This window comes from Phalacrocorax carbo, chromosome 6 (assembly GCF_963921805.1).
Source record: "Phalacrocorax carbo chromosome 6, bPhaCar2.1, whole genome shotgun sequence".
NCBI classification, from domain to species: domain Eukaryota; kingdom Metazoa; phylum Chordata; class Aves; order Suliformes; family Phalacrocoracidae; genus Phalacrocorax; species Phalacrocorax carbo.
This window is the reverse complement of record NC_087518.1, coordinates 6,195,633-6,410,271: the sequence shown is the minus strand read 5'-3', so window position 1 is coordinate 6,410,271 and position 214,639 is coordinate 6,195,633. Positions and strand designations below refer to the sequence as shown.

General features: G+C 43.7%; 3 protein-coding genes across 7 annotated transcripts; 2 read left to right on the top strand and 1 right to left on the bottom strand.

Annotated features, from left to right (window-relative positions):
• Positions 1-2,009: 2,009 nt before the first annotated feature.
• On the top strand, positions 2,010-113,477 carry MITF (melanocyte inducing transcription factor). Of its 5 annotated transcripts, none has more exons than XM_064453479.1 (10): positions 2,010-2,423; positions 62,535-62,781; positions 91,650-91,877; positions 93,004-93,087; positions 94,471-94,566; positions 100,379-100,496; positions 103,706-103,780; positions 104,818-104,893; positions 106,547-106,694; positions 109,404-113,477. In XM_064453479.1, the coding sequence occupies exons 1-10, from the start codon at positions 2,320-2,322 to the stop codon at positions 109,803-109,805; spliced, it is 1,578 nt and encodes a 525-aa protein (XP_064309549.1). In that variant the 5' UTR covers positions 2,010-2,319; the 3' UTR covers positions 109,806-113,477. The 5 variants fall into 5 exon arrangements, with proteins under 5 accessions (XP_064309549.1, XP_064309551.1, XP_064309550.1 ...); XM_064453480.1 differs by having other exon boundaries at positions 2,011-2,423; positions 103,724-103,780; XM_064453483.1 differs by lacking the exon at positions 2,010-2,423 and adding an exon at positions 10,111-10,222.
• Positions 113,478-121,621: 8,144 nt separating this feature from the next.
• On the bottom strand, positions 121,622-127,786 carry LOC104052076 (2-epi-5-epi-valiolone synthase). The gene is made up of 5 exons (XM_009513238.2): positions 127,617-127,786; positions 124,729-125,362; positions 123,361-123,594; positions 122,417-122,669; positions 121,622-121,722 (listed from the first exon to the last, which is right to left on the bottom strand). The coding sequence occupies exons 1-5, from the start codon at positions 127,784-127,786 to the stop codon at positions 121,622-121,624; spliced, it is 1,392 nt and encodes a 463-aa protein (XP_009511533.2).
• Positions 127,787-141,967: 14,181 nt separating this feature from the next.
• Positions 141,968-166,639, top strand: LOC104053892 (3-oxoacyl-[acyl-carrier-protein] reductase FabG). Its single transcript, XM_064455657.1, has 8 exons — positions 141,968-142,072; positions 146,534-146,770; positions 148,195-148,272; positions 149,536-149,752; positions 154,369-154,577; positions 155,104-155,176; positions 159,670-159,787; positions 165,993-166,639. Exons 1-8 carry the CDS (start codon positions 141,968-141,970, stop codon positions 166,186-166,188), a joined length of 1,233 nt encoding a protein of 410 aa, XP_064311727.1. The 3' UTR covers positions 166,189-166,639.
• The last annotated feature ends 48,000 nt before the right edge of the window (positions 166,640-214,639 follow it).

The following is a 214,639-nucleotide window of genomic DNA, read 5'->3' as shown; positions in this document are numbered from 1 at the left end:
TCATGTAGCATTTCCTCGCTCACGAAAACACAGTTGATCAGAAACAGCCCCTAACCCACAGAGGCTCAGGCTGTAAATGTAGCTTAGTACTGTTTTTTTTTCTAAGTTGTTTTTAATTGTTTGTTTGTTCATCGCTTTTTTTTGCCCAATGCACTGTTAGCAAGCCTACTCCTCTGTCGAGCTATCCCAGCCATCTGCCAATGTGGGCTCAAAAGAACATTCTTCAGGGCCTTATCCAATTTGTTTTATCTGATTCATTAAAGTAATTACTCTTGCTATTAAGTCATTGCTTGGAGTTTGGCAGCTGCATAATAATCTGGGAGCTAAATTTCTAAACAAAGCTAAAATTATTGCTCGGTTTTATTTTACCAAACCTCACATTGCCTGGAATGAGTGGGGGGTCCTGGCTGTCCAGGTGCGAGCAGTCCCTGGTGCAGCACCGAGCCCCACAGCTGCGGCCACCACTCCCGGGCACCTTTGGCAGCTGTGACCAAGGAAAAGGATGTGTGGAAAAGCCTTGTTTCTGGCTTATCTGGTCTGCTGGACTTCGTGGTCCTGCACCGATACAACAGGAGTGGTGTGATTTTAGCTGCGAGTGATATGACGGCACCAGAATTATTAGGCATCAGTTATCAATAGCATCGTCAAATGTCCTGGGCCTTTGAGTTGTGCTGTGACTTCATTTAGTGAAGCCAAGGCTCTGGGGAAATGCCATGGGGGAAACTTCCTACAGCATTTCTGAACTGGAAGGTCCCCGTCACCCTCACATCACAGCGGGTAAGGAGACAAGGCAGAGCTGAGGAAGGTTCCTCGTGCTCTGGATTGTAAAGGGGAACATCCCAATGGTCAGTGCGGATACACCGCCCCTCATGAGCATGGGAACCGAGCTCTGCTCCCAAAATCCAGCTCCCTGCGGCACCAAAACCCAAAACTGTGAAGAAAACAAGCAAGGCCAAACAGGATAATTTAAAAAGTCCAGAATAGGACCCTGCACCCCCAAGGTCTTTGAACCTGAGGAGGGATCAACACCATCAGTCACGGGGGCTGGGCAGGCATGGGATGTCTCTGATCCCTCACGCCACCCGAATTCCCGTGCCAAGACGTCCTCGCCCACCCAGCCCTCCCTGGGTCCTGGCACCCGTTGTGGGTACGATGGAGTACGGCAGAGACTTAATGCTGTGTTCAAAGATACTGGCTCTTAGTTTCCCAGTCCTGCAGGAGCCAATTGGGAAGACCAGGCGGCATTAAAAAATTTCTACTGCAAATAACTGAAACCCAGCTGGCTTTCAAATGTTTGATTTTATTGCACCTTTTTTGCAACATTTATGAGCTTTTGCCTATTAATAAAGGCACATAAAGCTTGAGGGAAGCCTCTCAGAGCTATGAATTCTCATGCTGAGAACTTACTCTGGAAAGTGCAAACAGCCCTGGGACGCGAATGTCCGTCACTTTTGTACACAGCAAAATAAATTACCATAAACGCCACACCCTGCACCGCCTGTAGATCATCTCTGTTGTTTAGAATCACAGAACGGAGGGGGTTGGAAGGGCCCTCTGGAGCTCACCTCGTCCAACCCCCCTGCCTGAGCAGGCACACCCAGAGCAGGGGGCACAGGAACGCGTCCAGGTGGGGTTTGAATATTCAACCCCATCGTCCTCTGCTGAACATGACCCCACCTCGAGCTCTAACCGAACTCCCAAGGAGGCCGATGCCCGAGCCCGAAGCTGCACAGGCACGCCGCTGTGCCGCCGGACGCCCACCGCCCCCCGGTGCGCTCGACGAGACCCTTCGCCTGACGCTTCCCAGGGTGTGACCAAAAGCCCTTTGCGTTTGCACCTGCCCTCGGTGCCGCCGCCTGCGGGCGCGGGAGGCCCGCGCCCCCTCGGAGGGAGCGATGCCAGTCCCCGCTCCTGTGCGGCTGAGGGCAGGCGTGACGTCACGCGCGGCACCTCTGGCGGCCGCCTGTCGTCAGAGCCGTGTGACGCCAGCCCTCAGGGGCGGGGCGGGGCGGGGCGGGGGCCGAGGGAAAGGAGGGGGCGGCAGGTGGCGGGCACGGCGCGGCCGGCCTCGGCGCCCCCGAGCTGATAGCGGCGGGCGCAGCCCGGCCCGGCCCGGCCCTTCCCGGCGCGGCGGGGCCCGGCGGGAGTTGTAGTGCGCAGCGGGCGGAGGCGGCCCGGCCGGCCCCGGGGCGGACTACAAGTCCCAGGCGGGGCGGGCGGCGGCGCTGTGTGTGTGCGGGAGCGGGCGGCGCGGCGGGGCTCGGCTCGGCGCGGCGCGGCGGTAACCTCCCGTCTCTCCCTCTCGCAGCGGCGGCGACGATGCAGGCGGAGTCGGGGATCGTGCCGGACTTCGAGGTGGGCGAGGAGTTCCACGAGGAGCCCAAGACCTACTACGAGCTGAAGAGCCAGCCCCTCAAGAGCAGGTGGGACAGGCGGCGGCCGGTCTCCCGCTCCGCCGGGCGGAGGGCGCCGTGCCCCCGCGCTGCGGGGCCGGCCCGGCGCGCTGGGTCCCCGCCCGGCGCCGGGCCGTTTGTAAACGCTGAAATACCCCCTCCCCGCCGCCCCTCACCACCCCGCCGCCGCCCCCGCGCCGAGGGCAGGCGTCGTGCGCGGCGGGGCGGCCATTTAGTGCTTCCTGCCATAATAGCGGCGTTGTTGGGAGGGCCGGCCTTGTGTAAAGGGCATTGTTGGCCGTGCGGGGCCTCGCTGTCACGCCGGGGGAGCCCTGCCGTGGCGGGGGCACAAGGCACCGGCCCCGCGGTGGGCCCCGCCGCTTGCGCCCCCGTCCGTGTGCCCCGTGTCCCCCCCGCAGGTGCGGCGGCGCTCGGGTGGGGACAGCGCGGAGCTGCTGCAAGGTCTTGTAGGTTGTTTCTGAGGCTTGTTTTTCTTTTTTTTTTTTCTTTATTTTTTTTTTTTTCTGACTTTGAGAGCAGGTTTGTTACTTGCGATTGCTTGGGGACTGGAAACTTTTGCCTGGGTACGTCAAAGTAGGCTTTTTTCCCCCCTACCCCCGAGATATAGGCGGTATTCTTATCTGGAGCGGCTGCGTCGCGTAGATACTGTCTTTAAAGGGGAATAAGGCGGTGTGTGTTCCTCTGCCTTGCCGGGTGTAAGGTGCTTGCTGTGCGTCCTAGTGCTGGAAAAAGAAAGCAAACGCTCTCCCGCGCCTCGAGCATCCACCTCGCCAGCAGTAGCACGGTTCTCCCTCCTCTGGTTCTACGTTCGAAGCGCTCTGGCGGTAACAAACCCTCCATTTCATCTCAGCACTCTCCTAAGAGGTACTCAGCTGAATGTAAGGTCATTGCTGCGAGTGTATCGCAGTCAAGTCGGTTGTTAGCTTGTCTTTATAGTCACCGTTTTTAGCTTTGAGCAATGCTCTTCGTATGGCCGTGCGTGCAGTTGAAAAATGAATGGGATGGTAAATATTTTTTAAAAAATTGTGCTAGAATTGGCTTAGATTGTGCCGCCTGTCAGGCACGCATCAAAGTGAATGAATTTTTGATTGTGCTCTGAATGCTTCAGAACATTGAAGGTCTTATGGTAAAAAAATATTAAGAATTCTGTCACTTTGGCAAGGGCTGGCAAGTCTGGGGCCACCTCTGGTGGCCTGGCTTCGCGGCAGCCCTAGCTCACGCCGAACCTTTGGTATTGCCGGGAAATGGCGCGTGTTGTGGTGGTGATGTGCAGCCTTTCGCAGCCCGACGGGTCAGCCAGCCCAACGAAAGCTGGCAGAGCTCTGCCCTCCAAGGTTGTGCGGGGAAGTTGCCGTTATCTGGGTAACTAGCTGGGAGCCAGGCCTGTGTGCGGGGAGAGGGCAGCGCGGGGAAGACGGGGTCACCGGTGGCGGGTCCCGGCTGTGGTGGGACCCTGCAGGGCTTTGGCTCCAGTGTCTGTGTTGCCAGTGGAGCGCAGCAGTCGCAGGGTGGATGGTGGAGCACTGGTGCTTCGCACTGTTGTTCTGACTGGTGTGTGGGTTTTAACTGGTGTGCGGGACTTGTCCCTTTGTGGCTGTCCGCTTTGTAGTCAGCAGTTTTGTCTGTGCCTTCAGGTGGTGTGGGCGTGGAGCTTAGATACCAGCTCTGCATTTGACCTTGCACAGATGTTCCAACTGCTTTTAATTCCTGTGACTTGATGCTTTGGGAGCTGAATGCATCCATGCATTGTTCATTTCTCTCAGGGGGAAGAGATAATAAAGATACTCTGTAATGAAGCGCTGGAGTATTTGGCCATCTTTTAAATGTTGACGTTTCAAACCTCCCTGGAGTGAATTGCCCCAGTATGTTCTCACCTGGTACCCTTGCAGAGCCAGCGCTGCCCACCCTTGGGGTTCAAAGGGTCCCCCGTGTGAGTCATCCAGAAGTCCACATGGTGCCTCTGGCCAACATCTGTTCTGATGTTTCCGGGAGAGCTTTTTGGGTTAGGAGAGGTGACCAGCTTGCCCCAGTCAGCCTCCCTGCCCCTCCACACGTACCCATTCATACAACAAGAGGGAGCCCCGAGGGTGGAATAACAACCTATGGTTTTTTTGGCAGATAGCGAACTGACATGTTAACCTTAGCGTGAAGCCTGCCCAGCTCACGTACCACTCTTACCTCCAAGGTAGAGTCTCAGTTGTCTTCCTGGTCTTGTGGGAGAGGAAGCAGCAGAGGACCTGCCAGGTCCATATAAACCTGTCCCTGGAGCCAGGCTGATAAAACTTGATGATAACACGAGGCAAAAGTTGCTCACAAACCTGTTTGCTTCGTGATGTGCAGATCGCAATCTAAGAGGACTCCTGTAGGCCTTCAGCTTTGCTCAGGCCTGAAACCAGTCTGACTGATGATTATCAAGGGTATCCAACATCACCCTGCTGCTTTCTCTTGTGGATGTAAATCAGGAGTAATTGCACAGCAGTCGGTGGAATAGCACCAGGGCAGCGTGATGTAGTGATGGGACTGTGGCCGTGGGAATTGCTTTCTTACCATTTTCTCCGCAGCCTTGCTCTGGAAAGGTGCCCGGGGAGCAGGCAAACCAGAGGCAATAGCTGATGTTAGGAGATGAGTCTGAACAGCAATATACTCTTTTTCCCTGGTGAGAACTGCTGATTTCCTAGCAACATTTAGGGCTTTCTCTGATCTCTTTTAACCAGAAGAAGTGAGAAGCATCCCTGGCTTACTCATAGCAGCTGAAACTGTGAGTACATAGCAAAAGCCATCCAGCTCAGAAATATGTAAGAATGCCAGTGCTCTGAACCAAGGAGAAACTTTTTTTGTTGCCTGGTTTAACTCAGCCCTGCAGATACTGCTGTCCTTCACTTAGTACAACTCTCCTATTCGCTTCCTCCCATATTGCTTGTTTTCCAATATATGACATCCAGTTAAAGATTTCTCCTCTTCAGTGTGCCCTCGCAGTTACTCCAACCATATTTCATAATTCAAGCCTGCAATCCAAAGCCGCAAGGGGTCCGATAATAAAAGCTTTTTGCAGTAAATACTGTACTAACTTAGGCCAAGCCACAATTGAATGCTAGAGGCCAAGGAAAAATGTAAGCCCAGCAAAAAGCTTTAATCACAGGGGATTGAGAGGATACGTGGGGCTGAGATACAACAGTTCCAACCATATTTCCTAAACCCCTCAGACTCATGAGAAGTTAGCTCCTTATGCTAAGTGCTAGATGCATTTAAGGGTTCTCTGGAATTCGCTGTGGTTGAATGTCTTTGAAAACTGAGAAGATGTTTGAGTCGCTTTGGTTTCTCCAGAGTCACTTTTCACTGTGGGAGGAAACTGGACTGGATGACTAGCCAGTAACACAATGAGATTTATTTTTTTTCCTTCACATTCATACTTTATTCCTCTCCTGCCATATTCCCGAAGGATAACAGTTTTAATTTATAAGTACATATGCTTAAATATGTATGCGTTTGTGTAATGAACAAGTAAATAAGGTTTCTTTTCTGTTACAAGCGGTGCACAATGAAACTGATGGAGTTTTATTTTCAGGCAATTAGCTGAAGAAAATAATCAGTTATTACCAAAAGTAAACACAGATCCTGACGTGCCTGCACGCAATCATCAGGGCGCTGTAGGCTTAAGTTACATCATGCTACTAATGTGGATTCTGTAAATCATTTGACTTATCAAAGCGGTGTTCTGGGTACCAAACTGGTACCTGGTAGTAAAGCCTTCACAGTCTGCCTTTGCCCAGGGCAACTTGAACTAACCCAGATGTGCCAAATGCAGCAAAATAATTCTATATTAAATTGCGCAAGTGCCTGCAAATTGTTGTCAGTTGTTGTAATTTACTGCCTCACTCTTAATAAAATCACGTACCTGCAGGTAAATTACTGCTATTTGTGCTATTTTCTGTTGCCCTTTCCCAGCTTATTTATTTTCAGACTGGTTAAGAAGCACCTGAATGATGCAGTTACTGAAGTATTTTTAGTGGAAAAGATAATTAGGAAATGCTTCTAAGTTGCGTGATAGTTTTTAAGGAAGCTTATTCTTGCTTTATGAGCAATAGCATTGAGCTGTAGAGTTTGTCATTATTAAAGAAGTGATGTTTTTATAAAATTCTCATCGTTCCTGGTGTCCAAATGCTTTTTTTTTTAATGTAAACCTTCAATGTTTTACTTATATCAACTAGTACCTGATCTCTGTCCGGTTAGGATCTTCTGTAAGACGCTCCCCACCCCCCCTTTTTTTTTTCTTAACTTTCTGGTGCTCTGCTAAACACTGAGGTCTCGACTCAGTAAAAACGTTCCTTTTAACACACAGTGTTTGTTTGAGGAAATATTAATTTCACCAGAGGCACACATTTTTAAACTGTGTACTTACTCTGGAGCCAAGGAGGACTTTTCTAAAGTGACTTAGTCTGCAGATGATCAAATTTAATTTAGTAAATGAACTTTGCAGCATGATTAAATTTGAAGTTGATTACATTAGGCTTCTCAACATTGAGTTTGTGCCTTATTGGAGGTAGTCTTTTCATATTACTGCTATTTATGGATCTTATTCAAGTGTTTTATATTCTGGTTGGGTTCTGCAATGCAGTTTGTTCAAGCTACTGCTTATATCTGTTCCAGTTGTGCAAGAAGTGGAAAATATCCTTTATTTAGAACAGGTCACATGTGCTTGCATCCAGGAACCGCGTCTCAGTGTGTTTAAAAAAAAAATAAAAAATCTTGGAGGAACAGATTTAAAAAGTTCCTGAAATATTTTTCCGTCTGTTACAGAGGAACATTACATATTTTAAACTAAAAGGTAATAATAGCTGAGTTTAAAGTGATACGTAGGCTAGCACTGACTGAAGTCAATGGTAAAAGTCTTAACCGACGTCAGTGGGAGTTGAGCTAAGCCAAAAGTACGTCTCTATGAAATCTCTCTGGTAACATTTTTGTGAGTGAGTCAATAATCCCATGTTTATTCTGCACCTCAAATTTGCTTCACTGGGAAGTAAACCCTTGCCACATCTTTTCTTTTTGTACTCTTTTATTGTTGAAAACAGTCTTAAAAGGAAACGCTGCAATTGGATTGTCTATTGTATAAACATGTGGAGGCAATAAGTGGTATTTCTTTGTATTTCGTTATACTGGGAGCCGGTGCTGCTCCCTGTCTGTAGCAGAGTGTTTTCTATAGCGAGAGATCCTGGCTGACCTTTTCTCTTCTGCGAAGCTCTGGCTCTGTTATTTGCAGTAGGCCTTTGCTATTTAGCAAGGAAACAGAAATAGCTCATGAAATTCAGTTCAGCATTTGCTTTGATACGAACTGTTGAACATCACCTTTTTGCTTCCCGAGCCTGCTTTCCTCGGGAGGGTTTTGTTTAGCTGCCAAGCTGGTCAGAGCGCACAGATATTTTGGGGCTGAGCTGCTGCACTGACTGTGCACCTTTTAGCACGCACACCTATTTTCTTTTTGTTTATTGGACTGCTGGCTGTATTAGTTGTGTGTAAGTGTATATATGCACCCTGCATGAAATAAATCCGTACCTTTCTGGTGAGCAGGAAGCTTCCTTGGCTGGCTACTATCGATTTACAGTATCCAGGTGATAATTTGAATCAATATATTCTTCTGCCTTTTAAAAAGCTGAAAATAAACCGATGCAGCCCTGCTGATGGGTAGCAGGGGTGTCCTGGTACTGGTCATTTCCCTGCGTGTAGTGGAGATCATTTCACAAGCCTCTGGACCAGAATTTCTGGGGCTGTTGTGAACCTACCAGTTGTCATTAACAAGTCATTGTGGAGCTTATTCTGTGCTCTGTGTGTTTTTATTTGGCACTTAGGGCGATGTATTAGAGGTCCTTTCCAGCACGGTGGTAGGCAGCATGGCCAATTCCTGCTGTACGGTTTGGTCAGTATCTAGAAGAAAACTGGGAAATGAGAGCAGAAGAGACCTGCAGATACATTATTTTTATAAACAAATTCAGCCTTTCACCACGTTCTATGATTAAAGGTTTAATGGAAAGAAATCCATACAGCTGCTTAAAAATGAGGGTACAAGAGAAACCTGTTCCAACACTTACAGCGCTGTCCTCCGATTTCTAGGTTTGCTTTCCAAAGCAGAACATGAAGACTTCAAAAATGAAATGGAAGGAGTAATTGTCTGTTTACATTTCTGCTAAAAATTGAAATTGCACATTCGCTGTTAATTGTCTTCCGAGAACGGTCTGCTGTTTCAGTGCTGAGAACAAAACCAGAGTCCAACTTCCATTAAGCTGGTCAGGCTCTTGGCCATTATTGTCTGTCTCGTTCTATTTTGGATTTGAAATGTTTTTGAAATACATTGGTTCTAACATTGTTTAGTAAAATTCACCGTCTTTTAATATCACTTTTGCTGGCACAAAGACAACATGATTAAGCAGTGTGGCATGGCAGATTTTGCTGTTGCATCACTATCATATTATACTAGAACTGTGATTATTTTTTTAATAATCTCAGCAACTAAACAGTAAGACGACAATTATTGGCTCGTATGTAGTTCTACACTTTGTTTCATACTGGGGGAAAAACAGCACAGGAAAAGGAATATAGTTGCATATTTATAATATAATAATGTTACTGCTTTATCTGCAAGAGCTGTAAAAAAGCTGGTGCTACTTTGAGTGTCAAGGTTGAAATATTTAGGTTCACTGGAACCAAACACTGTTAATACCATCTGGAACAGATCAACCTGTCTTCCAGCCCATTTCTGAGGTAGAAGTTACGTGTGGTTTCCTGTGTTAGACATGCCAAGGGTCTGCTTGCTGTGGATGGGCACTAGCAGTTCCGGGGTGCCCTTTGAGAGGGCTCTGTCCCAGTATCTTTGGCCGGAATTTCAGCTTGCGCCTTGCATGAGCCCTAGTCGTCGTCGTCTGCGGGCTTCACCTGAAAATAAGCGTTTCCAAGGGGGCCTAGCAGTGTCCAAGTGAAAGAGGATGGTGTGGCTATCACTGGTACAAGTGTAAAAATTGTGAAAATTGATAAGGAAGGCTTACAATACAACTGCTGGCTAATACTTTAACCACTAATAGTGCCTTTGGATCGAGCTCATTTTTTCTGGTAACATCTCTGCTGCAAGGGCTGCTGTACTGTTTGTGTTAGCAGCTTTCTGCCAAGCATGCACGCCAGGGTCTGGTGGTTTATAGCTTTTTTTTTTTTTTTCTTCCTTTGGTGGTAAGTGATTATGTAGAAACCCTCTGTAGGCTCCCCCCGCCCTGACCTGCTGCTCACAGGTGCTGCATGGACTGGACTGGCAGGTTGAAGAGCAAAAATGTGTTGCTGTGATATATAATTACTTCTTCCAGCATGAGCCAACAGAGCTGCTTGCTGTGATGATTGTTACGTATGCTGCTATGTAAAACAGAATGCAAGTTTAATGTAGGGTTCGGGCTAGTATTTTAATGTTGTAATTAACAGCCTCTAACAGTAAACAAGTTTTTTTTTAAATCAGTTCCCATGAAGATTATTCCCTTACAATGTAGGCAGGCATACATTTGCAGATGTGGAGTTTATGAATTCTGCATTGCTTGGAAAAATGAGCATTAAGAACAAACAAATACCTCTCTTTCTGACCCTTTTTCTCTTACTCTAGAATACCACAGGTACGGTGTCAGGCAGCTGGAGATCAGTCCTGCAGTTGGTATTTCACAGGGACATTTCGGCTAAGGGAAGCAGTCGCGTTTGAGATGACACGGCAGTTCTCATCTCTTGGAAGAATTGGCTTCATCCTTCTTAAATGCTCCCCAAAAACCAGTGATCTAGTTTCACAGGTACGTTGTGCCTCTTTGTGCTGCTCTTTTGACACAAAATGGGCATAAACCCACCTGAGCCTGCTGCTTGGGCTGGAGTGGCTAGGCTCTGGTGCTGGGGGCTCTGGTCTTCTCAGACCATCTTGTGAGACTGCTTGTGAAGAGACAACTGAAGTTACACGGAGTAGGAAGGAGGTTTGTATCCGTTCAAATCCACAAAGGCAAGCTTCATTCATCTGTGGGCAAGGATTACATGCCTGGTTTGGCCTGCTTTTATATTAAAGAATTTATTTAATGATGAATTTTGCAAGAAAAGGACTTTATATAGTGAAAATTAGGTACCTGGAAAGATGTTGATCAGCTTTGAGATATTTCGGTGCTGGAAGTTTGCCAAGTTTAATGTGTTTAAAGCATCGTGGCAATAACAGGTACTGTATTGTCAAAGCTTGCCTGTAACCCTGGGATGCCGAGACACTGTTTCTTGTCGTCGCTGTGTGTGACAGCACAAAGTGCTGTATGAGTGGTTGAAACCCAGTAGGGCAGGGTTGTGGGGATCTGGAGATTGGAGAAAAGTAACAAGAAGTGGGAACAACTGGAATGTCCTGAACAAAGGGTACTTGAGGGAATGGAGACAGGAACGATGAATGATTGTTACTAATCTTAGTCCCAGCCATCCAGTTGTAACGTGGAAACACATACAGAAAATAGGAATTACTGTGGTTCTTTCTGGAGGACAGGCAGCCAGCTAGAAAACTTGGGATGGAGCTAAATCAGCTGGGAACTGTTGCAGGGTGAGAAGATGGGAGCAGACTTTGGAAGCTGCCAGATGGCAAGAGATGGGGAATATGGGCAAGGCGGGGTTCTGGTCCTGGAGCTTTAAACTGGGATGTTGGAATTGTACCGTAGTGGTGGAAAAGGATCATTGAGATGTTTGAGCGGGAGAGCCTGGCTGAGCCTGTTTTGTGCATGTTTACTATTTCCTTTCAGGATTCTTTGGGTTTTATCTAAACAAAAAAAGCAGAGAGTTTGTATAGAATATGACTGACTTTGGAAATGCTTTTTCTGGATGTGTCTCTGCATGGTCATACATACCTGTAAAGCCAACCTAGGAATACAGAGGTAGAGGGAACAAACCTTTTATAATGTTTGTGGACTTCAACCTGAATAAATAACAGTTGCAACCTGAGAGAATGAGATCAGAATGATATTGAGATGTGTACACATGCAGGAGGGGATGATCTTACAGAAAAGCAAAGGGAAAAATCTCTTTTGAGCTGGTCATTGGAAGCTGGAAGGCATTCAGGAACGCATGGAGCTCTTGCAGTGGGTCCTCTGGGATGCCATTAACTACTGTGTTTGGGTTTCTGCTCAGTCTAGCAAGCTTCATTTTATTTGTACCAAATATTTACAATTCTGCCCAAACTCAGCCATGCTAAAGGCACATCCCAGGTGTCAAATCTATCTAGTAGCACAGTCGAGAAGAGTTGCTGGGATCATTTATTTATTTATTGCTGTTGTAACACAAAGGTTGCTATCTGATAAATAATTATTCCACCCTTGGAGAAGGCACATTGTAAATCTGTTAAGCTGCTCCTTTGTTTGTTAGGCTTGTGCATAATGACTTTGGAATTTAAGATTAGTAGTATGCTGTGCAACTGCTCATTTCGTGACCTCATCCTCCTGCTCGGCTCGCCTGCCTGTCCACCTGTCACATCCTGTTGGGCACCTAGGGCTATATTCATCAGGGGAACTTTGGTTTAGTGTTGCATCATCTCATTTTTATGTCTTCTGCTGCCTAGTGGAATTAAAAAAACCTGTGAGGTAGGTGTTTAGGTTCCTTACAGAATGTATGAGGGAAAGGTGGCTTCAAAGAAGGCTTGTGAAAGCCAGCCTGCAGAGTGGGGGATTGCCTGAGTCAGCCAGTGAAGGGCGTAAGAGGCTGCTGGTGGTATTGAATGTTGTCCCTTGAAGATCTGTCTGGTCTAGGTGAGCTGTTGCTAAACCTTTCTCGGAGCGACGTGCCAAAGACAGGTCTGTTCTTCCAGAGGCGAGGAAGAGCAGGTAGTATGACATCCCTCTACCCTGCTTCATCCACTCACGACACAGAAATCTTGAGTTCCAGTCCTGTCTGTGACTCAAAACGTGGGATTCAACATGTTCGCCACCCTTTGGAGTGCCTACACCAATAAACCATGGGTTTTTTGAAGTGTCTCTTGCAGAAGCTAGTCTATTTTGCTTTGTATACTATTCATTGAACTGGTATGGGCAGGAGTGGCTTGGTAATGCAGGGAAGTGAGCATTCGCCTGTGGTGGTTCTCATCCTGCTCCAGAAAATAGCTATTTGTACAAAGTGGAACAGCTCTACCAAGAAGCAAGGAAGGTGTGCTCAGAAATGAGATTTTCAGCTCCATTTTCTTCTAAAAGACAGTTGCCCGAATCTCTGTAGTTGGGGTCACAGCATGAGATATGGGGACCTGCTTGCAACATGAGTGGGGATATTTGGGGCACAGGTAGTTGGAGGAAGGGAAAACATCTTTAGGGTTATGGGAACCAGAGCTTCCTGAATTGCTGCAGGAAGACAAAGAAGTGAAAGGGTGGTATGGACTCTCTGATGGTACTGGTGGCCAAAGGGCCTCTTTTGAGTGGTATATGTTGGTGAGGAAGCTGTTGGGCAAAGGTGGATATTGAGAGTGAAGGCAAGTACATATCACTTCTTAAGAGTGCTTAATTTCTTAGGAATGTGAAATGGTTTGTAGTACAGCTTGAACCTCTGTGGAAGTGAGTTACAATGGCGTAAAGTGAGTAAGGCAGGAGTTGAAATAAGATTGTCTCTAACACAAACTTGTTTTTTTGATTTAGCATGTTGCACAATGTACGGTTTCAATCTAATTGCAAAACTATTCTGCAAGTGATAATTTGGTTCCCAGCTAATACAGCTTTTGATATTGGCTGTACAAAGCTGTGCTGTAGGAACTGCTTGCCCTGAAGATGCTGTGGGCCAGCAAGGGCTTTCTGTTTTTCAAGTGTGTCGAGTAATGTAGAAAAACGTGAAATGGATCTGCTTGTTAGGAGGATCTCAAAGGTGCTGGAGCTGCCCCTGCAAAGAAAGCGGGGCTGGCTGGAAGGGGCCTGGTGCTGCTGCTGCACATTTGCAGGTCTGGGGAGGGTCCTTCTTGCAGCCTTTCTAGTTTGTCCCAAAGTAATTGGGCCCCCCTGCCTTCCCGGCAGCCTCCTGCTTTCTGGGAGAGAGCGCTCTGAGTAGGCAGTAATTACTGTCTTTCCAAAGGAGTCCTCGTTTGTGGAGGAGACTGTTAATTATCTCTCACTTAGCCTTTCTAATGAAGGTGCTTGGAAGAGTTGTGCTGGGGTACCAGGATCTCCACAGGACAGAACTTCCCTCCTCTGGGTCTGTGGTGACCTCTTGCACCGATCCAGGGTGTGTGTGTGTTCTTTGGTCTCAGGTGGGACCTTTAGGGACTTGCTTTTTGAAACTGTTGACCATTTGGCCTTTGGCCTTGCAGCACCACTTGAGACTATAAATAGACCTGCGGAGGAACAGTTCCAATGATCTTGTGTTCCCAAATGCCATTCTGCTGTGCCCAGTGTCGCGCTGCATACCAGCTCAGTGAAAGGAGGCTGGTGAGAAAAGGTGGCTCTCGAAGTCAGCTGTGACCCGGAGCACCTCTGATGGTGGTTGCAGGCTGAGCTGGTAATCCCACCATTTTCATACCTGGAGCTTCTCCTGGGCAGCCTGGGCATTGCAGCTATTCAAGGTGGGCAGAGGCAGAGGTGCACGGAAGATGACAGATCCTGCTCTCGCAAAGCATTGCGACAGCATCAGAGCGCTATTGATATGGCGCAGTGCTCAATGGGTTAGAGTGATGCTCTTCCCTGTGCCATCCTGGCTGGCTGATGTGGAAAACCAGCGGTACTGCAGGAAAAACCATATTGATGATTGAGAGAAGAAATGCTTCGGTGGTTTCTTGCAGCTCCTCCTTGCTGAAGTGTTGGGCTTGCTCACTAGCTTGTTTTCTCATCTCATTTTTGAGACGTGCTATGTGCTGGAGGATGGTACTGGTTTGTATGGTTACCAGTCTCATCCCCTGCTATCTGATAACTCCTGCCCCGTTGCTATGAAACGTTAAGTGAGATGCCGTGTGAAAGGGATGAATATCCATCTGTAACTGCAGAGATATTTTTCCGTGGCTCATCTCTTGCTGATCTTTGTGATCAGTTTTCTAATTCTGCTGTTAGTGGATTTAAATTTGTGGTATTGTCATACAACTATCTCATGTGTGCTTCCCATTTGTAATTTAATACCTTTGCATTGACGTTTATTAAATAACACAGCACAGAAAATTGCAGTATCTGTCCTTGTTGTCTCTTCTCAGTGGGTTTTTTTTTTGTGGCAAGGGCTTTCACAACTCTGTAATCACCATTTAATCTAAGACAGTTTTTCGTGAGAAGAGCTGTAAGCTTCTCCTGTAAGAGCTACAGAATCAGACTATGCTTTGGAGAAATGCTAGATTTGGCTGCTTGCAGAGTCATCTGGAGTGCATAGGTTGGTCAGTAGGTGCTGTTTGGCTTCTTGTAGTGCTATAGGGAACGCCTGGCTTTGGGCACTATGTGATGGACTCGCAGTTCTTCCCTTCTGCATGTAGCACGGGAAGCAATGAGCGGTCAAACCGGGAACTGTGTGCTCTTCGTTTGGTGGCACTGAGAGTTGCAGGGCACCCTTGGCAGCAGCAGGACCGGTACTCTAGAACTGCAAGATTGTATTGATTGCGTTGGATTTCTGCTGGAACAAAAATATAACAGGCTCAGCATTTGCACTTTCCACTTGTGTATTGTTTTCTCTTTATTTTGTGCATTTAGAAAATGCTATGGTCTGCAAACTGCTGGTTTAGTATTTTCTGTGGAATGAAAACCATCTGGATAATTTAACTGAATTTTATCAAAGTTTTGAGTAACAAGCTCTTTTCTGTTTCCTGGTGCCTTGTTAGATGAAGATGAGAATTCAAGTTAAAATTCAGGGAGCTAACTGTGTGCTGGTTTATGACCTGGAATTTTAGAAACAACTTGGCCTTGTTTGAAGATGTAAAATTAATAAAAATATTAAAATGATAGACAGTTTCTCCCAAAAGCATTCTCCCTGAGCAAATGCCTGCCCTAGGCTCTCAGCCCGCCAATGCACTTCGAATGCTTGGCATAGTGAGAGCTGCAAGCTAAAGAAAGCATCCAGCGTTCATGCCGAGGCTTCTTTGAAAGAGATCAGACTTAAATGCCAGCTGAAGTTAAGCATATGTTTAAAGACTTCCCTTGGTCAAACCTCTGTTCAGCAAAACGCTTCCATGTAGTCTTTGTTTCAGAATCCTGAATAATTCCATTGGTTTTGTACTCGTAGGTTTAAACTTGTTGCAGCCCCAGGGCTGCAACAAACACGGGAGCGCTCTGCCCTGATTCAGCAAACCCTAAGCACATGAACCGTGCTGCTCAAGACTTATTTGTTCTTAAATTTCAACTCATGGTTTGAATACGTTGCTGGATTGGGAGAAGAGCATTCAGTGTCTGGCAGGCCGTTAAATCTGATGTACCTTCGAGCCTGACACTATGATTTTAATATATTCCACTTTTGTTGAAATACTACTTGGAAAAGTAAAAAATCCCACCGGAGAAAGATAAATGTAGAATCTTTTCAACATGAGATACAGAAGTAACTCAGTTTAAGTGTAGTCTGTTTAGCAGAGGAAGAGAATTATCAGTCAGATTTCTCTATCTCCCCCTCACCCACCCCCAAAAGACTTAACTGCCTATTTAGTTTCTGGTGTCCTGATGACAGACTGGGCTTATAGGTTTGTGTTTTTGGGTGGTGTGTTTTGTTTTGGTGTTGGTTGGGTTTTTTTTTGTTTGCTGGTGGGGTTTTTTTGGTGGTTTTTTTTGGTAGCGAGGTAAAGGAAAGTGATGAAGTTCTTGGTGTTGCAAAGTTGTAGGCATTTGAGAGATGAGTATTTAGATTTCCACATGCTTCAGTCATGAAGAACAGTCCCTTGAGCACTTGTGTGTGTGCCTGTGCCTGCTGTGGCAGGGAGTGCTTGTGTGTGGCTCCTCTGTAAAAGGAGCGGTGTATGACTGCAGCTTTCTGCATCCCAACTAGGCTGTTCTCAAAGCCATCCAAGTTGTTAGTCTAGTATGGGGTGCCACACGGACAGGTTCTGAAAATTCGGAATAGGGTTGTTTTGAACAGTCTTATGTTTTTCCCAGTGGTTGTATAATTGCAGAGTCATTGAGGTGACGCCTCTGGAGTTCTTGTCCAACACTGCTGCTCATCACATTGAGTAGGTTGCACAGAGCCATGTCTCAATGGGTTTTGAGTATCTCCAAAGACAGAGACTCCACAACTTCTGTGGGTGACCTGTTCCAGTACTAATGACGCTCACAGTAAGAGAGTGTGGGGTTTTTTGTTAGTTTGGTTTGTTTTGTTTGAGTTACACAACTCATTCATACTGTTTTGACTTGCATATCACAGTACGCACAAGATGAAGTATGCAGGAGGCTGCACACCTCCTCCCCAAATTGCACTTCTTCAGCTTTGCTTTTCTAAGTAAGACAAGGGGAGTTACTGCTTATCTAAACTGTTGCATTTGTCCTAAAAGCAAGTGATTGCACAGGGATAAAGACCTCCTGGGCAAAACTGCATCATTTTCAGTCTTGGCTCAAAGGCTGCCAGGTTTTCTTCCTCATCTTGATTTAATCTTGTTTAACACAAAGTAGTTTGTTTTGTTTTTTCTTTTTTTTATCTGTCATTCCACATTGTGGATGGATGCAAAGCACCCTACAACATAACATTACATCTAATAAGCACTTCAGCTTCAGTGCAGAGGTTGTCCAGTGCTACAAACTGTACCTTGGTGGTGTTTGTGCAGAGCATTTGACAGATGCTCATCACTTGCGATGTTATCTTGGCTGTTTAACACGTATAATAATTCCATGAGGCTGTTGACTAAAATATTCCAGTTCTTTGATGCACCAGCACTAACTTGTCTGCTATGTATTCATACACTAAAGTCAAAATTACTCCTAAAATAGTAAACATGAACTTTGGCCATTTCATGCTCTGGGGTGATTCTAGAATCAGTTCCTCAGCGTGCTGTGCACAAAATGCCTTTTTGTAACCTGCAACTGCGTCTGTGTTCGTTGAGACACTGTACAATACTCTTCTGCCAAGCTAGATTAAACTAATAGCACATGGGATTGAGTACCTAAGCTTCAGTCAGGACTGATCTCGCCTTGCCTGTCCTGCGCCATGCAGTTATCTAGGACTACAGTTTTCTGCAGATTGCTTTAGGCAGCTTCAAGGACCAACAGACTGGAGATCTTATAGAAAATGTTCTTTAGTATAAAAAAGGTTTACTAGAATTACTGGAAAAGTTTACTTCAGAGGTGCCTTGACTGTAGAATTAAAATAAAGTGTAGCAGTTAAATATGAATCTTTAGCAACACCGTCAACAGCAAGTAAGAGTGCAGCGCTATGTGATCCCATAGCAGTCTTGCTTGATTCGCTTGGTATCAGATGTAGAAATGGATGTGTGCTGACTATATAGTCCTCAGTTTGTATTTTCTGAGGCTGCATTCATTTCTCTCTACTGTCAAGCTCTGACACGTTTGGGTAACTGAAGCTGACTGGCAAGAGCAAAACATCAAGTATAAGAAATAAACCATGTTTACTACTCCCAACTTTGTTCCTTTTGCATTTCCAATAACTATTGAGTAGCAGAGTAGCACTTTCTGGGGAAGAGACTTGATTACTTGTTGCCATCTGGAAGCCCCAGGCAAACCTGAGACCCAATGGTATCAACCGTCCTTCTTACTTTAAGTTTATAGATGAGGATGATGTCTGCATTTAGGCAGTCCTTTTGGGCTTTTCTCACGCAAATGAGTGACTTTGGATGGTAAACAGCGTGCAGCAATAGCTTCACTCCCAGGATGCTGTAAGGCTTAGCTCTTAGGTGCCTTGGTGACAACATTAATACCATGTGAATGTTAGATCTTGGCAGATTTTGGCTGTAGTTTTTGTTTTCACCTGTACTTGCAGTGACAGCTCTTTCACCCTATCGCTTCTGTTTGTCTCCCTTTGTTTATTCTGAGGCTCAGAGGTGTGCACAAGGGAGACGAGGAGAAGAAGGTAGGGGGAGAGGTCTGTACATCTGCTTACAGGCCATCTCAAAATGCCATTTGAGTATCTCACTGCAAATACAAGATTTGGGAGCAGGAGGAGTCCTGTCCTCTGTCAGCTGGGTAAAACGTGGGGTCCTGAGAGGTCTTGCTGTGTGAGCTGCTGCTTGAATAAAGCTGTTGGGGCAGTTTAACTCTGCAATGCTTGACTTCAATTAAGTTGTCAAGTTTAGCATTGCTTTAGGCATTAATAGAGTTTTACTCTCACTTAAAAATCTGGTTTAGTAATTAACCTCCATTTTATTCTGGAGTTCAGAAGGTGCTCATTTAGTGGAGCAAATCTAATGTCATGTGAATTAAAACATGAAAGATCTTCAGTAATGAGAAACTGAAACAGGGTAGTGCAGAAATTAGATTATATGCAGTTTACAGGGAGCTGTGCTAGATGTTGAGTTCTTAATAAAAAGGATTTTGAAGGCACTGCCTTACCTCTGCATTTGCATGGTTAAGGAATGTTCTGAACTAAATTGGGAATTAGTAATGGAGTTGGGATTTCTGTTGCTACACACTGACTTTTTGTTGCACTCAGGTTTATTGTACAGCTTTTTCTGAAATCTGGACACTGGATGGCTGTGACAGTACGACTGCTAGAAGGTGTGAGGCATTCACAGAGGCTGGAAGAGAAGTGTATAAAGATGGAGGGACCCCTGGTTCAGCTGGGCGATACAGACTAATAGTTGAGACCCCCTTCTCTGTTGTAAGTGAAGACTGACAAACTCCAGCATATTCTGCTGAGTTTCTTGTTGGAGAGGCACAGAAGGATGATACACAGAAGAAGAATTAAACCTGCAGGCAGCAGAGTTGCTTCACAAAAATTGGCCTGGCCTTTATGATTTATTTGGTAGAGTTCTTCATACTGCTGTGCCCATATTTTACATCCTTCCATAGCCATCACTATTCCAAAGAAAAGTGGTCCCCAGCTCTTCTGGAAAGAGGTCTGTTGAACTACTCCCAGCATTGGAGTGTAGCTGTGTGCTGCTGCTCCCCTCTGCTAAAGCAGAGCTGTTATGCAAGGGGAAACAGGTTTAATTTTCCCCAGAAAGTGTCAGGCTTATTGCACATATGCGTGGAGTACGTGCCAGCTGGTAAGTCCCATGCTTTTCAGAACTGGACTGCTGGCATCCCACCAATTTGTATGGGCTGGCTTGCCTTTGGATATAAGGTACAGGCCTGCAGACAGCCTGGGAAAATGACACCAGTTTCTGCTACCCAGGGGTTTTGGGAGACTGCAGAGATAAGGGGCAGCTTTCTTCTTTTCTACTGAACATCGCATGCACAAAATGTTGTTTACGCATCTTTTTTTTTGGTCCGGGTACCGGGGACTGTGTAAGAGCGCCAATTCAGAACGTGAACACAAAAGCATTTGCAGAGCAATAGTATCTATGGTGCTTTTGCCCTGTGATGTGCATTCTCATGTTAAAGTGCACTTCTACCAATTCTTTGGTGTTGTCTACTCCAGTAGATTTCAGAGGCCAAGATGCAGGAGGTATTTGCAGGAATGTATTTGCCCAGCCATTTTCTCTATAGCTTAGATAGGTGGAATCAGGGGCTTTGTCTTGTTTATCATTTGCGTGATTTAAGGGAAAAACCAGCCACTTATCACTTACTTAACTACTTTATTTCCAAGGCAGTGATGTGGGGTAAAAGTTCACCATATGAACGCCACCAGAAGGACTATGCACTAGGCGGGGTGTGGTTTTGTGCTACACCTGACCTCCTCTGGCTGCAGGCTGCTGCTGGAAGGTATGGCCGTGCCCATCTGTGCCTTGAGTCCTGCAGCCCATGAAGGAGCTGGCTGCTAAATGGCTGCAGGGAGAGTTGGTTTATCTCACTGATTCAATGGGAAAAGACCACACATGCTCAAAAAAAAAATAGTAGTGTTATGTCTGCCTACATAACTGACTTGTGCTACAGCCACACAGTTACAAGACCCAGCCCAGGGGAGGGTTGGGAACCAGGGCTGTGGGAAGGCAGGACTCCTCCTTCTGTAGCAGCTTGCAGTTATGTTGGGTCAGATGGAGCACAAAATCTTACTGCTGACCTTATAAAAATATGGTAAAAGTGATGTGTGAGTTGTATGGCTGGCATGTGGTTGGTTTTCTGTATGTGGCTGAATTTTGCTGTCTTAAAACCAGCATTTTAGTAGAAAGCGTGACAAGTACCATGTCTAAGTTTAGTGACATCTTTACCAATGAGTCCAGTTTGATGACTTTATATGGCTGATTCTTAATGGACTGAATCTCTTAAATGAATGAGCAGTAATGCCAGCAGTCTGGTAACCTGCCCGGACGCTCTTCTTGAGCTTTATGCTTACTCCATAGGAACCATGTCCCAGATATACTGGCTTACCGAGCTAATAATCTTACAGCTCAAGCATAGTTTAGCTAATTCTGTGTAATAATTTACTGATGTCAGCTATACTGCATTAGTTATCTGTGTGCAAAGTCCTGGTTCATAGCAAGTATGATGTAATGCAGGTTAACAGCAACCTCTTTGACCGTAGACTAAGCTAAGCTGTCTTAGTACGTGTTGGCTCTCGTCTAACAGCACACGTGGCTGCTCACTGCTCAGCTGCTGCATGGTGACTTGTTAAGCTAAGGTATTTTGATCGGCTGCTTGAGTCCTCCTGCCACAATTGAGAGCTGGAATCACTTGAGTCGACTGCAGCTGTAACATCCAAGTCATCCTGTGTTAATCTGTATTCCATGAAAGACAGAAAATGTAGATAATGGGTGAAACAGGATTAAATTCTTCCAGTGTGTAGCCACTGCTGGTGACTCTGGAATACTTTGACAGGGTTCACATCTGTGTTAACTTTCAGAAGACAACATGAAGCTATTATGCAGTTACTACCCACTCCAGGATCTGCACATCAATTAGGAGAGGCTGCTTACTCATGCTCCTCAAAAGTTGTGCCAAAATAGCTATTACATTATGTCAGAGCCCATAATTGTTCAGGATGAAAATAATCAGAATATAAACCTTGTTTCTCCTCAGCAGCTTTGTATACAGACCTAGGACTTTGATACAGGGTACTTTGGAGCTGTACTGGTTCAAGAGGGTTCCTCTGTAGTTGGCACACGTCAGGGAAATTATTATGAAATGTGAGGTTATTTTTCCAGCAGTATATCTGGGGAGCTCCAACGATGAAGTCCTCGGTAAACAGCTTTTGTTCTGCGTATTATGTCTTATTCTGCTATAACACTTAGGATCCCTGCTCGGGACCCAGCATCCCGTGCTGCTGGTAGGTGCTATGTGAGCATGAAGGAAGGTGGTGGGATGGTTCGCAACAGATCTGCAATCTGAGAATAAGATATGAGAAGCAGATGGCTACAGGGGGAAACAATGAGGCAGAGCTGTCAGTGTGATGGCAAGGAGTCCTAGCGCACCCACTGCCTTGCTGTTGTCAAAACCCTGGTCGGTGTCCTGCCCAGGCAAGAGCTCTTGAGGCAGGCTTGATGGAGGATGGCAGGACAGGTATGCCTGGAGGTACCTCTGAGGACCTCCCTTTGTAAATGGGAGAAAGTGCTGAGGTAGACATTCTTGGAGAAATATGGTATTGTTGGTGACTGATTTGTGTTTCTAATCAAGCTTTGGGAGCCTGTGGTTCTGGACCCCAGCCCTGCCTCCTCGGTTAGTCAGTGGCAGTTTACTGTGGCCCAGAGATTCGTGGCAGCAGAACCTCGGACAGGAGTAGGGTCTCAGTTCGGATGTGACATGCCAAGGAAGTAGCGTCTGTGGAGAAGTGACAAAACCTGTTGTGATGAAAACAGAAAGATATTGGCTTGACTGATGCTTCTAGCCTTAGACAGGAACCTGGAGGTCTGCCTCTTGACCTTCCAGACTATCCTCATGTAAGAGCTACTTGGGAGCTCCTTTTTCCAAATAAGAGACAGGCTGAAGTGTAATCCCATGAATTATTTGTACAGTGCAACACACAACTTGTATGAGGATTCTGTAGATGAAAAAAGTACTGTCCCACCGATGGGAAGGCTAAGGAGTGTTCTATAATTCTTGATCCTAATTCACAGTTTTCTGTCTGTTTTGCCAAATACCTTGTAACGCAGGGGAAATGATAACTTGGAAAAGATGCTGTGTAATAAAAATAGAAGCGCTTGCTCCAATTTCTCCATATGTTATAAGCTGGATTTTCAGGCAAGAGATTCCAGAAAGGTGTGCCAACCGTCTGAATACCTGCTTGAGCTGTGGCCCTCTTTCCATGAAAAAGCTGTTTGGGTTAGAGATGAGGGTGAAGTCATTGGGAGTGTTTGGTATCTCTGTGAATTGGATGTGATTGTGTGTGATTTTATTAGAAGAAATGAAGTATCGTAATTCCTGAGGTACTAGCAAGGTTCTTGCTTTAGGATTCCCATCTTGCTTCCATTTATTTCTTCCCTATTGGAAAATTCATAGTGAGCAAATAAATTTGTCCTGTTGGAGGCCATCTGGAAATAGCCGTAGCAGGCTGAATTATATATTGTATTTGATAAAAGCTTTTCAAAGACCCTTTCTCTGGGGAAAGGGAGGATAGAGGCCTGGAAAAAGATTTAATAGGAAAAACAGACAAGGAGATTAGGGTTCAAAAAATATAAAATTAGGGTAATGTGTTCATTCAGAGAAAAACACACAGAGAAGTTTGATTATGATTAAATACAAATGCTGAAACATCAAAATGGGTTCTAGTCAATGGCTGTTCCCTTGGTTTATTCTGTCCCCTGCCAGTTAATGTATATAACTTCAAGATGCAGGCCACCTTTCCATCATTTGACAAGATAGTAACCTGTGTTAAAATAAAAGTAAATACACACAGTGCAGTTCTGTAGGTTTGCACCTGGAATATGGGTACCAATTGGCCGAGCTCTGGCAGGCTGGATGCCTAGTTCCTTCTTTCTCTGGTTATTTCGAAAACCAGGAACAACTCATCAAAGCCTGGACTAACGAATCACTGCAAATGCTTGATGTGTTGGCAGCTACATGTCACCCAGCTTCACACTCTGTTCTGCTGCCATCGTTTTAAGAAACTAGTGGAAGAGTTGTGTCTGTCCGTCAGCTTCCCCGCCCCCCCCCCCCCCCCCCCCCCCCCCCAAAAGAAAAAAAGGCACCAAAAAATCCCAACAAACCAACAGTATATCCAAAGATCTGGGAATTAGTATACATAACCCTCCCCCAGTTGTTTATTTCTACCAGGCTGTTTGGGTAGGCCTTGATATTAGTTCTAGCTGCAGAGCAGGTTTTAGTCAAGATACCAAAAGCTTGGATATCGCTTACTCTGAGTAGATAAATCAGCCCATTAATCCAGAACTGATGAAAAAAAGCACATCTGAGTTAGGAGCACTCAGTCAAAGAAACCAAAATCTCCGAGTCCTTAAGAAAGAGCTATATGGTGCCTTGCTTTAAATGGGGTAATAGTCATTATTCTGTCAGTCACATTTATTAGCTTGATTTAGTATTGATTTAGAGGTCTCTCATGCCAAGCTGTGTTCATCCTTGCATGTACAGGAGGTTTGCTTATTCTCCTAATGTATTAGCTCTTAGATTGACTGAAATCTTTACTTCCATCAGTATTTGTCATATTTTATTTGACTCAAAGGTCCACGTCATGACGTACTTCTCTGTACGTGTTAAAACAACTTAGTCCAATACTTCTAAAAGGCTGGCTGTCTTTGGGGGAGCAGAGGTCTTGTGAGGGTGATCTGCTCCCCTCGGGTTGGCAGGAGTAGGGGTTGGTAGGTAGTATTGAACTTTCAGCACAGAAGAAACAGAGTCATGAAGGTATGCAGTCCTATTCTGACCAGGTACCTGATGGACCTTTGATTTTTTTCACCCCATACCCCTGCAACACCTTGACCTGTTGCTTTCTCAGGCAGACCACAAGTGGCGTTGCAGGTGAGCCTGGCCAGAGGAGGAGTTCCCATTTTACAGAGGGGTGAAGCCAGGGACGGTGTTTTAGCTGAAAGTCACGAATCGTGCCTTTCCTTCAAATCCAGAGGAATGGTCCCCTTCTCCAAGAACTTTAAACCTTTTCCATTATTTGAAAAGTTGCCCATGCTAGCGCTTCTGCCTTTTCTTTTTCTCAATTTCTGCAGTGTCAGGAGGAAAAAAATAAATCTGTAATCCAAGTAATATTCTAAATATAGAAGTGCTAGCTTACAAATGAGAAATCTTTCTGATGGCTTCAAAACGGGTTTTGTAATAAAAGGAAATGTATTTGACACTGCCAGAATTTACAGTCCCACCAGAGGCTTGTGAAATAACTGCTATACCAAACATCCTGGGCTGTAATGGAGCCTGTTGACATGTACGGGTTACGGAAGGGTATTTCTGGCTGTTGCCATGAGGATGGGTTAGTAGAAAAAAAATACTTTCTTTGCGATTACTGTAGGACCCTGTCTGTTCCAACAGCTTTTAAAAAGAGCTTTTTAATAAAAGTTGATTAAAGAGGGGGGCTGTCTTTCAAAATGAGCGCCAGAATATGGCCCCTGGGAGCCAGGAGGAAGGGGTTATGAGTAAGTCTGGTGTGAGTGGTAGAGCCTAATGCTGCTTTTGGCTGTTTAACTGACTAGAAAACTGTTTTGCTGGAGTCAGTGCAACTTGCAGCCTTCCCTCCCCCGCCCCCTTTCTTTTTCTTCTTTCTCCAAAAATCTTTCAGGCTTTGACCTCTCTACAGCTGCTCTACAAGTATAGGTTCCAGCCATTCCCAAGTGGAATAATGACTTTTTTTTTCATGTGGTCACTTACAAACGAGCTGTTGCACGCAGGCGTCGTGGTAGTCTTCAGGTGATGTCAAACGCAGAGTCTACTCTTGGCCATGTGATGAGAGTTCACCTATGGATGTAAAGGCGAATGGCTTTATTCCAATTGACAGCACTTTATTTGTAGCAATTATTTATAGGTGCATCCAGGGGTCCGGTTCTGTTTGGTACGTGGAGGCATAACCATAAAAGTTACGTTAGAAAGAGTGTACTTTTACATGATTTCTGCTTGGTCTAACTTAAGAGGCGCTGAAGATGTTTCAGGAGAGAGCGAGCTTCTGCCCAGTGTCTTGTAGTGCCCAAAAATAAAATGCTATGGGAGGACTTAAAAAAAAAAGGCTGATGGTAGAAGGAGGGAAAAAAAAGTCTGTGACGAACTTTCCACCTAACAAAAGTTAGCTTTCAGATTGAAATAAGACAGTTAAAGCAGTATTGAAGTTCAATCAGTCAAACTGTCTATTAAAATGAGAAAGTGGGGCTCTGGTGTTTCATTCTGTCTTCAGACCAGGTTTCCCATCTCATTCACTGCGACACAAATGAGGCTTGCATGCCATATTATTTTCATCTGCAGGACTCTTAAGGGTTTTACTGCTTGTCTGTGAGTCTCACGATGCCTGCACGAGGGGATCAGCAAATGGAACTCCATGGTACACTGAACATTCAGGATTTGCTTACATGTTTCACTAAAGGTCGGTTCCCCATGCTGAGCGACAGTGGTTTAGCCAGCAAAAACGCAGTTTTAGAGACATGGTTATTAACCACATTTAGGCCTGTGACTCTCCGTAACCTGTTTCTGTGGGAGTCTGGGCTTTGCTCTGCCTTTTGCTCTGCTTTTAACTTGCAGGTTTCTGATGCCCACACACCACTGGCTATTGCTTATGAGCCCTGCACTGAGGACCACTGCTCCAGGCTCTGCTCCTTCTTGGTACACAATGAAAATACCTCCATGAGCTCTCGGAGATGTTTCAGGTTACATAAAACAGAATTTAAAATAGTATCTTCTTCACAACATTTGGAGCACGTGTTTGTGAATATAAATTTTTTTAGCACAGTGCCAGCAGAGTTAGTTTAACAGATGCAGAACTCCATTACTAAGAATAGTTTCTGCAGTTATCTCCCCACACAAATTTTCTCCTTGGGCATTTGCAACGTGCTTATCAACACTGCAGAAGATCATATGCATGTTCAGTTGTTTTTTTTTTTTTTCAGAAAATAGGCTGAAAGCTTTCTGCTTCCAGAAGCTATCAAAAGCATGCTCTTCTGAAGCCACACAGAGTTTCAACTGATGAACAAGAATTCTGTATGGAGGATTTGGATACAAACAGAATCAGGAAATTTAGCAATAGTTTTTTTATTCTTTTTTTGGGGTTTTTTTGTTCTTGAGTTCCCTTGGTAAACAGCAACACTTGCTGGCAAGACTGGGAATAACAGATCAATCTGCTTCTTTTCAGTTGTTGGATTTGTGTTCGTTAGTCATCCAGCTCTTTCCAGCTGTTACCCAGCGGAGAATTTACCTGGTTGGGAGGAAGATACAGTGTCTTGGCACGAGATGCAGACTCCTGCCTAATGACATTAAGGCCATAAGAGCACTGAAGTCAAATCAGAAGTTTTTTTTTGTTTGAATGAAAGCTGAATTATCAGAGTTTTCCCACTAAAAGAAACAAAGTGCTGTCGTGAGTTAGGCAGACAGAATTTGGTCCCTGGTTAGCACACAAAATTGTATTTAAACAAGAAAGAAGGAATTAATTGAAGGTTGCTTGTTCATCATTTGCTAAGCAGCAGAATTTTTATAGGGTATGAAACTGTGGTTATTAACTGTAGTTAATGGGGATTGTCTCTTTCATTACCATACACTGTCAAGAGTAACTGTTGGTTACTCTCTGTTCAAGCAGTGCTTCTGTTGCCAATGATGTCAGGAGATTTGCTTCATTTAAAACAGCCAAAGGCATGAGCTTAGTAGTCATTGAAGGTGAATATAAAAGAAATACAATAAGAACAACATAAAAGAAATACAGTTTTTAAAGTAGTTGGGTACTTAATTCCTTTTGTTAACAAACAGAAGTTAAGTGCCCACATAAAATAAAATATGACCTGGAGAAAAGAAGGACTGAAACTAGCAAAAAGTCTTTGGGTCTCTTAAGTAAAGCCAGAAGGGGGGGGGGAAATGAGAGGAATAAGGAAAAAAACAAAACCAAAACAAAAAACAAGACCACCAACAAAAAAACAAACCCCAAACCCCAAACAAACCAATTGATTTCAGCAGAGGTTAGGGGAGCTAACTGGATTTACCTTGATGTCCTTTCTGAGTCCCATCACATCTGGCAGGTGGCAATGGAATGTGGGGGTTCTGCTTCAGGTGTGAACACTGCAAAATTACTTGGTTTCTGTCCGCTTTGATGTCTAGTAATTTATCAATGGATATAATTTTAAATAAATGTTGTTATGGGTTTGTGTCTTTGTATGTTTCGGTTGTTAGTTTGCATTGTTTCTTGTGCATGGGTCATCACAGTCCTAAATCTTTGGATGACAAAAAAAAACCTGTAAAAGTTTCTGTAAAAGTATTTGGTATAATGTGTATTGCTTTGCTGAGGAGAAAGAACTCTTTGCATGTGGCATAATTCTCCTGTAAACATCACCGTAGGTGTATTGATGCTATGGGATTGGTGGAGTTGGATGCACTTGGATAACTCTGAAGCAAGAGAGCATCTGCTAGAGTGAATGCAGCTGTCCATGCTTTGGGAATAGCAGGGAACAAGCTTCGCTACTAACTGGCTCTTGTAATTGCTTTTAATGTACTTGATAATAGCTGTTGTGAAGGATGGTGGCATGGATGGTGTGGTCTGTAGTGGCAGTTCTCATCTTCCTAATCTGGAGTTTGGTTTGTTGTCATCACCAGCTATGGTAGGTCCAACCCCCCTGGGTGTCATCCCTTCCCCACCCGAGTGGTTTCACTGAGATCTGGGTTTTATCAGTAGTTTATTGTCTGGAAAAAGTGGCATTTCTCTTACTCAGCTTTTAGAGGCTGCAATGACGTTTGTGGTACAAACAGCATTTCTTAAAAAAGAGGGGAAAAAGGGGGGGAAAAAATCCCTAAACTCAGAGCTACCTCTCCCAAGTCCTTCTCTCAGCATTATAGCCTCTTTCCTCACCTAACAACTGCCAGCGTGCAAATCCATCTCTCTAGCCTGGATTTGTCTCCTAAAATTGTTTTACAAACTGGTGTTGGGAAAAGAAAACGTAGCCAGGCCAAGGAGCCTGGAGCCTGCTGTTGTGTACTTGGCTTGTCTGCACCCAGGAGCAAAACCGATCCCCGCAGTTCAGTAGGACTTGCTTCTTGAAACAGGGAGTAGGAATACAGGGAGGCAAAGGAAAGCTTGGGATTTTCCATATTCTTGTGCTTAATTTAAACAGTCTCCCTTGGCTGTCTGAATCACTGTTTTATCTGTTCAGTTATGCTATAGGCGTTGCCTCTTCTTGTGCCAAATACCTTTGAGGATGGGAAGAGACAACATGGTCCTTCTGGAAACCTGGGAAGAATTTCAGTTTGTAGTTAAAAAGAAATAAAATAAACTTATTGTAGATTTTGAGACTGCTGAGCCCGTGCTGCCATTTACCCCTAGTAGAAGAAAGTAAGGATTATAACTGGGGGGGAAAAAAGGCCTTTAATCAATGAGTATGTTATTGTTTAAGGATGGCTTTTCTTTATTTATTTTTATTTTATTGTGGGTAACTTGATATTTTTTGTCTCCTGGGGAAGGCTACTGTATATGGTTTTGTCCTTCCAGCAGCTGCTGTAGCCCATAATGATAGTGTTGTGTGCTGTAGGTCTGAGATAAGTGTTGGAAATCTGCATGTTTATTTCTGAAATGAGATACAAATGTAATAACTTCTGAAGATCAGCTATACATTAGCAAATACTTGGTGAGTCATACCTTCCCCTTGATGCTTTTTTTTTTTAGCATGTCATAAATGTTTAGGAAAGCTCATCCCAGATAGGCATGAAATCAATCTTTGATGCATAGGGTTGTGACTCAGGGAGTGGAAACAAAAAGGCCACTTGGTGTAATGTCTGCTGCTATGCTCTTGCCAAATGCCTTGAGCAGAGGGGGAAATCTCTCCTGCTGTAGTTTGTTTGGAAGATGCTTTGAAGATTATGGATCGCTTCCATATAGAGTACACCAATTAACTGTGATTAGGAGTGTTGTAGGTAATAGGTCTGCTATGAGGATGAAAAGAAGATGAAAGATGAATAGCACAGGATATGAAGGTATTGGCTGGATATGTGAGGGAAGGTGATGGGGTATTGGGAGTCTTGTTCCAAGGGGAACGAGCTGGCAGGGAAGCGTGAGACAGTCCAGCCTGGTGGGAGCTTTGTCCAGGGGGCTTCTAGAGAAGGTGTCAGCAGCTGGCTTGGAGCTGATATCAAGGTGAGTTTCCACTTCATTTCCTTGTTCTGTCTGCAGACCTTCTCTTTGTTGTACATGTGCCTTTGGCCTTTCTTATAGAGTAAGCAGGACTATGTCTCTAGAAGACTAACAAGTCTTCTATGTAGCGCAAAGGGGACCTCAGCCCTCAGGCTCTGTCCTGCCCATTCTTTCTTGCTTGAAATGAAGTCTGTCAGATATATGCTTAGCTGTGAGAACTTGCCATATCCTTTCACATCCATCTTCCATCCCCCAGACCTCCACAGTTCCATCAGGCTCCCCATCCCTTGCTTCCCATACTTGCTCTTCCATCCTGGAGGGGTTTCTGTCTGTTGGTAAAGTTATCCAGCTGCCATAATTTCATAGATGTCTTTCACCTTCTCCCCTTCCCACCTTGGAAGTCACTGTTCCAGACTTATCTCGTGTTACAGCACATCTGCTTCTCCTTCCCAAAGGTTTTGCTGTATGCTCATCCAGCTTGTCCAACAGAGCACTGTTTCATGGTCACCATCCTTGTGAGCCTTTTAAAGTGGTCTTACTAATGAACTGTGCTGTAAGTTGAGAGCCTGGCAGGGAGCTGGTGGCATGCTTTTAGGGCTGTCTCAGTGGCATACAGGAACCTCTGCAGTGTTCCCAGTGGATGCCACCGACTCAGTGCTTGCTGTCACAGGGACAGATTATAGCCAGCCTCTTGCACCCTGGCAGCGTAGGGCTGATGGAGCAGCTTTCAGGGTGCTCTTGTGTGCTGTGTGTGTTTGAGCAGTGTTGATTGATGTTCCTGTAATTTGCACTGGGTGGTCAAACAGGCTGCTTATTGCTCCTGTGATTGCCCAGGAAATGTTCTGTCAACTCCACCCTTTTTCCTGATGTGTAGCACTTCCCTCTGATCCAGTGTGGAGCTAAGCTGGAGAGAGGAATAGAGAACTGGGTGAGTCATTTCACAAAGCTTTTACAGCAGGTGTCACACTACATCTGCTTACCCTGTTTTGTTCTCTCTTGTGGTCTTTTTTCTGCCCTATCTCCTCAGTTTCTTTAGGTTGTTCTTTGACAAGATGCTCTTAATAGAAACAGTCTTGTTATCTTGTTTTTTCCATCTGTCTTTGTCTTCCATTCTTTCCCTTGAGAACTTCAGCTTGCCAGCACAGGGGGTAAATTGGCAAGTAAAGATGATCTTGAGATGTCTTCTGCTGCAACACTTCTTATGGCAGCGTTACACAAAATCAACTTCACTCATAAAAGATGAAGGGAAAGACTCAGCAGAGCAGCACCTGGGGAGGAAGGAGAGAGAAGACTATTAGCTATAATGCTGTTTCAAGTAAAAGCTTCTGTCGGTCTTGTCGCATCAGAATGAGTTAACCATTAAGTTTACTATTGAAAAAGTATTCTCCTTTCAAAGGGAAGAAGAGATCCGTGGTAGTGATTGGTTGGATTTTTTTATCATCATCATTAAAAAAAGGCAAACATAACCTTTTGGCTGGCATCTGTTGTAGGGACTGCTGGGTCTCCTGGCACGCTTTTGTCTCTCCCATGTTACTTATGTTGTCTGTCTTACTACAGTAAGTTCTTCAGGACACGAGTGGTCATGTTTGTGATTTGTCTAGTGCCGTTTGTACCAGATGCTGATTAATGTTGACTGCCCCTCTGTGCTGTGGCAGTGCAAACAAATAATTAAGTAGCTTGTATGTGACAGGTAGAGACTTGGTGTGCGTACAAGTAAATATACACAAAACTCATGATATGCTAATATATGGGAGAGGAGGAGATGTATAAAAAGCTTGTTTTGTGACTTCGATAAATAAGCTGTTTTCAGGTAGGAGGACAGAGCAGTCCCACCCACGGTGGGTAAAATATCCAATATATGCTCAAGGGAATGTAGCAAAATAGAAGCCTCTGGGTATGGGTTAGTGTCTGTCGGAATTGCAGAAGCAAGTAATTCAACAGCTGGTTTGTTTAATAGTTTCAAATGCAATTGTAACTTTTAATGCAGATGAATGTTTTTGATCTTCACCAATTTTTTTGTCTAGTCCGAAAGAAAGCTGTAATAAGAGAGGTCTTCAGTAAGTCCATTTTGACTTAGGCCACTCTTCAACTCATCTGTCACTGGGAGAAAAGTTGTATGATTTCTTTTTACGTTGTAAATGTTTAAGGGGAACATAACTTCTTGGTGGAAACTGTCTAATTAAAAGTCTTAGGAGCTGTGTTTATTTATAACATGTATGAATAATTATTACTCAAGGTCTGAGTATTATTTTCTTGGGAAGTCCCTCATTAGAAACTCTGCATCATCAAGGGGGAACTGTACTGTTACTTAAGTAGTTTCGGTTCACATCTGGGCAGAGATGTAAGGAAAAAAACTGCAGAGGCAAATACAAAGCACTGTGAATAAGAAAGCAATCTTCCAGCATCCCAGATACTTTTCATAATTTATTTTTCCTTGTTGTCTGGAAGTTAAGCACAGCCAATGCTTAGCTGCTTGGTCAATGAAGTGTTACATATAGGGAGGGTGGTGCTGGGAGGGAGGGAGAAGTTGGGGGTGGGTGGGTGTTCTCTCCCCCCCCCCCCCCCCCCCCCCAGCCTTAATGCCAGTGCTGCTGGGCATCTCTAAGCCTGCCATGTACCTTCTACCAGGCTGCATACCCTCCGTGCAGCTCTGCTTGGGTTATACATCCAAGTATTTGGTCTCTCTCTGTTTTCTTTAGAACAGGGACCATTGTTTGTGCCTGGACAACAGTGGCTGTGTTTTCTAATTTGAAAAACGCTTTATAGAAGAGGCCTTTATCATCATTCCTGCTTTGCAAATGGGGAAATAGAAACAGAAAAGGGAGCAACTTATATTCAGTATATTCAGGTGGGTAGATGAGCATCAGTCAGGAGCAGAGCCCTTGTCCTTACCAAGTCCTGTAGTTATTTCATCTGATGTTAGTGTCACCAAGCAAAACTCTCCTGTGAGCTTCTGAAAATAAGCATTTATTACAAATATTGCAGAACATAAATAACCCTTACCTCTGTGCAGACAGAGCTGGTTTAGTTGCAATTACTGATAATCATGGCCTTGAGCTACTGGCAAGGATAGCCTTTGACAGGTAGGAATAGCTCAATAGTCAGTGCTATAGGGTACAATAATAATATACGACAGGGTACTTCTCATCCATCAGGTTACTGGAGAAGGAAGTTCCTGTAGTGTCTGCTCGTGGCAGGTCCGGGAAGTGCTCTCCTATGTGGTCCCATGCACTGGGAGTAAACTCTGACGAGCCTACTTTTTTGAAGCTGTTGTTCAGTTTTTGTTACACCACACTTGCAGCTTTGACCTTTTCTTAAAGAGAATAAAACCAACACCAGACGGCTTTGGGGTTTCTTGTTCTTATTTTCTCAGTTCTTCAGTAGTTTTTTTTTTTGCTTTTTACTTCTCTTTTTTAAGAACTGATGCTGTTACTCTCGGACCCATAAATATCAACCTCTGGTCCCATCTGTCTGTCTTCACGTACACCCAGGCAAGTATTCAAGCATTCCTACATCCTTACTATGATGATACTCAGTTGCACTCTGGCCCTGTCTTTCCTTGTCACTTACCTCACCTGCCTTGATATCTGGCTCTACCTGTCTCATGTTGCGGTCCCCACCTGTGCTGCATCCCTTGGGGCAGTTCCTTGCACACCAACTATTGTCCTGGCATCATCATTTTTGCATCTCTGGGTGGTTTTTTTTTTGTTTGCATTTTCCTGTGCCCCTTTCTCCCAAAGAAGGCCTCTTGTACTACATCCTTTCTTTTGATGTGAAGTTTTCTACTTTGTTCTCCCTTCTGTCCTCTCGCTGTACCATTGAAGAATAAATGAAATTTCTGTAGCTTCATGCCAAAGAGCCAGATCTTGAGTCTTTGTATTTTCACAGTATCAAGGAATCCCAGCTATACCTCTGTACTTCATAGTGTTTTGTACAGCACAAACCCAAGGATGATCCCCAGAACTCTTGTTTTGTGAGTTTACTTAATTTGAGGTGCAAGGGTAGAAAAGTAAGTAATACAGAAACAAAGAACGGTAGTAATAGTTACAAATCCAGACTGCAGGACAATGAGAGGCTACCTTCTGTGTTGAGGACTCTTTGTTAACATCACAAGTGGAAACTGTAAGGATTTTGCCAACTGGCCATTTCTGAGACCAGTCTAGGATGGGAGAGCATGCACTTATGGCAGGACATGAGTCTGCTTTGCGTTCAGGAGGGGGTGAAGAGTGGTTCTGACCTCTCCGCCTCTTTTTTGTTTTTTATCCTCTGTTTGACTACCTGTTAATCCTATGTCCATGTCCCAAACCAGCCATAATGTGCACTTTGTAGCTTACATCTCACTGTGATTTATTTCTGCCTGTTTACTCAGAATTGTTTATTTCTGCGGCTAGTAGCAGGATAACTAGAATTTAGCATGAAGGCTGTACTGCATAACGTTGGTGATGTTAAAGGCTCACTACGCCTGTGTCATGGAAGGGGAGGAATTCAGATGTGGTGGCTTGATTTAGCATGTTCCCATCATACAGTGTTGGAAAGTTTGCCAGCTGAATTGGAAATGATGGCTTGATTGCATTAGGATTTTTCTGTTCATAAGTGATTGATTATATCCTGTCTCCCCACCCCCTGCCTCCCCAAAACTAATCAAATTTAAGCAGAGTTGGCTCTGCATCTAAGAACTGGGCTTCAGCAGAATGTAGCTAAATGGAATCAATTAATGTTTTTATGGTTAAATTATTAGTTCATAAGAAATCTCAGTTGTTCCACAATAGCAGTGTTTTTCTTGGTTTATGCAACCAATGACATGTGAAAAATCTCTGCGTTGCTAATGCTTGATCCATCTGTTGACATGCTATTGGAACAGCAGTGCACTTAATGATATTTCAGATTTGGTCAACCATTAAGTAAGCATTTTCTTACAGTTTGGTAGTTTTCTTTAATCATGTGAGAATATAGATGCCAGAAGTGGTAGACGTGGAATGTAACTGTTCTGACCTCACAGGAGAGAAATGGCTTTGTCCAGTGTCCTTTCTTTCTTCTTGCCCTGCTTCTGTCTTGTGTGAGAAATACCAAAACAAAAAAGGTGTATTTTGGAGCTTGGTGGTGGTCTGAGCAGTGCTAGGTGTGAGCGCCTGGAAGCCTAATGAAGAATCTGTCTACTTAAAGATTGTTTTCCCCCCTCAGGTGTTTCTGTTGATCTAATGAAGTAGTCTCCTCAAACTCTTGAATTGTTCATATTCTGTGGTCATCATGGCTGCAAAAACATTGCTTTTTGTTATTCAAGAATATAACTTTTGATGTTTCAGGCGAATGGATTTGTTCATCAGCTGCTCTTAGCAAGTACTTTGTTGATGCATCCCGCAGCCATCTGTCCTGGTTTCTTTTACATTTAGGGAAGGCGAAGGAGCTGTAGTGAATACTGTTAAGATTGACCGAGGGTGGTCTGGGCCATCTACTTTGAGCCTCTGTTGAGTTCCGGCCCAAGACCTTTGAAGCAATGGCTTTTCCATGCAGAGGCCTGAGTCCAGCTCATGTTATCTACAGCCTGTCATCCTAAGCTTGGCGTGAGGGGTAAGGAAGTCTAAGCTGGAAGAAAGAAAGGGAAGGAGAGAGAAGGGCAGGCAGCTTTCTGTCTTGAAACTTGTAGCCTGACTTAAGGGGGTGGTGAGAGAAGTGGGGGCTTCTGTCCAAGAGCAGTCACACTGACCTTTCTGAAATGGAAGAAGGTGGTGACTAAGATCTGCCTGCTAAACCTGTAGATCTAGCCAGCCTGCCGTCTTTGTGTGGTGGTGGTGGCTTGTCCTGAAGGCCTCTAGAAGCACGAAGTGTTTGCAGCATCTAGGTTAAGCACCCGAGGGAGTACTGGGCCTGGAAGGGCTGACTCGTGGCCCTACCTCCTGCATGGGGTATCTCACAAGAAGCTGAAAGAAAGTCTTCTATGGACCAAATGCTCAGCCTTACATTTGAGGACAGGGTGGACACAGAAACTAGAAAGGGACCACTTCTGCATCTTTGAAAACAAATGCAGCAGGACCTTCCTGCAGCAGGACCTTCCTGCAGCAGTATCTGGTGGCTCCTGCCAGGAGTGGACCTCTCACATGAGATATAATATTATTTTCACCAAATGTGAAGCTGATTTTTTTTTTTTGAGCATGAAATGTTTCAAAGCATTAGCTAGGTTTCTTTTTAGAACCCTTTGAATTTGGGCTTATTTTTTCCTGGAAGGACTAAGAAATAAAACAAATTACTTGCACAGGATTTCTTTCTTTACCAGTTTTTGGTCTATTTGAAATAACTTTAAATGAGCTTCAGTAACATGGTGCTTTTATTTGTTATAACATAATGAGCAGATTAGGTCTGAGTTTGCCTGCCTGAGGTAACATTACCTTAAAATGGATGAGCCCCTCTCTGAGTGCAAGAACCATGCTTTAATTGTCCCTAAAACTAGACTGTTGCTACTGGAAGGTGTTATTTGTCATGGGAGTAGCCATCCTTGGGGAGCAATCTTTTCTGTCTTCAGCAAAAAGTTCAACTTTTGTTTCTACATGAAATACGAAACCTTGGTAATAACATGGTGAACGTCCTTTTGTTTTGAAGTGTGTGTTGGCTGCAAGAAGGATGCTGGAAGTATTTTGTGTGACAGTGCATCCTAAGTAGAGATCAAGCAGCTAAATTGAAGTCACCCGTTCTTTATTTTCCAACATTTAGGCACTATTTATTATCTCTGTCCTAAGCCTTTCTGCCTTGCCTCTGCTTTTTACATAATAATTAATACTTGCATTCTGGAAAACAGCAATGCAACTGCAATCAGAGGCAAGTGCTGGGACACTGGTGTCTCCCTCTACCCACTGCCACTCTCTGCAGTATGCTCAGCAAAATCATGAATGTCGTCTTCAGGAGTTTTGGGAAGACGTGCTGTCAAGATCTGTGCGCTGCAGTGCCTGATGTCTTGAATGACACTGCCAGATGGATTGTATGCTCAAGTGGCTCTGACCACTGGCTGGGTCATTGCGCATCTAAAGGCTTAGTCACCTTTTAAATGAAGTTTTTAAAATATTTTTTTCTTTTAGTGTACCAAACAAGGCTCACTGAATTATCTTAAAATTGATGAAATATTGTTTGTTCTTAGTCCAATTGAACCAGTTATTTAAATATGTTTGGGAAAGTATTTCTCAATATAAGCTTTGGTCTTTCTGTTGACCTGAAATTGCTTATTAACTTGGTGATGCACCAAGGCCACTCCCTGAAAGAGATAATCTAATACACCCTCTACTACTCTGCTCAGTCAGGGTGTACGTTTTCTTTAAAATGCTACAAGAAGCACAAATATAGCTGGAGCACCTAGTCTGGAGTCAGGGACAAAAATAAACATGACATTATTATATTAGACTTGGACACAGTTCTCACTGGTGGTGTGCTTTGATAACTTTGACATCTAATATTTTTAAGCAGACTTTAAAGTTTGTAGGCTTTGCTAGTTTGGTGGCTAGGCCTTTCTCAGTCCAGCTTTTTTCTCTGAGGTTCTTGGTTTGGTGTTTGTATCCTTCTTTGAAGTTTGCTGCCACAGAGAGCCGTGGTTGTGCTTTTCCCTGGTCGTACAAAAGCGGCAGTTAGACACGATGCCCCGGCTGCCAACTGCAAATGCTTTTATTTCTCTTTTTTTTTCTTTTGTACAGCAAGATCAAAATTACACAAATTTGCAATCAGCTCACCCTCTGTTACCTTACTAAAGCACTTTGTAGTGCTCTTACCACCCTTCCTGCACTGAAGCTCCTAAATTTAGTACCGTTGACAGCACAACTCTAACACTTGGGCTTCAGTTTGCCACAACTCATTTTGTTTGCATTATGCCCATTCAGACTGTTGAATGGCTGTTCCCTTTCTTCTGCTTGGGCTTTAGGGAGCCATTGGCAGCTTGCCAGCAGAGTTTGACCACAGGGCTGCTCTGGGACCATGTCACTGCTATTACTCCCACCGCTATACCAATAGCTGTATTTATATTTGCAGTATCACCAGCTACAGGCCTTTCTATTTTAAGTATCCCTGGCATGCTGTAGCCTTTCCAGAGCATGATTTGCACTCTTAGGGAAAATGAAAGATGCATCCAACAGAAAGCAGCAAGCTTGCAGAAGTTTGGATGTACATCAAGTTTCCTTGAGGCGTACCTTAAGAGAAATGATGGCTGGTTATGATTTATGACTGCTAGAAGATTTCTGTCACTTACAGAAAACTAACGAGGAGAGATTCTGACTGATTCTGCTTAATTTTTTCCAATGCGTGTACATTGGTCAAGTACTTCTGTTTCCAATGCTGAAAGCCTTAATAACTCAAAGCCTTAAATACAGCGTGTCAGTAATGTGGAGTTGTCACTGACAGTAGTGTTTGGTAAAGAAGATGCTCTGCCATGCTCCTCCAACCTATGATCTTTTCCTAAACTTGCTTAAAGGTAATAAAAAGTGATCTTGGGCACCGGTACTGTTGCAGAATAGCAGTATGCTAAACAACCTCTGTGTGTGTGCATGTGTTTGGATTTGAGCAGGGAAAATGCTGAGGGCTGACTCACCAGAATGTTGTTTCAGGGGAAGGAGGGGGGTTCAGCTGCTCACCGTTCCCTCACAGTCAGATTTGATCCGTTAGTATTTTAAGAAGGCAGGGAAATTCGCCGTGCCCAAACGGCGTTCTGTGCTGGGCATGCTCGATGGGGAGAGGAGAACATATGTAGGGGATCAGTGGTTTCTTGTTGCCTCAGCTAACTGGATTTTAGTAATTGTCAACATTATTAAAATATGATATTTCTGTTTAATTCCATTAAGAGTTTTATAGGAGCATTCAACTTCTGAATCTTCTAAAATTACAGTAGGTCAACAGACAAACTTACTTGAAAGAATTAATAAAGAATATAACAAGGGCTCTGTGAGTAAATGACTTGTGTGGAGCCTGTGTAACAATACATGCACAGAGCAGTTCTTGAGGAGTAGCAAGAGTTTTGTCGCAACTATAAATATTCTTGTGTTTCTTTCCAAGGGTTGGTGCAGTGCCTGGGCCACATCATTCTTGATCCTGTCTGCCATAGCTGAAACCTTTCTAATTTGGGTGAATAAAATATTTTTAAGTATACTGTAAGGTAATTTCAGAGACAAAGACTAAACTTCAGTGTTTCTGGACCAAAAATAACTTGATTTGGAAGGGACCTCTGAAGGTCATTTGGTCTGACCCCTTGGCTCAATGTCCAAGTTCGAAGTACGGCAAGGCTCCAAGCAGCCTTGTCTAGTCAAGCTTTGCTTAACTCTCAAGGATCACTAATGAAAATGTTGAACAGTGTTGATGCCCGTGTTGACCCCCACCAAGGACAGCTACTGTTAACCAGCCCATCCAGTGTGGGTTGACCTGCTGACCACTGCCTCTGGAGCTGGGCAGTCTGTCCCGATTTCCTCCCATCTGTAGTCATGTAAACAGCGATCGCTGCTCCCTCGTTCTGTCCGCTGAGCGAGCCATCTCGCCGTAGAAGGCAGTCAGTTTGGTGAGGCACTGTTTGCCTGGCACAGGAGCTGTTCATCGCCTTTCCCTGACCCTGGTGTAGATTACACAAGTGTCTGACCCATTCACTTTGCCCTCTTACAGCCCCAGACCTGAATGATTTTTGCAGTGAGCAGCCAGTCAAGGACCAAGGTGGAGCAGAGGACCATTGGTTTCAAATGTATTTTCTGTTATAGGGCTTAGCAATAGTTACGCTGGCAGAATGACCTTAAAGACCAGGGCTACAGGGCTGTTGGCTTTCCTTCCAGCTGCCAGTGCCGGACTCTTTCCAATGTATTTTTTTGCCTGGACGTTCCAGGTTTCAGAGCGGTCTGAGCTGTACCGATAGGTACATTGAAGGTGGGAAGAGTTTGTTTCCTATTGAAGAAATTAATTACTATAATTTTCCACATTCTTCTTTCTCAGTTTTGTCACTGAATATTTTCCAGGACCCATTTTTTCCAGTAACAGTTTTGGCTGGAAAAACTATAGGCTGGTTTCCGGTGCAGTTCAGTCAGGAGCAGCTAATATTAAGAGGAAAAACTCATTTGTGTTTTCAGAACTTGTGGATGGTTAAGTTTTCAGTAACAGATTTTTTTTTTCTTCAAGTGCTAACAAAATATGTGTATGTACAAAAGCTGTGTTTGAGTGCACAGAGATTAAGCCAGCTATAAATAGCATCTTCCATGACCCTGCTGGAATTTTCTTTAAGCTTGGAAACACTGAAGTGTATGATTTGTCAGATTTGAATCATGAACCCTGGAGAAGAGCTAATGAGTTCTTATTTCTCACCCCTAATCTTCAAGTAGAGCGTTCTTTATACGAACAACAGATCAGCCTGAAACTGTAATTCAGGCTTCAGTTGCCTTATTTAACTTCTTTAACTTGCTTTGTTCATTGTGATGGTGTTTTCTGCTCCAGTTGGTGTGTTTATGAAAATAATTAATTTCAGCCCATACTATCAAACCCATGCAAGCTGTAAAATTGTTGCTGTGGCTGACAGCTTACAAAATCTTTCTTTGTTTGTTGTTGTACTCAAAACTAAACTTCTCCTTTAACTCTCAGCCTCATGAAATGCATGGCTTTCTCTGCTATTCTCTCTAGTTTTCCTGGGAGCTTAATGAAGAGGTGTAGCTGGGACTGAAAAATGATGGACTCTTGGGACAAAAGCCATGTTCTCTGCTACCTCTCCTGGTGGATCTGGTTGTAGGTAATTGGTCGCAAAGCACTTGTTTGCTTTTGGGGCTGAGATTTGGTTCTAGGCTTTAAAAGTGGTCCCTGGCTGTACTGCACCCAAACCGGCTCGGGTGCGATTAACATAACCGTTAATTATGTTTTGCCAACAAAACAATAAAAAAACCCCAAACATCGAGCCCTCCCCGGTTTGGTTGAAATGGAAATGTTTTGACATTTTTGGTAGGAAGCAATCAGAATGCTTTGCATGTCCTTTTTGGATGCAGGATTTCTTTCAGCATATTTTAGTATTTAAACTATAATGGATGTTTTGGTAATAGGTTGAATCCTTGCTTCAAAAATCTTTTCTTTAAATTTGTCTTCTGTTTCTGTATACAACAGAATTGTGAAAAATAAATTCCAGTGCTTGACTAGCTCTTGTTTGGCATGAAGTTGTAGGGCACTTAAAATTCCTCATACAACAGCTTTAATTGCTTGCTAATCTTGCCTAAAGATTGGCTGAGAATGTCAGCTCAGTTCTCCTGTTGCTTATTTTCAGTAGCATAGACCGCAAACACTTGGAGAAAATGTACTAGGAGTATTTACTGTAGAATGTGGGTAAAGGGGTATGGAAACCCTTGCCTAGAGGTCAAACTGTTGACATTTAGGTTGTTGGCTATGAGTCTGTATCGCTAGTCTGACAGATCTGTAGCTTTTGAAGGAGTTAATAATTTCTTGGTGTAATGCAAAATCAACAACCAGTTGACCTGAGCCCCTGAACACGACCACCCTGGAAGGACATGGTGTGCGACGGTGTTCCCAGCACTGCTGCTCTGCTCCATGGAGCCTTCCTCAATGAACGGCTCTTTTGGACAAAGTCTGACCGATAGCCATGCCTTCCTCTTTCCTTTCTACTTTGTGTTTAGCCTTGATGAACGTGTTAGTACTCATGTTGTTGGTTGTTCCCTTTTTTTAGAAACAAATCTTACCTGCAGTAGCTTTATCCACAGTGAGTAATGGAGAAATCATTGCTCGTTAATGATTCACTTACAGGTTCCTGTATTGCTATTGCTCAGTCACTTGTGTTGCTGTTATCTGCAGAAGTATTGCTCAGGGGAGCACTCAGACCTGATTTTCATAGTTTCAGTAGGGTTATTGTAATCACAGGATGGTGCGTGCCTGCCTTCGGTTGCTGTTCATCTAGTCCAAAGTATATCAACCCAGAGCTGCTCCCAGTGATGCTCTCAGCGGGCTTGTAGAAATTCTGTGCCTTTGAGCCTTGCAACCAAAACAGTGTTGGTGCTACTTAAAGACCGCTTTCAACAGTGAGTTTTTGTTGGTTTGCAAAAGCTATGCTTGGCTATTTGCTTGAAGACTAACTCACGATTTAGCTGCCCTGCTGTGTGTACCTCTTGTACACTAAAAAGATTAAATATAAACCTTTGCTTTTTTGCTTTGAAACTTATTTTCTGGTGAAGTTCTCATCACAACCTCTGCAAAGTGTTTGCTTTCTGCATGCACGCTTGGTGACCCGCTTTCTTGGGAAGCGTGTGTGCTTTGCTGCTGCAGTTTTAGGAACGGTGTATCTCACAAACGAGCAAAAGCAAACTTCAACCTCTAAGTAACTCGGTTGCAGAAACAGAGTCCTGAAAGAGATGCCTGGGGTCACTGAGTCCAGTCCTTTGTCTTTGTCGTGCCTGTCATATCCTCCCTAGGCTGATTGAGTTACGCAGATGAAGCTTGCCTAATAATTCAGCTTCCTATTTTGTAACAGTCATTATTGTAAGCTCTTTCATTGTGCCATTGTTCAAATAAGCTAAACTAAAAAAAAAGCTCGCACAAGAACAAGAGGATGCTTGCGCTGCTTCTGGCTTAGTTACTTCCTGTGAAAAAAACACTTGCCATGCGGCGCTTGGGATTATTCAGCAACAGTCAACCCAATAATAGAAATTAATAAGTTAAAAAGCACTGGAAGCTTGAGGATATGTTAAGAGTATGAAAATGCTGTGGCTTGACTTTTAAACTTCCCATATCTTTACTTACTTACTTACCTGTTTTCCTCCCCTTGATGTCTACTCACCTTCCAGCATGGCTGGCCAAAGCCCAGTGGCTCCGAGTTATTTCCCAGGAGCTTCGTGCAGGCTAACGGAGGCCCTGGGCTTGGCGGTGCTACAGCTCGATCCCAGATTGGTGTGAAAACCTGCACGCCAGGCCAGGGAAGCTGAGAGACGCAGCCTCTGCCCGGCCACGGGCGCGAGCCTGGGCGGTGGGAGGAATAGGAGGCTACAGCAGATCCTGTGCCAAAGGGGGTGTGTAGCATAAGGCTCTGTCAGGTAGAAGCATGGCAGCCCTTCTCATAAAAAGCGGTGATTTGCAAGCCAGTTGGTTTTGTTGCTTTTAGGATTTCCTGTAATTGATTTGATTCTAGGGAGAAAAATCAGAATTTTTTAATGAAGGTAGGTTTTGTGGTGGTTTCTCTTTTATCTTTTTTTTTCCTTCTTTCTTACCGGCAATGAACCATTTTGGGGTTTGTGCAAGGGAAGGCTTTCCTGTCATCATTCTCCATTGCCATTTCACAGCAATGTCTTCACACCCTCTCCATTTCCTTCTTCTCGCGTTGCCCTTCTCCACTTTCTCTTCTCCGCCCGCTGCCCTTTCCCTCCTGTCTCTCCTGTTTGGTCCTGGAGCGGAGCTGGAGCTGGCAGCGGCGTGCCAGTGTGCCGGCGGGGAGCCGGGAGCTCAGCCTGCCAAAGCACCTTTGCCTTTCTGAATTCATAAGCTCTGGGACGTGGCATACCAGAGAGCTCAGATCTGCATCTGGGTTTGTTTGTGCAAGTGGCGGCAATGTCTCTGTTCAGATTTTTTTTTTTAAATTGAACTCTTAATAGCTAAAGTGAAGAACACAAAACCTAATTTAAAAAAAAATTTTCTTTTTGTTGTTGCGAGGGATACCCCTTCCACAACCCTGAGATTGCTCTGCATTGTGTTGATCCACATAAATTGTTCGAGAGACCTGGGCCTAAGCTCATATGGGAAACGGCACAGGATCAATGAAAGAAAACATTCAGCAATGCGCATTTTATACAAGCATTTAAACTTTTTTTTTGGTTTTGTTTAGTAATAAAAGGAACAAAGCTATTATTAGTGACCATGGGCTTGGGAGTTTGCTAAAGCAGCAATAGTTACTCATCTGTTTTCATTTGCAGAAGTATTCTAACAAAGGCAGCCACAAATGCAGCGGCGGGGTTAGGAGGTGGATGGTAGGAGTGGAAGTGCAGTTTCTGGAAGCTGGTGCTTACTAAGACCTTTCTGTCTAGTCTTGGTTTTGTGGCCATCAGGAGCGCAGTTCCCGGTGAGCTCTTGCCTTGCTGGATTGAAAAGAGAAAGAATGAATCCCCTGGGTAAGTTCTCGGTTCTTTTTCTTCTCTAAGCCACAGCGGAGTTGTACAGAGCAATTGTCACTTCTGGTGCCAGGATGGGGTTGCGTTTGCCCATCAGCTCCTGCAGCTGGCTTGTAGCAGTTGGAGAATAAGCAGTGTTGTAGGATGGAGTTTTTTTCTGCCCTCTCCCATCCCCTCCTGGCCCAGGTAGGAATAAAATTAAGAAATTATCTGACTTACAACAACAAAAAATCCAAACCCACCCAGGGTGGTAAATATTTCCTTGCTCATTCCTTTTTCTTCTGCGGAACAGCCTAACAAGCACGCACAAGACCTTCATATGCGCTTTAATGTTCCGCCAGCTGGTTCATGGTTTGCTCCGTTGCAAACACTGTGGACTGCAGAACTGATGCTGTACGTGGTGGGTCAATGCTGCCTTGCGAGTGCTGTTTGAGTGCAGCTTCCTCAGATGCAGTAAGGGCAGATGAGTTTTCAGCTGAAAATGCTGTAGTCAAATAACATCTGTGCCAAAAGGGCATTAGTCCGTGGGAAGTAAGAATGAAATACTCCTATTGATTTCTTTCGGTTTGGGACCACGTCCCGGCTAAGTTTGGTTACGATGCGCTAAATGTATGCTTGAATTTAATGTTGTAATTAAACGTTTAGTGAAAGTTTGCTAATAGTCTCATTAAAGTCAACCTCTCTTTCTCCCCAATCCTACAGCAGTTAAGAGTCTGACCTTGCAATCTGAACTTAAATCCTAAGGCTACTAGGACAAATACTATGGGAAGTATCTTGAATACATAACATAAACTTCCTGAAGTAACTTTCAGAAAACGCTGTTTGCTTAGATATCTGTGTGCTGAAGGTAGGGGCTTAAAACCATGGAAATGCAGAAGACCTAAATGGAAAGCAAGGATGGAGAAGGAGAACTCTCGTTTGTGTGTAGAGATCTGGTGGGGCGGCTGAGCCACGGTGGAGAAAGTTCCAAGTATTTTTCTAGTGTCTGAAATGATATTGTCTGTGGTTTTTAGATAACAGATAAGCGAGGGAGGAATAATTGGGCTGCTTTATCGGGCTGCTTACAGAAACTTGAAATTTAGCATGATAGTTGAATAAAAGGTCTTATCTGTATTTACGGTTGTTTATGGTCAGAAACTGCCATTTAAGAGGATAGATTAAGTAATTTGTGCTTTACTTTTATTAAAATTGTAAATATATCTTTTTCCTGGATTTTATACAAACATTTTTTTGAAAAAACATACCTTCTCTCTTTGCTACATGAAATAATATTTTGCTTTCAGATGCCAAGCTTTTGGGAGCGGACTGACGGAATAGGAGAAATGTTGTACTTGGTGATACATTGACACAGGACGTTTAGCAGGGCTTTTTTGATTATTTTTTAGGATTATTTTTTTAGGAGTGGGGTTTTTTTTCAGTTTGTAATCTTCCAGGTTTTTGTTTTGTTTTAATAAAGGTTTTGCAAGCACAATAAAACATGTAGACTTAAAGGTTTGAAATGACCCGGCACTGAAGGGAACAAAGAAACCTTCACACTCTTGAAATGGGATTCTGCGCATAGAACTTCAGTTTGCTTGGTGTTCCTCCATGGCGAACACATTTTGGAAGTTTACTTTGGCAGTAATTCATACCCCCATTATGTTAAAAAGGAATGGAAGGATGTTTCCAAGCAGCATGTTGTTTTATTGCTATGCAGAGATGCAATTTTAAATCTATTTTCTGTAGGTACTTTTGGTTTGGACTTTTTAATTTTGTTGTCTTCGTCCCATGCATCTGTAAGTTCCCAACCATATTGGAAATAGTTATATTTGCCTTTTTAATTGGAATGAGGGAAGTGTATGACTTGGCAATTCTGGCTTGAAGTTCACTGTTTAAATTTTTATGCATGTGAAATGTTAACCAATACAAAAATGCATGCGAGGTGGGTCCCACCTTGTATTTGCATGTTTGATTTATTAATTCCAAAGAACTATATATACCATTTAATGTCAAATGAAAAACTTTAAAGATGGACTTTGGTATAGAAAACTTCAGTGAATTTCTGTCGACCAGTTTTTGGTTTGCTGCTCTAGTTATGATGGAAAACATTATTACAGAAAAGCTCTTGGATATTGCTTCTTGGAGGGTAGAACTTGGACGGTTGATAAAATGATGCTGCTGTTGAATAATGCAGTGAGAAAGCGATAAATCAGTCAGAAACAAGGTTTTTAAGCTGCTGTAGCTAAATCTAGAACATACTGGCCAATTTCAAGCAAAACTGACTTGTTCAGGTTTTCTGGAGCATGGTCTCTGAATACCTGTTACCCCAAGACCGGGGGTGCACCTTTCTGTTCAGGGGGGAGAGTGTAAGCACAGGAGAATGGTGTGGGAAAATGGGTCTTACCTGTGCGTTATCCCTGCAGTAACATGCCCTTACAGTAATACATTAGGAGCTGCCATGGTTCAGTGAATAGTTTGGGGATTTCTGCGGCTTGATTTTGTTTTGAGGATGCTACACTCAGCTTATTTTCCTTAGGTTGCGTAGGAAGTGCCCTGGTCTTCTCCTAGAGGTGAATCAGACCATTCCTACCAACTTCAGTCCGTTGCTCGCACGTGGGCGTGGAGAGGGATTTCTGCCCTCTCAAACTGTGATAATCTGTGTTCACTGGAATTGCAGTAGCCTTTTATTGACCTTTTTTTTTTTTGTGGCAGTATATCGACATTTCCCCTAAATAAAGAAGGATACAACTTACCTGAAGTAATAACAGTAACACGGTTTTATTGCTCGTAAGACCACTGGTATCAAAGTGTCTTCCTAGGTTAGCAAGTGCCACCGTTCCGCAGTCCTTCTCCAGGCCGCTACAGTACCAAGGTCTTGGACCTGTTTGTAAACCAACCCGCTTTGGCCTGGGAACCTCATTATTCTGGCTGACTTTGCAATCCACAATTTACCTGGTGCTGGTTCTGCAGAGGCGTGTGGTGGGATGGGTGGTGAAATTTGACTTTTTTGCCTAGGGCTTTTTTGCTCTTGTTTTGGGGAATTTTTGAATTCCAGTCTGGAAAGATTTAATGTGCTGGCTTCTTGGTAGTACTAAACACTTGTTGGATTTTGAAAAACTTGTATGTTAGCATTCATATATTAAAGACTTTGGTTTCAAACAACTTGTATATGGACTTAATCATTAGAACATCTTACCTAATGTATTTGATCTGCTTTATTTTTTTTTTTCAGTGTAACATTTTCAACTTAACATTGTGTATTTTGCAGATTGTCTCTGCTTTGCCCCAATTATTTTTAAAAAACAGTTTTAGCAGAATGAGCTAATGGAAGTGTCTTTTAGAAAGTGCCTGCTCTGCCAGACAGGAGGATGTTTTTCAAGTTGCATACTTTGGTTTTGCGTACTTCTTAATTATTACTTTTTTTCAGAATAAATTAGACTGTATTAAAAGAGCACCGGAGTCTGAAGTTCTTTGTTCCCAGGCTGGAAATAACATGGCCAGTGAAGGCGTTTTCACTCTGCTCCCCTTTTGAACTTCAGTGGAAGTTTTGGATGGCAAGTCCAGGACGTTGAACAGTAACGGGATGCCAAGAATTTGGGTTTTTTACCCTGGTATACCAGACTGAAAGGGTTCTTCTCTGCTAAACTTGTGAGTAGGTGTTGCAAGAACATGGCAGGTTCATCTTCAGTTTTGCCTTGTGTTGCTTGTCGATGCTAGGTAGGATAATGAAAGACACATGACTGCTGGCACTGCAGAGGGTGGATGATACTGGCATTTAAAGATGTGGTTTCAAGTCTTGTCTTTACTTCCCAGGCTGTGTGTCTCCAAGGAAGTCCCCTAAGAGGTTCTGCTTAAAATTGTTGCGTTGAAAGTCATTACAGGTGATGGCATCTTTGCCAGATGATGTGTGGCTGTTGGACCCTTCAGCTACTATCTTGTCTTTGAATGGTGTCCTTTTTAAATCTGCTCTGGGATAAATCTCTTTCTCTGTACGCCTTCTGTCTACTCCAAGTTGTCTCTTTCTGTAATAGGTATTTTTTGGTTTTATATTTGTGTTGGGGGTACACCCCGGATCGCTGTGTTATCAGTTTTCAATTGGGAAGGGAAGGCCAGGTGGGCTTGTACAGATTAGCTCATATGGCCTAGTAGTTTAAAGCACGGAAGCTCCAGCTTTCCAGGATGGCAGGCAGTGGTGGGCATATGAAGGTGTGGTGGTAAGGCTCTTGAAGGTAAACTGGCTTACTTCTCCATGCAGAGCAAACTCCCGTTGCCTGAAACCAGGGGAAGCCTTCTGGGAGAGGAAAGTATGGTAGGTGTAAATACTTTTATTTATTTTCCTATTTTAAATTTGTTTCTCAGTTGAATAAAGAAGCAAATGTTTTTGCTTAAAACTGGTGACCTGCTTGAACATTTGATTTAGGCAGAACTTTTTGACGCTGACCCTGCGGGCCAGTTAAACTGAATAACGTGTTGTGGTCAACGGAAAGAAAATAGGGACTGAGGCTGATTGTTCTGACGTGAGTGAATAACAGCTTCTCCTTTCCATCACCTGCTCCCACAGTTTTCTAACTCTAGCTTTCTTTTTGCACTATTATGTCAGTTATTTGTACCACTTGATGGGAGTTTTTGCCAATTTAAGAAATACTGACTTGAAGGAACTTCTGCGTGACAAAAATGACCTTTATTTGGAGACTATTTTCAGACCTTTTACTATTGTTAGTACTTGAAGTTAGCCTTATCCTTTGACTTACTTCATTTGAACGTGCTGCTGCCCCAAATTAAGAAAGTACTGGACCCCTCTGGTCTCTGCATGGTTCAGTGCAGAAATCTGGGGAATAGTGTAGCAGCCAGACACAGAAGGTGGGGCAGCTAAGCTGTAGTCACTACTTGCAGAGTGGTGACATAGGCACTCAAGTTATTTCTAAATTAGTTATAAAGGAGGGGTTGCATTTTTGAGGTATTATTTACTGCTTCAGTTCAACACTTCTGAACTCTGGCTCACTCAGCTGGGCTAACGTAGGAGAGGATATGGGCAACGGCATTCTCAAAGGTGGGGGTGAGGAGGGAGAGAGGACTTCCGAGAAATTGCAGCACGATGAGTGCTGACACTCTCCAGCTGACCCAGCATGCCAGATGATATGATGAGTGTTTTGTTAGGGTCTGGATGGGCTTGTAGCTCTAGCAGAGCATCTTTGTTTTGGTGGGACCTGCTGAGAAGCCTGTTCAAGCTGACACGCTCACCTTCCAGAAAGATTGCTGTTGGCTGTGCTTATATATGTGAAAGCAATAGCTGTTGTTTTGTGCAATACTACATTCCAGCTCTACGTCAGATCTGTGTGCTCTGCTGAAGAGTTTGCATTGTCCTGCATCTGTCCTGTTGGAGCCTTTGGCTGGAGGGCGTCTTCCGTGGCCCGTAATTCGCTACTGGCTGCTTCGTTCCACAGTGACCTACTTTGATTAGGCAACGAGTCTTTAGCTGAAAAGAAGCGAGTTGTTCCTTCACCAGTCCTCCAGTTGGAAACAGTTTTGGGACTGGACTTCTCAGAATGAGACTGCTGGTACCAATTTAATCTTGTTCATAGCTGGTTCATATCGCTTGGTGAAATGCCAGGGTTATTCTCTCCTGGGTGTTTGTTTCACTGCTGTATTTATAGACAGCAACACTCATCCCCGTCAACCTCCATTTTGTGAGATTAAAATGCCAAACTTTTCTTTAGCTTCCCACTATAAAGTGGGCTCTTGTTTCTCTCATCGCTTCATTTTCAGCAGAGCCGTTGCCCACAAGGTCTTATGCAGATGCCTTGAACTGTGGGCGCTTGGGCTTCTCTGTCCTCTCTGGCGTTACCTTGTCTGATACAGCCCGACGCTGCTGCTTTTTACGCTTGCGTTGCAGTGCTGGCCACTTGTGCCATTAGTAGTGACTCATTCCCCTGGGCTCTTCTCTGTCCCATTGAGTTTAAATTCATCATAGAAATACCGATGATGGAGCATATCCTGTTGTGCTTTGAAAGATCCTAATGGAGTTGTGGCAGCTCACCAGAAGGATGAGCTGTTTCTCCTGACTGTGCTCTGAAACAATACAGACCAAATCCAGCAGATACAAGTCAAGAGGAATTTTACTATAATCAATGAGTTGTTTCCCAAAAATGCCAATGGATCCAAGTCTGGAGCCTTAGCAGAGGCATTAGGTACAGATGATTCAGGTTACTGGAGACTGAAGGGTTTATGTTGAAAGAAAATAAGTGGGATTATAAAGAGGGATCTGGGAAAGCCAGTGAGCAATTCAGGTGTGGTAATAAGCTTAAATGCTGTCCCTTTGTAAGGGGAGAAGAATCAATGTCATTTTAATGTGGTGTGAACTCAAGTCAGTGGCTCATGGCCATAGTAAAGGCTGGTAGAAGTTGCAACATGATTTGGGATTCGGGGTTGTTGAAATCGTTGCTTCTTTGAAAATGACAAAACAGTGCTCGAACGAGGCATTAATGGGGGCGGGAGGTGAGCAGGACCAGGGAGCCCAGATGGTTGCTTGGTGTCATGCTGTTATGAAGCTGTTGTGTGCACTCTGTTTATTCGGGGTGAGGTCGGCTTTTCACCCTTTGTCTCTTTACCCTTTTTATCCCTAATGTGGTGCAGCGCCAGCCGGGAGGCTGGGGAAGCAGGGGACAAAGCTCCATCTAGTGTATAAAGGGAGTTGCCTGGGAGCTTGCAAAAGATGGAAAAGTCCTACAGAAGATGGCTTTCCCTAGTCCAGGCATGGGGCTTGTGGGCTTTTTGTTGGTCTTTTCTTTTTTGGGGTGGGGGTTTGTTGGTTTGGCTTTTTTTTTTTGATAACTTGTGAATAAGATTGCAATGCTTTGACTGTGCAAGTGTTAACTGAAGAATGTTGGCGTTCCGACAGGTGATGCTGTTTTTCTGTACACAGGAGTGTGTAGACACTGATACTGGCTTTAATACGATTTCCAGTAGTCTATAATGTCAATTCTAGGGAGAAATCAAATATATGTCCTTCTATTAAGACTAGGAATTGTATAGCCAGGTTATAGCTCTGTGGTAGGAAGGGACACAGAAGTTTAACCTTATATAAGGTTAACACTTTTAAGTGTTAAGATCAAGTATCTTTTGACTCTTTCTAAATTATTTATACAATCTTAAACTACAGTAAGTGGTAGATAATGCAAGTGTTAATGGACAAGACATTTTATTATCTGCTTTTAGAAACAATACAAGAATAACAAATCATCTTGTTAGTTCTGGGGGTTGCTAAAAGTAGATTTTTTTAAAAAACCTTTTTTTTTCCTGAGTACTTGAAAAACCAATTGCAATTCTTGAATGTGGCTTTGCAGCAGCCTCCCTAAAAGGACGGGGAAAAATATTTTCAGTGTATTAGACACATATTGGCAACTCAATATCAGGCAGCTACTAATTTTCTGAATTCAGCAAATGGTTGTACGACGCAAACAGGCTACTACAATTTAGTCCAGATATTTTCTGTGGATAACGACAGAAACATTTTTTTGTTTTTTTCCTTAATCCACCTATGACGTCCCATTCTTATCCAAAACTATGCTGCTTGTCCTCGTACCTGTAGTACCTCTTCTATAGTTCAGTGCCAAAGACCACTTGGTAGAATTTGTCCCTGCCTGCAGCAGTAGCTCTTTGAAATCTGTGGGAAGCTGGGATCAAGTACCCGCATGGGTTTTTGTTGCTGTTCTGGGGCTTTTCATAGTTTCCAGCACATTGGGAATATTGGGGATTCTTCCTGCTGGAGGAGGATCAGGAGGAATGGAAGAAGGTGAGTGAAGAGAAGGTGAAGTTTGCATCCGAAGCGGTAGGTTTAGGTGAGGGGATAGGTCAGCACTGGAAACCTTCTCAACCAAGTAGCTAAAGAAACAGGAGGGTCATTTTGCTCCCAGCAGCATGTTTGCTTAGCATTTGTTTTGCAGAAACGTGCAGCTGCTACCAAGGCCAGACTGAGAGCCGTTACAATATGGCTTTTTAGGGACAGCAATGCTGCCAGGCTCCAGCAGGAGCTATACATCATTTCCAGGTGACTTCGCTGCAGGTTTATAAACCTGATTGACTAATGTAGGGCTGTATAGTTGTCTGCTGTAGCCTAAAATAACAGAAGGTGTGAATTGCCGCTCCACAGTAATGGTGGGTGCTCCCGCAGGTACTCTGCCAAGGTCATGAATGCTAAATAAACCAGATTAAACAAAACCCTGTTGCGAGAATTCATGATTAACTGTAGTCTTTGCAGGATTTATTGGTTATAAACTGAGTGCCTGGTTTGTTTTCTTTTTTTTTTGTCCTAGTAACTAAGGCAGATGTGAACTTCAAGTCCAGTGAAACATTTTTTTGGCTCTAGCCTCTGTTTACATGATTCAGGAGTTTGCAGTAGTTCCACAACAAATATAGCTTTGAACAGAAATAGCTATTCAAGTGCTATGTTTCTGGCAGTGCAGAAGAGATTAAGAGGGTCTAACAAAAAGGCTTGTAAATAGTTTTGAGTTGGCCACGTTTTTTTTTTCTTTTTTTCTCTCCCCCCACTCCCCATCAAAAAAAAAAAAACCAACCAACCCACCCAAACCAAAAACCAAAAACAAAGGAAAACCACAACAAAGAGCCCCCATACAACAACAACAAAAAACCAATAGCTGCAATGTATTTTGAAAAGTAAGAAGTGGTATTCCTGCAGCAAGGTACATGGACAGCGTGCCTCCGTTGTCATGAAACAGTGCAAAACATGGTGCATGCTGAAGAGTTTTACTTTAAAATAGGCTTTTCGTAGAACTGCAAGCAGCTGTATTGATTTTTGAGTTTAGTTGGTTGCATAAAGTTGTTTCTGAGGGTTTTTCCTGATGTCTTTTCTTTGAGAAGAGCTTATGCTTTTTAGGCACAACATAAGACAGATGCGGAACAAAAGGGTGATGGCAAAATGAAATTAAGCAGGTCTTTATGAGTCATTAAGAAAAGACTTATGAATAGGTTAAGGAGGATATTTCTGTATATGTTTCGATGCTTTGAAATGAGAAAGTGTGAATGTTGCTTGCATCTTCTTATTTTGAATAAGACTTCATTCTGTATCATGTTTTTGATTTGGTATTTCTTTTATTTACATGCAACCCTAAAGTTATTGTTTTCCTTTTTCCCTCTCCCTGGTGTTCATGAACAGTTTCTGGCTAGAAACAAGGTGCAGAATTTCTTTTTATGGGGGTGGAGGGGGAATTGCCAGAACAGTCCCTGGAGATGCCAATTCCCCAGTACTCCAGCCTTTAAATCAATACTAAATATTTCTGTGAAAGTCTGCAGTTCATGTCGATGTCGTGAACTTAAAATAGAATTTACAGCTGTTGGATGGTGGGTGAAGAGGTCCCCTAAATCAGCACTTGCACTGACCTACCCCAGGCATGCTGTGCAGCTGCAGAGCAGACCCTGAGGTGTTCTGACGTGACCCACAGCGTACGCCTCAAGGCTGTGAGCGCGCAGGAACCATACCCATCTTGGGAAATCCTTGACCTGGGAGCGGTTGGGATTTGGGATAGCTACGTGGGGACAGAGGGACCTTATTGCTGGATGTGGCTGTACTGAGGATGCTGCTGATCCCATGGAAGCATAGCAGTATTACCTGGTGGACTGCTGGGGTCTGCTTTCCCCAGGAGCCTTGGTTTGAGATTGCCCCACGTCAGGGATGTTGTAGGTCTCACTGCACGGCCTAAGCGAGGGAATTGAAGGCCATTTCTTCTGTAGTTGTTTGCAGTTGGGCAATTCCTCCAGTGAAGGACTGTCATTTCGCTTGGCCTCAATTAGCAAGTTTGTAAACATCACTGTTGCTTTCTTACATGGACAGCTGGAGCATATCCCACCTTCCAGTCTGTGCTGCGAATACCCGAGGCGGCAAGACTGGTGCAGCTGTCCTGCAATTGCAAACTGCAGTTGCAGTATAAACATCCAAATCGTTGGTAAAGTAACTTGTTGCTGAATAAAGGCTTTTCCCCCCACCAAGTTGTTCAGCCTGCAGGGTAAAACAATCCATTTTGTCCCCAAAACCCTTCCACATATAGCTGAAAATGTAGAACAACTATGAGCAATGCTTATAGGACTCTAAAATTGAAGTTTGTTTAAAAAGCGCTGAGGAATTGATTTCTGGAGTCTGGAGAGTTGCTTTGTTAGAAAGAAAAGTTGCTAAAGACGCTCCCTGATCTGATCAGGACCTGTAATGAACAGCTAGCGCTGTGGCTAGAGACTGAAGGGAAAGTTTGCATAATATCGGTCCAAGATTATTTTAATGGTAGAGTTATTGCAGTGATGTGTTAGGGGTTGCCTGTTCCCTGCATGTAGCATTCACTGTAATGAGCAAGTCCTGTATGCTGATAACACTGACGGATCACATACCGAATGCTGAATTCACTTTGTGGTTTTCACTATGACTGTTTGGGGTTCTTAATTATTTAAAGCAAATCTTCCATAAACACTTTCCCTTTTGCTTCTTAAGATCCTGTTTGCTCAGCATACCAGAGTGAGGATGTCATCTGTGCGAGATGAGGCTTCGAGCTGCCTCGTTGTCTTTGGAAAGCGTTGAATAGCGCTTTAACAGTGGAGTCAATAAGCAGAAAACCTCGGATGAGTGGAGGGTTTAGACTGGGAATTGCTGGGTCAGTGTAAGCCTCTAGGAGTGTGGTGGCTTTTTGGCTGGGATGGAATCGGAGCATGTGAATGACGGGTACCAGCTGTGAACGCAATGTGGTGGAGTCTTGTCTTCTGCAGGGCTGCCTCTGTGAGTAAACTTGCCATCCCACTGTGTAAGTGACAGATAATTTCTAAACCAGCATATGATAGGAAGGTGATGTGGAGTCAGATCTGGGCAGTAGGTAGCTGCAAAGTACCAAAAAAATGTGGTGATCGTACGTCATCTTCCCTCTCAGCGACAGCGTTATCTTCTCTATTTACCCAGATAAAAGAAGGTAAATTCTATATTACAAAATCAAGAACTACAGAGGTGGTTAGTGCAGTGTTATCTCCTTGCTTTTTCTTTTATCACCTCTTGGTTGTTTTAGCTATCTGGCTTTTTGTTTTGCAAATGTGTGTGGAGCCCTTTAGAGAGGGAAGTACCCGTAGATGTGGTGTCTGAAAAATGGTTCAAAAAACCTTTGGCAAGGTGACTGGTCAGGCTTTCAAGTGAAAGACAAATCTGCCTCCTGCCTTTCTTTTGGTTTTTTTTTTTCTTTTTTTCTTGTAATATCTCCTCTGAGTTTGTGATGGCTTTGAAAGTTTGAGGAAGAGCACCAAACTAATATCGGGTAATGCTGTTAGCTACATCTTAAATTCCTGTAACCCTTCATGGAATGTTTTTGGGAGCTTGAGATGTTAGTGTGTGTAAATATCTTCACCTGCCCGCTCCTTTTCTGCCTGAGGGATTCAGCCTGTTTGAGCAGAGGTGAAACTAGGGAAACTGTATACACAGTCACATTGGGTCTCCGTGCCGTTACAAATGTGCATCTAGCTCTTGGGAGATGCACCTCCAGTGGCTCCTAGGTGGAGGTTCACCTAGGTGAACCTTAAAAGTGAAGGAGTTATGCCCCAAAAAACCAAATCTGTCTTGCACCCACCCACCCTTTCCCTTCATCTTTTTGGCGATAAAGATCGTGAGAAAAAGTGTGCCATTACAGACAGCCCTTATCCACTCCTCTGATGGCGTTAATGGCCTGATCACACCCCTTTTAATTAATGAATGGGAGAAGTGCTTTCCGTGCCAACCCATGTCTTCAGTTTCTCCCAGACCCACCGCGGGTTGTCCGTCTGTGGGACGGCGAGGGTGGTACAGCCGCCCGGGCACGGGTCTGAGGATCGTGGTCGGCCCCACGGTAGTGCCAGGTGTTTATCTGCGCTCGGTGCAGACCCACGCCTTGCTCCGGGCTGCGTCCATCAGGAGTTTGTGCAGTTCTCATGCAGGTGAGGCAAGATGTAGCAAGATGTTGGCTCCAAACTTCTGGGCTGTTTTGGAGTCATTTTGTGATGTCTGAAGACCTTGTGCGTGGCTGCCTCAAAGCTCCCCCCCTTCTTTTCTTCTCGGTAGGTGCTGGATTGCACAGGTCTGCAGTGCCAGCAGGCACCGGGCACTGCTGCCCGTGTTGCTGCTCCGTGGGGATTGGAGTTGCCAGGTCCTTATCTGGAGCCACCCCTAGAGACATGGCTGGCCGGGACGCCGCTTGACTTTCACCTGAGGGTGCTCAGCAAAAGCCTTTAGACGCAAGGGCCGGGGGGGAAAGATGGAAGCTGTTAGAGTTCAGATGCTCGTGCCCTGCTCCTTTGGCAGCTTCTGTTTGTAAGTGGCTCTTTCCTGGAGTGACGGCATCGCGAGCAGATTGCGTGGTAGATTTGCTGTGATGGAGGTTGTGTTCTGGGAGTTAAAAATACCGTGCTTGGGTGCTTGGGAGCTGGCCACTATCTTCTGCAGAGCCACAGGAGCTGTGGCTGACCAGGTGAGATAATGATGGTGACTTTCAGAAGGGGAAGACTTAAAATGCTCCGCATTTTAAAAAAAATTATATATACATATATATATCTTGTTCTGAAATGTCTTGTCAAACACATTTGGGCTAACGGAGGTTCAGTTTAGGCATAAAAAGACTTAGTGCATTATAGTGATTATTATATAGATGTCTTCGAGGATACTCTAGATTTACAATTATTCATCTCGTTTTTAACAGGAATGGTAGTAAAGGATCATAAAATGTGACCTTTGCAGCTTCTAGATTGAACCTTTTTAGTTTTACCTTGTTCCTTAATCTGATGGTGATCAAGCTTTCCAAGCTATACTGCAAGCTGTGTCCCCAAGTAAATGGGCATTCAAGCAGATCAACTTACGGCATTTTATTAAGTCAACACTCATGCAAAAGCCACCTCCAGAGCTTAATAATTATTTACTGAGTGCTCCTGGGTCATGAGAGAGGTTTTCATTAAGTTCAGAAAGCATTATGTTCAGCAGCTTGTGAAGGTGTGTTTTAAAGACAGGAAGAAAAATGGAAAACTACTAAATGGTGTACAGCTACTTAAAAAAACCTCTCAGCTGAGGATTAAATGAAATGTTTTGTGTTGTTGGTTTTTGGTAGTGGTTTGTTTTGGGGTTTTTGTTGTTGTTTGGTTTGGGGTTTTTTTTTGTGGGTTTTTGTTTTATGGTTTTGTTTTTTTTTAAAGACAAGCCTATCCACTGAATTAATTTGATTTGTAATTCAGCCCTTATCTCCTGGGTTGTAGCTCTGCGTGGTGGATGTTCGAGGGTTTTTGCCTCCTTCCCCCTGCCGACCAGGTGCACGCAATGCATTCGGGTAGATAGATGGATGCCTGTTGGGTTGAGGGTTATTTTATGGGTGCAGCCCGTGGTATAGGGTAACCGGCATTGCTGCAGGAGAGCAGCTCTGAGCTGGTGCACGTCAGTATAAGAAAGCACTGGTGAGACAGAAAAATGTTTACTTTGATGATGGAGCGGATGTAACAGTGGGCAGTATGTCTCTTCAAACATGTAACCTTCAAGTGCAGAGCCTGTCTTTCATATAGAGGCCTGAAACATAGTCCTTGCTTTATTATAAAGGCTGATAAAGGTCTCCACACCGTTTATGTAATTGCTCTGTCCTTGGCAAGAAAGGACATACGAGGGTGCCAACTGTTGGCTTGGTTTTTTTTAACATTGATACTTTAAGCAGCACCAGCCAGTTGGCATGGTGAGTGGAGCATCGCTGTAACCCACAATCAATTATTAAATTTTAGGAATGAAGTACAAAGTGCTTCAGGGAAAATGCCCTTAATAGTTTTCTTGTAGTTAGAATCCCTTGCTTTAGTTGAAGACAGGGGAGAAAGGATTGTGCAGGAGGCTTTTTTGTTGATTGTGGGTTTTGGGGTTTGGGTTTTTGGGGGGCAATCTGGTTCCCTCTTCCCTTTTTTCCTCTTTTTTATTTTTTCTTTCCTTTTGGTATCCTTCCATTTTCTGTCACCCCTCTCTGTGGCAAACAGCAATGTTGGCTGGCAGGTTAGATGCTGCTAGAAGTGGTTTTGCTTCAGCCACATATATAGTGCGGGCAACAAAAAGTTTCTTGAGGTTTTACTGCTTGGTAGAGAGACTGAAAACAGTATCTGGACAAATAAACTTTAGTTCTGAGGAACTCTAGAGGTCGTTGAACAGGAGGGGTGTTGGAAGGGGAGCTGTGCAGTGGGCTCTTCTGATAGTGCCTTCTGGAGGTCAGGCCAAGTATTTGAGTTGTAACGTTGGCAACCTCTCATCTGCTTGCTTTAAAGATCAAGATAGTTTTATGCTAATGTCAGATACTTAAATACAGATGCCTTTCTTTTCTCTATAAATAATTGTGAATGGGATATGGGTAAGACATGAAACATAAGCATTTAAATCCCGTGTTATTTCTACCTCTGACCTCTGAGATCTGGTGCGGCTCAGTGGATTTCTTGAGGTGCTAAATCTGCTTTTCTTGGCTGATTTCTCTGTGGACTAACCCACTAACAAACAGTTGGCATGAACGGAGGAGAGCAATGGCCTCCCTCTTGGGTGCCTTATCTCTGCTTAAAGAGGAGTTTGTGGTTTTAATTATTGTAATTTTTCTAAGAAAGCTTACGTTGGAGGCTTTTTTTTTTTCATTTTAAAAAATATTTAAAGCTAAATAAAAAGTGAAACTGAGTTAAATAATTTTTTCTGGCTCGAAACCTCTGGAGAGGTTTCTTAACGAATACATAGCTAATGCACAATAATGTCTGTAAAGCAGACAACTCTTATAAATAATGCATGTGAACCAGAGAACTTGTTTGATCAATTTTATAAGAATCTGAAAACAAAACTGAGCAACAAAAGACGAGTTTGTCTTTTTGCCTGAGGAGACAGAGATAAAATAATCAGTACGCATCTGGGAAGGTAGATTAGGCTCTCAAAGGTATGGTCTCAGTAATCACTCGAGTTGATGGCAACAAAATCAAACTTGATTTTAATCTGATCAGTTGTCTTTTATTATCCAATGCCCATCTGCATTATAATTCAGGTATGCAGTAACTAACATTTCCCAGGCATCTGTGCAAAGGATATATAATTTAAACTTATTTAATAAAATGTTATCATTTCATGATTAATTGGATTGGCACATGACACTCATAACTAATAACTCTGTATTACACTATGCTTATTAGACAACTAATGGATAACTGGTTTAATCATATGTCAATTAAAAGGATGAGTTGGTTTCATTTATTGCAATTAAATGGTATCCATAAGCCGTGTTTGCAGGAAGTATCTAAATCACATCATGTATCAGTTGTGTGTGTGGGCTGTGCGACCGACGCTACATAATCCAGGTGTGAATCAGCTCACGTATGAGAATTTTGAATCCACGTGTCCAGGTTCTGGGTCGTACTGTGGTACATGGCACCGTGCTCGGCCCTGGGAGAAGATCTGCCTGTGCAGCAGCGTGTAAAGGTCAAGAAGCTTTAGAAATATGAATTTTCAAACCTCTCTTGAGGAAACCTTTGACAAAAAAAGTCTTAAAATGGCTTTTTTGATTGGAAAACCGAGCTTCTGACAAACCTTCTCCTGTTTGCTCCCCGGAGGGTACGTGGTGATGAAACCCAAACCATCTTCCATTCCACTTTGGAGTTTTGCACGGAGCATCCTGCAACTGAGAAGAGGCATGGATGTGGTGGGGAAGGGAAGGTGGGCAGGAGGAGGATCAGTGTTGCACATGGGACAGGCTTAGAAGGTGAAATAATACCCAAGTCTCAAACAGTTTTCTGCATCTGATGAGAGCCACTCATGGAGAGTGGAAGGAGAGCTGGTGTGGTGAGACCGCCCTGGTGCAGGAGGAGCTTTATAGCCCATGGGGGATGAATAATGAGAAATCTGCATGGCAGGAGCTGTCTTGTGTTTGTCCGGTTGCTTTTGCAGTGCTTGTGACGGGAGCATCTGGTCAGGCAGGCAGGTGTTGTGCAGCAGCTTTTATCCCAGATAAAAGCGTTATTTGACCTCAGATGCTTTGACGGAGGTAGCTGTGGTCTGGCAGCACGTTGCCGCCGGCGCTGCCTGTGTTCAGGGCTTGTGTGCCTCTGTACTGCCTAAAATTAATGTACAAAAGTAGGAGAACGATGCGTACGCTGAGCTCGCGGCTCTGTTGTAGCCTACGCTGGTTTCTGGCTTCTCCTTTGAAAGGAGGTTGAACAAGATGTTCAGTAATCTCCCCTCAAACTTCTTCCTCCCCCTCATCTGGCCACCAAAATCTGGTGTTCTGGAGGTGGATAAGATCAGACTCTTCCCCTTGCTGGTGTCTGCTCTTCTTTTGATACTTATTTAAAAAGTACATTCCCTGACCTTGCACTACCTACCTAATTACATCTAAGCCATTTTTTTCCCAGTGAATAATTAAAATATTGAGCAGATTTGCAAAAGATATAAAACCTGGAAGAGCCTCTATCCTTTGGGGAAGAATTTGGCACAATGGCATTTTCTGGGACTATTGTGTCTTTTAAAGACACAATACTTGAAGCTTCTTTGTTGACACCTTTCAATCCACAGTAGACCCCTGAGTCACCTGCAGGAAGCTGTAAGGACAGTTGCTGAGCCGTTGGTGTGAGTAGGTACAATAATCGCACGAGCAAGATGAGGTTCCTGGCAGGGGCTATTTGAAATGCCGTGGAAATAATTCCTCCTTCCTTCTCCCTCGCATTCCCCAAAATCTGAGTGTATGGGAAGGTTCTTCTGAGATGGTTTTCAGCACACTTGGCTTTGGTAGGAGGAGAAACAGTTCAAAATGAAAGAATATGGGAGGAACTCCTGGGTTACCAATTTTGTAGTGTTAGGGATCTATGAAAGAAGAAAAATGCCAGTAGCACACAAATGAGAATCCTGCTCAGTGCGATACAAATTAAGCTGTTCCTCTAAAGGAGGACTATGAATCTTTCCTTAAAAGCAGTGTTTGAGTGCCTTTGCTCATCTATTACAGTGGTATCCAAAGTGGGGCGTGCAATATTATTGGTGGGCAGGAAGAAAATATTAGCACTCAGTAATACATGTGTATAACTCATAAATAAATATACATATATTAGGGGTGCATGCTCAAACACTTTCTCCTGGTAGCAGTGTGTGATCAAAAAAATGGGGAGACCACTGATCTATAACTATCCTGGTCAGGGAAATAAAGCCTGTCGTTGGTTTGGAAATCTGCAAGTGGGTCAGATATGTAGCCAGGAAACACTGCTGGGTTTAGATGTGTGAGGATTGCTTCGCCCTTAGTTGAAAGGGTGGTGTTTTTTACAAGTATCACAGTCAATGACTTGTCTTGAGCAGCTAATTAGTGCGATTATTCCACAGCTGCATTAGTTTCACCACAAAGGTTTTCTCTTGTTTTATCAAAAGGATCAGTGTCTCTGTGCATGTTTCAACCTGACAGGTCTTAAATAGCAAGATGGTCCCCTCCTTCCCTGCCCCCAAAATGTGTGCTCTGGAAGAGCAGAGTTTGATCTCTTGGGGGAGTAAGTGTGGGTTCTCCTTTTTCATTTCTGCTCTGAACTGTTTTCAACATCAGTCCTAAACAAAGCTGGAAAACTTCCAGCAGCGCTGGCTCCGGTTGCCCAAGCACAAGTAGCTCGTGGTGCTGCAGCCTCCAGGGGAGACCTGGAAAAGGGATGCTGGCTCCTGGACTCCTTTGCAAGCTGCCCTGTCAGCATCCTGCCGGTAGCACCCAAACACCTGAGCCAGAGGTTTGCAAGACCAGCCTCCCCCTAGGGCGGGAGGGTTACTGCTGCCTTCACCAGGCATGGCCCTGCATCGTTATAGACTCGTGAGCCCTTTCCTTCCGTGGGCTGATGGCAATCAGCTGCAGCAGTCAGAATCAGAGCCAAATATTGTGAGTTATACACACCGTAGCTTGCTCTTAAACAGAGTCGTGTATGCTTACCTGCTTCCAACATCCTTCCCTCGAAAGATGTGCAGCTCGATATTTACATACCCTAATTGTTCTGCCTTATGCTACAGAAAAATCTTACAAATAGATTTTACTTCTGGGGTCTAATATAACGGTGGGTTGCTTCAGAAGGTGTCCCTGCGGTCCGTGGCAAAGTCCCATGGTTTTTCCCACACTGGTAGGAAGCTCTGCTTGCCAGTGGCTTAGAAATAGCTCTTAGGTGGTGAAGCAGCACGGTGTGCTAGCACGGGCCAGCCTGAAACGCTTTATAAAATGAGACTGAAATAAATCTGTTACTGTTGTTATTCCGCCTGTTCTTGTATCGCACTGTGTTTGGAAGATGCCAGTAGGCCTGAAGTGGGAGTTCGGTTGTTTTTTTTTGGGTCTGGTTTCTGGTGATGAAGAGTGTCACCCCAGCAAATCAAACCCCGAGGTAGCATTTTGCAGAAAATAACTAAACTTTGATATGTTGTGCTTTCATGTGAAAGGTAGATTTATTTTATCTATTTATTGATTTCTGAGCTAGATCATTAAACCTGGAGTATTATCTATACCTCTCATTACGCTTGATGCACCCCTTGTATTATTTTTTTTAAAAAAGGAGTATGAGTACCTACTGCTATCTATGAAAACATTTAATTTTCTTGTGGATGGTTGCTGTAAAATTGAACTAGCAAATAGCTCTTTACAGCTGGATATTGGCATTTGGGAAACGGTTAGCTGCAGCCAAGTTAAGGCAGCCTACTGTGGCTGCTAAGTACCTGAAGTAGGTCGGCTCCGCATTGCCCCTTGCATGGTGCGGCATATCCTCACCCATCCCACCCCACGTTCCGGTGTAATTCTGCAAGCTCCGACCGCTGGAGCCACCATCCTGCTTGTGGAAGCTGAGCTGTCTCTCTCTGGTCTTCCCACAGCAATTCCGAGCATCCTGGCGCTTCCAAGCCTCCCTTAAGCTCCTCCAGCATGACCTCACGAATTCTGCTACGACAGCAGCTCATGCGTGAGCAGATGCAGGAGCAGGAGCGTCGGGAGCAGCAGCAGAAGCAGCAAGCAGCCCAGTTCATGCAGCAGCGAGTACCCGTCAGCCAGACACCTGCCATCAACGTCAGCGTCCCCACCAGCCTGCCCCCCGCCACCCAGGTACCCATGGAGGTCCTCAAGGTACGCCGCTCCTTGTGCTTTTCTGTTTAGGAGCTCTCGCTCATCTAAAGGTCCTTTATTTCATAGGGTCACAGTTATAGGGATTTTTGGCAATGAAATTTTGCAAATAAGCTGCGCTCTGGATTGATTTGCTGTTTATTTTGGTAGTGAAGAATGGAAATTTTTTTTAAAAAAAATTGTGTGACTTGTTTTCTCTAAACTTTGAGACCTCGGAAGGGAGGTTTTGTTACAAAACCAATGTTTCCGTCATTTTCGCTTTGGAAAACACGTCTCTGTTTTTCTAGTACTTAGTTATTTTCAAAAAAGAAGAAATTATAATAGATACTCAAAACAATATTTTGTTTTTTAAAAGAAAACAATTAAATATTTTTGTAAAGCGGAGTCAAAACTCGTTACAAAAGAGCTCCTCAGAAAGCCTTAATCTGAAATACGGGTGAGTTTCCAGCCTTTTGCAACAAGCCTTTGTAATCCTTTTTTGCTTAAATTACTTGTTTGCTATTACTAGCTTTGGATTCCTTGTCCTACTGGAAACTGTAGGAGCTTGTTAGTGTCCCTCTGTCAAAGGGGATGTAGCTTGCTAATTACTTGGGAGGAAAACGTGAACAGCTATAAGAAAAGAGACAATTTCATGCACAGGGTAAGTCCAAGTAGAGTAAAGCAATGTGTGAGCGAAACGTTTTGGAGAAATTTGCTGACATATTTAATGAAAAGAAAACTTTTCAAAACTAACAGAGATTATCTATTTGCATTACTGCTAAATCTTTTTCTTTGTCTGATGTTTAGTAACTGCTTTCAGTTGGTAAGCGTATTCTTACCAGATAAGTGAAGTTAACTGAGCTTGGTTACAATATGTTGTAACAGCAACAAGCAAACTACATGTCAATGATACATATTCAAAGAGTTAGTTTTAAAATAGACTTGCAGGCTCAGGATTTCGAGGCCATCTCTGTGATGGGTTTATGGAAGAAATGTGGGGTGCTTTTATTTATTGATTCTGCATCTTGGTATTGCATTGACAGCACCAAAACTAATACTTAATTGAGGCACTAGATTAATACCCAAGTATGGTCTATGATCTAGGAACAAAAAGTTGAATTCTGAAATATTTTTATATATATGTACACACATTTCCATTAAAAGCGAAAAACTATATGCACGTATGCTTGAAGTATATAGTAAGGACTCCGAAATTGACTGTGAAGAGCTATTTTGTCTAACATTTGTGCATTACGCACAATGTTTGTGTATGAAAATGTGTTGAACTTACTACCAGGTTATGACACCATAGTTAGTTATAATTCAGATCCAGCAGATATGTAGGTGCTATGAAATATTTTTTTTTGTTTGTAATGCGCTTAGTTAAATAAGCATATGTTAGATTTTTACGTCCTTTCCTCCTAATATGGTACGATGTGAATTCTAGGGGGTTTTTTTAAACCTCTCTGAAAACTTGTAGGAAAGCGTTTATTTTCTGATGATATTTTACCATTAAGGAAGGAGTGGAATGTCTTGAAGAAGCATTAGCAGTTGTCTACATCATTCATTTTACAATTGCCTCTCTGTTGAGAGAGGAGGGGAGGCAGCCCTTTATTTCTGAGGGACAAACTACAGAGGATGCTGCAGCCGAGAGGTGATGCTTGCTTATTACAAATAGGCTTACTAGGAACTGGCTTGTTGTAGGATTAGCATGCAGATCTGTATCCTGCTGGAGCATTGCTAGGGAGCTTCACACGAAGGGCTTGAAACTGAATCCTCATTCTCCAGGACTGCAAAATAAGTATCTGTCCCCTGCTCCCTCCTGATGGAGGCGGAGTGTCTCCTGGAAAGAGGGGAGGGCACCTCCTCTGCAGTCATCTCTGGCCCCAGTGGCAGCGTGCATGACCCTGTGGAGCAAAAAACTGAAGAGGATGTACGCTTAACTGGCTTGTGAATTAAAAGTAATACCTGGCAACAAGTGCTTTTTCGCAACAGAAGTTTGCACTGAAGGTAGTAGTTCTGTGTACGTGAGCTACCTGCTGGAACAAAGCGATGCCTGTCTTCTTATCACCTGCGCTTACAAAAATAGCAGCCAAAATTAGCAAAACCAAGTCCTCTTGGTTCCTCTCTGCGCATGAGAGAAGAGAAACTGCTTTGCATAGTTGTGTTGCTTGTGTTTTTGGTGGGTGAAAGCAGCTACAGATTCAGGCTTTTATCCTTACTGATAAAAGTGGACCAGTTCTGTACAAAAAATTTTACTACAAAATACCAGGCTCGAAGTCACGATCTTGCTGAAAATTTCCCAGATGCTTTGGTGACAGTAGGATTTCACGGAAAGGTCCATATAACATTCTTCGGGGGTTTTTTTGTTTGTTTTGTTTGTGTTTTGTTTTTAATAGGTTATTTGGCTCAAAAGATGAGATTAACAATAAATCAGGATCTTCCTGGTGCCGATACACTGACAGGCAGCTCTGCCTCCAGTAAGGCTGTACGAGTGACATCATTTCCCTGCAGCTGCTTTTTATACTTCAGTTGTTGTTTTTTAGCTGTAGACACATTTTTCTATGTGAGCTGTACAAAAGTTTTAATTAGATAAACAGGGAACTAAGTTGGTAACGTTATTATCCAAATGGTCTGGATTTAGTGACCTTAAAGAATGATATAGGTAAAAGGGATTTTTACACTTTCAGAAATGTTAATTGCAAGGCAGCTTTCTTTGAGGGATCTTTTTGAATTTTACTTCACAAACAAATAAGACTAAATGCAGTAGCTGGTTTTGTTGTATTTTTTTTTCCTGTTTTGGAAGTTGGCATCAAAAAGCCCCACTCGAAGCTTGTTGAATTTGTCAATGTTTTGTGTTTTTAATGACGTTGTGTGACCTGCCCTTTCTCCGGTATCTCACAGCGTGAGGAGGAGAGTAATACTTGCGAGTCTGAGGATGGTAGTTTGGAATGACTGGTTTAAAAAGAGGTCGAAGGTGTTAATAAGCTTGCATTTTATGTTTGTTTTCAAGATGTTTAAGAATGTTCATTTGGAAACAATACAGAAAGAAAGAGAAATACATACGAACCTGTGTCACATTGCATAGGAATCTCCAAATTACATAATGTGGTATGTTCAAGGCCATATGAATAAATAGAATTTCATTTTCTTGAGTAATGACTTCTTATTGCATCACTTCTCTGCCAAGTAATGTAGCTTGGCAAGGTTGGAAATGACCCATTGGAATTTAAATTTTGTGTTGCTTCGTGCAGCCCTAATTAAGCGATGGACTAGGAATAGGTCTAATGCATTTGAAACAGTATCTCTTCGAATCTAATGGCGAAAGGAAGATTTGTTACAGCTTTCAGTCAGTCATCCTTCTGCAGAGCTGATGTGAGTTCCACAGTCATACAGGCTGGATTATCTTTAAGTGCCTTTTCGTCCATGTCCTGTTGGTAGTTGAAGAAAAACACAACTGAGAGATGTCACAGGAGTTTCTTTGCTTCTACTGTGGTCCAACTTCTTGCTGTGCTTTGGAAATAGGAGCATATACCTTAAAATGTTGATCGTTGGAGTAGTTCCAAGCCCTATCGATGTTGGATCAGGATCTGTTCCTGAGGTACAAAGTAAGTTTATATTTTTATTTAAGAGTTAACTTCTTTGCAAAGAGTTCATCTTAAGGTGTCTTCAGTGGGTTGTTTTATGGAGTAGCTTCTTCTGTACAGGTGTATTTTAGTTCTGTATACTTGATTGGTATTAAGAAACTGTTCTTTTTGTTGTTGCTGATTGCAGTTACTGTCTTGTCTGGTAGGAGTCCTTATCTCTTGGAGCAGAAGCACTGCTGCAAATCTCAACTTCAGTATTCCAGAGGTGATGCCTGGGAACTGGTTGCTGTATTTCTGTAAGCAGCGTTAGCCCAGGACTTGAGGAGGTTGTGCATCAGGTCCCTGCCTGTAGTCACTGAGATATGATGATAAGTTATTTCCTTCACTCCTCAGTCATCTGTTTGCAAAATATTGCTCGTATTAATCCCATACCTTGTGGAGTTAAATTTGTTAAAGGTGGTGAAATCCTTGGCTATTAGAAACTGAGAGAACACACTCTTGGTTTGTAGTGAAGCTGGTCTGTTAATCACGTTCCCCAGAGCTGTCTTGGACTTCATCTGTTATTGTCTTCCAGCTTGATATCACAGCTTTTCTCCTGTAGTCCTAGCAGCTGTCTGTTGGCAGTTATTTAGGAAGCATCTCCTGTTGATAGGGTGTAGTTGCTGTGTTCCGCTTTTTGTGTCTTTCGTGCTCCCCCTCGCCCGATCCCAGCCCCCTTTCCTAAAAAGCAACTTGCAGGATGCTTGTAAAGTGAGTGATCTCCTGCCTGCCAAGCTACGGGCGGCAGCAGCAGGACAACTCCCTGCCTTTCTGTGGCAGTGATACCCTACCCTCATCTGTGGGATAGTTTTCACTCTTCTATGTCCATCCAGGCAGCTGATTTTAGGGTGGGTTTTTCTTGGTTCAGCACGCAGAAACACTGACTTGTATGACCAAAGTTTTATGTATGTCCCTCTGGCTTCTTCACCAAAGCTGCACTGTAGCAGTATGGCTATGGGGCTCACCAACCTTTACATGCTTTTAAGAGACACAGGAGTAAAAGGGTTTTCCTTCATCTAAAACATCTGAAAGATCTTGGGTTTTTTTTTCCCCTAGGAGTCACTCCAAAGGCTGAAATTACCAGCCATCGTGCCTTATTCTCCCAAGCAAAGCTTGCAAGATCCTCTGCTTGGGTTTGGGGTTAGTCTTTGAGAAGTTCTGCTGATAGAAGTAGCCAGACCTGAGATGTTAATTAAGGCTTGCCTTTGAAGATTGCTCTCTTCTTCTTTTTATTTTTATTTTTATATTTTGTAAAATAAGTGCACTTGTCTCAAAGTAGTCTTATTTACAGAATTTGCACTGGTCCAGAAAGTAAACTTATTGCAGCATTTCAGAGGAGTGGGGACTCACCTGTTTGTTGATTGCATTGAGAGACATTACAAAAATTGAACTCTAGCTATGCCTTGCAGTTTGTATTGTTTTGCCTGATTTCTGGATGAAGTTTACTGTTCAGAACAATCATAATACAATCCCCTAAGTACCTTGGACCTGCCTGCCCAAAACACATTGGCGTTGCAGCAACTGCGACTGGGAGGAAATGCACTTGGAGCATCCTCAGGAGTTGAGAGAGGAGGCTCAGGGCCAGCTTTGGCCCAGAGAATTGCAAATCAGTTCCTTTGAAAACATTACCAGTTCTTGCAGAATTGGAAACATGACCAGTGGGCAGCTGACATCCGGTCCTCTGCACGTGTCACTAAGCAGATGGAAGGTGGAAAACTGAGGGTGAACGTGTCTTCTCTCTGCCCCTCCATGTTATTTGTTGGCATTCTTCAATTGGCGCATAGATGCGACACTTGTGCTGTCGTGTTTTTAATGTGATGCATCAGGCCACGGCACAAGGGTTGATGGAAGCCTAAAGTGGATGTGTGGTAGTGAAATGGTGTGATCCCTGTCCCAGTGTGTCCCTGCTGCTCCGTGCTGACGCTCCCGAGGATGCGGCTGGTTTACCTCCCCTTCCTCCTGAGAGTTGTCACACAAAATGAATAGCACAGTAAGATATCTGCTGGGCTTCTGATGTCTCTCTGCATCCCTCTTTGCCTGCATTGGGGATTTAGGAATGTAAGTTTCACTTGGCACAGGTGCTGAGATGGCAGAGCCATATCGGATGCCGCTGCAAAGCACAGCTCAAGGGCTGGGGCGGGAGCGCGTGGTGGGTGCCTGCTGCACGGAGTGGCGTGTTCCTGCAGTGCTGCAGATGTCTTCTGAATGGTGCACAAACACTTTGCGAGTAGTGAGATATAAACAGGCCTCCTGACCAGAAGGTGATATAACAGGTCCCTTTCAGGGTGCTAACATCCCCTTTATCCTTGTTTCTGGAGAGCGAGCAGGGGATCCCTTGCTGCAGGGGATCTGGACAAGGCAGGTCCTGCTTCGTTAATCTGCAGCTTGAGATCTGTCTGTGCTCCCGCGTAGCGCCTGCTCAGTGCCTGCTCTTGCCAACGGGGCAGTTCACCCCAAAATGTGACATGTATATAAAAACACGTGTATGGAAATATAGGCTACAAAAACATTTTTACTATCTGTTATTAGCAGGTTGTTTATTGTGTGCAAATATACTATTATGTTTATAATGTGCTGGACACTTAAAAGTTTCTCTGCTACTAAGGACCCCCCTTAGGATTCCCCCTGCTGCACTGCCTAGGCTGGTGTCTTCATGGTAGATGTTAACTGCTCTTTTGGTCCTAGAAGTACAGCTCTTCACTGCTACGTCCTGTCATTGTGGCCTTTCTTCCTTCACCTGGGGGCCTAAGCAAGCTGAAACCTCTTCTTTTCAAAGCCTAGAACCAGATACTGTTTACTGGATTTCTACTCTTGCTTTGTTATTCCAAGAGCTTTTGCCCGTCACGCAGCAGCGTTGTGGGCTGATCACTACTGATACCAGAGCGGGTCCATTCGCCTCTTCCTTGGTGCTGTCCCACGGCTGTAGTTCATGCTCATCTTTCCCCTTACAGCAACTATTCCTGAGTCAACAGGAGTGCAGCGCTGCAGCCGCGCGGCTTGGAAGGGTGCAGGCAACTGGGCTGGCCTCTTGCCTTCACCCTCATGTCATTGTTCATTCAGTTTTTAAATGCGCCACCACGATAAGCTCTTTGCATCAGATACCCTGTATTTCTTCGTTTTTGAAATGCCAAGCATGCCTTCTGAGTGATGTTAATGACTATGGACATAAATATTAAAAAAAAAAACCCTTCTCCTAGTCCTTCTCCAGTGTGCTTATTACAGAGAGTGACCTGTGGTGGTAATGCAGCTCTGCCTAGCAGGGAAGGCTGAGCAGTTAGCAACAGTGTTCTTGGCGAAATAATCACCATAAAACTTCATTGTATAAGGGACTTAACTCATGGTTCTAAAGAACAGGAACAATGGGATGTCAAGATAAACGCGTGGTAGCATCTGCTACAGCAAGTGTGTGTTTGTGGACACACTTATCTGATTAAAAGTTAATTTAATCTAACCTGACAATGGCAGATAGTAGTGTGTGCCGGTATGTTATGTAAGCATGGCATGTATTTGCACTTGAGGACTTAGACGAGGGATTTGCCAGACTGAGTCTCGGTGAACTACAGATAGAACATCTACAGTAAGGTTACTTACGCTTAGCGACTCCGATATCCGTAACTTAAGCCTACAGCAAATTCTTAATAAAGAAAAACTTGCGTTTAACTACAGAACCACTGAAGCCTGCCCTGTGTTCTAAGCCTTCGCGTAAGTAAAAATATCTCTCAGGCCTGAAATCTTTTGCTTGCTTAGTGGGTTGAAAGCTGTTCCAAAACAAGCACTGGTGCTAGATGTCTGTGGTTAGTAATAGAGGTAAAATGTAAACTCTTGCTTAACACCTAGGTTATTAGACATTAAAAATGCATGGAATTCAAGGGGGCAACATGCTCCAGTGTGCAAGTTTCTGACTGCTTGACTGCTAGTGCAAAACTGCTTTCACCCTTCGTCCCAAACGTCCTTTTCCTATGGGTGTAAATACATGTGTTGCCTCACTCTTGAGAGAAATGCTGTTGCTGATGAAGACGTCTCGTCTTTCTGTCTTGGCTCTTCAGCTGTGGTCACTGCAACATAAAATACAATGCCCACAGATGAGGAACAAACTCTGCTGCTACCAAATTATGCTGTGGGAGGGGGCTGGGGTATTTCCTGGGGAAATGATACTGTGAGCAGTGTGCACAGGTAACTGGGCAGAGTGGGAAGGTAGCAGAGAAACTCTCCTTATCATAGAGCTGGCTGCTCTATCTGTGAACCCTGCAAGTTCACAGTAGCCACCTTGTAGTTTGAAATAACGTTTTTGACATAGAGAAAATAAGGGTATGTTATCACAAAATGATGCACGCATCTGGAGGTCTGAGCTCTGATCGCCTTTTAGAAGGTTCTTGGTGGTATATACCCTAGTTGGTGGTCTCGAGGATTTGCTGTCTTTCAGCTGGCGTGATAAGATCTACAGAGTTAAGGAGAGCTTCCTAAGTTTGTTCTGTTACAGCTTCAAAGCACTTTCCCCCTCCCCCCCGCCATGGTCTGGCCGTATTAGCTGATGGCTGAGTTACCAGACCTTGGGAAAATGATGGTTCACCACATGTCAGTGGCTGTTTCAGAGCTGCAGAAGATGAGTTAATCTTCCCAAAGATTTGTAGGTATCCATAGTTGTGGGTATTAAAAGCATTGATGAGGCTCTGCAGGCCACCAGCTAGCAGTCTTTAACAGCTTATATTAAGTCCTTTTTTGGTCAACGTTAATTCAAAAATGACCTTATTCCACTTTTATATGAAGAGGGTCCATGCTGATCGTTGCAGTTGGCCTTGTTGCTTCCACAGCTTAACTTAGCAAACAATAGTGCCTGGAGCCACACGCAGCGCTGGAGAATCAGGTGGAGGTCTAGGGAGGCCTCTGCTGACACCTTTGATAGACATTAAATTTTAAATGTGAAAATTTAGATCTGCTTAAAGTAATCTTTAGGTATTATGTATGCTCAAAAATATTTCAGTTCTTCAGCTAGTTTGGCAGCATTATTCTCCGAGACGCTGAACCTGTGTAGTGAATGAATTCAAAGTGACAAGCTGGAGACATTCCTGCCATTCAAGAGAGGCTTAAGGAATTTCTTATTGGCTAAATTACAAATATGTAGCATTTTGCCCAGCACTGCATGGCAATTTCAACCTGCCTGACCGTGACAAGATTAGCACTTTTCCTCCCCCTCCCAAGCAGTAATAATTTTTTTTAAAAAAATTAGATTAAGAAGTACCAGGCAGAGATGCAAAAGCTTGAAAGAGTAAAAACCAGCCTTACCTTGAATGATTCTGTCTGTCATTGGATTGGTTCCTTAATTAGCCCCATGTCCTTTAACCTCTTGAGAAATAAGTAAGGGATAAATTTGGGGATAAAGACAAAGACGCCCAGAGATTTACCACACACCGCTAGGTAATTCATCAAGGAATGTTGGTAATTAGCCCTGCCTCTTTCCTTTCTGGCTCATTTAATAAAACTGGTTGATTAAAAATAATGCCTGCTGGTTCATTATCAACTACTTTATGAACTTGAAACAAAAACCAGCATTGTGTTGTTTGTAAAGGACCTGGCGAGTGTGTCTTGTTTTGTTTGGGGTTAGTTTTTTTTTTTAAGAAATTATTCAGTCCCATCATTTGTCTCCCCAGCTTGACAATTAAATATTACTTTGCTTTTGGATTACCATGTGGCTTTTTGGGTGTATTTATTTCTAGTGTCTGAGAGGCAGAGAGGAGGAAAAAAAACCCCCAAGATCTTGAAGAGGTACATGTCAGATGGTGTTAAGAAAGCATGGCCTGATGGAATTCAGCTGAATACGGATTTTACAATAGTAGTAGTAGTCCAGCTGAGGAATTGGGTAACTGCTTTAACCCTTTATCTCTTGGAAATGAGTACCAGCTGCTTGTCTTGTTCTTTGAGCAAAATGATCCATTTTGGTAATGCATCTCTTCAGTGCTTGCAGTGAAAATTGTCCCTGAATTGAGGACACAAGTCATCTGGTTTTTATTTGCTTAAGAAAATATTCATGCAGCGTTCTCTTTTTTTCTCTTTATAGATAGCAATAGCATTACTCAGAAATTACATGAGAGGATCAGGCTAGAACTGCATCAATACACTGCTGGCGTCGCACTTTCCTGGGACAATCTCTCTGTATGGCAGCATCCAGTTTGAGTTTGTTACAAGAGTTGCTGGCCAGTGGATCTGGTTAGGTCTGTCTGTCTGACTTAAAGAATGAAGTAGCTGTTACTGTAAATCTTCCTTTAATAACTAATGTGAGACTGGGATTGCAACACTTCTGAAACTGCTGTGGGCTAGAGGAAAAGCAGGCTGTGCTAGCCTTCCGCTTGTGGTAGGCTTGCCAGATCTTGAATCCCTTGGAACGCTTTTCCCCGAACCACTTCTACCTCATCAGTATCGTCTGGGCCAGAATTGGACATGGTGTTTCAGTGCAAATTGGAGCAAACTTCCTCCTCGCTCACCTTCCATACACCCCCTTTACATCACCTGGGACGGTGCTTGTTCTGGGAGGGCTTGCGTTTGTACTTGCCGCTGTGACCCAGCAAAACTGCGTGTGTGCTTTTGTATGCTTGGCAGACTGGTAGATTAGAGAGGAGAAAAAAAAAGTGACGGCCTTTGGAAATATTACTCTGCCAATATTTTAGTTCCCAGCAATTCTTGTGTAACCAGCTACGAAGGTTTGCTGCCTCCAGACACAGGCAGAGAGTGTGTTGGGGTTTGGGGGTAACAGCTCAACCCTGTAGGCTGTCACTAGAAGCACTTCCACTGGATGTCAGTTACCCACTTGCTTATTATTTTGAGACTTGTTAATAAACTTTTATAGTTTAAATTGACTTGGAACTAGATACATTTTTTCCAGCTGGTAATGATGTGGAGTAGAAAATCGGGTATCAATTAAAAAAAAAAAACACAAAGAGAAAAGAAAAAAATCCAAACAACAAACACAACTCTAATACCAGTGTTTTTGCAAAGTTAGAATGTCCATGCCAAATTAATAGGTTGGTTTTCCCACATATTCTTTTCTCTTTAACATACTGGAACAATATTTTGTTACGGATCTCTGTGACTGAGTGTCAGTAGTTGTGGTTCCACCTAGTTCTTTGAAACTTGGAAAACTCTTGGGTAACTTCTACAATTCAAGCAGATTCGGCCCCCCACCTCCTCTTTTGAACTTGATCATGAGCAGCACTCGTTTCAACATCAATGTTGCAGTAATTCAACTCGTACGCGAAATGCTCGGAAGCACGGAGAGCTCGTTCAGGTCTGTCATTCATTGCGCTGCACTTTCATAATCTCTCAGCAGATGGCATGATGGTTTCCAAGAGTGTGTGTATTTCTTGGGAAAGCTCTCAGCTGCCGGGGACGTCGTCCTTCTAGGCTGTCTCTTTCTCTGATGAGGGCTAATACTCGGGTGTTAAAAATCATTTTGACATGTTATTCTAATTGTGGTGTTTGCTTGTGGTGTTGTTTTATTTTCACCAACTAATGCCCCAGTTAAAGCCATTAACCAGTTAAATCCTGTATGTAATGCTTATTACATGTAAAAACCAATTACTGTTAGAAAGTCTGTGAAAGGCAGGCTAACTCTCTTAGATAAACCTGCTACTGGCGTCCAGTAGAAGTAATAAACCTGTTCAGCAAGTAAGACTACGGTGCTAAAAGAGCCTAAGTGATAACACTGGAGCGTGCTTTCCACTGAACTTTCCCTATCCTCAAGGCTATATAAGACACAACTGTATTGCGTTAAATTATATTCCCCCTTCCTGCTTTGTGCTACAAATCCTGATTTTTATTTTTTTTATTAGACAATGTGAGCTAGTGAAAGAAAAACCATTTGAAGTAGTATATGGTGGCTATTACTGTATTTCTAAATTGACGTGGCTTACACAACCCAGGAGCCATTAGCTGTTTTCAGGCAGCCCACCTACTTGTAGCCCTGGCTTCTGACAACAGGATTTCTGTTACTGACTTGGCTGGAATCTGCGTCCTGTCTCCCAAATGAACGCGTTGATATCAGCAGGAACGTGTCTTGTGTGTTTAAAGAAACCAATGTTTCAAAGAGCTGTTTTTCTGTCTTGGAGCAATGTAATCCTTGTATCTATCTCTCTATCCTCTCCTTTTGAACACCAATAGAGAGCGGCAGATCCGCTTGCCAAAAAGCGTCACAGGCCATGAGTGCTTCGCGTGCTGAATGTCGGCACTGTTGGGAGCCGTCGCTGGAGCTGAGTGTGGAGTCTCGGCAGCAGTCAGGCATCTAAGCATCTTTAAAAGGTCTAGGGCTTCTTTGCAAGCTCCAGAAAATCCTAACAGTGAGTTTCTAAGTATTTTTCCCTCCCTATTTTACACTGACATTTCTTTTTCTTTCATAGTTACATTGCAAAAGCCCTGCCAGTAAACAGCTATATTAAAATATGCTGGTAGTGGTATCGAACCAGAAGTTATTCTGACCTGGAGTCAAAAATAATTTGTGAACTTGAAGGAAGTTCATATGTCAAGGAAGGTGAATCAAAGCTTGTATTTCAGGCTTCCTTCCTAAAAATCAGCAGAAAATCCCTGGTTGAAACCATCAAAATTCAGTTTGTGGACTTAATGGTTAGCTATGAATGAAAACTTTCTGGTTTTTTTTTCAGAGAAAAATATAAACAAGCAACTAATGGAAACTCTCCTTATTAAAAAATACTCCCTTCCTTGCAAGGAACATATTTCAAAACTGACGTGTGGAAAACAGCCAGTCTGCCTATCCCAGGTCTTTGTAACAGTCCTGTCGAGGACCTATAGGCAACACACTAAACCTTGTTGTTAAAACGGCTACAGCTACCTAAGGCTGTGACTTTTCTCTCTGCTTGTGTATTTTCTTTAGGCATGTGAGTTTTTTGTTTCTTCTGGGTTTGGGGAGCCCTGGCTAGAGGGGGTGATATTCTCAGGAAGGACTTATTCCCTTATATCAGTGATCGTTAGAGTTGTTGCCCTTAACCAGCATCTCTGTCCCAACAGCAGCTGACTGATAAAGCTGCATTTGGTGAGAAGCTTGTTTTTACTGGGGGGCAGAGCTGCTCCTAGTGCTGCTACAGCCTTCTGCGAAGTAGGGCTGTTCTGCTGAAGCAATATGGTGCTCTGCTAGCATTTCAGGAACTGCTTTAAAGTTAATTCCTGCCTTGTTACACTGAAAATTCTGAGAAGTGAGACTTGTGTTTAAGAAAAAAAAAGGCAATAATCTGTATTATCATAACTTATTAATTGAAAAGTCTTCCTCTGAGCAGTTTAATGCTATTTTACTGTGCCATTTAATTGACTATTTTAAAATTCTGTTTCCTGACTGCTACCTACTCCTATACTCTTGTGAAATACCATGATAGCCTGGGTCTCAAAGAAACAATTTGTTCAGGGAAGGAGTAAAATGACCTTGAATGAGTCAGCACTTGTGTGTAGCAATCGTAAGCTTTCTGTCCTCTTTGGTTTCTAAAATGAAATGAATTCTGGACCCCAGGCACCATTCATTGCATGGTAGTTAATGGGCTCCATTCACATAAAAGTTCATATATTCCTTAAGGGTTCAGCTCTGTATGGTTTGCTGTGTAAAAGGAGAAACAGTATTTAATCATGCTACTGTGACTTTTCAAAAGAGTTTATCCTTTTCTAATGTACACTGGCTTTTTGAGGGAAGAAAAGTGGTGCCTTGTGTTCTAGAGTGCTGGTTATTGAATAAGTGGTGGCTCTATACGAAGTGCCGCTTCCTACGTGGGTCGCTATTCAGAACTGCCTTCTGCCTTTCCCTGTGGTGCTTAATGTAAGTAACAAGGGAAAAGTTTCCAGCCAGGGCTTCTGCCTGTTCTCAGGACTTATCCTTAGAAAAGCCTCCTTTCTGAATTTGTACCTTCCCCAAGAAAATTTATTAATTCCATTTATCTGCTTTGGTTAAAGGTGGCAGGCTGCGAGCACTGAGTCAGGTCTTCATGGCTCTGTGTGATCTGAGCAGTGTCTAGACGCTCCACTTTGGCTGCGGAGTGAGGAATGTGCTGACTGTTACCGGACTAAGGGAATAACGTCGGATAACTATTAGAGGAACACAGTTAATCCAGCTTTGTGTCATCTTCTCTAGTAGCTGCAATTCCAGATAACGTGCCTAAATAGCTATTGCTACCAGCTGTATATAAGCAATAGGCCACCAGATGGGGTACGGCAGAAGCAGCTTTGGCTGTTACTCTGTCAATTCCTTATTTGTGGCCGGTTTTGGTTACGGTTCTGTGATACATTGCCTGTGGCAGCAACGGTGGCTGATGATGTCCCTTACAGCCCCGGTAGCTGCTGCCCCTGTGCTTGCGGTGCCCCAACATGTGCATCTGTGGGGCTACGCTAAAAGCTCTGTGGGACTGTTGAGGCAGTTTGAGATTTTAAAAAAAAAAAAGTCTGTTTTTGGAAAGGTGACTTTTTTTAAAAAAAAAATTGGCTTAGTGCTTGTGATCGCCTGAGTCAATGTAGCCCTGCAAACAGCTGCGCCTGCGTAACTGAGGGGTAAGAGCTGGTGTGGTAGGGCAAGAACAAGCAGCCAACATCAGTAGCTCTCCTTTTAGTGTGGAGCAACAATGTGATTTTGAAGTAAATTCCCAGTTGCCCACACTTATTACGTATTAGCTTATTTTTGCACAGTGCTGTTGATGAGTACTAATTAGATTCTTGTCAGAGGAAATTAAATGAGAAGACCTTGTGCTCTTCAGCCACTACTGGGAGTTCAGTCTGTGAGAGCAGACTAGAGCCAGTCTGACATCAACAGCTTGAAATGCGTACAGTGTTCTGACCCGTTCTCCTACAGGGTCCCGCATCTTGCACATTGCTGGTTGAGGGGGCACAGCAAGCTGTGGTGTCCTTGGGACCGGCTGCAGCTACATCTGCCATTGTCAAACCCTACTGTTCGCTATCGTGGATGTGCCGGCGTCTCCTCTGGCTCCTAGCAGATGCTAAAAAGACCCAAACTTTTACTTTTCCTCTGTTGAAACTTCGTTTCATTTAAAATAAACGACATCTAATGTAAGCTTATTTGTATTTTTGAAGCTTTAAGATCTTTAAAAATATTTGTTCCATCCTGTAAAGTAGTGATATGCTAAAACGGGTTTATACTTGGGGTTTAAGAAAGGGTGAGGAAGGTGGGGAAGATTGAGTTAGGATCTGGTTAATTCACATTTAATCTCTAATTACATCCACCTAACTCTATCATCTCGTTGCCTTGAATTGGGTTACGTTCACATACTATTTCTTGGATAGCTAAAACCTTGTGTATGCTATCAATCAGCAATGAGAGGTATGTTGTAAAACACATGTTATCTTATTTGTAGATTTTTCAGTGTTAAAAGGAGATGCATGATTTTTTTACTTAAATAAATACGGCATTGGTAGAAGATACTATGCCTATTTCCCTCTGTGAACATAGTTCTGTTCTTGTAAGAGCATTTCAAGGGTTACATTAGTGTGGGTCAAGTGCGGTTTAAAATAGGATTCTTCTGAGACCAAGCCTGGAGGCCCTGGATTTCTTCCTCAAAAGGCGTTTTGATCTTCTGACAAAATGATTCTGAATTTCTTGGCAATTCTTATATGCAGCTAACCTTTGGAGAACTGGAATGATAACACACGCTCTTCTTTGTGTTTTGTGAACGTCTCTCTCCTGGTGAGTTGTTGGCTTGTGCTTTTTTTGAAGTTCAGATGAAACCATTGAAGAGTTTTCTGTAAGCTGTTTGGGAAGGTGGAATTTGTCTGGTGTCGTGTAATAAAATGTGATTGCAGTCCTGCAGACAGAGTCCTGACCCTGACCTTGGTAGGACTCCATGCAGTAGAGAATCAGGAGCTTGTAGTCCTTTGCAGGCTGGAGGTCTTATGTGCTTGCACGCTGAAAATGCTGCTGTGCCAGGGGATGCGTGTATGCTGGAAGAGCATCACGGCAGAAGTTCAGACTATCTTTTTTTCAGTCTTTAAATTTTCCTGATAAGGAACATGGCTGTGCAATATCTATTGAAGTGATGATCCTAACTGCAGCTTTTCGTTGCAACTGCAATATAAACAGGGCTAATGACGGCTAACTCGTGTTTTGTCAGAAGATTTCACTGGTTCAGGTGATGATCCTGCAAGTGCCCCATCCTCTGGCCTGACCAAGGGTCATTTATGTGGACAAGGAGCTTATCATACTGCAGTGTAACTAATTATTTCCCTGCCATATGTGAAATAACATGAGGGGAAGGGTTTTCAACAGCTCATCTCTGGAAGACGTGGAGGGGCAGGTGTGGGGAAGGTTACAAAAATGGCCAAGCGTCTGGATGGTGGTTTTTTTTTTTCTGTGTAAGTATAAAATAGATTGTGATGCCATGTCTCTATGTATGTAAGGCCTGAGATCTTAAAAGGGCTGAAATGTTGGCATCCTTTTTTAATAAATGGGTCAATGCTAGTCTTGTTTTTTCTGACAGCCAGATGATAGCTACTGTCTGTTGTGGGAATAACATCATGGGGTGTAGAGGTGAGGTCATGCAACCTAGTGGCTATTTGCCTTAAATACATCTTTGTTGCAGAATTATTATGGCAGCATTCCTTTAGCTAAGAAATAACTAAAACACTAGGTTTCATTGTGGTTTCTGGGTTTTAAATTAGTGGAATAAACATACTTAAGGTAACAACAGTAAGAAATTTAGTCTTTTGTGGCTACCGTAATGTCTGCTCTGGCACCTACTTTGTGAGTGAGAAGTCAGGAAATAAAAGTTGTAATGTTGCTTAATGGAAGTGTCGAATATTAGCACGCTCCTCCCTAGGAAGAGCCACCACTGTTCAATAGTAACTCTGACACTGTTGTTTTTCAGTTTTGATGCCCTATGGCATCAATTTGTTCCCCTGGGTTAATTTTCCGCCAGAGCGGTGGCTTGCCACCCTGTAGAAGTAGCATATCCACCTTTGTGGCCTGCCAAAGACCCCCAAAAAATCCCAATTCTGGTATTTAGCAGAATGCTTCAGATAGTACCCCGTTGAGTTTGCATGAAGGTGACTTGGATTATCTTACATTAGAGAACATGATGATCAAGCACTCTGAGGTACTGAAACTGTTTTATTACAACTCAGTCTGTTTTAATACAGTCGTAAATAACATCATAGCTCGTTGAGCAGAAGGATAAAAATCAAGCCATTCGGTGGTAAGCCAGCTTGCATTTCCTTCACTTAAATGAAGCCAACGATTTATTATTACTTTAGGCTGCGTCTAATGATCACATTAGTAGTGTGAATAAAAAGGATGTATCTAGACTGCTTTATTCTTCTGGTTATTCAAGCCTTCCATATTGGGGCTGACATGAGACATCATTGGCAGTGAGCAAAGTGGTATAGAGCTCAGCTAAGTCTTTCTAATTCTTTATTAACTGTGACATGTAGAAGCTCAGGGCATGTTAACAGCTTAAAACTGTTTTGAACTAACAAAATCTTCTTTCTTTTGCTAACTTTTTCTCATGGTGCAGTGTATTTGTCGTAAAGCGCATAGCCTCAAAACAGGCGTGTTCCAGAACAAGTGTCCTTTGTCCTGTAGCCAGTGTGTTGCGACGTGGTTTGTTAAAATAAATGGTCCTTTTGAAATTATTTTCACTCTTATTTTTGGACGCTTCTTTAAAAGTTTCCATAGGAAGCCTTTCTGCAGATGCACAGGCCTAGCTGTTCCAGCAGGCACTGCGTACCACTGCTTGGGTTTGGTGTATTTGTTTCTCGTTTTCACATTTGGGTCGTGATTAGTGGCATGTTCTTGATATGTACTTTGTAAGTGACCTTGAGAGCACACTGCCAACCTCACAGTGCCCATGTAATTATGTGAACAATGAGCGTAGCAGTCTTTCACCTAGATCATTTTTAGACTAAGTATGCAACAAGTGTTAGATGTCCTTCTGATATGCAGTGTGCCTCCGAAGCAGGTTTGCTGTGGGTGGACCCCGCCTTGAACATAATAATCCAAGAGTTGTATTTGAGTTTACAGATAGATTTTACTTTTAAAAAGGAGAAGGATAAAACTGTTCCTGTTCGTGGCTTTTGGGTGTTTGACATATTTTGATCTAGTGCCATCTTCACGTCGCTCTCCCTATCTTGTGTTGAATGTTGAAATTTTGTAAATAAGTACTTCAGTAGCCCACAGGCAATATTTTGAACACCAAATCTTTCTCACAAGCTGGAGTTGTGGACTTGAAAGACTTTTAAATCAAACTCACTCACTTCTTGCTTAGCCTCAAAGTGCCGAAGATGACATTCCTTAGTGTTTGAAGTTATCTTGGCTCGAAACTGAATCTCATACACTATAAAATTGAGCAACCTTTCACAAACCTCATAGTGACAAATGAGACTAGTGTTGAGGGTATGGGTTTTTAAAATTTGTGAAAGTAACAGGTTGGGTTTTGTCCCTTTCGATACATTTTATTCACAGTTTGGGCAAAATAGCCTGTTTTAGCTTCTGTTTCACTTGTGAAAAGTCAGCGGTGCATGACACACATTAAGAGAACTCGATGCAGGGGCAAAGTAGATTTACTGCATTAAAATCTGCTTTTGGCATGGGGACTTGAAGCTTATGAATTATAGTTATTGAAGTCTGAACAAGCAAACAACCTGTCCCGTTCTGTGTGTGCAAATCCACGTCTCTAGGAAGCTGGTAATACGGATTTTTATTTTAAAGTCAGCGTGTGCTGTCTCTCCTTCTGTTTGAAGCGTAGCTCTGATCACTTTTTTTTACTCAACACCTTGTATAAAACTGATTTCTGTTTCCTCCTTTGTTCATTTTCTACAAAATATGCCATTATTTTTACCCAATCCTATCAGCAGCATTCTTCACATTTGATAAACGAGCAACCTGAGCAAAAGCAGGTATGGAGAAGGATGCTTTTCCTAACCTGTGGAAAATGTCTCCTCAGGGCACTGCAGGACTTGAAGATGTTCCACCTCTTATATAGCAAAACACATACTGTCTCAGGTGTGGGCTCTACAGATATACCTGGTATCTCTAACTCACTTGCACATGTGGAAGTTGATGTGCTTTAAGAAATACTGTGATCTGTCAAGGCCTTGCTGGGGAGAAGGGTCGGTGTTCTGCACCTCTTCCCTGCCATGGGAAATGCAGTAGGGTGAAGTAATTTAAAGGCACCGGTTCTTCTAGCAGGCTTGCAGTGAAACGGGGACCTGGAAGTGAAATACTCTGTTATGCAGGTCTAGCAGGGGTTACTGAGGGCTAGAACAGTGGCTGGATTAGTAACCTCTGTGAAATGTAACCGATAGTCTTGCTCAGGCTCTAAATACGTGACTGCAAGTCAAAGCTGGCACTGGCTAACACTGTTCTTGACAACGTTAGGAGGAAGATAAGGTTGGACAAACACTTTTACCTCTCTAAAGGGACTTTTTCAAGTTGATAGTGAACTGTGTTAGAGTGGTCTGGTAAATCTTGTCTTGGTGTTGCTTGGGCTGTAGGAAAGGTGGATGATTGTGCTTGGGCTATGAAAGGCTTTGCAAGGGGAAGCTGGGAGCAGAGGTGGCTTCAGACTGTCTGTACTGGCTTTGGGCTCTCGAGCAGCTGAAATGTCCGTAGTCCTATGACTCTGCTCCCTCTTGAGTTCACGTCTCTCTCTATGCCAGGTCTTGCAAGAGGTTTTGGACGCAACTTCATCTATCTTTGACAGCTCCTGTAAGGAGGAGTCATTTGTGTCCTGCTGTGAGCAATCTCAGACCCTCTAGTGCTGATGAAAGTGCTGCCCAGCTTCCTTATGAGAGGAGGATGGCAGAAGTCGACGTAAATATGAGATGCTTGCATTAAGCTTTTTACTGTCGTAGTACCATAATTCAAACTTGCCTGTCAGATGCAGTTGTGTGGCTGATATTGTTGCCTGTTAGTCATAAAATATTTACGCTCTGAAGCACATGGTGTAGGTGAAATCATAGCAAAAGGTGTGTGTCTGACATTTTATGGAGTCAATTACTTGTCTGTCCTGAAAGCGTTGCAGTGCTTTTTTGTATCCTCTCAGTAACTGTGTAAAATAAAAATTTATGGCATGTGGGTTAGGAAGTAAACAGCTGAAATGCTGGTTTCTTAACAAAAAAAATGCAGGGGTTCAGAGGACTAAATCCTGTCTGAAAGCCACACTTGTGGAACGGCAGCTAGCATGCCACTAACCTGCAAATTACATCAATTCCTGTCGCCTTAAGCAAATTTGGCTAACCTCTCTTTAATTTCCTTAGATACTGTTGTCATGTGCTTCTATAGCTAAAGCACAGTTTTTAAATACTAATCCATAAAAACTTTGTTCTTTTTGTCTGCTTCATGTCTTTCCCTTGGATAAAAAGTCACGTTACGCAGAGGAATTTTTGGTGATGGGCAAAACAACCCCAAGTTGTATAAATGATGCTCATTCTGTACAATGTGCCTTTTCTTTTTCATAACTATTTGTGCTTGAAGATGACTGTTGGATCCACTTAGACTGCAATCATGATGCCAGATCTTAAATAACTTTCTTATACCTGCCTTGATTTTCAAGTTCAGAGGGACTTTTTTGGCTGAGTTAAGTAATCAGGGACTTTTTTTTGTGCTAACTGATGTTGGTTCCTTGTGTTGGGTATGTCCTAAGGTAAAATGCTGGAATCGGCTCATCCTGCATGTCATTCCCTGGTCAATACAAGTAACTCTTCACCTTTTTCCTGCTGTTGGGCTTTTTCTGGTCAGTGTTCTTCTGGCCACTCTTCCTGGGTTATGGACTAGGAGAAAGGGGAGCAAATATGATCTAGAAAAGACAGAGGGAAGGGGAGAATGGCAGCTGGAGAAGTTACTGAATAGGTTTATCTATTATTAAACTCTCAGTGGCCCTATGGGAAATGATATATCCCAACCCTACCAACTTAATTTTGATTACATTTCAAATGAGGTAGCTGTTCCATCTTGGAGGACTAGAAAGGCTTCAGGAAGCAGGAGGACTGAACTTCTCATGTGAAGCTCCTTCAGGCCACTGATGTCTTTAGGGGGAAAAATGTGATACCGTTGCTTATTGTTTGAATGCTTCATGTGGGAAAACGTCTTTGAGAATGAGTTAAACCTTTGTCTGGCTGGTTATTTGGATTGCTCTGAGTTGGGTGGTTGAAGGGTTCTTCCTGCAATTACAGTAAAACCCATGATCAATATTTTAATGAAATAATTGAAGTTTTTTATGGTCTTCAGGATTTTTAGGCTTAGTGGATCAAGCTGTATTGAATATGACTTGCAGAGTCTTGAACCTGGATTAGAAAACTTCAGGAGAATAAATCACTCTTAATGCAAGAGGCACTAATTGATTATTTTTCTCCTATGCCATTCTCCTTAAATTCTTTTCTTCCTGCTGGCCTGAAAGCATAGGCACCTGTTTATAGAGCTTTCTGTTTTTATTCAAAGTCCTAGAGAACAACTTGTTGTTGCTGCTGCTGCTGTTGGGTTTTTTTTATCCTTGAAAGTGATGGGTTGAAGCAGCTTCAAAAAGCAGCTTTGGAGTAGCATGTTGAACAGGCTTTCTGGTGCAGTGGACCCAGCTGAAGCCTGTAGCCCTCGCAACACACTTCAGTGGATGTGGTTTTGTATCGTTTTTCTTTGGGTACCATTAACTGTTAAATGGCACAGAATTTTAACCTTTCTTAAAAATCTCATGACATTTAGCTGTCTAAGCAACAAAAAGTTCTATTGAAATGAGAAAATTGACCAAAAAGTATTTTATTTGTAATTATAAACTCTAAGTCCTTAGGCAATTCGCTTGAAACAAATGGTCTTTTTAATTTAAAAAGAAAAAAAAAAGGCAAAAAAGAGGGAGGGGGTGTCAGTTGGGAGAAAAGTCATCTTCCCCCTTGGTTAGCTGTCCTCTGTCAATTTCTGGTGTGTCCCTGTGCCCAAGTCTATCTCTACTTAAATGAAGCATTAAGTGATTTGGCTTTACTTTGACAGAAAAGTTCAGTGATGTTTTTGGTGAGGAGAATCTCCTTCTGTGTCTTTTGGGGAATGGGAATATGCTCCTTCCCAGCGCTTGGGGGCCAGAGGAGTCGGGCAGCCCAGAGCAGCAGCATCATGATGGCCTCTTGTCACCTGTGTTGCACCAACGGAGGATTTGGGACATCTTCAGCTTTGCATGCAGGAGGTCGTCACCACTTAACTCCAGGGCCTGGTTCTTAGCAATTTGCTTTTTGCTAGGAAACGGGTGTTGTGTCCTGTAAGCTCAAATGGGAGGAGGAAAGCAGGGGAAGCTGTTTGGGCTGCACAGATGGTTCCTGTCTGAGCGGCTAGGCCTGAGTGCAGCAAAGGCTGAGCATGGCGCCAGCTCTAGGCAGGACCCACGGTGCATCCCCCACACAGGGATGGCTGGGGGCTCTGGAGTGGTGGTGGCCTTTGCTGATGGTGGTGTGATATCTGCTGTGAAAAGAGGGTGAGATGAAAAGTGGGGAAGATGAGGAAGTGGCAAAGGAAGTCCTGGGGCCAGGTGGTGGCTGGGGCTGGAGGGGCAAGGAGGCCTGGATGGTGGGACATGATCCCCATCCTCAGGGTGGACAAGTCCTGCTCTGACATCTCGTTTTCAAGTGTGGCTAGTTCAGAACTGGCTTTGTTCTCCTCATATTCATTTAACATTTCGTTCCTGATGGTTTTTCTGCTTGGCGTGGCTCCCTTTTCTTTGCTTCATGCGAATGTTGGGGGAACATGAGTAAGCGAGTAGTAGTGTGGATATCTGCAGAAGTTTTGGCGATGAATTTACATGTTAAATTGTTCAATACTTATATGAAAGACCATAAGTGAGTAGAACTACTATTAAGTACTTCAGAGTTTTATAACTTCAGTGGAGGGGGAGGGTTGGGGAGGGGGATTGGTTTTTCTTTTTTTGGGGTGTGTGTGTGTGTGTTGTTTGAGTGGGTGTTTTTGTTGGGTGCTTTGGTGTTTTGTATTGTTTGTTTTTTTAATAATGCAGCACCTAAGCTAGAAATAGATAATTCTTCTCATATTTCTCCCTGGATGGTAAGAGAAGCTTGAAAGCAGTGGTACTTGGAGATGTGACAAGCAACATATTGTGATTTTCAGTAGTAACTGAGATGGCAAAACCAAGAAGCAGTGTTCTAGCTTGAAGAAATACTCTGAACACAAGATATGCTGGATTTGTGCTTGCTTCCTGCAGTTACCCATTTCAAACCAAACCCATGCATGGACAAATTCATAAGTATATAAGTAAACCAGGCCAACTAACTTAGCCTCATGACCTTTATCCCGAAGTACTGGTGGGTCAAAGCTTGATCCTACAGCAATTATTCAGCTTCCAACTATGGTTGGACTTGATGATCTTTAAGTTCTTTTCCAACCTAAACGATTCTCTGGACTTGAAGAGGATGATTGGTAGTAAAGCCAGAGCTAATTACTGATTATTTTTTTATTATTATTATCATTCTGGTGTAAGTTCCCCATTATTTTAATCATTAGCCATTTAGTTTCTCGATTATACTGTGCAAAACGCATTGGCCAAGCCCAAGAGTGAACTCTCCTATGTGCCTCTACAAAAGGGATTTGGTCCCTGAATACCCACTGGGAGTGGGGTTGTATTGATCTGTTGTCATGTAGCACTGTCCCAAGTTCTTGCTGTTGTTAGCAAGTTATTAGTAAATTAAGCCTGAGTGGTTGCCAGCAAGATTTGCCAGGAGGAGTAAGTATCAGAGGTATTGTTTCAGTTGCTTGTGTTGGCTGAATACAGAGGAGCTATTTGAGCCATATATTTGTGCTTAAGCACACAGCTGAGCTTTGTGTTTAAATTCCTGAGCCCCTGATGACCTTAATAGGAAGCATTTTTAGTTTTTCAAATTGAAGGAAGTATATGGGTCTACTCAGTAGCCCTGTCACTGATGTGTAATATAATACAAGGATTTTGAAGAATGTAGTCTGAAGTACACCTAAAATTCCTACTGATATGGTGTGTATGCTTAAAGCAAGTGAAAGCCATTGATCAAATGTTTGCTTGATTGACTCTAGACCCAAGGGCTGGGAAAAATCTACTCTATGTATATTGGTTATTGCTATTGTTTCTGTGATGGGGAAGAAAATAAGCAGCTTATCAGGAACTGTTTTTCCCCTACTCAGATACTTGAACTGGATGTATGCACTGGAATTAGCAGTCAGATGTTGAGATTAGTGAAGCTATGAGAAATCCTTTCCCCTGCTTGAGATAACATTGTTCTCCAGGATATTCCAAAGGGCGAGGGATGAGTGCTGAGTAATCAGCGTAGCTCCATCCAAAAATTTCCAACCCAGCTCAGCCTTGTAGGGCACATTAAAACTGATTTCTTTATACTGTTTTTCTCAGTGCTTCAGCTCAAGAAGCAGCCTACTAGCTCAGTGTCAGCGTGGCAAGAATGGATGGAGCTTGAATTGCTGTCCGATGAGACTCGTAGTGCAGGAATACCCGATGCAGTGATAGTTCTAACTGTGCATGGAGCCAGCCCATGGAGATTAGTGGAGATGCTGCTGAGGTGGCATTGGAGGCTGTTCTAACATGAAACCAGTTCTGGGCCTCTACTTTGAGGCAGTGTTATTCTGTATTACCCATGTAAGCAGAACCTTGATAACCGAGCAGATTGAAAATGCACCTGAACACAGTTGAAAGTACAGCTTTCTTCCAGGGGTTCCTTTGCCAAGTTCGGGCTGTGGGCTGCCACTTGGCCATCCTTGATCTGTAGCTCCTTGTAGCCAAATTCTTCTGTTACCATGGTGTGATAAGATGGCAAAAGCAGCTAAATTTGTCTTAAATAATTTCCAGAGTTCTGCAGATGATTCTTCCATTTTTTTACTTGCTTGCCAATAGCAAAATGCCCCCAAACCGATTTTCTACTCAGTTTAGTAATGTTACAGCAAAGCTTGGGTTGAGATTCTTGGAGATAGATGGTTGAGGATACAGAGGATGTAGTTTCATGTTTTTCCATTTTTCTTGCATGTCCCCATTCAGACTCATTTCTTCAGGACTGTATCCAAACCAATAAATTTTCATCTTGTACTTCGTGCCTCATCAATTTGGAAGAACAACAAGAACTATTCTTCACCCCAAATGCAAGAAGGGGCTGAAGACCAAAATTAGATCTTAATTAAGTCAAAGCTTTTATTCACAGTTTCAAATTTGGGGCAGTGGAATTTCGGTTTAGGGTTTGTTTTGCAGCTCTTTGCTTGTGAGATATTTTGTCAAAGAGTAAGGCTGCCTTATGACTTATCTACAGGCTGACCGTGACTGGTACATCTTGGGACATTTACCCAAGTAGACACATTGGGCTCTCTTTGATGTAGAGACTGCAGAAGAGGATGCTCTAGGCCAAAGAGTTAGTCTCAACAAAAAGCACTGAGTTCTTGAAGGTAGCCCCCACCAGATTTCAATGATGGAGCTTGTAAGGCAGCTCAAGAGGGCGGTAAGTGAAACAACAAATAATCAAACTGAAGTTTCTTGGATGCCTTCTGTGTAGCCTGTTGGGCCTCACACTGGGCCAGAGTAGTTGGTAGTTGAAACTGGTACATCTGTCCAAAAAGAAATGTGTGTGAAGCTGTTTCCATCCTGTGGGATCTCCTGTCCTGTTGCACTGACATGCACTGTGGGACCAGTTAGGTTGTATTCTCCATCTGGAGAAAAATTGTGTGTTCTTGCATTCAAATGTGAAAGTATGCTTGACCAGCTGTGGATTAAAAGGAAATGTTCAGTCCCTGAATCTTTCCTTTGCATCGTTTTGGAGCAATTTAATGACAGAAAAAGCAGTTCTCAGTGTTCTTTGGTTCACTACTGGACTCGTGTGAGAAGGTGACATCCTTGGAGAACGGTGCGTACCTAGCGTGTAATGACTGGTTCTTCTGGTAGGTTTTTTTGTAAAGGCAATAGAGCATCTTCTCCGCTTCTGGTGATTTGAAGCCCAGAGACCTGACAGTAAATGAATTTCCTCAGAGTCACTTTGTTGCCCATGTGTAGCAAGAGTGGATTCTACATGAAAACGTGATCTACTGGTTAACTGTGTTCCAAACACTTACAGAAGGATATACCTTTTCTGTGAGCCAAAGCAACTGTGTGGTGTGATAGAAATTAAACTGACTAGATTATAATTTGCCTTTGCAGTTATACTGCGTGCAAATATGCAGCAATGTTTATCTAGCTGTTACATTCACTGTGAGGGTGGGCAGAGGAAGACAGTTTCCTTCCCCCCCTTACCCTTTCTGTGTGTCCACCCCCCCCCCCCCCCCCCCAAAAAAAAAAAGGAGAAGAAAAAGCACACAATAGCTTCTGAATTGCAGCTGAAATCTGTTGCCCTGAACCAAAGAGAACAGACTTCTCAGCTACTTAAAATTCTCAGACAAGAGTTACACATCTGTATTAAGTAGAAATCTTCAACTTAAAAGTTTAAGAAAGAATGCAGTTCCTTTATTTAAGGTTCACAACCTTTTTCTCTTGCCTTCCCTGGCACACTGAGGGCAGCACAGCACAGTAAAAAAACCAACAAACCATACCAACCAAAGGGAAAAAAAAAAACACAACAAAACCAAAACCAAACAAAATGCCAAAAGGAGGAAAAAAATAGAGTAGCAAAATAACACAAGCTATTCTAATGTAGGATAATACAACAAAGTCTTGGGGAAGGTATGTTCTTGTGAAATAAGTATGTATTTTACCAACAAAAATCCTATGTCAGTTAGGCAGTGTGTGATTCAAAACTTGACATGTAGGAGAGTCAGTTCAGTATATTAGAATATATTATAAATAATTTAATATTTGATGACGCACAGCTGAGGCGTGGATCTCGGAATGTTGCTGGCCCATCTCCTGGGAGCCTGGAGGGTGGGTAGGAGGTGGGAGCGGAGGGGAGAGGCTTTGTTCCATCCCATTGCCCTGGCAGGGTCGAGGGAGAACAGCCATGGTATCAGTGGAGGAAAAGAAATGTGCAAATTGTGTCAGACAAGTAGGGCCTGTTTTTAAAATAACATATTCAAAGATAAGTGTTACGAAAATAACTCGTTTACTGATAACTTTATCTACTCGGAAGATGAAAATATAAGTGAAAAATAGACTTATCTGGGCAGCATAACTCTTACCGCTGGTGATAGGAAAATTGATAACACAGTTTAGGACTGACAAAGCAAGTGCTGTACTTATCACAGCGGACTTCTGTATTGTGTTGTCTTGAGATTTAGTGGAACAAATCAGATTAAACTCTCTAGAAACACTATCTTAAGTGTACTTCCCTATACAGCAGACACTTTGGAAAATAATGCAAGTTGAGCAGCTTCTGATGCCCGTGCTTGGGTATGAGCTTTTGTGAAGGTGTTGGATAGAAAGAAAAAGTAAGTTCTGGAAGGTGTAGAACTGTGCACAGCACCGTGACAAGTGCAGATAAGTGTATTTGGGACATGCTTTAGCCCATTGTCAACCATTCCTGAACTGGAAAGCCTCTTCTAGTGGTAGGCTGGGACAGAAATAATGGGCTCTGAAGCACCAGGGAGGCTGTGGATAGAGCTTCTTCAGATCCCTTGTGTTCAGCTGCAGGTCTGGGGTGGATTGGTGTCTGCATGGGCAGGGCAGCCGACGGCTCAGCCTGGAAGCTGAAGATAGGACTGTGTAGCCGCATGGGTTTATCCAGTGCACCCCACTGCCAGGGGATATGCATGAGGGCCGTAGGACATTTGTTCAGTTATTTCTTACTCTGTACTTAAAAACTTTTAACCTTACTGCTAAAGAAAAATACCATTGTCTGTTAGTATGACTGGAACGAAAGATGAATAGTGAATTAGCCTTGAGCGAACTGTCAATCTGACTTTGATAGCCCATCACTTAAAAGGTCCTTTTATGTTTATGAAAAAGCATGACGTCAAAGCCAGAGGGAAAAAAATAATACCAATACTCAGGGCTAAACTTGCATAGCTTCAAGAAGAGCCCCTGTGTGAACTGTTTGTTTCTTTGCATGCATGGCTAATGAGTGTAGGTTACTATAAGTCTGAGCAGTGGCATTCAAGTTGCTTCTGCTGTTTTGGGGTAGCTTGTTTATGGTGCTTCCATATGTGAATCCCTCAAACTGGAGTAGCATAGAGCAAAGGATATTGCAGTCGTTTCTCTCGCAACCTATAAGTAGTATGCTGGAAATGCTTGAGTATAATCATTATCAGGTGAGTTGCTATTGCAGACTTATTTTACAACCTGTTGGTAAGAAGGCTTAACATTGTACAGGAAATCTGGTATCTAGTATGCTTTATTTAATTTCTTCCACATAAATAAGTGGGGAGCATACATGGTCACTTGTAACAGCAAAACTCACTTTAATGGAATCTTCTAAGAGTATAATTATATTTGGGTTGTTTTCTACCTTCTGATAAAAACATTAATGATCAAAGAAAAGAGACAGAGAGTTTCCAGGATATGGTGAAAATTTTGTATGGAAAAAACCTGCCTTTCTTCTCTTGCTTATTTAGGTTGTGCGAGACTATTTCGGTATGAGGTTTCTCGTATTTCGTATATAAAAAAATCCTAAGGACTAAAAAGTTTCTTAAATACAAAAATAGCTGTTGCTTAGGACAGTGATTGATCTGAACTGAAACACTTCTTTTCTTGCATCTTATTTGCATAATGTGTTTATAAACAGGCTGTCTTACTTGTATATGATTTGGGCCATATATCTGAGATATAAATAATTTGTAGGCAAAAATAATGGTGTTTTCTTTTTCTGTTAACCAATGTGTTACTTTAAAAAAAACCAACAAAATAAAAAAAACCAACCCAAAGCCAAAAAAAAAAATCAAACCTTTTGAGCTCTCTGTTACTTGACTTCTGATAAAAAGGTAGCAATCCATACTGTTTGGTTTTAATTGGTAGCTACTAAGTAGTAAAATGAGTCCTGCAGTGCAACTTGTTTCTCCGTATTTCAGTGAAAACTGAATGTTGCGTAGCTGAAGGTCTGAACGGATAACTGTCTGTATGAACTAAAACCTGAGCATTGGTCCTCAGTGAGAAATCTCATGTTGTAGAAAAATAAGTGGAACGTCTTCGGTTACCATTAATAAGTCAGTTATTGAAACACTAGCTCATAAACTGATTTCTTGCCACCGAATGTGAATTAGCGAAGCGCTGTTGACCCTCGGAGCTGCACAGGTTTGTACTTCAAATCAAGTGCTTAGCTGGTGTATATGTCACAAATATATATCTCAAGGCGATGGCACGTATCGTGATGTTGTAAAACAATAAAGCACTTTTCAATTGTGTCATGCAGGTGCAGACTCACCTTGAGAATCCAACCAAGTACCATATTCAGCAAGCCCAGCGGCAGCAGGTAAAGCAGTACCTCTCTACCACTCTAGCAAATAAACATGCCAACCAAGCCCTGAGCTTGCCATGTCCAAACCAGCCCGGTGATCATGTCATGCCGCCCGGAACTGGAAGCAGCGCGCCCAACAGCCCAATGGCTATGCTTACCCTTAACTCCAACTGTGAGAAAGAGGTAATATGCTCTCGCTGTATATGGTCTTAAGTAAAATGGAATTGCAGTCTGCTTGCTTTCTGTTTTAAACCGTGTTTGCTCATTGTTAAGATGTTATGTTTATCTTCTCTTTCTGAACTGTTCACTTCAAAAACGTAACTACCTCTGTGTCTGCCTGATTAATATATATATTTGGGTAGAACATTTTGGCAAAAAACTGCGTCCCTCTAATGTCCTCTTTTTTTTTTTTAACTATTTTAGCTAGCTCATGCTTATTAAAACTCCTATTTTTTTTTTTTTTTTCGCCCTTGCTTGATGCATGCAGTGAATAATTGACCTTTGCAGAACACAAAGCAGTTTTGTAAGCTGTAGCTTTCTGGAATAATGTTATTTATGGCTCGTTTGTGTAGAAAGAGCAAAGAACATAGCAAAAATAACTGAAAAACACAAAGGTTTTTGAGGTAATTCAGTTCTTTTTACAGTAAAATTTGAGCAAGTCTCTTGCTTAGCTGGAAGGCCAGATTATCCCAGCTAATATACCCTAAAATGTTCATGATGAGCTCAGTGCTGCAAATATAAGACTTCACTAGCCTATGCCTAGAAGTCCTTTGCAACCTGTCTCAACCTTTGCTGCAGAAACTTAGTTGGATGTTACATGTGTGCTCAGGTGCTGAACGAAGATGATTTGAAAGATGTTAACAAGTGTAAGAATCACATCGATATTTTTGTAACGTGGCAAATGGGAGACAATTGTAGAGCTCCTCGTGTCCCCCCATCCTCCCCCCTCAAGCCTTGGTGCCAGATCTTTAATACAGATGCACTCTGTGAGGAAAACGTTATGCAACTGTGAGAAACAGTTATTACAGAACATATTTTGCACATGCAAGAGAAATTACTTGTGCTCCATAGCTTCAAAAGAAATGAAAATCTAATAGTTCCATCCTATCATCCCAGATGTACCCAAATCTTTTTTTTCCTCAAGATATTTACAGCTTCACTTTGCTGTGTCATCAGGCACATGTGTGCATGACACTGTTTCAATTGTGCTCTTTTTGGGACTGAGACTGTGCCATGAACTCAGATCCATGCTTTGCTTTTTCTTTTTTCTTTTTTTTTTTTCCTTCTTTTTTCCTTTTTATTTCTGCAGGGATTTTATAAATTTGAAGAGCAAAGCAGGGTTGAGAGTGAGTGCCCGGCTCTGAATACACACTCACGAGCATCATGCATGCAGGTACTGGATGACACAGGAGCTGGAGCACAGGTCCCCTTTCTAATGAGCATGTTTGAAGTTATGTTGCAGAATAAACTTGCCCCGTAGCGTCTTTAAGAAGTTGAATATAAGGTGTATTTAAGGAATGAAACAACCATGCTGTTTATTAGCACTGATGACAGAAGTGCATTAAGACACCTGAAGAGGGCTGGTGCTTTTCTAGCACTGTAGTGCTATAGCAGGAGGACATATCGACCATGCTTTAAGGTCTCACTTCAGGAAATCTTTTCTAATGCAGTTTTCCCAAGACTGCATGTATATGTTCTTGTCCTGATAGTCTCTAAGACTACATTTCTATGCAGATCACACTTGCATTGAAAAAAATAATACGAGAAGGCTTTAATCCATCTGTGGTAAAGCATCCTCAGTAGTCAACCTTTTTAATTTTTAAAATTTTTTTTCTTCTTTTTTTAAACTAAGGGGTTTTTATTTCTAGTAACAAGACTTCAGATATGGACTGTGTAACCACTAGTTCCTTTCATGCCCTCACTTCCAGTCAGCGCAGTGTAATTCATTCACATCTTACTGGAGCCAATACAAAAATCCCACGTACTACTTCTACCGTCAATGTTATGCACTGATTTTGTAGATGACTGTCATTTAAGCTCCTTTTTTTATAGTGAGCAAAAATGAAATAGTCAATTCTGCAGGACAGTCTGGAGCACCTGCGTAGGTGCTTTGGAGGGCTCCGTTTCTCCTGACCGTGCAGGAGCTTACAGAGGCACCTTCCAGCTCAGCCCCAGAAGGAAGATGGCTTGCACCATCTAAAATTATCTCCGAGCTGCTCTTGGGTGGTGCTTCATGGGAGGGTGTACAAGGGACATGAATCCAATGGATTCTGTTGTGGAGGGCGGCAGCCTTCTCCCAGCAGCAAGCCTTCGCTCCCTCTCCTTCCCCTGCAGGTGTCAGGGGCTCCGGCATTACCGTCTGTACGCAGGTTTTGACCCCACAACTAGAGGCAAGAGGTGGAGGGTAGGCAGGCAGTGCTGCGCGGGGGAAAGGGATTCACGTCGTTAGCGTAGCTCGTTCTACGGGGAGATATCTCCTCCACTGTTCCTGGGAGGAACGGTGTGCTCGTGGGCAAGTAGAGCAAGGTGACTGCTGGTGGGAGGGCTGGGTTAGACCATGAAGCCTCAGCTTTGTCATGACCTGACTGTCCCAGCTTGAATAGTGGGAGTCGTGGCTGAGGGATTGGATTTGGAACGTGGTAGAACTGCATGGACACCTTTGCTTGGGCCCGCGCTGCAGAGAGCCAGTGTGTGGCTGAAGTGCTGTGTCAGGGCTCTGTACCCTAGCGGTTTTGATAACTGGTTTGTTTTTCTTTGTACACCTTTTCTGCTGCAGATGGATGATGTGATTGATGACATAATTAGTCTGGAGTCAAGTTACAATGAAGAAATCCTTGGCTTGATGGACCCAGCCCTGCAAATGGCAAATACGGTACAGCGGTCCTTTCCATTTGGTTTCCCTGTTAAGTGTAATTGTCTTTTCTTGAGAGAATGCAAAACTGTAGCATGACTTTTTCTCCAAGTAATTAAGGAGTTATTGTATTGTCCCATAAAGGATAACTAGGTTTTCTTTGAAGAGTATAAGGTATAGAGTTGCAATGAAAAACATTAATTTAAAAACACAAGCTGGGGTCAGGTCGAGGGAATACAAACAACAATTTTACTTTTCTTATTTCAAAGTCAAGGTAGTCAGTGAGAGGATTCTAACAGAGGGTTGAACTGGGCTACCAGGAGTGAGCTCATACCCATCAATATGAAAGATTGCCATGGACATTATACTTGGCTTCAGAAAGCCTAGAAGGAGCCTCCAACACCCCAGGTTCTTGTATTTTAACATGCTCAAGTAAGAAATTGTATGCCACACTTAAGCATGTGTTAGCATCCCTATCCAAAGTTGCTCAAGTTTAACTGTTAGCTCTAGCATCATAGCTTTAGCTTAACCCGATTTCAAATGGAGAGAAGTCCCTGGCTAGATGACAGCAAAGATCTTACAAAATTTAGGGGGAGGGAAAAAAAATTTAAGAACAACTCACAAAAGGGGAAGGAATATAGAAGCTGGAAAACTGAACGGATGAAGGGGATGTAGGAAGCCTATGACAAAAGAGGAGGACAACGGAGGTGCGAAAGTTGGTGAGCGAGGTAAGGTGGACGTTACCTGAGTGCTGTTTCTGTTTGCTGATTCACATCACTGTGAGCATTAATAGAATCGTACTTCTGGCATAATCTTATTTTGGTCTTTTGTGGAGGGTAGCTCCAGTGAATTTTTTGTCTTGGGCTTAAGGGCTGTTCGATCTGGCTGAGTAGATGTCTGCCAGTGCTGGCACCGGTTTCTTTTTTTTATCTAGTGCCAAAATGTACAGCTTACCACGTAGCATTGGTTTTGTAGCATCGGTTTACATTTGCTGACATTAGTCATCTGATGTCATGTTAACCTAGTCCTGTGCTCCCACAGATTCCCACAGCCCTCTGAGACCTGGTACATGCTGCAGGAAGCAGCCCACCAGCATCCCTGGCTAAATAGTGCCCTTTGAGTAGGCAGAGAAATAACTGCAGAGTCCTGCCAGAAAGAATGAATTTATCTTTAATCTAAGATGACTAGAAAAGTGCATCTGTCCTGCTGTTTTGAGAGGAAAACTTAAAAAACCATGAAAAGACAGTTTTCAAGATAGTTATTCTTTTTTTATGGAGGGTTCAGGTTCTTCTGGAGTCCTTTCTCTGAAGTTGCACTGGGTTGGGACCTGTTAAATTAGAGGAGACTTGGATTTGTTTGTGCTTTTCTTCCTCCCTCATTTCACAGGGACCTCAGCAGTGGCTCTTTGCTTCCAGGCAAGGACATAATGGTACTCTGCACTCTTCTGGTGGAGGGAGTCCATGTAGTCAATATTTAGGGTAGTCTGTATCCCTCCTGCTTTTGGCATGATGGCAAACCTTGTAAAAGCTGCCTGCTCCGCATTTGTTGTGAAATTCAATAAACTGCCCACTGTATGTGGTGAAGCCTGTAAAACAAGGGTATGGAATAGGAGAATTAAGACTTCCTTACTTAATACAGTTAAATTGCTGAAGGCAAAGAGCGTATTTCAATCTCTGAATTAACCTGATACCAATCCTGAGGCGATGGAAATTGAACCATATTCCCCAACTACTTGTTTGGAGGGGAAAAAAAGGCTGATGTAACAGACACTTTTCTTTTGGAACGCAATTTAGCTCTTTAAACACACAACATTTTACTAATAAGGAATTAATGTCTGTAAACTGAGCTAAGTAGAGGTGGAATAAATCATGAGAGGAAATGGTCTCTAAAGAGAGACAACCTATAAATAGCTGTGCTGAGACTACGACAAAGGCTGCTATTGTTCCATAACCAACAAAGAATAAAAGGACCAGTTTGTTACTTTTGGTAACAGTACTTAATTGATAAGCAAAATCAGAGATTTCTGTGTAGAGCGACCTAAGGGAACTTTCCAAGTACCTCTTAACTGGAAAGGGCTTTTTGGGACTAACTGCTTGTGGAAGTGTTTGTAAACTTTGGTATTGGGTCACAAGCTAACTGGCTTTGCTTCTGTCGTGAAAAAAGGTACCACAAAATGGTTACTAGTTTGCCGAGAGGATTTTCTGCATGGACGTGACCTAGTGATTGAATTGCTAGGTACTGTGTGAAGTACTCTTGTATGCCAAGTTGGAATGACAACTAATTCATCCAACTACTCAATTTCTAGCAAGAGTCTGGCGTGGAAAGCTGTGTGAGTACATGCAGCTCCACTCCTAAATGTGCCTTTCCTGTGGAAGTTAAACTACAGAAGTAGAGAGGAGTCTTATTTCAGGGTCTGTCGCTGAGTGTGTGCTCATAGGTAAGGGAACAACACCATATGTTGTAGGCTGCATGAGCTGGGGAAGAGAATCCCTCACCTTAGTAGCAGCCTCGTTGATCACATAGCTGATGTCTTAACAATTTATATAGAGCCCGGATGACCGGAGTGCAGGTGCTTTTTTTGCTGGAGTAGTGGAGGAGAAAGGAAAGCCTCAGCCTCCCCTGAACGTGTGCTACAATGAGTCTGCAGTAATAATTACCATATTTGAAATTTCTGTTATATAAAACCAGTAATTAGTTTGTGCACCTTGTGAAGCCAAGGCCTAGAAACGTGGCATGTCACGAATAAAGGCTTTTTAGACCATGCTCTTTCTGTGAAGGTAACAAGCTAAGTCTGGCATAAGCCGTTCTTCCCGTCGTTTACTTTTTGGGAGAGTAAAGGTAGATGATCTGAATGATGCTGTATCTAAACGTCTTCTTAACCAGACGTGGCTAACAAAGCCTTAAGGGAAGCATATTTAAGTTGGAAAGATGCTAGTTTGGTGAAGGCAGGGAAGGAGCTCCTTAGCAACAGAGAAAGGACATGAAATTCCATGTCTTTCTCATGAGTTTTGAGACTCACACTTTCCCAATGAAATGGCTGTGGGAGTTTTGAACACTTTCCTTTTCCTTTGTACTTGCGGAAAGGGATGAAAGGTTCAACTGTCTTAATAGATTAGAGTAGAAATGTTCGCAAACAATGTTGAATTTTTTCCAGCTTCTCCCAATAGGAGGCATTCGAAATAAATGCCAGGTGTTGCTGCATTGTGTCCATTATAAAGCCTCTTCTGGGTTTTTTTGCATTTTTGTTGGGTTTTGCCCCATTTCAGCCTGCGACTGCTTTTGTGTGCTCACAGCGCTGCCAACTTGTCCAACTCAAACCAATACCCTCAGCGTAGGGGTCCTCTCCCCTTTCCAGTTCCCTGAACTCTGCACTAGTAACTATTGGTCTTACCTTAAAAGTCAGCTAATTTTCATTCCTCTGGGACCTGGAATAGAATTGGGAACAGAGAATGTGCCTCAATTTTAACTTACCTTTAACTGCAGGTGTTTTAGCCGTGTGAGATGGGCTGAAGTGTTGTCTCCACTTCATATTTTTTAGGTGAAAGGGGTTGTATAAAGTTAGTCCCAAAGATGCGACTTGCAGCCATCGTGGAGAAGAGGCCTCTCAGAGCCTTATACTGAGTGTGGGCCATACACGTGGTCACACTCGTAGTAAAGAGTTAGAACTGAAGCTTTGACCTGCGGAGTTCAAGTTGCCGAGAAAAGTAGTCAAAGAAAGAAGCCAATCAATCTCTTTGCTTATGGATCAGTGATTTAAGTGATTTAAACTGAGATTGATGGAATCTACCTCTAATGTAAATTTCCTTGATAAGCATTCATGTGTACACGCAAACCTGCAACGTTTATCAGCTGTGCAAATTTCTCCCTTCATCTTCCTTTATTTAGCTAACGCTGCATCAGCAGTGCTCGTGCTTCGGTTGTTGCGCAGCTCTTGGTATGGTTCCTCTGGTGCTTGCAGTTTTTTCTGCAGGACTTCAGCATGCACGTTCAGCAGCTGCAGCCTGCGTTGCATTCCCCTTGCGTGGTGATTGCTTGCACAGGTCCTGTTTATTTGCACAGAAATCTGGCACAGTGTTGATGCTTTGGGGCGGGGGGGAGGGGAGGTTGGGACACGATGGAAATCCAAACCTGTTGTGACAAACAGGGTCCATCTTACAGTAAGTAAAGTAGCTTAATGACCTTGACTATTCTCTATGTTTAATTATAACCTAACTGCTTTACCCAGGCTTTGAGATGCTAGTTTTAGATTTCGGGATGGGGGGGTGGGGTGTGTGGATGTTTTTTTTTTTCTTTTTTTGTAATTCTCTGAAATTCCTAATTAGATTTCACATGTCTGGTTCTGAACTTCAAGTCCCTGGGCTACAAACAAGTTCTTTGTGCTCTCTCCATGCTTAGGAGCATGAATAGAAAAAGCGCATCCAAGTCAGAAGGGTGTATGACGCTATTGCTGTGCCTGTGTCATGGTTGCATTTGAGGGGCCAAGAGATACAAGGGTTAGCCTTGTAGAGCAGTGAGAGAGGAGGAGTAGTCACCCTGACATTAATGCAGATACGTCACAACTTGGACCATAGTCTGTGATGGACAGCTGTGACCTTAAATTTATTATAGATATTCCTTTTTTTCCCCTTCTTTTTTTTTCTTTTTGTATTGCATTCCAGAGCTAAGGGGAGGGCGAGTAGTTGTAAGGCTGGATCTTGGTGAGAATTCAGTTACATTTTTCACTTAAAGATTGAGTCAGGAGACTTAGTTTTTGTTGTTGGCCACTGTCTGCTCAAGACAAGTATCAGCATGGCTTCTAGTTGGTGGTACTTCAATGGATGCACATCAACTTTCTTCTTATGGTAGTTCCAGATGGCAGAGAAATTTTCTTAGGTCTCAGTCTGGGAAGGACCATCACCAGGAGTTTAATAGTCCAGGCTGTGACTCACTCCATTGTATTCAACAGCGTTATTTACATGGGTGTAGAGGTAATACTCTAATCTCTGCAGGATCAGTGTCTTGGAGGGATTGGTTTTCTTTGCAGCAACGATGATAAGAAGTATTGCTGCTCAGATAAGATAGCAAAGTGTTTTATACCTGTCTTTTCAAAACCTAGTTTGAAAACAAAAGAGAGATGGGTAAAATAATACACTAAGGATAAACAACTTTAAATACCTTTCAATTTAAAGGGATAGCTTTGATAAACATTGTTGGAATATTGTCCTATTTCTGTATAAATCTCCTTGCTTAAGCATACCTAAATAAGAATAGCAGAATGAACAAGTAATTGAGGATACTTAATGTCAAAATAATCTTCCTCCTACTGGTGCGTGTTCTTGTTACATAAGTTAAAGTAAACTTAAATGTTTTCTGTGTAGGTAGCTTTCAAATCACATGAAAAATGTGATCGATTAATACAGTGTTCTTCCTCAAGCATGTGACAACTTGCTAAGTTCTTTCACTTGCATATTCCTGGAAAGATGGTGGCTTCCTCCAGGCGTGTTCTGTAGGCTCTTCCAGATTTTTTTTTTGAGTAAGAGAAGTGATGGGGGTACAGATGTAATAGTTTCACTGAAAAATAAGGAGCAACAATACAGCAAGATTGTCAGCATGTTACCTCTTCTGCATATTCTCTGTCTGCATATTCTTGAGGAGAGAAGATAGGATTTTCCCAATGTAGGTGTTTTATTCCTCATGCCCATGTGTATCTGTGACTTTTGCGGACCTTACTGCATGCTGTGCTTGCACATGGGAAAGAGCACAGATTTCTTAGCAGATCCTAACTCTGTTCTTCTATACAAAGCCTTTCATAAGGGCAAACCAAATTATCTTTTTTCTTGTTTATCTTTTCCAGTTGCCTGTGTCTGGCAATTTGATTGACCTTTATGGCAACCAGAGCATGCCTCCTCCGGGACTAAACATCAGCAACTCATGTCCAGCTAATCTTCCTAATATAAAAAGGGAGCTCACAGGTAAATATGTCTATGATACCACCTTGGAGCAATAGTGTAATTGTTTTGAATTCAGGTGATACTGGACATAATTTCTCTTATGAGAGAGAATATTTGGATGAATAGTTACTTTTTGCTTTGCATTTTTTAGCAGACGTATTAGCCTGCAATGCAGTTCTGTTCGTGTGTGGGCACGTGTGTGTTCACTGTGACAAATCAAGATCAAGTCCCTGGTTGTTACAGTGAAACATGCACATTGAAAACGTGTCACAGGAAGCTTCCATGCATCTCTTGCAGAGCTGTTTTCTAGGTTGGGCTTATTGTTTGCTCTGTCAACACCAAACTTCAACAACTTCACATCTGGAGTCTCTGTGAGATTCACGCTGAGGCCCTACTCTAGTAGGGGAGGGCAGTAATGAACAAATAGCCTGTTGTAATATGAAATCTGGACACCTAGATCCTGTAAAATGTAAAATTAGCCACTCAAAAGAGAGTGTGCACCTCTTAAATTAAGATGAAAAAGAAGTATCCTGTAAATTTCTTGTCACGTCGGTTCTTCCAGCAGTGCTCTGAATAAGCCGTGGGAGGCAGGCGGAGGGGAGGGGGACACTAAAAGCTTCTTTTTCTCAAGCACATGTGTACAGAAGCTAAATAGTTTCAGGGAAGAAATAAAAAGTTCCGTATTGTCAAGCATGTTTTATTTTTGGTGTTCTGCCTCACTTGAAAGGCCTATAACCACATGTAGGCTACAGTCTACAAGGCAAGTTTGTCCACAGGAGGAACAAATGGAGATCCATTCCTGAACCAATGACAAAAATCTTAATACCCAGAAATAGCTGTTCTTAAGCCCAACAGGGAGTCATACTGTATGCAGCATGGTAGAGGCGTAGTTTGTTTCTTGTCTGTTGTCTTTCTGGGTTTCTGTTGTGAGAACTCACAGGCTGACTCAGTTGCAAAGCAGGTTCTGGGCAGGAATTAGTTTAAGTAGAGCAGTTTTAATAGCCCAGGAGTCAGCTTCTCAGGAGGAAATGCCACGTCTCTGAGCTGGCGGATATTTGCATTTATATGTCTGCACAAAATCTGAGCTCTGCACCAAATGAAGACATACAAACTGCACAATAATTTGTGGCTGCTAGAAAAAGAAAAGCTTGTACAATGATGCAGCTATGTTAAAAGGAGGGTGGGAGAGGATGAGAACTACTCAAACTCCTGCGTTGCAGACGGTTTCATTGTCCCAATTATAGAAAGTTAAAGGTGGCTGTAGACTGCAAACTAAACATCCAACTTGTCAGATGTCCAGGCTGATGGATTTACTGTAGATGGTTGTGTAAGACTTCAGGCAAAGAAAACAAAAAGAGAGGGAAAATTAATAAGTGAAGTGGTCTTACGGAAGTCCTCAGGACATCAAAATAGACATGAACTAAGTTTAAATGTCGATTTGCTACACTCACCTGTACACAGAAACAATTTAGATGAGTGCTTTTTCTGTTCAAAATATATGCTAGCAGATTGCATTTAATTTAGGAGAGCTTTAGGCATTAAACTAAACAGCAGCAGCTTTGACATTGATCTGGCCAAGCCGTTGTGCAGAAAGCACTATAGATGGTGCTTTCTGACAGCCAGTGATTTTAAAATCAGCATGTTATTGCAGGAAGTAGTCTTTTGGTTCTTCATCTCCTGATTTTGCATTTGGAACTAGGCTGGAGAGAGCTTGCAATATTTAAATCTAGCATTTGTCCGAAACCTTTCTCCATCCTACTGTATAAACATCAAAACTATGAAGAACCAAGAAAAGTCAAACCTGTTATCCCAGCATCTGATGTTTATGATGGTTGTGACTTCTCAGCTGTAGTTACTGAAGCATTTGACGGGAATCCTGCTCGCCCAGGAGTGCAGTTTCCATTGGTTTTGGCCTTACAAACCCCGTATCTGTTATACAAGGCAATGTCGGTTTAAGTCCAAATTTCACATGTGGTAGTCTTTAAAGACTTTTTTGGGGATCCTTTGGGAGCCTGGCATAGATGTCTTGTTGTAATGCGTGTAATATTGGGGTAGCTCTGTATTCTGAGTAATGAAGTAGTCAGCCTCCGTTACTCTGAAGGGAAACCCTTATCACCTGTTATTTTGAATTGGACGGGACATAGAATCATAGAAACATAGAATGTCCTGAGTTGGAAGGGACCCGCATATTCCATATTCCATAAAAATAAAAGAATACAGGAAAGAAACTTGTTGGACTGAGTGAGGGCATTTGTTTCCATAATGGGCTGTGTGATCACACGTTCACTCGTCCTCCCTGACGGACCGCAAAACTAAATAATGCTTGCTGCATTTGAGACCTGAATGCAGCAGGGCAAGGATTAGTGACCTTACCCTTTTTAAAAATTAAAAAGGATAGAGCAAACAGAAATAATTAAAATTTCCTGAGAAATGTAAGATCAAATGAGAAATGAAAATAACCAATTTAGGTATGCTTTTGCCCACACTATGGCACGCTGAAGTCCTATAGTAGACGTGTGGAGCAAGGTTAAGAACAGTTTTGAGTGGAGGAGACAGCCGATGTGCAGCGAGGTTGTCATTATTTTTCATTTTGCTTTTCCTGAAGCAAGGACCATTGTTTTCTAACAATATTGCTAGTAAAGGTGTTGAATTTTTCATCTCTCTTTCATATAATGAGAACAGTTAGTGTAGCTGGAAAATACAGTCTTTTTAATAGGTCGCTTAAATTATACCTTGACTGTTATGGTGATGTGCATGCACGTGCCACAGAAGGACGTAGCCTCAATTCGGGTGACTAGCGCCTCTGACTCCCGACTGCTTCACATCCTGCGCAGGTAGCAATGCAATAAGCATGCTGCTCCTCTGGTTCGGCTTCTGCGTGGTACGTCAGTGTGCGGGCTGTATGTGAACGCAGGAGAAGGTATGCTGGATTTCAGCAGTTCGTTGTCCTCAAATACCTTGCTGAATCAGGGCCTCCGTGGGAAAGGTTCTCATCGCAGAAGTCAGTACGGGAGGTGTGGGAAGAGATGTTCCGCAGGTGCAGGGGGACGTTCAACACCAGCGTTGCGTTTTGGCAATCACAGCTTACTGTACGGGCCCTTCTCACTCGCTGGAATGGGTGTAATAATTGGTTTGACAGACATCGATCAGGCTTCCTGCGCAAATGTTTCACAGGCTGAAACGGTGTGTTTGAATTACTTTAATTCTAATTACTTCATTCACATGCACAGCATGTATTTTTCCTACAGAGTCAGAAGCGAGAGCATTGGCTAAGGAGAGGCAAAAGAAAGACAATCACAACTTGAGTAAGTTTTGGTTCTTCACATTTTGCACCAATTCTAGTAATGATTTTAAGCATTAAGTGTTCAAATGCTGGTGTGTTAGATCCGATTGAGACGCTGCATGTAGTGTATAATACCAGTTCACTATATATGCCATAGATCAAATAACTCAAATGCTTGTGAAAAGCATGCTTAAATCTACTAGTGAATTTTAACTCTATTTTTGTTGGGTTTTTTTTTCAATAAGCCAAGTGAGCAGGTGGTTGTTATAAATGGAATTATTTGGAACAGCATTTGATCCAGTTGCTTTGTACAAATCCACCTTGCACAATTTTGCCTTTTTATGTTTTGTTTAAATTAATCTAAAATCTTCACTGTATGGCCAGTCTGACTTTAAACGTCAGTGTGCACCCTCAGTGTGGCAATTTTATTAAATTCCATTTTTGAAGGGAACACGTACTTGCAAGTTGGAAAAACACATTTTAAAATAATGACCGTCTTATGACTTACAGGATCCTTACGTTGCCCTTTAATATTTATATTACTAGAAAAACAGGAACTGTTTCATGCCTTGAGCTGTTCAGAAGCCTTTTCTATAGCATGAAAATCTAACGCGGGAAAATTCATATGCAAGTTTGACTTCTGGATCTTCAAAATGTTGCATCTGGAAGAGTATTTTAAAAACAAGACTATACATTTTGTCCCTTTTCCTGCTTTGGGATTTCCTTGAGCATCTAAGTTTTTGTCTCTGAAGTTCTGTGATGTTTCTCCCTAGGAAAATGTTCACATCTCAGTTGAGCCCTATGCTAACACAGCCTTCCAGCTTTTTAGAGTTCAGTTTAACTCTCCCACTTCAGCATCCCGCATTTTTACGGTATAGACAGAATTTCTGTCTTAGTGTGTCCGTGTGTAGGAGAGCAAAATAAATTACTCTGTCACTAGATTTTTAAGCTTCAGGTGAACATTTCAAAGGCACTTAAAGAAATCTTTGATGAAAAACTGTATATGTTTTAATTAAGTGTGAATATTACTTGTAACATTTGTACTGTTTTTTCCTAAAGTTGAACGAAGAAGAAGATTTAATATTAATGATCGTATAAAAGAACTAGGCACTTTGATACCCAAGTCAAATGACCCGTAAGTATAATATGCTCAAGGAGACTGTGGGAGGGAAGTGTTAAAAGGAAAAAAAAATCTTAGATAAGAAAAAGAATTTACAAAAGAAAAATATTCCTGAGTTTTTTTGTATGATCTTGACACTCTACGACTATAGAACTGCTTGAAGATTGCATTATATTTTTTGAAGATTGTTTTTGGGGGTTGTTTTTTCCCTTTTGGAGCTTGCTTAAGCTTATACTAATTTGATGATTTTTCTCACAAAACAGTCACAGTCCTGTTGTGCAGCAGCTCAGCGTCTTGCACACCCCTGTGCTTTGGGAGGGCTGGGGTTGATGCTAGGAGTGACTGCCTTACCAGAGGTGGAGTTGTCAGGAGGTGAAACCTCAGTCTAGTCTCCCTGGTTAGCTGGCTGGCTGCTTCTCTTGCTGAGTGATTCTTTTAATTTATTAGATGTCATAGCTTGACAAGATAAAATCAATCCCTATTCTTGTGAAAATGGAGGGCAGTTCTTCTGGGAAGCCACCGTATTCCCCTTCCGTCCAAGAAAAACCAAAAATAGAGAGCTGTGTGTTTGTTCACTGATGATTTGCCAGTGTTTGTGGCAGTTTCCCAGCAGTTCCTGTAGGTAATTTTACTATCTTGTCTTATCTTTACCCAACACTGATTCAGTAGCAAGGAATCCCCTTTGCTCTGGAGCTTGAAAGTCTCTCTTAAATCTGAGTCAATGCTCCATGACACTTCTGGGGAAATTTTCCGTTATTTCAAGGCACTTGCTCATGGAGCAACTCATAACTAATCTTCAGAGAGGCTCTTCAGCAGGCAGGGCAATTTTCCTCATTATCAACCTACAGGGCAGGTGGATCTTTAGTCTGATAGTCTGTACTAAACCTTTTTAAGGCAATGCAGGGGAGAAGATGCTGCAGACAGCCTCTGTCTCTAAAGTAGGTGGGGAAGGAATAACGTGGGAGAAGCAGTATGGGAGCCATGTACCCCCTGACTAAAGAACCCTATGCTGCAATGTGGCATTTGTCTTTTAGCCGGAGTTTAAGTTTAAAGCACCTGAACATGCTGCTGTATTGGGCTCTTCTCTTCCTACTGTAACACAGCGGTGATACAGTGCCACCAGGAGGACTATTGCTTGCTGCTTCTTGGGAGCTAAAGGGCTTCAGGTCTTTCTCCCACAGAAGCACCAGGTCATATGTGGTCCTTTTAATCCCCCAGCTGAAATCAGGCATCACCCGCACAACAAGCCGTGCGAACTTTAAGAGGAGTCTTGTGGGGTGTTTGTTTTTTTGTTGTTGTTGTTGCCTTGCAGCCTTGCCATAAGGCAACAAACAGAGCCCCTGGTCTTCAGTCGCTCTGCACAGTGCAGGTCCCAAACTGTGCAGGAGGCAGGGGGACGGCCCCGGGGGGCTGCGGGGAGCCTGGGCGGCCACAGGGCAGCTCCTGGGCTCTGCATCCTTCAGCTGGCTGCAGTCTGGTGTGCAATAGCTGCGCTCTGGCCCCCTCTAGTGCATTTCATATACCTTCTGTATTCATAAACTCGGAATAAATATTAGCCAGGTGTTATGTATATATGAGGTGTATTCGTAGCTGCCCATGCGAAGGTAATGACTGTAAAATAAAGCCTCCCTGAGAGCCTTAATTCTTCCTTTTTTATTCATTTCAAAGGGATATGCGCTGGAATAAGGGAACTATTCTAAAAGCGTCCGTGGACTACATCCGTAAGCTGCAAAGAGAACAGCAACGCACGAAGGAGCTCGAGACCAGACAGAAGAAGCTGGAACATGCCAACAGGCACCTGCTGCTCAGAATACAGGTTTGCTGATAAATAAGCTGCAAATGCTCTTGATGTTGCAGTGTGTAACTGCAGATAATGGTAACTGAAGCTCGCTTGCAGAAATGTGGGTTAGAAGGAGCCACCATTTCAATAAATGGTGACCAATGCTGAGATGTCTGCAGAGATTTTTCCACGAGAAAAACAGAATACATTAGCTTAAAAAAAAAATAAATCCCAACACTCTAGTAAAGCACACAGGGCTGGTTGATTTTTGTTCTGCTCTGGCCAGCGTAAGTTGCAAACCATACTATATGAAAGATTTGTATGGTTTTTGGTTGGGTGGTTTTTTTGTGTGTGTCAGACCTAAGGAATTGGGAATTCATGTATGATTTATTTGTTGATAGTGGTCAAATTCAGTTCAACTGTTTGGCACTGTGTTCAGTTTAGTTTTCTTGTTTGTGGGGTTGGTTTTTTTTTTTTGGCCTGTAGCTTTAGTGCTCCTTCTGAAGCAGTTTCAGATGAATCGCAATAAATGAAATATTTTTGTTTTGTTCGTGGGTTTTCTAAATTGTGTGGGGACCAATCTAGGCCCTGTCTGTCAGAGAAGCTCTACAGATTGCAGTCTTCTACATCTAATCTCTTATTTCTTCTCCCGATCAGCCTCTCCCCGATGCTCTGCAGGAATCTGTCATCTGCTTTCTGGTGGAGAGTAAACATTGCTTGCAGGGCAAAATGGGCAGGGAGAGCAGTATGGGTGTCAGACACTGCAATACTGTATCTTGAGTCCCCTGGTATCTTGGGGACTGGCAGCCTTATTTAATGTTGAGGCTGCCCTGGCTTTTCTGAGAGCAGTTGCAGAGAAGCACGCCTAATGCGAGTGCTCCAAGAGTTTTTGCAGCAAGACAGCCAAGAGCTATGGATGTTGAGCTGCTTTTTTTGTCCGAGGTGCTATCGTTGGTTTTCTTGTTCCTTGAAGTCTGTGGGACTGCAAAAGAGTTCTCAACACTGAAAAGCAGTGGGTGGCATGAATATTTTTTCTCTGTGGGTTGTTGCCTTGTTAGATTGACACAGGTTCCCAATAGCCTGTATTACACAGAGATTTAGGGGTGAGAACTCTGTTTCTCTAATTCCTCTGCCTTCACCTCAAGTTGGATAGGAAACCTTAGCCTGGCGGCCCACACAGCTTTCGTTGTCAACTCTGTTCTCCAGGTGGGCAAAGACAGCTGGATATCCACCCCTCTCCATAAAAGAGTAATTAGTGTATCTACAACTGGGTGTAAGAACACCTAAGACGAAGGCAGTGGTGGAGCGGTCCAGCATGTCTGTCTGTGCGTCCCAGATATTCTCGAGTTGCCACTCACCTGCAGTGTGACCAGCTGAACTCTGCAGGCAGGCTGCAGCGTGCCAGGCTGGCTGCTGTGTCCGGCGGCCCCTGAACCACAGCACGGCTAATCCACAAAGGAGATAATGAAGCTAGAAATACCTGAGAGTCAAGTGTGGAAGTAAACAGCTTTAAAATAGAACAGGCTGGGTTGATCTTCAGCGCAGTTTTTGTACTTTGTTGAACAATCTGTTCGCTACAGGCGATAAAGGCGCGCGACCCTTCTGCAGAGCAACATCAAGCAGTGGTATTTTAAAGCTAAGTCAGATCACTTTTTAAGCACCTTCCATCTTCCTTTGCATTATCCATCTGTTCTGGCTCCTTCAGTCAAAATAACATAAAAAACCAGACCCTTGAATAATGGACAATACATCTGGCAGCAAATAACCTAAAGTCTGTATTTTTGTGTTGATTCTGATTAAGCCCAGAATAAGGAACTCCTGATTTTGGCATGTCAGCTGACGGAAGAAGTGCTTCCTTCTTCCACCTTGTCCATTGATCTTGCAGTGTGCCGTTACAAGCTTGTTGTCTTAGCTTGAAAATGGAAAACAGGCTATTAATCAACCTCAGTGATAGGAATATCCAGAAACAGTATCACAACAGTGATTGTGATTGCCTAATATAATGCATAAGTAGAAGCAAAACATCTCTCTTACTGCTGCATTTTAAAAAAGGGCATTTAAGCCAATTCTTCTATTATCTGTCTTCAGTCAAGTGCATCTGTGTGATTAAATGTGAAGGTGGGATTTAAAGTTTTCATGAAGAATCCTGGCTGTGTATGAAGTCTGAAGCCTTCCTATGACTTGTCTATAATTTTCCAGTGCAGGAATAGTGTTGCTCAGTTTTGGCTGACCTCTTCAACTTGCAACTCTACCAGACTTGTAGAATGAAAAATGTCCCTTCCAGTTTCTCAGCAGGAAATGACAAGCATCATGTAGGCATGCTATACCTTCACATATGGCTTTTTAAAAAATACTACATGCATGCTTCTGCTACTTCATTTCTTTTCTCAACATTTAAATGCTTTCCTCATCTGAGCTGATGCCAAGCTTACCTACCGTGGCGCTGGTTTGAGAAGGAGCCTGAGGGGGAACGTTTCCTTTCTGCGGGGCGCTGGGTTTTGGCTCTGGCGTAGGTTGTCAGGAGAAGTGTGAAGGGCCTGTGTGGGGTGGTGTTCACCCACCTCTTGTTCAAGAGAAAATCTGCAGGGCAGAAGTGTACGAGGTGCAAGCTCTTCTTGCTGCTGCCAAAGGAGGAAATGGTTGTGTACAGCAGAAGGAAGCTGTGAGACGCAGTACACACGAGCATAAGGTGACAGGTTTTCCTTTCAGATTGTTTTTTAATTTGTCCCTTATCCTCCTTCACAGGAACTTGAGATGCAAGCTCGGGCGCACGGACTGTCCCTTGTTCCATCTACAGGCCTTTGTTCCCCTGATATGGTCAACAGGGTCATCAAACAAGAGCCTGTGCTGGACAACTGCAACCAAGACATCATGCCGCACCACACAGACCTGTCTTGCACTACCACCCTCGATCTCACTGACGGTACCATCACCTTCAGTGACAACCTCGGAAACGTGACTGAACCGACCGGCACTTACAGTGTTCCTGCAAAAATGGGATCCAAACTGGAAGATATCTTGATGGACGATACCCTCTCCCCTGTCGGAGTGACTGACCCACTACTTTCCTCCGTGTCTCCTGGAGCATCGAAGACGAGTAGCAGGCGGAGCAGCGTGAGCATGGAGGACACCGATCATGCTTGTTAGCATATACTTGGCACATCTTTCATAAACTGTTTTGTTTCTTGATCAGTAGATTAAATAATTTACCTTTTGTAGAATTTTTTGATTTTTTTTCCTTGTGCTTTATCAGTAGCCCAGTGTGTGCGTGTGCGTGTGTATATATTATATATATATAGGATTTTTTTTAGACTTTTTGTGAAGAAACTTGTATATTCTATTTTAAAACTACCAATGCCTCCAAAATATTGTACAGCATATGTACAGTGTCTGTGAACTGGATTCGCCAAGAACTTTGAACTGGTCAAATCTACTCAAAGCAATAGAATTACAAATGAAGAGTCTGTTTCTACCGGGGGGGAATCGTAGAATTGTAAATGCAACCTATTTACTTGGAAACAAAATGTAAAGTTAAAGAATGTAAAGAAACAAAAAAAAAAAGTCCAATTTGTAATTGTATTAATTGAATAGTGCTGCCTTAAAGATACAGTGTCCCTCAAACTGTTGGTCTTTACATGACAAGTGTTTAGGGAAAAATACCCACCCTACTCCACTCAGAACACACGCAAGCAGAGAAAGGTGTTAAGACATCCTGATTGTGTTGGTTGTGACATAAAACGCTGTTGCTGAAAATTGCAGGGAGATGCGAGTCTCTCTCTCAGAGTGCCATTTAATTTTACTCTGAGCTGATTTGGGTTTTCCTTTTGATCATGGTTCCGGTTTTTCTTAGATTTTCATTTTGTTTTGTAACATACGTTGGTGGCTCGCCAACAGTAACCCAAGCAGGAGCACTGTAAGTGGGTATACGCTCTTTGGACAAAAAAAAAATTAATACATTTTATCAGCTGGGCACATTGTGTTGTACATATCGAATTGGCTTTATTTTTTTTAAATTGCATTGTACAGTTTATTTTGATTTGCATGGATTCCTTAGTTATCCTCAACTTTTTGTTTTAAATACATTTGTATTTCATTTGTAAGATTTTTGCCTCTTAATATTGCAACGATTTTTTGACATTTTTAAAACTCATTGGAAGTTTTCTGCGTTCTTTGTAAACACTTGAAAGGAAGCTTTTATGCAGGGTTCTGTGTTTTAAGAGAGATTTTGAGAATATTTTGTATATTACAGTCTCACTTTGAAAATGTTTTTAAACACATTTAAGGTAGAGTACAAATTTAGATTAGGTAATAAAGCAACTCTGTAGAGAAACTGAACTTACATATTTATTTTTAGTGATACAGAGAAAAGGTAGTAATATGCTTGGAAACATAACTATGTAGTTAATATACCCGTTATAGTAATTTGTGGTTTATTTCAGCACTGGAGCTGACATAAGAAAAAAACAAACAAACAAAAAAAAGAGTAAATTACTGTATCTGCAAATAACTGTTACTTGATAACAATGTTATTAACTTCAAACATGCAACAATGTTGTAAAAGTAGTTCGGTGCATTATCTACTCAAGTGTAGTCCTATGCAATAACGGTAGTTATACTTGTATTATATCGAGCCTAGGTGTTTTACAGAGGTGACATGTGGTGTTCCGAGCTAGGCGGACTGAATGGATTTCTCAGTAGCAGCCTCCAGCTGACTCGCAAGCGGCAGGCAAGCGCAGCTCGTTCAGAATGAAGTGCCTTAAACTCTAGTTGTAGTCTTCCTCGACTAGCACTGACTGAAGTGTGGCATAGGAGAGAGCTTTAGAGTGATGTTTTATAGGACGCTGAAGTGTAGCATGGTGCCTACGTATAGAAAACAAGAGCTTCCTGTTCTCCCTTGTGCTACACTGGAAATTCCATAGCATAAGTGAAATGGTTAGTGACTTGAGTGCCAGTTTGGCAAGCTTTATAAGGAAACCTTGGTCGCAGCGTTAGTGTTCAGAAATCAAATGTGAATTGGGTAGGGATGGCACAGCTGGGGACAACGTCGGGAGTTCCCGTAGCCTGCGGCGTGGCTCGCTGAGCTTTCACCCAAACGTTTCCCCACGGAAGGGTTCTGGAAGCGTCACCGCTCCGATCATCAGGCGTCCTCGCGCTGATGGCGAGGGCGCGGGGCTTGGCGGGGACGCCGCTTGCTGTTACGGTGCTCTGGGGTCTACGCTCACATTGCTGTTTCTGTGGCTGTTGCTGGCTGTGTCCAGCCGTCTCCGTTCCCGCCTGAGCGGCGAGCTATGTGTTAGCATTGATGCAACCACCGGGTTGTGGCTTTTTTCCTTTTTTTAATTTTTTTTATTTTTTTGAAGGAGGAGCTGGAGTTAGATTATAATGATGCCTTCCCCCCCCACCCCAGACAGCTTTTGGGAATGTGTCTTTCCTAGGGTGCAGAAGCTCTGGCCCAGGGCAGGACCTGGGAGCCTGCAGGGTGCACTGCAGCCCACGTGCTCCCGGGACAGGGAAATCCCCTGCAAGGCAGCCGGGCCGTAGTTAGCTCCGAGTCAAGCGTGCGGGTACAGGCTTCTGGTGCTGCCGTTTGGTAATGGTGACAAATAAAGAAAATCAGGGCTGTAAAATGCTTGTAGCTGTAACACAAGGTTGCGTTACCCTTCCCCATTAAAATGGGACAGCTCTGCAGCATCGTACGGAATCAGGGTGTGCATGCTCGAGTGTGGTGACTGAAAACCACTGAATATATTGAATAAGGCTTTTGGTTTGATGCCCATGCTGGGCATTCAGAAATTGAAGTCTAGACTGTGGTATATAAATATTTTTCAAGCTTACATGAAACACTGGTACTTGCTGACAGCCGTGACTTCTGATTTTTGGCTACGTGCTGTGTGGAGATGACTTAGGATTCAAGGAAAACTGTTGTATCAAGAGCTGGATTTCTTGATAAAAATCGCTGTGGCCCCAGCAGCTGGGTTGTGTGTTCCCCGTACGTTGTGTTGCTCTGGGGTAACATATGACTCGGCTGTGCTCTGCTCGCTCTTCACCCCGTGTTTCCTTAAGCTACAGCCCTCCTCTGAGTTTGCCCACCCTTGGAGTGGAAGCATGTTGACGCTGCTGCGGTGGGGACGTCTCCAGGAGACACGGACCTCCAGGCGGGTGTGAACTGGAGACGTCTCTGCCCGTTTGCGCATGGTGGAACGTGAGGCCGTGACGTTTTACAGGGGATCAATGGCAGAGGACAGAGACGGCAGTTAAAGGCAGGATTTGGCATGAACGAGGTGGAGTGAGATGGACAGAAGTTGTTGCACAGTCGGGTGACGGTGTCCTGTGTGACACTGGGCCGGCGGTAGCTTCCCTGAGCGGGTGGATGGGATTCCTACCAGTTCTCACTTTGCCAAAGCCATGCAACAAGCAGGAACATGCAGAGTACCACGAAGTTCTTCCTTACTGCTTTTGGCCTACAAAGCAATATTTAACTCTTACAACCTGTAAAAGCAAAAAGAAGGTACATAAGGAAAGCACAAAGCACAAAATAATGCACTTACATTTATGTTGTTTGACATAAAATGCACTGGGGGGGAAGCTGATGTTGATAATAGTATAAATACCTATATTTCTTGAAAAAGTGACATTAATTACTGCCTCTTGCTATGATGCTTGGTACTGTAATGTTGATATTCATCTGCTGTTGACTGCAGCAATAATTTGTGTATGGTCCATAGCACTGTAAATTATGGATCAATATTAATGTATCCAATGAAATAATTTGAACTGTTGTTCTTGATAGATGGATTAAAGCATTTGGTTTTTCACATGTGTCTGTGTAAGCCACTCGTTTTCCATGTACGTGAACCTTGTTTTTTCTGTGCATTTGAAGGCCCAGCAGTGCTCCTGTGTCTGTGACTTGGTGGTGGATGTCTCCGTGTTCCTGAGCTGGTGTCAGTCAGCATCCCTGCTAGCCCCAGAGCTGTCTGGTTGTGTCTGTATTGCGGTAGCACAGCGGGGACAGAGCTACGGATCAGGCCGCGCTTGGGCTTTGGAAATACATGCCAATAGTGGATAAACCCAAAGCTTGCAGTCCAGCATAAGGAACAAAATAGGTAGACATGAAAAAATGTCATTGCCTTTCCCCTCCCGTGGGCTCTTGCCTTTTGCCTCCCTCTCTTCTCAAAGGGGTGTCTGCTAAAACCGCCCCCGGCTGCACTGCCCTTGCCCTCCCACCAGCTGCCCCGTGTCAGGCACGGGCTGGGTGAGGCCTCGGGGTACCTACACCTCTTTGCTATGCTGTCGCTCCTGCGAGGTCACCTACCCACAGCAGTCCTACCCAGAAACACCTCCTCACCTCCTCTGACCTGTGCATGGGGAGATCCTAGTGCTGGCTCTGCTCACCCCCGCGTCACTCCTCCGAAACCTCCGCTCACCCAACATGCCAACAGCCGCTCCTGAGTTGTGCTGGGAGTTGCGGCTAGTGCCGGGTAGGAACCAGCTGGGGTCTCGTTTTTGTCTTCCCATCTCCATTATTTTTCCCTGCCTCTCTGTTGCTTTCATCCCTTCTGGTCGTGTTCTTCGGCAGGCTGTCGCTTCCTGTGCTCACAGCGTGGAGTCCTCGCCGTCTCTGTGGACATTGCTGCACAGCAGTGGTGGTTAATGCGTATTATCTCATGGGTTTTAGGCCCTGAATACGAACAACAGAAGCTTTGAATTTGGCCTGTTTTGAAAATCTGATACCCTATTAAGGGGTAGAAATTCATCTGCAATTAAAAATGACTAGGTGTCCTGCATCACTCAATTTAAAAACCAAACAAACAAAAAAATGCTGGGTGAAGCTACCTGACTTTGTTGGGAATAGAGTAGAAAAGCCCTGCACCCTCTCTGGAGAAGGTACTAGAGTTGAAGCCTTGTGAGTGTTTCCGGCAAGCTTTGTAATGCTGTTTCTTTAGAAATTCAGCACCATGTTTGAATGTGGCATTATAGTATTGCAATAGAAAATCTATTTATCAGCAGCCTAGAATATAATTTCTAATTTAAGTTTGAGGTTTTGGACGTATTTTGGCTTCCCTTTTGGTGGTCAGTTCTGCCAGCGCTGTTTTGGGAGTGGATTTCTTGTTGTCGGTGGGAGCAGCTGCGGGCTTCAGCTGGGCGACAGAACCCAGGAGGAGCCGGGAGAAAACTCGTCATGGGGTTAATGTCTGTGAGCAGTTGCTCCATATGTGTCAGCAAAGAGGTGGTAGCAGGTCTGCGTAGAAGGCGTTTAGTTCCTTTGGACAAGCCTGAAAAATTCTGTGCAGGGTAAGAAAGTGGATGTTAAAAATAAGGCTGCCAAAGCCCAGTGGGGTCTGGTTTGCTGGAAAGCCCGGTGGCCAGGCTGCAGGACGCTGTGGGGCTCGGCGCACACCAGGACCCTGCTACCATGTCACCACAAGGTGCTTTCCTCCTGAGGAGACACAGCTGGGAGCTCGGCAGCTCCCGATGCTGGGAAGGAGATGGTGATTCTGCTGCCTCGCAGGTTCAGCGGCTGCTGCTCCTTTTGGTGTCGCATCTGGGGGTAGTCCCGGCACGGCACAGTGGTCATAGTCTGTTCCTCCAGCTCCTTTGAAATGCACTTGCTTAAAATTGCAGAGGAATGGCTTGAAAAATGTGCCTGACTTATTAAAACCAATAAGGCTTAATAGGATGCTGGCTTGCAGGTTAAATCCGTGTGCCCTGACCATTGCCGTGGTCTTTGCCTGTGATCCAACTCGCACCCTTACTTAAAATGGCTCTGTTTTTAACTAAGCTTTTGAAAGCAACTCTATTAACGTGTGTGTCAAGGCTACCATCTCTACTGAGGCCTGAAGATGCAGTTTCAGCACAAATCTTCCTTTCTTACCTGGATCGTAACGGAGCAAGGAGGTTTCTGTCAAACTCGGCAAACCGAACATGGATGGGTGCTCTGGTTTGTGATTCCCCAGAGAGAAGGCAGCTCCCAGACCCTTGTGCTGGCACTCTTTTACCCCATCCCTGCACATCCTGGGCTGGAGTTACCAGGGCTGAGGCACTGCTGTACTCTGGTCATAGAGGGAACGAAGGATCCTGTGCCAGACCTCTGTGCTAAATGCTGGCCAAGAGCTGTGCGAGGCAATGAGAAGGCTGCTACGGTGCGTAGGATGAGCCAGGGCACGCAAATCATCTAAATGTTAATTGCTCTTTTAATGTATTTAGAAAAATCACCACGGGGTTGATGTGCACGGTTGCATATTGTGGATACTGTCTCAAAGGAGCTATGGGAGAAATCCTTAAATGTCCTGATGGATTTGCTGTGAGCCATGGGAGATGCACTGGCCATCCAGGGTGGCTGTAGGGCACCATCAGAGGCTTTGGGAGCTGGGCACAGCCCGCCAGCGGTCACCTTGCTGTAGCCATCGGTGGGGCAGCCACAGTTATTTGGGAGTGAGGGCAAGTGCCTGGCTCCAGCGCAAGACGTGGCGTCCAAGCGTGGTGCTCGTCCCACGGAAGGAAGGCAGGGCCGGGTGCTGGCAGGGCTGCGCTGGGCCCCCGGGGTGTGCTCTGGGCTCTGAGCGGGCCTCGGTACGTGGGGCACACAGCTCTGGGGGCTCTGGTCTTGCTCAAACGCTTTGCCTGCTCTCTTGCAGTTCAGCAGCGCCCCTCCAGAGCTCCCTGCTCCCGCTGGCTTTCCTCCTTGCCTTTGACGGCAGCAAGAGTTAGACATTAGTTACAAAAGTGGGCAACAGCACGCTCTTGTAGGGCTGCGTCCTTTCCTGCCGGCTGCAAAGCTTTAATGATGGCAGGCTTCCCTCGGTGGGCTTAGACCCTGCGGCAGTGATGGTTTCGGCCGCATCCCGGCACAGGCGGAGGCGGCATCCCCTGCAGCACCCCCTGCGGCACCGTGTTAGCTCCAGCCCGGCACCTCCAACCCAGCTCCAAGGCCAGCAAACTTGGCTTGCTCTAAGGCGAGTTATGATTTAATACTGTCATTCACAAGTCATTTTCTCTGAATGCAGCATGTAATTTGTACCAGCAGTAATGGCTCCAGGCAGACAAGCACAGCACCATTGAGCACATGTTGTGCGGTATGAGGAATAAGGCAGTTGCTGTTAAGTTCAGCGCTGTTTGTTTAGCCACTTCAAATACGTTCAAAGACTTTTAGTCTTCCAAGTCTTCTTAGTCTTCAAGACCTCTGGCCTGATTCTCATTTTACATTGGGTATATTTAATGCTGCTATTGACTGGACATGAGTAATAACTGTGTATTTACTCCTTTATTAAGAATATCAGAGCTTATCTCCCCCTTCCCCCCCCCCAAAAAAAAACAACACAACACTTTCCAGAGCAGCTTGTTGCAAAAGAAACAACTTCAGGACATGTAAATAATAAAATAATTTCTTGTTATCTGACAACTAAAGTAATTTTGTTCAAACAAACCCATGAAGAACTTGTGCTGCAGAGAACCCAGCTGGGTCCCGCGCGGCTTTCCACTTTTCTCTTTGGAGTAATAAGTCATTGAAGGTAATAAGAAAATAAGCACAGATTTTAGGTCTAAGGATAATAGTTCCGTTCGAAAATGTAGGAATTAAATGAAAGCTGAATAAATGGAAAAAAGTTAAATTCATTCTAGGCATTTAAAAAAATGCACTGCAAACAATCAGGTGTATTTTAAAGACACTGTTTTATTAATAATACTTTCTACCTTTTTCCCTTGATCTTCCGATGACAAGCCTGGCAGAGGCACTCTGTCAGACACTGGAGCAATTTAGCTGCTGTCATATGCCTTTCTTGATACACACGTATTAGTCACACAGCCGTTTTATGTTCTTTAGCATATTTTAGTGTATAATTAAAAATGTGGCTGTCTGCTACTAAGCAACCAAGCATGTCAGGGGTTGATTGTATTCTCTCACCCACGGCAGAAGGGAGCGTAAAAAATAATAATCATGTGTTCACTTTTCAGTCTTAATTGTGCTTCAGCTGCTTTGATATGTTGTTACACACACACACTGACTCCTGAAGACGGAGGCAAAGCCAGCGTGTGAGATTGGCTGGCAGGTGACCCGCAGCCACGCCACTGTCACCGACAGCACACCAGCCTTAGGTGTTGGGCTTTTAATGGGTACGTGGGGTTTTGTGGCTTCTGGGTTCAGTTTGGCTGGACCCTGCTGAGCTGCTGCTTGGCTTTTCGTGGGACTGGAGTGCTAAATGCCTTTGGGCCCATGAGGGGTCTCTCCCTGGCCATTTAAAATTCAGAATTCAAGTTGATGTATGTTTTTTACCTCTTCTGCGTGGGTAGATGGGAGTAGGACTCCTGCACTGAAGGAGACTGACTGTTGGGCAGCTGATAATCCTGTGCTTCATTCATTTCTAAATTATCTGAAGTGAAAAATGGCCCACCCAGCTCCTGGAGAGGAGGAAAACTGGTCGCCAGCGTACCCAGGTGATCACCCTAAACTCTGGGAGAGGAGCACCAGAGCTACAGGGCTCTGGTCCTAGATCACCTCCGAGAGGTGGCCAGCACCAGATGGGGCAGAGACAACACACTCCTCCAGAGGCTCTCAGCGCACTGTCCCTCAGCACTGCTGTCCTCGGGGCGCTCTCACGCTCCAGAAAAATTCACGTCCTCATCTAGTCCTGTGTTGTGCTCTCCCTTTCTGTTCTAGTGAAAGGCTGATGGTGCAGATGGCTTCCCTGTGAGCAAGAGTGATGCTTTTCCCACGTGGTAGCTGCTGTCAGGAACTACAGGATGTTCACCTGGATGTTCACAAGTCCATGGGGCAGATGGGATCCACCTAAGGACACTGAGGGAGCTGGCAGAGGAGCTCGCTGAGCCACTGTCCATCATTTATCAGCAGTCCTGGTCAACCGGGGACGTCCCAGATGACTGGAAACTAGCGAATGTGATGCCCCTCTATAAAAAGGGTTGGAAGGAGGATCCGGGGAACTACAGGCCTGTCAGCCTGACCTCAGTGCCAGGAAAGGTCGTGGAACAGATCATCTTGAATGCCATTATGCAGCACATGCGGGACAACCAGGGGATGGGGCTCAGCCAGCATGGGTTTATGAAAGGGAGGTCCTGTCTCACTAACCTGGTCTCCTTCTATGATAAGGTGACCCGCTTAGTGGATGAGGGGAAGGCTGTGGACGTTGTCCACTTGGACTTTAGTAAGGCCTTTGGCACTGTCTCCCACAGCATTCTCCTGGAGAAGCTGGCTGCTCATGGCTTGGACAAGAGCTGGGTTAAAAACTGGCTGGACAGCCAAGCCCAGAGAGTGGTGGTGAATGGAGTCAAATGGCCAGTCACGAGCAGGGTTCCCCAGGGCTCAGTGCTGGGGCCGGTCCTGCTCAATATCTTCACTGATGATCTGGATGAGGGGATTGAGTGCACCCTCAGTAAGTTTGCAGATGACACCAAGCTGGGTGGAAGTGTCGATCTGCTGGAGGGCAGGAAGGCCCTACAGAGGGACCTGGACAGGCTGGATCGATGGGCCGGAGCCAATGGTATGAGATTCAACATGGCCAAGTGCCGGGTCCTGCACTTCGGTCACAGCAACCCCATGCAACGCTACAGCCTTGGGGAGGAGCGGCTGGAGAGCTGCCTCGTGGAGAAGGCCCTGGAGGTGCTGGCTGACGGCCGGCTGAACATGAGCCAGCAGCGTGCTCAGGCGGCCAAGAAGGCCAATGGCATCCGGGCTTGTATCAGCAATACTGTGGCCAGCAGGAGCAGGGAGGTGATCGTGCCCCTGTGCTCGGCACCGGTGAGGCCGCACCTTGAATATTGTGTTCAGTTTTGGGCCCCTCACTGCAAGAAGGACATTGAGGTGCTGGAGCGTGTCCAGAGAAGGGCCACGAAGCTGGTGACGGGTCTAGAGAACAAGCCTTATGAGAGGGAGCTGGGGTTGTTTAGTCTGGCGAAGAGGAGGCTGAGGGGAGACCTAATCACTCTCTACAACTACCTGAAAGAAGGTTATAGCGAGGCGGGGGTCAGTCTCTTCTGTCTAGTAACAAGCCATAGGACGAGAGGAAATGGCCTCAAGCTGCGCCAGGGGAAGTTTAGGTTGGATATTAGGAAAAACTTCCTCACCGAAAGGGTTGTCAAACATTGGCACAGGCTGCCAAGGGAGGTGGTTGGGCCTCCATCCCTGGACATATTTAAAAGAAGGGTAGATGTGGTGCTTGAGGATATGGTTTAGTGGTGGACTTGGCAGTGATAGGTTAGTGGTTGGACTCGATGATCTTAAAGGTCTTTTCCAACCTTAATGATTCTATGGTTCTATGAACCACTGAATGAACCTATGTTTGACAGTCTGGAAAAAGGACAAAATTTCATTGATATCCTCAGCCACAGGCTTATTTAACTCAAACTCAGGGCGTTCAGGGATTATTTCTCTGGGAAGAAGTGGCTCTGAGGATGTGTTGTGATGCTGCAGGAGCTCTACGAGAGGTCTGCTTGGTAAGGTGGTACCATCTGTGCGAAACCCTGCCCTGAAGCTAGAGAAATGCATGGCTCTGGAGAAGGGCCAGGAAAATCTTTCTGTGTATTTTTAGGTGCATCTTCTTCAGGCTCAAGAGGAAAAGGGATTTATTGTGTCAGCTCTGTTCCTCACTCCTCCCATGTCATTCTGTCCCTTGAGCATGTGCAAATGTACACGGGCATGCACTAAGTGCAGCAGTGGAATTGTTATTTTAAAAGTTTTCCAGTTTTAATAGCTTTTATTACTTCAGCAAAACAGAAGCCAGCACATCAGCACAAACTTGTATGACATAAGGAAAAAAATAATATGATAATGCTGTAAATAATTCAAAGGCTGTTTGTTGATTGTGATTCCTTTGATTCAGCCTCCGGGGAGAAGGATGACATTGCCTTTACATTTTTCACAGTCAGCATCTGAAACATAACCTCCTCTGTGTCTTCCAGGATCCTGAGACAAGACACTGAGGCTGCTTGAAGATGTTAAACTCACTTGGCATCCCCCAATTTCTCTCAGTTTTCCCCAGCTGACCTTATCTACCTGGAAAGCACTGCGATGGGGAAGGAGCCCGGCCAGCCAGGTACGCGTAGGCCTGTGACAGATGCTCAGGGGGGTTCTGAAGGGTACCCTGGAGCTCAACTTTGTTCATAGGCAGCACCGATGCAAAACCACACTGTATTTGTCACACCGATGGTTTGTAGGGGTTATGCAGTAAAACCACCGCTACACTTTTTGGCAGCAAGATGAGTCTTGCCAGCATGTCCTCAGTATCTAAGAGTCCCAAGACATGGGACCATCATGCTGTCAAGACACAGCTCCCATTGTGCTTCACAGCGGCGGTAGCTGCTGCTCTGCAGCTACGTGACAGTGCCTGTAATCGGAGTGTGTCCTCTCCTTACACTGGGAGCAAAGACTGGCTGATGAGTGGGTTTTTTATTTTTTTGCTAGTTTGAATGAGCTGAGAAAACAAGAACTCAGAATGCCAAAACCAGTGGAGGAGATAACCCACTTCAAACATTTTATATAGCATGGAAATTTTGCATGGTGCTGTCAGGAGGCCCCACTTCTTTTATGTGGTCTGTGAGCCAGATACACTTACTGACTCCAGGGATCCAGCAACAAGCAGTGGTGAGACAGTGCTGTGCAAGGCCATGGCAGCCCCCAGGTTGGATTAACCAAATGAATGAGTAAATGCCACTCACTTTCCCCCCAAAAAAGACAGCTTGCTATGAACTATGCTACAGGCACTTGGTGGTTTCACTTCCGAGCAATCACTTCTTGAGCACTACACAGGTCTAATGAATTACTTTTCAAATAGAACAACTGAAAGAGGTAAATCAGGTCAGGTGCCAATATCCTTGTTCCACCCAGCTCTGGGGTGTATGTGGTTTCACAGGTAATGCTGTATTTATCTTTTCTTAAAATTCAGTCCTGCCTGCTAACTTACGATGTCAAGCAACTCCTCACGTGGGGCAGGACCGTCGGCCCGGGCTCGCAGCTCTCACAGGGCAGCCGGCTCTTCTTCCAGCATCGTCTTGCAGTCCCTGACCCACAGGTGGTATGCTCTTTCCAGGGTCTCTTCGCTAGTGTCATTGAATATCTCTGTAAAGTAAGGCTTGTCGTTAATTGGACGTTCAGGGAAGCTTCTCCTCCTTGTGTACGTTAATTCTCTAGGGGAAGAGTAGCTCCTCCAAACAGTTTATGAGAGCCAGTTTTCTACTGAGTGTGTAGAGACTGAGCTGGATGGAAATAGTTGGGATGAATACTGGTGCAAAAGATCACAACCTGGTCCCATGCATTGCATCTATGTTAGGGGTTGATTTTTTTAAAAAAAAAAAGTCTCAGAAGAAAGAATGTTTCACCCCAGATATTGAACAGATGCTACTTAGTTTTCAGGTATTAGTTCTAGCCATAGTGAGATATTAAACTCTTCTGGCCAAGGATGACTTAACTATTTTCAATAACAAAGGAATTGTTTTCCCCTTATGACATTGCTGGTTTATCTGCCAGAGCACTGCGTTTAGACTGTTTGTAAACATGTTTGCAAAGTGAATTGGTCAATCGTAATGCAATTAATTAGGCCTCAGTCCTTAACTGAGTTCTGGTGGTTACACGCAAGAGAAGGATCCTGTCTCTCGGTGGGTTTATTGCGATGCTAAGAGAAGCACAAGTAAAGCCAGGAATGCGCCGCTGCAGAACTGCAGGGCACGTATTCCAGCACGTCTGTGTGCCGGGATGCTGGCCGCCCCCCACGCGCCCGCTCCCGGGGGCTTCCCGCTGTCCCTCGCCGCAGTACCTGCTACCCCGAGGCCGGTGGGGAGAGGCATCCGGAGCTGTCCCCCGCTGTGCTTCAGGCGCTCCATCAAGGCTTTCTTGATGAGGGGCCAGCTGCAGCCGCCGTGCCAGACCGGCAGCTCCAGGCCCCTCATGCACTGGATGATCTGCTCCTTCTCCTCGGCGGTGATGAGCCCCCGCGCATGGGCGACGTACGTCATGAATGCCATGTCGATGTTCACCGCTTCTCCGTGCATCAGCGATGGCAAAACCCTCTGAAACAGAGCAAAGGCGGATGGGAGAAAAGGCTTAGGGTTAACAAATAGTAAATAAGTAGCTTTGTTTCTAAAATTACTCCTGAAAATTGACATTTGACTTGCAGCAGTAGAAATACAGATTTGCTGGACGTTAGCATCTTGTGATTGATGGGATGCAGAGAATGATCTGTTTTACACATGATTAATTGTAAGTAAAATCTCCTGTAGTGATCCAGGATCTAATTCTCCTCCCGTTCAAATCACTGACGAAGAGCACCATGGGATGGAAGGAAGAGCTCTGAATGTTGCATAAGGGCTAGTCCTCTCCCCTCTTTCCACAGTGGCAATTTCTGCCCAGTAAGACAGGCTATGGAGGCTACAGTCTCCATACCTTCGCACCGTTATAGCTCATGTTGGTGATTTCTAGTGGCTTCACTGAAATCCAGACATCTTTGTGCTTTGGTAAATGCCTGGTAAGAAGCAGTAACTGGCCTGTGGTCTCAATGGGAATCATGGGTGGAGGTGTGGGGGAAACAGGGCTGGGAAAGGGGTCCCTTTATACAACAGGACCAGGCTGGGTGCATTGGGTGATCTGAGGGAATGTGCAGATCTGGAGTTTAGCTCAGCCCCTTTTGCACAAAGTTTTCATGCTGCTGATTGAAAACTTTTTTTTTTTTTTTGATGTTGCCATACCGAGTCTGTCACTCACCATTTCCAGCTCTGGGCTTATAAGGTGACCAAAATCAACCAGTCTGTCCAGGTCATCCTCCCAGAGGTTGGGAGCCAGCTCTTCCAACATGGTTTCAATGGCAATCCTGGTGGTCTGCAGTGCAGCATCCCTGTAGTCAGCACAGCCACTGTAGGACTGGAACTTGGTGTCCAGAAGGTATTTCCCATGGCTCTTGAGCAGGTCAAACAGCCCTTTGTGTTTCATGAGTGCCATCTAGGACAAAGAGGAGAAGAGGTAATTAAAGATAATGATGTGATCTTTGTATGTGCTGTGCTAAACTTAGGAGTTTCATTAGACTGGACTATAATATCATATGTAGCAAAGAAATACCTGCACACTTGGTAAAAGAGATGATGGGAACGCTGGTGGGCAAGTTCCCTTGCTGCTGGGCAGCTCTGACCATCCTGTGTGTTCGCTACGTGCTCCGGTGGCCCAGCAGAGGGTTTGTACGAGCTTTGGCTATTTGTGTGCCTGGCAGGAAACTCGAGACTGTCTCAGCTGAATAGTACTGAGAAGTAGCCATCCCCAGGCCAGGTACAGGATGGTGGACATCCCCAAGATAACTCTCATCTAAACCTTGGGATTGCTTTTTGAGCAAGGGAAGGTGGGAAAGCACTGCTGTATGGGGAATACAAGGGCTCAGGAGCGGTTTCATAGTTACAAGTACGTATTTTTTCACCCTCTGACTCGGGCATTAGCCCACTTCTGCAGTGAGGAATGGTGATCTCCGGGATTCCCAGTACCTGCCAGAAACCTCCAGATATCCTGAGGGGTTCCCATTGTGCAAGCACTGAGAATTACTACTGATGAGCTCATCTCTAATGAACTTTAATAGCTTGAACTCTGCTTTATCAAAAGTTTTGAAAGCTCTTCAGGCATAAAACCATTTACTGTGAACTTCCCAGGTAATTTTAGAAGTAGAATTTGTCTGGCAGGAGATTGATTGACCACACTCGACATTGCCCACGAGGTAGGTGCAAATGATCTTGCAGATTATTAATCTCCAGTATAATGAGCTTCAATTTCTTGACCAGCGGTTCATTTTAGAGTGCTGTGGATCAGCCTCGATGGGAAGATGCTTTCTTCCCTGGTTTTGCCATGTCTACATCTGGCCTTGAGTTTTGGAGTTTACTCTGCAGGGTCAGCACTAGGCACTGCTTGTAAGGGATATTCTAACAAATTTAGCAGCTGGAAAAATATACGTAGGCTCAGTGAGAGTTAAAAGTCCCCATGCAGCCTTGAGGGCCCATCTTTGTTTCTATAAGGCAGTTTATACAACACCATGGATGCTGATGGACGTCTTATCAATATTTTGGGTTTGAAAACTGCAGTTACAAAAGTTCTTACCTTTAAAATTTCACCGAGGCCATTGGAGATGTGTCGCCGAGGAATGCTCTGAATGAAGGATCTATCCAGGAAACTGGCTACCGGGGGAGTGTAGCCCCCCAGCTTGTTCTTACACTGCAGGAAATTCACCCCGTTCTTTGCACCCACACTGGCATCAACGTAAGAGAGGAGGGTTGTTGGGACCCGAATGTAAGGGGTACGTCTTCTATAGAGCGACGCGGCTAGTCCTACGATGTCCAGGCAGACGCCGCCTCCGATGGCGATGATGGGCTCGGTTCGCCTGTCAATGCTGAATTTCTGGACTTCTTGCAAGATGTTCAAGACGAGGTCCATGGATTTCGTTTCTTCAGTGGTAGGCAGGGCAAGGATTTTGTGCTGAACGTTGTTCTCTTCAAAGTATTCTCTGACTTTGGAGCCGTAAAGTTCATCAACAACTTCATCTATGACAATAAAGCGCCTCAGCTTCCTTTTGCCACTAGTGGCTAGCTCTAGTTGCTGGGGTTCAGTAATGTGACCCCAGAGCAGAGTAGTGTTAGAGGGATCCAGAATATTGTATGTTTCTACCACTTTGTAGCAAAAATAGATGGGTGCTTCTATTGTCCAGGAAATCCCACCTTCGGAGATGCATTCACCTCTGGCAAGGATCAGAAAACATGGTTTGAGATTACTATATTCCTCTTTTGTACTTTGCATGTCTGAACAAGTTTAAGGATGTAGCCGGAAGGTGGGGAATGTGGAGTTTCCCGTCTGTGCACTGCAAAAGTGTGGGGCCGCGAGGGTGGGACGGCTCTCCTGGCTGTTGGGGCTCAATTTCTTTGGCACCAGATAAACCCTGCCCTGTCTTAGAGAACAGGTACATGGCTGAACTTCTATATGGTAATGATAAAAAAGAAAGCTAGAAGGGCTGGAGCATGTTATTCATGCTGGAAGTGGAAAACCCCAGCAGAAAACCCCAGACCAGTCATTTCAGCTTCCCAAAAGTGTGTGGGGAAGACATTGCCAAAATTTTCCAAAGTATTTGTGGAGGAAACATCCTCTGCCCACTATATCTGGGTGATAAGAGTTGATTTATTCCAGTCTATCTACACACAGCCACACACCTCTGTACATAATAGTGTCTCTGCAATGCTCCAGTTGAAACAGTGAATCTCTCTACCTCAAAACAGGTATGACAGAAATAGGAACTGCTCCCAGGCAGTAAAAGAAAACTGAGAGTTGGCAAAAATTTCCATACAGGAGTTTTAAAGGATAAATAAAAGCCTACAAAGCCAGGATGTAGTATCTGTCTAAAACACGGCCCTGCAACCCAGTTATTACTTCTGTGGGGCAGGGGGAGCCAGGGGGAAAACAAGTGGCTTTTTTAGTTTGTTGGGAATCAAGGAGGGTGGGGGAAGACAGAAACTGCAACACGTATTTTATACAAGACCTCTTCTTGAGCTGCAGTTGGGTAAAAGTTGACAGTTTCTGTGAACCTTTGTTTTGTTTTTTGAATGAGCAGATGGCTCATTGGATAATCAGGTTTCCTTACACACCCAATTTCTTTTGACATGACTGCACTTTCTCTTACAGGTCTAAATAGACGCTTCTCTGCTTTCTTTACCAAATTGCCTCTAAGACTATCCTTAATCTTTTTAAGTATTAAAGAAAGACAATGAGGACTTATACCTTCCAAAAAATTTCTTCTGGGCTTTAGGAATGCAGTATTACAAAAAGAATCATTGTGTACATCTTAATGCACCAAGTATATACCTTACAGCTATACTTCAGCTGCATGTGCATCCATCTCTGGCACGTGACCCTTCTAAGAGACAGGATGTTTTTGAATGTTAGTTGGTGGAATCAGCTTTGAGTGCTGGATGGCACAACTAGCACCCATTGCAACCCCTCTGCTGTACAAAAATAGTAGTGAATTTGGGGCTGAATATACCTTTATTGAAGCATATGTCAGCTGAGGATTTTTCTGGGAGTGCTCTGGGCCCTAGGGTCATCCTTCTATTGACTGAGGTCCAGCAGACTGCCTTTGGGTCTACTGAAGTCCTGTTCTATCTACTGCAGCTCTGCCCGAGCGATGCTCGCGTGCAGCCGCTGCCCACTGCCAGCGCTGGTGAAGGTCCCTCTGACCTGACTGAGAAAAGGGTTAGACTTTGTGACATTAAAACCTGAGGATGAGAAATGCTAGAAAACTTCTGACATGCAAAACATAGCTGTATTAAGGAAGACCTTGATCACAAACGGGGCTCCATGTGCTCATGAAAAGGAGTATCCTGTAATTAAAGGATAATTAACTGGAGAGATGTGATATCAGCAAAGAGCTCTGTGTATCCCTGGGGAAAATTCCTCTCTCTCCTCTGGCTGAAGTAGCAGTAGGTGACTTCCACAGTTTGAAAGATATGTTATGGTTTTTGCTCTTGTCAGTGACCTACTGTGTTTATTTTTTGCATCTAAGCATTTCATTTATCTGCAACCACCTCTACAAACATGTTCTCCTATGCTTGTGCATGAGCTTTTGCACACACAGTTTTCATGTACATACGGGGGGGGGGGGAAAAGCCCTAGTACAGCATTCAGAAGTTCCTGCCTAAGCTTTTCAGAAGTTTAAAGAAATTTCCCATCTACAAAAATTGAGGCTGTTGATTCAGTTCCCTCCGTACCTTGGCTAAGTTGCCAAGTCATGCCAAGGAGAACAGCAAATACCTGTGCTGCCCTACTGCACACCTTTCGAAGCCCACTTGCACAGGGTTGTACACGTAATGGTGGGTTTAAGCCGCAATGGCACGCAAGATGTTTTTTTCCATCTGACATTCATCCCACCAAGGAGACTGCACAGTTTGGCTAGGCAGAGCCATCCAGCGCAGTCGCCAAGGAGCAACGTGGGCTCCTGTACTTACATTTTTGCTTCGGAGAGCGTTATCTTGTCCTCGCAGTCAGACAGGTCTTCTCCCTTCTTGATCCGGCACCACGTGCTCTTGACTCGCACCAGCTGGAAGTCTGTCTGCCGGCACTTCTGGGGCATGATGGCTGGGGCTGCTCCAGCAAAGGCCTCTTCTGACACTGGCATGCTTTCAGAAGGTAAAATCTCCCTGTTGAGAGATCTCCCGTAACTGGGTGCTTTTGAGGTGCTTTTTAAAGGCTCCAGGTGACCAGGTTTTAGAAGGGGAGGTCTTGCCTCCACGGGGGAGACCAATTACAAAACTAAGATTATCTAATCTAGGATGCACGTTAAGGGTGGTAGGAGCATTTGAAGACACGTGCAAGTACCAGGATGGGGTTGTATAATCAGCTAGTTTTATAATGCTTAAGAAGTACAATAGGAGTGCATATATTAACTTCCAGCATGATGCCCTACAGCAAATTTAAAGTTATGAAAGGCAATTTGTGTGATTCTCAATGACATTTAGGAAACTCCTTTGCTGTGTGGAGCCTCTGATCTGGCTGCAGCTCTAACCTGCTTTTATGGGGTGAGACAGGAGCAGGAGCATGGAAACGTGATCGATACCAGCTGGTTAAACCTCTTTTGAGCTCAGATTCATGGGATTCTCTTGTGGTGAGGAACAGAATGGTTTTGTCATTGTTTTTAGCTTTTATGGTGAGTTTAAAAAAATAATCAGGGAGTTTTTCCTCTGAAGGGCTGTTTGGGGGATGAGCTAAGTTTTGATTCATTTGCCCACCTATCTGTGGGACCCTGAGATGCTGAGGTTTCCCTGTGGTTGTTTCAGGATCAGCAGTGTTGTCCAGGCACTGGTATCTGAGCCTTGATGGCTCTGCCTTTTGGTTCCCATGCTTTCCTGCAACTGTCACCTCTTTGTCTTAAGACTATGCCAGATCCCTGATGCGTACTTGGGGAGACCCCATCTCCCGGACCCAAGGGACATTGCTGCTGTGGGGTGGGCTCAGCCAGAGGGATGGATTCCCCTTCTCTAGGAAGCGATGGCGTGGTGGGGGGTGGTGGGAAGCAGGTGCTGGCAATGGTGGCTGCTCCCCACGTGATCGAGGGATGCACAATTCACCTTTCTATATGATCTTCCAGCTGAACCTTCTGGATGGCCCTGGGCTCAGCTTGCCACACCAAACGTTCCCTTGGCATATAGCTGTGTGTGCTGAGCACAGGGGAAGGTCTCCCTTTTTTCACCAGCAGTGCCTGAAGGTACAAACCCATCTTTGCCGCCTTCTTGGCTGTGTTTCTGAAAGCTGTCCTTGTTCAGAAACAAAGATCAAGAAAACTGAAAACAGACATAACAGCAGAGGCTGGAAAAAATGGTTCTTCAAGAGCCCACCGGACAAAACCTCTTCATTGCATTGAAGGCTTAATTGGAGCCAAACTCACTTAGGAGCCTACACTTATCTCAAAATCAATATTGGGGAAAAAGCTACAAGGATAAACTTTAAAGCCATGTAGCCCTGCTCCAGGAAGGGTAATAACTCCTAACATGTAGTTCTCACTGCTGTCTTCATCTCCAGATAGCAAAGCGCTTTGCAAAGGGGACAGACTGTTATCCACATTTTACAGAAGAGGAAAATAGAGTCACCAGAAGAGAAGCAACTTGCCCAAAGTCACCTCCAAAGCTGCTGGAAGATGGATTAGATGGCATACTAAAGCTCTTAGCCTGTTACCAAATACTTGCCTGAAATTTTAACTCCCAATCCAAACACAATTTGGATTGCTTTCCACGGGCACTGCAGGTCTAATGCAGTTTGTTGTTTACTAAATCATAAGATGAAATAATCTTAGGTATGCAAGGAGGTCTGTCCTCTTTGCCTTGTTTATTTGTTTTGATTAATAGCAATCTACTGAGCATTGGGACTGATTTAATTTACCTTTCTTTTATGCTTTTGTCCTGTGCATTTACTTATTTTCCATTTGCACATCCCCATTCTATTCTGGGGGCTTTGAAATGTCTTCTGTTTCATTTTAGAAGTTGACAAATTGACTTTCCGATGCCTGTCTGCTTGCCATAGCCGATGACTGTCATGTCCTTGTACATCCTTCCTGCAGAGGGGCTGCCAAAAGCCTTACTGCGAGGACCTGCTCCCCGCAGCCTCTTCACCTCCTCAGCCCAGCCCTGAGCTCTCTTGGCAGGCTTTGCAGGTATGTTGAGTCAGTCCTTGACAGAACAAGCCCAGGGTGATAGATCCCACAAGTGAAAGGTGCTGTTCTGGTTATGTGGTAGTCCACGTTTCCTCGTTAGCTTCGGTTTGTGTTTCACGTGCATGAAGAGGAGACAGCCAGCCGACCTCAGCTCCATCACGTGCTCTTTAATTGCTTTGCTTTAATTCCTCACCAGCCTTTTCTGCTCCAACTCTGCAGGCCAGCTTAGGCTTTTGGATACCTTGGATGTTCCCACTGGTTCCTCCTGTGGGTGCATTCCTGGGTCCCTTTCTGGGGGTGAAGGGCCACTGGTACGTGTGTCACACAACCACCCCCAGCCCATGCAGAGATCTGGCCTCTGAGCTGGACCCCAGCGCAGGGGCTGCTCCGACGTTTGGCCGTGCAGGGCAGCAGCAGTGACCTCGTAGCTACGGACTGCTTGTACATAATCTAGGGTTCAAAGTCCTGGAACTTTTTTTGCCTCATACCTGATAGTTTAGCTGGGACATATGCCAGTGCTATGTAACCAGAAGGTTATGAAACTGTCAATTATCTCCTTGAGAGCCAGCAGCTTCCTGAGGTAAAGATGTGAACATTGCTCTTACGTAAAGCAAAGGCAGTGAAAGTCGACATTTTTTTGTTTTCTTTTTGTCATGTCAGATACTGTTGGATCTCATCTGCTGCCTGTGCTCTGGGTGGGGGCAGGTGGGTGCAGCTGGAACGGGTGCAGCCCCAGCCCGGGGCCATCCTCCCTGCGCAGCCTCTCCACAGAGCTGGGGCTGGTGTGCCCAGGTGAGCACGGGTGGAGGAGCCCATCCCCTCTACAGACACCTGAACACCAACGTGCTTCTCTGCAGAGGCAGCAAACCCACAGCAGCATCCTCTGAGGCTGGGGGACAAGAAGCAACATGCATAAGCCTGCAGGTAAACTCGCTGTGTGGGGTGGGGAGCTCCAGGAGAGATGGTGTGACAGGAGGGGACACCATGTGAATGGTTCTGGGTCCCCCACTGCCCTGCAGAAGTGTGATCTGCAGGCTCTGTGGCTTGGCAGAAAGGAGGAGAGATAGGGTTTACTGGGGAGAGGAGTTTGAGGCTGAGCAGGGGAGGTGGGGCTGCAGGAACCTGAAGTGGATGCTCTGGGAGAAAGGGATGGGTGGGAAGGTGGACAGTCCCAGTGCCAAGACAGCTTTGGCTGTGACTAATTTTGATGGACTGGGATGCTTGTTTTTAGAAATATTTTTTTTTCTGCAGCTTTAACCTTGTCTTGGTGCTTTTTGTGATCGCCACGTGTGCCTGGTGTGGCACCCAGTAAGGCGTTTGCTGCCTTTTTTTAGCCATTTTTTAAAATAAACAGCTGCATGTGGGAATCCAGGCTTCTCTGAACGGAGAGACTTTGTTCTCTTACAGCCTGATCTAGAGCCCATTGAAGCTATCAAAAGACTCCCCTCAACTGCCTTGGGCTTTGGATCTGACTGTCAGTGGGTACTGCTTATTCCTGCCACACACGGCATCCTTTATTATCTATGAAAATAAATTATGCTTCGCATACTCTCTGCCAGTGACTCCAGAGCCTCCCTAACGCAAGCAGAGGAGTGCTGCGGAGCATCCAGCTTTTCTACTACTTTTCCAGCAGTAGAGACTGTAGAAAACACTTTGGCTGGTGTATGTTTTCCTCCCATGAAGTTCAGGCAGAGTTTAGCACCCTGGTTCCTGCCATGAGCTGCAGCTTCCCTACCCTGGATGCTTCCTCCCCCTCATCCTCCTTGTGCTCCCACTCCACCCCAAAGCTGCTACCTCTCCCCTTGCCATTGCTGCTGACTTTGCTGCACGCTCTGGCACTACTGACGCTGAGGCCAAGCTGATAAATTAAGCTGAACCCAGCTGGCTGTGCTCAGGACCCCCTGCAATGTTTAATGGCCAGGCAGTTGTGTTTGGCCCATGCTGCCAGCCTTCTCTCAGCCCCACGTGAGCTAAGGCATGCCTGTGCCCCGGTGCGTGGCCCGGGCTCGTGGGTGGTGGGTTTGGAGCCACTGAACAGCCCCAGCTGTGCCACAGCCACATTCCTGCTTCCTTCTGCTACAGCTCCATCCATACGATGGGCGTGCATCACAGCTGGGTTTAATGTATTTGGGTCAAGCAGTAGCACAGGGTCTCCCTAAGAGGCTGCAGTTTTGTGTGCTGGGTTCTGGTGGGGTAAGGAAATAGCTCGAGCATTGCATTGCTGTTTCCATAAACAGAATTGCCTGGTAAAATGCAGCAGCTGAGGTGTATTTACATGGTAAGGTGAAGTGGTGAGTGTTGTGATAAGCTGTTGTCAATGCCTGAGGTGCTTTGGTGAATGTAATGGCTGGAACTGTTTGGGAAGATTTTATCAGACTGGACTTCCAAGTTCTTACTGCTGAATAGCTCCTGCCGAAGTGCTCAGCACCCGAGCACCAAGCTGTCTGACCGCATGGTGTTCGCGTGGATCAGGTTCAGTGCTCTGCCCTGGCTGGGAAGGGGACCTCTTCTGGAAGTCGTTGCTGGGGCTGCAAAATAGATCTAAAGGCTAGAAGGTGAAATGAGGATAGCCCAAAAATGGGAACCAAAGATCTGGTCTGCATCTTTGGATGTGGCGTTTTTGCTTTCTTTGTTTTTGCCAAATCCAGACTGCCTTCCTGCGTGCTTGTCTCCAGGCTTTCTTCTGGTCAGTCCCCTGCAAAAACAGTACAGTGCCCTCCCCTTTCCTGACTGAGCTCCCTCCGCCCCAAAAGCACCATCTAAGCCCAAGCTGCAGAGTTTAATTCGGCTTCTGGAGCAGCATGTCCCTCCATGGCGCTGCACTGCCCGCCTGCGCAGGGGACGCCAGTGTCCCCCACATACAGCCCCCACCTGCAATCCTGACTCATCCTGGCTGGAACCAAAAGTGCCTATTCTGGAAAAAGTAGAAGCTGCAATCTATTATTTGGCTTCATCGTAAAAAAGGCTGACTCTGCTCTCAGCATCTACCAAAGAAAATGCTGGGAACCATCTTGCTGGCAGCTGTGGTCCATTTTAAGAACTGCCACCTTACCTTTTTTATGAAGCTGATGGAGGCTTTCCTGCCCTTTCTTGGTAGGGCTTGAACTCCTTTGCTTTGCACCTGGCAGCATTTTCCTCCTCTGAGTGAGCTCCCTTTTTTCTTTTGTTTTTTCCCCTTATATGCATGAAGATGATGATGCACAATTAAGTGGGAAAGGGAGATATCTGTGCATAGATAGAGCCATGGGGAGGCAACCAGGCAATTTAGTTTAGTGCTTAATATGGTCCAACGGCTTTGCTGGGGTTGTGCAAAACTGTGGGCTAAAAATGAAGCACTTTCCCTGCAGTAGCATAAAACCCCTCAGTAGTTACATAAATTTTCACTCACCGGAGAGCTCAAAGCCTTGAGTACAGCCTGGCCAGGCCCAGCAGCCAGCCCTGAGCTCTGCTCCGACTTGTCAGTGCTTGCTAAATGAAGGCAATTCTGACCTCTGCTGTTGGCCCAAAGCATCATCAGGCTTCAAAAAATGCAGCGGTTCCTAAAAGGATTGTATAATCTTAGATATAGCGTATTGGCATCTGCGTGCACTGCATGCTCTCTCTCCCTGGTATCAGTTCTTGGCCCTTGCAGTTGGTGGTGTAACACAGGTTACAAAACGGCAGGAGGAAAATCTTGTTTCCCTCCCCCTTGAGTGACAGAGGATTCCTGTCTGTTATTCACCCAGAAACATAACATGATAATTACTAAAATCCAACATGGATTATAAACATGTTATTTGCTCTAAGTTAGCAAAAAGCCTCAGAGTGCTTGGCAGGGAGGATGAGCAGGTCCTGACCTCCAGCATCCTGCAGCTGTACAGCGGGAGCCCGGAGATGCTCGCTCATGAGGCGCTGAAAACCCTGCAAAAAGACAACGTGTCTCCACATAACGCGTAGCTGGGCTGTGGTCAACAAACCAACTTGTTCTGGGAAGGGGGTGGTTATTCCTGCGCTTACAATTAATTATAAAACTGCTGAAAGAGATATAAGCTGCCCCTGGTGGTGAGAGATTGGCATGAGACGTAAATCAGGGGCTGCAAAAGCTAGCCTAAATCTGCCTTCCTCATATGTCAAGTTGGGCTAATGCCATGAGCATGATGCTGTTTAGATGACCTCTAAGTCTGGTCCAGGCTAGCAATTCCCATGTAAAATGCACATATATTTTATGTTCCTTGTCTGCTTTCATATTTTTTTGTAATTTGGATAATGAAAATTATCCAAATAATGAAATTGTCTCAGAAAACAAAAGAGTTGTCGTCTTAGTAGCTACAGAAAGCTGAGAAATGCTGCTCTGAGAACCAGATCTTTGGGGAGCTTTAGACCTTCCCCTGTTCCCAAAGGCATGAGTTTTTTCATATGGTGCCCCTTGGTACCAGGGGAAGGTCTCCAGCAACTGGAATCCCCGGTGCTTTTTTGGTGCTGGGGTCACCTGCTGTATCTCCCTTGAGCTTGGTGTGCGGGGGAGCTGAAGGAAGAGGAACTCAAAGCGGTCACATCCATAATGAGGAGGCTTGACTATTCTCACATGCTGGGTTGAGGATGTAGTTGCTCAGTGCAGCTATCTCAGATTTATCCCTTGAAATGCTCAGACAGAGAAGACAATAAAAAAATCAAACACCTTCCTGTCATTCTATCCCTTGGCTAGAGGCCAACAGCAGACCACCACCAAAGCTGGGTTAGGACACCCATAAGACCCAGTGTTTGGGAAATATATCCAAGGTGACATTTTAAGTAGACGGGAGAGAAGTCAGAGGCACATACGTATCTCTACTTTGCAGTCTGATCCTTTAACGATCTTCTGATTAAAAGTTATTCCTAAAATATGCAGTTGCATTTGCCTTCACACAGTCTTTCTCAACAGCAGGCTATATGAGGTGATGCTCTGATGTCCTCAGTGCCTTCATACGACAGGTCTGCCAGCAGACCGTGGGGCAGCTGAATGCCTTCTGTGGTGTCCAAGGGTCCACCAGAAACTTGTTCTGGGATGGGGATGTGGTGCCTGCAGCAGCAGCAGTTCCACTGGACAGGGCTTTGCCCCACAGCTGCTGGGCTAGTCCGGGCCAGTCCTCCAGAGGAAACATGTCCTCTTTTCACCTGCTTCACTTAGTTGTCTGTAGCTTTTCTAACATAGGGAATAAAATCCTGCCAGGGGCAATCTGCTCCACCCCAGTGATACTCACAGCCTGCTTGCCCTGTGTCTCTGAAATCTGCCCTCGCTGGTGCTTTCATAACCCTGCACGTGTTGTTACACTTGAGAAGAGGGGGAGTTTCTCTGAACCATGTCTCGCTGCTCTGTGGGGCCATAGCTCACCAGGGCCTATCGTTGCATTGCTGCCACGTGGTGATACAGGTTTTCTGGGGTCTCAGGGCAAGTACAGTGCCATGGGCAACATGGCTTTTGCCCCCAGGACAGGCTATCTTGTTCCTAGAGGTGTTTTTGCAGCCTTTGAGATGCTGACATGTTGTGTCATGCATAACTCTCTCTCTCTCTACCTGAATAATCAGCTTTTGGCAGGGTCTGGCTTGTGAAAAGATGCTGGGAGATTTGCCACGTGGTGCTGATGGGTTCAAGCATAGTTTTTGTGACCTGAGAAACAGAGAGTTCAGGATGGTGTGTCTCCGCTGCAAGCTGTTGTGGCAGGTTGAAGGCAGAAGAAAGGTTAGGAGGTTGTGGTCCTGCCAGGTTGATTGCTACATCACCTCCTTAGAAATCATTAGTTGAAGAGTATCTTTGATTTTATGCCATCATGGTTTTGGCAAAATATTTTATTTGAGTATTTGTCAGTTCATCTACATTAGGACAGGTGTAATTGTACTTCAGAGAGGAACATCATGGGTTGCTCTGCAGACTCTGCACAGCAGCCTCCATGGCACAGACATGTGTTGGGGGCTCATGCAGCCCGTGGGCATGCAGGTAGTGGAGATCCTCCTTTTTACAAAGGTAGACCCAGTGTCTGTACGTTCCTGGCCTGAAAGGATCTGCCTGGTTTTGCAAAAGCTGTTTGAGAAGTGCTCTGTTTTCTCCAAGGAGAAAGTTACGTAAAGGGGTGGGTTTTGTATGGAGTTTTTCAGGGTTCAGTCATCGTCTCAGAGCTTCAAAACCGAAAATTCATGTTTCTGAAATATTCTTATACTTTTCCTCTCAGAAAAGGATCAGCAGTGGGGGAGAAAAGGGAGAATGTAGGAGACAAAAATTAATTAGAAGTATAATATCTTTTCAGTTTGAAAAGATTTCCATGATTGTTTTAATATTCCTTCAAAAACCTGTATTTTGTTTGGAAAAAAAATGCATTTGTTTTTTTCAGGCTAAATTCCTCTTCTGCTGGTTTGAGCAGTTAGGAAATCATTGCTCTTCCTTTTATTTTCCCTTTCAGAAACCCCAGCTGGACTTATTGCTGAGAACCTTCTCAAAGCCAAAGAAATAGCCCTCAATGACTCTCGTGTTCCTGAACAGCTCAGGAATTACTTACAAAAAGCTCTTGATGTTGCTCTTGGACTAGACCCTTACCTGGATGCAATGGCAATTTCGAAGAGGTATGGATGCTCCTGTGTAACCCTTTGCTTCTTTCCTGTGACTGTATGAATATGTTCTTAGATTTTCTGTTCAGAATACGCCATATACGTGGGGGACAGTGGAAGGAAGAGGAGTGAGAGTTAGCTGTACCCAAATACATAGCAAAGTGTGCAGGACCTGTGTGTGTCTGTGTGCGCCTATGGCCTCAAGGAGAGGAGGTGAGAACAAAAAGTCCTGACCAAATTTTGGAAGATATTCTACCAATTGAATATTGACTGTGGCAATAGCTGTGTTGGACCGTATCCTATGAAAAATCAGCAAGCCAGCCTCCACACTGTGCCCGCTGAAAGGCTCAAAGAATGAGGCCCTGCATCAAATTGATACTGGAATAAACAAAGACTGAAGAAAACCTGCACCTCTGGATCCACCCTACAATAGCAGCCTTTATATGCGGCTTTTATCTCCAAGTGCTCAACAAACATTAATTAATCTGCTAACTAAATTACTCTAGTAACTAAACTAATTAATTAAACTAATTTAAGGTATCATTAATTCAGAAGTCCAACTGATACCCTCATTATTCTTTTTTGAGCTACAGTATATCACCCAGCCATGTGGGGTCTGCTAAACAATTCCCATTTATCAGTGTACATTTTGATACGTGGAAAAAGCCAGTTCTGTCTAAAATTGACAATGTGTAAACTGTTCCAGGCTGTGGATTACGGGAACGCTGAGCGTTCGTTCTGTTGCTGAAATAATAGCTGATAGTTGTTTGACTTACGCTTGCTGTACGATAATAGCTATACATTATCTTATTAAAGTTGTTAAAGCATTTGTGAGGGGCAGAAAAGAGGTTATATGAAATGTTCTACTCTTTAAGTCTTAGATTATCTGAGTGTGGCTGACACGGGTTATGAATTCTTTCTCATTTTACTGAGGAGTGGTGGGGGAGCCGGGGGGTGGGGGGGGAAGGTGAAATGGCTCTAAATTCTGGCCTGCAGAAGTATCACCAGCCATTTCTGGTGGTTACTTTCTTCAGATAGGGTAATCTAATCTGTCTGGAGGCTATGGACTTCTTCCAGTCATCTATTCCTTTCTCTTTGTAATGGGTAGCATCTCACTTCATCCAGAGACATCGTCACAGGCCTGGCTTCTGTGAAATAGCGTCTGGAGATGCCCTGCTTTTCTCAGCAGTTTACGAGGAAAACCATTTTTTTTTCTGTCTTGCAAAATATTTGAGATTTGACATCTTTCCCTCTATTCTGCAATGCAACATTTCTTTGGCTGAAAAAAAAAAATAACCCTAGAGCTGCACAACACCTGGCCAGGGTAGCTGGAGCCTTTTACTCCAAACCAGCAGACAGATAGGCACCTGTCTGGGACCAACTGGAAATGGGAAAGATTTGGGGTTGAACAGTGGGTCCTTCGGTCCCACAACCCCTTCTTCCCAAGCCCCTATGGCTGGAGGGGCTGCCAGCACTGAGACGGGCCTATTGCCAAGCCTGGTCCTCTTAGCACTGTAATTTAGGGATATTTGTAACGCTTCTGAGCTGATTTGTCGTGCTTGTGCACAGATGGAACTTTTCCAGGAGTTCCCTCTTGGTTGCTGTTTTTTTTTTTTTTTCATGCAGCATACTCAGATTTTGGTTGTTACCATAATGTTGAAATTTCTTCCCTTTGCCAGAAAAACTTCACCTGATGACAGCCCAGGGGACGCTGGAGGAACTGAAACCAGAGTTAGGCCGCAGGAAGAACGTGCCTCTGGCTCTTTGAATGGCAAGTTGTCAACCAAGAGGATAAAATTGCACCAGATTGGTGTAAAAGTTATCACTGAAGTTCGTCATCCTCTACTCGATCTTGAGCAGGGAAAGGATGAATGCCATGGAAATGCTCAGGAAAATGTGGAAAAATACTTAAAAAGAAAGATAAGAACTTCCTGTAGCTTCGATCTTTCTCTTGCATTAATTTTCCCTGTCCCCTGCTTCCCATGCACTTGTGCCCACGCACACGCCCATGCAGACACTTGTGAGTGCTTTAATTCGCAGTGCCAGCCCCATCCCTTAGTGACCAGCAAAGAGGTCATCAGCCTCACCGGAAGGGGAAGGAAGGGAAAAATCATGTTGTTTTGGGTTTGGTGGTGCTGTAGGGGTTTATGAGCTTTTGTGGTGGGGGTGGTCTGTGGCCAGGCACTGCATTTTTTCAAGTAGCAATACCCAGGCTTGTATCCCCATATAAAGCCTATTACATTAAATCTATTCCCAGATTCATTCTTCCCAGATGTTCCCATCTTTTGAGCAATATATCATCACAGTGAAGTACTCTTATAATGTATTACACTAATACATTGTTCGAAGGACACCACTGATGATAAATTTCTTAAATGATGGTGCTGTCTAGGGATAATGACTCTAAGAGCAAATGCAAGGTAATGTAGTGATTTTTTTCAACCGGGTTCCAGAAAGAATATGGAGACATCTTAAAGCCATTTTCATATGGGGGGAATGTTAAAATATGCAATATTTCAAGCACTATTTAACAAGCACTTGAACAATAGCAGCCTTGATGATAAAGGTTCTACATTTAAAACCAGTCCCTTTATTCTGTTGTCTTTTAGCTGCATTTTAGATGAAATTTTGTCAGATTCTGTTGTTACACCCTGATTTGAAAGTGTTTTAAGATTAGATTTTTTTTTAAAATGATCACTTAAAAGGTACATCTAATTCTCATTGTGAACAGGGTACAGTTTTTCCTATGGTTTTATTTTCAAATTTTCATTCTTGTCTTTCAACAGGCCAAATTTTTATGATGTTTGTTCATATGATGAAAGCCCGGAAGATTTTATTAATTGGCAAGCTTAAAGGTTACAGTATCCTTGCTATTGCAGAAGAATTGCCAGATGATGGCAAAATCTTTGCATGTGCAGAAGCGCCGTATCTCGGAGTGAACAGCCAAGAAGCATTTGATTATTCTTCAGACGGTAAAAAGATAAGCATGCGAGTGGGACCAACAGCAGACACTTTGGAGGTAAAACCAGTTGGAAGGGGAGTTTGGGAGCTCTTGTGTGGAACAAATCAGAGAGTTTCAGGCAGGTCCTAATCCCTGCCCACAAAATGCTGGACTTTGACCCTAATTTGCTTGCAAATATGGGAATACACTCCTGCACTGGAGTTATTTCTTATTCATGACAATGTATGATGGGACAGCTCTGTCACACAAGGTAGTTTTTTTCCTTTTTAACCAAAAAGCTTTTTGATCAGAGGAATCACAAGCTCTAAATATAGATTGATAGGCTTCAATAGCAGAATTCTACTTGACGTGGGTGGGCTTTGTTTCAGGGTCTCTAATTCTAACTATAACAAGCTGGAAGAGTGTATCTGTGCCCTGCTGAGCCAGCTCTTGAGAAGGACAGCTTGCTCCCAACGTCCACAAGAATTGGGAAAGTCCTGAAGAAGTCTGTAATTCAACCGCAACCTCTTACTGTTTCCCATCACTAAAAACACTGTGGAAGATTAGACCCCAAGTTTCTCACTTCCAGAGCAACATGATAAGCTTCTGACAAGCAAATGTGTTAGCTGTATTTGTTTCATTCTGACTAGTGACTTTGTCCCAAGAATGAGAAAATCTTATGATTGCCAGCAGCTAGGGGAGTCTCACGTTTAATTCCAGTCTATGGATCTCCAGGAAGTTGCTGCCAGTCCAGCATGCTAACAGGTGATGCCCATGCCAGGTTCATTAAATATATAGCTTTACTATTATTAATGCAAACAAAATTGGTCTGACTCCATTTTCAGTCTGGATGTATCAGTGTGAGCTTGATTGTAACTTTATTTGCATTAACAGGTACCATATTTGAATCTAAAATGAAATGGCCAGGAGCTTTCTGACCTCTGGCTTTCATCACCTCTGGGTTTGATAAGAAAGAAACAAAGACCTTTGCCAAGTATATGAATAAACGAAATGTTACAGATCACCTGCAATGTGCAGCATTTAAAATCCCAGCTCCCTGCAGAGAGTGTGAAATTAATTGAATTGCTGTTGCTCTCTAGTGCCCATTCTGTGCAACTGACTTACTGTGACTGAATTAAAATATCTAGAGGCAAGCAGAGTACATGCTGTGTAGAGATTAAAGAAGGGAGCAAAGACATGAAAATTAGATCCTTAAAACAGAATGTTGCAACTGGTTTTGTATCCTCTGGTTGCAATGTGAAGGCACATCCTGACCCCAGGTCTGCAGGTTCTCAGGGATTCATATAGTTCGCGGAGCTGATGGGAGTTGAGATGCTCGCGTTTGGCAGGAGGGATCCCAGCACTGGGGACACCCCTCTACGCAGGATTTCTGCACAGGGCTCTGAACTTTTGTTGCTCATCCCGGCAGATATTTTGTCATTGATATCGGGACGATCAGGATTGTCCTACAGGTCTTAATCCCCAATGGCTGTAAATGATGAAGCAATGCATTTGGTGGTCTCTCTGGTGCCTTTGCATTTTGGTGTCATTGAGGTTTGCCTAGCTGGAGTGAGGCAGCTGTGTGGGAAGACACCTGGGTGCATGGAAGAGGCTCAGGCTGTAAATAGCGTGCTGACTTCTCTGTCCTAGAGAAGACCAGTTTTGGTTGGAGACCAAGCAAGCTTCCTCCACTGCCATGTGGGCATGCTGAAAGGCAGGAGGATGAGGGGGTCACAGGCAGAAGATGGGCCAGGGATGGCACAGCTGAGCTCTCACAGCTCAGCTTCATGGAGGTGGAGAACAACAGCGTTCCTGTCCCCCATCATCTGCAGGAAGGCTGGTCTAGAGCAGAGCTGGCTAGTTGAAAAGCGTGGTGAGATTCAGGAGATCTGGAAAAGCTCTGGCAAGGATTGCCTTTGTTTTCTATGGTATATGTCTATGAATATGTCTATTCATTCTTGTCCCTCTAAAGAAATTAGAGGGCAGAGGTGGTCACTCGCCACTTGCTCTTTGGAGGTGTCTGCTGCAGCTTTCTTGCTCTGGTGAGTGGCTGAATTTTGCTTCCAACCGAGTGCAGGATGGCAGGATTTCTGCTTATCTGCTGGTCCTCAATTTTTTGCAGCAGTTGAAGCTCCTGGGAGCAGAGGATTTGCCTCACTGCACTGGCTCGTCTAAAGCACAGAATTGCCATGTGATATATAAGTACCTAGCAGGGAAGTCCTTTTCTGCTGCATGAAGCTACGATTCAGAAAGATCAAACTGCCAGAAGGTATGTGATGTACTCTCACTTCTCGTGGAAAACTAGTCGACCTGAGAGTGCCGTCCTAGCCTCGGGTAGTGGGTGCCATCCAAGTGCTGCAGGATGTGTCCAGTGCTGTATCCACATCTGCCGTTGATGCCCTTTACAAGGAAAGCTGCCAGACGTTGCAGCAGTTGCCACAAGGATGTGACGCGTCTGTGCCCGTGCACCTCAGACAGTGGGGCCTTTGTGGGACCCACGTGGCTCTGGCTCTTCCACCTACAACTGCGGCTCATCAGGGCTCTGAGCAAGCAGGGAGCAGTGCAAAAGCAGCACATCAATCCATAGAGGCACCTTGACCAGGGTTTCTGAACCCTCCTACTGCTCTTTGCATCAACACACAGTATGGGCAGGGATGGCCAGCCTCCCCGTCTCTTTTCCCAGATCAGAGCCAGCTGCAAATCATTGGGACTTTGAGCTGTCAAAGGATGCTCAATGCCAGACGGGCTGCGGAGCTCAGGTACGCAGTGGGGTTCATCTGGTACCTGAGGACATGACGGAAAAAAAATCCACCTTTCCCATGCATGAGGGACAGGCTGCCAAGGAGTTTAGGCCCCCACCAACGCATGTAACTCACACACACCATGGCACAAGCCTCTGTGCCCGGTGACCTCAGTAATTTTTACATCATATTTTGAAATGTGGACTGTGGGTAAGCCTTTCCTTGGGTTCAGTCCTTGATACAGGTGCTTTCAGCAGGAATTAGCTACCTTTTCAATATGTGTTGGGCCAGCTTTTGAAAACCCTTCCCAACAAGCTCCTTAACTCTGTCGTGCTGTGCCTGAATAACATGCTTTGCCATGCATCAGCTGTGAGCAAGAGGCCTGATCCTGCACAAAGAGCTTCCTTTAATTCCTGGTGGATTTTTGGTAGAACAATGGATGCAGGATTGAGTCCAGAGGGAACGCAAACTACCAGCAAATTATTCCCATCCATGATTTTGATAGTTCCATTTTAAAATCGAAAACGCACCACATAAAGTAACACCATGTTTGTAGCAGATTCTGCTGATTGCAGGGCATTGTATAAGCATGTCGGGGTTTTCTTTTTCCTTTTTTCCCTCCTTTTGCCAGACAGAATAGGTGAAGAGGTTGAGCTGCAGATCTCATTTCTCCTGTTTTGCTGCTTGTGAAGTCTGCCAACAGAATCCACCTTGACAAAGTCAAGGACTCTGCGTTTAATGTTGAACTGAGTGAATAAATTATGCATGAAATTGTGTCGGAGTCTCTAGTGTGCAGAATTGCTCCTTTTGATATGAAAGGTTAATTCAGAAAGGAGTCCAAAATAGCTGGAAATTGTGGGGATAAGTGGATAGTATTCACTGTTGTGAGCTGTTATTACTAGAAATTGCATTCCCTCTCTAGCTTCCCTAGAGATTTAGCTTTGCTGGTGAATATAAACTGTACTCAATAGAATAGCATTTAGGAGTAACAAGAGTGTATGTCCACATACAGTAAAATATTCTAATGGTGTTTTAAAAGGAAGCTGTACTTTTTCATGTATTCTATGTACCCTAAGGATGGATTGCTATTACATTTAGGTCAAGAACAAGGCATAGGGAAGGTAATAAGTTTTGAGTACATCTTTATTACGAATATGCTGACTGTATGATCCATATCGAAGGAACTGGACAGTCATTTTTTTCTGATTGAGTTTATACGTGCCTTATGAGAGAGTGTTGTCTCTGATCGGAACTCCAATCAGGTTTTCTCTCAGCTTTGACAGAAGATTCATTCATGTTTTTATTTGGGATGTCCTCTCCCAGGTCTTCCCAGGTCTTTTGCTGTATTTATCAGCAGCGCTGCTGTGCCCTTTCTTGTGCTTGCTTTCGACGCATCTCCTCTATGCAATGCAGTGCTGCAAGTTTTTTTTCTTTTTTAATCCCTAAGGAAGTTAATGACTCACTGTAAGCAAAAGCATTCATTTTAGCCAAGTTTGCACTGAATTAAGACACTTTGTGTTGCCATCTGTTACCATCTATGATGCCTCTGTAGCAAGGAGCAGGGATTGAACTGTAAACATTCAGGAAATTAGTTTCAGTGGGATATTTTGCAGGCAGATTATTTCCTTCTGTATCTCAGCTTTCCTCGCAGTTGGAGAGGTTTGGGCTCTGCCTCTCTCCTAGCAAAGGACAAAGGCACCTCCAACGTGCTGTGAGGTCCCAGGCAGGGCCTGGCCCAGTCTTCTCTGGGAGAAGGGTAGTCAGTCCCCCGTCTTGAAGCCCTCATCCATTTTGAGAAGGACAGCGGTAATGTCTCCTCTTCTCTCCATCACTGCACCGATATTTCTGGTGCTTAGCTCTGCAGTCAGAGCTACCAGTAGGGCAGCTTTTTCTTTTTGGCTCTCTTGGTTCAGCAGCAGGTGCTGTCGGCGAGGAAACCCTCTCCAGTGCGGTACCCTGGCCATGGTGACTGCCTGTCCAGGTGACCCGTACTCTGCTAACCAAGGAGCTCCAGGAAACTGAGCGCTTTCCCGCTCCTGTGGCTGTTCTTCTGCTCCTGTGGAGCAGCTTTTGTGTAGAGGCTGTTCCAGAGGCAAAGTTGGATCAAGGAATTTCATGGATTCCCCTTACAGGCCTGGAGCTGTTTCCAACTAAACATGGAAAAATCGAACAGGAGCCTTGAAGCTGGGGAACCAAGAAGTTCAAATGATGGCAGGGGCGCAGTACAAACTCCAAGGCAGTGATTCAGGCACTTCCATACAGGTGTCTAGTACTAGGTATCTAGAAAAATGAAAGCTGCCCAACTGACCTACACGGCTGGCTGTTCGGGACTTGATGAACTGGCAGAAAAGAAATGCCTTCCAAACAGTGGCCTTGCACAGCCAGGTGGTGCAAGGACAAACCAGGCATGTGCTGGACACACATACAACACAGGCACCCTCCTAGGATGAAAGCTGTGAAGTTAAAAGGTGGTTTATCTGTATCAGAAGATAGATAAGAAGGAGATAAGCTCTCAGCAGGTAGACAGTACAGAAAGAGGGCAGAAATGAGAAGTCCAGTTAATATCCAAAGAGCTACACAACTCCATATGGACCTAATGAAGTCAATGCATAAAAGTGAGATTCTTTTTCATTAGGGAGCAGTAGTAACATATGCTCAGAGATGGCCACATCTGCTTCTGAATGTCTGCCCCCCACCTTCTCTGCCCGGGAAGGTCACAAGACAGAAAGTAGTGATAAGTCATGATAACTACTTGATTTTGGGTTTGGCTCTTCTCTCCAGGGAATGAGACTTCCATCTCTCTTCCCAACGGACAAGTCCTCCCAGCTTTCATCTTCTGACCCTTCCTGAAGTATCTACATTGGACAGACCGGCTAAGTTGCAGCCTGATATAAGATGCTTTTCCACAGTATCAAAGATGTTCCTGCTGCTTTCCCCCAGTACAGCTCAAGAGGTAACCAGGGCAAAAATTTCTTACTGGTTATCAAATGAAAAGAAGAATCCCAGGAAACCAGATGTCATAGTTCCTGCTACATTTATTATAAACCAGCATATATTTGGCCTTAAAGTCCTCTTTCATTATAGTGTAGTATCAAAAGGTGTCCTAAATGCAGACTCATGAACGCTTTTGGCAGAGCTTCTGCGCTATCAAGAATGTGCAGTTAAGTGTGACAATCCAGGCTCTCAGGCAGGCTTAATTTCTTAACCACTAACAAGCTCACAATGACACCAGTTTGCACAACAGAGTAATTCAGAGTTTGAATGATCCACTTGCCGCATTTTCCTTGTCTGAATGACATGCTCCCTACTTCAGAAAGGCTCCTGAAATCTCTGTTTGGGAGCCATCAACCTCACTGCCGAAAACAAATTAGTTTTCCACATTCTGTTACCATTTGCTTTCTCTCCTACATCTCAGGGGATTGCTCATCACTCATTGTGCACAATGTCTCCAAACACAAAAGGGAAATCTGGACGCAAGAAGTACTGTTAAAAGTTGTGGTAGAAACAGTGAGTTCTGGAAAACATAATTGTTTCTCTTTTCACTCAAAATGCCAAGACTTGAAAGCATTTCTGCTTGCCGAGATAGGTGGATGAGCCGTTGTTTCATTGCAACGCACACAGATGCAGTTAAATAGTCCCAGATGGAATCTGAAATATTCCATAGCAGCCTCTTGGGCAGCGAGTGCATTAACTGCCACAGGAGAAGGCTGTAAAGGCTCCCATCTGGTCATCCATCAACACTTTTATACATTATCATCAGCAGCCTGCTTGGAGGGAAGGTGTGCCACATTTCTGAAAATCCAATTAGATGATAGCAGCCAGTTCTCTTTTATCCTCTCTGTTGCTGAGCGATCCAAAGCATTTTTTTTTTAGATTAAAGAAACATCATTTTCCTTTGCAGGAGCTGTGCTGCTTTATCTCTATCATGACCTGTTCTTTTATGTGCCTTATAATTCTATTATTAATTGGGATTTCAACCATTTCCCTGCTACTGAAGTGGGACTCACTAGTTTGCAGTTCCCAGGATCAGCTTTACGCCTCTTTTTCCCAAAGACCGATATAATCACCACTCTTCAATATGTTGACAGTTACTCTTTTGAGAAGAGATAACTTATTGCATCACCTCAGCCACAGGGTTTTGACGCCAGTCCTCTCCCTTACCCTGATGGATCAATTTGCTTTGACTCTAGGTATGCAGAGGTTTCTTCTGTGACTCTCAACACCACAAACTGGGATGAGCCATCTTCTTTTATATCCTGATTTTCTTTGAGAGGTTCACAGTTTTGGGCACCAGCATTGCTGAAGAATTTTTTGCAAAGCATGGGAAACTCCCAAGATCTCCAGAAGTAATTCTAGCAATGTTACCCTAGAACAACAGGGTTTCTTCTGGTTTGGGCGTTATATGAAGGGCATTCTAATGGCAATATTTACATTTTCAGGTAAATAATTAGTGTTTTCTCCAACATAATTTTTTCCCAGGCATTACATGCTGAGGATGAGCACTTTGATATAGTCTTTATTGATGCTGATCAAAGGAACGCTGTTAACTACTACAGCTTTGTCATGGATAACCACTTGCTTAGAACGGATGGAGTGATCTGTGTAGAGAATACGCTCATGAAAGGACAAGTCTACCTGGAGAACATATCTGATGAAAATGTGCTAGCTGTCAGAAAATTAAATACAGTGATTAATTCAGATCCTCGTGTTGAGCAGGTTAGTGCAATGCAATTGGTTAAGGTGCCCGTGGTACTGTATCTATGGATTTTTGCAAAGTACTCTTTAAAATGTTTCTTTTGTTGGTGCCATTATCCAGGGGACCTAAAATGAACTCAAATTTTATTATAATTCACCTCACTTGAGCTTTATGTATGAGTTTCTATATTCAGAAATGATCCCTACTCTCTGTCTACATCATATACAGTGTTAAAGGCAAGATAAAAGTGGAGCACTTAAAAGTGAATAATCAGCTCTACACTATAGCCAAGGAACTGCCGCTCTGCTTGAAAGGCTCTGGAGGCTGTAGGGCATCACCAGCACAATAGGAGTCAACAAAGTCCTACTCCAGGAGGAAAAATAAAAAGAAGGAATAGGATGCATAAACAATATGTTATGGTTTTAGAGGCAACATTTAAAGTATATCCTCCCGGACTTTAAAAGCAGGAATGAATGATGCTACCCCAGGGCAGTAGCCACCAGCCTGCAAAGCTTACTTTCATGCCACAGCTGTACCAGGGTCGCAGAGGGGCTGTTGTGGCTGAGGGGAGCCATCAAGGGTGGCCAGATCCCTGCCTGCCCTTCTGCACTGTAAGGCTGATCCCATGGTGGGACAGGTGAGGTCTGCTACCTTCCTTCCAAGCACCCCCTTCCCACCTTCCCCCTGCCACAGCTCCTGCCCAGGAGGTTTTGGTATGTGCCTCAGGCTTAAGGTCCTTGTCTATCTGCAGGTCAGACAGCCTCTAGAGGTGCCTCCTGTGATTCTGTATTTATTCTATCATCAACATACCGGTAGCAACAGCTTTTCTTTCTGGAAGAGGAAAAATTAACGACATTTTTCCATGCCCTGAATCTTACTGTTCACCATTCAATGGATGTACATAACATGTTGTTTCTGTATCTAATGTTCTAATAGATTGATATTGGTGTTGAATCTCCCACACCGAGTGCAACGTCCACTAAAGTGTGATAATGGTATCAGAGAAGGTAGGCAGCAAAACCCACTGACATTTATCTATGGGTGCAGGACAGATGTTCTAGCAAATGCTGAAGAAAACCAAAGTGTTGCTATTATGGTTTGCTGAGCTCCAAGAATAAGATTGGAATATCCTCATGACAGCGTTAGCCAGGCAGTGGAAACCCAGAAACCTCAGCAGCTGGCACTGATTTAGAAAACAGAGACAGAAAATTGCATTTTTTTCCTGGCATTTGTGGAAGCCGTGAGTTTGGAAGAGGAATGTGAGCGAATACAAATGCCTGACATATTTGCATTGGAAGGAATTTCAGCTAAGGAATAGGAGTAGGAGAAAAGCTACTGTAGCCTAAGGAAGGAAGGGCTTATCTTTCATATCAGTGGAAGCTGGGTAATAGCAAGCCAGGTACAAAGCAGTTGAGAACTGTGTGTGTATGTGCTATATTCACAGATAATTTTACCTGTGCAAAGTGGATTGAGCATCATTCGAAGGAGCCCTGCACCTCCAGATGCAGTGATTGAATCCAAGGTATTTCGTCTCTGTGAGCACTTCTGGGGAAATTTTGGCTCTGCTGAGGTCAGTGACAAAATAATTTCCAGGAGTTTGGTGGCAAGAGCCCGAACTCACGTTCTGTTGTGCCGTGGTACTGTGCAGCGTGGACTTACCAGCTTAGGGCTTGGCATGTATTAGTCTCAATAGTCCAGGGCTACACTAAAGCTATTAAATGCTGATTCCTTGCAAAATCTTTTGGATCAGCCACACCGGTGCTTTGATAAACCCCCGGAGCAGCCGGCGTGCTGCTCGCCGGGTGCCTGTGCCCAGAGGTCTGTGGTCCTTCCCGCGCAGGGGAGTGGGGGCCGGTGGAGCTGACGCCCAGCTGTAATGAACCAATGCAATATTTCTGAAGTAGCTCCTTTTTTGCCCAAAGGCAGCACGTCATACCCGCTATGGTCTCTGAGCTTAATATTTTCATGTCCTTAGATTTTGCTTGTCCTGTGGAAAAGATGGTGCTTTTATCTTTCTCCTTTTTATGTAGTGGTCATCATCCAGATGTAATGAAATTCCCATCTGGAATCATAATGGCCTAACTCTGTAAATCCAGACCCAAACATCTTGATTGTTTTGCAGTTTCTGAGCGCTCCCAAAACTACACCCACTGGCAATTTCTGGCATTTCAAACCCAATATTTTAAACATCTTGTATTTTCCATTTTGATTCCAGTCAGGGGGAAATGATGTATGGCAGCTGATCAGATGACAGCTTGGTTTAAGTTATTGGCTGATATCTTTATTTGCGCACCAGCCTTGTGAAGATATTTTGATTGAACTCCAATTGAGCCAAATCCTGCCTTTGGAAACTTGTTCTTAGCCTCTGTGCCTTCCTGGAGCCAGCTGAGCATGAGGGCAGGATTAGGTCCTGGGGGTGAGATAACAAGAAGACTTAATCAGCCATCTTCTAAGACATTGTACATGGCCCATCTCTCATGGGAAGCTGGGTCGGGAAATACCATACCCAACTCTCAAGTAAGTGGAGTGGTTAGTGCATCTCCCCAACCCACAGCCCTTCTGCTCCATTGTCTTGCACCTTAGTGCTCCTATTGAGACTAATATCTGTGGGGTTAAAGGTGCTTTCCAGCTTGAATAAGTCAAACTTTTAGTACTAGATAACGAGCCGAGAAGACATGGATCCCTGTTCATGCTCCCACCTCATTTTCACAGGCAGAGTCCTTCACAGCTATCACTTGCTGAGCTTTGCACCTTGTTGTGCCATGTATATATGTTTTTGTTTTAGAAAGAAGTGGTGAGGGATGACGTCTTCTGGGGTTATAACAAGCGCCGCATCCTTGACCGGCTGCGTTTGGATGGCAAGGTGGCCTACGTCACAGGCGGAGGGCAGGGAATTGGAAGAGCCTTTGCTCATGCGTTGGGGGAAGCTGGTGCTAAAGTAGCCATTGTGGATCTGGTCCTTGCAAAGGCAGAAGCAGTGGTGCGTGAGCTTAGCCTCAAAGGTAAGCACGGGACTAACCTGCAGGTCCTGCTGTACACGACCTGGTGATGAGTGCTGGAACAGGCTGCTTTCCTTGTTCAAACCTGAGCCTTTCTCTGTGGTGCAATTCTCTTTCATCCAGTCCTGATGTTCCTCAGAGTAGATCATGCAGCAGCCAAGGCACCTCAGGCTTTACTAAGGATGGATGAACAGACACGGCCTACAAACGTGTTAGCGCATACCTCTTCCCTGGCACCTCTTCCATACCTCATGTCTGGACTATGAGCCAAAACAGGGTAGAGGCATTGTCAGCCTAAATCTCTCATTATACCTCCAAACCGAGGCAAAGTCATTTTTGAAGCCCTCAGCTACAGTTCTTTCAAACATGCAACATCGGATATAGGAACAAAATGCTAATAGACGTAATAACAAAAATCCCAAATAAGAGGTAAAATCCTCTACAAGCCACTTCTATTTTAACAGTAAAAACAGAAAATGTAACATAAAATTGAATTTCCCCCTGGAGTCATGCTAAAGTGCAATTGTAAGGGGGAAAAAGAAAACTGGAAATATAATTTTAATGAGAAAAGAAAGGAAGTGTTACTCATTTTATAATTCTTTTTGTGAGACTACAACTGAGCCTTCTTCGAAGTTCAGTACTTCATCGCCTCTAAAGACGGAGCTTTACCCAGGAAATTTTCACGTTCCCATTTGGATAAAGTCCCCAGTATTTGCTTCCACTCTGATTTCAGAAAGGGATTAGGCCATTGGAGACCATATTCTCCAGCAAAAACAGCCCCTGCAGATGTGTTTCTATCACCCAGTCTCAGTCAGCTTCCCAAGGAAGGGGTAAGGAGTGGTTCAGTTCTGGTTTTGATACCATCCTGAGCCTACACAGAGAACATCTTAAAAAGTCCCAGTCTGCCCGATCTCAGATCTAGTTAGCAGGAGACACTTTACGCTGAGTATCAGTGTACCGGTTAAAGCTTTCATTGCTGGTCTGATCCCAGTGACCTAGAATAGAAAGTGTCCAGCTCCTATTACAAATTCTTGAGTCATCTGGTCCCTCCTTCCCTGAAGCTTTTCATTTTCTTATGCACTGAAGCCATATGGTCTTGGCACAAAGTAGCTGTGCCCTACAAGTTAACTTGCCTCTTGGACATTTTTTCACAGTGAGACCCTGCATATCAAGTAGAGCTATTCAGATAGAAATGGGCTACTTGCTAGAGCCATGAGAGTTTGGATGCCAACAGCCTATTTGAAAACTATCTTAACTTTTCTCCAGGGCATTTTCAGTAAGAGTTTGATCATTCATCCTTCAACAGCTGCCCTACATCTCTGCTCCTTCACCGGTGGGCTGCAAGCCCAGAGGAGGTGGGGGGTGTTGCAAACTGTAGTTGGAGAGGTCATGAGGCATAGCAAATATTATTGCAGTCTAAAGTAAAGAAAATCTCACTACTCAGTCTTTACACATCTTTATCCTTTGAGGTCACATATTCTCTATCAACTTGACCAGTGCAGCTGGTCAGGGCACGTCTATTCCATCTCATGATGGTTTTTGAGGTTTCAAATTTATTGTCGTTCCTTGTTGGAACAAAACCCAAACTTTGTAATGCTTTTGTGAAAGGGAATTATATCCAAATGCCCGTTTTTGGAAAGGATCTGAAAAGGTCAGTTTTTCAATCTCTTTCTCTCCAGAGGTAACTAGAGAGTCTAGCCTGGACCTCAGAAGTTTTGCCTTGAAAACTTTTGTTGAAATCAATATGTTTCTGTGAAATATTTTGGCTTCAAAGAAGTAACATACTCTGTTGGAAATAAATTTTGACAAAAAGGTTCAGCTAGCTTTACCCCCAAAATATTCACATGAGTAAACCTGAAGCAATTGTAGTATTAATACGTATTTTTCCCGCTATAATAAGCACAAAGGAGCTGTGATTTTTTTCCCCCCTTTTTGGTTGTGGGTCTCAAACTCAAAGTTGGAAATGCAGTAGCGCAGTGCCCCAAGTCATTCCCATACAGACACTTTTTCAAAACATTTTGCTTAGCTTTCTTAAACCCTCTTTACTTCTTATACCAAGGAGCCCTTTACTGTCTTTTGGGATGGTGCCATCATTTCATGGTGAGTTTTAAGCATCAGAATCTCTGTGATCTCGGTTTTAGCTTTGTTAGACAGCTCGGGTGTATCTCCCTTGGCTGCAGGGGTCTTTGTTTTTAGATCCTGCGTGAATACCTTTTTCAGGAGCTGCTAATGGATCCTGACAGAAGAACCAAAAATGATGAAACATAACCAAAAAATCCTGAGGGTTACCTTCCACTACATACCCCTCTGTCTTCAGGGGGAATCACTGCCTGTACCTTAAGGGAAGAATTAGTCTGATGGGATTTTTAAAATGTGCATTTTCCCTGTAAACTATGCAAATGCCTTCCCCGCAATGTCACTTTTGATCTTCTTGTCTCAACGCAATGTATTACTTCCATTTATACGGAGAGAGCAGAGACGGAGCCCCATGGCAGGGGGGCTATGTACATGTCCCCTGCAGAAGGACACTTTGGGCAAATTCAGCACATCAGTGCCTCTCCAGCACGGAGCCACTGGGCTCCTCTCCTGCCCTTCTCATCACAAAACTGCCTCCACGAGCACTGCAAAACTAAACCGAGGACTGTAGAGGTGCGTTGGTACTGTCGTGCATGTAGCAGCACGGTCATGTCTTAGGTTTCTTATCTTTGGTTAGGACTACAGATTTTAAGCCATTTTTCCATAGTTTATTTTATTTTATTTTTTTAAATTTATTTTTAACAGACGGTTTGGGGAGACAGTGGAGAGACAGAAAGTGGTTTTTTCCCCCTCTTAGAGTGCAGGGATATCAGCTGAATTGATTAAGGTCAAGTGTGGGACTCTGGTTTGAAGTGAGTGTGCCTTCACTGCTTCTTCACTAGACATTTATGCATGGCACCTTTTGTCTTGTTTTTATGAACTATTTTATAAGACGAAGCCATAAATGGGGTGAGAGTTGGAGGGCAGGTGAAGAGCCTCATTCTGTTACCATTAGTAACACGCTTGCACCCATTTTGTCTGTAAATTGAATAAGAAAGATTGCGGCAGCTCCCTGTATGTTACATGTCTTGATAACAATTAGGAGGAGCAACATGGGTTGTCTGGCTATTCTTATTCCTTCAACACATTTAGCATAAAACCTGTGATAAAATAAGAGGTCTTGTTTTGTGGCAGAACGTGCATCCATTTTTGTGGGTGGCTGCATTATGAGTCTGCCCTTTTTTCTGCCATGGAAAGCAAGGGGACCGTGGCATAGCTGAAGGCCAGAGGGGACGTTAAGTCCCATGGCCCAACATGGGGAGCACCCCAGACCAGCATCACCTTGGGGAGTGCCCTCTGGCAGGCTCCTGGAAGCATGGGAGATCAAGAGGAGCTTTTCCATCCAAAAGCCGCTTTCCTGTCATTTTCTTCCAACATCACTGGGTGGTTATTCTTTTGCCTTGCTTTCATGGAAATCTCCATCTCAAAGCTTCATTTTGGGAGAGCCTTCTGCTCTCCTAGGATAGGTTTAAGGCTTCTTTTAAATTTTTCATTAGAATAATTGAAAAGAGGGACCAACGGGGAATAATTTTTCCATTTAAATGGAAGTAAAACATCTTGCGTTAACAGCTGTAACTTCCTACCTGTGCGCTGTTTGCTTGCAGATTGCTGCTCTATGGTGCAACCCCAGCGGCTGCCCCCCTCCTTGTGAGTTAAGACCCATTTCACCACAGCCCTTACTGGGCAGCCTTGTTTGACTTTCAGGATGGGTATAATCCTATTGCATCCCGTGCCTCAGTAGTTGTTTAATAATAAGGGTATTGAAAGCTGATTTTGACAGTAAATTAAATGAAGCTATTTATGGATCAGCACTGGTGCAAAAGTCGATGCCTGGATTTCTCTGGGGAAAAAAAGTACAACTTTTGCCTGTTTCTAATTCAGTAAATCTCTGAACTTCTGAACGTTTGTGTTATTCTGGTAGTGTGATTTGCAACAAATAAGGCCAGGCACCGTGACTACCATACGTGGGAACCTGCAGGCATTCCCAGTTAGCTCCCACCTAAAACTGGTCTGGTTTTGTCTGAAGCTTCCAGCCGCCTGGACGCTGTAGTTCATCCAGAAAGCACTTTTTGGGCAAATACGTTTGATTTCTGCAGCGTCTTGGGGGGAAACTGGCCTTAAAAAAATCTACACCTGAGCAAATGAGAGAGTCCTTTGCTTTGTCTTGCTCCTGAGCTGTCACCATCCACCCCCGAGTGATGCTCTCTGTGGGGAAGCTGCAGTTGAGGGTTTGGACAGAAGATGGTGCAGTTTGGACAGAAGATGGTGCAGCGTTCAAAGCTTCGTCCCGGTGGAGTGGCAAACGCCACTATCGTACCTCGGTTTTATGTTTGCCTCCAACAAGCAAACCTCGCACCAGTTAGCAACTTTAATAGCGGTATTGCAATAACAAACACACATTTTATTACAATTTGTGGAGCAATGAATTAAGGTGGCATATATATAAAATACATATAGGTATATGTATTACTAAATAATCATAAAACAGATTTTTTATTTCTCTGTGAATTCCCTTACTGACTTCATCACTTACTTGTATGCAGGGATTAAAAGCATTGCCATCGCAGCAGATATAAGCAAACCCGAGGATGTGCAAAGGATGGTGGATACAATTGTAGCTCGCTGGGGCACGGTTCACATCGCATGCAACAATGCGGGGATCAATATGAACTCTGCAAGCGAAGATACTTCCCTGGAGGAATGGGACAAAACTTTTAATATTAATTTACGAGGATTATTTTTGTGCTGCCAAGTAAGTGTGAGACGCTGTACTCGTTTGTTTTGCAAATGGGTAACATTTTTTTAAGCATTTACTTTACCAAGATTTAACAGCACTTTATTACTAATTATCACAATGGAACTGGTCCTACCTTTGGGGGGAGTTAAGGAGGGATTTGCTTTATACCAGTTACAGATTTTGGTTAATATTTTCAGAAGCACTGGTACCTACTGGCTGCCCAAGCCCAGGCATTTAAGAATGGCCAGGGTTTTTTGGAGGGTGGCTATCTGACACTTCCTGAATAGCAGACAACTTTGGGAGGGCGTTCCCAACATTAGTGATTATTTTGAAAAATATTGCCAACAGTGAAGAGGGTCTGAAACGGCAATGGGATTTTTCCTGCATCAGCCATTTTTATATCAAGTTTTTATATCAAGTGCTTAAAAAAAATGTGTTAGCACATAAACTCTTCTGAAAAGTGAAGACTAATTTATTATCATGTCATTATTAGCACAATCACAAAAAGGGTCACTGGTCTTTCCTTTAATTTCTGTCACAGGCTGCAGGCCGCATTATGCTGAATCAAGGATATGGGAAGATAATTAACACAGCATCTATGGCAAGTTTAATAGGTGAGTGATGAGAGCTAACAGTTGTGCTTCAGAATCCATATTTTAATTACTACCGATGCTATTTGAATCAATTAAACCTGTATTGGGAAGGAGTAAATCACTGACATTTTGTATTAGAGGAAATGTACTACAAAATTTTTATTGATATCATTTTTCAACATTTATCTGTCCTCTATGTTTTAGAGCACTTATTACTTTTTATAGAAGAGGTGGAGTCACCTTCTCTGACTCCGATGCACCGATGGCACGGGAGAGGTGCTGGTGCGCTCCCCAGTAATTTCGGGAAAACGCATTTGAGTGCAGGAAGCCGTGCCCCTGTGATGTTTACAAGCCACCCAAAAGCTTTTGTGCCAGTCGTTGCCCCGGTACTGTGGGTTTTATTTCATTATCGTTGCCAACAGGTGTCTCCACCAACGCTGCTGAATCAGCAGTGTTGTCAAAAGCGCCAATAAACCATTGTAACATATGGAATGAAATCCCTACTGCTGAGCTAATCTGGAAGGCAGTTACATGCTGGTGAACTGAGGCCCATGTAACAAAACTTGATCAATTACACAAATTAAGCATAGCCCTTTAGGAATTTATTTTATTGGTCTGGACATCTGTTGCAGTATTGTCCAAATCCAAAAATCAAATGGTGCCTTGGGTTGCCAAGTTAGGCAAGAAAATCTAGTAGCTATAAAAGTACAACTGAAAACCCCTGTATTAATATCATGTCCATCTGCTGAATGTTACATAAATATGCAGTCTTTTTATTTTCCTTGGGAATAACATTTATTTTTACTGTGCCCAGTTTGACATTCTGTGACATTCTGCTCAGTTTATTGCACAGTAACTTTAAATGTTTCTTCAAAAATGCATTTATAATGTCGTTGTTAATCTTTTTTTCAAGCGTCTTTACCAGCTGTTTTACTTATGCTTAAACACAGGCACCATCCCTCCACCCCAGCTTTGCAGAGTTACAAAATCTCCCAAAGAAAAATAGTTTTGAAAAGAATGTAAAGCTTTCGATTTTGAATGCCCAGCCGGGCTCTGGTCTGGGCTTGGGCTGTCACCGTCCACATCATCATCACAGAGCAAAATTTACTGGGAAGTATTCCACCCTAGAGAAAGTTATGGAGCTCTGGAAATTGGCACCAGCCGGGGGTTTGCTGGTTTGGCATTCTGCTCCCAGCCTTGCCCTTGCAGCCCAGAAGTGCTCTCCACTGCTTAAGGAGAGGCATTTCCCTAGCTTCTCCTTCAGGCCCTGGCACAGTTCTGCTGAACGGGAAGGTAACGCCGCTCCACCACGGCATCCATCCCAGCCCCAGCTCGGGGCTGCACCTCCTTGGCTGGCATGCCAAGTCCACCGAGACCCACATGGGGATTACATCTGATGTCTGAGGGCGGTACGGGTCCTGGAGCAGGAACAAACACTGGAAAGCAACCCTCAGAGCAGCCTGGAAGGGTCATTGCAAGATGCATTCAAATGTCATTGAAAGTTAATGCATGCTAGGCCAGAAGTCAAGAGACGAAGAGATGTGTTTACCTTCTGAACCTGTTTGAATCTTGGCATTGAAAAAACCTAGTAGTTATAAAACTACGACTGAAAACCACGATGTTCATATCATGTCCATCTGCTGAATGTTAAATAAATATGTTGGTTGGTTGGTTATTTAAGTATGTTGGCCAACTGGCATAGTATGAAATGTTTCTAGAAATAGTTAGGGGATATTTTTTTTTGTTGTTGTAGGTTGAGTCCTTCCTCAGAGATACAGGAAAATTAGGAGACACTTAGCAGGATAGGGAGGTTTTTATTTGTGATTTTTCCAGATACACTGCTCAGAATCAGTTTCAATTAATTGAAGATAAGCTACATACATTTTGCATATGTGCATTTTGATTCTGGTATTTCACTGGAATTATTCCAGACTTATGCTTCAGCAGTGGAGACAAGGCTGCTGCGGCTCTGCGATTTACACAGGTGTAACTCAGATCCGTAATTTTTACAGTGCATATCTTTAGTGGTAAGTGGTCTGGTCTTCTCTATCTGTGTGCACCTCTCATTAACATTACATGGCTGCTTCAAGGTCAGGCTGGAAGCCTTATGCACCGAACAAGGTTGGAAAAACAGTGTCAGGTGTTTAAAATGTAATGCAGCTGATGTTGGTAGCATTTTTATCTGCTTTCCTCCCATCTTCTCCATCTGAAACAGAAGTGAGTGCCCTCACTTCCCAGAAGCCTTACAAATTCAGAGTTTTTTGTGACACTGCTGGAGGCGTACCTTTATTCACAAGCTCTAGCCCTGTTTTATATGAGTTTGGAGGGTTGCAGATTTGCTCTTCTGTCTAGAAGAGACCACCTTAGGTAAGGGCAGCGGAGGTGATGCGGGGTGCTCAGCTGCAGAAAGCCCACCCAGCACCCGAGCTTCACAACACTCATTGGGTTCTTCTTCAGCTTTTCCCACTGAGAGGGGCCAAGTGTCTCAGGAGGGGCAAATTTCAGCTTCTGAATTACCTTCCTTAGATATTCTTGTGAAGATGAAAGCATTTACATGGAAGGACTCTTGAAAACCCTGTCTGAGCACCCACCCCAAATCAGAAAGCTGATTCTGATAGCTTACAGCAACTTGCTGTTCTCACCCATGTGTGCTAGAGGTGCAGAGCTGGTGCCAAAACTCTTATCCTCTTAGCAAGCGCCGAATGATTTATCACAAACAGACATGTTTGGAAAGTTTAGCAAAGAACTGCTTTTGGGAGGTTAGAAGGTTAACTACCGAAGTTGTATGTAACTTGGAGCTGATGCATGGCAATTAATCAAGAAACTACATTCCACATCTTTTTGAGAGCCCACACGGTGCACTGTGTCTGGGGGGTGACAGGCACACGCCGAGGGCAAAGCAATGGTCGAAATGCAAATTGCTTCATGTTGAACAGAAAATGAGCACAGAAGAAGCGCTGGCAGAGGGGAGCTGTGGTGTGAAATGCTCTTTGTAGCAAGCAAAAGGCCTCCAAATTCTGAGCAAACCTTCAGCACGTGCAGAAAAAAGAGACGCTAATTGTTGCTCCCATCATGTGTGTGTGCTTTAAATCTATTCACAAACAACTATGTTCAAGGCAAAGGTCCTTATTCACATGCTCAGTCATTTTCAGCAGGGCTTTTGGCTCTTTCACAGTTTGGATAACTCAATTTGTTATCATCTTTTTCTCACCCTTTAAATTGACATACTCAAATAGTTGTAGTCAATAAAAGCAATAGTGGATGTGCTGGGATACCATGGGTGGTAGTGATCTAGAACTGATGCATCAGCTTAACTTAATAAATTAAGACCAATTTAATGCCATTAACCAGTGTCGCTTATGTGCTTTCATCAAAATGCTGGGAGGTTGCCTGCTGTACCTTACACAAACGCAGCGACTCACCTGCTTCCAGGGTTCAGAGTTACCAAATCCCACAGGCTACAATTACTTGCCTTTGCGATTACTGGTATTTAGCACTCCCCACTCTCCTTCCGTGAAAGAGTCAGCATCTCAGTGATGCTCAGTACCGGTACGGTGCTAATTATGCTTTGCACTGGATTTGTTTAATGAAGTCATTGCGGCAGCCAAAAAAGTCCAAGGAGAGACACTTTGTGGGTGTAAATCCCAACAGCTGGACCAATTTGGTCTGACTCCCGTGGGTTTAAAGCACTTTACACCCACTGGGGATTTGTCCCTAAGTAGCTTTCCTGGGAATACTGCAAGCGTGAGAGCTGGCGGAGGGGCAGAGCTACCCGAGCACACGGCACTAACAAGCTTGAACGTTGTAATTAGTCTCTGACTGACATGTGACATCTCTGAAACATTTTCAAAAGCTTCACATTTTGAAAGTGGTGGGTGTTCAGAATTTTTGGGACGCACCTGCGCTCACATCCACACAAACACTGATTAGGTAATACAATGTGTTTGCTTCAGACTATACTACGGATAACTTAAAAATTAAGGAGAATAATTTGTTCCAAGAAGCTGTATATAATAAAATATGTTATATAAAATCTATTATGCACTTAGGTCATATTACATTATATCATATCATTATGCTATACTATTTTTTAGTAGTATTTCAGTGTGCAATTATTTAGTATATAAACATATACCTGTTTATCATATATGAATGTGCATGTGTGTAGGTGATTATTTATCCTTCTTGGGAGTAGACAAATTTTGCATATGCATATTTAATACATTGGATTTGGCTTTGCCCAAATACAGAACGTTTTAAATGGCTTTATTTCTTTTTCTTTTTTTTTCCCTTCATTTTTTTCCATTAGCCCAGCTGCTGAGGCAAAACCATGAGATGACAAAATACATATTTAGAGGTTTTCTGTTGTGGGTGTCTAAATTCTGGTTGCTCCATGCCTAGTATCAGAGAAAATGGCAAATAGTTCATCTCAGTGCAGGGAGTTGTCCATGTAGTGCTGAAGTTACCTTAATTTGAGGAGAATAAATAATTTTCTATTTCTGAATCCCTTCTAGTCCCGCACCCGCAGAAGCAGTTGGCATACAACACCTCGAAAGCTGGGGTCGTAAAATTAACGCAGACACTAGGAACCGAGTGGATTGACAGAGGAGTAAAAGTCAACTGCATTTCCCCGTAAGTAAAATGTAGTCTCATTCTGAAGGTACAAAGAGAATGAAGTGTTCTAAAAAGCTCAAATGAACAGTATCTCGGCAAATAAAGTTTCTAATTAGCAGGTGGATTGCATCCCTTTTTATGTTGTCTTTTCCTTAACAAAGGTTTAAATACTTAGAACCAAGCCTGCTCTGTTGCTGTGTATACTCAGGGATTTAAGAAGAGGTTTTAGCATTTGATAATAGGTTTTCCAATAACGTGAAGGGTAGTTTTTAGCATTTCTCTTCCAGATGAAATATTTCCTTAGTCTGTCCAAGCCTTCTGTGGTTAAAGAAAAGGTTTTTGACACTTAATAGACAATACTTCTTTCCCCTTTTTACTTGAGACAAATATATATGCACTTTAAAAGCCACATTGTACAGCTGTAATTGAGATACTGTTCAGCACTGACAATCACAGGAGGCCAGGTGTAATTTTGTAAATATATATATATTTATTACATATTACATTTCCCTTATTTTTAGAGGCTTAAAGCTGTATGGTTTTTTTATGGTCTTTATTCACGAAGAAAAGTTTTCTTGTCGCATACACTTTTTCTGTCCCTGTCTCTCGCACACATGCCCAACGCAGTCATTTTATTAAACAATTAACAGTGCACGACAGTGCTAAGCAGAAACCCAAGTGCATAGCGTTAATTGGAAGCGGTCAAATTCCGTAGACCATTGAAGTCAATCAGAGTAAGTAAGAAGGGCAGGATTTTAACCCAGAAGTTAAATTGTAATAATGAAGATATAATGTACATCAAATTAGGAAAAACAAATTACATGTATTTCAGTCCACAAAGTGGAGTAAAAACAATATTACAGAGTTCAATGGGAAGTGCCTCTGTTTTTACTGTGGGTCTTGTGCTAGCTGTCGTCCTTATGATTATTTATTACTAATTATACCAGTGACTCCAGCCATTGCTCTATATGATCCACAGATTCTTCAAACAGCATCTTACTTTGTAGCGGGGTTTTCCCCATGCCAACACTAGCAGCACTGCACTAGTGTTTCCACAACTAGTGCTAGTGAATTTACACTGGCTTTCGGGAGCTGGGGGAGATGAAGGGAGTTAGGGAAGCTCAGCAGGACCTGGCAGGAACTCTGTCTGAAAACACATGGGTAATCTTTACCGACAGAGGTGGGATAGTAGTGTCACATTCACAGCAATCACAGATAAGGAGGTTCTTACATGAGGAATTGCCCATTTCTAAAGGGTTTACATAAATTTTAAAAATACCCATTGAATGATCAAAAGTCATTGTTTTGTATAAGTTGGAAGCAAATACTCGTATTTGAAGAAGTTATGTTTCTGGAGGCAGTTGTCAGAGCTTGGAGGAAAAATAGTCACGCTTCTCTTTTTCTACTTTTCAAGCCAAAACGGGATTGCATTTTGATCATCCCTACCTGTCTTAAAATCTAGCTCTGAGCTCAAAATCCTGCCACAGGAAGGGGAGTGTTTCTTTGCGGAGGAACAGCCAGAAAGGGCGCACAGAGGACAAACGTTTTGCTGTCCTTAAAGTCCCCCATTCTGGTCAGAGCAGTTCCCCCGGACGCAGCTGGGGACCTGGACTGAACAGCTCTGGGAGCCAGGCAGAGTTGTACTCCTGGCTGTTCAAAGCTTTGGCTGAGCCCCTCGTGCCGGGGCCCGCCAGGAGCTCTGGGTGGTGCTTGGAGGAAGGAGCCTACAGCGGTTCATGTAGCTCAGATCCTTCCTCACCAGGAGGAAAAGCCACATATGCTTGAGAGTGAATAAACGTTCACGTTCACGTTCACCTTTCTGCCTGTATGAGATGTGAACCTGCATTTCAGCGCAGATTTGGACCCATCCCCAGAACCACAGACCCCACCGGACTTATAGTCGGGTCTCTTGATGTGACCCAGTGAGGCACAGGGGCATCTTCAACCCACTTGAACTTAGTACCCAACACCGGGCAGTTGCCTCAATGCAACAGCGCATCTGTCAATGCTGTCGGAGTACTTCGCAGGGTTGAAAAACGTCACAAATGCCCAGGTCTTTCTGAACATGGATGTCCTACTTAGCATGTAGCCATCTTATAAAAGAAGGGGATTTTGGGGAGTGTGAGGACCACAGAGATAGCTATAGGGCATGGCGGTACCCAAGATAATCTCTGGGGAAGTAAAATATTTGTGTCCTTAAGTCCTTTGCCCTTCCCACTCACGGTTGCATTAACACTTTAAGGCACTCCCAGCGTACTTCTGTCTGAAGCTCCAAACGCTCCAGCCTGGCCTTAAACAATATTTCACCGTGCAAACCTTTTGGCCTTTTTATCCTCTTCCTATCTGGTCCCTTTTTATCAACTTAATTTCTTAATGAGTGCATAAAACTCATGCAGAACAATGCATAAAAGTTATCAATGCATAAAATGTTACGGCAGAGTCCTTAGGATAATTTATTGCATTTATAACATTGAAGATTTAGGCTTGTCTTGCTGGCCAGGCAAGCCTCGTGCCCACGGGGAGAAGGTGGCTGAGACTCCCTGGATGCTTTGGCTGACCTTGCCTGTTGCTCCATGCAGCAGCAAGCATCTCCAGGTATCGTGGAAACTGCGCTCAGCCCTTACGCCACCACCTAGTGCAATTGCCTCGTAGCCTGCTGCACAGCTGATGCTGTGCAAAATTAAGAAGGTGCTAGAGTATTCCCAAAAGGGATGGGGGGGCTGGGCTGCAGAGAGGCCCTGGGTGTGAATAGGGACCTTTGCAGGGCACTGAGTGGTGGCTGATGCCTGGCTGCACACGGTGTGGTTCAGTCCCTTTCCTGGTCCCCTCAGATGTGAACTGTGTTGGGTGGGATGGAGCAGGGGACTTTTGAGGGGCTCTGGGTTTTCGTAAGTACAGCATTGGAACACTTCCTTTTTGCAGGCATTCAACTGAATCAATGTCCATTTTTGGGGCTAATTGCATCTCCTTGCTTGATTTGCAAGGCATAAAATGCCATAATGTAATGACCTTTGGGAGGGGCAGCTGGAAGTTTATCTTCAGCTCAACCCGCAGCCACAGCTAGGCCAGCTTGTTGGGGACACCATGAAACTCAGCAGTCCAGGGAATGAACCCCATTCCCCCTTGATGGGCTGCAGGGACTTGTGTTTAGGCTGTGATGGGCAAAGAGGCTTCATCCCCTGCATGCCTGCCTTGCTCCCCGGGATGGTACGGAGGCAGCCGTGCGGTGCTGTACCAGGCTTTTAGCCCGACGGGTACGAGGAGTCAGAAAGCAGCTAGGGTGGGATCACCCCATCACGGGGGAAGGAGAGGCAGAGCTGGCAGGAGAAGGACCACCCCAGCATCACCTGAAGGTGTCCCAATTAAGCAGCATTACTATCCCTATTAAGGAGCAGTCTCTGCTGGTAAGTATCTTTGGACTTAAATCTAATTCCTTGGGAGATGTCCCAATTAAGTGGATCTCTTGATTAAACACTTCCTGATTAAGTGGAGTGTACTTAACTCATTCAAATTAATAACTCATCTGAAAGAAATCAAGTTACACACAGATGGAATCTTTTTTTGCTCTCATTTGGGGATTGAGCGCACGTAACAATTCCAGTTAAGTATCTGGTAAGTGATATTTTTCTAATGTGTCTCTTGAAGTGGAAATGTTTTAGGCTTTTTTTTTTTATTCCTAATGTCTCGAATTGTCCTGTGTATCAATAATGAAATATTGATGCTCATGTCTAATGCTAAGGAACCAGCAGTTTGATATTACATTGACATGCAACAGAAAGTACTGATAGGCTCAGCACTGCATACGAGATGAGGTAGGGAATTAATGCATTGGCAGTTGTCTTTGCTGGAACTGGTTAGAAGCCAACTAAAATCTGCCTAAAAGGGTTCGACAACATTAAATTGCCCAACTTGGCACCAAAGCTTTCCCAGAAGATGTGTAGTATCAATGACATGCCTAATATTTATAGTGCCATCAGTATGTGTGTTTGCAACTTTTAAGTTTTGCGCTATATTTTTCTCTCATTTCGATAACAAAAATTTGTAATGAAGTTTTGTTGCACATATAATTTTTGCTACTTGAAGTGAACCTAAAGAAAGGTCCAGCGAGAGGCACAGTGCTGTGATTTACAGGTTGCAGTGATCAGGCCAAAGATCGTTTTTCTGAACAGATTGAAAAACGTCCTCTTTTTAGCAAAATCTGTTGTGCTGGAGGACTGTGTTGTATTCCCTAATCTGCATTCCCTTGGGGTTAAAACATATATGTAAATTAAAAAAAAATTAAAAATCATATGGATCTTATTCTGGTCTCTGATAGTGTAAAGCCAGAATGATTATGTTGATGGTTTTGTAAGCACGGTGAGAGGCACGTAAAGGAAAAGGAGTCCAACATATTTCATGTCTGCTGCTCAAAGCACATTTCTCTGTGAAGAAAACCAGTTCTCGAGGAGTTTGGGAGAGTGAGGGAGGAGAGCGGGGGGCTGTGCTTGGGGGAAATAAGTAAACCTTCTGCAGTCCTATACCGGAATGTGTTTGATTTTATTACATTGCCAGAGCTTAAGCGAGCTGCATCGCTCACTGTTTCTGAACTGCTCTGCTGTTTATTGACAATTACAATAAATAATAAAGCCGATATTTAAATCCTGCCCGATTAGTGAAAACAGAGATGTTTGGGGGAAAGTCGGAATTAGTTCCACTTTGTAACAGAGTAAATAGCAGATTTCAGCCTTCATTTAAAACAAAAGGTAAATCTCATACCCAGAATCCAGTGTGTCTCAAAAAATTATTTCCTTAGAAGTATAAATTGGGATGCCGATGAAGTTTCTGAACAAAACGAGTATTTTTATACTTTGTTCATTTCATATTTATCACTAGCTTGTTTGCTAATTTTCATTTGCAAGAGGCAATTCTTCCAGCTAACTGGCTGCCTCAATGGGCCACTGATTTCTTTGAAGTGACAGTCTGTAAATATGCATAAAAAAGAGATGCAATTAGCGTGTGTGTGGTTCAGTGCAGCCTGATTTCATTGGCAAGTTTACCCACAGTGTTGATAAGCTACATTATCTAGAAAATTGGCCGCTGAAAAACAGCACCTCTGATTGCCAGCAAAGGTTCCAGATAACAGGGTGCTGAAGAGAAATATAATTGAGGTTGAATATGTTAACCAAGGTGTCACATGCTCCTTAGAAGCGCTAATTTATCAGCATGTTGGAATTTTTATTAACATTTGGAATGCATTTCTACCACACTAATGAAGTGGAATTGGCAGTTCAGGTTTTAGTTATTGTAATTTCTGAGAAGTTAAATGTAATTTCTCGTTAGACACAGTTATGTAAATATATTTGTTCAGGGGCTGAAAAAATTATACATTTCGCAAAATACAAATATGTTGTTAAGGAGGAGGATGACAAATCAGTCTCAGTTAAAGTCATAAAAGCCAGCCAAATGTTCGCCCTGCATTCTGCTTTCTGAAGCATCACTCATTTTTAGGGCACCTGAAGAAAATGGACTTAGCAGGGTTTTAATAAATGGTGTAGTCACTCATTAATGTAAAAAAGGCAAGGCAGGTAAATGCGGTGTGATTTGTCAAGGTATTGGCTCAAGGGGAACCGCACTGGGTGCGCTGTCCTTATCTTTGCCTCTCCTTTTTAATGTGGAAAGGGTCTGGTGCCCAGAAGGGTGCTGGCTTTTGTTTCCCCCACTTTTTGACCTATGGGAAGTCGGGCTGTTCTCAGTTTCTGGGCTGTACACGAACACGCTGTGTGACATTGAGCTGCGAAGCGATGAGAAGGGACGTCGGTAGAAGGACAACAGTTCCCAAAAGCCGTGATGGACCCAGTTCAAGGCACTTTCAGTTCCAATGCCATGCTTTTTTTCTATAAAAAAATTTAAACAGGTCATTACAACCTAAAAGTAAGGGGGTACTGCTGTTAGCTAAGGTATGTGTGTACTCAAATAAAAACGTCTAAGAAACCTCTTAGAAGCCTCTAAAAAACCTTAGAAAACCTCTAAGCCTGGCCACCAGCAGCAAAAGGCAATAGGAAAGAAGTCCTACCAAAGTTGCATCATGACTTTTCAGCAGAGACAGAGCAGGTCGGACTTGTGCATCTCCTTTGTGCTGTTCCATGGTTTTCCTTCCGAATTAACATCTCAAAAACCTATAAGTTCTGCCTTTTCTTCTGGGGAAAACCTGGTCCTAAACTCTTGGGGGGTGTGTTTGTTGCAGGGGCATCGTGGACACGCCGCTCATCCGCTCCAAGGACCTGCAGCCGCTGGTGCGGCGCTGGCTGGTGGACATCCCCGCCGGGAGGCTGGCTCAGGCGACCGACCTGCAGGCTGCCGTTGTCTATTTGGCCTCCGAAGCCTCGGACTACATGACGGGCCATAATCTGGTCATCGAGGGTGGCCAGAGCCTGTGGTGAGGGGCATCCTCCAGCATCCCCTCTCAGGGGCATAGCTCGCCTTGGAAAGTGCGTATTAGACTTTAGCTTAGTCCCAGTTTTGGCCTGCGCGGCTAAGCGGCCAGCTGATACGGAATGATTGTTTTGTTTCGAGTGTTGCTTTGGAGACTCATATAATGCAAAAAAAATATAAATTGATCCTTCATTTTCAACATTTTCATGTTTTCCACTATGCATTCAGATTACCGTTAAATTAGTGTTTAATGATATAAAGGCACATTTACTGCAGTGAGATTTGACTATTATTTAGTTTAACAGGGGGCATTTTTAAAGCAATCAATATTAGCTGGTCTGTGTAGTATGTTGTTCTTAGGTGATTTTTTGTATTCAAGTTATTCCAGTGACATCTGTGAGAAGTGAAAAACAGTTGGATGTAGTGTTAAAAAAAATAAATTAGTTCATTGCATTTGAACCTGAATGTTACCATTTTATATTTACTGGTGTTCTTAGTTTTTGACAGTGTTTTTATACAAACACCCACATAAATGCCCCTGAAAGAAAAGTACTGCACTTAATAGAGAATCATGGCTGGTAATTATAATGGCTCTAATCCAAAGCCCATTGAGGTAAGTGGGAACTGCTCATATCCTTTAAGTTAAATGCATGTATGAGTGTTGATACAACTGGGTCTTTGGTTTCTTTAATAGGCAGATGTAAGCAAAGGTCATCTTTCAAAATTCCAGTCCCTTGTAAAATTCTGAAGACAATTCTTGGGTGTTAATCAGGGCCAGCTCAAATGATATCAATACAGCTCTGTTGGCTGAAGGGCTCATTTCAGCAATGGCGCTGGATTCATGGCTTATAGGCAGTAAAATGTGACACGATAACACCGCTGTTTTGATAACGCTCTGAATTTATACAGACTTCCATCCTGAGGGCCTTTAAGCATAACCTAAGGAGAATTTACGGGAAGGAATTCACTTGCAAATCCTCATGTCATTTGTTTTGCATTTGGCAGCTCTTTGTTACCATAACATAAATAATTGTGGATGAATGGCATTACTTTGATTAAGTGCTACAAGTCCATACATTGGCTAGCCATTATTGTGGTGAATTGCTATAATGGCTTCAGACTTGACATTCACCGCCACATTGTAAGGTATGCATCTCGCTGACGTACTATCATCGTTATCATGGATAAAGTGCAAGAAGATACTTGTCTTCATTAAATTTTCTATTAGACCATTGATAATTAATACATATCTCATGTTTCATCTCGAGTCGTTTTTCTGGGGAGTGTTGCTGTTAAGCAACTCGTGGCTAGAGCTTTTTGGCTTGAAATCCCTGCCTTGTGTGCATGATCTAATTTATTGACAATGCTCTGCAAACTCACAGACTTAAGGAGAGCTCAATTTTGGATAAACCTTCAAGAAAAACAATTAAGGATTTAAACATTTTATTATTTTTCTGGGCTCACAAAACCTTTTCTCTCTTAGCTCCCACACTTGCATCATTTTGTGTCATGTTCTGGAGGGCTCAGTGGAGTTCTCACATCCCTCTGGCTGGCTTTTCACCCAGAGGTTAATGTGCAAACATTGGTGAACTCATCAGGAGCTCTTCCAAGGGATCCTAGAGGGGCTTGTATACTATCGCTTGGACTGCTGGTGAACAGTTTGTTGCAGCTCCTACCTAAAGTGTAAAATAACAAACTTTAGCTAATTTGAAACATGAACTGCAGTTGGCACTGGATCTGTAACCAGTGTTCTCACTTTCTCAGTAGAAAGACAAGAGGCTGAACAGGCTGCTGAGGCTGAACTCCCTTTCGCTGTCTGGGGGTGGTTGCAGGTTAGCACCAAAAGGCGCTGGCAGGGCATTGCAGGAAGCTGAAGTTCATTGCCCTGGTGCTGGCTGTTTTGGGGAAGATTTTCAGCCAGCATGGGTCATACTGTGACTTTTGCAAGCTTCAAATTAACTTTAAAAACAAAACCCAGACAGGGAAAAAAAAAGCCAGGCTTAAAAAAAAAAATCAGAATGATCTCTTAACTAAGCAGCCTTCAGTGTTCGGACTAGAGCTTGTCTCACTCTGATCTGTTTGCCCCCAGGCTCTGCCTTTGAAGGGCTGAGCGTGCAGAGCAGAGAGGAGTTTACCTGCACAGGCTGACGTGGGGCTTGGGCCCTGTTTGGAGACACTGCCGTGTGCCCACGCGGACCCCAGCTCTGGCCCTTGTTGGCCCAGAGAGGCTGGTGGAAGAGGCTGTTCTCATCCGTCTCGCTCCGTGATGCAGGCGGGGCTCAAGACTGAGCAGCCCAAGGGGGTACGGCACTCAGTGCCAGCTCCCCGGCGCCACGGGCAAACACCCTCCTGGTGCTTTTGGTTTGTGCGGCACCCTCACCTTGGCCAAAGAAATGAATCCTGGAGAACAGCAGCTGTCAGGAGGGAAACGCCTCTCCCTACACACGTGCGAGCTGGCCTGTGTCCTGCTAAGGACAGGCTTTCACCCCTCTCCTCTGCATGGCTGTACCCAGGACTTCATCCCTTCAGGGCCTCTGATGATGGCACTGTGGCTTTTCATGGTCTCCCCTGTAATTTCCTGGGGGAAAAGGATGATTGCTGCTCAAAGGCAGGTGCTGACCATGCAGTGATGCTTCTGTCTGATAGGACCACACTTTGTGTTTGGGTTGGGATCTTTGCCTTGCTGTGTGGTGGCTGCTCCCTGGGCACCGGGCTCCCCACCAGGTGCAGGATCACACCCTGCCTTTTGCTGGGGGGGAGGCTCACTACTGCAGCCATGGGGTCTCTTCTGGCAACATGCCCTAAAGCAAGTGGAAGCTGCGACTTCCCCTTGTAAGAGAAAAGCAGAAGCTCAAGAGGGATGCAAGAAAAACAGTTTTCTGTCTTAGCATGGAAAACTTGCGGAGGGAAGGAAAGGCTTTTGGAAAAAAAGTGCCTTTCTGGGGGATGCAGGTGAAGCTATGAAATGGCAGCGTCTGTGTTTGGTGAGATGGTTCGGGGCAGCTCAGCCCTAGGGCTGGCAGTGCGGGGAGGCTCAGGGGAGGTTTAGGTTGGAAAGGTCCTTCCCCCCTGAGGGTAGTGGAGCCCTGGCACAAGCTCCCCAGGGAGGCATCACGGCACCAGCCTGGCGATATTCAAGAAGCGCTTGGACAAGGCCCTCCGAGACACGGTGTGAATTTGGGGCTGTCCTGTGCAGGGACAGGAGTGGGGCGCGATGGTCCTTGTGGGTCCCTTCCAGCTGAGGCCATTCTGTGATTTATGATTTATGTGCAGGGAGGCGGCGGGCGGAGGCGCCGTTCCCGGCGGTACCTCTAGGAGGAAACCTCAACCTGTGCTGTGCCTGCCGGAGCCGGGCTTCCCGGCTCTGCTGCTCAACTTCTGTATTGTAGCTAAGTTAGTACTTTTGATATTTCTAAGTTTTTTTTTTTTTTAAACATTTATGTAGAACACCACATAATTGCAGAAAAGATAATAGTCACATACCCTAGGGCTTGGTGTACACTTATGTTAAAAGTACAGCTTTTATTGGCAACTAAAGTAATAACCTTTCCATGTCAAATTGCTTTAAATTAAACTTAAAAAAAAAATGCTGGCTGATACCCACACTTAGTAATTGTCAAACATTAGCATAATGTGGAATACTAAAGCTGCCTAAATCTTAGGTTTAAAAATAATTATTTACTTAGGTAAATTCTCTAGTCAAAAGCATAATATTAGATTTTTTTTTTTTTTAACACAGTCTCCTTGATGTATATGTTAAAATGCAGACTTAAGCTTGACATGGAAGTGGGGCTGAATATTATTCTGGCCTCTGAGAGGAAAAAAGGGGATATTACACATTTAGCTCATCCATCCATTATTGGTCGTCCTGAAGGAAACGCGTTAAGGTGAAACCTCTGAAGGCACAGGTGCTGCGGGTGAAATCTGGTGACCCAAGACCAGAGACCTGGAATAGCTGCTGATTGCACCCCGAGCTGCAGCCCTGAAGCACGCACATAATGTTCCTCATGCCGGAGGACATCTGGGAGACGGGTGTCTCGAGTGTGCGGGTATACAGCCAAGGGCAGCAGGTCAGTGAAGTGTTTCATACAGGTGCATTTTACTTATCTGTTTCAGCACGTAACTGGAGGAAGTGTGGTATGGGCAGAGCAGGAGAGGAAACTGTGCGCCGTGAGATGTGACTCTCGGGGCTCTCTGCTGCACGTGGAGGAAACTGGACCCACCAGGTGCCATGAGGACACAAGTCCTTGTGCTTTTCTGCTTTTTGGGAGGCCCAGGCTCTGACGTGCCTTGCTGAGGACTTTCATCCCTCTGCTAGTGTTTCCCTGTGGAGTCCACCACAGCACTGCGAGTCCACCACTTCTTCCTCAGAAACGTGCCAATGTTTTTCTGGAAGTTCAGCAAAACCCATTTTGGAGCATTTTCTTAAAGACATCAGCAATTCCCTTTGGGCAAAAAGTTTTGTGGCAAATTCCTGCACGTTTGGCTAGCACGGTAGAAAGAGATTGCCCTTTGCACTCCTTTAGGGAGCAAAAAGCTCTGGGAAGATCTTGCTGCCTTTCCAGCCAGCATCGGAGGAACAGAAGGGGGCTGTAGCACCTGAGAACAACAGGTTTATGATCTTCAAGAGAGAGAGTTAAACTGTTGTTGGGAGGGGAAATGCAAGGAGCTGAGGACTGAAAATTGGATACCCTTGCCAGCCTTGCCTAATACCATATGTGTTTTACACTGTAATTGTAAATCTGATTATAGCTTAATTTCCACGCTGTTTCAATTCTTTAAAGCAGGGAGGAAAATACATGCTCTTCCTTGGAGAACCCCAATGCAGTCTTACAGCATATGCCTTCTCACCAGAACAGGTTGAAATTCTTCAAAACCCTCAAATCACAGTGTTTGCTGCTCGATTTTCATCTACCCAGTGTCTTTTTTTTATTCAGTACCTCTCTCCTCTTTCTCTCAAGCTCTTCCTTCCCCACCTGTCCTATCTGACCTCTTTCCCCTGCTCTACTGCCGGTGCTGCTGCTGTCCCCCATCGCACCAGGGCAAACGGAGAAGAGTGGAGAGGGACCAAGCAGAGCACACTGACAGTGCACTCGGGTTACCCAGAAATACCTCTCAACACCAAGGCCTGGATTTAGCCTTCATTTAATTGCACCCCAAATGACTCCATCACAACTCATGAAGCTTCTGGTACCAGGACATTATCGGTGGTAGCAAATGCAGGAACGGTCCTGCTCAGGGGTGAGTACAAGTAACTCCCACCTCAATCCCTTCCCATTTGAATAAGCGACTATATTCTTGAATCCAGGGGTGGCCTGAAAATGTGTTCAGGCATAAGGGAAGACTGTAGATCCCATTCCCATTTTTGTTAAAGTCCTTTCCCAAACTGGCGCTCAACAAGGACTAATTCAGCCCTTGCTGGCTTGGGCGTGGGGACAATATGCCCTCCCCTGGAAGATGTCCTTTGGGACACAACCCCACACTGCAGCTGCAACCGCTTTCTGCCATGCTCTATTTGCTCCCCTTTCACCAGCATAGCATGCTGCGTACAGATGCGGTTTGTGTCTTTAGGAAGCCTCATTAATTCACAAGATACATATTTTTTTGCTTGACAGTTTGTAACAGCTTCTTAAATGTGTAAACTAGCATTTTCAGATTTGTATTAAAATGCCGACAAATAGATTTGTGTTTCAATAGGTTATTTCCTGTGTCTGGACAGACTACTGACACTACCTTACATGTACAGTTGTTGCATAAATGATATGTTAACGCATGAGAGAAGCCCTTCATTTGAAACTGTTCAGAATGATTAAGGGCTTTAATTACAGCCCTGATTAAAACAAGGCTTTTGGTAAATAGCAAAATGGCAAGTACTATGCTATTCCATTACAAACCTCTCTTGATGACAGTGTGGTTTGTCTCTGTTGCTTCTCTTATTGTCATATCACTCCTCCAATTCTAATGTTCAAATCCCACCTAGGAAATGGTAGCAGGCTTTACTTCAATGCTTACCTGTGAATAAGGTGTTGGAAGTGTTGATTTACTTTTGATATGCTGCACAATGCCTATGCTGTAATAGATGAATTAGCTGTGGGACTGAGTTCACTACCATATATTACTTCTTCCAGATCTCAGGTAGATGTTCTCACCGTCTTGCATGAAACCATGTTAATGCTCTTCAGCAGGATTTCTCAGGGCAGTGTGATCATCTGGGAGATCAGTTTTTTTCCCCTTTTGCAGGGGACTGTTGCCTCTGGCGGCAGAAATGTTGGTTCTATTTAGAGCCTCCAAGCAGCACCATGCAGAACACAAGCTTCAAATGAACTTCATCATCTTTCTGTCCAAGCATTTCACATGCTCCTTAATCTTCTACGTAAATTTTTTTCTTTATTTCTAATTTTAAACAAATCTTTCACTGCAGAAATGTTGGGAAGTCTCTTCTGAGCGGTAGAAATGGCTTGAGTGGGTCGCAAATGCTAGGAAGTCATCCTCCCTCCTTCTCTCCTCTGGTACTTTCTGGAGTTCGTCTCATGGTCCTGAATAAAGAAGCGAATCATCTCTCTTCTAAAGCTCCTCATAAATGTGCTTGCAGTTAATATGAGTCCTTTTATATTCTCTCCCTTCAAATTCTTTGGATTAAAACAAATACCGTCTGGTTCTTTTAGCTCTTTTGATTATATATTCAGAACTATTGTGTATCCTGGAAAATGAGTTCTTTTCAGTTTTCACTTTTCTTGACAACAAGCTGAAAAATTTCCCCAAATGAAAATTTTCTGCAAAAGTCTTGGTTTGTTCCAAGACCCATTTTTCAAATAAGTAACGTTTTGATGAAAAAATGCCAACCTGTTCTACTTAACAACTGTTCGTAGAACTGACGAGAGAAAAACAAGGAATTGGAGAAAAAAATTACCAAGTCTTTTATGTAGAGTTAATCTTTGAATATTCCTGTTGTTTCAGTAACAGGCAAGATGTTGGTACAAGTAGATGAATATTTAAACATTAGCGTTGACACTGACTTATCTTCTCGATAGCATATTGATTGCATTCTTTCTATAGAGATTATTATGGGCTTCCCATAGAGTCAGTGAGCATCTTAATGAAGTCACAGGCTGGATGTTTGTGTAGGTATTTCCTTAGACGGAGGTTATACAGACAATCTATGCACTGAATAAGCCCCCACAAATACTTCTCAAGTGTAAAACCAGTCCAAGTTTCTGCCTTTTTATCACTGCTAGCATGTGTGATTAGGTAGAAAGGTTGGTGCTGTGATACTGTCTTAGCTTAGTATCTGTTATTCATTGCATTTAAAATGGCCAATAGCCCTTCTCTTTACCAAAGCATCTGGAAGCTGATTTAGGCTGTCCTTCCTATGGTAATGAATGATTTTCAGGCATTAAAATTGTGCCTGAGAAGTGGGAAACTCTGCAGTTGTTCTCATGGACACCTGTAAATCTGTGTCCACACTTTTGGGAAGTCTCTGAAGGGTGCTGTGCTCACAAGGGTGTCCCAGCGCGCCCGAGGGACCACAGCTGCGGGGGCTGGCTGCTGCCCCTGAGACCAGGTGAGAGGACGACTGCCAGGCGGCTGTCACTGCTACGGAATTTAACGGCGATAGAAGTATGCCTCTTGGATTAATACAGGATCTGTGTTATGTTAGTGGCAACAAATGAATTTTGCAGTGGATGAAGATGTATGGAAAAAGAGGTTTTAAAATGAAAAACATATTTAGTGCAGTAGAATATATGCTAGTGTCTTTCAAGAGAACTTTTTTAAAAAAGTGAACAGTACTAGGAAGGAAAAACATAAGTATGTAATAAATTATGACTCAGAGCAAAACTCTCATTGACTTTAAGAGGAAGGCGGGATTTAATTTTCACTGTAGTTATTAAGAAATGCCTCTTGCTGACATGAAGATGAGAGGCAGGGAATACTGATCTGTGGGACGGTGAACAGTTGTTAATTCCGTTAATATTTAAACTGGACAGTAGGTTTGAAATTATTCTTATAAATAGCTGCTTTTTGCAAGTCTTGCAAAGTCATACAAGTGCTTCAAGATCCTAAGAATCTTCAAAGCCTTGCGGTTCTCAGCCTACGGCTCTCTCTGCACACCTGGAGAAGAAGAGTGTCACACAGGCAAGAGGACTTCTTCCAAAAGGTGTTCAGGACAGTAGCAGTTTTGGGTTGTTGAAGTAATTTTTGCATGGAAGGGCCCCCCCCCCAAGGTTGGAGGTGTCAGTTCTTGGTGGGGTGGGCATCTCTTCTCCCCATCAGTGCTCTGGGGTGGGTTTTCTGAAGTGAGGTAGTGTGGACTTCCTTGACATAAACGTCTCCTTGCTAATATCCCATGCTGAACACCATCACAAAGTGATACTGGAAACCACCTATTCCCCGGGGCATTTGTGTGCTTCTCTGAGCATCAGCTTTGGGCAATAAGAGAGTCTTTATGTCACGCGATTGCTCTAAATATAGTTAGCCAAATTGTCTTGCTTGGCTGGGTTCCATATAGACTTTTTTAGGTTTCAGTCCCTGTAGGTTTACCCCTAATTTGAGCTCCAGCCTTGAATGAACCCTAGATTTGGAGTCAAACTGGAGATGTATGATACAATTTTTGATAATACAAGGACCTGATATTTGGACAGGGCCAGAATAAATGCATATATTGATCCAGGGTTGTTTTAAATTAAACTGGGTTTGCTTAAAATATTCATGAACTGGAAAGGGTCAGTTAAAAGCTTCAAGCTGTGAGATTTATAACAGGCTTATCAAAGCAGATGCGTTTTGCATCATTTCTAACTTTTGACTGGTGAGAAGTTTAGATTTTTTTATAAATACATATACATTTTCTCTAGCAAATGTGTGTGTATATTTATATATATATAATTTTTTTCAAATACATCCCCATATGCACCCTCACTCTCAGAACATTTTGCTTTTACTCTCCCTGCATTTCAGTAACTTGCCTCAGCTGTGCACCGTGTTGCCTTCCAAATGCGATGCATCATAAATTCATGATGGTTTGCCAATCAAAAGAGGGCATTGAGCTTCTTTATGAAGAGGATATTTTTGCAAACTGGACCTCATCTATATCCCAGTGGAATTTTCTGATGCTTCCATATTACTCCCGTACAAAACTTTTAGGGAGTTATAGATCAGACATCAAAACCAGTAATTAAAGTCCAACTTACTCTTCTTCAATATCTGTCTATCCTTTTCATTAGGGAGCAGAGGCATACCTTTCCTCTCCTATAACAGTCAGATCCAAACTGTCAGTTTAATGACCAGCCATCAGTGCTTCCTCTTCTCAGATTTCCAAACCTTCTTGTTTGGAGGATATCGCTTATACTGTTGTGTGTACCATTAGGTGTATGCCATGTAAGTCCCATATACATAGCTGGGTATTCAAAAATAATCGCACATATACAATTAAGTGCAAAAAGCTGTTACCAGGTGAACAGTTTGGTTTTGTGCTTGGAGCCTGGATGCCAGCAGCTGGGCATGGGCATAGAAACTGCGCTGGTACCTGTTTACTGACAGTAGCCACAAGGGACCGGGAAATTCTGAGATGTCTAAAGTAAGCCTGGTCTCTTTTAGGGATGTGAGTCTTATTCAAGCATATATTTATTCAAGCATATTCACTCACTTTAGAGAGTGAAATAAACCTGAACAGGCCTGTATGTAGTACCGAGAATCAAGCCCAGTTTGATACTGGAGGTCGTGGCATCGCTGCAGTTTGCACCACTATTTGTACCTGCTTGGCTGTACCACCGTATACACTCCACACACATCCTGCTCCTATGTAGTCTGCTCTCCTCTGCTCATACCAGCCCAGGTCGCCACCTGAAAACCTAATGAACAAAATAAGCATGAGAATGAGGCACAAATCTCCCAGCAAACACATGTTCTTGATTTTTTGGTTGGGGATATTTTTGGTTGGTTGGTTGGGGTTTTTATGTTGTTTTGTGGGTTTTTTTGAGTGCTGGCAGAACCTCAATTCAATGACTTCAGGCACCCAGATGCTTCATCTGGTTTTGAGTCTGAAGAAGTTTCTGAGATGCCTGGAGAGAGGAGAAACCTGCCCATAGCCAAGTGGTAGACCTTGTTGCTAGTCCTGCTTCAGTGCCTTATGGAAGAAAAGCCACCCTGGGAAAGCAATGCAGATTTGGTAGCCCTCACTTCACACATAGGAAGGATTTGGTTGTGTAAAGATCTCACAGACCTCTAAAAGCCACTTTTAACTTTGGGAATGGGTCTGGGAAAACCCTGTGCAATGCATCACTGCAGTGCTATCTGCATTGGTCTCAGAAGGAGGCATATGATGCTCCATGGAGACCTTGGGTCTCCCTGCTTCAGGAGCCAAGTGAGCCTTTATCACCAGCAGATGAGAGCTCATGCAGAGTACAGACGAAGAGTTTTCATTAGTCTGTGGCCTCTGCCTTAATGACCTCTGCTTTTATGTCCTCAGGAGCACAGAAGCTCCTGGAGCTCTTGCTGGGATGATGGGCCTTTGCAAATATCTTGCTCTTCACTTCCGATCAAGCCTTAGAGGGGTAATTATGCTACAACTGACTCACAAGCAAGAGAAAGCTTGTAGGCTTTCAGCTGTCTTTAATTTTACATTAGACAAAAAGCGATAAAGAACTTGTTTTCTGTAATCTATGGATTTAACTTTGAATAGCAGGTGGTAAATGTTCCAACAAATATGTATATATATATCAAATCTGTGAGTGCCCAAATATTTACATCTTCAGCCAAACAAAGGCTGGAGACTCACGTTGCCTGAGGGGAAGATTGTTTTAGAGAAGCAGGTTGAAAGGAAATCAAGAATGGGAATTACAAATTTTCTTTCAGAGATGAGTGGTTGTGGTAAGGAGGAATCCCGTGCCTGATAGATGGCTGGCTTAGAGAGATAAGCCGGCTTGCGAAAAGGGGTGTCCTGTTGTCTTTTGAGCCTTGGTCTTGTTCCTTTGAGTACTGTACACATTTGAACTGAAGTCTGTACAAGGAGCACGCCAACAGTAGTCAAAAGTTTGTACCAGCTTTCCCAGCATGGGCTGTCAATCTGGATATATGGCAACGGTATATGATCTGTAGCTGATGTATGGATCTGTGTTAGATGGCAACACTAGTAAGTCTCTCAGTTCTCCATTGCTAGGGTGGGAATCAGTAGGAGCATCAGTGGATTTATGGTGGTCCATTAGCCCCAAAAGTCTGGGACCAACAACATTTGTAATGTAAAATGTAACAATAGGGAGACATGAACTCTTTACTTTCCACACCGGTCTGCCATTTCAAAATCTAAGTCTGGCTAAATCATGATGTGTTGTGTTTACCAGATGGCTGTTAAACAGAGGTGGAACTTCTCTGGAGAGTGAAATTAGTACAAATGACTAGACACTTCTAGAGTCTTGCAAGGTTGTATGCTTCAAGGACTTTCAGTGTGCTTAAGCAAATTGGGATAATTGAGCAACTATAAGTTTTTAATTTCCCATCTTTCAATGTTCCCATTGTCTTTTGAGCAGGGAGACCAGAAGGTCCTAGTCGATCTCTGTTACCCACTTCTCTTGTATGCTCTTCCCTTTAAGGTGAACAATTCCAGTCATCTCCAGCTCTTCACACAAGGATCTTTCCACAGCTTTGACTAGTGTATTGCTCACTTCTGAATCATTTCTGAGAAATACCGGTGTGCTAGCCTGTAACGCAGAGGTTCTGGTCCAAACACTGGAACTGCAATTCACCAATTTTGTGGTTTCTTCTCCCAAAGAGTGTGTATCAATTACAGAGGCAGAACTTCAGCTGGACTTACAGACCCCAGCAGTGTAACGCAGCCATGTATTTTCCCACTGGGAAACCCCCTGTTTCTTCAGATAGTGTCACGTGTCTGTGTTGCTCGATTATTGCTAGCAGAGGACAAAAATTTTTGTGAGTCTGTGCACAAGTGGGAAGTCTTAACCTTCAGGAAGGTTTTCTAGAGTGTCAAGAAAAATACCGTTAGTATATAAGACACAAAGGATAAAGACTGCCTTTGACCTTCTCTTGTGGGCTATTTACAACAAGCTGGAACCAGACTCGCACTGCATTGCCTAAGTGGTGCCAAGGCAAGTGCAGGATAAATGACAGGTATACTTTGCTATGCTTTTGATGTGTTCAGCGACAGATGCTGAAGCTTGGGGTTTTGCATGGGTATGTGTCACCTGTCATGAGCTGCAGATAGACCCAGGCCTTTTTTAAAGAATTAGGGGAACGCAGGCAGGTGCAGTACTCTAAGGCAGAAGGAGGAAAACAGTGAAGAATGCCGTCTTTCCTTCCATCACGGCTAAGGTAACTGTTCCTGTACATCAACACACTCTAAATCTATCATCCAGATTTCCATCATCTTTTATCTCCTTTGCTGCTACATCTTTTAGTCTCAGACACAAGCTGCTGATTTCCCTATTCAAGACTCTTGGTCTATCTTGATACATGTGTTCATCAGTGAAATTTCACCATCCCCTCTCCAGTAGATAGAGATGGGACTTTTTTGGCCAACTTAGTATAATGGTAGCAAGGCTTCAACGTCTGTTGGTCAAACACTTTGTAACAATGTGCAAACCTCATTTTATTCCTCCAGATCCATGCCTGCAAAAACAGTTATGGCTGGAGTTATGTGTTACTGACCCACTTCCAAACAGGAATAATTGACACACCACTTAAAGTACTGATAGCTGGTGCTTCTTGACCACTATGGCTGAGGTAATAAGGAGTGTATTACTGATCCAGACGTAAAAGTAGGAGTTGGCACCATATAAAAATAAACCTAGGTCGTTGTTGGTGGCCATGTCACATGGGCAGGATTCTGAATAGCTTGGTAGAAGAGAAAGAGTAGATGGAAAAATGAAATGATTAATTGTTGTACATGTCTGAAATAGAGCAAGTAGAAAATAACTGTGAAGTTAAAGGGACATTTAAAATTTTTTTTTGGAATTAGATTCCAATGTATCTGTAACCTCATGAAAAGAAAGATAAAAACATTCTGGAATTCAGCTTTTCAGTTTGCTATATTTTACCATATGATTGAGTTTAAATGTATTGGTGTATTGGATATGTTTTTCCATTTAAAAAGCTCTTGTAAATGAACTATTTATTTACATGAAAGAAAAGGATTCCCAGTGCAGCCCACGATACTTCTCCCTCCAAGCCTGCTTTGAAAGAAGGTTGCCGTTTCATATTTGGCTCTAGCTTTCAATGTTCTCAAAATTTTTTTTTAAAAAAAGTATTCTTAAAACTAAATAAAACATATATATCAGTATTTCTGGCTGAATGAATGAGCGCTTCCCCTGAATAGACCTCGATGAATGGCTACTCAATGTTTTGTTAGAAAAGTATATTAAAAAGTTGAAACAGCCTGCTGAATGAAGGTGAGGGACAGAAACAAAATATAAAATGTGTCATGTGAAAAAAGAGCCCCTTATCCAAGAAGATCTTGGTAAAACTTTAAATGGAAAAGTGACACTCATCAAACGATTTCTATATCATCTGCACTGAATAATTTACTTTTGGGTGAGATTCACTAACATCATTGCAGAGGAAGTGTAATCGAAAATTATGAAAGCTATATCTTTATTGTGTATTACAGCACATGCCTTTGATATGGCGTTATGTCTGCCACAGCGGGAAGTGTTTTTCAGAAAAAGTAAAATCCCTGGGACAGATTCTCAGTGGTGTAAATCAGTGTTACTCCACTGAGAGCATCCTAAGTGAGCAAGCTTCTGCCTGTACACCCAGAGTCCCATATCTCTGTAATCACGCGGACAAATTACAGATTAATTTCAGGGAAAGTTTACATCGGTAGAGCTAAGGAAGAGCCCTGCTATTTTGTTATAAAGGACAGCTCCAATGTGTTTTTAAAATTTTGGGGTCTTCTGCTCAAAGTTTATATATATATATATATATATATTTTCTCCAAGTGCACTTTAAGTCTTGTTAACGATCACTACACAATGTCACAGGTCACCGTGGCAATCTGTACATCCTCGATCTAAGCAGCCTGTTATTTGAGGCCTTGACCATGCATTGGCTTTGATAGCGCAGACCCTTCAGCTTCAAAAGGTGCTTCAAAAGTAGAAGTCTGAGTCGGAGACGGTCTGAATACAGAACTAGTGTCTAAATCAATGAACATATGCTGGCTAAGGACTAGCTAAATGTCTTTTGCCGTGTACATGGTCCAATGCACTTTTTTAATTCCTCCAAGAGTATCTAAATGGCTAAGGCCCCAGCCCCAGGCGATTTACAGAAATCTGCCCCTTGCCAAGGGCTGGCAAAAAGGGGCAAGGCTAGTTTAAGGCACTTAAATAATGTTTGAACAAAGGGTTTTAGCCTGGCCATGTGTGCCAGGGTGAGGTCTGGCTGGGCAGAGCCCCAGTGCCCTGGGAGAACGGCCACCAGCCCCTCCAAGCTCAGCCGTTTCCCAGATGACTTGTGCTGGTGGAGAAAGTCTGCCCAAAGTAGAACACCATGAGTGACATTAGCATTCGGAGAGCATCTGTTCAGCCATCCCCAGTTAGCGTATGACTGTCAAACTGAGACACACGTCTATTCCCAATCCAACTCCTTAACCCCTGCTTTGCCTAACCCATTGCCACATCTCTCAGGGGTGTTTCTCATGGGACAGGTGGGCCCGTGCTGCACTTATCGGTAGGCACATGAATTAATCATGAAGGCCTGCTTATTAGCAAGTATCTTGCTTGCCAGTGCAAAGAGATTGTGCATGAACCCCCCACGGACAGTTCTTTGATGTACCATATATGTGCTGTTCTTGGCCATATGACGTGTCCTGTTCAGGGACATGGTTTTACTTGACTGGAAGAAGAGGTGGAAATGCTGGCTGCGTTGGTAGCTAGAAGATATTGACCAGCATGAGTGAAAAATATGTGAGTGTGGTGTAAGTATCTGGACTTGGTGTGGTGCCAATTTCGTCCTCATTTCTTCAGGTGAGCCTTGGCTAAAAAAGGCCAGCAGCCACTCTCATAGCCCATGAGAAGCAGTGCCTGGATGCAGAATGGCACACCAGCATTTCCAGGATTTACTGGTACTTTTCCACAAAGAGAAATGCTGAAATGCCACAAAGATTTCTTTTTTTAATGTGGGCTTCCACATCTCCTTAGTGCAACTTCCGTTTCCATCCCTGACAGAAAGTCTAATCTGTCCTGCCCTCCCAAAGTCTCTGTGTGTGTGTAGATAAATAGAATTTGAATCTTAATCAACACTTGCATACTACTTCAGAGCTCTTTGTGCAGCAGTTGCCTCTTTGAAAAAAGGGGCAGTATTTTTGTTACTTTTAAGAGAGGTTGATGGAGAAGAACTTGTCTTGCTGGCTCTGTGTTGGAGATATCTCCAGAGCCTTCATCATTAAACTGTCAGCATTTGCCAAGAGATACATCACAGTAACCACAGGTTTTGCTGTGCTACCCACCAGGGAGTGGTGGCTCCCCCAAGGAGCTCAACGCAGCACCAGGACCTGAGATATTAATCCAGAGAGGCTTCTGGCATTTAATGTCCTTTCAATGGCAGTGATTGTCAGTGCTGTGAGATAGGGATCGCCCAAGTTCCCTTCATCACATCCCGTGCTTCATCCCTAGGCCAGCAAGGATATGCGATTAGCAGCCGGCCTTGCAGTAGAGTATTAGATTGAAACCCTCAGGGCTGCAGATTTGACTATCCAAAGGCCTCCTTGTGTGACCTTGGGCAAATGCCTTAATCTCTCTCTGCTCATGTGGCCATCTGCATCCTACCCAGCTGTTTGGGGAGGTTCTGGAGCACTTGTGCCCTGATCTTGTTTTGAGCTCTTGTGGTGCAACTGTAACACGAATGTCAGTACTTATGAGGATGCATTGCATGCTTTACTTATCTTTTAAAGGCAAGAGATTTTGAACTTTCGATGAGTTCATTTATTTATTAGGACAGAATGGTTTTTAATCAAGTTTGATGCTTAAAATTTTGCAAGCAATTAAGTGGGTTTGCTCAACAATGACAAATTGTTATTTTCCAAGACTTGTGAAAAATGCCAGTGAGCTTTTATGCCAGTCCCTGAACTGTTAAAAAAACCATTCTTATAGGTGTTTTAAATGTAATGCATTCTCAGATACCATTTATAAATGTCCAGTGGATAGAATTTTATTATTTTTTTTTAATTTCCTTCATCTGATCTAGGTCTTTGATAAATACTACAGACAAACTGAGTGCTGTAGGATCAATCTTGACAGTTCTTCAATAAAAGGCTGTGTGGTTCTTCGTCAGTGTCTTCCTTTCAGTGACAGCTGCTTTGTTCTTTTTCAGTCAGATTTTCTAGTTAACACATCAAAAGTGTATCTGTGTACATGCAGTACTGAGAAAACAGTTCAAAGAGGCAGGAGATTCACTTTTAACTCTTCACTGCATCTCCCTGCACTTGTCACAGAAGATAGCTTATACAGAAAGCTTCAGAACAAGGTGAGGAGTTCACCAAGGAGCACTGTGAAGTACAGCACATGTGGATTAGTCTTAAAACACAAATTGGTCAGTCAATCCACTTACCATCCCAAATTAGCTTTCTTTCGAGCCAAGCCATTAAGTGATAAGAAGTTTTCAGGTTTAGGCAGCAAAAGCCTCACATTGGACACAGATAAAGCCATATGTTTGATCAAGCACTGAAGTTTTGTCTGATGGTTCTTGCTGTGGTGTCAATACCTTAAAACTAATTAAACTGAGTTCAGTGTTCAGTTTAAACTCATTTCTTTGGAGGGTTGCCATCAGTTTCTAAACCAAGGTAAACAGTAAGGACAAGCAACTGCTTTGCATATCTTATCTATTGTGGCTGAAAACTTACTTCTGACTACATTTTTAATTACCCATGCTTCACCCACCAGCTCAGCAACGTAGCACACAACTTGGAATGCTTTCTGCTGCTTTATGGCTATTAAGCATTGCTCAGGTAAGGAGCCAGATCAGCAAAGTTCTACTTCAGGAGAGCATATTTCAAGCATTGTATCCTAGTCTGAGCAAGGTTTTAAACCTGTGCTAAAACCTAGTAATGTTAAGTCTTACAGGAAGTATTTATTTTTTGAGTGCCTGTCCTCATGAGCTGTCTTCTGGATAATACAGGGAAAATGGTTGTGATTAGTAGAGACATGAGCTTTCTTCAAGATTTCCAGTAACAGTTGCAAACTGTTGCTTGTACCCTTGGCTAACCAGAGAGCCTGTTTGGATGTGGGGCTGTGACCCTCAGACATCAGCGGAGGCAGCATGATATTTCTATCACACACTTGTGCCTGTCGGGGGGAATCGTCCCCCCATCACGATGCCCCACTTCAAGCCCTGCTGATGGGCTCACTGCGTCATTAGGTCTCTGCCTCTCCGGTTTGGAGGCAGAGTCCTGTCTGGCAGGTGGGATTGCAGCAACACCCTGTAATGTGGGCACAACCAAGGGACCCACTTCATGGCTTCGTCGTCGTAGCTGGGCAGCAGGCATATCCCCTGCCTGCCTCAGCTCGAGCTTCTCCTTTCTCTTATTGTTCCCCTCACTGCTCCTATTTCTCTGTTTCAGTCTTGTTTTAATGGCACAGCAATTTGGAGCATCTACCCACGTCCTTAATCAAAAGCTAAGTTTTGTAGCCTAAGCAGGAGAATGTGTCATGCATTGGTGGGAAGCAAGAAAAGATCTCGCTGTCCCAGCAGTGCCAGGACGCCGGAGGTGAACAGTGACCCCATCCTTCCCTCCCCCGTTCTTCACCGGGTGCCGCTCCTCTCCCTTGTGTGGTCTGTGCCTGCAGGTAGGGGCTACAGCATCTGGTGGTGAAATTTCCTGTGTTATCCAGACCTTGCCTGTGAAGTGTAAGCTGTTAAAAGCACACGGGAGCTGTACTCGTTCAGACGCGGCGGTGTTCTCCTTAGCTCAGCACTACCCATTGGCTCGCACTGACACGTCCCCTGTTTGACTCCTGCAGATAATGGAGACCAGAAACACGCGTCTTCCTGGAACGAGCCCCACCAGACAAGCTCTCTTCAGGCTGCCCTTGTTGTACCCTCCTGCGGTACGTACAGTCTCAGACATGAGGCGACAGAGTGTGTGGGAAGACAACATCAAAGCCAGTGCTTGTTCTGGACCCTTCCTCAGGTCCTGTCATCTCAGGAGTGGGCTGGATACCCCGGTGGCAAAATTACCACGTTTCCACAGAACAGGATTTTTACAATCTGGGGATTTTGTGTAGCAGTCCTGGTAGGAATCATCAAAGGAAGGACAGCTGGTTACAGGAACAGATAAGAAGGTATGTGCCACAGAATAAGGATTCTTCCAAGAAAACAAGGGGGAGCTGGTGACTTATGTGTGGTGGAAATTAGTCATCGTTAAAACAGATGGGTTGGAGGAACGAGAAGGAGAGCTCAGTCCTAGGGTGGACTCCTGGGAGGTGGAGAGTGAGTCCAGCAGGCACGTTCTCCAGGAGAAACACAAAACTGTGCTAGGCTCCTCTTGGCTACAAAGGAAGCCTGAACCACGTGCAGGATATGTCCTCTGAACCTTATCATCCGAGAGCGGCCGGTTGCTCTGCAAACTCCAGTGAATGAAGCACCACCACCTGGCAAAAGTCTTAATCCCAGTTTCTGATGGGACATAGAGCTGTAAATGAGGATGCATCACTGGATTCACTGGAAAATAGAGATGTCCACACAAAATTTCAGTCATGGTTATGTTTTTTAGAGAGGAAGGGTGAAAATGAGTACAATTAAAGCCAAGGAGTAAAGAATATGCTAATAACTGGGAGCCTTTGGTACAGAGGATATGTTCTCCATTGAAGGGATGATTTCTAACTTAATATTTCTGGAATACGTTCTAGTAGCGGATCAGTAATCATTATTTCTGGAAAAAATAGGCCTTGCCTCTCATCTATACTGTATCACCAAATGTTACATGTGTTTTCCCTAAACCCAACAAAATAAGAAGTACTGCAAGTGTGATTTAGGGTGGGAAATTATGCACTGAACAGATGTTATAAATGATTTTGATATTTGAAAGTGCCCAATAGAATATTCCCTTGGGGTAACTGGATATATGTTTATGTATATTTATTTTGCAGAAAGATGACTTTGCAGCTAGCTGGTGAAGGGGATACAGTACAGGGCACCTCCCTTCCAGAGAAGGTGTGTTGGTACAAGAAAGAGGTGCTGGAGCAACCAGGTCTATCACTTTGTCCCTGCTTGATCACTTCTGTGTGCTCACATTTCCAAGAAGCTGGGCATTGTCCAGGAAGTTTGCATCGCCTTGGTTGGTTTCTCCCATCTCCCCTCCCTCACGCTGCACTGAGATAGATACAAAATCTTCAGTGTTGTCCCCATTTTAGCCAAATTTCTGAATTCTTTTTCCACACCGGGAAACATCAGTGAGAATAGTGAGAATAGTCCCATTAATTTCAGTGGTCCTCTGCCATCAACTGGCATCAGCAATAGTGAGTGAAGGATCTGGAAAAATGTTTTTTATATACTGTCAGCCAGGTAGAAAGGTGGCAAAAGGAGTGCATTAAAAAAATCTGCATTTATTTGTCAATATCAGAGTGTGCACTGTCAGTAACCTCTGGCTTACATTGTTTTATCATGTCAATATTTCATAGCATCATAATGCTATTATACGGCTGACTAATGGGAATGGCTATTAGCAGTGTTGATGTAGTTTGAAAATAGCAATCCATATTTTATGGACCAGAAAGAGACCAAGCCTTTACCTTAGACCTTAGCAAGCGTAAAAAGGGAGATAATGTAAATGAAATTTACCTTCTCATTTCCATCTTCCCCCAATTAGTTCATAATTCACATATTGTCCATCTGCTTTCATGCTTTGAATGCACTTACACAAATTAAAATATCCTGAAGAGGTCTGTTGAAAACTCATCCTTTTCTAGCTTGAGGTAACACAGACAGCTCTGCTGTGCCCAGCCTAAGAGCCTTACTAAATCACAGCTGTCCTTTATATTATGGGCTAGGCAGTATTTTGAACGATTTACTAAAGTTAGCGACTAAGTATATGGACTGTTGCTGCTGAGTCTCTTGGCAGGGAAGAACAGGGGACTGTGACTCCCCAAGGTCTCAGCTGCTGACCATAACATTGTGACTACAGTCAGGCCTGGTTCAGATGGAAGAGTTTAACAGTGAATGCACATGACCCAGACCGTACTGAGAGGGAATACCTGCTGATGGACTGATCCACAATGTACATGGCTTGAACCCTTGCTCCAGCACCTACCTGGTCTGAAATCCAGGGCTGCATGCACAGACTCTTCCCCTCAGTGCTCACTGCAGCACTGGACCTGCTCATGCTGCTCCATCCCTGCTGCTCAGTGCATGGGGGAAATACCCAGCGAGAGACAAACTGTGTTGGTCCCCAGGCATGAGCAGGAGCTTGCATGCAGTTGGCTTCTTGGTCAGGAGGAAGCACAGTGTTTTGACCTAGTGGAATGCAGAATGGGAGTTGTACACATCATGAACAAGTGATGGCCTTGGCTACAAGCCCAGCAGAAGCTGAGGTAGGAATACAAGCGAGAGGTAACACATTGTGCATTGCACTGGATGTGAAGTCTTCCCACGGTGGATGGGACTCCAGTATTTCCACAGGCACTAGGTTTAAAGCACAGGCCCTGTTTACCTGCCTGAATATCCAAATATATTAAACTCTTTGGTGTCTAGCCGAGAAACACAGAGCTCTGCCTGAAATCCCAGTTCCTCTTACCTAAAATCCTGCTCCCCCATATCTTGGAGGCCAGGAGGAGACAGACACATTGCTGCTCTGAATCTGTACAGGCTTCTAATACACACTGTGGAGGGGCCAGGAAAAAAGAACCTATTAGGCTGTAATCGTCAATCTTCTGCACTAACCTGCTCTAGACCTTCATGAAGTTAAGTCTATGACATTAAAGAGAGAAGAGAAATGAGAATTGCAAATGGCCTGTGAATAGCCTGACTCTGAAAAGCTGCCATAATGTGGTTTTACACATGCCGACTAAATATACTGTAATAGTAACCTAATGGTGGAGCTAGAAATTAAATAGATTGTGTGTTAATTAGGTATTGGTTAATGCTGTTATTTCACTTCATTATTCTATATTCCACCCCTGAAAACTGGAATCCACCCTTGTGCTGAGCAGCTGAAGTCCTCCCAGGCAGACAAGACCTGAAGAAGACCCTGTACAAGTATCGCTTACACCCTACTGAAGCTTTCGGTGTGGGGCGTAAGCACAGTTACTCAGTGAGAAGGGCTGGAATAACACATCTGAACTTTGCTACTTCAACAACTAGCAGCATATTATTAGTACATTATGAACTTGTTTCTAAGAAAAAAAATTATCTCCCCAAGCTAGATGGTCATTAGTAAGGTGTTTAGAGAAGGTGATGGGAAGCTTTCATCAAGACATCCCATTAAAATGTTTTACATTTTTTACCTTGGCCTTTATTGTCCTTATCGCACAGTATGCATTATTTATTAAAAATGCTGTCCACACGGTAGCGGGCAGCAAATTGCCCTTTAAGCTAAGTATTAATGAACAAGTGTAAAAACTTCCTGAGAGGGGGATGATTTGGAAATGCAGTGGACAGCCTGCTGCATCCCAGCGAGCCAGATGTGGTGTCAAAGTTCATTTTACTGTTATGGACGTGATGGCAAGGCTTCATGTGAATGCAGTGGGTTGTCAGTGCTGAGGTAAGCTTGCTGGGAAGAGTGATAAAGTAGCTTAAATAAGTGAAAACTGATTTTATCCCAAGGCTTCTTAAAACTTCTTTGTCATTTATGTTTCTCTTTGGATGAAGGCACTAAGTGTGTGTGTTATTTTCTTTTGGTACAGTCACTGATGGTCCAGTAATGGGCGAGAGTTATACTACACTGTCACAACAGTCAATTGTAGAATGAAAAGGAGAGGAATGTAAAAGATAACTAGGTTTTTCCCAGTGAAATAAAAAGACTGATATATTTGACTCAGCATTATAGGTGCTCAAAAATGAGATAATTTTCTAGTGGGATTTTGCAAAAAAACCATCTTTTCTTTTTTCTCCCTGAAATCTGCTGTTTTTATTGTGCTGGTTATGAGCAAGACTTGTTTCTTATTTTCTTTTTTCTTTCTTTTTTCTTCCCTCTCTTTTTTTTTTCTTTTTTTTTGGAAGTCATGTCATGTTTAAAAGCCTACACTTTCAAAAACAATTGGCAGGCCTTCACCTGTCCCTTGGGACGTTTTATTAGCTCCTGATTCACAGTGAGCCCAAGCCTTTGCTCTCTGGCAATCAATTCTCTTGGGCAGCCACCCAAAAAGAGCAACTAAAACCAGCGATCGTTTTCTGAAATTCAGAGTGATGTGCAGTTCGTACCATCAGCCGTGCTAGGGTGGATGTTAATATTCCTCTAATGTCTACGTGGAGGTGCTGGCTCCCCACATGGACTAACCAGGGGTCCAGCCCGAGTGGACAGGACTGTGCAAGTTCAGTGACATTTTTCACCCTCTGGGACCTTACCTAGTCTGAAGGATCGCAGATGTAGGCTTGCAGGACAGGAAGACAAGATTATTTTCTTCCTTGACTTACTATTAGCCCCTAATGAGCATTTTGTTCCATTTAATTCATGCGACTGGGGTCTATAGTCTTCCTAAAATTTATAAAAACATCCTCTGCCTATTTTAAACTTTCAGTAGCATGGCACTTGCCAAGTTAATTTTCAGTCTTTTCTTTGTTACTGATGGCTTATCATTTCCTGACTCCTGCCCTGACACAGCTACAAATCCTCTGATTCAAAGTCTGCACCATCAGAGACCAACAGCAGCTTACCCAAGCAAGAAGGGAAGAACCTGGTCTTCAGTAGTTAATGTAGGAACCATCAGATCATATGAGACCCCAGGCTATGGAGGCCTAATTTTGTAGGTAAAAATGACCCGTAAGAGCTGCCCTGGAGCTAAATGCAATAATCTTTACAGTAGGTCAAAATGAAAGAGCAGGCCAAACGAGATGCCTCCTCCTTGCTCATGCTCTTTACAGGCTGGCACATGTCTTAAAATTTAAGACATTTCAAGCCATTTCTGCTCTAATTATGTACAACAGTCTCTTCCTCCCACCCCCATTTTTTTTTAAATTTGCTAAAATACTTCTTTCAGGGATGTCTTTTGGCAATGGGCTTTGTCAGCTGCCTACTGTGCAGCATTTCTGTTTTATCTATTCCAAACTAGCGTTGCTCTATTAGCGCAACTCAATTGCTTTTCATTCCCCTCAACTAGCTGGGTTGGACTGCTGCGGGAAAAGTGTCTTGGTCATTGAGTGAGGTTTAAAAGCATATGATTTAATCTAGGAAATTTGAATAGAAATATTTTAGGGCAATGTTTTCACTTTTCTGGTAGTTAAAAGGAAATGGAAAATGTTAGCTTGGAGAACAGAGTGCAAAGCGAGCATTTGTACAACACAGACAAATTATTACCATCCCAGTTCGGTGAAACAGAAATCATAAGATTGGTTTTTTTTTAAGGAAATTGTAAATATGAATTTGTAATCCAATATTTATTGGCCTGGGTTTCTTAAAATTATATAGTTTCCAAATCTGAATTTAAATATTTATGCAGTAACACATATTCCTGTTATAGCTTATATAAGTAATATATTTATCTTTCAAGGCAGCAATATTTTTTCACTCAACCTTGACTTTTAAGTTTAAATATGCGGCTAGGAAGTGGTGCTATCTAGAAGTGGTTGTTGTCACTTATTTCTATGTACAAATCAAGACAATTCAGACTGCTCTTTTAAGATGTAGCATTTTTTATTTCTGTGCTCCAGCTGATCAAGCAGATTATGATGGTTTATTGTCTGTTTTTCATTTTTCTTCCTTAAGTTCGACAGATTTCTGTATGTACCTTCCAAAATGAGGAGGTGAATTTCCACAGCCAGTGGAACCGCTGGGAAAAAGTTTAACGATAAATTATGCTTTTCCTTGTAAAAATCCAGGATAAGATTTTTCATACACGTGAAGTCTGTTTTGCATCATTCTCACACTTTAAAGGGCATATGATGGGTATATATTTAGGAGAACATGAGAGGGATTTAGGGTAACTAAGACTCTTGTCCATATCTCTGAGTAGGTGGAAACATCTGTTTCTGTAGGACATTTTTGATAGATCCCTGACATATTCTTGTCTGGTATTAAATCCAGTGCAGTTATAGCCATTTTCTCCTGCCAGGGAAGTGATCCTGAGACCCTTCCAGTTCTTGCTCATTGTATTTCCAATCCTCAGTTTTGCTTTGGCACTGAATTTTCTTTCTGTCAGACAGAATCCCTAGATACATTTTGTTTTATTTTATTGTCCTAGTGCTCAAGGGATAACATTTCCCCTAGAGGGGCCTTTCCTCCATCAGTTTTTCTGCCTTTTCTTTGTCTTTCATCCAGCTGTATAGCAAAAGCAGGTGGCAATGGAGTATTTTTTTTCCCCGCTGGAATAGGACACTCTTGCCCGCATTGGTATCTTAGTCAATGAGCCCCTTCCAGGGGCCGTGAGCTCGCTGCCTGGGGAAGGGACAGGTCTGTGCTACAGCAGATGATTCGCTGGGTATGTGGGGAAGAAACATGCCAAATGGCACCCTTGTCCTGGGAAGCAGTTTTGTCCCCTTTTGGGAGATGGCAATGCTGGTTTTCTTCTGTCCTGCTGAGGAGGTTTGAGCCAGCTCTGGGAAACACCACAGTCAACTCTTAAAGCGGTGTGGCTCCAAAATTGATCCTTGGCCTTATTGTCTCAATAGTAGAATATGTATAAAGTCTCACATTCAGAGGTGCTGGTTTGTAGAGGGAGCTCCCACTGGTTTTCACTGGAGTTCTGAGTGCGCAACCCACCAATGAGTCCATAAAGAATTTTGTAGGCTGGAGATTCTGTGGCGGCTGCACCTCATCCACTGTATCATCTTGAGCTCTTCATCCAGGAGGACAGCAGTGGAAGAGTCGTCCCTTCCCAAAAAGGAAAGTCTCCTATACACCAGCATGGCAAGAGAAGTATTATTCTGTCAATACAATGGCTCTTGGGAGTTATGTCAATGGAAAAAGTTAAAAAACCTGAAGTCAAGAGAAAAGCCTAATACAGTTGCACTGACTTTGCATACACTTTGAATGAGCCATCACTGTGTCAATCAAGTGGCTAAGCCTGAGCAATCTCACAATGTCAATGCAAGCTCTGTGCTAAAATCAATGGCAGAGTTCCTATTAATATTTGGAATTTCTATTTTCTTAGACTCTTAAAGCTATTTTCATATCTTCTGAGTAATCAGTAATGCATGTGAGAAACATTGCTGCTCTTCAGCAGTCTTTTTGTTTTCTGCATTAGAAGTTGTGTGACACACTTGCCGTCTCATTTTTGTACAAGGATGCCGTGAAAAGATCTCTGATCAGATCTGTGCACATATACTGAAAGAACAGAATGTTCCCTATGTGGTGAAACTCCTTGTGGTTTCTGAACCTGTCATCACTTCCCCTTGCTTGCTCAGGCCTAGCAGAAGAGTCCAAGCAACCTTGGAGAAGATTTAATTTGCAAAGGCTTGAGTGTTGGTACAGGCAAACTTCTTTCTGCTCCTGTGCAGATGACAGTCCTGACCTAAATGCCTGTGAGAACTTATTGCATAAACCCAACCATCTGAAATTATCTGACTTCTCCCATAATTTTGTAAACTATAGGGGGACTTACCAATGACTTTAAAATCATTATCCAATGCTCCATTAAATCTCCCTGCAGCTGAGTTATAAGATGGGAAATATGAGACGGCAAGTAGAGAATATTGTTCCTCGGCATGGTATAGCCACCTACTGTACCAAGAGAGCAGAAGGCGAAACACCACCGGATTTCTGGAGATAATGCCGGCAATTCAGCATTAAGCAATAATGGAGAATGTATTCCTCATCCTTCTTCTCCCCCAGACAGCTAGAGGTGATATATCTTTTGGCACTGTCAGCCTAATCTAGGTCAGTCCTATTGTCAGGCTCCTCAAATAGTACCTGTCCATAGTTAAAATTTATGTTGCAAAAGCATTAATGCAAGCTTTTAATAAGATGAAGAATTTAACAGTATGCTGTTATCTGGAGATGATATATTTTATATACAGGAGACATATTTAATTAGCTTTGGAATAGTCAAAGTGGCTCACGCAGAGGCAGGCATAGCTGTACCTTCACTCCTTCCCTCCTGTAATTAGAGACAGCAAATGCAAAGCACATATTAACTTTTCTGGTGGCTGAGTTGCCTTGCATAGACCTTCATACACACGGCTGCTCAAATATTAATTAGCCCTTGCAAAGCATGCTTGTGGATAAATAAAAAGGAGGAAAAGGACTCCTTGAAGTTTTGCTGTTAGGTACCCATAGCAAGGGAGAAGGCCAGGAGCTGCACGCCCCATGAACAGCTCAGGTCCTGCAGCGGGGAGGATGATCCAGAGAGGTGGGTGAGATGCTCTGGGTTCAAGGCCCTCCCTGCACTCAGGGCTACCTGTAGAGCCAAACCTTTCTCAGATGTCATTTGATCTTGTGGGCCTAGTGGGAATGCTGGGAGCTGGGCTGTCCCCATCCCTGGGGGGCCGTCCGTTTTCTCCTGCTCAGCCTGTTTCAGAGTAATGATGCTCAGGCACCTGTCAGAAGTGAGCGGGTCACCTCCCTCCTGCCTGGGAGATGCTCTGGAGTCAAAAATGTGGGTGAAGTCAATGACACCATTGACTGGAGCTACCATTGACAGTCCTGTGCAGGTCATTACGAACAACACTTCAGCTGATCCCGTTTCCCTCTCAGCCCTCATCTCTTCCTCAATTTGCGTCCTGGAGGCTGTCAGGAAAAAACACATTTCACTGCCTCATGCCTCCAGAGGTCCCACGCAGAGCAGTGGCCAAGGATGTCCTTGAAACCCTGCGAGCATTTCTGCTCTTCGAGTACGGCACGTGTAAAGGCTTTGCTCTGGATTATGGCCCACCTGTGCTCCAAAATGCAAGTCCACAGAAGTAAGAAGGTTGCAGGGGTGAATGTGATGCTAAATGACACTACACTTTGTTTCTCCTCCCTTATCTTTTCCTACTCAGGAGGTGGTAGATGGTCTTCGCTAACAAGATGATGTTTCTTCAACCCACATTCAGCCCGCTCACCCCACCTGCATAGGCCAGGCGTCGGGGTGCTCTGTACCACCCAGGATGGGTCACGTCTGGCAACTGATGGCTGAGAATCTGTTGTGCTGGGTCCCCATAGCAGTGTGACAGCCAAGGTAAGCACGGCTCTGCCGGGACCTCTGTCTTTGGGGTAGCTTCCTGAGAAGACCTTAAACACTCCTTGGGGGAGACCTTATTTGTTTTTTAATGCCAAAGCAATTTTTAAGGATTGGTGATAAACAGCAAGCCTGTTTCACAGGAGTCACATTTATTAATGCACAGCAATGAAATATCTGTGAAAAGAAAAGTCAGGAAAAATGCTTCAGTCCTCTCATAATGATGATGCATCTGAGGTTAAATAGACAAATATGTTTTATAAATACAGTCTTCTAGGATATTAAGGCTTTTTTCCTGGCTGAAAAAATACAAGAGCTCACCATAAACTAACTAAATTTAAATGGCTTCTGTTTGAAAAAAACTCTTCACTATTAATAAGTTGTTGAATAACAGGCATTTAAAGAAAGACATAACTATGATATTAAATAGATAAATGTAAAATAATCTGTGTGCATTTAAATGTGAAGATCACATTAGGAGTAGAAAATTACAAAAATTTAAATACTGTAGGAGGTTGTTATGTAGGTAGTCTATAAAAAACAGGCAATTTGGAATTCCTCTAAAGAACATAAACCCTAGATAGAGCTGCTAGTTCCTTTGATAAAGACAGGTCTCAAGCTGAAGGTTTGATGTTTAAAACCCCCAAAAGGTGTCTGAGCTATCTTTTTCTAAGGGATTATATAAGATAAAAGCTTGCACTGTAAGTCCCTATTTTAAGAAACAGAGTTGCTAGGAAGTTGCTAATACGGAAGGCTAATTGTGCATGCAATAAAAGTATTGCTCCATTCACAAAATAAAGTGCTAACATTTTAATAAGGGTTGAAAATTGTCTGCTCAGGAGCTGCTGTGGGGCGTCTGTTGCTCAGGGGCTGCTGCCTCGTCCCCCCGGCGCCGCGGCTGCTCCTAGTCCAGTCTCAGCACCAGGATGTCCCCTGGACATCATGGAAGCGCTGTTGTCGCTTACAGCCATGTTGAGGGAATAAAAGGGTGACATACCTAGGCTTTGTACAGTTCAGTCTCCCCAAACTGTTCACATCTCAGTTGCCTACTACTTTTACTCAGGTCATCACGTTTTCTTCCCCTTCCAACCTCCAGTTTCTCCCCCAGAAGTTCCCATTTGCCTGCATCAATTAGCTTGTTTGCCCTGGGATATTTTCTCTTTCCGATGCCAGGACCCAGCTGTCCAAGATACAATGCAGTTGCTCAACACTCCCTTTGCTGTCAGTGAAATGAGGTTTGCACCCCTCATTTAAGACATGTTTCATATCTAAAAGGGCTGCACCCTCTTCTGCTTGTTCCTGCCTTTTTCTGTGGATTAGGGGTGCAGATCTGGACTGCTAATTCAAGCATTGCAATTAGTTGGATTTCTACAGTTTGGTGAACTTAATCTAGGCTTCAGGGGCTGAATCCAAAGCTGGTGTGAAGTGTCATTCCTCCATTGGATTTGCTGATTTCTGTGAGCCAGATCCAGGAGGAGACATGTATTTTAATGTGGGATGAAGATAAAAAGAGCTGAGCATGACTGGGACAGTGGGGACCCTACACTGAGCACCACCGCATGGCCTCGTGGCACAGGGCAGACCCCTCTCCTTCCCTCTCCTCTTCCTGGGAAGATGAACACATCTGGTTCAGACCGCGCAGCCATGTGTCCCCACCCTTGGCACTACAAGGGCTCATTCTAATCATCAAGGCCTTGCATTCCTGGTGATGCAGCAAGTTATCTCTGTGTACAAGAACTTGTATCAGAGTTAGGAACCAGATCCTCAGCTGATGTAAAGCGGTGTCCCTTCATTGATGGCACTACCCTGGTGCTATCAGCGTAGCTGGGTTGATTCGCAGCAGCTGAAAATCAGGCCCCAGTGCTCCCTTTTATTAAAACATTCTTGATCTGTAAAATAAGGTTGCGAATAAGATGATGGTGACAGAAGGGGATAGCCAGCTTTGTAGTACCTTGTTCACTAACGTTATAAATGATATGGAAATTCAGTTGATATTTTGCCTTTAAAATATTAGTTAAATCATTCTGTCAACACATATTTTTTAATACATATCCTCCCTGTCAGATTTTACACTTAATCTTGGAGTCTGTAGACAGCTCAAGAGCATCGCTTTCTGCAGCGACTCCTGCATCAAGGTCTCCTTTTCTGTTATATTCAGCTTGCATCTGTTTAAACACAAGACACGAGATAAATGATAGTGCCAAGCTTAAACATACATCATCAGGACTCTGATGTGAGGCTCTGGAAATGGCAGGCCAGATGGTGTAACGCAAAACTCAGACATCACAGTTTGTCATGCCGTGCTCCAGTCCACCGTACTAAAAATGGACTTCCCCGCGCACTTAGTCAATCATCTCTCTGGTGACCAGAGAGCAGGGGTCAAAGCAAGAGATGTCACGAAACAAAGGTTGTGGTCCTGCTCGGCAGCTGTTCAGCCCTCCAAATCTGGACGTCGTCCTTGCTAGTGACAGAGATGAAATTAATAGTGGAAGGAGATTACTCCACATGATACTACTGGGCCCAAACAATCCAACTTTGTTTTTTAATTAACATAAAAGAAATTGTGCTTATTAGTTTTGTAGAATAGAGTCAAGAATATAAGGACCTGTCTGGAATACTGCAGTATTAAAGAACTGGTTTTTTGGAGGACACCAGAGAGATCAATACATAAATAAGTTCCTGTGATGTTTGCTGTAGGAGAATTACATAAAAGCCACCCAGAGAAAAAAAATCAGCAACCACCTTGCTATATTTATCAGAGAAGAATTAATCAGAGAGGAGAGTGGCAGAGCCAAAAGACATTCATTTGAATTCAATTTTTTTGGTGTTATTTTTGATTTATGATATACAAATGCATTTGAAATGTGGCCACACTTTAAATTTTTTTACATGCTGACCCCAAGACTATATTTAGAAACTAGGCTTGCTGCTGAACAGGACTCAAGATTATATATAAGAAACTGCTGGGAGTAATTGTATCTCATCTTCATTAATAATAAAAAAACTTGAGTTTGGAGGGTAAATCATCACCATGTTACTTCAGTTTTCTGTGTGTGGAATTTCGGTGAAACCTGACAGTTCAATTCTTTTGAAATAATTTGAAAACAGGCAGCAGTCAGGGCCCTTTGCTCCAGCTGGGTAGCAGTGTAAACCCTGGAATTGCATGGTACTGAACTGGGCTTTCTGGTGCTAAAGGCAAGCAGGGAAAGGAAAGGAACCGCAGCTTCCATCAGCAGATGGAACACCTCGTGAACCCACTGAATTTGAAATATTGCTCCTAGTTATCAGAAGAATATTTGTTATATTATGCAGGGCAGGCTTGTTTGCTAAACTCTGACAGCTGGGGAAAAACGTTGTATGTAGAATTTGTTGTGATTTAGCAAGGTAAGTTGCTCCTTGCTCTGTTACACTTAACTTTGCGGTGGGAGAGAAGGTTTCTTAGCTCATAAAATGCTCATCTCTGTGAGAGTTTGTTTCATCAAGCAGCAACTTCAGCGTGTGTGTGAGGAGTGGAAAAGACTCAAATAAAACACACTGGTATTTTTAAAAATTTGCTTCAATTTACTATTCTTTCTATATTTTCATACTGCCCTGAGCATAGACGGGGCTAAGACGCCAATGTACCTTAAAGCTTGTTTACTAACATTGATCTATGCACTGTGAAATCCAGTTTAACCCGAAATAGGACCACAAGACATGTAAATGCTTTACCCAGACTCCGGCTGTCTCGACGCAGAGGTTATACTTGCTCAGCTGGGCATGTCCTTTGAACAAGAAAAAGGAGGCACTGGCACAGCAAAATACTGTCCCGTTTGGAAGAAAAAGAAAAGATTCAGAATTGTCCCATGAATACAAGTAAGTAAAATTGGTTTTGATTCTTTACTTTACAAGGAATAGATCATTATTTGTTGCCCAAAAAGAGATTTTTGGAAGTGCACGTTGATGATACATTTAACTTGGTGGAACGCGCCAGTAAATGTAAAGTCAGCCTGTTTTGGAAGCGTAGAGTTAAGCTGAATTGTATTTATGGGAGCAAAACACCAAGAGCCCATTGGTATTTTATAGAGCTTTGATTTGATAGGTTATTGATTTTGGCTTCAGGGGATATAGCCCCTGTTGAGAAAATATCAAACTCACACTGAATAAAATTGTCAAAAGCCCTAAAACCAGTAGTGAGGGACTGGCTAGCTCTAACCGTAGTGCTTCAAATGGAGTGGGGAAGATATGCCTTATTGCCTTCAGACCTCTGGAAGCAGTTATGTGTATTAAATACTGGAATAACTTGATATTTTAAAAGCTTATACGCTCATCCAAGTAAAATGGGTTTAGAAGACTGCTGGGAGTTTCATTATTTTACGACTAAATCGATACCCAGATTTATGTCTTTTGGACATAGAAACTTGAATTTAATTGAGAAAATGGATCTAATGAGGATAGACATTTTTTATGCAGGTGCCCTTGTTTAAAGACACACATGCACACAATTCTGTAACACATGAAAAAAAAAGAGCAACTGAGTTTAGGGGTCAAATATACCCACCAAAGAGGGTGACACAGCCGAAGTACTGGGCAAGAGGCAACACCAAGGAAATGGTAGTACTTCTGAACACCTGAGAAACCAAAGGATTTTTTTTTTTTTCTCCTGAATCCAAAATTAATGAGTTAACACAGAAAAGCATATTATTTTCCAACCTATAAGCAAAATTAATGTCCAGGTGGCAATAACCCGGTGATCAAAATCAGAGCTACTACTGATTGAAGTGCAGCGTCAGTATTTCCTATTTGCCCATTCTCTGGCAAATGTGTGATATTTATGATACACTTTTCCTAATACAAGCTATTATCTACAGTGATGAAAATCAGAAGAAAATTGTATTAAATATATTTAGCTAAATTCTGCTCCCTGTATGGAATCAATTAAAAAAAAAAAAAGCCCCAGACAAGTATTGTGTGCATGTGCTTAATTTTATTCCCGTCTCCAAGACCAACTTCAGACCACATGCTTTGCCAAATCGAAATCAAAATGCAGAGTAACCCCATTGACTTCAGTGAAATAACTTGTGATTCAGTCCCATATATTTGTCTCAATATGTGTTTCATTGGCTATAATAGGCAGAAACTATTTATGACACAAATTTCCTGGACTTTTACAGGCACAATTAGCACTCTGAAGGGCAGAAGAAAACTAGGAGGAAAAGCTAACAAGTATAGAGCCGTAGATGGAGAAGTCATTAACGTTTCATTTCTTCTATACATATACTCTCACACACACACACAAATGACTCTCCGCTGGGAACGTACACATCTTGAAAATCTAAATTACACACTGAGAATAGGTTTGTGTTGCAATGTACTGCAAGAAATTTTCAAGTTTATAGTTGGCAAGAAATTAGCATTTACTATATAGAGAGACAACATGATGGAGTATATTTTGCTCTTTATGCTAAACTTCCATTGATTGCCATGGGAATATTCTATGTGTGGAAAGGCGGTAGAAGCTGCGCCTTTAACAGTAAACAACAGTGATAGTCAGTGATGTTTCTGTCTGCACTGAAATAAAATGCTAATAAAAAAAAAATGCATTTTTATTGTTTAAAAGCCACAGTCGATAGATTTTTATTTTCCCTACTGACTTGAACAGTAAACTTCTGTAAACAAAATCTGACATGCCTATCTTATTAAATGTAATTTAAGTGAACACTCGGAAAAAACCCAAAGATGCCGTCAGTGAAAAGATGGGACTTGGAAGGTCTCAGGTGGCACTGCTTTCCCGTGTAATTTCAGGCATGGTCCCTGAGTTTTCTCTTCCTCTGCAGAAATATTGTGGAGCCACTTTCACACGAGGCGCTTGGGACAGCACGAGGAGAAGCTGTGACTGGGCTGGGCATCATGCCCGCCGGAGCTGCTGTGGCTGGGGGTCCCGTGCTCCGGTGAGCTGCACCCGAACCAGGTTGACCCATAGAAACACCCCGCAGCAGATCGGAGCCTAAGCAGGAGCTGCACAATTCGCCGGTGCCTCCTCCCTCCCCCTGAACTCCCTGGCGTACCAATCAATGTCTATTTTCCTTCCAACACCAGCCGGGAATTTTAATGACCGTTAATGGGATTTATGCGTAGGCTTCAAGGGTAATGCAGACCCTGCCGTGGCACACGGTGTGTACTCTACCCAGCCAGCCAACCAGACCAGACATCGCTTTTCTTTGGCAGCCAAATTTGTCCCTGAAGTTAATGGCAGATTTGGGTGCAGGTACAAGCCTGCACATAGTACACAGAGCACCGGCTGCAGCAGATAAAGACAGGGAGAGGAGCCAGCGTGCCTCTGCTGCGCTCGGGATCACGCTTGGGAAAACGCTCTGTGGTCCAGGCTGGCCTGAGCATCGGCAAATGTGCAGCTGCAGATACTTCTGTAAATAGCTCCCAATAAAAATAAATCTCCAGAATGAATAACTGCAGGCTGTACGCTTTGTATCTATTACTGCTCACTGTGCTGATAGAAATTCCCCGGCAAGTCTTTCTTGTTTTATTCAGGCGAGCAGATTTCTATTGGAGTTAATGGCATGACTGTCATGTACCGTGAGCTGGATTTGTGCATCATTTTGCTCCAAGTAATTTTATAGGCAAGTGAATCCTGTGACGAGCCCATCGGATGTCCTGCACAATGCAGGCCGTACAACTTTGTCCCATGATTCCTGTGTGAATCCTGACGATAACTAATTCTGCAAGTGTGGTGTGCCCAGGAGGAATTAGCTGCTTTTTAAAAATAGATTACTTCCTGTAACATTCCAGTATTTTTACTGAATGTTTTTTTAGCATGAATTTTCTGTGTCTCACTGATACTAACATTTCTGAAGATTTATTTTTTTAATAAACAACATATGATTTAAAAAAAAAAACCCTGGAAGAAAATCTGTAAGGATAGTGCCAAGGAACTGTGGAGTACTGGAAGAATGAACGTTTTTCTGCATTGATGAGAGTTCAAAATGGATCTCATTTTCCTGAAATGTTTGCATGAAGCAGGAACACAGGGCAATGAAATTGCTGTAATGGCTACTAAAACCTTTTGGGTTGGTTGTGCCTGTAAGATTTGTCGCGAGGACCAGTTCGGCATCTCCATGTCAGGGATGATGCCGGGGCAGAGGCACCCCAGTGCCTGGCAGGACCGTGCAGCATTGCCCAGCCAGGGCTCGCGAGCGATGGTAGATCTCTGCGCAGGGCATACAGGACCAACCCAAAGCCTAAAATTCTGCCGTAACATCACCTTAATGAACCCACTCACAGCCTCTCTGACAGTTGCAACAGGATGTAAAATATGCACTGGAAAATAAAGGATACACTTTTGCTCGTTAGTAGCCGTTTGTAGTGGGCTATTCAGAATGTCTCTGACGGTCCCACCCTTCCTCCCCTACAAAGGACACCCAAGCGAGGACTATTCACTTGGCCTCTCCTCAGAGACGAAGGAGGCTTTCAGCTTCATGATTAAATCTATCTGAACTCCTTAAAGAAGAGTCTGTACTTTCATGCTACAGCAATTTGCATTAGGTTTTTGCCAAGCAATTTTTTTTTCAGGCATGTTTTTTTGCTTTATTCTGTACATGAATAGAGTCCAGGTAAAATATTTTTAATTCATTTCAGGCTGGATTAGTTATTGGAAAAAAAGAGGTATTTTTTTTCCTTGTTGTTACTTGATTTAATTAGTGCTCTGTTTTTAAAGTGGCAAGCCAAGCTTTGCCAAGTCTGGCGCTCTGACTCATGCTAACAGAGTTTTATAGCCCCACCTGCATCTAAGAGAAGGAAAAAAGCCCCAAAGCTTTATTTTTAACTCCACGTACATACCTTGTCCATTCCACTAAAACACACACAGGTCCCAGCGCCCACCGTCTGCCCAGTGCTGGTCTGCGGGGGGCTGAGCCAAAGCCCACCGAAACCTGAGGCACTGGTGGTCCGTGGGATCTACGGGAGGCTGCTGCTGCAGGCAGGGACGGGGGCAGGCAAGGAAGCTCACTGATGTACCTTGTTTGCTATAGACTGTGTGTAACTGAGCTTGAGGGAGAGAGAACTTTTAATTTTGTGTTATTAATCTTCTTCTTCTCTTATAGGAATTTGTGCCTCCGCACCCCTCCAGCAGCTGAGCACCATGCGGGGGGATCCGAGGCTGCCTGCACTGGGTAACCCAAAACCTCACTTATTTACCCAACCTCCACATGAGGTCTGGGAAAAAGAAAAGATGTAACTGCAATTCCCTTCTTTTTTGTTTTGTATTTTTTTTCTTCTTCTTCTTCTCTTTTTTCCCCTTCTCAAACCACAGGCCCCTGACTGTAGCTGTGCTTTGCACGCCCGGACCGTGCACAGATGCTGATGGAGGCTGCGGGTGTGAGCGTGCCGATGTGCGTGTGCGTGCTTAGCCGGTTCGGGACCCCGGCTCCGCAGTTCCCTTCCCACCTCACTGACCCCAGGCAGCTCTCACTCCTTGGGCTCACCAGGAATTTGGGCGTGAACTTTTAATCCCATTGGAAAAACGTCATGTTTACCGTTGCTGAGGCTTTTTGCTGGGTGGGGCCTGTTGGGATGAATCTCTCTTCAGTTTGAAAAGGTTTTGGGTAAAAAAGCTTTTTTAAATTATGAAAATGTCCAGGTTTTGACATCTAAAAATTTTCCTTCTTGCTTTGAAATTTTTGTTACTTTATTCTTTAGGCTAAAACCAATAAAAATCCTGTAAGGTAAAACGTTGAAGAAAATATTTCGAAATTATCAAAATGAGTGATTTGCTTTAACTCTGCTTTTTTCCCAGTTGTCAGATTACAAATGATTTTTTTCTTTTTAAAAACCCTCCTTTCTTTATCCTGAACAAGGGCAGAAACAACCACCAAGATGTCAAAACCTCTGACAGGGTGGGAGAACCCCATCTTCCCAGGCTTTGCACAGAACAACCCTCCCGCAAAGGTGTCAGGGTCCCCTCCCTCCCTCCCTCCATGCGCCCCAAACCCCTGTGCTGGAGGATGGGAGATGGAGAAGGATGGCTGATTCCCCCCTCCCACATCTCTCGGGGCCAGGATAACCTGGCAGGGGGCTTGCTTGTCCGCTCTCCCACCACCTTGCCTCATCCCGTTGGCCCGCGAGGGATCCTGCTCTTCCCAACGCCTCTGGCAACCTCCCTGCTGGCTTTGGCAGGAACGGGCCTTTCACTGTTGATTTTTTCCCTGTCAATCAGTTACTTTGACATCTAAATGTCAAATGACACCACATGGCATTTTTTTTTTTTACTTTTTTTTTTTTTTTGCTTGTAATTTAATTGCAAGCACAAAATGGTGGGTGCAGCGCGAAGGGTTTCAAGAGAATGTATCATTAGCAAATTCAATTAGCTGGCACTTGCGCTTGCTGGCATGGAGGGCTCTGACGACGGTGCCAGGGAGACTGCTGCCGCGCAGAGGGGGCCACGCCGGAGCGGCAGCTCTCCCAGGCTTTCTGGCTCACCTTTTCTTCCTACCCCTCAGGAGCAGGAGAGTTGTCCCTGCTAAACAGCCTGGGATAAGAGGCTGTACAGTCAAATTCTCCCTCTGCAATGATAATAATACGAGGGTCTCTCCTGCTTCCAGGAATTGTCTTACTGTACCAGCAAATCAGCATTTCTTCAATTGTAACATCATTCCTGGAAATAGTGTTACATGACATGCCCTCGCTGCCTGTCTCGGTGTGAAAGAGAATACAGCAAAGCTCATGTTTTCCATTGTTGAAATACTAGCATAAATCTTTCACTAATGCACTGCTGTCTTTTATTATAGCAGTCACTGCAGCATAGAAAAGTACGTCAAATCTCTCCTTGTTGGTACAGTCAGTTGTTGGCATCGCCCTGACATGTTGTTTCTTTCCTTAAAATGGCTTTGTAAAGGGACTAAAATGAGTTGCTCAGCCTCTGGCAGCACCTTTGCATGTTTTGACAAATCTGAGGCTTCAATGTTGTACGTAAGAAGGTTCAAAACAGTGGGGAAACAGAGTCCTAATGATAGGTTTTGACAAAAGTCAGCCCTATGTCAGAAGTGACGGTCCCTGATCTCATTATTGGGGCAGATTCTGCGCTGGTGCCTGCACAGCGAGAGGAAGGTGACGTGAGGGATGAGGGCAGGCACGTGGGGAGGGATCTCCCTTCGGTCACAGGGTGGCTGGGAGCATCCATCCAGTGCCGTCAGGATGATTGTGCATCCTCTGCAACCCCTGTGGACGCTGACCGGGTCCTCCCCTGGTAGCCATTGGCAGGGACCGTCACTTCAGCATGTGGATGCCAGCTTGCAGGAACCAAGGATAAGGCAACAGCTGTGTTTAAGTCAAAATCACCTGTCCTTTGCAAAGGACACGTTTAGGCTGACCTGAGAGAGCAGCGGTCTGGGAGCTGCCTTTGCCTGTGCTTTCTGAGGGGAGGCTAAGGTTGCTCAGAGATATGAAGGTACCTTTGTGCTTTGTGTTTCCCCTTCAAAACTGACTAGATCTGTTGTGTTGGAAGGGGAGCTAACAGCTGGAGCCTTGGGGCTGGTTAAGCAAATGGTTATTTAGAGAAATAATAAAGCCACACTGAAGTAAAGCATTACTGATTGGCTGCCCGAACCCCAGATCATCCCGTGTCCCTCTGTCTGTGCCTTCTCCCATTGTTTCTTTTGTGTTGTTGTTGCCTTCCCATGTTGTAAGCTCCTCAAACAGGCTTATGCCTTCTTGGATGTCTGTGTGGCCCCTTGTGGCTTCTGAATACTCCCCCAGTAGAAGAAATTACTCTTTCATGATGAAAGGCTTTCCTGCAGCTTCCAGCAGCACCAGGAGCTGAGGCTGCCCTGCTTCTAGGGGAAGGGCTGCTGAGGCAAAAGGACCCGGTGCTTCCCCCTGGGTTACCAGGACCAGCCGGTGGGGATTGACCACTGGCAAAGGAAACAAAATACAGAGGGGGAAAGTTAATTGGGTAAAGTCTATTCATCTGCAAAGTGCTTATATTCATTGCTGTTCTCCTGACCAGCGCTTGGCTGGTACCTTGCCGTCTCTCCTGCTCCACGTGCAGCGCAGGATGCTCCCGATCACCCCCCGCCCCCAGCCAGGCACTGCCTTTTCTCTGTTGCTTAAAAATTGCTGAACTTAAAACTGTCTTTTCTCTCTCTGCAACAGGCGAATGCAGCTCCTCTCAGCTCCTTTCAGCTCAGCAAAGAGCACAGCCTAAGTCAGCTCTTCCCTTGGTTCACTTTCTCTCCAAGCATTGCTCCTTCTGGGCAAGAAGGAAGTTCTTCTTACCTGTAAGAACCCCTCCCACACCCCAGATGGGGAAAAAGCTGCTTCTCTTGAAGCCAAAGATTCGTGTTAGATCTGGGGAAGAGCTCGTCTCAGGTCCCTACAGGACAGTGTGGGCAGCAATGGCAAACCGCTGCAGAAGCTCAAGTCCTCTTCGAAAGGAGCTTAGCTCATGTTCTGTATTCTCCTCTTTCTCTGCTTCTCCATTTCCAAACGATGTGATTCAGAAGTGGATGTCCCTTCAGTGCCCAAGACAGCTGTGTAAAGGACATAATAACGTTTGTTATGGGTGGGAGAACTGAGGCAGGAGTCATTGTGTGTGTCAGCAGGACTGCAAATGGATTCTGTGGCAGGACTGGAATTAAATTGTGCCTCAGATGAAAGTTTTCTCCCCAAGGGCATCAGACAGCCTAATCTCTATGCAGACATCTCAAAACTACTGTAGTTCCTCAGGAGCACGAGTTCTGCCCCAGCCCTTCTCCGAGGGTGCTGGCAGAAGGGATGTCCCTGCTTCCAGGGCTGCGGCGGGGTAACTTTCTGATGCCCCCTGCAAAAGACTGCAAAGCATTTGGCATAGGTGCAAATAAGCAGAAAGTGTTTGGCAAAGCTCCCTGGCATTTTTTTTTTAATTTTTTTTTTTTCTACTCTGCACAAGATGTTTTACAGCCTTTGTGAGCCCGTATAGATGCTGGTTTCTGGCATGTGGTGTGCTGGAGACTGCAGGCTGTTGCTGAAGCCTCGGGAGTGCAGCTGGCCTTTAAACCTGGCTTTATAGGAAGGAAACTCTCTGGTCCCGCTGGAGGGAGGTACGATCTTGTGACACTTAGTGGAAATGGAGCAGGTTTAGTTTGGTCAAAGGGGGAGTATTTCCAAGGAAACATGAGGTTTTCAGGAGTGTTCCAAAGCCAAGGCAAGTCCAACAATTTTCAGTCCAATTGTCTTGCTTTCCCAGGCTAATTTTATGAGGAGGCCCTAAGATGTGAATGAGGAGTGATCTTGTTCAGCCTGAAAAATAAAATTAACACCAGTATGAAAAGGACTGAAGCCCAGAGAACCACAAGTGTCTTATTTTTTTTAACAGAAGGATGCAAAGGCTCAGCTCAGGAAGTAACTGAGGTCCATTTGGAATAATGTATTTCATACTTGCTTATGAGAAGAAAGTAAAGTCAGATCGCTTTGATGGAGGCAAGCTCATTTTTAGTGCAATAAAGGAGAATAGTGATGTTCTTTCTCTTCCTTCTTGTAGGACTTTCTAGCCTGTCCTGGGTCCTTTCCCCTAAAACTTGCCATTTCGCTCTCCTTTAGGTAGGTAACTCCATCCCTCACAGGTCAGCCTGTCCTTCATCTTCTTTCCATTTCCATGCTTAGCACCATTACATTTGTCAGACAAAGATCAGCTAAAAACTGTATCCCACTAACTAGGAACAAGCCTGGACTGTGCCACCTCCCTTCTCAAAACTAATGGTCATGTTTCTCTTTCTTGACAGCAACTTCGGAGTTCATCTTGAGTCTTTGTACTGTGTTTTGTGCCTTATACGCATTCGGATCGTCTCCCTTTCTCTTTCCCACTCCAGCCCTGCACACCAGCTCACCCCCTCGCTGCAGGCATCCCTGGTACGCCACCCCCGGGGTTTCAGAGGGGCTGTTAGACAGCAGCGAATGGCAAAACATGGGTAACCTGGGTTGTGATGGATGGCTGCCGTGTCTGCCAGCAGCACCTGCTGTAGGTAAACCAGCGCACTGATATTTATACCACTTAAGCTGCCTTACTCCCCAGAGTGAACCTCTGCAGAGTTGCTTTCCTAGGTGTGACTGTTTACAGTACAGTCCTCCCTGGAAGTTAGATATTCGGCAATAAATTAGACTTCAGCAACTTCATTGCTATATATAAAGTTCCCTCAAACCTTTTTCGAACTAAGTCCTGTCTCCTCCCTAGGAAGCATCTGCTTCCCATTGCCAAATTCTTCCGCGTTCCTGTCCCTTTGGTCGTGTTTTCTCTGAATCCTTTAAAAAATGTGCATTTTGGCTGCGCGGTCATGCCAAGGAGTGTGAGAGTTTGCACATTTCGAGCAGGGATTGGCCCGTCTCGAATTGGTGCATCCAGAGAACCTGTCACAAGTTCCTTGAAGCACTTCTGCCTTCTGTTGTGCTGGCACTGAGCTGACGGGCGCTCATTTTGCATGTCTCGGCTCCACGCTTGGCTGGTGAGGATATTTGCAAGGCTGGATATTTCTGGTTCTACTCCACAGAAGCCTTAAATGGAGTATTTGCTGTGCCCTGCCTTACAAAAAGGAGCCTAGTAATAAAACTTTGAAGGCTCCTGTTCAAAACCCTTATGTCAGACCTGCCTGGGTGGTGGTATGTCTCTCTCCCTGTTTGCTGAAGGAGTTTCTGAATTTTTTGGCTGTCGCCAGACTCCCTCAGCTCCCCTGCAGCTCTCCTTGCTTTGCCTTACCGATGGGTTTCATAGGGCTTATTAATGCCATTTCTTCTTATGCCGTTCAAGCCATTTTTCACACATGGATTCAAAGATTTGGAAGTGGCTTACAAGGCAGTTCAGACTATTTACCATTGTGCAGGGCTGCGCTGATGCTGTTCCCTACACCTTGAAGCGCCCCACAGTGCTGACAGCAGAAAGCTTTTATGGTCTGAAACCCCAGACCAGGTCCTCTTCCATGAAACGGTGCCTTTGGAGCCTTAAAAGCTACATTTCTGCTCAGCCCCTTAGGACTTTCCATCAGGCGGTGGCTGAAGGAGCCTGTGCTGACCGATTAGCAAACACCAGCAGCTGTAGATCACTATCGTGCAGCATGAGCCACATCCCTTGAGGTTACCAAACTAGAAGTGATAGCATACGGATGCAGGTCTATCACCGGTCTCATCTGTCAGTGGTGACTTAATTATCTGGCACTTGGAATCCTCTTACTGCCCAAACAGAAGTAAGAGGTAGGAATGACTGATTTAAAACCTCCTTTCTCCAAGTAGATGCCAATCTTGTGTTGCCAGATAATTTTAATGGTGCCTTCTGACCTTAAGAGGGACAAATCTAAGTTAAATATCAGGCATTTGGATCTCGGCAAAGTTCAGATTTCCAAAATGAAGAAATACAAATAGCTAGAAAGGCGACGCTGTGCCTTCTCTGGATGGCTGAACAAGTGCCATTAGCGCTTGAGTGTATTCCCAACTAGATATAAAAGGAATCGGGAGTGTTAAGGAAAAACAGAGTAAAGTGAATGCCTATTACAGCTGTCGCAATAGGAAAGTTGCAACATTTGCTTGTAGGAAAAGATGCAGAAGCACACAGAGTACCTGTTAGTGCGAGCGAAGCCAGACTTGGGCAGGATTTCAAGTGTTACAGACACAATCCTGAAGGCTATATGCAGAGCAGCATGACTTTTCCATGATGCTGGTTAAGAAGACGTGCCATTGCAAATTTTTTTTTTTTTTTTTTTTTTTAAGGCTGCTTAAGTTTTCTTGGGCCTTTATAGAGTAGACGCAGGAGTGTTGAGTGCACCGGGGGACTGAACCGAGGGAACAGCGTCCTTGGATGTGTTACAAACACGGCTTGTCCCTCAACCCTCCTCACTGCAGATCAGATTTCTAGCTAAGAAATAAAGTTCTTGGAGGAAAAAATCCACCCTTGGTCCCTTTGTTCTGCTTTCCTGTTTGTAGACTCTAGTGTCTTATACTTCTCCCTTTTTTGTCTTTAAAATTAGGAGCTCTCTGGGTCAGACATAGTCTCCTCCCATGCCTACAAAACACTGATCATGACAGAGCCATTATAGGCAAAGATAGGAGGGTTTATTCCACCAGAGAATCCTGGAGTTTGAGGAAAAATAATGGTTCAGATAGATGCTAGAAAAGGAAAGGACTCGTGGAAGTCTTGTCAAAGAAAACACATTCTGGAAAAAAAGGGAGGTTTCTGTTCTAATTCTTATTTTATATTTTAATGAAATGGAACAGATGGTTGACCTGAATCTTAAGGATTTCCCAGGATCCCAGGAAAGGACCTGGGTTGTTCTTTCTGTGGGCTGCCAAAGCCCCATGGAGCCCTCCAGGGAAACAAGCAGTTCCCAAGGTTACCTTGCCTGTGACCTGCAGGGTCTGCGTTAGCAAAAGATCACTCTGTCATGAACAACTGTTTTACTGGAAAATTTCTGCTCAACCTTAGTTCTGATAATTGTACAGCTTCTAAAGGTATTAACAAATAATGTTGGTTCTGGCTTTGCCTTAAGGAGGTTTCTGTCACAATTAATCTTTGCCCACTCTCTATCCTTTCTTGTTTCTTGGAACATAAAGGCATTGCTATAAATACCTGTGAGTATAAATATGGATTTCTACGTACATATATACACTCAAGTGCACAAATTGATATTTTATCATATCATACCATTCCGTGCCATATACCTTCATATAATATTGCGTGTCTGCAATGAGAAGACACATTCTTCTGTCCTGGTTAGTCAAAGTGAAGCATCAAAGGTTAATTTCTTTCTTTCTGAAATTTGCACAAAGTAACTCAGATCTGACTTTACTGTGCCATGATAAACTTTGCATAGTATATCTTCTATAAAGCTAAAATAAATTTTCCATGACTTAAACCTTTGTGGATCGGTGCTATGCTAAGGGCAATTAGATTTAACATCCCTGGAAGCTCCAAAGGCATTTTAAAGGACTCACTCTTTTGTTCCAACTCTAGCACTCAGAGAGACTGAGACATTTTTGGAATGGGTTTTGATGGACTTATATGAAAATTTATTTGACTAAGAATTGGATTTCTTCCTCTGGAATATTATGGATTATTTTTATGTTGGAATTACATAAGTGTGCAGAGCTGCATGCAGTTGGCTTAATGTAGCTAAAAATATATCTTCTGATTTCCATTTGGAAAGGTAGCTGGATTTTTCCAGCTTCCCCTCTCAGTGATGACTTTATGGTGTGTATGCGTTATAGATTATAGGAAAAATTGAAATGCATAGTAAAATGGAGCGTTTTAAAATGGATTAATATTTGATTATATCTTTGAGAAAAAGAATATCGGTGCACGTCCTTCTCCACTCCTGATTTTGAACTGTGCTGAAATCCCTTGCAAATGAAATTTAATTCAGAGAGACCATCTGGATGTAAACAAGGACAGGAGTGGGCAGCGTGCGGGGAAGCAGAAATGTCCAGGAGCTGGGGCAAAGGCCCACTGATGCTTGTCCTGCTTTCATACCATGGCTCTTTTGCCTCTGGTGCAGCAAAAATCACAAAGATTACCCTGACAGGAGAAAACTCTTCCAGGGATCAATTGGAGATCATGAGCTAGTTAACAACTGCTATCAGTCACATTACCTAACGCTACCCTGTCTCTTTCTGCTTCTTTGCCCTTTACCTGTCTCTCTCCCTCTCTCTCCCCAGTTGACTTTGTTGGACATTTTACTAGCCAAAAACACCTCTTGGGGAGAGGTATTTCTGGCTACTTTTTTGATGAAAAGGCTCATGAAGTGCAGGGAGAGCTCTGCTCTTCCAAAAGAGAACAGATTGAAAAACCTGATCCTTTTATTTTAAACAATTGACTGTCCCATTTAACACCAATTTTCGGCACATTTTTCTTCACCTTCCATGTGGAGCAGACACAGCACCCCAAAAGTTTCCAGGAGCTGAATCTGTGGCTCTGTGGGCAGCTTTTCTGTTTCCTGAGTGTATGATGACTGTATCAAGTGCCAAGGCACATTGACTCTCCGAGGGAATGAATGATGTACACATACTGCAATAAAGATGAACAAAGGGTCTCCCTCTAAATTAACTGCGTACTTGCTGTTTACCTAGAAAAAATTCAGTGTAAAACTGAGGGTCTAACAGGATGCTCCCATCAGGTTTTCAAATGCTGTGTAAGATGAAACATGTTTATAGGCACAAAATCAAAATTCTACTTTTGTTTTGCTTCCCTGTCCCTCTCCTGTATGTTTTCTAAAATGGACACGTCACTTTGGCTGCATAATCTTATCAGATTTAGATTTGATTTAAATCCTGTCTTTTCTCAGCTGTGCTTGCTAATGGAATCACTCATGCTTTTTATACAGTTGATCTAATAATATTTTCTTTACTGCTCTATGGCATTATTTTTTACGTCGTAGAAATCGTGGCAAAAATGGCAATATAAATTGAGTCTGAATTTTAATGATATTGATGGTGATTTTCTTGTGTGCTTGTGTAAGGTGGGGGTTTTCTCCTGTCTTTGTACCATGGTCATTTTAATATGCTGTGGCATGAGCATGCGAATGACTCTTTCAATTGCAAGATTTTCTAATAAGGAAGCAGACTTTTCCAATATTACTTTGTCACTTAAACTGCTCTGCTCAGGCAGGCCATCAACAGAATGTCCATGAGACATCTTATTTTTTTGCTTTTTATTTTACAAGCAAGATACTCTGGTGGCCTGTGAGCTGCCCTGTTGGAAGTCCACGGTCCCTCTTCAATACAAAGAGAATGGTGGCTCACCACTGGAAAGCACTAGGAGATGATGTCAGTGACTTTCAGCATTTTCTGCTTTGTAGATTTCTTAAATTTCAAACGGGGATTCATGACTTTTTATTTAGTGACAATAGATTTATTTTTTTTCTGGATACACCTAGAAAGAAGACAAATTATGTACTGTAACAATGATTGGCTCTGTTTCATTTTATCCTTGTGCAACCTCCATGATGACTTTAATGGGTGCAGGGGCAAGAAGCACGAGTGTGTCCCTTAAGAGTGATTTTTCTTGTTATTTTGAAGGGGATCTGAGATGCCAACTGGTGCCTCAGGAGAGTGAAGCCCTTTACAGAGGCAGCAGATGCAGTCCAGCATTGCTCTTTCTATTGCGCTTCAACTCTGACCACGGAAGAGTTAGCTCTTGGGACAGAAAGTGCTCTGTTTACACTCAGACCTTGGCATTTTTCCTAAGGGTACCAATTATAATGGTGTTTTTTGTGATATGGGCACGCATCCATTATGAATTGGCTTGCACCCACCAACTCATTTTGCACAGGCCATGGAACATGCATCAGATGGCAACGATTCCTGTTCATGTGCAATGTTAAGGAAATCTAGATTGTTACCAGCAGAATAATGAGTTCCATAGAATTGTTCCATTGTGCAATTATATGAAGTATGCTAAGAGAAAATACAGCTTCTCAATAATTCCCTCCTTTTTTTTTTGACCACAGGAATGATAGATTATTAATCGTGATTAATACTCAGTTACTGTGAATTATAGTGGAGCAGTGCCTGGAAAACCCAGTCTGTTTGGTAAACTTATTTTCTTGCATAATAGGAAATTCACCTTGCCTTTAAGAGGCCTAAAATATAACTTGACATAGATGAAGACTGAAGCAATGAAACCACCATTTCATATAATTAAAAGAAAAATTTAATAGATACGTAAATTCTTAGTCCAAAACTACCGAACATTTTTTGATACCATACAAGCATAACAATAGGAGAAGTACAATTGCTAACATCTTAATTGTTCCCGTATTTTGCTTTCTTCCTGAAAACCAAAGTCTTCTAGAGCTCAGATGTAGCGCTCAGCCTGAATCCCTAAGCTGCACTGGAGTTAAGGCAGAGTTGTGTGCTGTCCTGGCGTTTGGAAGATGTTGGTCATTCTGGCTGTGATTGCTTAAAAGAGTGTGAATGATCAAAATGGTCTAGGAAGCAGAGGAAAGTCAAAGGAGATAATATAACATGCTCTATCCCTGTATTTGGGGGTGTACATGGGCTAATTTTTGTTAGCTCCATATCTAAAGGGACTCACAGTGTGCATGGAGTAAGGCACCAGAACGACTTTATGGAAGGGCTCATGTTCAGTCCGAGTATTTAATTTCCTTTGAGAAAACCGGTCTTTGACCGTTTGGAAGCACCCTGAGGCCTTTCACTGTCAGTCTTTTGTGTGCAGTACAACTTTTAGCAAATGACAATTTCTGCTGTAAAGAGTTTACAACCTAATCTGTATTGTGTCCTGAGAACACAGTGAAAGGAGGTGCAAAGGCATTTTCCTCTCAAAGATGAGGCTGCTGGGTCATTTCCAAGAGGAGGTCCTTAAAGAGCATCCCATGGTCCCTTCCTGTAGAAGGTAGCAATATAGCTCTTCGTTATTATCTCTGTCTCTCTCTTCCCCCAACCAATCTGTCAGCGCATTTATGGTGCTGAGGAGAGGCGTCGTGTCGCAGCGATGTTCCCGTTTGCAAAATGGTAACTTCTATTTGTTGTTCTGAGGAGCTGGTTTCACACGCTGCAGAGCTGACATCTCTCCGGGAGCACAGCTGAGTCCAACATGTTCAGAACAGCCATCCACCCAAACGCCTCCTACTCAAGCACTCAGACCTTCCTTCCCAGTAAATAAAAAATACAGAGACAGCCTTGAATTGTTCCAAATATTTCTGTTTCACTGGAATGTCTATTCATGTTCAAATCTGATAAATGGGTATTTCTCTGGCCTAGGAAGTCAGTTCGGTGTGGGTATAGGATGGTTCTCCAAAGAGCAAACCCAGTTTCTGGAACAGTTAATGGAAAAGTCTGACTGACTTTCTCTGGTGTCAATGTATTATTAAAGGGTTCCTGTGTGGCATGAAAATATTATGTTGCAATTAACAATTTTATGACAGAAAACAAAGTCATCATAAGCTGCTGCTTTTACTACGTTGTACAAAATAACACGTTTTTCAAGGTTTCATTGCTCATACAGAAGGCCCCGAAAAAACTACTTCCTAAAACAGGAAGCCAAGTAATGTGCTATTGTACACTTTAGGCAAGGCGATATTGCTGCATTATTTAAAACACCACCATTTACTACAACAGCTCTCAATGTATCCCACGATGTGATTCAATTAATATTGTTGGGACATCCTGTCTAGCCATGGCTTTGGCCATGACTATAGTAATTCTGTCTGATATCCATGCCCTGTAGTAGACATGACCTCAGTTTGCCAACCTACGGATTACAGCATGAGAAAAAGCTCTTCTGAATAATGATTCCTAGGAAAAGGGTTGAAAAAAACCAATGTTTGTGCCAGTAGTTCTTAATGCAGCTCCCCATCTGACGCATGGAGACCTCACTTGCCATGGGTGATCCCAGTACGGTCAGCGTGTATTACTTTGCAGGCTCGGCGCTGGAACAAGACATCCTTGCTTGCAAGACAAGTTCCCCATCTCTGGGTCCCTCACTGGCAGCATTTTGGGGTATGCCACCCTCTGTTTTCCTCTTTTGGGTGCCTTCCAGCCATTGCACTTACCCTTTTGGAAGGCAGCATCAAGAGCAAGGACGACCAATGTGCATCTCTATCAGCACTTCCCTAAGAAATGGTATGTGAGGCAAGTTTTCTCCTTTTCTGACTCTTAAATGCTTTAGGTCAGTGTCTTCATTCATACATGTCCACTTGTGACTTTGTCGAGCACAACCTATGGTAGAAAGTGGGATGATCCAAGCCTGCGTGGCCTGATACGTCGCACTGAGAGTTCAGTTGTAAGGCTCAGGATTGGGATATTTAAGATCAAAAATCTATGGGGGAGTGCAAGCTGGAGTATTAAAACTCAACATTGCCCAACCCAGGGTGTACAAAACCAGTGCCTCCTGGATGGCGGTGGTTAGTGGTTTTGGGGTTTGGGTCCAGACCCAGCCAGCAGGCTGGCGCAGGTGTGGCAGTTAAGGACTAATGACTGTGTTCCTTTAGGTGGCTACAACTCACAATGTGACATCACAGTTAAAATAAGCAAACCTCTTTTACTCCCCACTGATGTCCTGGAAGGAGCACAGAAACACGGTATGCTGGGCTGCTCGCTGTGTTTCTAACGTTTGTTGTCCTGAGGTCGCTAAGCTTTGTAAGGTACCTGTACAAAGATTGTTAGCAGTTCTACCTACTTTCTGATTTTTTGAAAATCAGAATTTTCCAGAAGTGGGGGAAAAAGAAAAAGGAAATACACAGGATTTTTTGTT

What these genes read in the sequence shown, in the direction of transcription:
- LOC104053892 (XM_064455657.1), top strand. Translation starts at nt 141,968, where the DNA reads ATGGCCAGCCTCCCCGTCTCTTTTCCCAGATCAGAGCCAGCTGCAAAT. An exon ending in CAGATCCTCGTGTTGAGCAG is followed by an intron (nt 146,771 to 148,194) that starts GTTAGTGCAATG and finishes CTATATTCACAG; the next exon opens with ATAATTTTACCTGTGCAAAG. An exon ending in GATTATTTTTGTGCTGCCAA is followed by an intron (nt 154,578 to 155,103) that starts GTAAGTGTGAGA and finishes TTTCTGTCACAG; the next exon opens with GCTGCAGGCCGCATTATGCT.
- LOC104052076 (XM_009513238.2), bottom strand. Translation starts at nt 127,786, where the DNA reads ATGCCAGTGTCAGAAGAGGCCTTTGCTGGAGCAGCCCCAGCCATCATG. An exon ending in ACGCTCTCCGAAGCAAAAAT is followed by an intron (nt 125,363 to 127,616) that starts GTAAGTACAGGA and finishes GATCCTTGCCAG; the next exon opens with AGGTGAATGCATCTCCGAAG. An exon ending in TAAGCCCAGAGCTGGAAATG is followed by an intron (nt 122,670 to 123,360) that starts GTGAGTGACAGA and finishes GCTCTGTTTCAG; the next exon opens with AGGGTTTTGCCATCGCTGAT.
- MITF (XM_064453479.1), top strand. Translation starts at nt 2,320, where the DNA reads ATGCAGGCGGAGTCGGGGATCGTGCCGGACTTCGAGGTGGGCGAGGAG. An exon ending in TATAAAAAGGGAGCTCACAG is followed by an intron (nt 100,497 to 103,705) that starts GTAAATATGTCT and finishes TCACATGCACAG; the next exon opens with CATGTATTTTTCCTACAGAG. An exon ending in ATACCCAAGTCAAATGACCC is followed by an intron (nt 104,894 to 106,546) that starts GTAAGTATAATA and finishes TTCATTTCAAAG; the next exon opens with GGATATGCGCTGGAATAAGG.